Here is a 288,358-nt window from a genome sequence, read left to right on the forward strand (position 1 = left end):
GTTTGCGGACGACACCACCCTCATTGGGCTCATCTCTGACGGGGACGAGTCTGATTACAGGTGGGAAGCTGACAACCTGGTGACCTGGTGTAGCCAGAACAACTTAGAGTTCAATGCTCTTAAGACAGGGGAGATGGTTGTGGACTTCAGGAAGAATACAGCCCCACTCACCCCCATCACCCTGTGCGACTCCCCAGTCAACACTGTGGAGTCCTTCCGCTTCCTGGGCACCATCCTCTCCCAGGACCTCAAGTGGGAACTGAACATCAGCTCCCTCACCAAAAAAGCACAACAGAGGATGTACTTCCTACGGCAGCTGAATAAATTCAACCTGCCAAAGACAATGATGGTGCACTTCTACACAGCCATCATTGAGTCCATCCTCACCTCTTCCATCACCATCTGGTATGCTGCTGCCACTGCCAAGGACAAGAGCAGACTGCAGCATATCATCCGCACTGCTGAGAAGGTGATCGGCTGCAATCTGCCTACCCTCGAGGACCTGCACACCTCGAGGACCCTGAGGCGTGCGAGGAAGATTGTGGCCGACCCCTCCCACCCTGGTCACTCCCTGTTCCAGCTACTCCCCTCTGGCAGAAGGCTGCGGTCCATCAGGACCAAAACCTCATGCCATAAGAACAGTTTCTTTCCATCTGCTACTGGCCTCTTCAACAAGGCCAAGGACTCCCATTGACATTCATTCACTTATTTAACTATTATAAGTCCATCTAATGGCAATTACAGTATGCATAAGCCACCTTATCTCAGTATCCGATTGAGCTGCTAAACTAATGTTCTGCTAGAGGTAGTCTCGCGTGTTTTCGTGACGTTAGTGACGTATAACGTCACGTCAGTGACGGTGGCTAGCAAGTTAGCCACCGTTAGCTTCACTTTTCCCCCAAAAAACGTAATTTAAACTTAAACCATGCAACGGAACTTAAATAAAAATACAAGCAACTCAATCGCTACCAAGACTAAATTTTTGACACCAACGTTTTCTATGTAGTCCAAATATTGACGGATGCTTAGGGGGGCAAAAATAAATAATAATAAGTTTAATATGTGAGAGAACAAAGGTGCCCTTGGCAAAGGCAAAGCACACCCAATAAATATATATGTGAGAGAACCCAACTACATTGACATTGGACTGTGTGTGCCGGTTTATTACTAAGCTTGATGGTGTGGAAACCCCACACCCCTCATTCTCGAACATTTTCTGAAGTTTCTTCTGAAATGTTTCTTAGGGGCTTCGGAAAAACAACGTAACAAAAAGACATCCGCCAAATTCATGAACGCTTGAAAATGTGTTCCTACGCAGCAGAAGTTTTCTGAGCTGTGCTCCCCGGGAAGAGTTTTCTTAAGTTGAAAGCGCGTCCTCATGCTCCTGAATTTGCATACATACATGTCCCGACAGCTCCTTATAAGGGCACCCAACAGCAGTGACGTGTGCAGTCAGAATCGACACAATTAGGAAAGCAACAGGAACGCAAGTTATGTCCAAGCGAAAAGCAGCCGGTGCACAGGTGCATCGGTGCAACATCATACCAGTAAGATGAGCAGTGGAATTGTTCTCCACTGGATCTAACAGTGTGCACACTAAGCAAGGTTAATTATTATAATGATTTAAATCCGAGGATGTCTGTTATGGCAAGCCGTTTTATCTTAACCAATAAATTGTTGATATCCAGAATTCGAATTGTTGATATCCAGAATTGAATTCTTGATATCCAAAATTCGAATTCTTGATATCCAAAATGCAATTTTTGATATCAAGAATTCGAATTTTGGATATCAAGAATTCGAATTTTGGATATCAAGAATTCATTGGTTAAATGATCAAACGGCTTGCCATAGTCTGTAGAGTTGATGTGAACACAATCACCAACGATTTCTCATAACTTCATTAACACTTCAAACACGGAGTTTTCTTAAATGTGATTCCTTTGATCCTTGTGGTTTTTTAAGGAATCGCATTTGAGACAACTCTGGCTGATTTACGACTGCTATTTCGAGTTCGGAAAGTCTTCTGATGTTCAGAACAAATCCCAGATGAGAAAACTTTCATGAATGCCAAATGTTCTGGGCCTCATTCGAGAGTGAGGCCCATTGTGTTTTACTGTGGTGGATCGATATGATCCATGTTCTACCTCTCGGGCTGTTTAAGAATAGGGTGCACCTGCAATTATCGTGACTTCTTGAATATGACTTGAATTAGTCGGATTGCGTGAACTAGAATTGGCCTTTATGGAACCGCTTTATGCCCGACTTGTTGGGGCAATTAAAGTCAGGTTTGGGACTTTAATCCAATGTTTTTTGAGCAGCCTTTATGGAACAGGCCCTAGGTTTTATGTCCGCTTAGATAGGGACTGCCACATGTATGGAAAATGATTTTGCATTCATTTGAGCACATTTTCTCCCCGATTTATGTAATATAAACATTACGTTAATAATAATAATAATAATAGTATTTATAATGCACTTTATATTAGCTAAAATCTCAAAGTGCTACATTTTGAACAAACAAAGAAAATAGGACAGAATAAAAGAGTCAATCAGCCAAAGGCTCTGTTAAAAAGGTGGGTTTTGAGACCACGTTTAAAAGCATCCACAGTCTGTGGTGTCCTCAGGTGATCAGGGAGATCATTCCACAGACTGGGAGCGGCTGAGCAGAAAGCCCGAACTCCCATAATACGAAGCTTAGTCCATGGTGGTTTCAGGAGATGTTTTGCAGCAGATAGAGGGTCCGTGTGGAAGTTTGTGGGGTGAGAAGTTCTTTGAGGTAAGGGGGGGGGGGAGGGGGCACGTTGGACCCATATTGTTATATTTGTATTGTTAAATCACCCTTGAATCACCATTTTTACACAAAAATTTAACAATCCGAGGCCTGTTCCAGAAAGGCCACTCAAAAAAGCTGGACTTAAAGTCCCAAACCTGACTTGAATTAGCTGAACAAGACAAGCGGGGCTAAAGCGTTTCCATAAAGGCAAATTTCAGCTCACGCAATCCTAATAATTCGAGTCAGATTTAAGTAGTCAAGCTAATTGCGCGTGTACCTTATTCTTAAGCAACCCGAGCGGTGGAACATGGATCATATCGATCGTCTACGGCAAAACGCAATGTTCATGGCCAAGTGACTTCTTCCAGAATGAACGTTCCCTTTAAGCAGCTCCCTCATCCACCACTTCATCAAAATAAAATGACACGCCATGATTGAAGTGAATGATAGGCTACGTAGGGCGAGGTTCTTTTTTAATAGACCTTTACTTCATTGATTAATCAAACGGACACCCTCTAAACACATCTAAATCGACTTTTTGACATGTAAATAGCCTTATAAATAGCCTACTATTAATCAAGACATTATCCGTTAGCCAAACTTTTTAACATGTTTTCTGAGTCAGGAAAATGGAAGACAGATGTATGGATTTAGGTTTTGTTTTTCAATTGTAGGCTACTGTTAACAATAATGTAGCTATGAAAATTATACTGGGATAATTTAGATTGAGATATAGGCCAATTCCCGGTAGGGTGACCAGACGTCCTCTTTTACCCGGACATGTCCTCTTTTCGAGACCTAAAAAATGCGTCCGGCAGGGATTCCAAAATCGTCCGGGATTTTGCCTCGTCGGATATTTTGGGTCTTTCACAAACTAGTTATTTACGCCCTTACAAGTTTTGGAAAGGGTATCTCGCTTACGTTCCACCTTGCGTGAGCTCTGACTGTAGACTGTCATTGGTCGACCGCCTTCTCAGTGTTGCATTTAGTCATTTAGCAGACACTCTTATCCAGAGCGACTTACAGTAAGTACAGGTACATTTCCCAGAGGCAAGTAGGGTGAAGTAGCCTGGCTCTGCCCTCCTACGTACTTCCGCTCAATTTTATTTTTGCTTCTGTACATAGGTCTGGTCATGAGGTACGTAAGTCAGATTTTTCAGGTTGATTTTCTACCGGCGAATCAGCGAACAGAGGGAGTGGCTGAGAACGATGACGTTAATGTTGTGTGCTAGTTTGTGTTGTAGTTCCGTAATGGCGGCGGAGAAAGATGCAAGCAAAGCCATTCGGTCCGTTGTGGCAACGCTGCCGAATATCCAACAGCTAAAGCCGGAGCAAGAACAAGTTTTGCTGAGTTTTGTTGGTGGCCATGATGTTGTGGCCCTCCTCCCCACGGGGTTCGGGAACAGTTAGATTTTCCAGCTATGGCAGCTAGCTCTGTTACAGTAGTGGTGAAGGAATTGGCTAAGGCAAACGCTAGCGATTGGTTATGGCAGATCAGAGTGGCTCTGGGCAGATCCAATAGTTTTAAACTTCAATAGAGTACCCGCCTACAAGGAAGTCAACGCTTGGCAATGGAGCGAGGCCAGACTCTCTGTACAAATGCAATGTACGAGAGTCTGGTTAGGACCAGGCTAAGGGTGAAGTGCCTTGCCCAAGGACACATAATTTTTCACTGCCGGGAATTGAACCAGCAACCTTCTGATTACTAGCCCGATTCCCTAACCGCTCGGCCACCTGACTCTCACTGTTGCCAGATGCACGATAATTATCCTCCTGGATGGTCATGGTGCGGCATGCAATACACTCTAAATAAAAAAGCTTGGCCCAGATCAACCTGACATCAAAATTACTCAACAGGCGAGCGAAAAGGCTAAATCATACACGAGAGGTTTCTCCTGCAATTGGTACAACAGAAAGGCCTGGCTAGCTGGATGCAGTCATGTCAATGCCTTATTTTGCTTCCCGTGCTTGCTTTTTAAAACATTCGGAACAGATACAGCATGGACTGTTACAGCCAGGAGTTATGGACATTAAACATTTATCTGAGAAAATAGAAAAACATGTGTACAAGGGGTTTCCGCGGGGTCTTAAAAAGTCTTAAATTCTGAACTTAAAATTTAAGGCCTTAAAAAGTCTTAAAAACGGCTAGATTTTCATCCGAGGTCTTACATTTAATCTAGTCAGGTCTAAAAAAAGTTTTACCCTCGTTCATTTCCCAAAACGCTGGCCGCAGAAAATTATTATAAAGTAGCAAACAATTATTGAGTTGTAGCCTACAGAGCGGAGCTCTAGAGTCGTTGCTACAAAACCAGCAGAACGCTGCCCTCAGAACGTTGGTTCGGTGTGTTGTAGTTCTTTCTGTGGGATCTTGGTACGTATGCGGTGATAAAACTACAAATCCTGTGATAAATGCAAGACCTGCCCGCGAAATACGTCTGCGTCTCCTCACAGTTTGTTAAAGTTTGGCTACGTGTGGAAAATGGGAAAGTGTACTTTCAACGAGACATGGCTAGAGCACAGCGATTTCCGCTGTTGGTTATGAAAGACTGAAATTGTAGTGTCTATTCTAATATGTAACTAGAGAGGGTACAATTTCTGGGGAAATTGTAGGGTGTGCTTGCTTGCGTCGGTTGCACAGGGGTCCGTTTTTGAATGACATTTTTACAACTGATATTTCTGTATATTTTATATAAAAATGCATACTTATTATTTATAAAGATTACATAGATTTAAAATCTTTTTTTTTTTGCTGCTCATTTACAACTGAAAATACGAGTGAAGTGTAGAATTAAATAATGTCCCCTGCAAGAGGCAGCCTCATCGTTGAATCAAAACGAATACATTTGGCAGACCGGTGTAAAAATTGACCTAATCTCTATGACTTAAACGTCATTTTAAGTTTTTCCCTTCTCATGATATTTTCAGGCATTTAGCCTACTCATTGCATTCATTCATTAATAAAGAACCCCCTTTGAAGATTATTCTACGACGTTACTCGGCAGTAGAAGATGGAATCGCGATTCAAACAGTACCATCTGCTAACTGAAAATATGCCCCCCAAAACGTAAATAAGCTTGACATTTATTTAGTGGAAAATCGCTCATTCATAAAAAGCTCACTGGTAGCGATCATTGTCAGTAACAACGCAAAATGCGATAGCCCTGTGTGGAGAAGCTGCCCCGGTAAATTGTACTACTACAGTACAGTACTAGACTACTGCTGTGTTCGTCTTGGCGATTGCGTTGGTTGAATTGGATTTAACGTTCCGTTGTACGGTTTAGGCTGAAATTAATTATTTTCATGAACAGATTGACAAAGTTTAGGCTGTGGCAATGAAGTTCAGGTTAGAAGTCAGATAGTTTCACCTATTGAAAGACTTTTGATTTAAGTAAGGGGAGTGCCGAACATGTTCTGTCGCCGTTTGACTTCCTAAACAGCTGTGTAGATGTTTTTGTAGTGTGTCTCGCGTAGGCTACAGCGTTGCAGTGAGCAACACTGGTTTGAAACCACAGGTAATGATAATTTCACCAACAAATCGTTTACTTGTAATGTAATGTCATAAATCCTACAACGAAAATTTATTTGTGAGGAATTTTCATTTTAACGATTGAAAACAGATGCATCATAGACCACTGTAGTATGTGTTGCCCGGGCAACAGAGGCTAATGTCATGATGTTAATGCTTCAGTGAAATAGTAGACTACCGTTTCCGAAAGTAGATGTGGGCCTACTTCCTTAATAATATCAGCTAATATTGTACATTACATTTCACAATTGTGTTTCACATCACAAAGTAAAATGAGTACATAGTTATCACCCTGGCCTCTTTGCTTGTGGCGTTTCTGCAGCTGCCTTGCAGTAAAGCTATAGTTAGCCTAGCTATCCCCCAAGTTAACAGATGCGAAACGAATGTTCTGCTACAGGTAGTCACGCGTGTTTTCGTGACGTTAGTGACGTAGGGACGTTAGTAACGTCAGTGACTGTGGCTAGCAAATTAGCCACCGTTAGCTTCACTTTTCACCACAAAAACGCAATTTCTACTTAAACCATGCAACGGAACGTAAATAAAAATACAACCAACGCAATCGCTACCAATACGAAACTTTTGACACCTTGGTTGTCTATGTAGCCCAAATATTGACTGATCCTTAGGGGGGCGATAATAAACAATAATAAATAATAAATATATATGTGAGAGAACAAAGGTTGTGCCCTTGCCGAAGGCAAAGCACACCCAATAATATATATGTGAGAGAACAAAGGTTGTGCCCTTGCCGAAGGCAAAGCACACCCAATGATGGTATTCAATGACACAAATCTGTGTTCTAGAAAGAGTGGTCTGGAATCGCAGAGGTCCCATAATATCAGCTTTAATGCAGCAGTTGGAAATCAACAAGTACAGAGCTCTGGGGTTGTCTACGTTTCCCTACCCGCAACAGAGTTTGGGCTGGTTCACGAAGTCCAACTGGCTATCTTTCCCTCCCCAGCATATATTTATACAGTGCAATTAAAACACAAAGATGAAAAGAGTCGTTCTCTCGTGCATCAGGGAGTTGTTCTTGCCTACGCGTCCCACCTGCTCGGGTGCCATCTCCACCCGCTTTCAAGGTTGTTTCTGAAAATGAAGAGATAGAGACACAAAGAACAGCCTCCTGTGTGAGACACCATGTTTAAGCCTGAGCACACTTCTCAGATCATAAGACAGAACTTTAATAAGCACAATATATTCTTTAGTTACAAGCTTGTTGTATAGTAAGGTGAAAGCGAGCAACGGAGCAGACGTAGTATTGAACTCACTCACTTTACATCACTTCTTCATCAATCATACTCACATACATTTCCTCAGGTATCTCATTATCCTAGCGTAGCGCCCCTAGTGGAATGTAAGATATACCACAAAGCGGTACCCAGCTCCAGGTAGGAGGCTCGCTGCAAACTTTGCCAAATATTCAATTGGGTGTGAAGGCGCTGGAGTCACACACTCACTCACACACTTTCTCTCTCTATTTGAGGGCAAGTTTGTTTTACCCTATTTTCATTTTGGGGGCAAGGTTTTGGGGATTTGGCACGTTGTTGGTTGTGGAAGGTTACTAATGTGATTAACCTATGTGTAAAATTAATGCTTTTTCAATGACTGAATTCATTTAAATAAAATTATTTTTTCAGAATTTCTTTGATTTTATTTGAAGTTTGCTAATGCATCGTGTAGGTCTTACATTTCGATCTTTATGGTCTTAAAAAGTCTTAAAAAGGTCTTAAATTTGACTGACACCTGCAGAAACCAAAGGTACACATGGAGAATACAATCAAGCTAGCCATGCTAGGCAGAGTCAATATCGCTACGCAACTGGACGAATGTCACCGGATTGGGGTGAGGAAACACAACGAAGAAGTGGATAAGAACAGGCACATTGAGAAGTTTGTCACTCAGAAGGACAGAAGGGCAAAATTCATGTGCAAATAATAACACACATACACACACGTGCGTGTGCACATAGCTGTGTGCATACCAACAGGCCATAGGCTACTGTCAGAACAGTTTCAGACAGCTCATCAAATTACGCTCATTATCAGTAGGACTAACTGCATATACTAGTTATGATAAGTAGATTAGGTAGGCCTACAATTTACGCATTTTAACGGTCGTAATGGTTTGATAAATGTCTCCCTTGCCGTGTTAATTGCGGCAACATTGCCATTTTTGGGGACAACTCCATAAAAACAAAAAAAATCAATTTATGCTGCTGAAAATAACACCACTCTGCTGGTTTACAAGTTGCTTTTTGCGACATAACTCCTCTTTTTGACGATCGCCTGATCTGTGCTGCACAGTCTAAGCTTATTGAGGTCTAGCTTGAATTAGCTTTGCCTGTTAGTGGAATGGAACATTAGTGGAACGGCTTGAGGCTTAAGTCTACGTTGACGTTTACCCAAGTGAGACTTGCGTTAGCGACGTTGATGGAACAACCCCCTGGAGACCAAGCACCAAAGTTTGGTGTTTAAGCCCTTGAGTTTTTACTACAAAGCTAAAGGAACTAAAGACACAGAAGAAGGTAGTCGAAACATTCAGCACTACAAACTGCAAGGCAACTGAAGCATCATATCTTGTAGTTTTAACCTACATACTAATTAACCATAAGCCATATTATAGATTTTTATTAAAATGAGAGAGATCGTATTAGATCGTATTATTTAGTTCAAAATAAACTTTTTCAAACCCTTTATGGTTGCAACTATTTATTTTTAACAGAGTGTTCTTGTTATTATTATTATTATTAATTAAATTAATATAATGTATTTTATTAAAATGGGGAAGGCCCCGGTGACTTGATGTTCTCTGAAGGTAAGCTCACTGTCTTACACTTTGAAAACCCCTGATCTAAACCACACACAAGAGCAGGAAATTATCTTAATTGACACTTTCGTGCAGTCACATCTGACGTTGACAAAAGGGAAAAAGTGGCATTTTGCAAAATCCTCGATGGTCCTTCAGTCGGTTTGAACGCCTCACTAAAATAAATTTATTTTAAACAGCACTGCAATAAAAGCAAGGCCGTAGGCATGGAGTCAACATTGGGGGGGGCAAAATCTGCTGGCAAGTCTGAGGGTCCCCCCCTGAAAACTTGTTACGTTTAGTTATGAATATGATTACATTTGTAATATTGCAGGGGATTTTGGCAATTTTTTTGGGCCGCTACCCACACGGTTAGCTGTGTTGCTCATTCCACGAATGCACGATCCTTACAAGTTGTACCTCGTTGTAAAAGTGACTAATCAGGCTTTCCGACGATATAAAATACAATACCAATTGGTATTATTGAAGGGGAGGAATAATCGACCGAAATAACGTTTCCAAACTTTTTTTGAGAAATTTAGATCTAGAAATATAAGACATCATGCTAGCTGTGGGCTATCTATGGGCTAACTTTCCAGTCCCATCTGTAAAATCCTCCCAAGATCCTCCCTAATGAACTATTTTCCCCGACGTTGTAAACATATTTCGATTAGATGTCCCACGTTTTGATGGTATATGTGCATATTTAAAAGAGTGCCTTTTTCTCTTAGCCATTTATTTTCCTTCATTTAAAATATATAGCATTGGCTAACAGTAATACCAAATGTACAATGTTTTTAGAAAAATGAAAATATGGTTTGGATATTTGAATTTTCTAAATGTCGACAATGCAGCTGCTTGCACTTGACGTCTCAGGTACTGACGCATCTTCGGGCTGCAGGCTCTTTCCCTCACTTAGCTTGGCTTTTGCCAGACTAAACATTTGTTTTTACATTTTGCAGGATTTTGCAGGAGTGCCTGTTGTTTTTTGTCTCTTGCTTTTTCCGCACCACCCTTTTCTCCTTTTATTTTCATTTTCATTTCTTTGCAAAAGAGACAACAAGCAATACCTTTTATTTTGTTTTTGCAATAGCTAAATATGTCTCGGTTACAAATGACTTTTAAAACTGCACGCAAACTCATTGCTTCCACCCACTCGAACTGTCCGTACCTGGAAAATGATTGATTTTTGACCAATCGCGATCTCTAAACCGGACGGACAAGTGCACCGTTCAAGTTTACATGGGGAAATCCCCACCCTTTGGATTTTGGATCGCTCCAGTTAAACAGTTGCTTGGTATTCAGGCCGTCCTCAGAGTGAGTAAACTATTAGGCTTGTTTTTTTTGCATAGTGCCGTGGCCATAGCGGCCGTTAGTTGGACCGGCCGTTCGGGAAATCTCCCGATTCTCCCGATGGCCAGTCCGACACTGGCGGTAAAGATGGCGTTAATGTAAAGTCCAGGGTTATTACATTTGGTCGACACGAGGAGGCGCGGTAATTAAAATCCACTGTTTGCCCTTCCATATCATTGAAAGCGCAAGCAGAGAATGTATAATATAGGGAGAACTGCCAATCTCGGGAAACTTCTGGGTTCTGAACTGGTTGCAGTTCCACTTTGGTTTCATATGAGGGCGCTCACCAGTGAGTGCAGAATGAATGGAGGTCTATGGAGCTATACCCCTCTAAATCCACTTTTCTCAGGATAAAAATTTTTGTCTAGTAATTTGAATGTTGCATTCGAAAGAGGATGCAAAGAAAATACACTGCTGGGTGTTAGACTTTTTTAAAGTCGCTTTTTTGTTCTAAAAAGCCTTTTAAAATGTCAATGACGTCATACAATCAGCATTCATTAGCAGAATGCTAGCGTGTTATGGGCAACAACGACTCACCCTGTAAGAAATCAAAAGAACATAAATTCTCGTTTATTCAACTTTCGACCTATAATCCATGTTGAACTACAATCAAATCTGAGATCTCTCAACGAAAATCAGGCGAAAGAGACACATTTAGCAGTCTAGCTCCATTAACTCCCATTCATTTTGCGCTCATTACTGTGAGAGCGAGGGGGTCCCAGACGGTGTGGCCCCGCCTCCTCGGACTTTGCCCAAGTACGACCCATACACTCCTGATCCCGCTGAGTCAGTGGAGGTCGCTAGGTTAAAGCTCAAGGTGGCTCGTCTTGAGGTAGACCTGAGAGACAGAGACGAGATACGCAGGTATGACTTTGACCTACAGGTGAAGTACAGACAGATAGAGGCGGAGACGCAGGTCCGCATCAGAAAAATGGAGCTGGAGGCTGGCTTGGGTGTGCCAACTCCACCTAAAGAGCTACATGGTGGTCACTTTGATGTCAGCAGAAACATTGGTCTAGTGCCACCATTCAGAGAAGCGGAGGTAGATAGCTACTTCTCCGCCTTCGAACGCGTAGCAGCTGCGTTGAAGTGGCCTACGGAGGTATGGCCCTTGCTGCTACAGTGCCGGCTGTCTGGCAAGGCTCAGGAGGTGGTTCCGAGATCCCGGCTACAAGCCATTCATGTCTGTTGGGTGGGTATCTCTGACAGACAACAACACACATAGGAGGCCTGTGGACATCTTAAGGGATACAGGGGCTGCGCAATCACTGATTCTCGCCAATGTGCTGCCTTGGTCTGACAGCACAGCCGCAGGTTTACAGGTGCTACTGCGAGGGATAGAAATGGTGACAAAACCCGTACCGTTACATTGGGTGCAGTTGGAGTCCAACCTTGTAGCTGGGTGTTTTCGTGTCGGGGTTGTAGACAAGTTACCTGTGGAGGGTGTATCCCTGCTTCTTGGCAACAACATTGCGGGGGGGTACTGTTACACCTGTGTTAGAGGTAGTGGAAGAACCATTTGCTGGGGCTGACGGGGACGATCTGTCTACGGACTATCCTCAGGCATTCCCAGACTGTGTGGTCACCCGAGCAGAAAGCAAGAGGCTGGGTGAGGTGGTGAATCTGGCTGATTCCATATTCGAGAGCCCAGAGGTATCAAATGGCAAGCCATCACCCAAAAACACAGTAGGCAAGGAGACGTTGCAGTTGAGTGACATTGTCTTGTCCACTACCCCCTCAAAGGTGTTGGAGGCACAAAAAGTGGATGATAGCCTAAGGAAGTGTTTCTTGGCGGTAGTTCCCAAGGAGGAAGCTAAGAAGAGTAAAAGGGCCTACTATATAGAAAACGGCATGTTAATGCGCCAGTGGGTAGCGCATGACACCGACAGTGACTGGGGTGCGGTGTCTCAAGTGGTACTGCCCACCCCGTTTCGTATGCAGGTTCTGTCAGTGGCACACGACCAGCCATGGTCTGGCCATTTAGGTGTAACAAAGACCTACAACCGCGTACTCCAACACTTCTTCTGGCCGGGGTTGAAGAAGGACGTGGTGAGTTATTGTAGCATGTGTCATGTGTGCCAGATAGTAGGGAAACCTAACCAGACTATTCCCCGCGCTCCTCTCAGACCGATACCGGCAGTTTGATAGGGTGATTGTTGACTGTGTGGGTCCATTACCGAAAACCAGAGCAGGTAACCGGTTCTTGTTAACCATCATGTGCTGTGCGTCCCGCTATCCGGAGGCGGTGCCGCTCCGTAACATAACTGCCAGGACTGTGACAAAAGCTCTTGTAAGGTTCTTCACTACGTTTGGGCTGCCTAAAGAGGTACAAACAGACCAAGGAAGCAACTTCATGTCAAAACTGTTTTCACATGTAATGAGAAATCTCTCTATCCGTCACAAAACCTCGAGCCCTTATCATCCGGAAAGTCAGGGTGCGCTGGAACGCTGGCACCAGACCCTAAAGTCAATGCTGCGCAAGTTTTGTTTAGGGGACAAGGCCGATTGGGACGAGGGAGTTCCCTACGTCTTGTTTGCCATCAGAGAGACAGTGCAGGAGTCGCTAGGCTTCAGTCCTGCTGAATTGGTCTTCGGACACACCCCGCGGGGCCCTTTGGCGGTGATAAAGGAGAAAATCCTTTCATCGGAGTTACCTAAAACCCTGTCGAGAAATGCGTGCGACTACGTGCAGCGGATGCGTGATCGGCTGCAGGACGCTTGTGAGCTAGCTCATAGCTCACTCTTGTCAGCTCAGGCAAAAATTAAACACCGGTATGACGTTACTGCTAAAAGCCGTGAGTTTGAGAAAGGTGACCAGGTGTTGGTTTTGTTGCCGGTAGAGGGCTCGTCCCTATTTGCCCGCTATTCGGGTCCCCACCTGGTGGAAAGGAAACTCAGTGGGACAACTTACGGTATATTGTGAAGACACCTGAGCGGAGGCGCTCATCTAGACTGTGCCACGTCAATATGCTAAAGCAGTACAAGGTGCGTAAGTCCTCTCATGGCTCAGACCCCCAAAGCACCCCGGTCGTGTCCAGTGTGGCCGCCGTGGTGCAGCGCTCCGACGCTGCCCTAGAACACAACCAAGAGGATGGGTTGGGGTTAAGGGTTGTGCACGCCCAATGTGAAAGGCTGGGTAACTCGGAGTTGTTGAAGTCGTTGCCGTCCTTGATGCCACATTTGTGTTCTGGTAAACAAAAAGACCTTTCTGCCATGATTCGTGAGTTTCCTAGTATTTTCCATGATGTTCCAAGCCGTACCAACGTTCTGGAGCATGACGTGGATGTTGGGTGTGCTGCCCCGGTTCGACAACATCCATACCGGGTAAATGCTCATAAGCGAGAGCTGATGAGGAAGGAAGCAAGGTACTTGCTAGAGAACGGAATGGCGAGACCCAGTAGTAGCCCCTGGAGTTCCCCGTGCATATTAGTGCCGAAACCTGATGGTTCGGCCAGGTTGTGCACAGACTACCGACGGGTCAACGCGGTCACCGTGCCCGACTCATTCCCTATGCCGCGAATAGATGACTGCGTTGACACGATCGGGTCTGCCAAGTACGTGAGTAAGCTGGACATGCTAAAGGGATATTGGCAAGTCTCTCTGACGGAACGCGCCTCAAACATTTCGGCATTCGTGACACCCGATCAGTTTCTGCAATATACAGTGATGGCCTTTGGAATGCGCAATGCGCCCGCTACCTTCCAGCGGTTGGTGAATAAGGTGCTGGCTGGGGTAGAAAACTGCACGGCTTATCTGGACGACTTAGTTGTGCACTCCTCCAGCTAGACAGAACACGTAGCCACACTAAGGGTGGTGTTTGAGCGATTGCAGGCTGCATCGTTAACTTTAAATCTGGCCAAATGCAAATTTGGGAAGGCTACGGTCACCTATCTGGGAAAGGAGGTAGGACGGGGCCAGGTGCGCCCCATACAGACAAAGATAGAGGCCATCATGACCTACCCGGTGCCCACTACCCGCCGACAGCTTAGGCGTTTCCTCGGCATGGTGGGGTACTACAGGTCGTTTTGCAAGAACTTTTCTACTGTGGCGGCTCCGCTTACTGCGTTGATCAGCCAAAAGGTGCCCTTTGGGTGGACGGCTGAGTGCCAGGGTGCGTTTGAGTCGGCAAAGTTCTTGTTGTGCTCGGCTCCGGTTCTTGCTGCTCCTGATTTTAGCAAACCTTTTAAGTTGGAGGTTGATGCCAGTATGGTGGGTGCTGGTGCGGTCCTTCTACAGGAGGATGGTGGGGGAGTAGACCGTCCCGTATGTTTCTTTTCCAGGAAATTCAACCCTTGTCAGGCCAGATATTCCACTGTTGAGCAGGAGGCGCTGGCATTGCTTCTAGCTCTGCAGTTCTTCGATGTGTATTTGGGCTCTAGTGCTGTGCCTATCACCGTGTTCACTGACCATGACCCTCTGACCTTCTTGCATCGCATGTACAATCAAAACCGTCGCTTTATGCGGTGGGCTTTGATCGTACAGAGCTACAACCTTAATATCCAACACGTAAAGGGTTCGAAGAACGTGGTGGCTGACGCCCTATCACGGGTGTGGGAAATGCCTTAGGTCGCGGGGGCCGTTGGTTTGATGTTACGGGGAAAAACAAATCCCAAGGTTTCGTTTTTGTTTGGTGGGGGGCGTGTTACGTCCCCCCCTATCTGTCTGTTTCAGTGTGCCTTGAGCGTGTTGGTGTTCTCTGTGTTGTGTTCCTGTGTGTGTTCTGTTCTGTGTGTTCCGCAGGTGGTGCTGGTTCGCCCCTGGTTTTCCGCTCATCCATGCCTCCCTCCCTTCCGTGATGCCGTTCACCTGTCAATCAGCAATCATCCCATCATGCCCTCCTGTATAAATTGTGTTTGTTCTGTGTTTTGGGGGATCTCTTGGTACAGAGTAGGCATCCACTCTGCGTTGTGGTCTGTGTGTTTGTGTTTGGTGAGCATTACTGTTTCTGTGTTTCGCCAGGTTTGTTTTCTCTGGGGGAAGGGGACGCACTTGGGGAGTGGGTAGGCTAGAGCCGCCCGCGGGCATACATAGAGGTCTGTGTCTATACACACTAGGCTAGTTCTGGGCGGACCCCCCCTTGTACTTTGGTTAGGGCACCTGATTAGTGTGCCAGGTTAGTTACGTTTTGTGTGTGGTAGATTAGGACAGGTTAGGGGTGGGTACTTTGTTTGTTTCTTTGCTTTGGTACCGTCCAGCCCCTTTCCCCAAACATACCACCGCGTTATAATGTTTGCTTACTGAGGCGAATAAAGCCCTGCTTGACCGTGGTTGCTGTTTGGCATTTTTATTGGTGTTTTGCTCACACACATCTGGGGGTCCTTGGGCTGTGGGGTGTCGGGTCCCCCTCTTACGGGAGGTAGACTATAACAATTACCTCATGCCGGCGATCGCCCCCAGTGGAACTGCAACCAAATTCCTGAAAGCATGTGCAAAGCACTAAAACTTTGTCGCACTGAAATGTTAGACCGTATGAGTTAGACCGAAGAACCGTTTCTCCTACGTTTTCAGATCAGGTTTTAATGGGCGGGGCCAAAAAACGACCTATCTACGTTATTTCGACCTATCTACGTCAAATCACTGAATGGCTCCTCCTGCTGTACTGTTATTGTAGCTTACATCAGCTAGCTAGCTAGCTTCAGGATGTCTCCCACCACCCGCAGCTGCATCTTCCCTGATACAAGAACTCCAGCTGCGCTACAACGCCATTTAAGTTCCCTATTGATAATGAAAGGAAAAATAGGTGGATAGATTTTGTGAAGAGCCACGCTCCTGGAAAGCTTCGGATAAACTCCAACAGCCGCCTCTGCACTGACCATTTCACGGCGGACAGTTTTAACATGGACCCAGGGCCGGGGTGGGTAATCGGGAGAATCGGGAGAGTTCCCGGTGGGCCGCTTCACTTTTGGGCCGGTCGAGGATTTTTGTTGTTGTTGACATTTGTCACGTTAGTCTATCTTCTCTTAAAGTAGGCTACACACGTTCTGCATTCTGACACCTTAGCCTCAGCATGGGTTGTACCATGTGAGGGAGTTCTCCCCTCCCAAATAGAGTTGGTTGGGTCCATAGCCCGTCTTTTCCAAAAAGTTTTCCCAGATCGGCTACCGTTAGCTAGGACGGGCGGCCCTACCGTAACGATACGCGTCAGGGAGGATGGATGGGAGCAGGGCCGGAGTGATGGCATCGCTAGACAAGGTTTTACCAATTGAAAAACGTCTGTTTATTTTACATAAAGCTCAAAAAACTATAAAAATGTTGCCATATTATAGATTTTTATTAAAATGAGAGAGATCGTATTAATTAGTTCAAAATAAACTTTTTCAAACCCTTTATGATTGCAACTATTTATTTTTAACAGAGTATTCTTGTTATCATTATTATTAATAATTAAATTAATATAATGTAGTTTATTAAAATGGGGGAGGCCCCGGTGACTTGATGTTCTCTGAAGGTAAGCTCACTGCGCTCGCATTAACTGTAGAAGTCCCTATCTTGCATCACATCAAACCCATACGCCCTTGGGGCAAAGCTCCTAATGTTTGCAACGTCTGGCTCCGTGCCTGATTAACACTCGGATTGCTAAGCAAAAATGGTATCAATATAAAAAATAATACGATCCCTTTCTGTAATCATGATACCCCCCAGAAATGTTCACTGCACCCCCAGTCAAAGCAGGCTGCATCCGGCACTGTTTGGTATAAAAGAAAAAGGGCCGGTCTTGGGCCTGAAACTCCCGGGCTGAAAAGTGGCCCCACTCCGGCCCTGCATGGACCAGAGACAGACGGGGTTCACCAACACACGGCTTCTCTTGCAGCGCGGAGCTGTACCGAGCATCGCCCCCCCCCGGCCGTTCATCCTCCGGTCGCACCTGGACCATCCACCGCCACCAGCAGTTCATCACTCAGTTCTGTGTGCTTGTTATAATTATACTAAATAACTTTTCCACAGGTATCTCTGCTATGAGTTAGCGCAAACCGCTAACTTGATATTAGGCTACTCGGTGTAGAATGATGGTATTGTGGTGAAATGGTAGCACTAGCTAATGTGCTAGAAGTAGTTGGAGAGTGTGGAAGAAATTGGGATTTCCTGTGTGCTTACATTAATCACTAATCAATAGAACTAGTCATTGGATACTAGTTAGTACGTTTATCATGTAAGCTTGCTATTAATAACAGTATATTGTGTCTATGTGTCAGGTTAATAGATGTTCGGGGTCAGGAGAAAGTACTGGCTAAACGTTCCTTGTCATGACTACAAGGAGAGCTCCAACTATGAACTCTCTAGTGTGAGAGTTGTCATGTGTTGGGAGCAGTGAATCTCTTTCTCTGAGACTGTTGTAACGTCATTCCTGCCTATGTCACAATCTATGTTTACATTCTTGTGCCCTATTAAAGATGGTCCTTCGGCTTTCGGAGCAGAGAGAGACCTGGTTGAGACCTAAGCTTGGTGTTGTGTTGTCATTTATGGTCAGAAGACTAGTTTTCTCTCCCAATCTGCAGATTGATAAATACTTATTAAAATCCAGAACTCAACTGAACTTAGTCACTCCGTTCATGAAGAGACGGACAAAACACTTCATCAAGAGCTCGCTGTCTCTGGTGTCAATTTTACTAATTTTACTCCTGTGTTACAGCTCAGGGGAACATTTCATTTATATGCATCTGTATGTTTCACTCATTGAACAAATACATTTTAAGTAAGTAAGACTTCATTTATATAGCACATTTCATACAAGAATTGTAGCTCAAGGTGCTTTACATAAAATCAATAAAAACAATAATACAAGTGATAAACTTGGGGTCCAGGGGTCAGATGGCTGAGCGGTTAGGGAGTCGGGCTATTAATCAGAAGGTTGTTGGTTCGATTCCCGGCCGCGCAAAATGACGTTGTGTCCTTGGGCAAGGCACTTCACCCTACTTGCCTCTGGGAGAATGTCCCTGTACTTACTGTAACGGTGCGTTTACACTGCAGCGATGCGAGCGACAACATGTTTTCCATTCATTTTCAATGGAGCCAGGCGAATCGCTTGCGTGGTGCATTGTGGGTAGCGACGCGACACGATTGAGTTGAGATTTTCTCAACTTTATGCAAACGAGGAGCGATTTTCGCTAGCGATGGCCAATGGCAGTGTTTTCTTGTTTCTCGTAACGTAGCAACCATGGTAAACATTTCTAGCTTTCAGTTTTTAAGATGGAGGAGAAACTAATCGCCTGTGTGGCTGCATATCCAGTCCTGTACGATACGTCTCTGTATTTGTACAAAGACATTAATAAAAAGAATGAGGCCAGGCGCAGGTTTGCCGACGTTGTCGGTGCTCCTGGTGTTTTTTTTGTACTTTGTACTCTCGAACAAAGTTATGTTCCAGGGAGTTCCAGCCGGGCTACTACTATAAACCCGGCTGGAACTCCCTGGTCGTATCGACAGATTAGCAGACTTTGAGTACTATAATAAAACGTTTTTACACATGTCAACGCGTATGTCTATTAAACAGTTTTGTATTTTGTATACAAGTTGTATTTTGATCGATGTTGCGAGTACGTAAACCCAAGTCTGCACACTTGGCCATGACAACTACAACAGTGACTTTAGAGAACTACAATTCTACATTAATCTGTTTGATACGCCCCCGCGCGTGGTGAACTGTGGGAAGGCGAGCGATGGCAAGCGATTCGCGTCGCTGCAGTGTAAACGCACTGTAAGTCGCTCTGGATAAGAGCGTCTGCTAAATGACTAAATGTAAATGTAATAAACAATTCAAACAAAAATAAAAATCCCAATAAGATCTCTGTTCAAGAGAGAAAACAACTTTAAACATGCATCTTAAAAGTAACATATACATTTGGTTCACTCCTGGTCTATATAAAACCATACACTCTGTTAACAGATCCTTTCCCCAGGTCAAGAGTATGGGCCGTATTCTCTGTTAACAGATCCTTTGCCTCAGATCAAGAATACAGATTGTTTTACATATTTAAATTATTATTATTTTAATTCTACACTGTTTTGTTTGGCTTGACGTAGCGTCCATTATCTGGGTCGTAGGTAGCTTACTTGAGAGAGGTGGCCAGGCGCCTTCCAGCGAGGGGGCCGAGCTTCAGCTCTCAGGCGACACGCTCCCCCAGTCTCGAACAGAGAAGACTGCTGATTTTCTTACGATTTCAAAGCCTAATTTAACATACTTGTCGGTGTTTTTTTTCATTCGAATTTGGATGGGTAGTTAATAACACATTATTCTGTGGTGTGGTGAACTTGAAACTCGTTTTTAATTCCACTTTACAGGATCTTTAACCCTTGTGTTATCTTCGGGTCATTGTGACCCATCAGTCAATAGGTGCGTTCGACATGACCTGACTTCATGCAGCGCTGCAGCCGGCTGCAGGCGGCTGATTTGAAACAGTGAATTCTGGTTAGACTTTTTGTCCGACTTGAGACGGCGTCGAGGCTAGGCCACTGTGGTAGCCATCAAAGTACCGTGAGATCGATTCAAGAACTGCCGGCTGTGTAGCGGAGCGCATTTTCTCAAGAGCAACTGCACGGGTTCAAATGACGACACAGCTATTTCATGATTGGCCAGACTCACACACGACAACTTTGACGCGTGTTTTGTAATTATTCCGACACCTTCAGTTTCGCCAACGCTCAAATCCGGACCAAACAGTTTAATTGAATTAAAAATGTGTTGAAGAAAGGGTTTTAGTCCGCCTCTTCACTAACGGAAAGACTAAGTTTAATTATAAATAAAGTAAAGTAAGCAAACAGCGCTTGATCGGCCATGACTGACGTCAACGCAGCAAACCACGAGAAGCTGGAATGTCCGACTTTACAGAGCCGTTTTCAACTCCTCCCCGACTGCAAGCGGCTACTCTTGCCGGTCGTTTCATGCAGCCGCAGACCATGTCGAATGCACCTATTGTGACCCACCGTCGTATTGCCACAACGTTATCGCATACAAAAACAAAGTGAACCATTTTCTTTTAACCGTCGGGCTGTCTCAGACCCCCCACATCGCAAAGGTTAAAAGAAAATGATTTTTATTTGTTTTTGTATTGGGTAAAGTTGTCGCAACAACGATGGGTCGTTGTGAACCTTCGGGTCATGTGACCCGAAGGCAGCACGAGTGGACAGGCTCTCCGTAGAAGGGCTCCGGCACAAGGCTTGCCAACTATCAACACAAATATGGCGTCTGTTCGCATGAACTCGTATGAACAGTTCGCTGCAAGTTTAGTCTAAGTGTGCTGGGAGCACACTTCCTGGTAAATATTATCGTCTAATCAGCTACTTTATGCTTTAGTCATTACAGGAAAAAAAAAGAATATATTGGAAACTAACGGATTAACTTGGGGAAAGAAATCCAAAAGTTGCCTGTATGTCAGTAGCAGTATCGTCTGTACAAGTGAGCTGGTAAGTCAGTGTTGCTATTATAGTTCGCTACTCTAGCTAGGGTAACTTTGACATTAGCTAGAGAGCAGGACCAAACTAGTATACCATGAGTGTAGATGTTTGATAATTTACCAATAGCATTGATAAGACTCAGCAGGAAAGTGTACCACACTCGATGTACATTACTGTACCTTTTCAGGACTTGTATGCATAAGCTAGTGCTAGCTAGCCACCGAGGATAACAACTTTGTCTCCATAATTAGCTACAGTAGAGCTACTGGTTGCTATCTTGAATGTTTTATCTTTCGGAAATGTTAATGTAAAGAGAGAACATTTAAAAAGGCCCACGTTTTCCCGGGCCTATTTAAAAAGGTTTTAACATAGTGAGTTTAAAGTGTTGAGAAGTCGATGTTGACCTCATTCAGAAGCTGCCTGATGCAACAGTTGATACCCCCACCTCAAGGAGTTTATTAACGTTACGTGCAAAGAAACTGCAGGTGCTTGGGAATAGGTGTGTTAACTAGGTATGTCAGCCATTTAAGATAGCCTACTTAGTGGTGGTTGCGTATTTTGGTCAAAATAACGTAAAATAACTGAATCTCAACACGAGCTTCCACCTTAAAGGGGCGATTGATTGCAAAACCGATTTTACCTTGTCATAGTTGAAAAATGACAGTTTGGTGTGTAAAGTAGACATACAGTGAACCTCAAAGTCCATTGAAACCTCTTTCGTATCAATATTTCACTTTTTGAAACTGCAACTTGCAAACGCTAGCTGTGAAAGTTTGTCACGCCCCAAAATTTACATTTACCCGACCTCTGGTTTTCTGGTCCAGGAACATAAACGGAGGTCGCGTAGATCTCCGACACTTTTTTACCTAGCTGCGCGCTGCTCTGTACTTCCACAGGAATTACAAATAAGAAAGTTAATAAGTTTTCAAGATATTGACAATGGAGCACGTAAATGCAGTGTTCCAGGCTGTACCGGGAACCCTGACACTTTTCACCTTCCCAAAGAATGAGACACTAGACAGGCATGGCTGATGTTTATCTATGGTAATATCCCTATTAAGTACGACGCTGAAGTATTAATTTGCTCGGACCATGTCACCGAGGAGAGTTTTGAAAACCTGGTACAATGTAAAGCAGCATTTGCTATGAAGCTGTTGCTGAAAAGAGGTGCTGTTCCGACCTTAGGTTCATCACAACCGCAAGCTGTATGATGTTGTCGCCATAGAAAAAGAGAGTTGCCACACTTCCATAGACTCCCATTGTTATCGAGGAATGCGGAATTAAAGCGTGTCACATGCAACCTGTAGTTCCAAACATTGCATTTTCCACCGTTCAACCCCATTCATTTTCAGTGTCTCCGAAGCAAGTTAGCTGGTAAATTGATGAAAATCCTTAATTGTTTTCATATTTTTACCACCACATATCAATTGTTATTAGTAGTATTTCATATAGCTAGCTTTAGATAAAGTTTATCGTAAGATTATAGCTTGTTTGATTCGAAATGCAGTTAGAGCTAGACTGTAGGTCTAGCTAGTATCTAACATAAGCAACACTTTTACTGAAGCTAGCTAGAGAGCACGTGTATCATAACCAGAAGTCAGTTGGCTTATAGTCTGTCAAATTAGTTCTAATTATTGGTGTTCGTTGGCATATAAAGTAAGTCTTCTATATATAGCTCTTATTAGCCTAGTTAGTAGAGCTAGCAACAATGAATTGCAAATTAAGTGGTCAGAAGCAAGTTAGCTGGTAAATTCACGAACATCCTGCATTTTTTCATATTTCGACCACCACATATCAATTGTTATTAGTAGTATTTTATATAGCCAGCTTTAGTTAAAGTTTATCGTAAGCTTGTTAGATTCTAAATGCAGTTGGAGCTAGACTGTAGGTCTACGTAAGCAACACTTTTACTCTAGCTAGCTGTACATGTATCATAGCCAGAAGATCACCGGATCACTACAAACAAAAGGAGTGGAAGAACACAGGACATATTGTACAATAAAATGTTTTATTGAATGCAGTTGGTTGCCTTGTTTATTCTGTTCTATTTACCAAACTCCTTTCTTGTCTTAAATTGAGCAGTTGCTGGTGATAATGGTTAGATTCAACTTGCATCAAGTACAACAAATATAAGTGTTGTTAATGTGGTAGGCTAAATTGTAAGTGGGCTGATGAATAAAAAAACGTTTAACAAGACCCATTTACTTCACCCGTCTAAGGTTAAACGTTAAGTGGAACAATATAGTCCTCATTAGGCTACTGTTTGGTATGTACAGTATGGTACAGTACAGTTTGTACAGTAGAGCTAGCATAGCCATTTCTAGCTCTGCTTCACAATATTGCGTTATGTATAAGTTCATGTAATACATACATGTTAATAAAGTATCAGACATACATGATACAACACACCAGTAACTAATTGACATTATGTGTTAATATACCGAAAATGTCCGTGAATCGAGATGGTGCTGCTGTCTGTCCCGCCGAAAACCATTCAAACAGGTTGACAGTAGTGGGGGTTTTGTTTAACTACAGGGAGCTACCGGAACCACGTGACAAAAAAGCTCTAGCTTTTTTCCTGTGTTTCACTGGCAGTGAGTGTTCACAATGTTGTATTTCACTCCATTCTACACCAAACACATCAGGGAGGACTGCCTTTTGTAGATAGCCAGAATATCGGATTTCTTTAACCGAGCCTGTTTCATTCATGATTTGCCTGAGAAAGCGACTTCCGTTGGCCAGCTTCATTGAAAACCATTCAAACCGGTTGACAGCAGTGGGGTTTTTTGGAACTACAGCGAGCTACATGAACCACGTGATCACGTGTCGGCGAGATCAAAGCGTGTCGCAACTCTCTTTTTCTATGGATCTGGTTGTCGCTAACAGTTATTGCTGGAATGCTGCTTCAGCATTCCAAGTATTGTTCTTTGAATCTTTATTCAAGCATCTTCTTCTTCTATTTCTTCCAAAACACCTTTCAGCGCCTTCAAATCTTCAGCTATTAAAACCGTTCAGCTATCAAAAAATTCAGCAGTTTCAGGCCATTGGTGCTATGACTTTTCAGCTTTGTACCTCTTATGCTTGAATTAATATAAATCAATATTCATAATATTTTTAACATGGGTTTCCAATGGAGTTTTCTTTCAAATCCTCTCAAACTTCTTTAAACTTCTTCAACTTCCAAATCCTTCTTCTTCCTCAATCTTTCAGCTAGAGCCACCATTTAAACTTTAAAATGTTGACAAAACCCTAAACTATTTTTAAATAATTCAGCTTTTTGATATCTATTCAACTTTTTTCAATATCACTGATTATGTTTCATGACTTTTTCAAGCCGTTTCTGAGATTTACATGGGTGTTTACGTGAAACCCTAGAGTGCAGACTGAAACGCTTAGAGTGGAGGGCAACTTCGGATGTCGTTGAAAAAATATTTCTAGTTTGCCAGCATTGCCACAATTTTCGCTCTTCATGCTTCGTTTTTGGATCAATAGATAGCTAATTTTGTGCTGGTCGTAGACAGTTGTCTGTTGAATCCAACAGACGTACACATTTGTTCAGAGCCCCACGAAAGCGAGACAAAGTCCAACTCTCGCCCCATAGAGACCAATGCAAATCTGGTGACAAAATCGTCAGAGAAAGCAAGAAGGAACAAGATTTTGAAACTGCCGGTAGAGTAGGGGTGGGCGGTATACCGGTATGAACGCGAATACCGGTATTGCGTTGTGCCATGATATGGATTTTGCCATATCATGGATATCACGATATATTAATAAATGTATTAAGTTAAGTGTTTCTGTTTGGTATAAAATATAAGTCTAGTGATAGTTCTCACCGGTTATCCGACATCGACCAACAAACAGTAGCCTATAGGCTCTGTAATTTGTGTCGTCGAATTGTGCTATCCAAAGGTGGAAACACTATCTTTTTCACTACCTCAAAGCCATGCATGTGCGCGAATATGAACAATCTACCAGAATGCATTTGACAAATCCAATGCCAGGTTGGTTAGAATCGTGAAATGTTTATTGTAGCCATTCAGCTAGGGTGACCAGACGTCCTCTTTTAACCGGACATGTCCTCTTTTCGAGACCTAAAAAATGCGTCGGGCAGGGATTCCAAAACTGTCCGGGATTTTGCCTCGTCAGATATTTGTGTTTCTCTGGGTCTTTCACAAACTATTACGCCCTTATAAGTTTTGGAAAGGGTATCTCCCTTACGTTCCACCTTCTTGCGCGAGCTCTGACTGTAGAGAGAAATGTCATTTTGATCAGATAGTGCGGCATGCATTACATGACCAGCCCCCCCCCCCCCCCCCCCCCGGTGACGCGACGAAGTGTCCTCTTCAGCCATGTAATAATTGTTTATAGCTCGAGCTAACTCACAACAAATATTTTACAGAGTTTTCTTGCGATCCCATAAACGTAGGCTACTGTTGAACGCGTAGGCTACTGAGAAGTCGGTCTGCATGGCAATTAAACATTGCAACATTTGGAAAATTCAACTCATGCGACACACCGGAGTTACCCAATCCAAATCCGTTCGAGTGCGGTAGATTAGCTGCTGCGGTGCGGTGTGGATTGTCATGACATTTTAAGAATAACTAATATATCATGATATATACCGTTTCCGTCAGTGCTTACGAATTATACCGTGATAAACATTTTAGGCCATACCGCCCAGCCCTACGGTAGAGTCGTATTTCTGACCGCACAGAAATATAAAGGACATCTCTGGTTTCGGCAGAGTCTTGGGTCTCGGAAAATATCCTTATTTTTTGGATTGGACGTATAGTTTTGCGTCTAGGTTAACTTGTTTGAGGTGTGGATTCTAGCTACATTAGTTATTCTCTCTGCTCAGCTTGTTAGCGATCACAGCTGCTCCATCGCCCTGGCAACCAAACAAACACGCACCAGGAAAGCAGAAGGAACAAGTTTTTGAAACTGCAGGTAGAGTCGTATTTCTGACTGCACAGACATATAAAGAATATCTCTGGTTTCGGCAGAGTCTTGGGTCTCGGAAAATATCCTTATTTTTGGGATTGGACGTACAGTTTTGCGTCCAGGTTAACTTGTTTGAGGTGTGGATTCTAGCTACATTTCTGTTATTCTCTGCCCTCAGCGCGTTAGCAATCATAGCTACACCATCACTGTGGCAACGACAGACACGCACCATTCAGTCTCTCACACAGGTGATTGGTGCGTTTACTTGACCATGAGAAACCCGATTACTAGCAATTGTCGGTTTATGCCAATAATACGATTACTCCGTTTACATGTGTAATTAGTTATGCGATTACTCAATAAACGCGTCTACATGATTCTTTTTATTAATCGTTGTATGCTCCACGGACAACTTGCACCATCATCCTTCTGCAACAGTGTCGCCGTTACTTCCTGTATCGGCCCTACTGCTGTATGTTTCATTCCATCAACACATTGAATCCTACTAAGAAAGCCGAGTAAACGCACTCAATGATAGGCTACAGCTATTACTACCCCAACTATAATTTCAGCTGTTAAAACTATAATATTCTTGTTATGACTAGCTAGCCTACTTCTTCTGTTTAACAGTTCAGCTTTCAGCTGCTCCCGCATTGTAGGCTATTTAAGCTCTTAGCTTTGTTAGATGATGCAGTTCAGCTTCCACACTCCCTCTTTTGTGTGAATCACACATTTTCTAAATTAATTTCAGCTTGCGGGTATTTTCTCATTTCTGTATTTTCAGCCATTTAAAAAAAATAATTTCAGATTTCAGCATTCCAACGCATTTTCAGCAGGAAATGCCTTTTCTAGTTAGCAATGCTAACGTATCCTGCCTGTATCTAGCATCGGTAGAATGTGTGATGATTTAGTTTATTGGCAATGGGGCTAACGTTATTTCTTGTTCCTGACTGTGTTTCATTCAAATAAATAACCTGTGTTGTCATGTAAATCTACAATTCAAGATGCATGTTTGTCCAGATCTATTTTTCAGCAAGATAGCTAGAGCTAACTGAAGCTTAGCTGAGTTGAATCACGATAGTTTGTGTGCTAAGCTGTAGTGCTAACGTTACCCACCTAAGTCGATCCTGTTTGCTTTGACAACAGAAGTGAAAACAACTAACGTAATCATTGGGTGTGCTTTGCCTTTGGCAAGGGCACAACCTTTGTTCTCTCACATATATATTTATTATTGTGAGAATGCTGTTGGCCTTTAACTAGTCCTGCATACTTTCACTGATTCCTACAATTTTTGTATCATAACGTTCAGCTCCTTCAGGAGATGTTGGCTATGACTTTTGGTATTTCTCACTTTTATACTTTTTAAGACATTAAGGTTTTTGTGCAAATTATTCTCCCATTAAAAGTAATGGCAAATCCTTTCAAATCATTAAAAAGCTTCCTCCTCTTTCAAACGTAACTACTTCAGCATACTTTCAGCTAGAGACACCATTCAACCTTTAAAATGTTCACAAGACATTCAGCTATTCCCAAATGATTCAGCTTTTTCAAATATTCAGCCAATTTTCAATTGACAGTTTGAAATACATTAAAATGTTTGCTCCTTCTTGATTTTTATGAATGAGCAGCAAGCAGAGTGGCACACTCTGCTGCCTGCTCTTTTTCTGATATTCAACTAAATTGTCAAACAAATTCCTTCTTTCACATAGTTTAACTTACAGAAACAAGTTATACCTTAAACTGTAGGAAAAATTGTCCTCTTTCAGCCAATGTGACTACTAAAGAGCTCACATTTACAGATTTTCAGCTATGAGCCTTGAAGCGAGAGCAGCCTTTCAAATTCTCTCACTAACTTCAATGGAGAGGTGGGTAAAATCCGTCAGAGAAAGCAAGAAGGAAGACGATTTCGAAACTGCTGGTAGAGACATATTTCTGACCGCACAGACATATAATGGACATCTCTAGTTTCTTGGGTCTCGGAAAATATCCTAATTTTATTGATTGTACGTGTAGTTTTGCGTCTAGGTCAACTTGTTTGAGGTGTGGATGCTAGGTAAATGTTCGTTTTTCTCTCTGCCTAGCTCGTTAGCCATCACAGCTGCGCCATCACCGTGGCAACCAAACAGACACGCACCATGAACGTTTTTGAAACTGCCAAAGGAGTTGTATTTCTGACCGCACAGACACATAAAGGATATCTATGGTTTCGGCAGAGTCTTGGAATGAAATATACGTAATTATGTGGGCAATGTAGAACAGCGGACAGATTCGATATTTGATCTTTTGTTAGTTATGGCCATTCTAGTGACGCTACTGTCATCATGGTTGCTAATAGAATGGCGAAACCAGGTCACATACGGTCTAATAAATAACATTCATTACCTAGCTACAAACAAATGCTTCGTAACTGAAGAGTATTTACTTTTTATTGGCGATATTGACAACAGAGGTTAAGGAACTTTAATCAAAAGATGGTCTCCGTTTTCAATTTGAAGCAGTAGATCTAGCTTATGTAGGAAATTTTCCATTGCATCCTCTCTCTAGCTTCACGCCTTCGGTTATTATTCAAGCCTACGGTCTGTAAAAATACCACTTTGACACACTTGCAAGAAATGATCCGCTGGTTAGATGTAGCATGATCTTATTATTTAAGTATAAAAAACTCACCTGGGACAACGACAACATTGGCAACCCTGCACTATGAATTATTATTTTGATGTCATCTTAAATTAAGTGTCTGAACAGGACTGGGTGTGCAGGCACACATGATTAGTTTCTCCTCCGTCTTGAACCTGAAACCTAGATTCTAGGTTAGAAATGTTGCCAGTCTGTTGCCAATGACCAACGGTCGCTACGTTTTTCCAGCAAGTTCAAGTCATTCCAGTGTTGTCCTTTTACCTTCAAATTCGTTCAACCCAGACTTCAGCAACTGGTGTTCTGCTAAATCTTCACATTTTCCTGCAGCTCATCTTTCTGAATTTTTGCCCTTATTGTTTTGCATTTTTCTTCTTCTTTTCTTCTCTTTTCTTCTGTTTTCTGCCTTCATCTTGCTCCAGATCCTTTCAAAAATACCTTTCACAGCAGTACCTTCCAACTGCCAGTACTTCTGCATTTTTCTTCTATTTTCTGTACTTTTCTGCCTTCATCTTGCTGCAGGTCCTTTCTAACATACATTTCAGGCCTTTTGAAACTACAGCAAATAATTTTCTGCAAAATTTTCAAATTCTTCAGAATTATTTATCTTTTTGCATTTTTCTTCTCTTTTCTGTAGTTTTATACCTTCGTCCAACTCCAGCCCCTTTCAAAAATACCTTTCGGGCGCTTTGAAGCTTCAGCTTATAACTTTCTACTAAATTTGCACTATTTTCAGCTTTTTTAGCATGGTCAGCTATCCCCATTCAGGTTTTCAGCATTCTCACTGCTGTTTCGCAGGAACAGCTTTTTCTAGTTATTATTTATTTGTGCCCCCCTAAGTCTCAGTCAATATTTGGACTACATAGACAACCTAGGTGTCAAAAGTTTCGTTTTGGTAGCGATTGAGTTGCTTGTATTTGTATTTACCCTCCGTTGCATGGTTTAGGCTCAAGTTAAGTTTTTGTGGCGAAAAGTGAAGCTAACGGTGGCTAATTTGCTAGCCACAGTCACTGACGTTACTAACGTCACTACGTCACGAAAACACGCGTGACTTACTGTAGCAGAACATTCGTTTCGCATCTGTTAACTTGGGGGATAGCTAGGCTAACTATAGCTTTACTGCAAGGCAGCTGCAGAAACGCCACAAGCAAAGAGGCCAGGGTGATAACTATTTACTCATTTTACTTTGTGATGTGAAACACAATTGTGAAATGTAATGTAAAATATTAGCTGATATTATTAAGGAAGTATGCCCACATCTACTATCGGAAACGGTAGTCTACTATTTCACTGAAGCATTAGCATCATGACATTAGCCTCTGTTGCCCAGGCAACACATACCACAGTGGTCTATGATGCATCTGTTTTCAATCCTTAAGATAAACATTCCTCACAAATAAATTTTCGTTGTAGGATTTATTATGACATTACATTACAAGTAAACGATTTGTTGGTGAAATTATCATTACCTGTGGTTTCAAACCAGTGTTTCTCACTGCAACGCTGTAGCCTACGCGAGACACACTACAAAAACATCTACACAGCTGTTTAGGAAGTCAAACGGCGACAACATGTTTGGCACTCCCCTTACTTAAATCAAAAGTCTTTCAATAGGTTAAACTATCTGACTACTAACCTGAACTTCATTGCCACAGCCTAAACTTTGTCAATCTGTTCATGAAAATAATTAATTTCAGCCTAAACCGTACAACGGAACATTAAATCCAATTCAACCAACGCAATAGCTACCTAGACGAACACAGCAGTAGTCTAGTACTGTAGTAGTACAATTTACCGGGGCAGCTTTCAAAAAAATATGCTTTTAAATCTATGTAATCTTTATAAATACTAGAGGGTACAATTTCTGGGGAAATTGTAGGGTGTGCTTGCTTGCGTCGGTTGCACAGGGGTCCTTTTTTGAATGACATTTTTACAACTGATATTTCTGTATATTTTATATAAAAATGCATACTTATTATTTATAAAGATTACATAGATTTAAAAGCATTTTTTTTTACTGCTCATTTACAACTGAAAATACGAGTGAAGTGTAGAATGAAATAGATGTCTTCTCATTTCCCCTGCAAGAGGCAGCCTCATCGCTGAATCAAAACGAATACATTTGGCAGACAGTTGTAAAAATAGACCTAATCTCTGACTTAAACGTCCTTTTAAGTTTTTTCCTTCTCGTGATATTTTAAGGAATTTAGTCTACTCATATTGCATTCATTCATGAATAAAGAACCCCCTTTGAAGATTATTCTACGACGTTACCGGCAGTAGAAGATGGAATCGCGATTCAAACAGTACCATCTGCTAACTGAAAATATGCCCCCAAAAACGTAAATAAGCTTGACATTTATTTAGTGGAAAATCGCTTTCATAAAAAGCTCAGTGGTAGCGATCATTGTCAGTAACAACGCCAAGTGCGATATAGCCCTGTGTGGAGAAGCTGCCCCGGTAAATTGTACTACTACTACGGTACAGTACTAGACTACTCCTGTGTTCGTTCGTCTTGGTAGCGATTGCGTTGGTTGAATTGGATTTAACGTTCCGTTGTACGGTTTAGGCTGAAATTAATTATTTTCATGAACAGATTGACAACGTTTAGGCTGTGGCAATGAAGTTCAGGTTAGTAGTTAGATATACTTTTGGTTTAAGTAAGGGGAGTGCCGAACATGTTCTGTCGCCGTTTGACTTCCTACAGCTGTGTAGATGTTTTTGTAGTGTCTCGCGTAGGCTACAGCGTTGCAGTGAGCAACACTGTTTTGAAACCACAGGTAATGATAATTTCACCCACAAATCGTTTACATGTAATGTAATGTCATAATAAATCCTACAACGAAAATGTATTTGTGAGGAATGTTTATTTTAACGATTGAAAACAGAAGCATCATAGACCACTGTAGTATGTGTTGCCCGGGCAACAGAGGCTAATGTCATGATGCTAATACTTCAGTGACATAGTAGACTACTGTTTCCGAAAGTAGATGTACTTCCTTAATAAAATCAGCTTATATTGTACATTACACGTCACAATTGTGTGTCATATCACAATGTAAAATTAGTAAATAGTTATCACCCTGGCCTCTTTGCTTGTGGCGTTTCTGCAGCTGCCTTGCAGTAAAGCAGTTAGCTTAGCTATCTCCCAGAACTTAACGAGCTGCTAAACTAATGTTCTGCTAGAGGTAGTCACGCGAGTTTTCGTGACGTTAGTGACGTAAGTAGCGTCATTGACTGTGGCTAGCAAGTTAGCCACCGCTAGCTTCACTTTTCGCCACAAAAACTTAATTTCCACTTAAACCATGCAACGGAACGTAAATCCCAATAGAATCAACTCAATCGCTACCAAGACGAAACTTTTGACACCTAGGTTGTCTATGTAGGCCAAATATTGACTGAGTTTTAGGGGGGCAAAAAGAATAATAATAATAATAATATATATGTGAGAGAACAAAGGTTGTGCCCTTGCCGAAGGCAAAGCACACCCAAATATAAAATATACAGAAATATCAGTTGTAAAAATTGCATTAAAAAACGGACCCCTGTGCAAGCGACGCAAGCAAGCACACCCTACAATTTCCCCAAAAATTGTATCCTCTCTAGTTTCAAATGATATCTAGTCAATCTGTTGAAAACAGTGTTGTGTAGACACAATAGATTTATTTGTAAGTTTTTATTTCAAATCTCCACCTTCGATGTTTCAGTGTTGGCCGTGTTACGTCTTTGCTCCGCAGCTTCACTCGTTGTAAACCAACCAATCAGCGTGCAGCTCATCTATATATTAATGAGCATACCATAAAAGGAGAAAACCTCTTGTTTTATTCCAGGGCTATTTCACAGGATGCATCAGGGCTCATAGAACAGCACCCGGGCCATTTTCAGCCCAACCAATGTTACATACCCTATTCAGAGACCTTAAGGAACAGTGTGAAATACCCCAAAAACCCAGTCAATCACCCCTTTAAAACCATTCAGTTACCGTTCCATTCATCTGCACCTCAAGTCAACTAATTGATCGTGATACTACTTTTATCTACCTGTTTATTTGCATACTTTGTGCACTGTTTGGAGTCATTTTACTGAATTCTGTAAATCTTTGTGCATAAATTGTTAAATGGTAAATGTTATGAATTGCTTTTTTATCTTAGCAGAACTCAAAACTCTTTACATTTTTGCTTCACATTCACACACACAATCAAACACTGACGGCGACAGAGCTGCCATGCAAGGCCCATCAGGATCAACTTGGGGTTCAGTGTCTTGCTCAAGGACACATGGCCAGGAGTAGGGGTGGACGGTATGAACGCATTGAAATATACCGGTATGAATTTGCCCTACAATATGAATTTTGACTATACTGTGCTAACCGCGGTAGAGCCTTCTAGAAATACGATTTGTCAAAGCCCCATTATCACCAGGCATGGCATAAAATGACCGTACTGAAGTTTAATGCAAACACCGCAATCAATCTACGCAAACATCGCAAGCAATCTTCCGCAATCTACGCAAACATCAAGCTATTTTACACATCCTCATAACGGATGAGTAGGGATGAGTATTGATAAGATTTTAACAATTCCGATTCCTTATCGATTCTCTTATCGATTCTTATTGGGCAAGGGGGGGGAAAAAGAGCACAAACGGGTTTATTTACATTAATTTTCTTTTATATAATTTCTATAATGCTGCACACCATATACAGTATGTATACACATTTACATGTTTCTGTTGCTCTTCTTCTACAGTTCTATTAGCTACGCTAGCTTAGCTATAGAATCTTCAATTTTCAGCCAAGGTCAAATCATATAATATGACAGTGTCAAACATCGGCCATTCTGTTAAACAATTAAAATGCTAAGTTTAATAATGGGTTAACACGACAACGCGAACGTTTGCTGATAACACACGCCCTCCGATAATTAACGTGAAGTGATCAATAATGGGAGAAAAATGCCGGAGCTAAAATGTATTCTTTAAACGACAGAAGATAACTTGATCGACTACACGCAATAAAGTCAAATTGCTTCACACAGTAACAAGTGGTTGTGATCACTTTTGAGGAGTTTAGCTTTACCTTGGATAGTTAGGCTAGAGATGAAGCGCAAACGTTAGCTGCGCTGCTGCATGCATCGAACACATGACATTCCAGTAACTTCATTCCATGCTGTGTGTTCAAATGCTTCTTCATATTTGTTGTATTTCCTCCCTTCGACAAAATAGACTTTTTTACATGCGTTACAAGTGGCGTTGTTGTCATTTTGTCGTGTGAAATACAACCAAACTTTAGAACTCTTCTGCCTACTTGCCATGTTTGCTGCAGTCAGAATAAACTATAAAAGTTAGCGCATGCGCAACGGCACAGAGAACCGTTAGCAGAATCGTTAAAGAATTTGGCTGACGATTCCAAGGAATCGATTCACTGGGAACCGGTTCTCGATACCCATCCCTACTCATAACCAGTCTATTGCACAGATGGAAGAGAGTCATGCTTCGGGCAAAATGTTGCCTTCCATTCATTTTCAATGGAGGTCACGTGACAGGCCCTGCAAGGTAGTATGAGATAGCTGGCAACGCTAGCCAGGAGAACAGGCTGCCTAGCAAGAGAAGAAAACCCTATTTCATGTGTTTTATTAGGGCATTTGTGGACGATCAATGTTAGTATGTTGCTAGTTGAAACGAAACTAGATAGCACAGCAATTTATGAAAGGAAGTAAATTATATTCCCAGAACCACACAGAGCCGCTCGCAAGGAGTAGGCTAATTCACATGAATTTAGTCGCTGCCAGTGGATCGGCAGCCCTAGTGTACTAAGCGACAGGCAATCAGGTGAAGATAACGAGGGCAACGCTGCACAATCTTCAGTCGCAGATTAATTGTACTGAGGCGACAAGAAGCGAATTGCCTGTGTGTGCGAAAACAGCTATATCTCGCGCATCAGTTTTTCTGAAATTGTGTATTTAGTCATTCTTTTAGGGGGGGCGGGTGGTCGTCCAAAACAGTGGGAGGGAAAACACTGTTCTGAAGACCAATTTACCTTGATTAGAATAAAAAGTAGCTTCATGCAAAAGTTAACTGGTTCAATATTGATAATTTTTCCTTCTGTATTGAAGATAAAAAAAAAAAAAGGTTCATCATACATTAATCATATAGCTACAGATGTTATTGTTGCTGTATATTTAGGCAATTGATATGTTATTGTTGCATTTTTTTTCTTTTCACTCTGCTTGTTAAATTACATGTGGTTACTTAGAGATGTGGCTATACAGATAGTTCCTTGACTCGACCACCAAAGTACCCTGTGCACTTTTGAACCATAATTTTCAATGAATTTATTTGCATGTTGCTTTGGATAAAAGATTTACAGACACTGTTAATGCATTCTCACTTTTTCACAGGCAGTGAAAGCCATGATTGAAGACAAGGGTCACCATGTGACTGACTACTTTGTGGTGGCTGGGCTAACGGACAAATCCACACCCCTGGAACAGGACCTGTCAGACACAAAGTCTGGCGGAACCAAAGCTCCAATTACAGACCTAGCAGTCATTAACAAGTCAGCTGGTGAGACAGTGCCAGAAGGGTTCACCTGCATTGATAGCACCTACAGTGGGCAGCAAGCCAACCTCAACCATGGAAGCCTCAAAAGCCCGGATCTATTCTTATGCTACAAGAGGGGCCGTGGGAAGCCACCACTTATTGATATTGGGTAAGCATGTTGTTTCTGAGTTATTGTTTTGGGGCAGTCCAATTGTTTTCGATTGTCACACTATTGTTTTGATTTGTTTTATTATTATTCTGCCATGGGAGTCTAAGGCCATAGAATTGTATGGTAAAAAGTATTTATATTTGGCACACTCATTGGGGACAGTCTCCTGATCCTTTTCACCAAGTTCCATGTCTTCACTTGAGCCCTCTAGTGCCACTAATGGTTCAAAGTTGGAGGTGCGTTAATGCATGTAATTTTTGAATGAAGTATCATTGGATTCCTTGGATCAAGACGATTTGATTGCACCCTATGACGTTGTTTTTCCGCCATTTTTAATTTTCCGAAAAACTACAAGATTGGCAGTGTTTCCTCTAGGATTATTTTTGCCGTGGGGGCATGTCTGTCCGAAACAATGCCAATGCCAATTAATAATTGACGTAACAACTTATTGTAGCCTATGGTCAGTAGCCGAGCCTATCGATTAAGGTAGGCCACTCGGAAGCATACACACTGTCTGCTTCATTTGATCTTGATAGGCTTAGCATTCTGTAGCAAATAATAACAATATACCCACTATTTATTAATTAAAACTACTTCAGCATTATAATGCACCTAAAATACAAACGTGAGCAAGGGCAGCAATTGCTATCGAATCGACATGTGCAATTTTGCTAGCAGGGGAAGAATACAAACAACGACAATCACCAGTTAACTTAAATTTGCAAGAACTATAGACTAATACAATAACAGGCTTAAATGAACTGACAACATAAGTTACGACTTACAGTTTTCAAGGACGCACACACGCAATCTCAACTGCGCTGTGAAGCGCGTGTCCGTGCTATTCTCCGATATGCACTCTAACAATCACTGCTGATAGATGGCCTAAAATTTTGTACAGCCCTATTTCTGATACCGTGTTGGCAGAAATTTAGACATTCAACATAGCGGAAACACTGATTGGTCTTTTCTGATGTGGCATACCAAGTCGAAAGAGATATAAGATAAAATATTTCAATATGTCCTCCTAGGCCGTTGCTCTGATTTTCACGAAAATCTAATCAGATCATCTTCAGAGCACCCGACAAACATTTATGAAATTCTAGTTGACGTGCAAACGATTTTGAAGAGCACGCCAAAGTGGACGTGAGGCTATACCTCGAGGCTATACAGATACGAAACATGGTGCCATCTCAAGCATGACTTGAGGGTACGTGCACAGTTTTGGCACACCGCCACCTACTGGTAAGGAAATGTGACAAAAGGCTTATAACTTCTGAACAGTTTGACCAAAAATCACAAGAATGGTCTGTTCTGATTCTATGTGGCATACAAAGTCAAAGAATAAAGACAAATCCCGTGTCTGCCATTTTGAATTTGGTCGTTCAATTACATATTTAACTCTAGAAGCGGGGTCATTTTGACCCAGTGAAGAGAATAAAAAATAGTATCTTCGCACTCAATCAAATTCCAGGACCTTGCTTTCTTGACTTTTCCTAAATATGTGTGTTTTATCACCCAGTGTTTTCAAATTTTCAAAATCACAACGGGAAAAGATAATTTAAGGCTATTTTACTCCTGTTTACTGTTAAATAGCTGCCAGGTGCACAGTTGGCCATTGTCTTTCCTGCATTCCAAGGCTGCAATTCTCTTCTATCCGCATATGTCGCAAGGGCTCCCGTATGCAGTCTTCTGTTATTCAGACAAAGTTTACAATTCATAGTTTAAAATATATAGTGTATATGTCTAGTTTATGGGTCAATGACGTATAAGGATTTTCAACAGGCCAATTTTAAAATACAATAAATATGATTTTTTAATTGCATTTGTTCAAACATTAACAATGTTGTGTATATATGGATTTATATAAAACAATTATTTAAACTAATTTGAGTGTTTTTTCATGTTCATGAATTGGCCATGACCTTTAAAAATGTCATGTGGTGCGACCGTGAAATATTTAAAGAATTAACATATTTCCGTAACCTATTTACATTTATTTTACAAGTTCTCAGGAATATGAAGTCTGTAGAAATTATCAGTATTTCTTCTGAAATTCTATAGTTGTTGATATTTGTTTTTGTTCTATAACATCACAGTCACCTACCTACATGTAGGTAACATACACATTTTTCCTGTGAATTGCACAAAACTGAAAAATGTCTAAACAATATAATTCCCTTAAGCATACCCCCTTAGAGAGTAATATTTTAGCCTCAGAAATGACATATTGCATTTTCTTTTTAATACAGTTATTGCCATTTCTGGTCGCACCACATGATGTGTGGTCGCACCAAATGATGGGGCAACCATATATTGTCAAAAATCTATAGATTAGGAAGAAATTAGTTGCATGCAAAAATCTAAAACAGATTTGTAATCAAATCTAACAGTTTTTTCAGTGAAAGCAAACATTTCATTTTCATTTCCACAACATACCATTTTCGTTTAAAAAAAATCACAAACCGCTTAAGAGAATAGACCATTCATGGCATTTTGTAAACATTTCATGAAAGATTCAAAGAACAACAAAGATTGTTGGAATGAACTACCCTGGAAATCCAGAGTTCTCACGAGAGCACAATTCGAATTTGCTCAGCGAGTCACTCTGGCAATGAGTAATGATGCTCATTACCCATGCCCTTGGAGCCGAGCTTCACCAATCACATTGGTGTATCTTATAGGCGGGCGGGCCAGAGGCAAGCTAAACAGATGACAACAGCGCTGCGATGTCGAAGTCTGGAATCAGTCAGTAAACATTGGTTGTAGTGTTATCCAATTGTGTGCAGTGATATTTTCAAATGCATGCTTGGTGCCGCCCCTCGATTTGGGCCATTTTCATTACTCATAGCCAGACCCTTAATCTTTCGGATTTGGGTCTGGATCTCCAGGCAAGGTACTCTGCTCTTTGCCTGGCTCCACCCTCCTACGTACTTCCGCTCAATTTTAATTTTCCTTCAATACTCCGTCTGGGTTTGCAGTATATTAGCCGGTTTTCTCCGCCCAAATTTTTGGCGGTCGAATCAGCGAACAGAGGGAGTGGCTGAGAACGATGACGTTGAGTTTGTGTGCTAGTTTGAGTTGGCAACGCTTCCGAATATCCAGAAGTTAAAGCCGGAGCAAGAACAATTTTGGAGTTTTGTTGGTGGCCATGATGTTGTGGCCCTCCTCCCCACAGGGTTCGGGAACATTTTCGATTTTCCAGCTTGCTCCGTTAGTGGTGAAGGAGTTGGCTAAGGCGAACATTAGCTATTGGTTATGGCAGATCCAGAGTGGCTCTGGGCAGATCCAATAGTTTTAATCTTCAACAGAGTACCCGCCTTCAAGAAAGTTAACACTTGTCAATGGGGAGAGCCCAGACTGTACAAATGAAATGTATGGGAGTCTGGTAGGACCAGGCTACTCTGCTCTTGCTGCAGGGTCGGAATTGACGCGTTTATGGATTATAATAATATGTTATTATAATTATGGTTTATATTATTATTATTAATAAAATGTTATTTTTATGTATTTTTCTCATTATATTGTACAAATACTAATCATAAACCATTCTCTGAAATACATCTGAAAAGCTTTAAAATCTTGTTTATAGAATATTAAAATGAAATATAGCTGCAAGCAGCAATGAGGTGGCCAAGCAGTCAAATGACCCATAAAAAATGTTAGACATCCTCAGAAGAGGGTTCGACTACACGCAACAAGTTTGGTGTGAATCCATGAAAGATTTGCTGAGATACGACCCAACTTCCTGTTTGCTGGCTTAACGGCACATTTTGATTGGCCGTACCGGGCAAACGGTTTTGAAAATCCCAAAAACATATGATGGCTTTTGTGAGGCTTGGTCTAAAAATGATCTCTGCCAAATTTGGTGAAGATTGGAAAACATTTTCAGTAATTCAAAATGGCGGCCGCATCAATTCGGCTGTTATCACAAATCTTGTGTCACACACGGGATGTCCCAAGATATCATGAGACAAAGGAATCACTTAATAAAGGCAAACGAATCAACAATTATTGGCCAAAACACATTTTTGCACCCTGCGGCCACGCCCAGTGATCACATGACACCAAATTGTTTGGACATCCTCAGATGAGGGTTCCGAGTCATCATACCAAGTTTGGTGTTGATTTCTCAAGGATTGGCTGAGATATGACCCAACTTCCTGTTTGGTGTCTTTGCTGCCGATTTTGATTGGCTGTACCAGACAAACGGTTTTGAAAATAAAAAATCCTTTCGAAATTTTAGTGAGGGTTGCTATGACGATGATGTGTGCCAATGCTGGGGAAGATTTGACAAAAAGGAGAAGCAAAAAAACGTTTTTCCTTAAAATTCAAAATGGTGGAAAATCTATAACCGGAAATTGACGTCATAGGGTGTGTTGAACTCGTCTTGATCCAGGGAATCCAACAGTACCTAATTTTTGAAAATCGGTCATACGGTTTAAAAGTTACGTGTGTAAACCCAAGTCCAACTTTGACCCGTTGGTGGTGCTAGAGTGCTCGAATGGGAGACATGAAACTTGGTGAAAATAAAGACGGGACTGTCCTCAGAGTGTGCCAAATTTCACAACTTTTTACTATACGGTTCTAGGGGCTGCCATGGGAGTCTATGGCAGCCCAAAATACACCAAAATACCATCATTCTACACCGAGTAGCCTAATATCAAGTTAGCGGTTTACACTAATTATAGCAGAGATACCTATGGAAAAGTTATCTAGTATAATTATAACAAGCACACAGAACTGAGTGATGAACTGCTGGCGGCGGTGGATGGTCCAGGTGCGACCGGAGGATGAACGGCCGGGGGGGCGATGCTCGGTACGGCTCCGCGCTGCAAGAGAAGCCGTGTGTTGGTGAACCCCGTCTGTCTCTGGTCCATGTTAAAACTGTCTGCCGTGAAATGGTCAGTGGCGCAGAGGCGTTTATCCGAAGCTTTCCATGAGCGTGGCTCTTCACAAAATCTATCCACCTATTTTTCCTTTCATTATAAATAGGGAACTTAAATGGCGTTGCAGCGCAGCTGGAGTTCTTGCATCCAGGGAAGATGCAGTTGCGGGTGGTGGGAGACATCCTGAAGCTAGCTAGCTAGCTGATGTAAGCTACAATAACAGTACAGCAGGAGGAGCCATTCAGTGATCTGACGTAGATGGGGCGAAATGACGTAGATAGGGCATTTTTTGGCTCCGCCCATTAAAACTTGATATGAAAACGGAAGAGAAACTGTTCTTCGGTCTAACTTCACATTTCAGTGCGACAAAGTTTTAGTGCTTTGCACATGCTTTCAGGAACTCATTTCACACGTATATAATGTACTTAGAAGCAAAACATGGAATTTACTTTACAGGATCTTTAAGTGGCTTTGCCGCTTCGCGGCTTGGCCACCAATTACTATTTGTATATAAACCATCAAAAGAAAAGAAGAGCACAAAACCTGTTGATATTGGATATATCAGTCTTGGAAGGCATGATTCAATGGTCGCACCACATGATATTTGGTCGCACCACATGATTTTTTTCCAATTCAGTCAAAATTTACAGACACAGCATTGGCCACCTAAATAAAACTAGCTAGTTTCTCGCAGAAGGACACTATGACATTTTCTATCAAAATGTCCATTTGTAAAAATTAATTAAAATGTATTGTCTTTTTGAGGTCATACCACATAAGACTACAAAACACTTGGGAAATTATGTCAAACAGGGCAGAAAATAAATGTTAATACATTATGAGCAAATTTTCAATAAATTACATTTTGCTGAATGATTGAAGGGCTAGACAACAAACGCTCGAATGAAATAATCACAGACAAAGGCACGTTCAACAAGTTGAACGTGTCTTTGGTCCGTGCAACAAGCGCTCTGTGCAACAAGCGCCATCTAGCGATCATTACATGTCAGTAACAACGCCCCAGTCTGTAGAAGGTCAATTTGACCCCTAACAGCACAATAAGTAAGGAAACATGGCTTGGCGCTTATAGTGTTAAATGAATGCATTGGCTTATCATTATGAAACTCGTTATCCGTCTTTGGCACAATGCCGTGAACGCTATCAAAATGTTTTGTAGCCAAATATCATAATGCAATTTCAAAATAAATGTAATCTCTTTTGTTTTTTCGCTTTGCCATACTTGTTTAGCTCCTCATTTAGCCTTTTTTTGCACTTCGCCCCTTAATTGCTGCTTGCAGATAAATTATTCTTTATTGGAGTGCAGTGGATATCAGCTTTTGCAACAGCTTGTAACAATCATTAGGATTCCTCCATTATGCCAGGCCATCTGTCAAAAACTCTGAAATTTGGTACACACACCTAATTTCTTACGAGGAGCAGATAAGCCATAATGTAATCAAGGATCAAGAAGATTAAGGCAATACTTCACTCAAAACGTAATCAAGTACATTTTAAATTACCGTTTACATTTTGAAAACTACTTGAAAAATACAAAATACACAACAAAACTACTCAACACAGTAACGTGAGTAAATGTATTTTGTTACCTTCCACCTCTGCCTATGTGTACAAGATACAAGATTCATGTTCTATCCTGTAGATTTAGGCCAAATCCCAATACTCTGTCTTACCCCTACCCCTTATGCCTAGCCCTTGCAGACAGAGATTTCAATTATAGCTCGCAACATTTTTGGAGCTGTGAACTTAGTTACAAAAATTTAACTATGAACTGAACTAGTTCATGTAGAAAGTGAACTTTCCCAACACTGTTTGTCATTACCTAGCATATTGATTACTTGGTAAACTGAAGCCATGTTCATTTTAATACCAAGTTTATTTGTATACAGTAGACTAACTTTTTACAGCAGTGAGAGTAGGATGTATGTATGTCCACACAAAAGTTGTATTATAAATGTTTGCATGCATGTCTGCGTATGACAAGGTAAATACAGTTAAATTACCCCAAAATGTCCAGTTTATTCCTGTTAATTCCCGTTAATTCCCGTATATTCCCGTTAATTCCTGTGGAAAGTTTCCAACTTTGAATATTCCTGGAATTTTGCAACCCTACATGTTTACTTATTCATTATGATCTAATTTGTTGTCTGTTATCTAAAATGATATGAATTTAGCTTTTAATTTGTGTTGGCTTTTCATACTGAATATTTACTGTTCACTGTTGCCACTAACTTCTTTCGCCTTCATCTCATTGATTTTTTGAATACATGAAGGGTTCTTTATGAAGGCCAGGAGCGACTCATCCAGGGCTGTGAGATCATCCAGGCCACCCCATATGGTCGATGTGCCAATGTCAACAACAGCTCAGCCACCTCACAGCGCATCTTCATCACCTTCCGCCGTGCACCACCTGTCCAGCCCCAGAATTCCCTGGCAGTCACTGACATCTGTGTCATAATTACCAGCAAGGGGGAGACTCCTCCACACACATTCTGCAAAGTCGACAAGAACCTCAACTGTGGAATGGTGAGTGTGATATAGTTGCACACGTAGTCATGAAATTACAGTAAAAAGGATAATGGCAGTTGTTACCATAACAAACTAATAACTAGCAATAATAGGTATTCTATTTTTCAATGGATAACAGCTTTTGCTGTGTCCTTCTGACATGAAGGTAAATGTATTTTTTTTGTTTTTCTTTCCAGTGGGGCTCCAGTGTTTTTCTGTGTTACAAAAAGTCTGTGTCCGCCTCCAACTCTATCAATTACAAAGCTGGTAAGTCAGATAACTTGTTTTCATCCTCTATCTTGGATAGAGTTGGGTACTGAAACCAGGTATCCACAGGACTAAATTGCAACACAGATTTTGTTCACTTAATAAACTCCCTGAGTTGTCGATTTAAATATTGGTGCTCTGAAATGGACATTACACACAACAGAAGCATCCCCTAGTGCCATCGCTAGTTAACATAACACTTGCACTGATGGTTGTGGGTAAAGTATAAGATAACTGTTAAACTAGCTACCTCTAACACGGTTAATATACCTAAAAATGTGGCTCTATTTCACTCTAACGGTGCGTGTCCACTACAGCAAAGTGGGCGGAGCGGAGTGTCGGCTTCCAATTCATTTTAAATGAAGCCGGGCATTAACGCTTGCGTAGTGCCTTCCTTCGTGGGAAGGCGAGCGGAACGTTGCGAGCTGAAATATTCTCAACTTTATGTAAATTAGGAGGATTAAATGCTAGCGTTGGCCAATCGGATTGGTTTCTTGTTTCTTGTAACCTAGCAACCGTTGGTCATGGTAAACATTTTTAGGTTTCACAGTTTAACAATGGAGGACAAACTAATGCAAGGCACCTATTGTTTTTGTTAGATTTATTAGGGGCCAAGCAGCGAAGCTACTAGGGCACCTATTGTTTTTGTTAGTTTTATTATTATTAGGGTTCCGCCGGTAGGAGGAAACCTATTGTTTTTGTTTGTATTCTTATTCTTATTCTTATATTTCTCCATTAAATGGCTCAATAGCTCAAAGTCCTCAACCCGATTTATTCAAATTTGGCCCAATGATACAACAGGTCACTCACTACTCCCAGACGGCTAGTGGCCCATGTACGCCCATAGGTGGCGCTATAAGCCACGCCCAAAGTCTACATGATTTCCCAGGCTGCCCCATTACTCCAAAATGCCTGTAAATTGGTAGACATGCCTTATTTCTCATGGGGAACAAAAAAGCCTCAATAACCCACATTGTCAGACTTATTACATTTATTGTACTGTCCAAATTTGGTACAACCTTCAAAACCATTCTCCCCAGGAACCATAGAGTAATCAACTTGAAATTTGTTACAGATGTGTAGAATACAGGTCTTTATATTGGGTCAAATGGAATAAGAAATGCAATACAAAATGGCTGAATTTGGGTGTATTTATGCAAATGGACACATTGCCTCAATATATTTGTGTCAATAAATCAAATATAATTTTGACTGATGGTTTTTCAAACCTAATTGGGTTCGAGATGACATACCTCTGAAGTGCCATAAGCAATTTCACCTTGGTCTGTCAAAATATGATTGACTTACAGCTGTTTAAACTTTGGCCGAATCTAACAATGCTTGCCACAGGAGATCAGATTACTTTTTTTATACAGTAACTGACCGAAGGAATTGCCAACACTGAGAATAGCTCAATGGGCTGAGACAGTGACTGCAATTTACATTTATGCATTTAGCAGACACTTTTATCCAAAGCGACTTCCAAGAGAGAGCTTTACAAAAGTGCATAGGTCACTGATCATAACAAATCATTCCTAAGTACCATTGTACTCCCGGAAAAGTGCGTCTTAAGCCTTTTCTTGAAGGTGGGGAGACAGTCAATGTCTCTGATGGAGGTGGGGAGTTGATTCCACCATTGGGGGGCCAGACAGGAGAAGATCTTGTGTTGGGACCGGGCGCTCTTGAGCGGTGGGACTAGGGATGGGGACCGTTAATTCTTATCGATATCGATACCATTTTAGAGACTGCTTAACGATCCGAGTCTTTATTGATACCACTATCGATACTTTTCTGGGGTGAGCTTGAGCTAACCACCATCTAAATGAATGAATTTGGCAAATGTTAAATTTAGCACCCACAGCAGCACCCACACAACCCACGCCACACTTCATGTAAACAATATCACTGAACAACATTTATAACTTAAGTAAAACAGATGTCAAATAGAACAAGGGGAACGTGTTGCTCTCAGGAGGAGGCTGGATAAAAGGAGCGCATATTGGGACAATGTATCCTGGCTCTGGCTAAATCTACAGATGTACTATCCACAACCTGGATGAGTAACTAGTATAAATGACTGTGATTGGTTGGTTGACAAAAAGTGACATTGACAAGCCGTCATTGTTCAAGACGTTATGAAAAGTTTAACACGTTTCAACAAAAGGCACCTGATATAGCTAAATGACCAGCTAACCAAACCCAACCCTTCTTTATCTCATCCCTGTTATTGTTCAACAAGATGCTTAAGCAGCCCACAGAGCCATGCTCCCGGTGACTATGTTTTGAATGATCAGCAGCGGGGCGGGGGAGGCTAGTCTTTACTCACACACTGACTGTGCTCGTAAAAAAAAATTCCACGCATCAAATTTTAGGGGCATATGCGAGTGAAATAGTTGCACTGTAGAGCCCTGGCTCTTATTTTTGAGGCTTATTATTGTCAACGATGGATACTTTCTACGAAGTACTGCGCTCACCATGCATACCTGTCTTCGAGAAGCAACGGTGCCAACTCCAGCTGCCGTTGCTGGACAACCCTCCTCCTCCACCCAAGTTCAAACAGTACCATCTGCTAACTGAAAATATGCCCCCAAAAACGTAAATAAGCATGACATTTATTTAGTGGAAAATCGCTCATTCATAAAAAGCTCACTGGTAGCGATCATTGTCAGTAACAACGCAAAATGCGATATAGCCCTGTGTGGAGAAGCTGCCCTGGTAAATTGTACTACTACAGTACAGTAGACTACTGCTGTGTTCGTCTTGGTAGCGATTGCGTTGGTTGAATTGGATTTAACGTTCCGTTGTACGGTTTAGGCTGAAATTAATTACTTTCATCGGAAGATTGATGAAGTTTAGGCTGTGGCAATGAAGTTAAGGTTAGTAGTTAGATAGACTTTTTATTTAAGTAAGGGGAGTACCGAACATGTTCTGTCGCCGTTTGACTTCCTACAGCTGTGTAGATGTTTTTGTAGTGTCTCGCGTAGGCTACAGCGTTGCAGTGAGCAACACTGGTTTGAAACCACAGGTAATGATCATTTCACCCACAAATCGTTTACTTGTAATGTAATGTCATAATAAATCCTACAACGAAAATGTATTTGTGAGGAATGTTTATTTTAACGATTGAAAACAGATGCATCATAGACCACTGTAGTATGTGTTGTCCGGGCAACAGAGACTAATGTCATGATGCTAATACTTCAGTGAAATAGTAGACTACCGTTTCTGAAAGTAGATGTATTTCCTTAATAATATCAGCTAATATTGTACATTACATTTCACAATTGTGTTTCACATCACAAAGTAAAATGAGTAAATAGTTATCACCCTGGCCTCTTTGCTTGTGGCGTTTCTGCAGCTGCCTTGCAGTAAAGCTATAGTTAGCCTAGCTATCCCCCAAGTTAACAGATGCGAAACGAATGTTCTGCTACAGGTAGTCACGCGTTTTCGTGATGTTAGTGACGTAGTGACGTTAGTAACGTCAGTGACTGTGGCTAGCAAATTAGCCACCTTTAGCTTCACTTTTCACCACAAAAACGCAATTTCTACTTAAACCATGCAACGGAACGTAAATAAAAATACAACCAACACAATCGCTACCAATACGAAACTTTTGACACCTAGGTTGTCTATGTAGTCCAAATATTGACTGATCCTTAGGGGGGCGAAAAAAAATAATATATATGTGAGAGAACAAACGTTGTGCCCTTGCCGAAGGCAAAGCACACCCAACTAGAGAGGGTACAATTTCTGGGGAAATTGTAGGGTGTGCTTGCTTGCGTCGGTTGCACAGGGGTCCGTTTTTGAATGACATTTTTACAACTGATTTCTGTATATTTTATATGAAAATGCATACTTATTATTTATAAATATTAAATAGATGTAAAAGCATTTTTTTTTTTGCTGCTCATTTACAACTGAAAATACGAGTGAAGTGTAGAATGAAATAGATGTCTTCTCATTTCCCCTGCAAGAGGCAGCCTCGTCGTTGAATCAAAACGAATACATTTGGCAGACCGGTGTAAAAATTGACCTAATCTCTATGACTTAAACGTCATTTTAAGTTTTTCCCTTCTCGTGATATTTTCAGGCATGTAGCCTACTCATTGCATTCATTCATTAATAAAGAACCCCCTTTGAAGATTATTCTACAACGTTACCCGGCAGTAGAAGATGGAATCGCGATTCAAACAGTACCATCTGCTAACTGAAAATATGCCCCCCAAAACGTAAATAAGCTTGACATTTATTTAGTGGAAAATCGCTCATTCATAAAAAGCTCACTGGTAGCGATCATTGTCAGTAACAACGCAAAATGCGATATAGCCCTGTGTGGAGAAGCTGCCCCGGTAAATTGTACTACTACGGTACAGTACTAGTAGACTACTGCTGTGTTCGTCTTGGTAGCGATTGCGTTGGTTGGAATTCGATTGAACGTTCCGTTGTACGGTTTAGGCTGAAGGTTAGTAGTTAGATAGATTTTTGATTTAAGTAAGGGGAGTGCCAAACATGTTCTGTCGCCGTTTGACTTCCTACTAAACAGTTGTGTAGATGTTTTTGTAGTGTCTCGCGTTGGCTACAGCGTTTCAGTGAGCAACACTGGTTTGAAACCACAGGTAATGATAATTTCACCAACAAATCGTTTACTTGTAATGTAATGTCATAATAAATCCTACAACGAAAATGTATTTGTGAGGAATGTTTATTTTAACGATTGAAAACAGATGCATCATAGACCACTGTAGTAGCTACGTGTTGCCCGGGCAACAGAGGCTAATATCATGCTAATGCTTCAGTGAAATAGTAGACTACCGTTTCCGAAAGTAGATGTGGGTCTACTTCATTAATAATATCAGCTAATATTGTACATTACATTTCACGATTGTGTTTCACATCACACAGTAAAATGAGTAAATAGCTATCACCCTGGCCTCTTTGGTTGTGGCGTTTCTGCAGCTGCCTTGCAGTAAAGCTATAGTTAGCCTAGCTATCCCCCAAGTTAACAGATGCGAAACGAATGTTCTGCTACAGGTAGTCACGCGTGTTTTCATGACGTTAGTGACGTAGTGACGTTAGTAACGTCAGTGACTGGCTAGCAAATTAGCCACCGTTAGCTTCACTTTTCGCCACAAAAACTTAACTTCAGCCTAAACCATGCAACGGAACGTAAATATAAATACAAGCAACTCAATCGCTACCAAGACGAAACTTTTGACACCTAGGTTGTCTATGTAGGCCAAATATTGACAAAGATTTAGGGGGGCAAAAATAAATAATAATAAATATATATGTGAGAGAACAAAGGTTGTGCTCTCGCCGAAGGCTTGAGCACACCCAATAATATATATGTGAGAGAACAAAGGTTGTGTCCTTGCCGAAGGCAAAGCACACCCAATAAGTATGCAGAATAACAATACTGTTTTTGCTTGCAGCAAACGCACTAATTATGGCGTATCTGTTCTTTGACAAGCCTGTGGTGGATGAAGGTGCTCAGATTATACAAAGAGCGTTTATCCCAAGGGTCTTCAGAGACAGAAGTAATGCTTCCCTGACCAGTATCTGTGGAAGAAGTATAGGTTCAGCAGGCCCAGCATAGTTTATCTAGATAGATTTAATTAGTCAATCTTAAAAAAGTAAATACATACTTTAGCAACTCTTAAGGATGGCAATGAACACATAAGAGCAGCCTACCATCCTTTGTAGAAGGTAATAGAAAGGAGAGTAGTAGACTAGAATAGTAGAAAGGAGGGTAGTAGACTGCAGTCTATGTAGGTAGGCCTATACTATGTAGTCTGCTGGAATCACACACAAGGAAGCAAATTCACTGTAGCCAAGCCTTGACACTGTTCAGTCTGTCTGCATCTCTGTGTGTCTTTGCATGTGGGACATTTTTGAACGGGCAACCTGGCTTCCCCAATATTATAGGTGCAATATACTGTCCCCATGGGTGTATCTAGGCCCACTGGAAGACTCAAGGGGTGACTGCCTGGTGCCCCCAGGGTTGAAAAAGTGTTTCTAAAATGCCCTCTAGAGTGGCAAAAATTAGACCAAGTGCCCTACTGTCTGCCATTCACATTGTGAAATATGCTTGTGCACAGGATGCCCAATGCAATAAATGAGTGTTCCCTCTATAAATTTAAAAACATGTCTTAATGAGTTCCTTTTATAGTAGAGAAAATGTGATGCAGTACCCTTCAAGGTGCCCTTACAATGGTCTAAATTGGACTGTTCCCATGCCCTTACTTCCAATGGAAAGGGGTGCTGTTATGAAGTGCCCTTTATGCTGCCCCTACATGACAGTGTCCCAAATGTTGCCCTTTCCAAAGAAGACGATTAGATGCTGTGCCCAACAGTCTCCCCTAATGTTCCCACTAGGGCATGCTTTCCCAAAGTGAGGCTGTGACAACCCTTGGCACAGCCAAAGTCTGTCACTGTCCAAGCCCCCTCTGGATCTGTGGAGGCAGACTATGTTAATTGGAAATCTGGAAATATGGGGCAGCTGTCCATACACTGTCAGCCAGAATAGTAATAATTGGATTTGGATTAAATATGCACGCGTAATATAATAATGATACATTCTTAGTCATGCTGAGCAATTTTAAATGACTGTTCTGCCAAGCAAAGTGTGCTACAGTTTTGGTCACTGGATCTGAATCTGTGCAATACTAGTTATTTCAGTGAATCCCCATTTTAGTCATGGTTATCTTTCCCTTTTATCTTAAAGCTCAGCATTTATCTTATCAGTTAATAAATGCGTGTGGCAAAGTTATTTTGAAGTAATTAATTAATTTTGTTCAAGATGTGAAGACAAAAACATTATTAGCCCACATCAAGTGCAATTAACCATGGCCTTCTTCAGTGTTTAGAATTTTATCCTACAATTTTCAATTGCTGTCACCTTCTTTTTTGGGCTATTATTCTCAATCTCCTGTTGATAATATCGGCCATAGGCGAGCCTACTGTCAGAACGGTTTCAGACAGCTCATCAAATTATGCTAATTAGTAGTAGGCCTAAATGCATATATATATGTTAAGTAAATTTGGTAGGTCTACAATTTACGCATTTTAACAGTCGTAATGGTTTGACAAGTTGTCTCCCTTGCCATGTTAATAGCGGCAACATTGCCCTTTTTGGGGACAACTAAAAAAAAAACAAAAAAAAAAAAAACTATTTACGCTGCCGAAACATCACCACTCTGCTGTTTTACACTTTGCTTTTTGCGACATAACTCCTCTTCTCGACGATCGCCTGATCTGGGCTGCACAGTCTAAGCTTATTGAGGTCTAGCTTGAATTAGCGTTGCCTGTTAGTGGAACGGAACGTTAGTGGAACGGCTTGAGGCTTAAGTCCAAGTTGACGTTTACCCAAGTGAAACTTATTCGTGTTAGCGCGACTTGCGTTATCTTGTACATGTCTCTTTCTTATTTGTAATTGAAGGGGTCTTGAAGACAAAAGTCGGTCAAGAAATCTTGCCATTTTCTTTTTTGTTTCATGCCTTCTAATTTCCATACAAACTTTGCGCTCGAATTATGCTAGCCTCGTCAACATTAACGAAGATTAACAACACGTTAATCAACATATGCTTAGCTTAGTTAACCACGTCCTCAACAATGTTTCCCACAGAATGTGATTATATTTGTGGCGGTAGGTAGGGGCGGATAGCCTGGTCCTAACCAGACTCTCGTACATTGCATTTGTACAGAGTCTGGCCTCGCTCCATTGACAAGCGTTGACTTCCTTGTAGGCGGGTACTCTGTTGAAGTTTAAAACTATTGGATCTGCCCAGAGCCACTGATCTGCCATAACCAATCGCTAGCGTTCGCCTTAGCCAATTCCTTCACCACTACTGTAACAGAGCTGGCTGCCGTAGCTGGAAAATCTAACTTTTCCCGAACCCCGTGGGGGGGAGGGCCACAACATCATTGCCACCAGCAAAACTTGTTCTTGCTCCGGCTTTAGCTGTTGGATATTCGGCAGCGTTGCCAAACCGGACTGAATGGCTTCGCTCGCATCTTTCTCCGCCGCCATTACGTAACTACAACACAAACTAGCGCACGACATTTAACGTCATCGTTCTCAGCCACTCCATCTGTTCACTGATTGGCTGGTTGAAAATCAACCTGAAAAATCTGACTTACGTACCGAATGGCCAGACCTAGTACAGAAGCAAAATAAAAATTGAGCGGAAGTATGTAGGAGGGCAGAGCCAAGCTAAGGGGCGGAGCCAGACGTTGTAAAAATTGTGGACTCAAACTTATGCCCGAGTATTGGTTAGATATGAGTGTAGATAATATGTTTATCACGGTATAATTCTTAAGCACTGACGGTATCGGTATATATCACGATATATTAGTTATTCTTAAAATGTCATGACAATGCAATCCGCACTGCAGCGGCTAATCTACCCGCTCTCGGACGGATTTGGATTGGGTAACTCCGGAGTGTCACATGAGTTGAATTTTCCAAATTTTGCAGTGTTTAATTGCCACGGAAGAGCGACTTCTCAGTAGCCTATGTGTCCAACCGTAGCCTACTTTATGGGATTGCAAGAAAACTCTGTTAAATATTTGTAGTGATAGCGCGAGCTATAAACAATTATTACATGGCTGAATACTCGATTCTGTAGCCCTACAATAAATATTTCACAATTATAACCAACCTGGCATTGGATTTGTCAAACGCATTCTGGTAGATTCATTTTCGTGCACATGCATGGCTTTCAGGTGGTGAAAAAGATTGCTAGTGTTTCCACCTTTGTCTAGCACAATTCGACGACACAACTTACAGAGTAGTGTTTTTGTTGGTCGATGTCGGATAACTTGAAACCAAACCATTTCCAAACGACAGAAGAGGCCCAATGTTTTTTAACCAATTCTTCTTCGTCCGGCAAATCAACTCCACTGGCATTATATTCAGACATCATTAACACTTGCTTACACTTGCCAACAAAAGCAGTTTACTCATATGAATGTTTGCTTCTTCTGGAGTTGCGCTAGCTGGCACAATGCGTGCAGCGTCCATGCTGCATGTTTGCAGCACAAATTTGAACTAGCCCAATAGGCAGTATTACTTGACTTATATTTTATACCAAGCAGAAAGGCTTTACTTAATACATGTATTAATATATCGTGATATCCATGATATGGCAAAATCCATATCATGGCACAATGCAAAACCGGTATTCGCGTTCATACCGGTATACTGCCCACCCCTAGTGTAACCACAGTCTCTGATTTTTTATTTGTGTCGTGTAAAAGTTGTCATTTGTGAGAATGGGTTGCCCGGTAGACCGCATAGTCTTAGACCGCAGTCATGATTGTTCGCGTCATAGGACTAAATTCATAATTTCGTATTTCGGTCAATTCTAAACCAAAAAGCAGGAGGAGGGCAATGTTTAACAGATATGATGATGGTGAAGACAGCCAGATTGCCAGATTTTAATATAGTTTGCTGTCAAACTAAAAAATTATTTGTTCGCCATGTGAGTGCCACGTTAGCCTGCATTGACTTTTCGTCACCAAGTGCAGGGTCGCGTCACTCAGTCCCTTTTCGGTGGACCGATCGAGGACGCGTTTACTGCCCATTGTAGTGATGATACTTTGCTAGATGATGAAATTCAACCTTCTGAAGTTCGATACAAAAACCTAGAAGCGGAAATCGAACCGGCGACCTTGTGATTGACTTTGACATAAAATGATTCACATATAAGCAACAGAAAAGTGTACCTGCAGTACAAGCGCATATATAGCACATAACATACATCAACACAGGGAGTCAGATGGCTGAGCGGTGAGGGAGTCGGGCTAGTAATCTGAAGGTTGCCAGTTTGATTCCTGGCCGTGTCAATTGACGTTGTGTCCTTGGGCAAGGCACTTCACCCTAGGTGCTTCGGGGGGAATGTCCCTGTACTTACTGTAAGTCGCTCTGGAAAAGAGCGTCTGCTAAATTACTAAATGTAAACACGGCAAACACACATATAAGCAGACAGTACATCAATGCTTTCATACCTGATTGGCAACAAGCCATTCCTTAAGGCTATGTTTGAATGTTTTGTATGTGTCTTTTGTGCGTATGTGTGATGGCAGAGCATTCCAAGTGTGTGCTGAATTTACAGAAAATGCTGATTTGCTAAAAGAGCTAGACCTGTGTGAAATAATACAATAACCTCTTGAAGCAGATCTAGTGTGTCTGCCATTCTGAGTGTGCTGTTTAATAAAATCACTAAGCGGAGGTGGAGCCATACCATTTAAAATTTTTAAAACCAAACACACATCAGCGAATTTAACAAGGTTCTCCCAACTCAAGATATTATGTTTGATGAGGATATTGCAGTGATGGTGACTTTTTATTTTTATTTTATCAAGTGTTTTTAAAGCTTGTTTATGGAGAATATGGATAGATTTTAACGTTGTGCTGCTGGCTTGTGCCCAGCTGGTTAAACAGTAGGTCAGATGGGGGATAATCATTGCATTAAAATACAGTTTCGCAGCCTGCATGGTTAGTTTCTTTTATATCTAAAATTCACGAGGTTAAATTTTAAGACATTTGTCACGTTTCACCAGTTTTTTAAAGGAGAGATTAGAATCAATAAAGATTCCTAAATATTTAAAATCGGATACTACCTGTAGTCTTTTACCAGCAACATGAACATCTGGTTCCGGTGACACCTTGCAAGCCCTTTTTTTGAAGAACATACAAACTTCTTAACATTCAGATGAAGGCAGGAATCTGCAAGCCATTTAGTTACATTTGTCATTGTGGATGTGAGCTAAAGTGCAGTTTGTTCTTTGTTTTTTGCATGCACATAAATCACTGTGTCATCAGCGTACATTTGAATATCACATCCATTGCATACACCAGGCAAATCATTAATGTACAAGCTGAACAATAAAGGTCCTAAAACAGAACCCTGGGGGACTCCCACTTTGGATCTCAGAGTAGATGATGAAACATTACCCACTCTGACACACTGGGTTCTTCCCTCAAGGTACGATTTCACGAATGAAAGAGATTCTTGGCAAAAGTTAAAATTTGACAGATTATTAATCAGGACATTGTGATTAACCGTATCAAAAAAGCCTTCTTGAGGTCAAGGAAAACCGCTGCTACTACACCCCCTTTATCCATTTTAAGCTTCACATTCTCTAAGAGAAAGCAGTTGGCTGTTTCAGTCGAATGATTAGCTCTGTAACTAAACTGCATAGGATGTAGCTGATATGGAGAGCTGTTGAGGTGTTTTATAAGTTGCTCTGCAACACATTTCTCAGCAACTTTGGAAACAGCAGGGAGAATACTGATCGGCCGATAGTTAGAGCCATCGGTTGAATCTCCTGACAAACTAGATCTCCTATCAAAACTAGATACTGATTGGAAAGCACAAGTAAGCTACTATCCATTGCTAGCTTGTTTGCGAGAGCCTTTTGTCATTGGCTTCTTTATTTTTAATTTTTTACTCAATCCAATTAATACAACAAGTTAGTCATCAAGTTCTGATGTAGTAAACCATTATAAAAATCATTGCACTACTGCCAGAGCTCTTCAGTAATTATGAATCTTCATAATGTTTGTTTTTACTTTTTAATTTTCCCATAGAGAGGTGTTAAGTTGCCTTGCACATCAAACAAATTAAATATTAATTCAACTTTGTCAGTTGAATTAATATTTAATATGATAATATGATTAATGATATGATTATGATTAATATGATACTCCCTTTACATCAACCTCTCTCAATCCTAATTTTAGGGCCTACTAGCTTGCATGTTTTTACATGTTTATCTGCTCTAAATGAATGGGTTGTCTAAAAAAAGAGTTGGAAGCAAGATACCACTTATAATCATCGGTAATCATCCTTTATTATTCATCAGTGGACCGATTGCATGCTTTTGCAGAGGAAAAGAAGCCTTCAGTCGACTACTATCTTTCAACACATGGTTGGCATCTGTCTGTCTGACACACAAACTGAGATTAATGGGTAACCCTTCCTTTTACAGTCCCTTAAGTACTAGGTATTTACATAGAAAGTAAAGGGTATGTTATGTGTTTTATTGGGTATTACCGATTGGTACCAAGGTGGGAAATACCTAGATAATTCGAAGTATTTACCCGTTAACTAAATACTAACGTGATGGTCATTACTGTGTAATTTTCACTGGTCCTAGTTAGGTAAAGACAGAAGACAAAACTTAGTATTTACCTGGAAACTTATAAATATTACTACAAATACATAAACGTGTTGCAAAAACGAAGGCACGCAAACCAAAAACACTGCATCCAGTTTTCACAACGAAGTTGTCCAGGCCTCTAGGGGGAGCGCTAAGTGGAACATCTAGATTTTCGGCCCCATGGAGCGAGAGAGAGAGACATATGAGAAATTTGTTTTGGAAATGGGACCAAAATCGAAGTTGCTCTCTTGAAAAACTGTAAAAGAGGAGGGCCGAAAATCAAGATGTTCCACTTAGCGCTCCCCTTAGAGGCCTGGACAACTTCGTTGTGAAAACTGGATGCAGCGTTTTTGGTTTGCGTGCTTTCGTTTTTGCAACGCGTTTATGTATTTGCAGCGTTTTTGGTTTGCGTGCTTTCGTTTTTGCAACGCGTTTATGTATTTGCAGTGTTTTTGGTTTGTGTGCTTTCGTTTTTGCAACGCGTTTATGTATTTGTTTGTGTTGTGTGTATTTGCAGCGCATGTGTTGTCAAATTCATGAAATTGTTTTCTTAATTTGCTTGTGTTTTGTCTATTTGCTTGTGTTTTCTTAATTTGCAGTGCGTTTGCATATGTCGGCCACCGTAGGTATTCGCTTACAAAGGGTATGGTAAGACCTGGTAACACCATGGAAACAAACACGGCTTCCTTTTACAGTCCAGTTTCATATTACTTACTGAGTAAATAGCCATGTTTTACCTGGTATCACCTTGGACTGTATAGTACAAGTTCATACTAACGGTAACGTTGACAAAGTGGTATTCGCTTACAAAGGGTATGGTAAGAGCCTGGTAACACCATGGAAACAAACACGGCTTCCTTTTACAGTCCAGTTTCATATTACTTACTGAGTAAATAGTCCAAACATGCGCAAGAACATACCCAGTATCCAAGAAGATTTACCATGACAGTAGAGGAAAACTCTTCCCGCGGAGGTAGGTAGCTATACCAGCCAAGTAAATGAGGCCATCATCGATAAATGTATCTGAAAAGGTATTTTATTGTAAAGTAGCCTACTATCTTATCTTCTCATTAGACGTTACCGACATAAACCTTAGGTAACTGCAGGGTAATAGTAGAGTATTTTGTTCGTAATTCTGCTGGAGCTTGGCCGTCTTTACCTACTTAGTAGCAGTGGTATTTACCCAATAACACATTATAATTTACCATATATATCTCCCGTAGTTACCAACTTACTACCAGCGGTATTTAAATAGTAATATTTATAAGTTTCCAGGTAAATACTAAGTTTTGTCTACTGTCTTTACCTAATTATCTAGGTATTTACCACCTTGGTAACAATCGGTAATACCCAATAAAACACATAACATACCCTTTACTTTCTATGTAAATACCTAGTACTTAAGGGACTGTAAAAGGAAGGGTTACCGATTAATCTATAATTTCAATGTGTTCTGGAACTGTGCAGACCGTTTTCAAGCTGACAGACTCCACCCAAACCGTAGAGGATCTCGACTACTAACAGCAAACATCAGTCACGTGCTCCTGACCACAAATCAAGTTTCTCTCCCTATCCCTGTTGTGTCTAAGCTGACTGACGCATCCCAAACAACCTCCCATGGAACAGAACAGAACATTCAAACAGCCTCCTGCAAGGACATGGGCCCTGCATAGATCTGCACCCCCCCGGATGAATTCCCTTGTGATGGAACAGCTCAGTGACATAGACTTTCCCAAAGAAAAGCTACGCTAGGACAGCCACCATGCTATTTCATTGGACATACCGGTCATCATCACAAACAGAAAATGGCATGGTAAAAATCATGGTTACAAACCTGAAACTAGTGTTAGAAGTCACAGAACTATCCATATTCTTCCAACAGATTTATCTACCCCTGTTTTATCTGTTAATACCCCACAGATGAAACTGGCCCTTCTAAATGTTAGATCACAAAATAACAAAACATTTCTAGTTAATGATCTGGTCAAAGAAAACAACTTAGACTGCATCTGTCTAACAGAAACCTGGCTAAACAATGACTCGGCAACAGCAACTTTGATAGAAGCGTGTCCGCCCGATTACAGCTTTCACCAAGTTTCTAGGACATCAAAAAAAGGTGGAGGAGTCGCAGCTATTTTCTCCTCTAAACTGTTGTTCTAAATCACTGAGATGGGTGAATTCACATCATATGAATATCTTGCTATAGAGCTCAAAACCGAATCAATACTTTTTGTTATTATATATCGGCCACCCAAGCACTCGCCAATAATTATACAATAATTCTCTGAACTATTATCACTAGATATGACAAAGTACTTAAACGGAGACTTAAATATCCAAGTAAATAAAAAGCAGACCCAAGAACTATTGAGCTCTTAAATCTCCTCGACAGTTTCAATCTAACTCAACACATAACAGACCCAACACACCGGCACGGAAACACACTTGATCTAGTGATAACAACTGGACTAAATATCAATAATATTTCAATAACTAATCTACCCCTCTCAGACCATCATTATATACTTTTTAATGTGAAAATTATCCTAACAAAAAACAAAAGAATTCTTAGTCCATAGAAGATATTTAGAGGATACAGCTATGAGACATTTTCTGAACAATTTTCTCTATATGAGCCGACTAACCATGATTGCTCTCTGAATGAAATGGTAGAGAACCTCAATGATGCACTATTATCTGTGTTAGACTCTGTTGCACCACTGAAAATCAAAAAGAAGTGCGCAAGCAGAACCTCCCCATGGCTGAGAAATAAAAATGTTAGTGAAACGAAAAGAAAATGCCGTGCAGCAGAGCGAAAATGGAGGGAAACAAAGATCACTGTCCACTACAATATCTACAAAGATACACTAACCACCTATAACAAAACCATCCGTCTAGCAAGGAGAGAATATTTCTCCAACTTTATTACAGAAAATGCCAGAAATTCCAGAGTTCTTTTCTCCACCATTGACCAGCTGCTAAACACTGTCCCTGCCTCCACCTCCATCCTCGGCAGTTAAATGTGAAGAGCTTGCTTTGTTCTTCCAGAACAAAATAACTTTGATCAGAGCTAGTATTATTAATAGTGGGGTCGAAACTGACATCAGTAGATTCTGCAACATAACCATGAGCACATTTACCTGTATCACACTTAGTGAACTTTCTAAAATTGTCAGCGAATCTAACTCCACAACCTCAGATACTGATCCTATACCCACAACATTCTTTAAGCGAGTGTTTGATAGTGTCTCAGGTCCGGTACTAGAGATTATTAACACATCCCTTAGAACTGGCGTCTTCCCTTCAAAACAGCTGTTGTAAAGCCCCTATTAAAGAAACCCAAATTGGATAACAGTCTACTTGCAAATTACAGACCAATATCAAACCTTCCATTTATTAGTAAAGTACTGAAAAAGATAGTTTTAGTCCAATTAAATTCTTTTCTTGAAGAAAATAACATCCTGGAAGTCTCGCAGTCAGGTTTCAGGAAATATCACAGTACTGAAACTGCTCTCACCAAAATAATTAGCGACCTCAGACTAAACTCTGATGCAAATAAAGTCTCTATCCTTATCCTGCTAGATCTCAGTGCAGCATTTGATACCATTGATCACGACATCCTAATCATCCATCCATCATCTTCCTCTTAGAAATCAACCTAAGCAGGGAGGCCCAGACTTCCCTCTCCCCGGCCACTTCCACCAGCTCTTCTTGGGGGACCCCGAGGCGTTCCCAGGCCAGCCGAGATACATAGTCCCTCCAGCGTGTCCTGGGTCTTCCCCGGGGCCTCTTCCCAGTGGGACGTGCCCAGAACACCTCACCAAGATCTCCTCCCCGACCCGGAGATTGCACTCCACCCTTTTCCGGTCGATAACCATGGCCTCAGATTTGGAGGTGCTGATTCCTATCCCAGCCGCTTCGCATTCGGTTGCGAACCGCTCCAGTGAGAGCTGAAGGTCACGGCCCGATGAAGCCAACAGGACCACATCATCTGCAAAAAGCAGCGACCCGATCCTGAGGTCACCAAACCGGACCCCCTCAACGGGGGATTAAGGAGATCTTCAAAGTATTCCTTCCACCGATCCAGGACGTCCCCCATCGAGGTCAGCAGCGCACCATCCCCACCATATACAGCGTTGACAGTGCACTGCTCCCCCCTCCTGAGTCGCCGGATGGTGGTCCAGAACCTTTTCGAAGCCATTCGGAAGTCATTCTCCATGGCCTCGCCGAACTCCTCCCAAGCCCGGGTTTTTGCCTCCGCGACCGCCAAAGCCGCATTCTGCTTGGCCTGCCGGTATACATCAGCTGCCTCTGGAGTTCTACCAGCCAACAAAGTCCGATAGGCCTCCTTCTTCAGCTTGACGGCTTCCCTCACCGGGTCCGAGGGTTACCGCCGCGACATGCACCGACCGCCTTGCGTCCGCAGCACCGGTCAGCCGCCTCAACAATGGAGGCCCGGAACATGGCCCATTCGGACTCAATGTCCCTGGCCTCCCCCGAGACATGATCGAAGCTCTCCCGGAGGTGGGAGTTGAAGCTCCTTCTGACAGGGGATTCTGCCAGCCGTTCCCAGCAGACCCTCACATTACGTTTGGGCCTGCCAGGCCTGACCGGTGTCTTCCCCCACCATCGTAGCCAACTCACCACCAGATGGTGATCAGTTGACAGCTCCGCCCCTCTCCTCACCCGAGTGTCCAAGACATTCGGCCTCAGATCCGACGACACGACTACAAAGTCTATCATCGAACTGAGACCTCGGGTGTCCTGGTGCCAAGTGCACACATTTACAATGTAAATGTAAATGTAAAACACCGCTCGGGTTCAGATCGGGGGGGCCGTTCCTCCCAATCACGCCCCTCCAGGTCTCACTGTCATTGCCCACATGAGCATTGAAGTCCCCCAGGAGGACGAGGGCATCTCCGGGAGGAGCACTTTCCAGCACCCCTCCCAGAGACTCCAAAAAGGGTGGGTACTCTGCTCTGCCGTTTGGTGCGTAAGCACAAACAACAGTGAGGACCCGTCCCCCCACCCGAAGGTGGAGGGAGGCTACCCTCTCGTCCATCGGGGTGAACCCCAACGTACAGGCGCCGAACCGAGGGGAAACAAGTATTCCCACCCCAGCTCGACGCCTCTCACCGAGGGCAACTCCAGAGTGGAAGAGAGTCCAGCCCCTCTCAAGGAGACTGGTTCCGGAGCCGATGCTGTGCGTTGAGGCGCGGCCGACTATATCTAGCCGGAACTTCTCTCCCTCGTGCACCAGCTCCGGCTCCTTTCCCGCCAGCGAGGAGACGTTCCACGTCCCTAGAGCTAGCGCCGAGGATCGGACCGCCAAGGCCCCCGCCTTCGGCCGCCGCCCGTCTCACACTGCCCCGACCCCCATGACCCCTCCTGCGGATGGTGAGCCCACTGGAAGGGGGTCCCACGTTGTCTCTTCGGGCTGTGCCCGACCGGGCCCCATGGGAAAAGGCCCGGCCACCAGGCGCTCGCCATCGAGCCCCACCCCCGGGCCTGGCTCCAGGGGGGGGGGGGCCCCGGTGACCCACTTCCGGGCAGGGGCAACTGAGAACCATTGTTTGTTTTCTTCATGGTAGGTTTTTGAGCCACGCTTTGTCTGGTCCTTCGCCTGGAACCTGTTTGCCTTGGGTGACCCTACCAGGGGCATAAAGCCCCCGACAACATAGCTTCCAGGATCACTAGGACACGCAAACCCCTCCACCGCGGTAGGTGGTGACTCAGGGATTGGACATCCTAATCAATACATTTACATTTATTCATTTAGCAGACACTTTTATCCAAAGCGACTTCCAAGAGAGAGCTTTACAAAGTGCATAGGTCACTGATCATAACAACGAGATAGCCACAAAACATTGCGAGTAGCCAAAACATGAAGCACACATTGTGAACAACCAAAATAAGTGCCAAAGGGAAGAACCATAAGAGCATGTAGTTAAACAAGTTACAATTAAACAACATGAACTGCTATAAGTGCAAGTGTACCTGTGGAAAAAAGCAAGCAACAATAATAAAAACAATATATCACAGCGAGTACAAAAATTTAAGTCAGTTAACACTAACCACAAGAGCAACAAGTCTCTAAGCAAGAGTCATTGTGATCCTTGAGGAAACTAACATCGGGTCAAGCGAACCATTCCTAAGTACCGTTGTACTCCCGGAACAAGTGCGTCTTGAGCCTTTTCTTGAAGGTGGACTGGAAAAGCTTATTGGGTTCACGGATAGTGTATTGAACTGGATGAAATCATATATCACAGGAAGGAAGTTTTATGTTAGTTTAGGAGACCATAGGTCCAAGAAACATGAGAACTGCTACGGGGTTGCTCAAGGAAGCTGCTTAGGTCCATTACTTTTTTCTCTTTATATGTTACCACTCGGCGACATAATCAGAGAACATAACATAGATTTCCATAGCTATGCGGATGACACACAACTATATATATCCACTGAACCCAATGATGCAACGGCCATCAATTCCATTACCAACTGCCTGTTGGCAATAAAGAAATGGATGAATGATAACTTTCTCAAATTAAATGAAGACAAAACCGAAGTCCTACTATGTGGCCCCAAATCCAAAAGAGAGATGCTTACTAAGAATCTAGGAGGCTTAACCCCTTGTCTTAAACCAGAGGTGACGAGTCTCGGTGTAATCCTGGACTGAATTTCAACTCTCACATTAATAAAGTGACCAAAACAGCTTTCTTTCACTTGAGGAATATAGCAAAGGTACGACCATTCTTAAACCAAAATGATGCAGAGAAGTTAATTCATGCTTTTATATCCAGCCGGCTGGACTACTGTAACGCACTTTTCACTGGTCTTCCCAAGAAAACCACTGAAAGACTACAGCTCATTCAAAATTCTCCAGCTAGATTATTAACCAAAACTAAAAGGAGAGAACACGTTAGTCCTGTCCTAGCTACTTTACACTGGCTCCCCGTTACCTTCAGAATTGACTTTAAGGTCCTTTTCCTCACATACAAAGCTCTACATGGACAAGGACCTAGCTACATTGCTAACTCCCTTATAAACTACACACCAGCTAGAACACTGCGATCATCAAATGCAGGCCTATTAGAGGTCACCGGAAGCAGTCATAAGAAGATTGGTGATTCGACCTTTGTCAATTACACCCCAAAACTATGGAACAAATTACCCATAAATATTAGGGAAGCAAATACGCTAGACATTTTAAGACACACTAGACAGCTTAAAACCTACCTTTTTACCAAAGCATTTAAGTAATTTTATCTCAGAAGGGTTTTACTACTTTTATTAGTTATATTATTGTTTTTATAATTTGCTATTTTAATTATTACTTTTATCACTTGTATTATTGTTTTTATTGATTTTATGTAAAGCACCTTGAGCTACAATTCTTGTATGAAATGTGCTATATAAATAAAGTCTTACTTACTTACTTTACAGAAAATGTCTTATGGCATTGTACAATGCATTTTCTTCATGAAACACCCCATCAGATTAGTGCTAAGCATAGTTCACCTAATACATTTTACTGCTCACAATACTTGTACAAAGCGTACATTTGTGCATGTTTTTATGTAATGTACACATACTGCATTTGTTACAACAGCATGGGTTCGTCCGGGTCCGGGTGCTGAACTGGCCTGCCTGCAGTTCAGACATTTCACCAGTTAAAACGTTTGGTGGATCATGAAACAAAAATGTAACAAAGACCCAAGCCCGTTGAGCAGCAAGAATCATGTATCAAACACAAAATGGACAACATTCCTCTCCCACAACTCCAGCAATTGGTCTCCTCAGTTCCCAGACATATACAGATTGTTGTTAAAAGAAGATGGGATGCTACACAGTGATGAACATGGCCTTGTACCAACTTTTTTGAGACGTGTTGCTGCCATCAAATTAAAAATTACCTTCGTTTTTCATTCAAATTGTACATTTCATTAGTTTAAACATTTGACATGTTTTCTATGTTCTATTGTGAATAACATGTGGGTTTATGAGATTTGTAAATCATTGTATTCAGTTTTTTATTTGATTTTACACAACATTCCAACTTTTTTGGTTTTAGGGTTGTCAATGGTTTAGCATACCATTAGCAAAGTATCATTCATATAATATGATTTGTTTCACCCATGTGTGAATATATGCAAAGTGCATTTATTAGTTACATTTACATTTAGTCATTTAGCAGAAACTCTTATCCAGAGCGACTTACAGTAAGTACAGGGACATTCCCCCTGAGGCAAGTAGGGTGAAGTGCCTTGCCCAAGGACACAACGTAATTTGACACGGCCGGGAATCGAACCAACAACCTTCTGATTAATAGCCCGATTCCCTAACCGCTCAGCCATCTGACCCAACAGTTATGTTTATCCGCTTTACAAAACATGTTTGCATTTTACTATTACAATTATTGTTCCCGCTATGTCATGACATAAGAATAGGGGGTCAGATGGCAGAGTGGCTATTAGTCAGAAGGTTGCCGGTTTGATTCCCGGCCGTGCAAAATTACATTGTGTCCTTGGGCAAGGCACTTCACCCTACTTGCCTCAGGGAGAATGTCCCTGTACTTACTGTAAGTCGCTTTGGATAAGAGCGTCTGCTAAATGACTAAATGTAAATGTAACTAATAAATGCACTTTGCAAAAAATCTTCGCTGGGGACAAATCACCCCTGCTTGACGCTTCATCCAAAATGATTGATCAACTTTTAAATACAAAAATTGTTCTCTTTCTTTCAGGCCTCATCTTCCGTTACCCACAAGAAGATTATGAATCCTTCCCTCTCTCAGAGTCTGTGCCTTTGTTTTGCTTGCCCATGGGAGCAAATATTGAATGCTGGGCACCAAACACACGATACCCTCTGCCTGTTTTCTCTACCTTTGTCTTAACCATATCCTCTGGAGAAAAGGTAAGAACAATCTTGTATTCACAGAAAAGAAAGGTGCTAACCCTGTAATTTTGGTCTTTTTTTGTATTAACAAACTTTAAATGCAACAGTTAAAACTAGAGGGTACAATTTCTGGAGAAATTGAGGGGTGTCCTTGCGTTGGTTGCAGATGGGTATGTTTCCAGGCTGTGAATATCAACACTGTATTTTTGTATGCCCTTCCAATGTTTAGCTCCTGCAATTCCCACACAGCAGAAGTCTAGTAGTTAGCTAGCTCTACAATTTACCGGGGCTAGGTCTGAATCTACGAGCAAAACTGAGCACAGCTGTAATTGTGCAACAATACAGCGACGCGTCACACAAGCTTGAGTTCAAATACATTATTTATTGTGACATTACGTACTGTACATTCAAGTCTTAAATTGCTGAGCAACAGTGCAAACACAGGCAGGGATACAGTAGCAACACTAGTGCTAAATAACTATTTAGCTAGTCGGTTCCATGACGCCGGGTAAGTAGGGCTTGTGACACTGCTCACCAAAAGAACAAAGGGATAAGTCGCTCTGGATAAGTCGCCCTTATCCAGAGAGACTTGTCTAGCAGATTAAGACATATTCGTAGGTATCTAGCAAAAAGTAGCCTCAACTTTCCTATACTTTTAGCTACGGTACTAATGCTGAGGGCTCGCTGATATCGCTATCTGTCTTACTAGAACGTCGTATCTATTTGTCATTGCTAATGTGTGCTGACGTTTTGACGTTAGGCTAGCACTGAGGTCTCTTGATGCACACATGGCACTTTTTTCCACAAAAAAATTATTCAAGCCTAAACCGTGCAACGGAACGTAAATCCCAATACAAGCAACGCAATCGCTACCAAGACGAACCTTTTGACATCGACGTTGTCTATGTAGTCCACATATTGAGGGATCCTTAGGGGTGGGAAAATAAATAAGATTAATGAATAACTAGAGAGGGTACAATTTCTGGGGAAATTGTAGGGTGTGCTTGCTTGCGTCGGTTGCAGAGGGGTCCGTTTATTAACTGTAATTTTTACAACTGATATTTCTGTATATTTTATATAAAAATGCATAGGCTACTTATATTTATGAAGATTGCATAGATTTAAAAGCATACATTTGTTTAAGGATGCAACTAATGATTATTTTAATCTGTCAATTCTTTTTTCGATTAATCAATGAATCGGATAAAAAAAACAAAAAAGCATTAATTTCCAACCCTTTATTCAAAAACAGAACTGACAGTGCATATTCACAGTGCAAAAAATCTTCAGAATGGGCACAAACAGGCACACAATTTTGAAAAAGTTATTAATATTAGCGTGGATTTAATGCTATTTTCAGAGATGACCAATTTATTTGAGTTTTGTTTAAAACTTTATTGAAAATTGAAAGGTTGTGGGAGTAGGCCAGACTTTATTAAAATAATCTGGTGTATATTTAAGATTTTGACACCATTTTGAAAAAAGTTAAGATTTGCGAGGATTAAGCTATTTTCAAAGATTAATGATTTTATATCATTTTATTTGAAACTTCATTGAAAAAGTAAAGGCTGTGGAAGTATACCAGACATTGTGAAGATACTCTGGTATCTGTTTGAGGTTTTATATTCATAAAAATATTATAAAAGTCTGCATTTTTCAAAATGGTATGGGTAGTTTTCACCCGGTCCCTAACGCGACGCTGCAAAGTAGCGTCTTCCGAATGTGAGACAAATGTCGAATATGAAACTAACCTCACCTCGGTCAATTAACACACTTTTTTCGATGTATTTAGTGTGAAATGCTCCCACACCTTGGATGACTTAGGTCGAACTAATTTCTTTGCCTCCGCCACGTCTCTCCGATGGTCTTTCCTCTACCTTCGCTCTGCTCCGCGGAGTTTTTTGTTTTTAATACTCAAACATCTCCGCAACTTATTGAGTGGCGTAGTATGAGTGGCGTAGTAGTCGCGCGACACAACGAATCGATACTGAAATTCGTTGCCAACGCTTTTAATAATCGATTTTAATCGATTTAATCGAGTCGTTGTTGCAGCCCTACATTTGTTGCTGCTCATTTACAATTCAAAATACAAAAAGTGAAGTGTAAATTAAATGATTTTCTTCTCATTTCCCCTGCAAGAGGGAATAGTAATAGTGAAAAGTTGGATCAAACGAAGATATTGGGCAATCCACTGTAAAAACTGTCTTAACCTCTATGACTTAAACGTCACCTTAAGTTTTTCCCTTCTAGTGATATTTTCAAGCATTTAGCCTACTGATATTGCATTCATTCATTAAGAACCCCATTTGAAACAAGCTATTGTAACAACGTTGTCACCGGCAGGATTTCAGATGGAATCGCGATTCAAACAGTACCATCTGCTAATTGAAAATATGCCCCCAAAAAACGTAAATAAGCTTGAAATGTAATTAGGGGGAAATGGCTATTCAAAAGAAGTTTGCTGGAAGTGATCATTGTCAGTAGCAATGCCAAATGCAACCATTTGATATCAGTCTAGAGAGCCCTCCACGCGAGAGAAGCTGACCCCGGTAAATTGTGCTACGAGCAAGCTAGCTGCTGTTGCTAGCCAAACTTCACTGGGGATTGTTTGAATGCGCCGGAAATGAAAGTGTTTCTTTTGCCATTAAGTTTAGGCTGTGGCATTGAAGACAGCACCACACAAGCTTGAGTTTAAATACATGATTTAATGTAACATTACTTACTGTACATGCAAGTCTTGAATTGCTTAAATGTATGATGCTGCTAGTACACCACGGCAGATACGATACCTGGTGTGCAACAGTCTTACTAGCACATCTATGCACTTGTATCTATGCGTCGTTGCTAACATGTGCTGACGTTGTGATGTAGGCTAGCACTGAGTTCCCTTTGTGCACACAAAGGCACTTTATGCCACAAAAATGTTGTAACCTCCTAAACCGTGCAACGGAACGTAAATAAAAATACAAGCAACACCAGTTGCTTGTATTTTTTTGCAGCTTCCCTGCTTGGCCACCAATTATGCTTGTGTATGGGCTAGCAAAATTAGTAAAATGCCGCTAATTACCCGCCCCGAGCTTTGCACTGCATACCTGCACCCGACCCAACCCTTTTAAACGCCCATTGTTCCAACACTACTGGCCACCCTGAGAGCGTGCATCCTACCTGCAATTCTGTGTACCGAAACACTTCGCTCACAACCAACACCTTTGTCGTTGAGTGTCAGCATAGCTAGATGCAGACGTGTCAGACTCAAGTGTTACACAAACACCGTTGAGTCGGTGCATGCAGCATCTTCAGATGCCAATGTGGCCGACTCAAGAATCATACCAGCACAGTCAAATGGATGTGTGCCGTCATTTCTAGATGCAGATGCTGGCAACTTTGGTGTCAAATCAACACTGTCAAGTTGCTATGTACCGGCATTTTACCGGTACCTGGTATGTACCTTTTCAGCGGCACTGTCTCGGACGGAAAGCGGTCCTGCCACATGCCTTTTAGCTGGGCCAGACTCCCCTAAGTGTGCAGTGCTGGTTCAATACAGAGATCTCACACACTAAAACCAACTTAGAAGGCCACTGAATATTAGGAGAGAAGAACACTAACATCACGGCAATAATAGGCACTAAGGCTCGGCTGACCCCAACCATCGTTGTACAGCGATTGGTCGCACAGTCCAAGGCGGGGTTGGCTCCAAAGGTGCTTGATGGTTTAGCACTGCTCATGGTCAAGCAGATGAGTGTTCTTTGGGACGAGAACATATGTAGCCCACGTCCATAAATATGACTTTATTGAAGTACACACACAGCATTTTTTATTTTCACTGTTGTCGGGAGGAGGAGATTTCTGTACACGTGTTGATATATATCAGTTTTTTCATATAATCGCACATTGTTCTTTTTTCAATTTCCACTTTGTCATGCATGATGTCCCAGTATCAGGAGACCTCTCATTAACGGGCACTTTTTGAATGCGAAAGGGGACAACAAATTGTTTTTTCTATTTATGGTTTGAACTGTTAGAGATGTTTCACATCCACTGAATAAGTCATTTCCTGGTGAATAAAGCTATAACTCTGTCAACAACAATTGTATGAACATGTGTTAATAACCCTAAATACCACATTTAATGAAATTGCTTATGAAAAGAAAAAGTTTGAATGGTGATCATGTTTCTGTTAACACTGAGGCCTTTACTTGTTTGTAGGTGTATGGTGCAGCAATCCAATTCTACGAACCCTACCCAGTAGAATTACTCAATGAGAAACAGAAGGTGCAGTTGGGCCTGCTTACCACTGTGGAGAAGAAGATGATCCCCAACAGACCTGTTAACACCAACAAGTGCATCTGTCTGCTTTCCCGCTGGCCATTTTTTGAGTCCTTTCGCAAGTTTCTCATGTTCCTTTACAAATTGTCAGTTTCAGGCCCACATCCATTGCCGATTGAAAAGTAAGAGCCTTACAAATTTACTTTGGGAAATGGGGAGGTAGTTAACCATAGTTAACTTTATAAGACAAGTTATATAGCAAGAGCTAAACTACTTATTTGCTGTAGATATATTTAGAATTAAGTAGTCTTGTGTTTTTCAAACTAAATTTAGCAATTAAAGTACATTTAAAATGTATTTTTACATTCATCTCTTAGATACATAACTAACACAATTTTACATACACAACTTTTGTTAATAACTGGTGGACTTTTGGACAATGACGGATTTGCTGTTTGTGGCATGTTCACGCAAACGTGCATAAAACAGGAGGTGGTATTTCAGAAAAGCATTGTTTTAAGTAAAATTGAAGGGATCTGTAGTATAGAGTTAGCCTGGTCCTAACCAGACTATATCACATTTCATTTGTACAGAGAGTCTGGGATGGCTCCATTGACAAGCGTTAACTTCCTTGAGGGCGGGTACTCTGTTGAAGTTTAAAACTATTGGGTCTGCCCAGAGCCACTCTGGATCTGCCATAACCAATCGATAGTGTTCGCCTTAGCCAACTCCTTCACCACTAATGGAGCTCGCTGGAAAATAAAACTTTTCCTGAACCCCGTGGGGAAGAGAGCCACAACATCATGGCCACCAACAAAACTCTGTAAAGATTTTTCTTGCTCCGGCTTTAACTTTAGGATATTCGGCAGCGTTGCCACAATGGACCGAATGGCTTCGCTCGCATCTTTCTCCGCCACCATTACTGAACTACAACCCAAACTAGCGCACAACATCAACGTCATCGTTCTCAGCCACTCCCTCTGTTCGCTGATTGGACCGGTAAAAAGTTGATTTGAAAAATCTGACTAATATGCCCAGGGCTCCAGACTAACATTCTCATTGGGGGCTGAGCACCCCTGAAGGTCTGATCCTAGAATCGCCCTTGTCCTACACCACACTTGCTGAGCAACAGCGCAAACACATGCAGGGATACAGTAGCTAGTAGCCGAGCAGCTAAATAAGTATTTAGCTGCTCGGCTCCATGACACCGGGTAAGAAGGGACAGTTCACCAAAAGAACGAAGGGGAACCCACTTGTCTGGCAGATAAAGACATGTTCGTAGGAACCTAGCGAAAAATAGCCTAAACATTCCAAGACTTTTAGCTACGGTACTAATGCTGAGGGCTCGCTGATATCGCTGTCTTACTAGAACGTGGTATCTATGCGTCGTTGCTAACGTGTGCTGACGTTGTGCACACCTAATAAATTCAAAATTTGTTGGTCGAGCATGCGCGAGTACTTGTAAAAAATGCTCGCACTGTCTCAAAAACTGGTCGCAAAATGCGACCATTTGGTCGCAGTCTGGGGCCCTGATGCCGAAATCCCAGACCTAGTACAGAAGCAAAATGAAAATTGAGCAGAAGGTACGTAGGAGGGCAGAACCAGGATGGTATAGAGTACAGATTTCTATGAAATCCTAGCAATGTTGGATCTAAAATGGACCATTTAGGCAGACTTGATATATTGGTAGTTGACAGTTCTTATATTGAAGATCAAAAGCTGTTCGTCAAACAGAGCAATAACCCTGTTGTGCTACATCACATTTCTACCATTGGTATTTTGTCTTTTGTCCACAAATGTGGGGCTATAGTTGCCTATAGTATATAAACTGGCTTATATACTATAGCCACCATATCAGGTGGCTGAGCAGTTAGGGAATCGGGCTAGTAATCTGAAGGTTGCCAGTTCGATTCCCGGCCGTGCAAAATGAGGTTGTGTCCTTGGGCAAGGCACTTCACCCTACTTGCCTCGGGGGAATGTCCCTGTACTTACTGTAAGTCGCTCTGGATAAGAGTGTCTGCTAAATGACTAAATGTAAATATAAAGACATAGATGCGTACTGTACTGACTGCAATGTCCGGGTTGATCAATTCTGTACCATTGCGGCTGTTCACCAATAATGTTTCATACAATAATGAATTCATCAATAATGCCAATTGCGTAGGCTCAGTATAGGAAACATAATTGTTTCTGATATACTATTTTAATTATACCAATATGCTGTTCTTATTGGTCCAGAGGCATTCTCAAAAGTTAACAAATTTGTTTGTATACCTCCTGAAAGTTCGCAGAGGTAAACAAACGTTTTTTACGGACGTAGCAGCAAGCGGTTGCCTTGAAGATGTAGGGATCGACCTTAACAACATGGCATCTGTTCGGCAACAAAGTATATAGCTCTAGCCTAAACAACCAAATATGGTTTTTGCACAGGTCCGCAAGTACAAACAGAGCAACTAAGAACATTCTATCTATCTATTTGAGAAAGACTTGCCAAATGAAGAGGCAATCCCAGACGCTCAGCTTCCTGATATTTTGAGGGACTTCTACATTGCTTTAGAACAGCAAAATAGGGCAAACTACAAGCTGTCTTCCCTCAAATGTATCAGGGCAGGATTGAACCGCCACTTGAAGGAAACCCAAAGCATTGATATAATTGCAGACCCTAGATTCACACTGTCAAATGAGATGTTCCGTGGGGTTACCAAACAGACCAGGAAAATGGGATTGGCTACTACAAAGAGCTTCCCAGTAATCTCTGATGATGATCTATCCAGGCTAGACATTTACCATATCACCCCCCAAAAACTCCAACAGACAGTGATGTTTGCCTTGATGTACTACACTTGCAGAAGGTCAGTTGAAAATTGAGAAACAACAAATCTAGATCTTTATTTTGTGTTTGTAGATCTAGTAGAATAGTAAAAAAAAACTGTTTTGCAGAGGATGTGAAAACATTCATGGAATGACGAAAACTACATTCCAAGTGTTCAACAATTGTGCAGGTCCAAGGTACATTGAGCATGTCATCGATGAAGAGGATAAGAATCACAAAGAAGATGACTCCTCAGCCGCCACTGAAGGGAAAATCTTTGAAACACCAGGTAAACAAAGAGATCCATAATGGAATTTCATGGGTGTTCTGCAGATTCTTCCTACAATTTTCCCTTCCTTTCAGACAAAGATATCTGCCCGGTTGCCAGATTCGAGCAGTACATTGCCAAACTTAACCCTGACATGGATACACTGTGGCAAAGTCCCAAGAAACATCCCAAATGCTTCCTTTGGTATGACAAGCAGAGATTGGGCCACAATGCCATTGGCAGTTTCATGAAGATCCTGTCGGAAGATGCCAACCTGAGCAAGACCTACACCAATCACAGCATCAGGGCCACCTGCATAACAGCCTCGGATAAAGCTGGGTTCCAAGGTCGTCCCATCACTGCAGTGAGTGGGCACAGAAGTGAAACCACAGTACGCAACTACTCCGGAAGGTGTCCTGAAGAAAAACAAGTTGAAATGTCTGCAGCTTTGGCAGCTACTCTGGTTGTTCCCAGAGTGAAAAATCCTGAAAGTGTGCCAGCTGCACCAGACCTGAAAACACCGCAAGAGCTTGAGATGGAAGTCATCAGCGATGAAAATCTGATCAAGATCCTTGAAGAGAGTGAGCGTCAGGTGGCTTTGTCTGAAAATGCCACAGTGCCCAACCCAGTGGACCCCCAGATGGCTGTGCAGAATGTGCAGAATGCCATTCATAATGTCCAAAATGTGCAGAATGTGAAGTATCCACAACCGTTCATGCCACCAATGAACTTCACCAACTTTTCACACATCACCTTACATTTTTACCAGAAGTTAACAAACCGTTTACCTGTGATATAAAAAAAAAAAATAATAATAATAAAAAAGTTAATTTCCGTGATATCTCAGCCAGAGAGTTGTTCTGTTCATGAAATAAAGTATTTATTTGTGTTATTGAAACTCCACACGAGGCGACAAAGCAAACGCTTTGTCGCCTCGATTTGTTAAAACAATTTGTTTGTTAACCGAGACCGTAGACTGAGTAGTAAACATTTGCCGTTTGTTCACCACTCAACTATGTCATTGTTTGAGTCTTTTGACTGCTAGGCATAGCATAGAAGATGCGAATGGTGAAGGATAATCATTTCTAATTTCTATACTGAGTGTAGGCAACAGTCACTTGAAAAATGAACAAACGACTCACACCTGAAGACCCAGTTGTGTGGTGCATGAATAATTTTAAGTTTCCTCTTATGAGCCTACGCAACTGTCACAAAGAATTTAAATTATTTGATTTTGATGTTCTTGCCCCTGATTGCATGGCCATTTCACAAATATGTTTTTTTCTTTTTTATCTCAACAGACACATCTCACACTTCATGCACAGTGTGCCCTTCCCTTCCCCTCAGAGGCCCAGGATCCTGGTCCAAGTGAGAATGCTGCACTTTTTTGTGTTTTTATACATTTGTGGCGACGCTTGTTTTTTTTTTTTAATGACATTTAATTCTTGATGTCTCCTTTAGCTATCTGCACACGATACCTTGAATCTGTCTCAGCCTGTGTGTACACCATTACCTCTCAGGTAAGAATATTAGGTATTGTCCTTATATTTTTTGCTATAGTACCACACTATCATTTAAAGGCAATCCTCATAAACAAAAGTACTGTGACAGCCATCTAAATTGTTGATAAAAAGATCAGCTGTGGCTCAGGAGATAAAGCGGGTCATCCACCAACCGCAGGGTTTGCGGTCTGATACCCGGCTCATCCTGTCAATGTATTGAAGTGTCCTTGAACAAGACACTGATCCCGAAGTTACTCCTGATGGGCAGGCCGGTGCCTTGCATGGCAGCTCTGCTGCTATGTGCGTGAATGAGAGGCAAACATTTTTAAAGCACTTTAAGTACTGTGACGGTAGAAAAGCAATGTATAAATACCAATACAGCCAATCAAAATGGGCAACTAAGCCATTAAACAGGAAATTGGATAATATCTCAGCAACTCTTTGAGAAATCAACACCAAACTTGGTACGTCATCTCTGAACGCTCTTCTGGGGATGTCCCAAAACATGTGGTGTCATGTGACCACTGGGAGGGGTCGCAGGAAGTGTTTTGGCGAATAACTGTTGATTTGTTTGCCTTAAATGAGTGATTCCTTTGTCAAGTGATATCTTGGGAGATGCCATGCCTGACCACATGTCAACGTATAATAAACAAATTGATGCGGCCGCCATATTTGATTTTATTGAATAGTGTAAAAACTTTTCATAGGCCACACATTTCATCCAATGTTCCCCAAAATCGGCACAAATGATCTTCAGACCAAGCCTTACAAAAGCTATGAAAACTGATTTTGGATTTGAAAAAACGCTTGTCCAGCGGAGTCAATCGAAATCATCTGGTTAGCCCTCAAACAGAAAGTTGGGTCATATCTCAGCAAATCTTCTTTGCATTCACACTGAACTTAGTATATCGACTCAGAACTCTGTTTTGAGGATGTCTAAAATGTGTTTTAGTCATTTGTCTGCTTGGCCCCCTCATTGCTGCTTGCACCAAGTTTCATGTCTCCCACCGGAGCACTCTAACGCCACCAACGGGTGTTTGAGGTGCGTTTACACACTATCTGTTCGATCCCTAGCCTGGCACATGTTAAGTGCCACATGTTATGTTCATCTAAAAGCTTAAAACTGTTTTACAGGCCACACAATTTTGATTCACCAAAATGTACATAGATTATCTTCAGACCTGCATCTTTAATGCGTCATTAATTAATTTAATTTGCACAGATTTCGGCACATTCACATACGTTGTTTAATTTCATAATGTTGCCAGTTTACATACAGCACTTGGCAAACTATGGGGTTGTGTTTAAAGCAGGGGAATTAAACATACGACCTGCATTCCAGAACCACTAAAGGGTCCAATCCAGACCACTAGATGACTGCAAAGTGTGGAAATTGCAGAGAAGTTAATTTAAGTTTTTCAGGAAAATGTCTTGCTCCTCTTGATTTGTCGACAGCCTATGTTGGAGAAGTTTAGCTAGTCTGAGCCATGGTTGTAGCCTAAGTTACTTGTGTGCAGTGAGTTTGTTCTAACACTAGAAGCACTGACAAAGTTTTACCTACTAGAAGTGTAGTTAGGAGTCAAATTACCTTCAGATAAGAACTTTGCTACTGTCACGTAATGGTCGCTAGAAGGGCGCTTCTAGCATGCCTTCGTCAATCTGTCATTTATTTCTGTGTTGTTTGTCGGTGTGGTGATTATTTCATTAGAAGATTGGTTGTCTTGCATTCAGCAAACTGTAGCCTAATTTATTGGCTAAACGATGTCAAACACATTGCGGGTTAGACTGCAGTTTGTCTATAGTAGCCCGACTTTATCAAAATATTATAGTCGGCTGACAAGATCGCGTTGTCTGCAGTCAAAAGTATAAACAAACACACGGACATCATAAACATTCAATGGTTTCATTTAATCCAGTTATATTGGCAAAACATGTAATGTTCTTCATTCATTGTCAGGGCACGGTCCACGTATTGCATAAATAAAAGCCATGTGTACAGACATCCCAACCTGCAGAGACTCATTTCCGGGACGTAGTCGTCCCCCGAATAAAAAGGCTAATCTCGGGTATTGTGCACAGGATTTAATAATTTTTTTGAGCTGGTAAATCGTGAATGCATCTTTCAGACTGTCCCATCCCCCTTTTTTGATCGATTGCATAGTGAATCAATGGATTTGTTTCCTTTCAACATTGTCTTGCTTACTCAAATCCAGTTCCCTAACATTCCAAGAATTCCATTCTGAGGCCTATTTACAGCTCAAGAAAACATTTCATTTTGCTTATTGTTACGTTAAATATTGCAGCCAGGGCCGGATTAACCATGAGGGCAACTGGGCACTTGCCCAGGGGCACATGACATCTAAGGGGCCCTGGACAATGTCAACTAAAATGTTACATCACGTTATGAACGCAGTCCTAACTTTCCTTAATGTGAGTACTTTATTACAACTCGTTTCGATCAAAATGTTATGTTAAATCACGTCAAAAACAGTGTTTGTGTAGTCTAGTAGCCAGTGCCGCCGCTCCCATAACGCTCACTACGCGCTGTGCGTAGGGCACCAACTCCTGAGGGGGCACCAAAAAATAGCCAACTGAAAAATCATAGTTATAATACTTATAATACCGATATTATTTTAGTATATAAATATTAGACACGTATATTACAAAACAGGCAGAACAAGAGATGTAGCCTATTTAAATGCTCACTCGGGGGGGCCTTCAGCCTTGTTGCCCAGGGCACAGAAAATTGTTAATCCGGCCCTGATTGCAGCCAAATGTAAGAGGTTGTAAAATGCTCTTTTACTCATTTATACCTCTCGATATTTAAGATTTGAGTCAGGAATTAGAAAAGGGGGACTTTGATTGTGAAGTAGGTTGTCTGAAGGAAAAAGTTGGTGTGTGAGTGTGGATACAATAAAGTGTGGCTGGCCGAATTGAGGAGTCACAGAACCCTGTGGTCTGTCCGTGTCTCTAATTATTATAGATTATAAGCCTTCAAGAATTATCGGTTCCTCTATTGTGAATACAATGACATAACAGCCTCTGCCCATGACGTCATCTCCTTTTATTAGGTCTACCTTATATATTCATAAATGGTTTAGCCTACCATTTGCAAAATAGTTGCAAACTATCAAATGAAATTAATATCATATGATTCGTTTTGCAAATGTGTAATATGCTAAATGTATTTATTTGTTAGGCTATGTTCATCCGCTTTACAAAACGTATAAGCATTTTACAATTACAATTAATTTTCCCGCTATGCCAGGACATAAGAATTGCGCTTACCAGTCAACACACAAACGCACATGTGAAGCAAAATTACGTTGCTAGGAGGTCGCGGTTACGGACTGGCAACGTCGGAAAATGACGTTGCTAGGAGGTCGCGGTTACAGACTGGCAACGTCGGAAAATTACGTTGCTAGGAGATCGCGGTTACGGACTGGCAACGTCGGAAAATGACGTTGCTAGGAGGTCGCGGTTACAGACTGGCAACGTCGGAAAATGACGTTGCTAGGAGGTCGCGGTTACAGATTGGCAACGTCGGAAAATTACGTTGCTAGGAGGTCGCGGTTACGGACTGGCAACGTCGGAAAATGACGTTGCTAGGAGGTCGCGGTTACAGACTGGCAACGTCGGAAAATTACGTTGCTAGGAGATCACGGTTACGGACTGGCAACGTCGGAAAATGACGTTGCTAGGATGTCGCGGTTACAGACTGGCAACGTCGGAAAATGACGTTGCTAGGAGGTCGCGGTTACAGACTGGCAACGTCGGAAAAATTAAATCATTCTAATGAAAAAAAAACACAGACAAGTATGTTAAATTAGGCTTTGAAATCGTAATAAAATCAGCAGTCTTCTCTGTTCGAGACTGGGGGGGCATAAACATTTACAGCAGAGACAGCAGACTGAGCTCTCCAACTACTTCTAGCACATTAGCTACCATTTCACCAAAATACCATCATTCTACACCGAGTAGCCTAATATCAAGTTAGCGGTTTGCACTAATTATAGCAGAGATACCTATGGAAAAGTTATCTAGTATAATTATAACAAGCACACAGAACTGAGTGATGAACTGCTGGCGGCGGTGGATGGTCCAGGTGCGACCGGAGGATGAACGGCCGGGGGGGGGCGATGCTCGGTACGGCTCTGCGCTGCAAGAAAAGCCGTGTGTTGGTGAACCCCGTCTGTCTCTGGTCCATGTTAAAACTGTCCGCCGTGAAATGGTCAGTGGCGCAGAGGCGGCTGTTGGAGTTTATCCGAAGCTTTCCATGAGTGTGGCTCTTCACAAAATCTATCCACCTATTTTTCCTTTCATTATCAATAGGGAACTTAAATGGCGTTGCAGCGCAGCTGGAGTTCTTGCATCCAGGGAAGATGCAGTTGCGGGTGGTGGGAGACATCCTGAAGCTAGCTAGCTAGCTGATGTAAGCTACAATAACAGTACAGCAGGAGGAGCCATTCAGTGATCTGACGTAGATGGGGCGAAATGACGTAGATAGGGCATTTTTTGGCTCCGCCCATTAAAACTTGATCTGAAAACGGAAGAGAAACTGTTCTTCGGTCTAACTCCACATTTCAGTGCAACAAAGTTTTAGCGCTTTGCACATGCTTTCAGGAACTCATTTCACACGTATATAATGTACTTAGAAGCAAAACATAGAATTTACTTTACAGGATCTTTACATTTTGTCATAATTTTGCACATAATTATAGACTAAATATAAACTATTCATATTTTGCTACACATATGTAGCACCCCTCATGCCTCGCTTTTAGGCATAACTTAAATTAACAAAATAATTGTTAGGGCGCCCTTAGTTCTTTTTACTTACTAGCCTACTATTTTGAACTAGAGAGGGTACAATTTCTGGGGAACTTGTGGGGTGTGCTTGCGTCGGTTGCAGATGGGTATGTTTCCAGGTTGTTAATATCAACACCTTGTATTTTTGTACGCCCTTCGACTGGTTAGCTCCTGCGATTCCCACACAGCAGAAGTCTAGTAGTTAGCTAGCTCTACAATTTACCGAGGCTAGGTCTGAATCTAGGAGCATAGCTGCCAGCCGTAGGTATATAAACAGTTTTAGGGTAAGTCATTACTGTGCCTCTATTGGGTAATGCCATATTTATTTAAACAACTGTGTTCTATTCCTAAGTGGCGCAGATTACAGCACTCTGCTGATGAACTTGGGGTCTGAAAACTGTGCCACACTGCTGAACTTTGTATTGCTGGAGAGTAAAATCCTGCTGCACTCATTACGGCCTGCTGTGTTAACTGGAGTGGCTGAGGCTGTAGTGGCGGTGAGTAGTACAGTGAATTTAATACAAAGACATGTTTTCTTTTACTCTAGCAATCCACTTGCACTTTTGTTGTCTATGGCGATGTTCTATGCCCTCTACTTGTTAGTTAATTAACAGTGGTTCTCAAGTAGTTTTGGTTGGGACACACTGCACTCACCCTGCAATGGTGTCTTGTCTAAAGACGGGTTTAATTAACTCTGGGTTCTACCATTACCTTTTGGCATAACTTTCCAAATATACAGTTAGGACAAAGTGCTTGGACCATGACTATGTTGGTTGTTTAGTTCCTCCAATACTTGGGTTTGACAGGATGTTGTGTTGATGGAAACCCTTGATTATTATGCATAACATACATTTCCATACACATTTTGTACTTGGTTGCTTATTCTTTAGTACAATGATGATTCCTGACATTTGTGACTCATAAGCATCTCCCAACTTATTGTCAACTGTCTTTAAAGCTAGAACTACAAACACATTTAACGTTTTAAAGTCCCTATGATAATTCTGCTAGGCTATTTATTATAGAACTACTATAGACAATTGTTTTAATTAAACTTTTACTTTGTCTTTCTGCAGATGATTTTCCCTTTCCAGTGGCAGTGCCCATACATCCCTTTGTGCCCCCTCTCCTTGGTGGGTGTCCTCAATGCCCCCTGTCCATTCATTGTGGGGGTGGATTCCCGCTATTTTGACCTCTATGACCCTCCCCCGGATGTGGTCTGTGTGGACTTAGACACCAACACTATTTACCTGTAAGCTATGACAATATTTAAGTCTTGTAGTCTCCAACATTGCACGCCTGCAAGTCTTACACAAAGTAGAAAAATTGTACTACTACTACATTATTTCTTGTAAGATCAAGCTTTCTTTAAAATGCTCTCAATGTCTCATATACACATTGTTTGGATAAAAATTGCTGTTTGGACACATTTTATTCATATGGAAAGGAACAATGTATTCAATAAACCTTTAACTCACCTGTGTGAAGTTGGCCCCACACCCAACGCAAAACATCGTCAAAATAGTCTCAATCATTTGTGCTCCGTTTGTGCTGGTTTGTGCCGTAAATTTTTTTGTTTGTGCTGCTATCATTTTTTAGATATTAAAGAATGTTTTATAGGTCATCCTGAGGTCACTCAGCCCCCCTACATATTCCGAATGAACCCAAAATAGTCTCAATCGTTTGTGCTTTGTTTGTGCTGTTTTGTGCCGTAAACATTTTCGTTTGTGCTGCAGCGGTATTTTTTATATTAGACATTTAATTATGGCCGATGATGTCACCAGCCCCCCCACTTGCTCCAAACTGATTGTAAATAGTCGCAATCGTTTGTGCTACATTTGTGCTGGTTTGTGCTGTCAAAAGAAATGTTTGTGCTATAATAGTTTTAAAGATATTACCGTTTTTTTCACACATGACGTCACTCAGCACCCCGTCAACGTCCAAATCTCATAACAATAGTCTCAATCGTTTGTGCTACGTTTGTGCTGGTTTGTGCTGTTCAAAGAAATATTTGTGCTACTATAGTTTTTAAGTTATTATTAAAACTTTATTTTGCCCACTTGTTATGTAACCAGCCCCCCGTCAACGTCCAAATCTCATCAAAATGGTCTCTATTGTTTGTGCTACGTTTGTGCTGTTCAAATAATTGATTGTTCTAGGCCTACTTCTTACTGTAAGATAGCCAATGCTACCTGCCTATGCGCCTGTGTGAAGTCAGCATAACTTCTGTATGAAGTCAGCTGCCCCTGCAGTGCTTTTCAGTTAGGGGCCTTAATCATTTCCAACATGACCCTGGGCTGGGCATGAAAACCAAAGGATTATATGTATTGGGAAATGTGATAAGTGAAGTGAAGAGGCAATTTCTCACGTTGACAACACAACTGCGTGTGCCATTTATTAATCAACCAACAAAGTGCAAAAATAACATAAAATCAGATTGTGTGTGGAAATAAATACCGTTCTTACTTTGTCATTGGGACTTTGACATCATCTGTTCTTACCGGACAATCGGTTGCGATTGGCACCTATTCACTCAACCTTCATACAGATCCTTTTGTGATTCATTCATTCATTCACATATCCCCCTATTTTATAACTTCACAATATGTTATGTCAATGAGCTACTTTAAAAAACATTTACTAATTTTTAATAACTTATAAACCATAGTAGCACAAATATTTATTTGAACAGCGCAAACCAGCACAAACGATTGAGACTATTTACAATCAGTTTGGAGCAAGTGGGGGGGCTGGTGATGTCATCGGCCATAATTAAATGTCTAATATAAAAAATACCGCTGCAGCACAAACGAAAATGTTTACGGCACAAAACAGCACAAACAAAGCACAAACGATTGAGACTATTTTGGGTTCATTTCGGAATATGTAGGGGGGCTGAGTGACCTCAGGATGACCTATAAAACATTCTTTAATATCTAAAAAATGATAGCAGCACAAACGAAAATGTTAATGGCACAAACCAGCACAAACGATGTTTGCGATGGGTGGGGTGCCAACTTCACACAGGTCCCGTACCGTTTAGCTCGACTTTTAGCCTGACACGGCTCAGGCTAGTTCCGAAGTATAAATTACCATGGTTACGTAGCTCGAACTAGAATAAGCCACCTTAATGGAACGGAACTCTCGCTGAAGTGAAACTTTGCAAAATAAGTCTTGCTTATCCTTAATCGACGTTGATGGAACACCCCCCTGGGTGCCCAAGACTTCTGCACAGTACTGTATGTTTTGCCATGGTCAAAATAGTTTCCTATAATCATGACCTGCTCCATTCAGACAATACTCTTTGCTTCTCATGAAGGTTTTCAGAACAAGCAGTACTACAGTAGATGTGTGAATACAGTTTCAGTGTTGTGACTGCTACAAAGACTTTTACCAGTCTCTAACAGTCATGTAATTCATCATTCAAGTATGGTCACTTATATTTCTGTGATAAGTATCCAAGTATAAAGTAATTTGTGTACAATGAAAACAGCAGTGATTTTGTGTGTGTTGTGTTAACTTTTAACAAACTGGATTGACTATATCAGTTTGGTTCTAGTGATTATGAACGTTCTCCCTGTTTATTGTTTTGTGCTTTTCAGATCTGATGAGAAGAGACACAGCAATTGGAAGAACCTCCCAAAGAAGCCATGCAGGAGCCTTATAAGCTATCTGACCAACTTGCAGCACCAACTGGGCACTGGTACAAACTACTTCAAGGATCACTGATTCATGCCTGATACTCATCAAAGAGTGATTGTAAACTCTCAAATTGGAAATTTGAGAGTTTACAATACACCGGGTACTGTAATCACCATAATGCAATGTTAATAAATGAGATTGATCCAGAAGTATAGTATCCATAAATTACGAATAAATACTATATGACTGTAGAATGCTGAATTGAGCCTCTGCTGTGGTCTTTAATTGCAGATACATACTGGGTGTCATGGTAGGCCTGCTATATCCCTCTAAGCCATCCAATTTGACCAAATTCCTACAAAAATATACTATTATTACATCAATGACAAAACTATGTTATTGTGCACCAGCAAAGCTAAGAAGGCAATAAAAAATCCCACTGAATTTATTAATTTAGCCTATTGGGTTATTTGGCTTTTTCCACATAAACTCCTCAAAAAAAGTTCGGAAACGTTGTTTTGGTCGATTATTATTCCTCCAACACCAATCGATATTGTATTTTATATCATTGGAAAGCCTGATTAGTCACCTTTACAACGACGTACAACTTGTAAGGATCGTGCATTCGTGGAATGAGCAACACAGCTAACTGTGTGGGTAGCGGCCCAAAACAAAATCTAAAATCCCCTGCAATATTCTTCTGTTGGTATTCACTCTTGTTTTGAATTGCTTGGTAGATTGGATGATTGCACTCTCCCACAGTAATAAGGAAAAAACAACACATACTGGCCATTTTTACACTTTATTCATTTTACACTGTCAGGGACCTCAGTAGCGTGTGGAAGATCCATACACACAACAGCTTGGCACCTCCTCCTCATGCTGGTCACCAGCCTGGTCACACACTGCTGTGGGATGGCATCCCATTTCTCAACCAGGATTTGTCACAAGTCAGCCAACATGTTTGCGTTGGTCACTCTGGCACGTACAGCACACCCAAGCTAATCCCACTTAAAGCTCTAAATGAGAGTGAATACCCGCAGAAGAATATTACAGGGGATTTTGGCTTTTTTGGGGGGGGGCGCTACCCACACGGTTAGCTGTGTTGCTCATTCCACGAATGCATGATCCTTACAAGTTGTACCTCGTTGTAAAGGTGACTAATCAGGCTTTCCAACGATGTCAAATACAATACCAATTGGTATTATTGAAGGGGAAGAATAATCGACCGAAATAATGTTTCCGAACTTTTTTGGAGGAGTTTATTATATCACGTATTGTCTGTTGAGAATGGCACTTTTCTATTATAATGGAGAGAAAAAATATAAGCTGTGACACATTTGTTTAACATGTCACACGTTAACAACACAAGTTTTTTCAATACTTTTATTTATTTTTTATTTAAAAGGGCTATTTAAATTATCTTAATTGAAATTTACTTAAACCCACCTTACAGACTTTTACCCTATTTGTGGTTTCAGTAAGGCATACAGTGCAGGAGGGTTCTGCAGTGGAGATGACGCCTATCGAGGCAGACTTCACCTGGCACAAGAAGATGACTGCATTGGAGATGGAAATCCAGGAAACTTTCCTGCGCTTCATGGCATCCATTCTTAAAGGCTACCGTTCATACTTAAAACCCATCACCCAGGCACCCTCTGAAAAGGCCACTGCAGCAGACTCTCTCTATGATCTACAAGGTGAGGAGAAACCTATGAAAAACATACATTAACTAATTGCCAGCACAGGCTCTTAAGACATAATTGTCATGTGATGAGTGCAAGCAACAACAACAAAATATTTTGAAAGACTTATATTATTAAACCTAGAGGATTGATGGGGCTGATAATAAACGTAACTGAGAAACTGCTGCAGCAGGCTGGTGAGTTGGAGGTTTCACTCTGTAATGATCCCCAACTTGAGGCTCACCCTTCAGGATAAAAAAATAAAGTCTGCTCCAGCTGGCCTCTCATAAGATACACGTGTCTTCTCTGGTCCTGGAACTTGGTGTCTCTGCCTATATTCCCCTGGAACTTCATGCCTGTGGTGTTTAGGGTCAGGGCCAGGGTTCACCTCCGATATTCCTCTCCTCAGGGAACTCTTTTTACAAGGCCACAAGATTACCATGTAAGTCATGGGATCCAACTCTTTTCACAAACGTACTTTTGTTCATCAATAAGAATGACTTTCTGAACGCATATTGTTTCTTAGTCAGTATATGCACATAACACAGAACTTCTTACTGGCATGAAACCTCACATAAATTACATAATATTATAGATAGAAAAGGAAAATAAGAACTTTATTGATTCCAAGGGGAAATTGCACCATTACAGCAGCATTGTAAATGAATAACAGTAAACATATCTGTAACAAAAGATGGTATGGATGGATATCAAGAAGAAAGCAAATTAGGAGCAAATCTACCACAGACAAATTCAAATAAACAAATGCTGATAAAGGATTCTTGAAATATTGTTTCAGAGATAGGGTGGTTTTTGGGGTATTTCACACTGTTCCTTAAGGTCTCCGAATAGGGTATGTAACATTGGTTGGGCTGAAAATCACCCGGGTGCTGTTCTATGCCCCCTGATACATCCTCTGAAATTTTCCCGGGAAAAAACGCTAGCTTTTCTCCTTTTATGGTATGTGCATGAATATATAGATGAGCTGCGCGCTGATTGGTTGGTTTACAACGAGTGAAGCTGTGGAGCAAAGACACAACACGGCCAACAGCACTCACTGAAACAAGAAGGTGGAGACTTGAAATAAAAACGTACAAATAAATCTATTGTGTCTACACAACACTGTTTTCAACAGATTGACTAGATGTCATTTGAAATTATAACGTTAGTCGTTTCCACGTCTGTTGTCGAAGCAAACTGGATCGACTTAGGTGGGTAGAACATTACAGCTTAGCAACCAAACTATATCGTGATTCAACTCAGCTTCAGTTAGCTAGATAAAAAATAACCTGACAAAGATGTGGACAAACATGCATCGTGAATTTTAGATTTACATGTAGCCTGAAACACAGTCAGGAACATGAAATAACGCGTTAGCCCCATTGCCAATAATCTATATCATCACACATTCTACCTATGCTCTTGCGTTAGCAAGCTAAACTAGTTAACATGCCTACAGTCTAGGTGTTTTCGCTAACTTATATAGCTGTTCTTTAGGGATGCTCCGATCTGATCGGCGCCGATCCATGTCGGCCGATATTCCCATTATCGGTTTTGATCGGCGTTCTCAAAATGGCCGATCAAACATGGCCGATCAGATGACATAACATCTGGAGAACTACTATCAGAGACGTTTCAATAAAACGTTAGATAGGCATTTCAGGCCACCAATGGTAAGAAATTATTCTTTAACCTTTAGATGCTTGAGTTCTAAATATTTCCGACGCTTCCACCAGAGTTTGTTTTCCAAAACGGAAGCTAGCTAGCTTTAGTTAGCTTCCATTACCTAGCAACCTAGCATAATACTCGTAGAAATGCTACTACCTGCTAGTGTTACTTGTTAACCTCTAATTGTAAATTTTGAAGCCATACTATAGCGTTTGTCATAGTTTTTGCCTATCGGAAAATAGTCGGTTGGAATTTTCTGAATCACACATGTGCGACGTTACTCTGTGAGACCCGCATTCGAACGAAAACAGTCACGGACAGCCACTGCTTTTTGTAAGGCCAATAAAGACCTCTTTCCTGCTCTCGCACAAGCAGCACAAGTCTTCCTCTCCGCACCTTGTACAAGTGTAGATAGCGAGCGACTTTTCAGCACAGCAGGACATATTTTAGATGAGAAGAGGAACAGGTTGACTCCTAAAAATGCTGATATGCTTATATTTATCAAGGCAAATCTTCCAGTGATGCTGCTTAATCAGAAATAAGGTTTGAATACTCTAGTATGCCCCCTCTCCGACTGAGTGAGTGTGTGCGTGAAGTGAGAGAGTGAGTAAAGGATGTGAGAGTGAGTGAGTGAGACACTATACAGATAAATATACATGTTTTGTTTTTTTGTTTAATTGCTGACTTCCTGTGCACCTTTTATCTTTATTCTGTCTGTTATCTCCTCCTAAATGCAGACAAATTGACTTGAAACTGACTGACTTGAAACATATTGGATATTTGGCTATAGCCTGTTTATGTTGCAGTAAAGTTTGTATTATTTTTCCACAGGAAAGCTACTGTATAAGCTCCAAGTTCTCTTGAGAGCCTCTAGAGAGTGGAATGTTGCACATGTGATTCTATTGTTGTGATTTTTATTTAAAGATTTATATTTTAATTATTATTTAATATTTATTATTATTTACACATTTTATAGTAAGCGAGAGAGCTTCTACACTGGAATGTTGCACGTTCCCTGCAATAGAACGGATGGTTGTCAATTCATGATACTCTCTCGTCTCGTAATTTAAATACTTAAAATACAATACCAATGTTGTTAAGAATAATTAATTTCATAAATAATGCTACACAATAAATAGAATGCTTCAATCAACACTGTGATCGGTGATCGGTATTATCGGATCGGCAGATACTGATTTCAGTGATCGGTGATCGGCACCAAAAAACCTGATCGGAGCATCTCTACTGTTCTTGCATTCCTTGCAAATCAGCGTTAATAAAAAGCAGATGAGCTAGAGTCTAGCTAACATGGACTCGACGGGCATGGCTGATGTTTGTCTATACCGTATCTCTAGCGTAGAAGATCCCCGTGCATGCAAACATGATCGACTTATAGGTGGGTAACGTTAGCACTCGAGCTTAGCAAACAAACTATCGTGATTCAACTCAGCTTCAGTTAGCTCTAGCTAGCTCTACCTATCTTGCTGAAAAATAGATCTGGACAAACATCTTGAATTGTAGATTTACATGACAACACAGGTTATTTATTTGAATGAAACACAGTCAGGAACATGAAATAACGTTAGCCCCATTGCCAATAAACTAAATCATCACACATTCTAACCGAGGTGAAATCAGTTTCTTATATACTAGTGTAATAATTGGACCAATACGCTGTTCCTATTGGTCCAGAAGACATTCTCAAAAGTTAATAAATCCGTTTATATACCTCCTGAAAGTTCGCAGAGGTAAATAAACGTTTTTACGGACCTAGCAACAAGTGGTTGCCTTGGAGATGTAGCCATTGACCTTAACAACGTGGCATCTGCTCGACAACAAAGTAGCCTAAATTGCCCCCCAAAAAAACTAAAACAACCAAATATGTTTTTTGCACAGGTCCGCAAACGCCCCGCAATCGCTTCACGTTTTAAAGAAGTATCTGAAGCAGACAGAAGACTAATTGATGTTGTTGATATGTTGCCTTGGAAATGTAGTGACGTCACCAGTGCAAGTGCAGCTGATTGCTCTCACAACATGGCGTCTGCTCCAGATTCGACCTGTTTGATTTGTGATCTTCCCACGTATTGTTGTAGTATATAAGAAACCAAATGTTTACTCCTCGACAGGTCAGCAAACGCTTTGTCGCCTTGATTTGTTAAAACGATTAACTTACGGTCTCGGTTAACACGTTTTAACAAATCTCGGTTTACAAAGGCGCAGACCTGCAGACCTGTCGAGGAGTAAAATTTGCTGTTTCATATTAGAGATTCAACAGACATTCATATTCGTACCTCTGGCTCCGCGTCATATTTAGGGACCGGGGTAAAAGAGTAGACAGTCCGAATTTTTATTCAATATCTTTGTCAAAATCGATCATACAATTTGTCCAACCTTTGGTTTGGTGATAATGTTGGTTATTGATTAACCCATAGCCAATAAATCAATAAAAACACATTTTCCAGTATTTCATCAATATCTTTGTCAAAAATGACCACATGAACTTCTAATTTGTTTCACATTCTTCTACTACTATCTGAACAAGTTGTCCAAGCTTTGGTTTGGTGATAAAGACGATTATTGATTAACCAGGGCCATAGCCAGTAAATCAATAAAAACACACATTTTCCAGTATTTCATCAATATCTTTGTCAAAAATGACCACAGAAACTTCAAACTTGTTTCACATTCTTCTAATACTATCTGAACAAGTTGTCCAACCTTTGGTTTGGTGATAAAGTTGATTATTGATTAACCCATAGCCAATAAATCAATAAAAACACATTTTCCAGTATTTCATCAATATCTTTGTCAAAAATGACCACAGGAACTTCAAACTTGTTTCACATTCTTATACTACTATCTGAACAAGTTTTCCAACATTTGGTTTGGTGATAAAGATGATTATTGATTAACCCATAGCCAATAAATCAATAAAATACCAATATTTCAGTGTTTCCTCAATATCTTTGTCAAAAATGACCACAGAAACTTGAGACCTGTTTCACATTCTTCTACTACTATCTGAACAAGTTGTCCAACCTTTGGTTTGGTGATAAAGTTGATTATTGATTAACCCAAAGCCAATAAATCAATAAAAACACGTTTTCCAGTATTTCATTAATATCTTTGTCAAAAATGACCACAGAAACTTCAAACTTGTTTCACATTCTTCTACTACTATCTGAACAAGTTGTCCAACCTTTGGTTTGGTGATAAAGTTGATTAGTGATTGACCCTAAATGGTATCTCAGACATGGATTTATTATGTCCCCATAACCCAATATGTCTGATTCAGCACACAGGATGCTATTTTATATTTTGGAGCATGATAGCCAGAATGCTTTTCTGGCTCTTGTGCTGCACATTCCTCATTACATCAGAAGGTCCATCAACCACAGAGACGGCAATACATTGATGGAGTCATGAGGCTCCATGATTATGATATGTGTGCCAAATTGGTCCCAAATCATGTGTACTGTCTTCTGTCGTACATACTCTGTAATCACAGCTCTAGTACCTACTAAAGTGTCATATTTGTGATTCAGGATTTAGCCTATATTCTTTGTGCATTTCCCCACAAATAGTGTTTATTACATAAAACAACTAGAGAGGGTACAATTTCTGGGGAAATTGTAGGGTGTGCTTGCTTGCGTCGGTTGCACAGGGGTCCGTTTTTTAATGACATTTTTACAACTGATATTTCTGTATATTTTATCAAAAAATGCATAGGGCCTACTTATTATTTATAAAGATTACATAGATTTAAAAGCATCTTTTTTTTGCTGCTCATTTACAACTCAAAATACGAGTTAAGTGTAGAATGAAATATGATGTCTTCTCATTTCCCCTGCAAGAGGCAGCCTCATAGCTGAATCAACGAATACATTTGGCAGACCGGTGAAATTGACCTAATCTCTATGACTTAAACGTCCTTTTAAGTTTTCCCTTCTCATGATATTTTCAGGCATTTAGCCTACTCATATTGCATTCATTCATGAATAAAGAACCCCCTTTGAAGATTATTCTACGACGTTACCGGCAGTAGAAGATGGAATCGCGATTCAAACATTACCATCTGCTAACTGAAAAAATGCCCTCAAAAACGTAAATAAGCTTGACATTTATTTAGTGGAAAATCGCTCATTCATAAAAAGCTCACTGGTAGCGATCATTGTCAGTAACAACGCAAAATGCGATATAGCCCTGTGTGGAGAAGCTGCCCTGGTAAATTCTACTACGGTACAGTACTAGACTACTGTGTTCGTCTTGGTAGCGATTGCGTTGGTTGAATTCGATTTAACGTTCCGTTGTAAGGTTTAGGCTGAAATTAATTATTTTCATGAACAGATTGACAAAGTTTAGGCTGTGGCAATGAAGTTCAGGTTAGTGGTCAGAGACTTTTGATTTAAGTAAGGGGAGTGCCGAACATGTTCTGTCGCCGTTTGATTTCCTAAACAGCTGTGTACTGTAGATGTTTTTGTAGTGTGTCTCGCGTAGGCTACAGCGTTGCAGTGAGCAACACTTGTTTGAAACCACAGGTAATGGTAATTTCACCAACAAATCGTTTACTAATGTCAGAATAAATCCTACAACGAAAATATATATGTGAGGAATGTTTATTTTAACGATTGAAAACAGATAACGCTACATCATAGACTACTGTAGTATGTGTTGCCCGGGCAACACAGGCTAATGTCATGATGCTAATACGTCAGTGAAATAGTAGACTACTGTTTCCGAAAGTAGATGTACTTCCTTAATAATATCAGCTTATACTGTACATTACACATCACAATTGTGTGTCATATCACAAAGTAATAAATAGTTATCACCCTGGCCTCTTTGCTTGTGGCATTTCTGCAGCTGCCTTGCAGTAAAGCTATAGTTAGCCTAGCTATCTCCCAAGTTAACAGATGCGAAACGAATGTTCTGCCAAAGGTAGTCACGCGTGTTTTCGTGACGTTAGTAACGTAGTGACGTTAGTGACGTAGTGACGTTAGTAACGTCAGTGACTGTGGCTAGCAAATTAGCCACCGTTAGCTTCACTTTTCGCCACAAAAACTTAATTTCCACTTAAACCATACAACGGAACGTAAATTCCAATAGAAGCAACTCAATCGCTACCAAGACGAAACTTTTGACACCTACGTTGTCTATGTAGGCCAAATATTGACTGAGTTTTAAAGGGGGGAAAAAGAAATAAAAAAAATAATAACTAGAGAGGGTACAATTTCTGGGGAAATTGTAGGGTGTGCTTGCTTGCGTCGGTTGCACAGGGGTCCGTTTTTGAATGACATTTTTACAATTGATATTTCTGTATATTTTATATAAAAATGCATACTTATTATTTATAAAGATGACATAGATTTAAAAGCATTTTTTTTTTGCTGCTCATTTACAACTGAAAATACGAGTGAAGTGTAGAATGAAATAGATGTCTTCTCATTTCCCCTGCAAGAGGCAGCCTCATCGTTGAAACAAAACGAATAAATTGGGCAGACCGGTGTAAAAATTGACCTAATCTCTATGACTTAAACGTCATTTTAAGTTTTTCCCTTCTTATGATATTTTCAGGCATTTAGCCTACTCATTGCATTCATTCATTAATAAAGAACCCCCTTTGAAGATTATTCGACGACGTTACCCGGCAGTAGAAGATGGAATCGCGATTCAAACAGTACCATCTGCTAACTGAAAATATGTTCCCCAAAACGTAAATAAGCTTGACATTTATTTAGTGGAAAATCGTTCATTCATAAAAAGCTCACTGGTAGCGATCATTGTCAGTAACAACGCAAAATGCGATATAGCCCTGTGTGGAGAAGCTGCCCCGGCAAATTGTACTACTACGGTACAGTACTAGACTACTGCTGTGTTCGTCTTGGTAGCGATTGCGTTGGTTGAATTGGATTTAACGTTCCGTTGTACGGTTTAAGCTGAAATTAATTATTTTCATGAACAGATTGACAACGTTTAGGCTGTGGCAATGAAGTTCAGGTTAGTAGTTAGATAGACTTTTGATTTAAGTAAGGGGAGTGCCGAACATGTTCTGTCGCCGTTTGACTTCCTACAGTTGTGTAAGCTAGATGTTTTTGTAGTGTGTCTCACGTAAGCTACAGCGTTGCAGTGAGCTACACTGGTTTGAAACCACAGGTAATGGTAATTTCACCAACAAATCGTTTACTAATGTCAGAATAAACCCTACAACGAAAATGTATATGTGAGGAATGTTTATTTTAACGATTGAAAACAGATAACGCTACATCATAGACCACTGTAGTATGTGTTGCCCGGGCAACACAGGCTAATGTCATGATGCTAATACTTCAGTGAAATAGTAGACTACTGTTTCCGAAAGTAGATGTACTTCCTTAATAATATCAGCTTATATTGTACATTACACATCACAATTGTGTGTCATATCACAAAGTAAAATTAGTAAATAGTTATCACCTGGCCTCTTTGCTTGTGGCGTTTCTGCAGCTGCCTTGCAGTAAAGCTATAGTTAGCCTAGCTATCTCCCAGAAGTTAACGAGCTGCTAAACTAATATTCTGCTAGAGGTAGTCACGCGAGTTTTCGTGACGTTAGTGACGTAAGTAGCGTCATTGACTGTGGTTAGCAAGTTAGCCACCGTTAGCTTCACTTTTCGACACAAAAACGTAATTTCTACTTAAACCGTGCAACGGAACGTAAATCCCAATACAAGCAACTCAAAGGCTACCAAGACGAAACTTTTGACACCTACGTTGTCTATATAGGCCAAATATTGACTGAGTTTTAGGGGGGCAAAAAGAATAATAAGAATAATAATATATATGTGAGAGAACAAAGGTTGTGCTCTCGCCGAAGGCTTGAGCACACCCAATTATTTAAAATGATAAGATGTCTATAATTCTATGGCCCTAAAAATATATATTTAAAAAAATTAATAGCTCCCTGAAGTATCGGAGAACGCTGTCCAAACAAATAAGTATCGTCTAACACCAAATTAGAACTGCATTGTTGACTTAGATTTACATTAACTAGTTTACTGTCTGACAGTAATGTTATGGCCAATGGCCGATATCTTTGATAGCTCATACACATCCTGCAAAATTTCAATGTCAACATATTCTGTAACCCGGTAGCTTTTTTTGCTTTACATTTAGTCATTTAGCAGACGCTCTTATCCAGAGCTTTGTAATCCCAATATACCGCAATGGAGGAATCAATATTATTAGAAAGATCAATCATTGCCATATGAAATGCTTAATGATGACAACTGTCATATTACTGTGAACAGTTCATTTGTAAGCAGTGAGGACTAACAATGAAAACTCACCTTGCGTGTAAAGATTTTGCTGAGAGAGCAGCATCATATCTCAAGTACATCGGGTTTCAAATACAACATGCAGTAAAAGGACAGTTTTTCAGGTATAACGAGAAGTAATATACAGATAAGTGCAGCTTCCTGTGTCCTTAGGTAAATAAGTATTTAGTCCAGGTTGGTGAAGAGGGGCGTCTTCAGACCTTGTCCAAAGGACAGTAGTGACATAGTAATTGAACAGGGAGAACAGAAAAAGAAGCACTGCATGGTGGGTGTGCAAGAGTCTTTCATTCTATGTGCAGTGGTCACAAGATAACCCAATGTTGCAGTGCAAAGAGCATGAGCGGGGTTGTATGGCTGGATAATGTCCTGGAGGTGTGTGGCTCTTTTTGTCCAAAGCGTAAGTGAGGTTTGTGCCTCACAGCACTCTTTAGTACTAGCTACAGCCTCGCCCTACTCTCCAAGCAAACAAAGGCTAATTGATGGCAAGAAGATTATTAGTAATTTTCGCAAATGAATAATCGGACAAGCAGCAGATAGCTGTCTCCATGTTGGTGTGGCATTGAGAGCTTAGTTCATTGTTTTTCAAACTTTTCTGAGCCACGGCAAATTTTTCACATAGGAAAAATCTTGCAGCACACCACCGACCAAAAATGTTACAAACAATGTTACTCTGTAGCTTAATACAGTATATATGATTGGGTGTGCTCAAGCCTTCGGCGAGCACAATCATTCTTCTCTCTCATCTATATTTAGGATTCCTCCGTCAGGAGGAAACCTATTGTTATTGTTAGTTTTATTATTAGGATTCCTCTAAGGAGGAAACCTATTGTTATTGTTAGTTTTATTAGGATTCCTCCGTAAGGAGGAAACCTATTGTTATTGTTAGTTTTATTATTAGGATTCCTCCGTAAGGAATCCTAATAAAATAGCATACTGTTTCATAAAAATAGCATACTGTTTCACCACGACACTTTAGAGGCGGCGCACCTTCCAAAAAATGTGGCGTTACATCGCAGGCGTTAAGAGGTCCGCTGAGAAAACATCTCAGGAGGAGCCAGTGGACAAAGAGGCGAAAGTTAAAAAAAGTTTTTTTAAAGAATGATGGAGAAAAGCAGACAATGGGGAATCCTGCGATTGGTTAGTTTACGACAAGACAAATCTGATAATGTACTGCTCTGTATTAGGCCGCAAGGTGAACCACAAAAAGTCTTTTAGAAAATGATTCCTGCTCCACAGTCTGGCATCTACACAATCTTTAGCTCTTAAAAGAGAACAAGTCGTGCTAATCCACCCAAAAAAAGATTTTCGCTAAAATTCCATTTGATTGTCATGCTTCTATGTTTTATGCAGAACTAGTTTCTTCAGAGCGTAATAGAATTTTGGTGGCACGGTTCGACACGTGATCGTTCTACACCAATAAGGTAGCTGCTTTTTGTCTACATGGATGGATATGTTTGGCAAATAGAGGATGGGACACCTTGCATGTCACCTGGATGACCAGAAATTCGGCCCCTGACAGTGTTTTGCATGTGATACACTGCGGCTGCAAAAGTGCCTGTGAGACAGGCAGATGTTCCTGTTTTTCGCTAGGACTGTTGCACAGACTTAAGTCGTTGTTGTAATTGTGCCAACACAAAAGAAACGGAGGAACTGGAAGATAACTGTCCTGACAGTGAGGATTGTGTGTCCTTAATCTGTTATTCCTTTTTCTGTTTTGTACAGTTTTATATATCATATTTCATACTTTTCATAAAGATTGATTTTATGGTTGATCAGTGTTGTTTTCATTCGTGGAAGAATGAATGAATTACATTTATGCATTTAGCAGACACTTTTATCCAAAGCGACTTCCAACTAACTAACTAACATCAGGTCCAGCCAATCATTCCTAAGTGCCGTTGTACTCCCAAGTGAATTGAATGTTACAACAACGACATAAGTCTGTGCAACACAATCCTAGAGAAAAACAGGAACATCTGCCTGTCTCACAGGCACTTTTGCAGCCGCAGTGTATCACATGCAAAACACTGTCAGGGGCCGAATTTCTGGTCATCCAGGTGACGTGCAAGGTCCCATCCTCTATTTGCCAACCATATCCATCCATGTGGACAAAAAGCAGCTACCTTATTGGTGTAGAACGATCACGTGTCGAACCGTGCCACCAAAATCCTATTACGCTCTGAAGAAACTAGTTCTGCATAAAACATAGACGCATCGACAATCGACTGGAATGTTAGCGACAAACTTTTTTTTGGTAGCTAAGCACGACTCGTTCTTTTTTATGAGCTAAAGATTGTGTAGATGCCAGACTGTGGAGCGGGATGAAACGATAATGGGGTTCACCTTACCATGCCAAAACTAATAGTTTCATTCATCACTCATTTAATGAAATGTATATCAGTTTGTGGTTTGTGTATGTATAAGAGAGAAAGAGAAAGTGTCAGTGTTTCATTGAGACTTGAGATTAAATAAACTGCTTAAGTATTGTAGATCTTGTAGTATTAATTTTTACATGCAGTTACACATTGTCGGTTAAAAACAAGAAAGTGGCTGGTAAAAACAGAGTGGCTGGTAGATTTTGAAATCCACCAGTCACAGTGGTGGGTGGACAAAAAATGTCATTTCCATCCCTGTTCTAACCCCTTCCAGGTTTTATGAAATATTGTGTCTTTTGACCCTAGCCTTGACAACTTGATCATGCTCTCCTTTCCCTAGGGTTTCTAAAGAGCAGGGACCGTGCCCATCAGAAGTTTTACTCTCAACTGACCAAGACTCAAATTTTTATTCGCTTCATCGAAGAGTGCACCTTTGTCAGTGATAAGGATACTGGCCTGGCCTTCTTTGATGACTGCATTGAAAAGGTGAAAATAGGCTGTTAACATAGCTTCCTGTGTACCCTGGTCTTGGCCCATATTGACACACATTTTGTAGAATGAGTGTTTTATTAATCTAGTTCTGTAAAAGAAACACTGCTTCTTGCTAAACAATTCTGTGAATTTGCTCAATGTAACCAAGTGGTATTTTTATACCACAAATTCATTAACAGTAACATTACAAACCCATGTATACTCTTTCTTTCTTTTTTTCTTCTCTGAATTAAGTACATTTCATCCGGTTAGTGTTGTTGCCCTTTGTTTGTTAAGCAGTTTTGCCAAAGCAGTTCACTGCAAAGAGTACAATTATGAAAGTTGATGTGATGAAGACTATAATCACAAATGACAAAATAAGACAACTGATTGTGATTATGTAAGACCAAAGATAACTTTTTTCTATATACTGTGTGTTGCAATTTGCCTCTAGAATAGGTGTGTGTGGAAAGCAGTTTTGGGATAAGATTCACAGTCAGGGTTGATGTAAATTTCAAATATTATTAGGTCTTTCCCTTTTATGGACTAAGATCATCTGTATTTCTTCAAATTAACACTGTTTCCCCCCTCACAGCTTTTCCCCTCTGATAAAGGCACTGACAAGGGCACAAAGGTAATCACAGTTCTAATGACATTTTGAAGCACCCTATATTTCACAAGGAGTTTTGTGGTTCAATGCTTTTGAAGAGATGTCATCATGTAATAATGTTCTTGAAGTAATACATAAAGGAACTTCATCTGTGGTTCCATTTCAAATACATATGGATGAATACAATCCTCATTTGATAAATTAAAGTATATGGTCAAATGATAAATCAGTATTAAAGTAACAAAGTAATTGCATTTTTGCAATTTTTGTGAAGGAACACACATATGATGCCCATCAATTAAAAAAGAAAAAGCAGCGTGCTTAATTTCTAATTTTCATTGCGCTATCTAGTACAACACTGTCATGCTTGAAATGTTTTATGAAATGCTTAAATGACATGTCACATTGTCATGTTTACAATTTAATTTCCCAGTTTGGGTTGTGCGCATCAAACCCTAAATGTCAAGTTTTGCATTGATATTTACCACAAAGACCATGTCTCCTCTTTCCATAGGTTGAAAGTGAGTCTTCAGAGGAGACTAAACTGATGGAGCTGGATGAATCACAAAAGAGTGAACATACAGTCTTTGTCATGCCTCCTGAACCCCCTGCTGAGGACGCACTTAATCCCCCTGCTCGCTTCAGGTGTGCCTCATTGGAGAATTACACATACCTAAAGATCATATCGCCCATGCCTATAGGATACACAAGAGCTGTGAACACACATTAATTAACTCTCTGTCTCAGTTATCAGAGTTTCCCACGTTTGAAATTGGAGTTGTTTCACTGTCCTGGAGAGCTGAGACCACCACAGAGCGGGAAAAGTGCAGATGCAAGCCAGTCTAGTAGCCCCGCACTTGTGGCCAAGAGGACCAAGCAGGTACAAACAAACTTTAATTCTGTGGTCTGTGGATTCAACATATTATCAAAAAAAATAAAATAAGTTTGTACCCAGGGTGTAGGGTATGAAGGCATCAAAAACACTTTTGAATATATTTTTGAATATGGATCAAATGTATCAAACACCATCTACTTAAGATGATGTTAAATGATTTTGACTTTTGTAAGTGCCCCATACTACTATCTCTTAACTATATACATCTCAACGCACCTTTGCGTTCTGTATAGTGGGTCAGATGGCTGAGCGGTTAGGGAGTCGGGCTATTAATCAAAAGGTTGTTGGTTCGATTCCCAGCCGTGGCAAATGACGTTGTGTCCTTGGGCAAGGCACTTCACCCTACTTGCCTCGGGGAGAATGTCCCTGTACTTACTGTAAGTCGCTCTGGATAAAAGCGTCTGCTAAAGGACTAAATGTAAATGTAATGTATATAATGGAGCTCTGCCCTATAGCTCCTTGTGTTTTAACCCTGTTGCAAAGGCAACTATCAACTTATGCTTAATATGTATCCACTGCAGGTTCCCTATGTAAGATGGTGCTAGCCCACTGCTCATTCTCCCAAAAACTTCAGCGCAGGTTGAAATTTGAAGAAAAGAATAACTGAAAAGCTTCTAGATGTTTTTTTGACTGGAAATATTCCTCGCCCCTGCTACTGACAGCTCTTTACAGATCTAAGTACAGGTGCCGTCTTGCAAGTGGAAGGGGAGATGCACAAAATAGTTAATGTGCCTTGTCTCTCTATACACCTGGGACGGCTTGGCGAGCCCTCAGGAATATGCTGCCGGCACTAGTCTCTCTGTTTAGGAGAGGCAAACTCTGTGTTTTTTTTCTAAGAAAAAGAGCCTTTTGATGACGCATTCTCTGCCCAACTGTTAGAAGCAGATTACTCTCTTGGTGTGGCTAGGCTCCCTTGGTCCTTACCCTTCTGAAATCTCTGAGAGAGTGGCGTGGCGGAGCAAGCACTAGGAAGAGATAGGCATTGTGGCGGTGGGGATCGAGAACTCAGTTCTCTCCTTCATTGTATGTTTGTTAATAAATGGACATATCAATGGTGTCTATTCAGTGCCTGGTATTACACTCGAGGCTGCTGTTTCATACCAGAAGGTTGACATTTTGCTTCTTAGTAGTGTTGGTTCAGAGCGGGAGGTCTTAACCACGAGCAGGCACACAGCTTCTTGACTGTTGGTGTTACACATAAGTTGCCCCGTCCGCATCTAGAAATGCTGGCACGCAGCAACTTCACAGTGTTGTTGTGACACTTGAGTTTTCTAGGTCTGCAGCAATGTCGACATGCAGCAACTCGGTAGTTTTGGCTCTGAGCAAAGGGTCTCGGCCGAACCGTCAAGCACCCCCACCAAGGAAACCTAAAGTTAATATGTAATAATCGGTAGCTTATTCTGAAGTAATTAATTTGTTTTTAAGAGTAGAGCAGATCAGAAAATGTAAGTAAATTCACTAATACTAGTTACGCAAGTTAAAATGATACACAATCATTTATTGAGGTAAATCAAAATATAATGAAAAGTACTGGATATGTTATGGGTTTAATACTTGAGTTTGGATTACAAAATGAACAATTGGAAACAAACAATGGATAGGTTAAAAGAGAGCGGAAAGAGGGGGGAGAATCAGGGAGTCGGATAATAACTTGGACAGTCTATGTAGTAGCACTAACAATAGTTACATAGTGGACTTGAGTCACTGGACTCAACAAATGATTGTTCGTTGTTGGTTTTTATAATCAAAATAAGAGGGAGTGTGTTTGTGTAGGTGTGAGAGTTCATTGGTCAGTTCCTCAGGTTGGGTGTTGTCCAAGCTTATTCACAGAGAGGTGTGAATGGAATGAAACTTTAGGGTTGTGGCCTTAAAATGTTCATACCTTGCATATGCTTCATTATGTATCTGCATAACATTGATACATGGTTTTGTTAGATTATGTAACCCTATTCTTCAGGACAAAAACCCCAGCAAAGTCTCTTGGTAAAAAGAAAGTATTTGCTATTCCCTATGAAAAAACAACTACTGGAAGCCATTTCTCAACATGATTTCAGAAAAATGTGGCCTCTAGCCAAGGTTGTTGTGGTCAGTATCCCAGTAGTTGTGAATTTAGGGTTTGTTAACCAGTCCCATTTGTATTTGAATCGCAAGATACGCCTCCATCTCCGCTCGGTCAGTGGGCTTGAAGTCGCAGAAGTGAGAATGCGACACCAACTTGCCAGCTGCTCTCACAGTATGGGCATATTTATATGTATCGATTACTATGCTCATTAACGTTGGGAGTAAACATATGGATGACTGGTACTCCACACTCTGTGGACGTGGTCTTGGATGTCGGTCATCAAAAGGAGTCCTCCCCTCTGAGTTCTTCCAAATCGCCTCAATGGCTGCGAGCTTGCCTGTCACCTCCCGCCACTTCCTCCGGTCCTTTGTCGATTTTGCCAATCCTGTCTTCATCCGCTTAATTTTTTCTGTCAAAATTCAACATTTTCCCCACCCCCTACAAATCAGCCTCTCCAAAAAACTCTAAGGCATTTTCATATCTTGACTCGTTGGTAAATGTTGCTAGCTAGTTAGCGTCGGAAGTTTTGCTTGTTCATACAACCTCATTAGCATATCGTAAATAAATATATGAATATATGTGCCCTTGCCAGTTAGTGAGATAAATAATATACGCTGTCCCATTAAATATATTGAGTACATAACATCTGGATTCTTTCTATTTCTTACTCAGGAGCTCAAGCTTGCATACAAGATGGCAAAGAGGTTCTACTCCAACCCTCTACTCTGGGCAAAATGTCTTTTCAGCCACTGCTACAGCCTGTGGTTCACCTGTCTGCCTGCAGGAGTGCGTCTAGCCACGTCTAAAGAACGTGCCATGCAGCAAGCCTACAGCGTCCTCCTCAAGATGCGGAGCTCTGAGGTGGAAGTACTGGATGAGGTTTGTTTGTGTGTGTGTGTTTGTATGCTCTTATGTGCAACCTTCTATATTTTCTTTTCGAACAGTTCCTCCCCGTCCTCACCCATTGGGACAAAGCTAGATCACTTTCCTTCCTGGCAAATGAGGGCCAGGAAAAATCACTACATTTGTAGATTCAGTGATACATTTATACACATCATTTAATCAATACATTAGACAGATTAAGGTTTTTGATATATTTAAGTAGCATTATTTAAGATGGCCAGATTAAGTGATTTATGCAGTGTTTACCCCTAGGATTTCCTTCAGGGGGGACGGTAGACCTAATTCTGCCTCCCATTCATTTTCAATGGAAGTCACATGACAGGCCCCGCAAGGCAGTGTGAGATACCTTGCAGCGCGAACAGGTAGCTTAGCAAGAGAAGTGAACCCTTTTCTATGTGTTTTTTTTTGAGCATTTGTGACATTGTCCAGTGAAAAGGGGCTCTTGTCGGCATTCCATATTGTCCGCTAGAAGCCGAAAACGTTTTTTGTGTTTTTTTTACAGTTTAAATTTTCTTGCATATTACAAAAGTGTTGAAGAAGAAGCCACTCAATATAATAAACAACATGTTTAGGATTACTAAATACTCATAATTTGTTCTTGTTAACCTAAGCTTCCAGTTGAGTTGTGGCTGCGTCGTGCGTGATGTGATTTATACCATGGTATAAGCGGGATAATGCCCTCCGCATCGTCCATTATCAGGTGATGATGGACACCTCGTCGGGCATCATCCCGCTTATACCATGGTCACTTGCCAACAATTTTTTTTTTTTACAAACATTAATTCATGTTTTCATGCGTTAGAAATGTAACGTTTTTCAACGTTGGCCAACTCTGATATTTCTAGTTGGACTCATTGATACCTCTTGATATTTCAGAAATACATTTATTTGTCCGCTTTACAAATTAAAGGATAATTCCTTTTACCAATTCAATTATTATTGCCGCTAATGTCATAACATTAGAATTGCGCTTACCTGTCTACACACAAATGTCTATTTAGTGAAGCAAATGCATTTCATGTAATTGGGTGTGCTCAAGCCTTCGGCGAGAGCACAACCTTTGTTCTCTCACATATATATTATTATTTATTATTATTGTTTATTTTCGCCCCCCTAAAACTCAGTCAATATTTGGCCTACATACACAACGGCGGTGTCAAAAGGTTCGTCTTGGTAGCGATTGCATTGCTTCTATTGGAATTTACGTTCCGTTGCATGGTTTGGGCTTAAGTTAAGTTTTTGTGGCGAAAAGTGAAGCTAACGGTGGCTAATTTGCTAGCCACAGTCACTGACGTTACTAACGTCACTAACGTCACGAAAACATGCGTGACTACCTGTAGCAGAACATTCGTTTCGCATCTGTTAACTTGGGGGATAGCTAGGCTAACTATAGCTTTACTGCAAGGCAGCTGCAGGAACGCCACAAGCAAAGAGGCCAGGGTGATAACTATTTACTCATTTTACTTTGTGATATGACACACAATTGTGATGTGTAATGTACAATATAAGCTGATATTATTAAGGAAGTACATCTACTTTCGGAAACAGTAGTCTACTATTTCACTGAAATATTAGCATCATGACATTAGCCTGTGTTGCCCGGGCAACACATACTACAGTGGTCTATGATGTATCTGTTTTCAATCGTTAAAATAAACATTCCTCACATATACATTTTCGTTGTAGGATTTATTATGACATTAGATTACAAGTAAACGATTTGTGGGTGAAATTATCATTACCTGTGGTTTCAATCCAGTGTATCACTGCAACGCTGTAGCCTACGCGAGACACTACAAAAACATTTACACAGCTGTAGGAAGTCAAACGGCGACAGAACATGTTCGGCACTCCCCTTACTTAAATCAAAAGTCTATCTAACTACTAACCTGAACTTCATTGCCACAGCCTAAACTTTGTCAATCTGTTCATGAAAATAATTAATTTCAGCCTAAACCGTACAACGGAACGTTAAATCCAATTCAACCAACGCAATCGCTACCAAGACGAACACAGCAGTAGTCTAGTCTGTACTACTACTGTACCGTAGTAGTACAATTTACCGGGGCAGCTTCTCCACACAGGGCTATATCGCATTTTGCGTTGTTACTGACAATGATCGCTACCAGTGAGCTTTTTATGAATGAGCGATTTTCCACTAAATAAATGTCAAGCTTATTTACGTTTTGGGGGGCATATTTTCAGTTAGCAGATGGTACTGTTTGAATCGCGATTCCATCTTCTACTGCCGGGTAACGTCGTAGAATAATCTTCAAAGGGGGTTCTTTATTAATGAATGAATGCAATGAGTAGGCTAAATGCATGAAAATATCACGAGAAGGGAAAAACTTAAAAGGACGTTTAAATCATAGAGATTAGGTCAATTTGTACACCGGTCTGCCAAATGTATTCGTTTTGATTCAACGATGAGGCTGCCTCTTGCCTCTTGGGGAAATGAGAAGACATCCATTTCATTCTACACTTCACTCGTATTTTCAGTTGTAAATGAGCAGCAAAAAGAAATGCTTTTAAATCTATGTCATCTTTATAAATAATAAGTATGCATTTTTATATAAAATACAGAAATATCAGTTGTAAAAATGTCATTAAAAAAACGGACCCCTGTCCAACCGACGCAAGCAAGCACACCCTACAATTTCCCCAGAAATTGTACCCTCTCTAGTTACATTTTGCATTTACATTTACATTTTGTCATTTAGCAGACGCTCTTATCCAGAGCGACTTACAGTAAGTACAGGGACATTCCCCCCGAGGCAAGTAGGGTGAAGTGCCTTGCCCAAGGACACAAAGTCATTTGGCACGGCCGGGAATCGAACCAACAACCTTCTGATTAATAGCCCGACTCCCTAACCGCTCAGCCATCTGACCCCCTAATTCAATTAAATTCTTGTCATCATTTTGCATAGGTTATAGACCTACATATTTTGCTATTCATAAATCTTATTTAGGTTATAACAGTCTGAATAACATATTTGTCCAAGGAATCTTGCAACATCTGCTGATACAAAAATGCAGCCTTTAAAGGCAGGGAAAAAATGGCTGAATGTGCAGATGGCAGCATTTGAACAGAAACAGGAGGAAAATATCTTTTAAACTAGCTTTTCCCTGTGTGATTTTGAAAAAGAAAAAAAATACTGGGTGCATATCTAAGATAAGTCAAGAAAGCAGGATCCTGGAATTTGATTATTCAACAATTTTCAGATTTCGATGAGCGTGTCACATTTGTGGACAAGCAACGTCAGTATGTTGCCAGTAAAGACTAATCAAGTTAGCATAACTAGTACAGTATATGCAAGGAAGTAAATGCTATTCCCAGCCCCACATCACTGGCGAGGAGCAAATAGGCGAATTCACACAAATGTGGTCGCTGCCAGTGGATCTAGTGTAGGCTACTCATCGACAGGCAATCACGTGTAAATAACAAGGGCCACCCCTCCAAAACCATGCTAGGGGAAACACTGTGTATGGTACCACTATGATATGACATCGTAAGAACTTATTTGTTTCACAGTTGTTTCACTAAAACAGACTGGAACACAGACAGACAGAAGTTAATATTTCTTTTTTCAACATTATAGGTGTGTTATCGTGTAGTAATGCAGCTGTGTGGTGTGTGGGGACTTCCTGTCATGGCAGTGCGTGTGCTAGTGGAGATGAAGAGGGCTGGTGTACAGCCTAATGCTATCACCTATGGATACTACAACAAGGTAACAAAATCTTTACATGTTTGCTAATTGAAACTGTGGTGTATGTGGCAGTACACAAGTGTCTAAGTTTGGTCAAGTTGCAAAGTCTAATCGCATTTTCTTTTGTGGACTACTTTTTTCTGCTCTTTTATTTTTATTTCTGTAACCAAAAGCTATTTTAGCATACTGTCAATGTACAGATGTTACTGACTTTGAGCGTTGCGCAGGAGCAGCTTGACTTAACACAGTGTGTAATTTTTATTAGTCTAGCAGTTCTTTGGAGTCACAGTTCTGAGTCAGACCATGAACCGGGAATACTGTGGATCATTGTCGATATTTATACCGTATTCAAAGGACATTAAACCACAACCACCGTGTATTGACATGTATATGTGTTAAGGAATGGGGAGTTAGACGGTTGAGAGGTTAGGGAATCAGCCTATTAATCAGAAGGTTGCCGGTTCGATTCCCAGCCGTGCTAAATTTCGTTGTGTCCTTGGGCAAGGCACTTCACCCTACTTGCCTCGGGGGAATGTCCCTGTACTTACTGTAAATCGCTCTGGATAAGAGTGTCTGCTAAATGTAAATGGAATGACACAGAAGAGATTGCTAATTCAGTGTTTCCCCTAGGTTTACAGCTTTGGGGGGGCGACCATGTAGAGACAGAAATGACATGCCATCATGTAAATAAGATAAATAACATAAGGCCATTTAATTGTTTAATAAAAGAGCAAGCTATACACCTGTTTTATAGGAAAGGTAACCTGAAATTACTTATTTTGTGATCGGGCGCTATATATAAAATATATAAAAAAAGTTTTAAGCATTTTTTTTTTACTTGACCTTCCGGGGGGGTGGGGGGGGTTGCCGTTGGGGGGGCGGGGCGCCCCCCTAATATAATGGTAGGGGAAACACTGTAATTTATTCCTTATCCTGTTCCATGGTCAATGCTGTGTAATTTATATAATGACAGTCATGTCTGAGAAGTTGTTGGTCTTTTTGTTGTTGAAATTCCTAACACATTCATGATAGTGCTGTAGACCAGGGGTCCCCAAACTTTTTTCTGCGAGGGCCAGATAATTTTTCCTTTCTTTAATGTGGGGCCGGGTGGTCTGTAACAGACATGTACATTGGCCGGAGTGACTACCAGTATTATTGTGGAGATGTTATTATGATTTTAAATGTACCGTATTTCTTTGAATAAACGCCGCCCTCGAATAAACGCCGCCCTCAAATAAACGCTGCACCAAAAATGAACGTTGTGTAATAAACGCCGCCCTCGTATAAACGCTGCACCAAAAAAATCTGAAAACGGTTATTTAATTGGTTAAATTCAACCCAAGTATTTATTACCCATGTACATAACTTTCTGTTTGAAAGCTAACGTGTATGAACATTTAGGCATGCTGCTTCAGATTTCTACACAATGTAGAACACCTGTATTTGAGACAGTTGTACTACCAACGCACACCTAATTGATAGCCAATGAGAAAGGGAGTTGCCGCATTTATAAACAGTTACATAAACTAGAGAGGGTACTTGCTCCTAGATGCAGACCTGACCCTCGGACCGGTAAGTATGTTTTACAGCTGAGCTAACTACTAGACTACCGCTGTGTGGGAATTGCAGGAGATAACCAGTCGAAGGGCATACAAAAATATAGGGTGTTGATATCACAGCCTGGAAACATAACTAGCTAACATGCCTTTGCCTGTGGCCATTCTGCAGCTCTCTTGACGTTTTAGGTAGCTAGCTATCTCCCAGAAGTTAATGAGCTACTAAACTGTTCTAATATGGGTAATGGTGTGTGGGTTTGTGACGTGACATTTGTGATTGGCTCGCTAGTTAGCCACCGTTAGCTTAACTTTTCTCCACAAAAACTTTAATTATGCCTAAACCGTCAAACAAAATGTTTGCGCGGTCACAAGCAACACAATCGGAACAAAGATAAACATTTTGACGCCTACATTGTCTATGTAGTGCAATCATTTACTGAGTTTTATGGGTGGGAAAATGTTTTTATTAATTTGAGAGAGAAATGCCTTGCCAAAGGCATGCACTCCCAATAATGTTGCAAAATGTTTGACAATGTTTAGTTTTTAACTTCACTGCCCAAAATATATTAGGTGGCGCAACCAAATATTTGTGTGTATATATGTGTGTATATATATGTGTGTGTGTGTATTTTCCTACTATTCATTCAATAGCTACATTATACAATAGCTATTCACATTATAGCTATAAACCATTTGTTCACATTAACACTAGAAGCGCCTACTTAAACTACTTTTCCTACTTAAAGCACTGTTAGGTTAGACCCCTGAGTCTTCAGACAGGGACGTTATTACTGACACATAATGATCACTAGATGGCACTTCTTGCACGGAGCTAGAGGCAAGGTCGGAAAATGAACTTGTCTTTTGTTAGTCTTTGTTTGGGTCTTTGTTCAGGTCTTTGCACACTGGACGCGACACGAATAAACGGCACGACATTGCGAATAATTCGGATGAATATTTCGCAAAATTTATGAGTGCCTTATCATGCACATCAAGCACAACGCGATTTTGCAAATACATTATTAATGTTCTAAAATAATTTGTGCCACAGGAAAAAACAACAATGGACTCAACATCAAGCGATGATGAGCTGGTGCTTCTTTTAGTTAATAGAATCTGAGGCAGAAAACAAAAAGAATCAGAAAATAATTTTCCAAAGCGCTTTTTGTAATGAAGAAGAAAAGATTGTTATAGTTAGCTAGCTATAACATTGGCTAGCGTAGTTGGAAGTTTAAACAAATATGTTTTATATTTGAAGCTTGATATACACACACCATCGTCACACTGAATCTCCTGTGCTATTCCTCTCCATACGTTGACTTTAAACTTGTTGTCCTTGTAGTTCTTTTCTTTTTTATCATATAAAACAGGGTGCTGAGAAGTGGTTTGATAGTTTGACTATTTGAGTTGATCAAAATATGCGTTTTGATTGGTCAGATGTGTACATGTTGACGCAAAACCTCAGAAAAATCGACCTTGGTTCGAAAAAATAAATTACGCAAAATCGCTCAGAGAAATAACGTCTCTAGTAGGGATGGGAAGATTCACTGGTTCGCATCGGTGCATCGTCATAAAAGCTCACGATGCGATTGCCCGGATCAAAAAAGTGTGCACTGGATACAATGTGAGATGAAATCGCGATGTATCGTTTCTAACATTTTTGCGTCGGTATAATCCAATGTATTTATATAGAATTGTGTGTAGGCTAACACCTTTAGTATTTAGAAATGTGACCAATAATTTTATATTTAGATAGATTCCTCCTCTCTAACTGTTTCTTAAGCGTGCTCTCATCTCCAATCACTGCTGTCAGTGGCCGATTCTCGTCAAGTCTCTCGGCCAAGTTTCGCGTCAGTTGGAGGCGTGTTCGGGCGAGTGTCATGGCGGAGGAAGAGTTACACGTTCCTACGAATTGCAATAAATCCAAGGTTTGGCAACACTTCGGATTTTACAAGAAAGATGGGCAATTTGACAAGACCCATGCAATTGGCAAGATATGTTGTGCTGCTATAAAGTAGGGTAGGCAGCACGGCTAATTTAGGTAGTCACCTGAAGAGGCTACATGGTATTTGTGTGGAGACGTCTGCCTCCCCCTCGGATTCAGCTATGGCTACAGTCAGTGGCTAGCTCCACCGGTACCTCTAGCAAAAATAGGACGCTATTCTCCGAGAAACAAATCCCTGTTGTGTACGACAAAGACGAGAGATAGCTGAGTCATTGAGAAAAACCTTAAAGTAGGTTGTATGAGTTCAATTTCGTGTGTGGTGTTATGACAGTGTTTACAGCAGCTTGTGACTGCCAGTAATAGTTTACCCTTTTTTACATTCAAAGAACACATACAACAGGAAAGAAGGAGTGGTTTAAGGCAAGGTCCAGGCCTGATGTTATTTTATCTTTTGTCAGAGACTTTGTTTAATATGTGAAGTAAAACTTTCACTTGTTTAGTTAATTGATGATTTTCTGTCTGACAAAGAAATCAATCATTATGTACCATATTAAATTGCTTTGCATCATATTCTTTTGCATCGCATCACATCACATTGAATCGCATCGTGTCGAATCGCACTGCATCGCAATAGGGGTGAATCGTATCGTATCGCATTAGTAGTTGCTTTTATGTATCTTTAATGTATCGGATCGTTGGCAGTGCATCGAGATGTGTATCGCATCGTCCTCAGTGATGGAGATGCACATCCCTAGTCTCTAGTGTGAAAGCTTGCATTGACTAGATACAGGTTTGAAAATTATTATTAATTTATAAATTAATCGCATGAAAAAAACGCATCCAGTGTGCAAAGACCTTTAGTCTGTGATTATTTCATTACGTTGGTTGTCTATTCCTTCAATCATTCTGAAAAAAAATATTTATTGGCTAAAGGTTGTCACATACGATGTGGGTTAGACTGCATTTGGTCTATAGTACGCCTATAGTCGGCTGACTGATGGCTTCATTGTCCCCAAACCAAAGTATAAACGCACAGGGACATGATGATAAACTTTCAATGGTCTAATTAGATCCATTTATACTGGCAAAATATGTAGGCTAATCTTCTTCATTTATTGTCAGGACACGGCCCAAGAAGGCTATTGCAAAAATGAGAGCCAAGTGTAATTAGTTAAATTCTATAGGCTTATTTGATGTTACATGCTTAGCCTATTTAAATTAACAACTTTTGGAATTACAATACAGGCATTGTGTAATATACAGTGGAGAATATAATATGGTTGGGAATGTATATTGTGGTTTTATGTAGGCTATTAGCCTACTGTATCATTGTGACTCCAGTTTCAAGTGTGGATGGCGAGTTACACAAGAGCAGTAGTGCATTATGTGTAAAACGGTAAAGCTCAAATCCAGTTACCCAACATTCCAAGCATTCCATTCTGATCTCAAGAAAACATGTAATTTAACTTACTGTTAAGTTCATGCACTCTTTGTAGGAAATATTGGCATTCATTGCAGCCAGATGTAAGAGGTTGTAAAATTCTTATTTACTCATTTATACCTCTCAATATTTCCGAAATGCTATTGTAAGCTATTTTATTAAGTGGGCTATAATGTTAGGCAGAGAGTATTAGAAAAGGGGGGCTTTGATTGTGAATGAGGAAGTCGTTGCTAAGAGAGTGGAGACAAAGTGTGGCTGGCTGAATCGAGGAGTCACAAAGCCCAGTAGTCTGTCCGTATCTCTAATTATTATAAATAATTCACTATTGTGAATCCAATTATCATAACAGCCCCCGCCCATGCCATCATCTCCTTTTATAAGGTCTACTTTATTATATTCATAAATGGTTTAGGCTGTTACGCTTTTCAAAACTTATTGGAATTTTACGATTACAATACATTTTCCTTCTGTCATGACATAAGAATTGCGCTCACCAATCAACACACAAGCGCCCATGTGAAGCCAATACCTTTATAGAATTCACTTACATTTTTCCCATCATTTTGCAAATAATTATTGACTAAATATAAACTATATATATTTGCTAGACATATCTGGGAGTCAGATGGCTGAGCGGTGAGGGAGTCGGGCTAGTAATCAGAAGGTTGCCAGTTCGATTCCCAGCCGTGCCAAATGACGTTGTGTCCTTGGGCAAGGCACTTCACCCTACTTGCCTCAGGGGAATGTCCCTGTACTTACTGTAAGTCACTCTGGATAAGAGCGTCTGCTAAATGACTAAATGTAATGTAAATGTAATATCTTATTTAGGCTATGTAACCTTTGTCTGAATGACAGACTTGTGCAAGGGAACCCTTTACATCTGCTGAAAGGCGAATTGCAGCAGCCTTGAAAGGCAGGGGATAAATGGCCGAATGCGCAATTAAACTAAAACATGAGCAAAGTAGCTTTAAATTAGCTTTCCCTGGTGTGATTTAGCACATTTTAAAATACTGGGTGGTAAAACACATATCTAGGAAAATATGTATTCAAATGTTTTACCTGGTCATACCCCCTGATGAGTTAAATTAATTCACTTCTAGATGTATTAAAATATATAATAATGAAAAAGATTTGACGGTGACATAACATCCTGCTATTATTCATACTATTTATAGTATTTTATTGGTTGTAAATGCCTTTGGCAAGGCACAACCTGTATTCTCATGTATTTTTATTTCTTGTTATCTTCCCACCCTAACTAGTCCCAACATTTTTGCAAAACATAGACATTGTTGTATTGAAATGTGTGTCTTGTTCCTAAAATTGTTGCTTGTATCAGCTGGAAGGTTCCGTTTTACGGTTTAGGCAAGTTTTTGTGCAGAAAAGTGAAGCTAACGGTGGATAACTGTGATTACATACTAGTCTAGTAGTCAGCCCATAGAGTCCCATTGTGAACCCGGAAATGTTGAGTACACCAAGGTTTTATTGCAGAAAAAAAAAAATGGATGCTGGATGCCAACTTTCATATGTTGAGCAATTTGCATAATTCGCTGAATCGTCCAGATTAACAACAGATTTTGCACTGTGTGACCAATTTCTACAATATTTAAGTTTTTTTTTAGGTTTTAGAGGATGCTAAATTCAATTCTGGCACATTCAGACATCAAAATGGTAATTGTATAACAATTTTGGATACATTTAGACATGTTTTTGATAAATGTCGGATTAAATTGAAGGTTATTTTGAAGGTTATTTTCATGAAGAACACAATAAACTCACATTGTGAATGTTGATAACCTAAATTTGTTTACATTTTTGAGGTACGGTCATGTTTTTATGCAAATAAGCTGTTGCAGCTAGCTGTTGTAATAAGCATGTGGTAAAGCAAGGGAGCATAGTCTAGTTTTATGTCAATCATTGATGACAATGGATGCCTCCGAAAGGGCAATAAGTCAGTGCTTGTCCAGCAGCTTGGAATTCCAGTTTGCAAATCCCAGCCCCAGATGTTGTCATTGTGGATGCATCTCAGCTCATTTATCATGTGGTTTGGCCATCGTCTGGGACAGTGGCAGATCTTGCAGCCAGCATGGGACATCGGCTTAGTTGTTACAACACCCAAACATTTGTCATCTTTGACAAATATTTGCAGGTGTCTGCCAAGGACCATGAGACCATTGACTACACCTCTACCTAGTTGAGACAAAGTTTTGAAAAACAAGGACAACAAGCAAAGGCTGAGCGAACTCCTGTGTACTTTCAATGTAGGAAGTAAGAATCAGAATGGGATTTATTCGCCATGAAAGTTTGCACAGACAAGGAATTTGCTTTGGCAGGAAGGTGCATACAATAAACATATAGGGACCTAAAATGTAAATATGTGGACTATCTATACTAAGGATACATAAACTAGCAGTACTAAGTGGAATTAGAATTAAATAAAATATACAATAAAATATAAGTTGCCGTAATTTACAATATAAAAATACAAAAATATGGTGTCCAAACCGGTAAAGCAGGTAAAATGAACAAAAAACATTTTAGACATCATCAGAACAGGGTTCTGAGTAAATGCAGCTTTGAATCCAATCAAAGATTTGCTGAGATACGACCCAACTTCCTGTTTGCCGGCCTTGCCGCAGATTTTGATTGGCTGTACCGATCAAACTGTTTCGAAAATCTAAAATAATTTTGATAGTTTGTGTCTTAGACAGAAAACCAGTGACATGGCAGGCTCGTTGGCTTTGGCTACGTTGCCCTTGCCAGGACACCAATTTATCCTAGTGAATTATTCTCAGTGCTGGAAATTACTGTGTTCAGTTACTGTGTAAAAATATCATCAGTTTTTCAACTGGCAAGCGGTTTGGCCCAAGTTTAAACAGCTGTAATTCAGTCCTATTTTTTTGACCTATGTCAAGGTGATTGTGGTCTGAAGATAATCTCTGCCAAATTTGGTGAATATTGGATACATTTTGTTGGAGGAATAGGGAAAAAACTTTTTATGAAACGTAAAATTGGCGGCCGCATCAATTCAGCTGGTATCACAAGTTAACATGTGTCAGACACGGGATCGCCCCCTAGCGGTTAGATGACACAACCTTTTGTGGACCTCTTTGGAACAGGGTTCCGAGCACCTGTACCGAGTTTGATGTCAATTCAGCAAATATTTACTGAGATATGATCTCACTTCCTGTTTTGGCGGCTTCATCGCCGACTTTGATCATTTACCGGAAAAACTATTTTGAAAATCAAAAACCATGTGAAAACGTTTGTGAAGCTTGATCTGAAGATAATTGGTGCCAATTGTTTTGCTTATTGCAGCGCCACCTAGAGGTGAAATGGCATGATCTATTGGACCTCTTTAGAACAGGGTCCCTAGTCCCTATACCAAATGTGGTGTCAATGCAGTAAAGGGCTGCTGATATGACCTCACTTCTTTTATGGTGGCTTGGTTGACGACTTTGATTGGCTGTTCCAGTCAAAAGGTTTAGAAAATCAAAAAAGATCTGAAGATCTGAAGATGATCTGTGCCAAATTTGGCGAAGATTGGACAAACTTTATAGGAGAGTTAGCGAAAAAACGTTATATTCAAAATGGCGGCCACATCAATTCGTCCACATCAATTTGATTGGCTGTAACTAACAAACGATTTCGAAAATCAAAAATCCATATGATAACTTTTGTGAGGCTAGGTCTGAAGATCATCTGTGGCAATTTTGAAGAAGATTCAACAAAAAATGTAGGAGGAGATACGAAAAAACACTTTTCCTTAACATTCAAAATGGCGGAGAATCTATATAATTGGGTATGACGTCATAGAGTGCGTTGGACTCGTCTTGATCCAGGGAATACAACAATACCTCATTTTCGAAAATGAGACGTGGCTCAAAAGTGTTTAAACACACCTTCAACTTTGACCCATTGGTGGCGCTAGAGGGTTTGAAATGGAGACATGAAACTTGGTGAAATTGATGAGGGGACTGGCCCCAAAGAGTGTGCCAAATTTCACAACTTCTGACAATACGGTTCTAGGGGCTGCCTTAGACTCCCATGGCAGAAGAAGATGTATAATAATAATTACTAGAGAGGGTACAATTTCTGGGGATATTGTAGGGTGTGCTTGCTTGCGTCGGTTGCAGAGTTGTCAGTTTTTTAATGACATTTTTACAACTGATATTTCTGTATATTTGATTTTAAATGCATACTTATTATTTATAAAGATTACATAGATTTAAAATCATAATTTTTTGCTGCTCATTTACTACTCAAAATACTAAGAGTGAAGTGTAGAATGAAATAGTTGTCTTCTCATTTACCCTGCAAGAGGGAATGGTGATCGGCTATATACGGTAGCAGCCTCATAGTTGAATCAAAACAAATAAATTTGGCAGAACCGTGTAAACATTTACCTAATCTCGATGACTTAAACGTCCTTTTAAGTTTTTCCCTTCTTGTGATATTTTCAGGCATCTAGCCTACTCATATTGCATTCATTCATTAATAAATAACCCCCTTTGAAGATTATTCTATGACGTTACCAGCAGTAGAAGATGGAATCGCGATTCAAACAGTACCATCTGCTAACTGAAAATATGCCCCCAAAAACGTAAATAAGCTTGACATTTATTTAGTGGAAAATCTCTCATTCATAAAAAGCTCACTGGTAGCGATCATTGTCAGTAACAACGCAAAATGCGATATAGCCCTGTGTGGAGAAGCTGCCCCGGTAAATTGTACTACTACAGTACAGTACTAGACTACTGATGTGTTTGTCTTGGTAGCGATTGCGTTGGTTGAATTGGATTTAACGTTCCGTTGTACGGTTTAGGCTGAAATTAATTATTTTCATGAACAGATTGACAACGTTTAGGCTGTGGCAATGAAGTTCAGGTTAGTAGTCAGATAGTTTCACCTATTGAAAGACTTTTGATTTAAGCAAGGGGAGTGCCGAACATGTTGTCGCCGTTTGACTTCCTAAACAGCTGTGTAGATGTTTTTGTAGTGTGTCTCGCATAGGCTACAGCGTTGCAGTGAGCAACACTGGTTTGAAACCACAGGTAATGATAATTTCACTAACAAATCGTTTACTTGTAATGTAGTGTCATAAATCCTACAACGAAAATGTATTTGTGAGGAATGTTCATTTTAATGATTGAAAACAGATGCATCATAGACCACTGTAGTATGTGTTGCCCGGGCAACAGAGGCTAATGTAGTGATGCTAATGCTTCAGTGAAATAGTAGACTACTGTTTCCGAAAGTAGATGTGGGCCTGCTTCCTTAATAATATCAGCTAATATTGTAAATTACATTTCACAATTGTGTTTCACATCACAAAGTAAAATGAGTAAATAGTTATCACCCTGGCCTCTTTGCTTGTGGCGTTTCTGCAGCTGCCTTGCAGTAAAGCTATAGTTAGCCTAGCTATCCCCCAAGTTAACAGATGTGAAACGAATGTTCTGCTACAGGTAGTCACGCGTGTTTTCGTGATGTTAGTAACGTCAGTGACTGTGGCTAGCAAATTAGCCACTGTTAGCTTCACTTTTCGCCACAAAAACTTAACTTGAGCCTAAACCGTGCAACGGAGGGTAAATACAAATACAAGCAACTCAATCGCTACCAATACGAAACTTTTGACACCTAGGTTGTCTATGTAGTCCAAATATTGACTGATCCTTAGGGGGGCAAAAATAAATAATAATAATACATATATATGTGAGAGAACAAAGGTTGTGCCCTTGCCGAAGGCAAAGCACACCCAACTAGAGATGGTACAATTTCTGGGGAAATTGTAGGGTGTGCTTGCTTGCGTCGGTTGTAGGTGGGTCCGTCCTTTAAGTTTTTCCCTTCTAGTGATATTCGTCATATCGTCATAACATTGCCCTCCTTCTGTTTTTTGGTGTAGAATTGACCGAGCTATAAAATTACAAAAATACTAGGCTACTATGATGCTTGCATGGCTGCCGTCTAGGCAGTCTCACGGGCGACCCGCACTCGCTCAATTTACAAAGACTTTCACGACCTAAATCAAAAATCCGAGATGGCAGTTCCAGTCGAAATTGCTGTCTCAACAAAGCCCAATGGTTGGTAAATTTGGGGGTTGGCATTTTTCACTGATAATCCAAGCTCCAACTTGCGTGCTAGAATGTCTCTATCACGTTGTATCCATGCATCGTTGCTAACCTGTGCTGACGTAGTGACGTAGGCTAGCACTGAGTACCCTTCGTTGACAGAAGGCACATTTTGGCACAAAAAAACAATTTCTACTTAAACACAAATAAAAATACAAGCAACTCAATCGCTACCAAGACGAAAACTTTTGACACCTAGGTTGTCTATGTAGTCCAAATATTGACTGATCCTTAGGGGGGCGAAAAGAAACAATAAGAAATATATATGATAGAGAACAAAGGTTGAGCCCTTGCCGAAGGCAAAGCACACCCAACTAGAGGGTACAATTTATCGGGAAATTGTAGGGTGTGCTTGCTTGCAGATGGGTCCGTTTATCAACTGCTATTTTTACAACTGATATTTCTGTATATTTTATATAAAAATGCCTACTTATTATTTATGAAGATCGCATAGATTTAAAAGCATAGCCTACATTTGTTGCTGCTCATGTACAATTGAAAATACAAAAAGTGAAGTGTAGCATGTCCCTGTACTTACTGTAAATCGCTCTGGATACGGGCGTCTGATAAAATGACTAAATGTACTATAAATGTAGAATGAACTTAACCTATAAAACGTCACCTTAAGTTTTTCCCTTCTACAGTAATGATATTTTCAAGCATTTAGCCCACTCATATTGCATTAATTCATTAAGAACCACCTTTGAAACAATATTTTTTTAAGTAACAACGTTCTCACCGGCAATATTATTAGCTAGATGGAATCGCGATTGAAACAGTACCATCTGCTTAATGAAAATATGCCCCCAAAAAACGTAAATAAGCTTGACATTTATTTAAGCGGAAATGGCTAATTCAAAAGAAGTTTGTTGGAAGCGATCATTGTCAGTAACAATGCCAAATACGACCATTTGATCTTAGACTAGAGCCCTGCACGGTGGAGAAGCTGACCTCAATAAATTGTGCTACGAGCAAGTTAGCCTAGCTGCTGTTGCTAGCCAAATTTAAGGGGATTTTTTGAATGCTCCGGAAATGAAAAACGTTCATCAAGTTTAGGCTGTGGCATTGAAGACAGCGACGCACCACACAAGCTTGAGTTTAAATACATTATTTAATGTGACATTACTTACTGTACATGCAAGTCTTGATTTGCTTACATGTAACCTACATGTGCTGCGTGTACACCACGGCACGATACGATACTCGCTGTGCAACAGCACATCTATGCACGTTGTATCCATGCGTCGTTGCTAACGTGTGCTGACGTTATGACGTAGGCTAGCACTGAGTACCCTTTGTTGACAAAAGGCACTTTTTGCCACAAAAACGTAATTTCAAGTTAAACCATGCAACGGTATGTAAATAAAAATACAAGCAACTCAATCGCGAGCAAGACGAAACTTTTGACATCAACGTTGTCTCTGTAGTCCAAATTTTGACAGATCCTTAGGGGTGGGAAAATAAATAACTAGAGAAGGTACAATTTCTGGGGAAATAGTAGGGTGTGCTTGCTTGCGTCGGTTGCACAGGGGTCTGTTTTTTAATGACATTTTTACAACTGATATTTCTGTATATTTTATATAAAAATGCATACTTATTATTTATAAAGATTCCATAGATTTAAAAGCATTTTTTTTTTGCTGCTCATTTACAACTCAAAATACGAGTGAAGTGTAGAATGAAATAGATGTCTTCTCATTTCCCCTGCAAGAGGCAGCCTCATCGTTGAATCAAAGCGAATAAATTTGGCAGACCGGTGTAAAAATTGACCTAATCTCTATGATTTAAACGTCCTTTTAAGTCTTTCCCTTCTCGTGATATTTTCAGGCATTTAGCCTACTCATTGCATTCATTCATTAATAAAGAACCCTTTGAAGATTATTCTACGACGTTACCGGCAGTAGAAGATGGAATCGCGATTCAAACAGTACCATCTGCTAACTGAAAATATGCCCCCATAACGTAAATAAGCTTGACATTTATTTAGTGGAAAATCGCTCATTCATAAAAAGCTCACTGGTAGCGATCATTGTCAGTAACAACGCAAAATGCGATATAGCCCTGTGTTGAGAAAAATATATTACATGAAAAACAAAAATCAAAAACACTTTTCACCAGGTAGAGCGGCGCCCAAGCGGCCTCTATTGACCAGCCGCTGCTGTCTCCAACTGAGAGTTTAAAGCGTCAACAAAAACAAAACTAAACTATTTGCTCATTTAACATTGTGATAAAAGACACAATTGTGAAATGTAATGTGCAGTACGATATATGGTGATATTATTAGTAGCCTACATCTACTTTCGGAAACAGTAGTTCATTTTTGCTATTTCACTGAGGCATTAGCATCATTAGCCTCTGTTGGACGACACATACGACAGTGGTCTGTGATACATCGTATTCAATCGTTAAATAATAAATGTGCGTCACAAATAAATGTTAGTTTTAGGATTTATTATGACATTAGATTACAAATAAACGAATCGTTGGTGAAATTATAATTATATACCTGTAGTTTTCAAACCAGTGTAGCTCACTGTAATGCTTTATGCGACAGGGTGAGAAAAACAGAATCCCACCGCTGTTTAGGAAGCCAAACGGCGACAGTACAATTTCGGCACTCTCCTTACAACAAAAATCCCAGATGAGTTTTTCAATTAGTGAAACAATCTGTCACTCAAATCAGGGGCAACCCCTGTGTGAATGACAACGTTGTTAGAATCAGCTTCAAAGGGTGTTCTTTATTAATGAAAGTAGTTTGGTATTTTGAAGTGTAAATGAGTAGGAACAAATGTATGCTTTTTAATCTATGCCATCTTTACAAAAAGGCAAATATTTTAATTTGTGCTGTTAGTTAAACGCGTTAACGGCGTTAACACAAACCCATTTTAACGGCATACATTTTTTTTTCGCGAGATTAACGTTCTTTTTGGCCTAGCAAACTTAGTAGTTTTTTTCACATGCTGTTGCAACGACTACTGACGTTAGAAAAACTACAACACCACACCGGATCTAGCTAGACCGGAAACAAAACAACAGGCAGGCCGCACATACTTGTTTGGGCTTGCGAGCCGGCTAAAGAGTAGTAGGCTAACGTTATGTTTTGAGTTGATAGCGAGCGCGAGACGCCGAAATGGATGGAAGATGGATTAAAAAGTTGCCAAATTGTTCCATTGACAAGATCAACTTGATCTGTGTGTTTTGTCGTTGTGAACTGAGCTATCATCGCAGCACGTCCAGTCTGAAATACCACTTGATGGCCAAGCACACAGCCGTTTCTCCGCCCCCTCGTCAAAGCCATGCAATGTTGCAACGATGTTTTCAATTAAAAAAAAAAAATTTGCACTAACTAAGCAATCCAATCTACTTTTCCATATTGATGAGCATTAAAATTAGAAAAAAATAATGGGACAAAAAGAAATCAAGGGACATTTGGAATAGATAAAAATGTGCGATTAATTGTGATTCATCGCGAGTTAACTATGACATTAATGTGATTAATCGCGATTAAATATTTTAATCGTTTGACAGCACTAATTTTAATTACATTTAATACTTTGCTTTCAGGCCCAAGACCGGCCCACTTTTTTTTGTATACCAAAAGGCTAATATTTTAATTAAATTTAATATTTTGCTTGCGAATAGGTTGACAACGCTACAATGATATTAGTCGAATAATTACGGTGCTAATGCTAATCATTAAGCCTATATCTCTCAATACCAGCTTCAACTTGTGTTTGTCCTCTTGAAAATGAATGAAGTTTGGCACATTTGGCAACATCCTCCTCCAATGCCTTTCTTTTTTTTCAACCCATTTTTCAGCCCCTCCTGGCCTCTTTCTCCCACCCATCCTCCCAGACGCGTAGCGTGATGGTAGGGCCGCCAGGCCCAGCTATCCTTAGCCTATCTGAGAAAACTTTTTGGAAAAGACGGGCTATGGACCCAACCAACTTTATTTGGGAGAGGAGATCTCCCTCACATGTTACAATCCATGCAGAGGCTGCGGTGTCAGAATGCGGAACGTGTGTAGCCTACTTTAAGAGAAGATAGACTAACGTGACAAATGTCAACAAAAAAAATCCTCAACCGGCCCAAAAGTGAAGCGGCCCACCTGGAATTCTCCCGATTCTCCCGATTACCCACTCCGGGCATGGGCCTACGTATTTAAAATATACAGAAATATCAGTTTTAATATTTCAAAACGGACCAATCGGCAACAGACGCAATTCACAATTTATCCAGCAATTGTACCCTCTTCCCGCAATATGAGTAAATGCTTAAAAATATCACTAGAAAGGAAAAACTTAAGGGGAAGTTTAAGTCATATAGGTTAGGACCTTTTTTTACACAAGATTGCTCAATTCCTATCAATCTAAATTGCAATCTATGCAATATAGATTGTAAGATATGCAATCTTCATAAATAATATATAACTCAACAGAAACACAGGCCGCAGTCTTTGCGGGAATTCGAAACACATAAGCCGCAGTCTTTGCGGTATCTCGAGCCACAGTCTTTGCGGTTTAACCATATAAATAATACAAGCCACAGTCTTTGCGGGAATCCAGAACACACAAGCCGCAGTTTTTGCGGTATCTCGAGCCGCAGTCTTTGTGGTGTCTTGAGCCACAGTCTTTGTGTTTTCCCCAAATAAATAATATGTAACACAATCAATAAAAGCAATAGTACAAGTCAAAACACAAGCCGCAATCTTTGCGGGAATCCAAATCAATAAAATAATAAAAGTAGTAGAACCCTTCTGAGATAAAAATTAGTTAAATGCTTTGGTAAAAAGATAGGTTTTAAGCTGTCTTTTGAAAATGTCTAGCGTGTTTGCTTCCCTAATATATATGGGTAATGTGTTCCATAGTTTTGGGGGCGTAATTGACAAAGGCCACATCACCAATCTTTTTATGACTGCTTCTGGTGACCTCTAATAGGCCTGCATTGATGATCACAGTGTTCTTGCTGGTGTGGAGTTAATAAGAGAGTTAGCAATGTAGCTAGGTCCTTGTCCGTGTAGAGCTTTGTATGTGAGGAAAAGGACCTTAAAGTCAATTCTGAAGGTAACAGGGAGCCAGTGTAAAGTAGCTAGGACAGGACTAATGTGTTCTCTCCTTTTAGTTTTGGTTAATAATCTAGCTGCAGAATTTTGAATGAGCTGTAGTCTTTCAGTAGCCTGGGTGCCAGACGAATTTAGCCCCGCCCACAACAAAATTTGGTCGGGAAGTTGGGTCTGGGGTCGCTCGGTTGGGGAAAAATGTCCGGACCAATCAAATTGTCAGGGCGGGCTTTATACGATGATGGACAGATGATCAACAGTAACGTAATCAACAACGTCACCAAAGAGCGCTTGGGTTGAATTAGTTTTCAACAAACATGGCTGCCGCTGGAGAGCTGAGATGTGTAGATTCTGCCATCAAGTCAGTTTTAGAAGACATCGACAGCGCATTAATTTTGAAAGAGGATGGAAAATGTTTTTGCCGTCCTTCCTACGGGATTCGGTAAAAGTTAACATACTACGTTCTGATTGGTTGTAGTTCTATCCAACTGAGCGAAGAGGCATTTTTTTTCCGGGTTCGGTTGAAACACGCCCCATACTCACAGCCCAACGGAGCGGTATCAGACTCATATTCTTACTAGAATTATGAGTATGACGTCAGGCTAGTCTTTCAGTGGTTTTCTTGTGAAGACCAGTGAAAAGTGTGTTACAGTAATCCAGCCGGCTGGATATAAAAGCATGAATTAACTTCTCTGCATCATTTTGGTTTATGAATGGTCTTACCTTCGCTATGTATTCCTGAGGTGAAAGAAAGCTGTTTTGGTCACTTTATTAATGTGATAGTTGAAATTCAAATCTGAGTCCAGGATTACACCGAGACTTGTCACCTCTGGTTTAAGCCAGGGGGTTAAACCTCTTAGATTCTTAGTTAGCATCTTTCTTTTGGATTTAGGGCCACATAGTAGGACTTCAGTTTTGTCTTCATTTAATTTAAGAAAGTTATCATTCATCCATTTGTTTATTGCCGACAAGCAGTTGGTAATGGAATTTATGGCTGTTGCATCGTTGGGTTCAGTTAGGGTGACCAGACGTCCTCTTTTACCCGGATATGTCCTATTTTCGAGACCTAAAAAATGCGTCCGGCAGGGATTCCAAAATTGTCCGGGATTTTGCCTCGTCGGATATTAGTTTTTGAAAGGGTATCTCCCTTACGTTCCACCTTCTTGTGCGAGCTCTGACTGTAGAGAGAACTGTCATTTTGATCAGATAGTGCGGCATGCTAGTGATGTGTCGTTCGTGAACGATTCATTCATTTTGAACGAATCCTTACAAGGACTCGGGAGTAACGAGTCCTCTCAGAGTGATTCGTTCATTTTCTCGTGGCCGCGCATCGGGACTGTTGCATAGGCTCGTCCAAGTAAACAGAAATGATTTGTTCATTTTCCGACTCGGTCTTCGGGTACGAGTCTTTGGATCATTTTTCACGTGACCTGCATAGGCTCTGTAGTGGTAGCTAGAGGAAACGCTAGAGGGAACGATTTGTTCATTTCCCGACTCGGTCTTTCTACGAGTCTTTGAATCATTTTTCACGTGACCTGCATAGGCTCTGTAGTGGTAGCTAGAGGAAAGGAACGATTCGTTCATTTCCCGACTCGGTCTTTCTACGAGTCTTTGGATCATTTTTCACGTGACCTGCATAGGCTCTGTAGTGGTAGCTAGAGGAAACGCTAGAGGGAACGATTCGTTCATTTCCCGATTCGGTCTTTCTACGAGTCTTTGGATCATTTTTCACGTGACCTGCATAGGCTCTGTAGTGGTAGCTAGAGGAAACAAACGATTCGTTCATTTCCTGACTCAGTCTTTCTACGAGTCTTTGGATCATTTTTCACGTGACCTGCATAGGCTCTGTACTGGTAGCTAGAGGAAACGAACGATTCGTTCATTTCCCGACTCGGTCTTTCTACGAGTCTTTGGATCCTTTTTTCACATGACCCGCATTGTATTTTTTAGTAGAGGAAACAGTTTCCTCATTCCCTTTCGCGTGGCCGCTGTTTTAGTGAATGATATTCGCTCAAGTCATCATACTGACTGGTTTTGTTATTTTCACTTTACATTTACACTTACAGTTCAGTGCAGTGTAATTGTTTGCCGTGATAATTAAATGCTAGTGTGATAATAAATGACCAAATCATACAAACTGTCATGATACATTATTTTAATGCAGGAATTTCTTTTAAAATAGTATCTGCTGGTGCACATGGCATGCACTAACCTACATGAGAATATGATACGTGTTTGCAGTGTGATGTTCATCACAACCGCCAGCTCTAGTATGATGTTGTCGCTAACAGTTATTAGCAATGCTAACGTATCCTACCTGTATCTAGCATCGGTAGAATGTGTGATGATTTAGTTTATTGGCAATGGGGTTAACGTTATTTCATGTTCCTGACTGTGTTTCATTCAAATACATAACCCGTGTTGTCATGTAATTCTACAATTCAAGATGCATGTTTGTCCAGATCTATTTTTCAGCAAGATAGCTAGAGCTAACTGAAGCTGAGTTGAATCACGATAGTTTGTTTGCTAAGCTGTAGTGCTAACAATACCCCGATCCTGTTTGCTTCGACAACAGAAGTGGAAACAACTAACGTTATCACTTCAAATGATATCTAGTCAATATTTTGAAAAGTGTTTTACACAATAGATTTATTTGTACGTTTTTATTTCAAGTCTCCACCTTCGATGTTTCAGTGAGTGCTGTTGGCCGTGTTGCGTCTTTGCTCTGCAGCTTCACTCGTTGTAAACCAACCAAACAGCGCGCAGTTCATCTATATATTTCATGAGCATTGCATAAAAGGGAGAAAACCTCTTGTTTTTTCCTAGGGCTATTTAACAGGATGCATCAGGGCTCATAGAACAGCACCCGGGCCATTTTCAGACCAACCAATGTTACATACCCTATTCGGAGACCTTAAGGAACAGTGTGAAATACCCCAAAAACCCAGTCAATGACCCCTTTAAAACATAACTAAGCATTCCACAGCATAGTATGCACAATGCTCCACCCGCTACATTAGAATATTAATAAACTTTACCGAATTGAATAAGGTTAAACAATCAGAGAACTAAGAACAACAACCAAACAACTTACTTTTATCATGAACGCACCATTTCGCTACATTAAAGATTGCTCACTGCGAGCATAAAAGAAAACTTAGTGCGGGTATTACAGTAGAACCCCAACCGTAATTTCTAATAACTAATAAGTCTGTTGACAATCGTAGTCGGTCTCCTATTGGTTGATCCCACCAGCCTTTCTTACAGTGAGGTAGGGAGGCACCAAAATGAAAATTGGCCGAAGGCGATTATTCGCAGTTTGTGAGTTATTTGTGATTTTCTTTTTGCCATCACATATAGCCTAAATTTCCTTTTTACTTTTGACTTTTCAAAATATTTATTCCTATTTTTTTAAACAACTACTTAAAATAAATACATTCGTAAAATTTTATATATTTTTGGACCATCTTTGAACCCCTCTTTGAATAGGCTATATTAGGCCTTAACTGACTGCTGAAATAATGTAATGTGCCAGTGCACAAAAAAGTTCATTAAAATAATTATTTGAAATGAGTGCAAACAAAGTAGATGAACCCACAACAAATGATCATCCTAGACCTATCTTACTTCTTCAATAGTTTGTTGACGGTCCCTAAACATTTTGCATTGGCTTGGTGGCTGGATGTAAAAAAAGAATGACGCGTTCGATGCAAAACTTTAGGTGAATGTGTTGTAGTTGGCAAGACAACCATGTCTGTCCAAATATCTGTTGAATATTGAACTTCAAACTAACTTTGCCATGGTAATTTTTGCTTTGAAAAGAATCCTCAGAAATGTAATAGGTCTTTTCACTTATTTTTCTTTCCTATCTTCCGCCGAATAATTTCAGTTACTGAATATTAGGTGCATCTGTAGTCTGAGGGGTTTCAGACATAATCTTAATGGTACCAACTGGATCAGAGTCTCTCCGATTTTGGATCGTAAGCATCAAACATATTTACATTACATTTATAACTTTAAATCCTATAATGAGAAAGGAAAAGTGATGGAATTCTGTGAAGAAAACCACAATAGCCAATGAAAGTGAACTGACCAGGAAAGCATCACCCATTGTACTATACACAATGTACATGAAACATGGCCGACAACAACAAGCAAACTTTTGTCACACGCACAAGGTGGACAGGAGAAATAGAAGATACAAATGTGTTTAAAAGATTTGACACATTATTTTCAGGATGGTTTCGGGATGGATCTTTTTCAGCCATGTTGAGCTCGCACTGTACACTAATGTGTACTAGAGCAGTGGTTCTCAAGACCACGTTTTTCCTGGTAATTAAGTCACAACCCAAAAATATTTTCATTTCCGATATAATGTATATGAATTGAATGCTGGCGTGAGCCTATGCACTTTTCAAAATAACAGCGCGCCATCGGAAGTTCGGTAACATGTACAAGTTCTCATTAGATGTTTTTGATGGATCCGAAGCACACGTCTGCCACCCTCCAGTTCACAAACACTGCTCTAGTCTGCACCAGGCATTACATTACTGCTTTAATAAACCATTCTCAATGTGATTTAACAATAAGTGTAATCCAGTTTTATCATCTCTCTCCATCAGGCCGCATTTGAGAGTCCCTGGCCTTGCCGTAACCGTAGTGGCATCTTCATGTGGACCAAAATGCGTAATGTGGTGCGTGGTGTGGCCCAGTTTAAACAGGCACTTCACAAGACATCCCAGAGAGAACCCACAATTGTTACAAGAGGTAGGAACACGAGACTCAGTCCATGTGGAGGAGTTCGATTTAATAGGAATTTCAGTCAAATGGAAAGAAATGTTGGCTGACATCTGAGAAATGTATTGTTTGAAAAGAGAGATCAGGAAGACTTTTTATCCTCCAAATTGTCTACTGCACGTCCACACAATTATGTGTGTGAAAATGAATTGTGACTCCAGCTCCCCCATTCCCTCACTGCTTCTGTATGCATGCATTTGCTTGCATTGTGTGTATTTTCTTATGCGCTTTGGATCTATGTGTGTTTATGTCCCATAGCAGGGCAATCTGACCAAGGTTATGGCTCTAAAGACGGGTTACATCAGGACCTTACCACAGGCCACATCAGCAAAGCACAGAATAATGGTATTGATGGTATTTTAAGGATATTGATGGCATATACCACAAATGTCTGCATGTGAGTTAAGATTTGTACATGTGTGTCTCTCCAGGGGGAATGACTAGTTTAGTGGAACAAGCTGAGCCCCCTTACCGCCTTGATGTGCCTCTGCCAGCCCCCAGCATAGTGAAATTGTCTACTGGAAGCTTTGACACTACCAAAGGAAGAGATGACACTGGTGAGTAAGAGTCAAGGGGACACGAAATTAATTCGTTCCAGAATCATGGGGACATGGGACTAGAACTGGATTGTTGATTCAAACTTGAGTATTTCAGCAAATACATATGACATTGTCGTGTGCTGCACAGAACACAATAAATAATAACTTAAACAAAGGTATTCTGTAACTGAGAGGCGAGTCAGTGTTGCATATTTCAGACTGGAAGGATGGAAGCAATAAAAATATGTTGAGAACTGTGTCTTCTGTACATAGGTGTACGCATCCTCCTTCTCAGATCTTTCAATGTTGATTTTTGATTTTAGCCGCCACGGCTAAAATTCCCCTGCTAGCTAAATTGCACGTCTGTTGATTCGATAGCGATTTCTGCCCTTGCTCACGTTTGTATTTTAGGTGCATTATTATGCTGAAGTAGTTTTAATGAATAAATAGTGGGTTTATTGTTATTATTTGCTACAGAATGCTTAGCCTTAGCATCCTTAGCTTATCAAGATCAAACGAAGCAGACAGTGTACATGCTTTTGAGTACCTTAAATCGATAGGCTATAGGCTACTGACCATTTACAATAAATTGTTACGTCAATTATTAATTGGCAGCATTTATGCCATTTAGAACATACTTTGAGTGGAAGGTGTCTTTAAGTAGCCTAACCTTATTGCTTTAGGTGAAATCGGACGAAAATATGTGCAATATTACATTAGCTATTAGACTATTACATTAACCTGCTCCGAAATATAGGGTTAGAACTTTGTTTCGGCGGGGGGGTCGGACAGACCTGCCCCCACTGCAAAAAAAAAGAGGAAGGACGAAACACTGTCTTTTACAAAAATATAGAATGAAACTGGTGCCAAATTAGATCGCAGGGGTACATCCCTCGTCATTTTGAAAAGCTATACTTCGAAATTCGAACGACCACCACAATCGTAACTAAACAAAATGTTCAATAGCAATGTATTTTTGGCATGTGATAATTGATACCGTATTGTGTGACAGTTTGTAACAGTAAACAAGTTCACAGGCTTGATAACAGCCTTTTGTTGTTTTTGTTATGAAATACTCTTTGCTAAATATCAAGCACTGCATTGTTGAAAAATTAATTGTGCAGATACTCCCAATGTTGGAGTACATATGGCGTTGCCATCCTTGTTGAGTGAAATAGTGATAAGACCAGTGGGGTATTCCAGAAAGCGGGTTCAACAAACTGTGAACCTAACCCTGAACTCTAAAATGGGAAAATTGGAAGCTGATTTGAATGAGTTAAATCAACTGTGTTAATACGTGTTCATGGTGAATCTGAGCATATATTCTGGAAAAAGACAACACAGCAGGAGCAGTGTAGGAGAGACAGATGGCATGGGAGGCAATTGCTGGCCAAGTCAATGCATACATTTGAATGCAGTAGACAGTCCATATATTGAACATTTAACCACACTCCATTAATATTACAGGTGAAAAAGTGGTGGAAATGTTGCATGTTCAATAGTATATTAAATATAAAAGCATACTACGAACAGATAAGGCATATTTTGCTTAGGCCTATAAGCTTGTGATTGTAGCCTATACGTCACTTTGATTTTAATCATATTTGACATGATACAAAGTAAATATCAGTTGGTGCCTATTTCAACTTGTAGTAGCAGTAACCCCCAACAGAATGATTTTCATCACAGGATGATGATTAAATTGATGAAGAGACGTTGACTGCTGCCGCAGAGATGGATGCAGAGAGGCCTATGTATGGTAGCTGCTGGTAGTTCTCTCCCCATGTAGTTTTATTTATAGGCTTGTGTGAAATTGTCAGTTACGCACTGAAATGATGAGAATAATAAATAGAAAAATTATTTGCACATTCTGATTGAACAGAGCATGGATGGGCATTGCAAGGGGGGAGGGGGGTCCATCAATTGCTGCACACCGTGAGATGTTCATTTAATGGCAGGTGAATTCTGCATGTGGAACTGTGGAATTTCATGTCATCACATGTATTCCCAGTTACCAGTAAAGGAGTTGTACAAACTGCATCTCATGAAGCAGGTGTCAAAAACGGAGCAAGAGATGGTGTACTTAGGGCAGAAGAATAAAGGCTGATCTTGAAATTGATTTGCTGGAACACCAGTTACAGGAGGGTGCATGGTTACAGGTAAATAATGTTAATTGTAGGAACAAGAGCCTATATACATACTCATTGTATTTCTATTTGTTGGCAATTAAGAAGCTAGACCAAATAAAATTTAAATGATTTGTCTTTATTTCAGTACCAAAAAGCATTTGGTCGGTTCTGAGTGCACGTCTACGGTGTGTAACATTAGCCATGTAAGGGCTGAGAATGTTGCTTTAGTAAATTTTAGAGTGTGACGGAAAACGGTAACATAAACTTAGGTATTCATCAGGGAATTAAAGCACATCTAATCGCGGTCTTATAATTCTCTCCCGAAGTAAAGCTAAGCAAATTATATTTTGTTTGAGATTGGTCGGCTGAACCAGGAAAGGACACCCCATGTCTACCTGTATCAGGCTCAGAAAGTGGGAGGAGATAGATAGAAATGTTCCTTATGGAAACCCTGCTAGCAAGTAGGTTAGGTTCACAGTCAGTTACCATGGGCACTGACTCACAGTTCGCGTTACTTCTCTTTCTGGAACGGAAAACCCAGTTTGCCTCATTTCAGGGTTACTAGTGATGGGAAGTTCGGATCATTTTACTGACTCGGTTCTTTGAATCTCATTCAGTAAAATTAACAAATCTTTTTTCGAGTCATTCGTTCATTTCAACGGGGGGGGGGTTGCTGCTCAACATTTTATAGCCAATTACCTGGCCTAAATACGTCCACTGCAAACATTTATCATATTCTCATGTATATGTTAGTTCATGTAAACCAGCAGATACTATTTTAAAAGAAATTCCCGCATTAAAATAATGCATCATGACAGTTTGTATGATTTGAAATGGTCATTTATTATCACACTAGCATTTAATTATCACGTCAAACAATTACACTGCACTGAACTGTAAGTAAAGTACAAAAAAAGTTCAAATAACAAAACCTGTAATTATTACTTGTGAATGAATATCACGTCTTACTAAACCTAGTCACGCGAAAGTGAATGAGGTAAACAAATCCTTTCTGTTTATTCTTCTGAGCCTATGCAGGTCACGTGAATCCAAAGACCCGTAACTGATGACCCAGTCGAAGAAGTGTCACCATTTTGGTGACACTTCTTGCATATCTCTCTCAAGACAGTCTTATCCACATTTCCTATTATTAAGACATCCTGCATGGCTGCCTCTTTTGCTGCCACATCTGCTTTAGCATTCCCAGAAAAATTAAATCAATGTTATTTGTATGAACTTCTAGTAGCAAACAATCGACATCTTCCCTTGTAGATAGTCATTGAGGTTAAAACATTGCGTCTTTTGACCATAGGGAACAGTAATGAGAGGCTCTTGCATTGTTCTAGAGTAAACATAAAACTATTTTTATAACGTTGAAGCACACATTGTAAACCTGTGGGATCTGTTTAATCACTCAGTCGGAATAGCACTGTGCCTAGTTAAGGTCTAGCTTTGGCACATGCAAGACAGTTGGAATGCCCTTTTCAAACCATAGCATAGTGAAGAGTCTTATGAATATTAGCAACAGTAAGCTAAATATGGTACCACGGATGTCACAATACTACGGAGGAAATGGGTCTCCCATCTTTTCTACCTTTACCTGCTTACTGTCTCCTATCTTTTTAGTCTATTTAGTCTACACCCTATGTCTCTTTCTTGGCTGGTCGGTTTCTTCACTGAGGTTGAGACGGGCCTTTCAATAAAAGAAAGACTCCCCTTTGTAGTCAGACTTGTGCCTCAAGAGACGTTGGTGAGTAACTAATCTGACCCTATATCATTGTCCCTTACTTTCTTACAGTGTGACAAGCGTCTCCAAAATGTCCTCCCTGCTATTTTAACTGCAGTGGGATATGGTCCTTCCCACCTTGGGCTGGACAAGTTCTTTCTTTTGATAACTTTAATCAATACCCAATCTCCTCGTTTGACTTCTCCACTCTTTGGTTTACTGCTTCACCTGGAACAGAATTTAGCAGGAGATATCTCTTTTCTAGTTAGCATTTTTATAAAATTGGTTAATGTTTTTATCCGCCTCTTCATCATGCTATGTGATAGGTTTAAGTTCTGATATTACATATGATCTTCCATACATCATCATTTGATATTCAACTCATATTAGTCATGCCTAGAAATGACAATCTGTTTCTTTGTTCACTTCTTTAGAAAATCAACTGTTAGTCTCATTACTTTCACTCCCCAAAAAAACTTTTCTTTCTTTTAAAACAGTTAAATTTAAGACCTATATTGTTTTAGATTCTCTTTTACCAAATCACACCTCTTTTTGTCAAAGATGAAACAAAAACCATCGTCATTATCCCAAACCAGAATTTAATCTGTATGCTTCTTAAATGAAATATAGACCAAATAATGTACTTAATGTAGCCATTAACCAAACATATCTCCCAACTAAATTTTCTCTATAGGTTAGATAGGTAGAACTTCATAACTCGTTTTGCTGCAGTTCAAAACGAGCCAATTATCCCAAACCATCACAACCACAATTTCAGACTTGATCAGTCTTCCCAAATTATTTAAGAACAAAGGTTATAATAATCCTCTTTATGCACTAATTGTAGCCTAACTGTGTATCCCAAACATTATGCCAGGCTCTGATAGAACTCTCCAATAAAACTTAAAATCAAATTACAATCAAACTCCAAATAAAAGTATATTTTAGTTATTTTCTTTTTCTCATTTCCTAACCAAATTGTATCTAATACCTTTAACCAAACTCTTAAAAACTCTAGATTTTACTATTTTGACTTAAAATGTCAGCCCATATACCTTCAAAGTATATTCATCAGAGCTGCCAACATACACAATTTTGGCGTAGCAGATACGATTTCCAGGCCCCAATTACGCTGCTACGCTTGACTTGAATATCCTACGCATTACCCAACAAATCGATGTCATTCTTTTAGCAGGCAGCCACGTGCATGTGTTGACATCCAAACAGCCGTAAAGCTCACATATAACTTATATATAGCTTACAATAAGCCGTCTTATGATTCGTCCCTTGCGTCGGCAAAGAGCCAATACGATCGGCCATACTTAATTTTTTTTAAGGCCGTCAATACTTTTAACAGGATGCTATGCTATTTTGTAGTTTAAGGATTCCCGCTGTTGATGAGGAATTCAATTGGCAGCTTGCACATTGACTACTGGTTGTTTTTCATATTTCATATCAGCATTCTTTACACGCACATAGGTAAGGTACATACAGTTGGCAGCTGCTTGCTTGTGATGAACTCGTGTTAAAATATCTGTGAATATGAACACTTTTATACGAAGTTGCACAGGCACCCTGAGGGTTTCTACCTTTTCCCATTATAATTGTATAAGTTAAATCTGAGACTATAACATCAGCTAGATAACTATAGTTATCATTTCATGCAGATTGAACTCTTCCATTTAAATCGTTTAAGGTTATTTAAAGTTTCCTTATCTAGCTAGTTAGCTAGCATAGCAACTAGATTACCATAGCAACCAGAAACACCACTTTAGCTGCAAAGTTTAATTTCTCAAAATCAGCTCACCAATAAAAAGCAGTCTTGGGTTCAAAGTGATTACAACCACTTGTATGATGTTAAATGGCTTCACACAGATATTAACCAATCCTCAGAGAAATAATGTGAAATCAACAGAGCAAGGGCTTACTACTCTGATATGAATGTAATGTTAGCGAATGAGGGGTGAGAAGCCCCCCTCCCCCTTGCTAATATTTGTTCTCCGCTGTTCGTCCAAAGCCAAATCTATTCTTGAGGTTCAAAAAAACGATTTAGCTTTGAATGTGAGTAGTCGATCGCGTTATCTTCTGTCCCGTCGTTTGAAATAAACCTTTTAGCTCTGGCATTGGTCTCCCATTATTTATCACGTCACGTTTCGATTGAAAGTCCAGTCTCCAGGCTCTCGCACGCGCCCTTCATTAAGGCAGAGGTACTGTTTGCCTCCCCTCTGCTTTTTCACTGTGGTTTTATGTCGGATCATACTAATAGGTTATACACATATGTAAAATAAATTTCCTATACTATGGATAGAAAGGACATATAATAAAAGTGTCTAGAAATATTACAGTGGTGACAGACAACGAGAAAACAAAAGGCATGTGCTCAACCCAGTTTGTGAGGGATTGCACATTCTGAGATGAGGCGCAGCTCGTTGCTGCCTCACTTCGCGTGTATCTGTTTGAACAGGACATGCGCAAATTCAGCGATTTTGATTATAAAAATCCGTAAAATGATTGGAATCATACAGAAATTACATTTATAGCACAGATCAGTAGAGAAATATTAATATATATTTGTATCATTATTTGTTTTTTGCCTCCCCTGACCGCACGTCCCTGATAGGCTACATTGTACACAAATCAGATTGATTTGTGTGATGTGTTTTTTGCCCGCAAAATTGTGGAGCGAGCTGTCAGTTAAAGTATGTATCAAACATGGATGGTGAATTTACTGGGACTCCGCCGAAAAAGCGGCAGGTATCTGAACAGCGTTACAAGCTGGAGTACAACGTTGAATGGCCGACCATCACACGGTCCAAGCTGGACGACTTAGCACTACTGTATGTTGTGCAAGGCAAATTTCAGCGTGCGGCACGGCGGTCGTCACAACGTCGAAAAGCACACCAGGACCGGCAAACAACAGTCGTACGAAGCGGCGGTGGAGTCGCGAGTTTCCTAATGCTTGATAAGGACACCAGCGTCATAAATGCTGAAGTGTTGGCTGTTGACTTTCGAGTGGAACATAACATCCCGATCGCGGTGGCCGATCACATTGGGCCACTGGTAAAAAAGATGTTTCCAGACTCGAAAATCGCAGGTAAGGCTCAAATGACAACTAGCCTCAATGTATCACAAGCATCCATAGGCATAGATTTATACCTGTATACTGTCACAATACACTCTACAAACTCTACAATCTGTACAGTACAGTTACAGTACTGCCTTTGTTAATAATCTGATTAAAATCATGAGAATGAATGATTGCTGACTTATACTGATTCTGTTTCATTCTGATACACTTTTCATTTCATATGAAAGTGATTTTTTTTTGCCTAGGCTCATACATGAGCCTACTCTACAGAGGATTAATTTCATGATTGATTGATATTAATATTATATTAATATTAATCTATAGTATAATCATGATAATACATCGCAATCTTTTTGTGATTGCAATTGCAGGAAAGTATGGGTCTGGTCGCACAAAGAGCAGCGCCATTGTAGGAGCCCTTGCCAAGGAAGATGCTTCTGGGATCACGGAGGCAATGAAGACGGCTCCATACTCCCTAGCCACAGATGGGAGCACAGATTATGGAGACTGCAAGATGTATCCACTAGTTGTCAAGTACTTTGATTCAGGATTTGGGCGTGTTGTTGTCTATGTTGGAGTGTCATGTGGCATCTACTGGTCAGAACATATTTCAACTCATGGACAGTGAACTTGAGAAACGTGACATTACTTGGGACAACTGCATGAGCTTTGGGGCAGATAATGCCTTGGTGATGCAAGGACTCAAGGAGGGCACGGCAGTGTACATCAACAAGAAGAACAGTGCAGTATATGTGTTGGGATGCCTGTGCCATCTGATTCATCTAGCTGCAGAAACAGCTGCTGCTCAGCTGCCAGTGCCCATTGAAGAGCTGCATGTGTTCTTCTACCTGGACAAATCCAGCAAGAGGAAACAGGGACTGAAAGAGTTTCAGGACCTGTGTGGAGTGGAAATGCGGAAGATTGTGAATCATGTTAGTACTCGTGGCTCTCTTTAGAGAAATGCATTGCCAGGTTGTTGCAGCAGTGGCCTGCATTGCTGCAATACTTTGAGTCAGAACAGTCCAAGTCTGGGCACAGCAGCAAGGACAGGTCAACGCAGAGCAGCAACAAGGACAAGTCCACGCAGAACAGCAGCAAGAACAAGGCAACTCACAGCAAGGAGAAATCAACTCACAGTGGCAGCAGCAAGGACAATTATGGGTTTGATTTGGCAGGCTATCTCTTCCGCCAACAAACCCTAGCCAAGTCCAGTCAGGCAAAGAAAAGACCAGCAGCTGCAACCACACAGCCCAAGACTGCAATTGCAAAGCCCAAGACATCTAGCACTGCAGCCACTTAGCCCAAGACATGGGCACAAAAGAGAGTGACGATGGCATGTCAACATCTGAAGGACCCAACATTCAAACTTTACTGCTACTTTGAGTGCAGTCCTGCCGGTATTTGATGAGGCCAACACTCTGCTGCAGCTAGACAAACCTTGCATACATGTACTGCACAGGACCTTGACCACACAGCTGAAGGATCTCTTGAACCGATTTGTGTAGCCTGAGGTGATCAATGCAGCTGCTGAGGTTCACCAGGTAACATTCAGAGAACCAAGCAACCAGAAGAGCGATGACACCTTGTTCATTGGGCATAACACAAGAACCTTCATAGCAGATCACCCTGAGCCTGAGGAGCTGCAGCTGGCCAAGGTCACAGCGCTGTGCAGGCTTTTTACACGACGGCTGTGGAGTACATGGTCAAGAAGTTTCCCTACGATGACCCAGTTATCCTGAATGCTTATGTGGCTGACATGTCTACACGGGACAGCGCAGACTTCAATTCTATAAGGTACTTCATAGGCAGATTCCCCTGCTTGAGGATGAATGCTGAGGAGATGGACAAGCTTGAGGGTCAATTCATGACATAACAAACGATGTTCTGCCAGAGAGCATCACCAGCTGTGACAGACCAGACACACAGTGGCACCTGATGAACCAGCTGAAGGATGGGAATGGCCATCTCAAGTATCCTTTGCTGTGCAGGGTGATGCTGGCTATCCTCTGCATCTTCCATTCCAATGCAGACTGCGAACGCATCTTCAGTCTCGTCACAAAAAATAAAACCAAGTTCAGACCCAGTATGCAAATGTAAACCCTGATTAACCTCATTACCCACAAACAATTCATGGTGGCAAAGGGGTCAGTCTGCTACAAGCAGGCGTACTCAAAGAAAACTCTTGCCAAGGCAAAGTCAGCAACCTATGACCAGGTAAAGTGAGAGGTTGATCAGATGGTCATGTCACGTCCAAAGGTTCCCTTGAGTTGGTGTCAATCCACCTGTTTGTATTTGGTCAGTACTGTATGTTATTTCATGTGTTTGGTTAATAAAATAAATAATAATAAACAAATAAATAAATACACTTTTTTGTGTATGTCTGTGTATAATTGTGTTCAACAGTACAGGGAAAAGACAAAATACTGCAGTTCTTTGCAGATTAACATGTCCCTATATGACCTAGATTGCCTCTCAGAACACGTAAAATCTCTGTCCAAATATTTTTTCTTGCTACTACTTTCAAAGGCACAATGTTGGCTGCTCTGTATGCATACTTCCTTTTTCAGAACATCAGTGTTTAAACCAATCATCTCTTCTTATCCACAAAACGTTCTCTTGTTTCATTTCATAACCTTCCATGATCCTCTCTAAACCAATCTTTTATGTAACTTTCTAATCGCTTCCTCTTAATTTCACATACATTTCCTCAAACCAAAATAAAACATTTGTGAAAAACACAGCTTCAAAATAACCCAAACTACAAAAATGCCATCAATTGATTCCATGTCAATGGATACTTGACGTGCACGTGGTTATTAGAAATCAGATGTATATAGTAATAAAGTTAAAATTTTAAATGAAATCAAACCCTTAAACAAACACATTCTTTTTCTGTTCTAAACACAAAAACTTCCCATAAGTTCCCAAGGTTGCAATTATCGAATGAATCTTGCCGTTTGACTTCAAAATTAGCCCTTTACTAGTTATCTGACCCACATTTAACTATCGTTATCATAACTTTGTTTCATGAAATCCATGTTTAGATAGGTTAAAACCTATCACTCATAATTCGTAACCACGTCAACCAAACAATGCCCTTAAGACAAAATATTCCCTTTTTCTTTCTAAACCTTTAAATTCACAATTTAACAAGTGTAACATAAGCCTGTAAAACACATTTTACACTCTTTTTTAACTCCCCAAAAGAATCTTTACCATTTACACACTTTTCCATCTATGAGCTCATATTATTCACCAGCCATTAACGCAATGCCCCCAGCACGGTGGGCCTTATGCACGGGCAATTCTTCAAATCTCAAATATGCGGACCAAAACCCCAAAATGTAAATATTTAAGTTGAATATTTTGTAGTTTGTATATGGTTTAATGTAACACTTCTCACTTTCTCAATTACTCTTAGTTTTTACTTGAAGAACTCAAATCTATCAAAACAAATGTCTATCAGCGCGCGTTTCAAACTCGAATCAAACAAACAGCGCGCTGGCACAAACCTTTAAACTTGTTTTCTTTCTTTGAACAACACAGCTGATTGCCGTTTACCTTCTAGTCACTTAATTTCACTCTAGTATAACTTTTCCAATGTAATTAGAACCAATTTATAAACCAGGGGTTCAATTTCTGCATTTTTACTGAATACTGTCAAACATCACAGATTTTCCGCTTATAAATACAAGTTCTGGTCTTTAAAAAACCTCCCTGTTTGACTAAGATTGATAACAAATGTTGATCACGCATTTGTTAACCACCAAACTTAAAATTCATGTAAACGAACACATCTATCAGCATTAATACTCACATAATTATGCAGAATTATACCCTCTGGGATCACCTTTGTAAAACTTAAACGTAACGGGATTATTTTAGCCCCCACCTTTCTCCATCTGCTACGAATTTCTGTAACTCATGTAAAATATACTCATACAAACAAAAATCTTGTTAACAATTGTATCAAAATACTCATCATGTAACATATTTTAAAAGTAACCAAATTAGTATGTCAAATTCTATTCAAATTTGTCAATTTCTCAATTTACGTCTGCGCATGTGCTATGCGGTTTACCCACTATCAATTGTCAAGCTGCAATTCCTTTACGAGCCTGTACCCGCTGCCATCGCTGTTGAGTCTGTCTGTAAGTTTGTTAGCTACAAATGTTGTTGCCATAGTTGCAAATCTAACTTCCTGTACTCTTTTTGTCTCAGGACAGAGCAGAATGCACTTCCTCCACGTTTTCACCGGAGAGTAGTTAGCCCTTAGCTATTAGCTAACAAACCCACAGCCTGGATCCTTTCCTCTCAGATCCCAAAGCTACCCTAGCAATTTGTAAAATACTTCAACAGACAGCGGACTGGCAAATTCGCCAGAATCATGTCAGCCTTCTGATTTCTTTCTAGGAACAATTCTACCCTCCACATATGCACCTAAGATTACTCGTCAGAGATGTTTACACATATCAGAGTTCTGGTTGGACAAGTCTTCAACTAGTCCATTTGATTAGGTAATACTACCACCAAACTAAGACATTTCAGCAAAACAACCTCAGCAGCATCAAACACATATATGCAGCACCTTTGCTCCTAACAACATTCGCGAAACATCTTTTATCTTTATTTTAACGTGCGGCACGGAGGTTTATTACGGTAATCTCCCTCAAATCGACTCTGAACTGTGCTATGTACTTCACTATGTCTTTAAGCTCCTCAAAATTTTTTTTAACACATTTCGCTTCACCAATATTTCACAGGTTTTAGTTGAATCAGAATCAGAATTCGGTTTATTCGCCATGTATGTTATACAAACACAGACTTTACTGTGGCAGGGAGGTGCAAAACACTAAACGTATACGAATCTTAAATTAAGTAAAAGTACAAAAGTTTAACTATTTCTAAGAACTAAACAATCTAAGAATACAACAATTTAAATATAAAATAAAATATATAAAAATAAGAATAAGAATGAGCAGCATGAGTGGTCAGCATAGTGCAATCGGATACTGAGATAAGGTGGCTTATGCATACTGTAATTGCCATTAGATGGACTTATAATAGTTAAATAAGTGAATGAATGTCAATGGGAGTCCTTGGCCTTGTTGAAGAGGCCAGTAGCAGATGGAAAGAAACTGTTCTTATGGCGTGAGGTTTTGGTCCTGATGGACCGCAGCCTTCTGCCAGAGGGGAGTAGCTGGAACAGGGAGTGACCAGGGTGGGAGGGGTCGGCCACAATCTTCCTCGCACGCCTCAGGGTCCTCGAGGTGTGCAGGTCCTCGAGGGTAGGCAGATTGCAGCCGATCACCTTCTCAGCAGTGCGGATGATACGTTGCAGTCTGCTCTTGTCCTTGGCAGTGGCAGCAGCGTACCAGATGGTGATGGAGGAGGTGAGGATGGACTCAATGATGGCTGTGTAGAAGTGCACCATCATTGTCTTTGGCAGGTTGAATTTGCTGTAGGAAGTACATCCTCTGATGTGCTTTTTTGGTGAGGGAGCTGATGTTCAGTTCCCACTTGAGGTCCTGGGAGAGGATGGTGCCCAGGAAGTGGAAGGACTCCACAGTGTTGACTGGGGAGTCACACAGGGTGATGGGGGTGAGTGGGGCTGTATTCTTCTTGAAGTCCACAACCATCTCCACTGTCTTAAGAGCAATGAGCTCTAAGTTGTTCTGGCTACACCAGGTCACCAGGTTGTCAGCTTCCCACCTATAGTCAGACTCATCCCCGTCAGAGATGAGCCCAATGAGGGTGGTGTCGTCCGCAAACTTCAGAAGTTTGACAGACGGATGACTGGAGGTGCAGCTGTTGGTGTACAGGGAGAAGAGCAGAAGGGAAAGGACGCATCCCTGAGGAGATCCGGTGCTGATGGACCGGGAGTCAGAGACTTGTGTTCCCAGCTTAACGCACTGCTTCCTGTCAGACAGGAAGTCTGTGATCCACCTGCAGGTGGAGTCGAAGAATGCACATACTCTTCACTGATATATATATATATAGGATTTTAGCAAAGGTATTTACTTCACTGATACGTCACAAATCACCAGGTCTCTGTACATACGACACTGCCTATTTACTTCACCGGGTATTTCTGCATCAGTTTTTATTTCATTGATACGTCATCGATCACTAAGTCTTAGTAAAATAGGATACATATACTCGCTTCACTGGGTCTTTCACCGGGTCTTTGCTAATATAGGACACCATACTCGCTTCACTGGGTCTTTCACCGGGTCTTAGCTAATATAGGACCTCAGTGCATCTTTAACGACTCCACTGTGGAATTTTTCAATTTGGAACACAAAAGTTGCAGATATATATACAATTGTATTCTTACCTTGTCCATCGAAAGCTGTGCCTCATAGCTAGTCCAGAATTCCGTGGCCTCTTTTTAAACGGCCATATTTGCTGCGAGGTTCTCCATCATCGTGCACGTCTGCACAATGTCAGTTCTTCTCAACTTCACACTAGCTATGAGGCACAGCTGCATCGAAAGCTGTGCCTCATAGCTAGTCCAGAATTCCGTGGCCTCTTTTTAAACAGCCATATTTGCTGCGAGGTTCTCCATCGTCGTGCACGTCTGCACAATGTCAGTTCTTAGTTCTGGATGATGGAAAGGATGTTGAAATCCATCTCGAAGTACCAAAATGTCAGAAATATTTAGCTATCAAGCATTGCACGGTGAACAACAACATCAGTCGGTGAACAAGTTAAGAAAGCTTTATCGCTTGCGGCCAGCCCACAAGGAGACAAAAACTTCACAAGCCATTGTGCTACAAAGTTTGTATGCTAGCATGTTGTGCTAGCTACCTATTTAAACAGACCCGAACTTGACAGTCATTGGTTAAAACAAAGTCATGCAAATGTCCAGTGTGCGAATTATACAATGACAATCGGGGGGGTCAACTCAGTGCCCCCCCCCCCCGCCTCCGGAATGACGTTCACCCCTGCCGCCGCCCCAACCAAGTAAACGGCAATGGCACACACACACGCACTACTAAAACTACAAACACTATTGTAGTCATTTCTTTCTGAAATAAAAAAGTTGATCTTTACAAAACTACCAGAGGAACATATCTGACTGTTCATCACAAAATACGGTAGTTGGAAATCTCTCCAGATTCTGACAACCAATGAGACAGATAAATTAAGCTATCTTGCTTGATACAGAGCTAGCGATAGCTACCTTTTAAGTTGGTGGGTGGTTAACCATGTTTCTATCATTAACATTCTTGTGAATATTATACAGCTAATTGCCATTACAAATACATTTGTGACAGATTTTTGGGGGGTATTAGATAACTTGCCTTTCTTGAACTTTCTCACGATGCGGAACGTACCGCTACGTAGCTACACTGAGGTGATTGAACCAGCAGTGTACACTGCCTGGTCACTCGCGCTGTTTCTTGAGTTGTATTGGGCACTTGTCACTCGCGCTGTGTTTATTGAGTGAATTTTGACTAAATGGCAGTCAGTGTAATACTGTGTGTGATATTCCCTGCCATAAAGTCAACATTTCTGTGTATCGCCAACCTGTTACTGAATGAATATGGTAAATATATTGTAATATTTACGATTACAGGTAAGAACGAAATGTATCGACCCCCCCGACCTGTGGTTTTTACCTCTTTTGGGGGGGTCCGAGCCTTAATCGGGGGGGTCAGACCCCCCCAAACCCCCCCGCAATTCGCACACTGAAAATGTCCCATGGCTCTTCTTTCATTGGCTCCCTTGCAAAGACCTGGCGCTCGTGTGTGCATGCATGTTTACCTGCATGCGTGTTTACGACATCAACCCTGATTGAAACACAACAACAGGATCTCCAGTCCTGATGTTGTAAAAGCTCCTTCACATAAGTGTCAAGCAAATGGTCACTAGCCCTTGTCTCACAGTATCTCCTTAAAACAACCAAAACCCCCCTCTTCTTACATTTATTTACATTTATGAATTTAGCAGACACTTTTATCCAAAGCGACTTAGTCCTCAGCCCCAAGATAAGGGTCTTGTATGTTTACCCAGAGTTCAGATTTGGGGGTAGGCCTCTCTTTGCACCCAAGGAATACTGAGCTCAGAATCATTCTTATACAGGATAACAGTTACATCTTCAATTTTTCCAACAGACATCCCCTCCACATCCAAAGCTTATAGCATTTCTGGTCGGATCTCATCAATCCCCGGGGCTTTGCCACTGTGGAGCTGTTTGACTACCTCAGTGAACACCCCCAGGGAAATCCATCCTAGGGGACATGGTGGGATTTAGGAGTTCTTCAAAGTGATCTTTCCACCGTCCAATAACTTCCTCAGTTGAGGTCAACAGCATCCCATTTTTGCTGTGTACAGCTTGCAGGGTTTTTCCTGGGTCAAAATGGGTCTTCGGTGCGCCAAAAAACAAAAACAAAACATGTATATATATATATTTTTTTTTTCCTCTTCTTTTTTCTAATCAATGTATTTATTCCCAGGTGTTCCCCGAAACTTAACCTATATTTCGGAACAGGTTAATGTAATAGTCTAATAGCTAATGTAATATTGCACATATTTTCGTCCTATTTCCCCTAAAGCAATAAAGTTAGGCTACTTAAAGACACCTTACACTCATAAAGTATGTTCTAAATGGCATAAATGCTGCCAATTAATAATTGACGTAACAATTTATTGTAAATGGTCAGTAGTCTAGCCTATTGATTAAGGTAGGCCACTCTGAAGCATGTACACTGCCTGCTTCATTTGATCTTGATAGGCTAAGCATTCTGTAGCAAATAATAACAATAAACACACTTTTTATTAATTAAAACAACTTCAGCATAATAATGCACCTAAAATACAAACCTGAGCAAGGGCAGCAATCGTTATCGAATCAACAGACAATTTAGCTAGCAGGGGGAAGGGGAAGAATAGAAACAACGAAAATCACCATTTTACTTGATTTAAATTTGCAAGAACTATAGACTTATACAATAACAACATAAGTTATACGACTTACAGTTCTCAAGGACGCACACACCCAATCTCAACTGCGGTGTGAAGCGCGTGTCCGTGCAATTCTCCGACATGCACTCTAACAATCACTGCTGATAGACGGCCCAAAAATGTGTACAGCCTGATTTCTGATACCGTGGCGCCAGAGATTTTTCCATAGAGGAAACACTGCACTATATATTATCATTCCAGGTTAAGAATACCAATGGAGGTCAGGCTGCGTTGGAAATCGTAAATCAAACTTTTGTCAGCATTTTGAGTGGAAATTTCATTTGCATTTGTACAGGTGTATTCGTTCACGTCGCGCTGGCCCTCGCAGCGGAACGACAGTTTACTGGCCGCTCTGTCCATTCGCGCACCTCACAGTTGCGTATTGATCAGACAAGAAGACACGCTTATCAACTCGATTACTATTGATCAAAACAGAACGAGGGTTCGGCTGTAGCCTACTTGAAACATACTATTGAGAACATATTCGCTGACATGCATTGCACGCGTGATGAACACAGCGTTTTTTCTTCATCGCAGACTTTTTTGCCTTTGGCGCTTGGGATTTGTCATTGGCGCTCGGGAAAACGGCTTTGGCGCGCGCCAACATTTTCTCTATGCAGGAAAAACCCTGGCTTGGATGGTTCCACCTTCCTGAGGTGGCAGAATCACCTTGGTGCGGACTGAAAGTCCTTCTCCTTGTCATCTCCGAACTTCTCCCACACCCACTGCTTTGCCTCTCTCACAGAAGAAGCCGCAGCCCTTCGGGCCTGTTGGTACCTTGCAACTGCCTCCGGAGACCTCGGGGACAACATCCTGGAAGGTCTCTTTCTTCAGTCGGACGGCTTCCCTGACCACCAGTGTCCACCACAATGTTTGAGTGTTACCGCCCCTTGAGGCAACTAAGACCTTGAGGCCGCAGCTCTCCACCGCGGCTTCAGCAATGGAGGCTCTGAACATTGCCCACTCTGGTTCAATGCCCCCAACCACCGCAGGGATGGCTGAGAAACTCCGCCGGAGGTGTGAGTTGAAGATCTCCCGGACAGGGCCCTCCTCCAAACATTCCCAGTTCACCCGCACTACTCGCTTGGGCTTACCAGGTCTGTCCAAAGTCTTCCCCCACCCCCTGACCCAAATTGCCACCAGATGGTGATTGGTTGACAGCTGTTCCCTTCTCTTCACCCAGGTGTCCAAAACATATGGCCTCAGATCTGACGACACAATTACAGAATCGATCATTGACCTTCGGCCTGGGGTGCTCTGGTACCACGTATAGTTATGAGCTTCCTTATGTTTGAACATGGTGTTTGTTATAGATAATCCGTGACTAGAAATCCAACAACAAACATCCATTCAGGTTAAGATCGGGTTGGCCGTTCCTCCCAATCACGCCTTTCCAGGTGTCCCTGTCATTTCCCACGTGCGCGTTGAAGTTTCCCAGCAGCACTATATACAGGACTCCATTCAGGGTCTGAAAAAAGCTGAATACTCCAAACTTCTGTTCAGTGCATATGCACAGACAGTCAGAGTCCCCCCCCCCCCCCACACACACACACACACAACCTGTAAGCGTAGGGAGGCGACCCTCTCATCCACCAGGGTAAACTCCAACATAGAGTCCATCCCCTATCCAGGAGTACAGTCCAGAGCCATGACTGTGCGTAGAGGTAATCCACCTCCATCACCAGTTCTGGCTCCTCCCCCCCAGCAAGGTGAAGTTCCACGTTCCCAGAGCTAGCCTTTGCCCCTGGGTATGATCCGTCGAGGGCGCTGGCCTTCACTGCCACCCGTGTAGCAGCGCATCAGACTCCCACGGTTTCTCCCTGGGTGATGGGCCCAAAGGATGTAGAGGGGGGTGCCACGTTGCTTCTTCGGGCTGTGCCCGGCCAGGCTCCGTGGCCAAACCGGCCACCATGCACTTGTGGGCAGGCCCTCTTTCTGGGCCTGGCTCCAGGTAAAGTTTTTTTCCATGTAAGTCTTCTTGAACCATTCTTAGTCTGGCCTCTCACCTTAGAGTGGTCTAAGGTGAGAGGCCAAACTAAGAATGTTTTTTTGCCTTGGGAGATTCTACCAGGAGCACATGGCTCCAGACAACACAGCCCTCAGGTTCATAAGGACACACAAACCTCTCCACCACGATAAGGTGATGGTTCCTGGAGAGGAAAAGCAGGGTCCTGGAATTTGATCAAGTAAAAAAGAAAAAAAAAAAACACTGGGCCAAAATGACCCCTCTCGGCACTTCTGGTGTTAACAACCTTACATTTTGTTGCAGGCACAAATAAACTATAGCCTATTGCACTGTACGATAAGCAGGTTAGTGGGTGTTATTATTTTAGGATAATCATCTTACGCACGTTAGGATTTACTCCTGAGAAGCGCACCTTGAAAAGTTGTTTCATTCATTATTTTACATTTAATCTTTACCACAGTCTCTTACACTGAGAACACAGGGAACAGTGGTTCAGGGATTCAACCACCTGGGGAAACCATTTAATTTATGCTTACATTTCTATACACATTGTAAAAAGTTACAGTTGAAAATAAACAAAACCATTGTCAAAAAAATTATAATGAAATACTCAATTTCAATTAAATCATTAGTATTGTTTCAGTATTGAGTACTGCGATACTACACTTGGTATCAGTATCGACATCCACATTTTTGTATTGTGACAACACTACTCTGTATCATGAAAAATCTTAGCTAATGACAAAACAATTCTTACAATTATATTCTACAAAGCTACACAAACTACGGTTTAGCCCTATATAGATTAAAGGGATTTGATTTCCATTGCTCTGCATCATCTAATGAGGATTTACTTTGGGTAAATGTCACATAGAAGCAAATGTTCATATTGCTATTAGATTACAACACAGATATGGCCAGATGAGCAGTGCTGATTGACAATGCTTGCACAAAATTGAAACAGCTACTTTCAAAGGGTTTTCTTTATGTATGAATTGCTGGCTACCTAACTATGACCAAGACAATATAAAGTAGATACTTTATTTTCAGTATAGATTAATACATTAAGTCATTTTCATGAATTGATGTGTTTACTGATGCAAAAACTGCCTGCGTTATGCGAACACACACAAACTCAATTTAAACTAAGACTGAATTAACTAAACGACATCTTACTACAGAACAAGTGAGTGTGACGCAAGAGTAACGCGGTTTGCAGACGAAGGATCAACTTTGCACGTTACACTTTACCTTGACCTGTACGATGGCCTCAGGCTCGACAGGACCTGACACTACAGACACGTTGCCAATTTTTCCTTTAAAAAATATGCTTCGCAGTGTCAAGTATTGTGCAAAACCTGCCTGGCTAACGTTCCTACCTCACGGGGCAACACTACCAACCTAATTCGGCCCTAAAAAACCCCACCACAAAGCCATGTATGATACATAGCTAAAATGCTGAACACCAGTGTGTCAAATAAGCCAAATAACACCTGACAGGATTACTGATCGAAATGTTTCAAAGCCTAACTTCATATGTATGTACTACTAAGCAGTAACAGCGTTCATCACAAAGATATGATGCCCCTCGGTGATACACATACAGTAGGATCACTATGGCTGACCGTGCCATACTGTTTCTGTTAGGCTACTGACTGGATCAGAAATGTTCAGACAGTGTTTCTTTTCTAAGATTTAACCTTTTAGATGCGTGAGTGCTGGATAAGAGCGTCTGCTAAATGACTAAATGTGAGTTCTAAATATTTCCGACTGTCTCCACAGCGCAAATTATTTTTCCAAAACGGTAGCTAGCTAGCTAGCTTTAGTTAAGAAACTGCAACTAAAGCGTATACGTTTCTAGTTTAGCTTTGATTTACCAAAATATTTTCTATGAGGTAGGCTACAGGCGATGTTCTCCTTAGTTTTTCTGAACTTTGTGTGTTATGTTGCTGACTTGAGAACAGTAGGCTAGTATATATCTATATTAATAATAGGCCTACATCATATAATAATTGCATATTAAATCGCAATTGCAAATTAATCGCGATTGTTATTTTCTGAAATTGTTCCGCCCTAATCGAAACCACTGAAGTGAAGTACCAGAAATCCCAACATAGTTCTCCTTACGTTGCAGGAGAATTGGATGATCCACAGTGTCAAAAGCTGCACTTAGGTCTAGGAGAACCAGGACAGAGATAGAGCCTGTGTCAGAGGCTAAAAGTAGATCATTGACTACCTTGGCTAATGCAGTTTCAGTGCTGTGGTGAAGACAAAATCCAGACTGGAGAGGTTCATAAAGCTGATTTGAGGAAAAGTGCTCAGTGAGCTGTTGTACCACAACTTTTTCTAGAATTTTTGAGATAAATGGCAAATATGAAATTGGCCTGTAGTTGCTAATACAACTGGGATCCAGGTTTGTTTTTTTAAGTAGGGGCTTAATAATTGCTTGTTTAAAAATCGTAAGGGACTTGGCCAGTTACGTTTAGATTCATTAATAATACTAATCATGGGTGGTCCAATAATAGGAAGGAGTTCCTTACGAAGTGTGGCAGGGAGAGGATCGAGAAGGCAACTGGTAGGTTTTGATGAATCTATCAGCTTTATGAACGCTTCCATAGAAATAGGGTTAAAGTCAGTGAGAGCCTCAACATGCAGCATGCTTGGTATAGAGGAAAATTCGGTGTGCATGGCCATTCGTCCAGGGCTGGTCTGTAGTTTGTCCCTAATTGCATAGATTTTGTGGTCAAAGAATTCTATAAAATCATTGGGAGAGAGATCTGTACTAACATCGTGTGTACTTTTCTTAGTGAGTTTTGCAACGGTATCAAACAGGAATTTAGCGCTGTGCTGGTTCTTTCTAATCAATTTAGAGAAGTATTCTGATCTGGAACTGATGAGGGCTTGCTTGTACTCCAGTAGGCTGTCCTTCCAGGCCAGGCGGAAAACCTCCAATTAAGTGGTACGCCACTTGCGTTCTAATTTTCTAGTGGACTTTTTGAGAGTGCGGGTTTCCTCTGAATACCATGGAGCCAATTTCTTATCCTTTCTTTTCCTAGGTTTGAGTAGGGCAACAGAGTCTAGCAATAGCTGAAGAACAAAATTCAGATCCCTAGTTTTAGCATTTAATGATTTATTTGGGACATTAAGGGGCTTCTAGTGCAGCGGGTAGAATACTAGCCAGTTCCATAACTGTGTTTGGGGATATGTAACGGCTAGTATACATTTTCTGAGTGCCTCTAAGGCTCTGGCATAGGTCTATTTTGAAGGTAACCAGGCAATGGTCTGATAATATAGGATTGCGGGCGTGGACAATGAGGTCAGTAATCTCAATTACTCATGTGAGAACTAAATATAATGTGTGCGAGTGAAGATGGGTAGGTTTGAAAACCACCTGTGTGAGAGCAGTGAAGGCCTTACTTAAAGGTTCTTTTGGGTCATCCAAGATGTTATCAGTATACACAAGTCACAAGATCTAAAGGCTATACAAAATGAGGGGGGGGGGACAGGAGTAGTAGCATTAATCCGGTGGGAGTCAGGTGGCTGAGCGGTTAGGGAAGCGGGCTTGTAATCAGAAGGTTGCCAGTTCGATTCCCGGCCGTGCCAAATGATGTTGTGTCCTTGGGCAAGGCACTTCACCCTACTTGCCTCGGGGGGAATGTTCCGGTACTTACTGTAAGTCGCTCTGGATAAGAGTGTCTGCTAAATGACTAAATGTAATTAATCCTCTTTAATGTAGTTGGTGGTTTCATGCTAATTATTTCAAATGTTTTGAAGGTGTTCACAGATTTTAGGCTGAGGTTGAATCTGGCTTCATATATCATAGCAACACCACCACCTTTCTTTGAGACGCAAGGAATGTGTGAGTACGCGAAATCCGGAGGCGATGATTCATTCAGGGGGGAATATTCAACAGGTTTTAACCAGGTTTCGGTGAGTCCAATCAGGTCCAGGCTGCATTCAGACATCAGATCATTAATCAAAACGGCCTTTGTGTATAGGGATCTGATGTTTAGGAGCCCAATATTCCAGTATGGGTTTTTGGCGGCTTTAGTCATAGATATTTCCTCTGAAAAGGTGGCACTGTTTGCAGCAAACTTAGTAGTATGGACAACGGGGGAGCAGGGCTAGTTAAATTGGTATAATTCCTAATAATTGAAGGCCGAGATTTTTTGGAAAAGGGGAGGGGGACCGACACCGTCTCAATGGGAAAAACTACATCAGCAACCACACTGACTACACTACAAACTAAGCTATCGCCCCAAACAACTCGCAACATACCTATCAGACTCTCTAAGAGACTCTGGCCTGGCTTGTTCTATTGAGTGTCAGGTCTGCTCTAAAATAGCTTCAATATTCCTAGACAAAAGAAAAGCACAACTCCAGCTTGGGTGGAGTCCGTCACCTCTCAACAAGCCAAGTTTGGCCCAGAAACGAGACCAATTATTTACAAATCCTAAACCCTGTTCTGTGCAGAAGCGAGCCAACCAGCAGTTAAGAGAGACAAGTCTGATGTAGATCTCATCAGTCCCCCTAACAGACAACTTCCTTTTTCTCACAAGCTTTTGCATTAGAACCCAAAGTGTTTAATGCCATGCAATGATTCTAATTTTATTTTATGTGAAAAAACTTGCTTTCAGGGCAGTTGAATTAACCATTTAGCTAGGCCTGAACTACATCTGTCTGCTTGTATCACTTAGGTGCCGTCCAATTCTTCACACTGCACAAGAAGAGTGAAGAAGTGTACCTATCTGAGAAATACATTCCACCAGCAAGGGCAGGGGAGACTGCAGTGCCGCAGCACCATTGTCAGAATACCTTCTCTGAGCGCAGCTGCAGTTTCAGTGCTGAGAGCCGAGCTGGCATGCTTCTAGAGAAGGGGGTAGACAACATTGCAATCCGCATGAGTGCTGATGCCCGTATTCTAGCCACAGCCCTTTCTGGAGACACCAGTTCACATTTCAGTGCAGCCAAAGCCCTATTTAAAGACTTTGAGGAAGATTCTGAGGAAGGGCCGGGTCTAATACCAGGGAAACTGTTACAGGACAAACTTCCAACAATGGACACTACTACTTTAGATGGTGAAAAAACTGAAAAACAGGAGAGGAATGAAGAAGGCAGGAAGAGACTGCAGGAGGAAGAAGATGAAAACAATGGGGGTGGCATCCTAGAGAGGGAGGATGTAGAGGTGGGTGCTGACCCCCTTTCACGCTTGGTGTCAAAGAGTGATGAGTCTGCCTCTGTGACCAGCCATGAGCGTCCGCATTCTCCTCCTGTAGTTTCCCGCAATCTGGCAGAAGAGATTGAAATGTACATGAGCCTGCAGAGCCCTCTAAGCATAATGTCATCCAGCATGGAGCTTGAGCAGATCCAGGATGACTCCAGCAACACTCCCCCAGCCAAACAGCCCCTTGAGCGGAGATCCAGTCTTCCTGTGGCTCCCATGAAATCCCCTTCAGACTTGTCTTGTAACACAGTACAATGCAGCCCATTGGCCGTCACACGTTCCAAGACTTTTGCCGTCAAGACAAAGAGCTCTGCAACCAGCCCTAGTCAGAGATCATCATCTCTGACGGCTCTGGTGAAGTCATCCCAAAGTGGCTCTTTAGGCTCAGTCATCAACTCTTTCTCTGGAATGAAGATGGATGCCCTGCTTTCTGGGCCCAAGATGGATGTGCTGAAGTTGGGTATGAAACAGGCAGCCAGTGTGGCTAGCAAAGTGTGGGGAGCAGTAGCCTCTGCCTATTCCTACTCTGATGATGAGGTGAGTGCAGTTCTTACAAAATGTTATTAATGTTTAATTGCAGAATATTTAAACTAATATTGAAATTGTATCCATACAAGAATTTAACTATATTACACTGTCATACATAAATTGTTACATTGTCATTTTTATGGTAAATATATGTATGTCTTATGTAAGTACGTAGGACATGCATACAACCCCTATTACCAAAAAGTTGTGACACTGTCAAATGTTTTTTTTTTTTTTACAATGCAATTGGAAAGTCTCATAAACCCATATGTTATTTACAATAGAACATATAAAACATATCAAATGTTTAAAGTGATGAAATGTACCATTTTAAGAAAAAGGTTGATGGCAGCAACACATCTCAAAAAAGTTTGGACAAGGCCATATTTACCGATGTGTAGCTCTTCTTTTAACACTAGAAGCGCCGAGCAGGGCTCATTTGACCCCAGACCCCAAATCAATTTAATCTTTGCAGTCGATCAAATTCCAGTCCATGAATTACAGCTCTATAATATGTTGCCCCTCTTTTTCAAGGGACCAAAAGTAATTGGACAATTGACTCAAAAGCCGTTTCATGGACAGGTGTGGGCTATTCTTTGTGTGTTCATCAATTAAGTAGGTAAAAGGTCTGAGTTGATTCCAAGTGTGTCTTTTGCTATTGGAAGCTGTTGCTGTGAACCCACAACATGCGGTCGAAGGAGCTCTCAATGCAAGGGAAACAGGTCATCATGAGTCTAACCCTAACCCTAACCCTAAGTCTTTGAGAGCATAGGGAAAAAATGGCCAAAAAATTGCTCACCTATAGTTTTACTGTGTTAGCTGGCTTCTGCAGAACATGACTATAAAAAAACATATGAACAATACTGACTTTGCTGACATCCATGCATGTCAACATGTTTGTTATTGCTCTTTTGCGCATGCAGATTAGTTCAGGACCGCGACCAGTTCACACTGGAATCTGATATTAGCCACATTAGTGCACAGTGCCCGGTGATAAAGATGTCAGTTAAACATACAAATACAGATTGTGTGAACTATAGATAATGTACAGTGTCGGTGATAAAATTAGTGGCACACACACTGATTCCTGGAATTATAGATAGGGCACAGTGCCCGCAATGATGTCAGTGACACACAGATTTCTGTAATTATAGATAGATAGTGCAGTGCCCATGATGCAAAATTACAATGTGAACAGCCCACCAAAAAATCGGATCTGATAAATAAATCGGAATTGAACATTAAGGCTTGCAGTTTGAACGTAGCCTAATAGTCTGTATATGTCTGGGAACTGAGGAGACGGTTGCTGGAGTTGTGGGAGAAGAATGTTGTCCCTTTTGTGTTTGATACAGGATTCTTTCTGCTCAACAGTTCTGTTTTTTTTTTCATTTCATGATCCGCCAAATGTTTTCAACTGGTGACAGGTCTGGACTGCAGGCAGGCCAGTTCAGCACCCGGACTCTTCTACTACGAAGCCATGCTGTTGTAACAGATGCAGTATGTGTTTTAGCATTGTCTTGCTGAAATATGCAAGGTCTTCCCTGAAGAAGATGTTTTCTGGATGGAAGCCAATGTTCCTATAAAACCTCAGCATTGATGGTGCCTTTCCAGATGTCCAAGCTACCCATGCACTAATGCATTCCATACCATCAGAGATGAAGGCTTTTGAACTGAACGCCGATAACAAGCATGATGGTCCTCTCTTCTTTAGTCAGGAGGACGCGGTTTCCAAAAATAAGGGTTAGGGTTAGGGATTTTCTTAGGTAAAAGTAGGGGAAGGTAAAAAGGTTGGGAACCACGGCTGTAGATGATGAGATATTCAAAGTCTTCGCAACTTTAAGTTAAGGATCATTATTCTAAAATGGTTCCATAACATGTAGATGCAGTTTTTTGCAGATTGTTGAACCTCTGACCATCTTTACTTCTGAGAGACTCTGCCTCTCTAAGATACTCTTTTTATACAAAATCTGTTACTGACCCGTTTGCAGTTAACCTAGTTAGTTGCATAATGTTCCTCCAGCTGTTTCTTTTTAATAACACATACTTTTTCCTGCCTTTTATTGCCCCCTCCCAACTTCTGAGACGTGTTGCGGACATGATACATTTCCTCAGTTTAAACATTTGATATGTTTTCTATGTTCTATTGTGAATAACATATGGGTTTGAGATGAGCAAATCCTTGCATTCTGTTTTTATTTACATTTTACACAGCATCCCAACTTTTTGGGGAATGTGATTGTATATGTATGTCTTACGCACACATGTATGCACAATGTTTTTGCACTTTCATAGCAATTAATTTATTTACATATCAATTGTCTTTCCAAGGATGAGTTATCCCAGGGTGGTGGAAGCTTCCCAGCCAGACTGGATGAACATCTTCTGTCTGGGGTTGGTGGGGACAACCCCGCCCAAAGTGGCCCCATCCCAAATGTGGTGTCAAATGTTCTGACACAGAGCAACACCAGCCTTGGCAGCAGCAGTGGAAGCAGCGACACAGGAAGAGGGATGCACCAATCATGTAATCAGATGAACCAGTAGACAAGGAAAACAATTACTAACCACAGCTATGTTTGGACGTTTCAGTGAACACACAATTATTACCGTTTGTTTCGATTGCTTACATGCATTGGCCGAAACTGAAGTCACATTGTAAAAACTCTTAACACAGTCAGCAAAACGGAAGTGTGTGCGTACCAAACTGTAACTCTTTTCTCATTCATATTCCACCACCTGCAAAACACTATGTATTTGCAGCAATTCTTTTCAAATACTAACGCACTTTTACCAAAACTGTTAAAAACACATTCAAAACAGAATTATGGCAAATGTTGTGCATTTCTGCAGTAACCATATTTTAATACATATAAAACTTAATATTGTATTGGCAGATTTAGATGTTTTTAGTAGTGCTGTCAAACGATTAAAATATTTAATCGCATTAGTCATAGTTAACTTGCGATTAATCGCACATTTTTATATATTCTAAATGTCCCTTTATTTCTTTTTGTCCCATTATTTTTTCTCATTTTAATGCTCTTATCAACATGGAAAAGTGGATCAGATTGCTTAGTGCAAATGTTTTTTTTATTGAAAACAACATTGCAATCGCCTGGCTTTGACGAGGGGGCGGAGAGTTCGCATTAGCTGTGTGCTTGGCCATAAAGTGGTATTTCAGACTGGACATGCTGCGATCATAGCTCAGTTCACAATGACAAAACACACAGATCACTTTGGTATTGTCAATGGAAACATTTGGCAACTTTTTGGAAGTTAACTTTCCATTCAGAGTATTATTGGTATTTCGGCGTCTTGCGCTCGCCATCCTCTCAAAACGTAACGTTAGCCTACTACTCTTTAGCCGGCTCGCAAGCCCAAACAAGTGTGTGCGGCGTGCCTGTTGTTTCGTTTCCGGTCTAGCTAGATCCGGTGTGGTGTAGTTTTTCTAACGTGAGTAGTTGTTGCAACAGCATGTGAAAAAAAACAACAAAGTTTGCTAGGCCAAAAAGAACGTTAATCTCGCGGGGGAAAAAATTGACGCCATTAAAATTGGTTTGCGTTAACGCCGTTAATAACGCATTTAACTGACAGCACTAGTTTTTAGTCTCGTAACCCAACAGACAAAAGGGGACGGCTTTGGAATGATTTGGACGTTTGGAAACATGGATCAAGGAAGACAGGTTGGTGGGGAAAGAAAAGAGGCAGGGAAAAAGAGATTGCGTGGAGGACCAGGGAGAATAAGACCAAGAACGAGGTCTCTGATGAGATAAGGGCCAAAATGATGACCACATGCAAGAGAGAGGGAAAACTAGAACCATCACAGTAACTATACTTGTTTTTTGCACTTACTTGAAATATCATTGATCATTTGGGTGTGGGTTTCAACTTCGTGTTTTTCAAAAGTAAGTATATTACAGTACTATATACAAAGATATGGAAAACATAAAGGATACTGAAGCAAATTGCTGCATTTCTATGTCATTCTTGTATGGACTCCAGTGGAAAAGTGTCATGTGTCATGAAACATTATTTTTTATCAATAAATACTGATTCTTGTGTAAAATAATTTAAACTGCAAAGATAACAGTTCATCATCGTTGTAATTCTCTCTGTGTTTTTAGGTCAGTGTGTTATAAGTGACAATGTATGCTTCTGAGAGAGAACTGTTGCCAGAGTTATGGTCAATCAAGCTTCTTTTGAGACATGTATAAAGTTTTTAGCAGTTTAAGTGAGTTTTGGAGGATAGATTAACTGTTTAGCCAGCCTGCATGTTGCTAATGCAGACTGTGTTAAGAGTTTTGAAAATGTGACTTAAGTTTCAACCAATGCATGTAAGCAATCGGAAAAAAAACGTAATAAAAGTGTAAATACATGGGACTGGAGCAGGTATTATGAAAGTGCAGATTGTAAGCTTTCAAAGACATGCCATACTTTTTAAACTGTAACAAAAAAAGCTGAAGAAGATTCTTTGAATGTTGGTACATCTTAAATGAACTAGCAGAGAAAAAATCCTGGATTTATTTGTGCCTTTACAAGTCGACTTTTCTGACAGATTATAGCTATTCAGTGATGTTGAACATTTTGTTTATTATATGGTGTGAATTCTTCAACACTTTAACTTTGGACAACATAAGATTGACAACATAGGGACTTACCAGCAACTGTGAAACACTGATTTGTGAACGCACCATTCAACATATTGATTTGTAGACAGAAGATGTCTGTGTATGTTCGTGATTATGATATGATTGTGTATCTATATATTTTGTTTTCCTAGATCAAACACCAGGAAGATCCCACAGAGGTCCAGACTGTCAAAAGTTAGAGCAAGGGTCCTCATTCCATGCCTCCGCCTCCAGCATCTACCAAAATTGTGCATTGGAGGTGAGGGACACATACACACACATACAGATGTTCCTCATTTAATTTGAGCATCGAGTTGCAGCAACATTACTTAATCTGATGTGTTGCGTAATGAGTTCTTTGTTTCCGCTATATTTGGGGGGGGTGAACTTTGGTAAAACAACCACCAGAGGCATCTTGGAGTTGTATTGTGTGTCCACAAGAAGAGATGCATTGTTCTGACAGCATGGAGGAATGTTTGTGACAGTTCAAATTAGGGCTGAACGATTTCTGAAAATAACATAATCGAGATTAATTTGCAATTGCGATTTAATATGCGATTATTATATGATGTAGGCCTATTATTAATATAGATATATACTAGCCTACTGATCTGCAACATAACACAAAGTTCTGAAAAACTAAGGAGAAAATACCGCCTGTAGCCTACCTCATAGAAAATATTTTGGTAAATCAAAGCTAAACTAGAAATGTATACGCTTTAGTTGCAGTTTCTTCACTAAAGCTAGCTAGCTAGCTACCGTTTCGGAAAAATGACTTGCGCTGTGGAGACAGTCAGAAATATTTAGAACTCACGCATCTAAAGGTTAAATCTTAGAAGAAAAAGAAACACTGTCTGAACATTTCTGATCCAGTCAGTAGCCTAACAGAAACAGTATGGCACGGTCAGCCATAGTGATCCTACTGTATGTGTATCACCGAGGGGCATCATATCTTTCGTGATGAACGCTGTTACTGCTTGAGTAATTTAGTAGTACATTAATATGGAGTTAGGCTTTGAAACATTTCAATCAGTGATCCTGTCGGGTGTTATTTGGCTTATTTGACACACTGGTGTTCAGCATTTTAGCTATGCATGGTACATGGCTTTGTGGTGTTTTTTTTAGGGCCGAATTAGGTTGGTAGTGTTGCCCCGTGAGGTAGCAACGTTAGCCAGGCAGGTTTTTCACAATACTTGACACTGCGCAGCATCTTTTTTAAAGGCAAAATTGGCAAAGTTTCGGTAGTGTCAGGTTCTGTCGAGCCTGAGGCCATCGTACAGGTCAAGGTAACGTGCAAAGTTGATCTTTCGTCTGCAAACTGCGTTACTCTCGTGTGTCACGTGACCAAAGTAAAATCGCAGCCTTTGCGATTACAAAATCTCGTTTTGTCACATCGCGATATTATCGCAAATGCAATTCATCGTTCAGCCCTAGTTCAAATTGGTAAATTGATTAAACGACAGTGGATAGGTACCAATTAAGTTAATGCGACTATTCTGCGATAGTCGCTGGATTTGAGTAAGCCAAATGTGCTTGTAAAAGGACATTTTTAATAATACAGTTAAAATACTGTTTTGGGTGAATTTGGAGCAGTGGCGGTCCTTGTTCATTGGTAGCCAGCTTCATTAAGTGTAATTTTGAGTGATAATTGTTCCATAAACACCTTATACAATCCAACTCAAATTTGTTATCAAAATTCAGCGCTGTCTCAACATCAGATTGTCCACTACGGGAATGCAGGAGGGGGAGATGCCCCGACTGCATGGAATACAGGATAACATCACATATCCTACCTTTAGATAACTGCAGAACGCATTGTATAAGTAAATATATTTATTTAATACTGGGCATATATCATCATATGTCAAAAACTGGAAATACAGTTGTAAGCTCCCGCGCAATTGCTACACTCTACGTACCTCCTCATTATCAGTCCAAACTTTAATAGACTACTGTTCATAACAAAACGCTTTTGTTTTCAAATTGTATATTGACTCGGGGTATCACTGGCACAGTTGACGCCACTCGCACTGTTTTTTTATGTATTTGTGAAGTGCGTGTCCGTGCTATCCTCCGATATGCTTTTTAACAATCACTGCTGATAGACGGCCTAACATTTTTTACAGCCCTATTTCTGATACCGTGGCGGCAGAAATTTAGCCGTGGCGGCCGCCATGGAAAAATCAACATAACGGAAACACTGTGACACACAATAACGCTCACCTCACCAGTGGCCAGTTCACACACACTGTCACCAACAAGCAACAACCGTGTCCCATAGCAATGTTTGCGTGAGTTTTGGCGCGTTTACAGTAGCCTATTATTGGCCGGCGATGCTGTGATTGGAATACGGGACTGGAGATGTCCCTGACGGGACAAATCAAAATCACCCATGATTCGGGATATCCAGGACAATTCGGGACGGTTGGCAACCCTAGTTAAATATCTCACTATCTGGTCAGCAGGACCCACTCAGGATCCTTCAATGGAAGATTTGACTTTGTATGCTAAATGTCTCTTTACTCAAATATGTAATGTTCTCGTTATGACCTCTGATGCACGATCATTTCTCTTACATGATCATGCAATCAATAGTGCTATTTAGGTTTTATGCTTAGTGGCCTATAGTTATAGATAAACTCGTCCAGTTGCTAGTTTTCCATCTAGTTCCCTAGATAGGCCTAGAATGGGGTGTTCTATCCAGTTTTTGGCCCACGACAGCCTACTTACAGCTCAATAATACATTTAATTTCGCTTATTTTTTCTTTCACACACTCTCATATGGGCATTCCTTGTAGCCAGATGTAAGAGGTTTTAAAATTCTAATTTATTAATTTATACTCGATATTTCGGAAATGCTATTGTAAGATATTTCATTGAGTTGCCTGTTATAATGTTAGGCAGGAATTTGAAAATAGGGACTTTGATTGTGAAGGAGGATGTTGTGTGCAATCGGTGACAAAGTGTGGCCGGCCGAATCGAGGAGTCACAGACCCCTGTAGTCTGTCCATGTCTCTTCTTCTTATTATTATAAATTATAAGCTTTCTAGAAGGATCAGTTAATCTAATGACCATAACAGCCCCTGCACATGCCGTCATTTCCTTTTATTATGCTTACCTTATTATATTAACCCGTTAAGGAGTAGCATCGCACATATGCGATCGTTCGAATGCGGGTCTCACAGAGTAACGTCGCACATGCGATTTCGACATTCCAACTGAATATTTCCGATAGACAAAAACTATGCCACAAATGCTTAAGTTTACGTTTACATTTATGCATTTACTAGACACTTTTATCCAAAGCGACTTCCAAGAGAGAGTTTTACAAAAGTGCATAGGTCACTGATCATAACAACGAGATAGCCCCAAACATTGCGGGTAGCCAAACATGATGCATACATTGTGAAAACCAAATAAGTCCCAAGTTTGGCTTCAAAATGTACTAATGAGAAGGCTAACAAGTAACACTATCATGGTAGTGGCATTACTACGAGTATTATGCTAGGTAACTAGGTAACGGAAGCTAACTAAAGCTAGCTAGCTTCCGTTTCGGAAAAAGAACGTACTCTGTGGGGACCGTCGGAAATATTTAGAACTCGCGTCTAAATGTTAATAAATGGTTTAGCCTACCATTTACAAAATAGTTACGAACTATCAAAGTATAAAACACACCTGTCTATGAAAAATCAAGAAAGCAGGGTCCTGGAATTTAATCGAGTGCGAAGACACACATTTTGTTCCCTTCACTTTTTCTCTTATTTTCTCCATATGAACCCTGCTCAGCACTTCTAGTGTTAAATAAAAAATGTTGGTTCTACACTAATACGTGTTTGCAAATTGGTCGGGCAATGCCAGGCTACTATTATTGGAGGCCAAGCAGTAAAGCTATGTAGGCACCCATTGTGTTTCTACCTTTTCATATTATTATTGGGGACCAAGCAGCTGCAGTAACACAAAATGTTTTGGTTAATGGTTGACGTATTTTCCTTCAAAAAGTGATTCCTCTATCTCGTGATATCTTTTGATATGAACTTATCATGTCAACTGAATTGATGTGGCTACCATATTAGATTTTATTTAAAAGGAGAAAAAAGGCCAGTGTTTTCCAAAATTGGCACAGATCTTCATAATGAATCCCTGGTGTATTTGTCTGCTGTAGGTACTTATATCAACCTGCTCTCAGTGTCGCTCCTGTGACGCTTTGGTGTATGATGAAGAGATCATGGCCGGCTGGACAGCTGATGATTCAAACCTCAACACCACATGCCCCTTCTGTTCCTCCCCTTTCTTGCCACTGCTCCATGCTGAGTTCCAAGACCTGCGCCCCTCGACTGGGTAACACATCCTTTCTTTCTTTTGTTCTCATAAAATCTGCATTTAGTTAAATTCAGACATGAAATTTTCATTGTAATGGGTTTTGTCATTGGAAGTGCTTTTCTTAAATATAATTTATGTATATGAAATATTAAATAAGCAACCCAGTCTCATTCCAACTCGTCAAATATTGACGCTTAGGCAGACCCCTTTGGCGTCACTATACTGACGCCGGGGGGCGTCATTTTTTGTTGTTTTTTTGACGCTGAGGTTGCACATTGACTTTCACGTTAATTTGTTCGGCTTTTCCCGTAGAACATTCTGAAATATGGCGTCGTATTTTTAAGCATTAGGTCTACAATAGATTTTGATGAGCTGCTTTCGGATTTTTACAAAACTTCACCAAAATAAATCAGGTGATTTCGTAAAAATCCGGCCAATGTGCTTTATACATGCTTCTTTTGTTATATCCAAGAAAATTGACATAAACGTTATTCATGGACATAAAAATTATTTTTAAAATAGACTTATAAAATAAACCAAAACGTATGCATTTAATTATTTTTATCTGGCGCAGGACAAATATAATTTTATTTTAATCATTATTTTAAGCGCATGGACGCAAACATTATTTATCAAATGCACTGACAGCAAAACCTATAAGTTAGCCTTCATTATTGTAATTTATTATTAAACACAAGTCGCTGAAAAGTTTCACTCTCAATTCTCTCTCAAAAAGTTTAGGCTGGACCTACTTCTTGTCAACCAAACCTAAAATACATCAACAGAAGCTGTTGCATCCTGAACTTGTGTCAAAGATGTTTAATTATTAGGTAACACCGTGTTCAAAAGAAGCCCACAATGACAACCGTAATTTCAAGTTGGAATTTAGCAAAGTTTCATTTTATGAATTTGACCTTCTCATGTCTCTTTGAAATGTATGCACTACACAAGGTCCAGTCCAGCAGGGTGAACATTTAAATGTTGTCATCAGAATCAGAATTTGGTTTTATTGCCATGTAAGTTTTCACGAACGCGGAATTTACTGTGGCAGGAAGGTGCATACAATAAACATATACGGATCTTAATTTTAAAAAGTTGAATGTATAAATACAGGACTAACACAGTACTGGGAGTACAACGGTACTTAAGAAAGATTTGTTGGATCCAATGTTAGTGTATTTCCTCCAGGAACACAATGACACTAATTGAGGGACATGTTGCACTTGTTGGTTGGTTGTAACTGAGTTAACTACTTGTACTCACTGTAAAGTATATTATTGTTGCTTGCTTTCCTACAGGTACACTCTTGCACTTCTGAGGTTCATGTTTCATTTAGTCAGGTCTAAAAAAGGTTTTACCCTCGTTCATTTCCAGAACCGCTGGCCGCAGAAAGTTATGACAAAGTAGCAAAAAAAGTATTGAGTCGCAGCCTACAAAGCGGAGCTCTACAAACGAAACCAGCAGAACGCTGCCCTCAGAACGTTGGTTCGGTGTGTTGTAGTTCTTTCTGGGGGATATTGGTGTTGGTATGTACACGGTGATAAAACTACAAATCTTGTTATAAATGCAATACCATCCATCCATCCATCATCTTCCGCTTGTCCGGGGGTCGGGTCGCGGGGGCAGCAACCTAAGCAGGGAGGCCAGACTTTCCTCTCCCCGGCCACTTCCACCAGCTCTTCCTGGGGGACCCCGAGGCGTTCCCAGGCCAGCCGAGAGACATAGTTCCTCCAGCGTGTCCTGGGTCTTCCCCGGGGCCTCTTCCCAGTGGGACGTGCCCAGAACACCTCACCAGGGAGGCGTCCAGGAGGCATCCTTATCAGATGCCCGAGCCACCTCAACTGGCCCCTCTCGACGCGGAGGAGCAGCGGTTCTACTCTGAGCCCCTCCCGGATGACCGAGCTTCTCACCCTATCTCTAAGGGAGAGCCCGGCCCCCCTGCGGAGAAAACTCATTTTGGCCGCTTGTATTCGCGATCTCGTTATTTCGGTCACTACCCACAGTTCGTGACCATAGGTGAGGGTAGGAACGTAGATCGACTGGTAAATAGAGAGCTTCGCCTTTCGACTCAGCTCCTTCTTCACCACAACGGACCGATGCAGAGCCCGCATCACTGTGGACGCCGCACCGATCCGCCCGTCGATCTCGCGCTCCATCCTTCCCTCACTCGTGAACAAGACCCCGAGATACTTGAACTCCTCCGCTTGGGACAAGATCTCCTCCCCGACCCGGAGATTGCACTCCACCTTTTTCCGGTCGATAACCATGGCCTCAGATTTGGAGGTGCTGATTCCCATCCCAGCCGCTTCGCATTCGGTTGCGAACCGCTCCAGTGAGAGCTGGAGGTCACGGCCCGATGAAGCCAACAGGACCACATCATCCGCAAAAAGCAGCGACCCGATCCTGAGGTCCCCAAACGGGACCCCCTCAACGCCCTGGCTGCGCCTAGAAATTCTGTCCATATAAGTTATGAACAGAATCGGTGACAAAGGGCAGCCCTGGCGGAGTCCAACCCTCACCGGGAACAAGTTCGACTTACTACCGGCAATGCGGACCAAACTCTGGCACCGGTCGTACAGGGACCGAACAGCCCCGATCAGGGAGTCCGGTACCCCGTACTCCCGGAGCACCCCCCACATGAGCCCCCGAGGGACACGGTCGAACGCCTTTTTTCCAAATCCACAAAACATGTGTAGACTGGATGGGCGAACTCCCATGCACCCTCCAGAACCCTGCCGAGGGTATAGAGCTGGTCCACAGTTCCACGGCCAGGACGAAAACCACATTGCTCCTCCTGAATCCAAGGTTCGACAATCCGACGGACCCTCCTCTCCAGCACCCCTGAATAGACTTTCCCAGGGAGGCTGAGGAGTGTGATCCCCCTAAAGTTGGAGCACACCCTCCGGTCCCCCTTTTTAAAGAGGGGAACCACCACCCCGGTCTGCCAGTCCAGAGGCACTGTCCCTGATGTCCACGCGATGTTGCAGAGTCGTGCCAACCAAGACTAGCCCTACAACATCCAGAGCCATAAGGAACTCCGGGCGGACCTCATCCACCCCAGGGGCCTTGCCACCGCGGAGCTTTTCAACCACCTCGGCGACCTCAGCCCCAGAGATAGAAGGGCCCCCCCCAATGTCCCCAGACTCTGCCTCCACGTCGGAACGCGTGTTGGTGGGATTAAGGAGGTCTTCAAAGTATTCCTTCCACCGATCCAGGACATCCCCCATCGAGGTCAGCAGCGCACCATCCCCACCATATACAGCGTTGACAGTGCACTGCTTCCCCCTCCTGAGTCGCCGGATGGTGGTCCAGAACCTTTTCGAAGCCGTTCGGAAGTCATTCTCCATGGCCTCGCCGAACTCTTCCCACGCCCGGGTTTTTGCCTCCGCGACCGCCAAAGCCGCATTCCGCTTGGCCTGCCGGTACACATCAGCTGCCTCTGGAGTCCTACCAGCCAACAAAGTCCGATAGGCCTCCTTCTTCAGCTTGACGGCTTCCCTCACCTCCGGCGTCCACCACCGAGTCCGAGGGTTACCGCCGCGACATGCACCGACCGCCTTGCGTCCGCAGCTCCGGTCAGCCGCCTCAACAATGGAGGCCCGGAACATGGCCCATTCGGACTCAATGTCCCCGGCCTCCCCCGAGACATGGTCGAAGCTCTCCCGGAGGTGGGAGTTGAAGCTCCTTCTGACAGGGGATTCTGCCAGCCGTTCCCAGCAGACCCTCACATTACGTTTGGGCCTGCCAGGCCTGACCGGCGTCTTCCCCCACCATCGTAGCCAACTCACCACCAGGTGGTGATCAGTTGACAGCTCCGCCCCTCTCCTCACCCGAGTGTCCAAGACATTCGGCCTCAGATCCGACGACACGACTACAAAGTCTATCATCGAACTGAGACCTCGGGTGTCCTGGTGCCAAGTGCACATATGAACACCCTTATGCTTGAACATGGTGTTCGTTATGGACAAGCCGTGTCTAGCACAGAAGTCCAACAACAAAACACCGCTCGGGTTCAGATTGGGGGGGCCGTTCCTCCCAATCACGCCCCTCCAGGTCTCACTGTCATTGCCCACATGAGCATTGAAGTCCCCCAGGAGGATGAGGGAATCTCCCTCGTCCTCGTAAATGCAATACCTACCCGCGAAATACGTCTGCGCTTCCACAGAGTTTGTTAAAGTTCGGCTACGTGTGGAAAATGGGAAAGTGTACTTTCAACGAGACATGGCTAGATCACAGCGATTTCCGCTGTTGGTTACAAGCGGTACCCAGCTCCAGGTACAAGGCTCGCTGCAAACTTTGCCCAAAAAATATTCAACAATTACTAATGTGATTGTTTTATCCGTAAATTAAATGTATGCTTTTTCAATGACTGAATTCATTGAAATAAAATGTTTTTTTCTTCAGAATTTCTTTGATTGGAATATTTTTTGGGGTGATGCGTCGGCTAGGTCTTAAATTTCAATATTTATGGTCTTAAAATGTCTTAAAAAGGTCTTAAATTTGACTTACTGAAACCTGCAAGAACCCTGTGAATAAATGTAAATAAAAATTAAAAGTGTAATACACCTAGGAGCTAAATAACTAAAGAGCTAAACAGTACTGTAAGATATCAAATAGAAAAGATAAAGATATATAAGAGAAAAGAGAAAAAATAAAAAGTTACAAAAGAAATAAAATAGGGCAGCAAATTTCGGCAGCATACTTTATTTTACGGTTAATAAAGCTAAGCTATTAACTAAGCTAATGCCCTTAACTTACTAGCTTTTCAGCTTGCCACAGGGCATTCTGGGTACCAAGAGCAATGCAATAGTATAGGCGATCTTACAGCATTGTGTAACACACCGTTTGTGGATAGTATGTTCAGAAATAAAACCAAGTCACTCATTTAGTGGCAGAATCCATTGTTATGTCTACAAAATTATTTAGATATATTATAAATTTAGCTAGCTTGCAAATCCTGAGGATAGCCTACTGCAGCAGACCTTTCTATGTGACAACGGACAAGGGTGTTTTGTCCCTCGGGAGTTGCCGTAGGCTTGATGCTGAAAGCATTACGTGAAATCGAATGGCGATGTCAAGAAGAGCAGTGGTAAAATACAAGTTATGAAAAGAGACCGCGTCCGTGTCTTATTGTCCACACTATCATATACAATTATATCTAAAAGAAACTTATAAAGAGCTCGGTTAGACTACCAAAGTTGAATTAGTAATGTTGTTAGCGATGCTAGCGTTATTTTGCTAGCTAGCCTAGCCTATAACATTATACTGGGTTTTGAAGGATTCAAAGTCTATGTGTCTATTCCAATATGTAATGATGGTATCCAATGACACAAATCTGTGTTCTAGAAAGGGTGGTCTGGAGTCGCAGAGGTCCGATAATATCAGCTTTAATGCAGCAGTTGGAAATCAACAAGTACAGAGCTCTGGGGTTGTCTAAGTTTCCCTACCCGCAACAGAGTTTGGGCAGGTTCACGAAGTCCAACTGGCTATCTGTCCCTCCCCTGCATATATTTATACAGTGCAATTGAAACACACAAGTATTAAAAAAGGGTTGAGCTTGTTCTCTCGTGCATCAGGGAGTTGTTCTTGCCTACGCGTCCCACCTGCTCGGGTGCCGTCTCCACCCGTTTTCAAGGTTGTTTCTGAAAATGAAGAGATAGAAACACAAAGAACAGCCTGCTTCCCACACCCAGTGTGAGACCCAATGTTTAAGCCTGAGCACACTTCAAAGTTCATAACTTTAATAAGCACAATGCATAACTTTAATAAGCACTATATATTCTTTAGTTTGCAGCTGTTTGATTAACTGAAATTATTATGAAATGTTATGTTCTACTAGCCATTTGCCTACTTTAGCAAGTTACTGTATTTCCAAGCCCTGATAGTGTAACTGAGAAAACAGTAAATAATTCCTCTTTCAAGTAATAAGCCCCCGTTCAAGTGTTGAGCATAAAATTAGCTGCACGGTCAGTAGAGATCTTGAGAGAAGCCACTTTTTTGTTCCATAACCGGACTATAAGCCGCCTCGAAATATAAGCCGCACAAGCACAAGAAAACTGTAAAATCGGAGTACAAGCCGCGGCTTATTTTTCCTAAAATACGGTAGTGCAAAATGTGCAAAGTAGGTGGTTAGGGATGCGTATTGATAAGATTTTAACGATTCCGACTCCTTATCAATTCATGCTTATCGATTCGATTCCTTATCGATTCTCTTATCGATGTTCCCCTCTACAGCCATAGATCTGTGCGTCCTGCACCCCCCCACACACACACTCGTTCTAAACAAATTTCTCAAACTGGCTTTGACTGGCTCTGAAATGAGCTAATACCTACCAACTCTAGGCCTCTTCAGGCCTCTGTTTTCAAAACAAAACTTTCAGTTTCCTTGTGTTCAAGCTTCTATTATTCAACACCAGTAGGACTTACAGGGGTCCTAACAACAGGGGAAATAACTTCAGTGTCACCTTTCAAAAGAGACCATTTACATGCATGTACTCCAAATGGTTCAACAACAGCTTTCAATGTACTTTGGGTATGTTATTTAGGCGTTTTCAGGCACATTTAACAGGACTATTAAAAGGTTAAACAATTAAAATGCTAAGTTTATTAATGGATTAAAAATCGATATGCTCAGTTTAATAATGCGACACGCGAACGTTTGCTGATAACACACGCCGCCCCGATAACGTGAAATGATCAATAAGATCAATACTAATGGGAGACGAATGCAGGAGCTAAAATGTATGCTTCAAACAACGGGACAGAAGATAACTAGATCGACTACACACAATAAAGGCAAATTGCTTCACACAGTAACAAGTGGTTGTGATCACTTTTGAGAAGTTTTGCTCTACCTTAGATAGTTAGAGATGAAGCGCGAACGTTAGCTGCGCTGCTGCATGCATCGAACACATGACGTTCCAGTAGTTCATTCCATGCTCTGTGTTCAAATGCTTCTTCATAATGTAGTATTTCCTCCCTTCGACGAAATATACTTTTTACACGAGTTACAAGTGGCGTTGTCATTTTGTCGTGTGAAATACAACCAAACTTTAGAACGCTTCTTCCTAGTTGCCATGTTTGCTGCAGTCTGTCTATGCGCGAACTTTTTTAGTTTATTCAGACAGACATTCGCGTGTCCCATTATTAAACTGAGCATATCGATTTTTAATCCATTATTAAACTTAGCATTTTAATTGTTTAACGGCACAGAGAATCGTTAACAGAATCGTTAAGGAATTTTGCTAACGATTCCAAGGAATCAATTCACTGGGAACCGGTTCTAAACAAGAACCAGTTCTCGATACCCATCCCTATAGGTGGTGGATGGACTTATAAATAGTAGATAAAGTGTTATGTCAGTGTGAGTCTTTGGCCTTGTTGAAGAGGCCAGCAGTGGATGTGAAACTGTTGTTATGGCGTGAGGTTTTGGTCCTGATGGACCGCAGCCTTCTGCCAGAGGGGAGTAGCTGGAACAGGGAGTGACCAGGGTGGGAGGAGTCGGCCACAATCTTCCTCGCTTGCCTCAGGGTCTTCGAGGTGTGCAGGTCCTCGAGGGTAGGCACATTGCAGCCGTGCACCTTCTCAGCAGCGCGGATGATACGCTGCAGTCTGCTCTTGTCCTTAGCAATGGCAGCAGTGTACCAGATGGGGATGGAGGAGGTGAGGAGGGACTCAATGATGGATGTGTAGAATGCACCATCATTGTCCTTGGCAGGTTGAATTTCTTAAGCTGCCGTAGGAAGCACATCCTCTGTTGTGCTTTCTTGGTGAGGGAGCTGATGCTCAGTTCCCACTTGAGGCCCTGGGAGAGGATAGTGCCCAGGAAGTGGGACTCCACAATGCTGACTGGGGAGTCGCACAGGGTGATGGGGTTGAGTGGGGCTGTATTCTTCCTGAAGTCCACAATCATCTCCACTGTCTTAAGAGCATTGAGCTCTAAGTTGTTCTGGCTACACCAGGTCACCAGCTTCCCACCTATAGTCAAACATCCCCACCAGAGATGAGCTCAATGAGGGTGGTGTCGTCTGCAAACTTCAGAAGTTTGACGGACTGATGACTGGAGGTGCATTTGTTGGTGTACAGGGAGTAGAGCAGAGGGGAAAAGACAGCCCTGAGGGGATCCGGTGCTGATGGACCACAAGTCAGAGACGTGTGTTCCCAGCTTAACGCATTGCTTCCTGTCAGACAGGAAATCTGTGATCCACCTGCAGGTGGAGTCAGATACGTTCAGCTGGGAGAGCTTGTCCTGAAGCAGGGCGGGGATGATGGTGTTGAAGTCAGAGCTGAAGTCCACAAACAGGATCCTGGCGTAGGATGCTGGGGAGTCCAGGTGCTAGAGGGTGAAGTGGAGGGGGCCATGTTGCCTGTGTCGTCTACAGACCTGTTGGCAAACTGCAGGGGGTCCAAGAGAGGGTCCGTGATAGCTTTGAGGTGTGCCAGCACCAGGCGCTCAAAATACTTCATTACCACAGAGGTCAGGGCGACGGGTCTGTAGTCATTAAGTCCTGTTGGCCTTGGCTTTTTGGGAACAGGGATGACATAGGACTGAGCGGTTAGGGAAGCGGTTAGGGAATCGGGCTAGTAATCAGAAGGTTGCCAGTTGGATTCCCGGCCATGCAAAATGACGTTGTGTCCTTGGGCAAGGCACTTCACCCTACTTGCCTCAGGGGGAATGTCCCTGTACTTACTGTAAGTCGTTCTGGATAAGAGCGTCTGCTAAATGACTAAATGTAAATGTAAACCAAATACATAAATGTAAAGGTATTGATCGGGGGAGTAACATCACAACAGTCTCTACATGACTCCTGTTGTGAAATAATGACCTCTGAACTTGGACTTTTGGCCCAGAATTAGGGTTAGGGTTCAGAGTTCCTGTAATAGGGCAAAGATAAACAGTTTCTTTCAATTTCATAACCCTAGCCCCTACAGAGGATCAACAGCGCCACCTAGAATAGGTAATTTCCTAAATTCAATTCAATTAGTTTTTTCAGCTGACGCTAGGATCATCTTGGGATTTTGTATTTAGACCAATATTGACAATATTCACCTCATATTGGAACCATGTTCGAAGATTATGATGTAAAATAATGTTAAGTAAAGGTTACATATAAAGACATTTAAATGTTGACTTTTCGAGTACTGATAAATTATGACTTTCATAAAAGACTAATGTATGTATATTTGTCATATTAAGTGATTTAAATGGTTCTTCCCCCAAAAATTGTTTTTAAATAGAAAAGAAACATTTCCCAGACCCCGGAAATATGTTTTAATGCTAATATGCGCCATATTTGTAGTCCAGGTGGTTCACTATGGTTACATTTTTAGTTAAGTGTAGCGCACATTATATGAAGCCCTATTCAATTCCTTTAGAAATTTGTAATAAGTCATACCACGTGTTCAACACCCTAAAAATTTGAATATATAACTTATAATTCATATAGCCTCACATATAGCCATCACCTTTATAAAGGCATGGATTATTCTTAATGCAATGTCATCGCGCCGCACTCCCAGTACAGATTATTCATATTCAGCCACAAGGAATCCATCATTTAACATTTTAATAAGATAAAAAAAAAGGACATCTGCTGTAATGGCCTAACTTTTAATGTAAATAGGTAGTCTACTCTACGTCCACCAAGCAAAGGATCAGACAGTGGCTTGTAGACTTACATAAGTGAGTCCAACCATGCAAATCAATGTTTATAAAAATAATACCAAAGTTTATTGGACAATAAAACAAGACTGAGTTACTGAAAATAAAAACACAATATTTTCTTGGAAATAACAAAGGAAACATATATAAGGCACATCGGCCAGATTTTTACGAAATCACCTGTTTTATTTTGGTGACGTTTCGTAAAAATCCGAAAGCAGCTCATCAGAATCTATTGGAGACCTAATGCGTCAAAATACTATACATATTTAATACATATTTCAGAATGTTCTATGGGAAAAGCCGAACATATTAACGTGTAAGTCAATGTGCAACCCTAGGCGTAAAAAAACTACAAAAAAGGCGCCCCCCCCTGGAGTCAGTATAGTGACGCCAAAGGGGTCTGCCCAAGCGCCAATATTTGACAAGTTGGGATGAATAACGTATGTATCTAGCAATGTTCATAGTGGAAGAATATGTTAACTATCTATAGGTGTCTATATCTATCTAAACCAAAGTGTGATCTAGATCCATAATAAGTACAGTTAGGTCCATAAATATTTGGACATTGACACAATTTTCATCATTTTGGCTCTGTATACCACCACAATGGATTTGAAATGAAACAATCAAGGTGTGCTGTAAGTGCAGACTTTCAGCTTTAATTTCAGGGTATTTACATCCAAATCAGGTGAACGGTGTAGGAATTACAACACATTTTATACGTGACAAACTAACAATCATAAATCTAATTGTCACTTTTAATACTTGGTTGCAAATCCTTTGCAGTCAATGACAGCCTGAAGTCTGGAACCCATAGACATCACCAGACGCTGGGTTTCGTCCCTGGTGATGCTCTGCCAGGCCTCTACTGCAACTGTCTTCAGTTCCTGCTTGTTCTTGGGGCATTTTCCCTTCAGTTTTGTCTTTAGCAAGTGAAAGGCATGCTCAATTGGATTTAGGTCAGGTGATTGACTTGGCCATTGCAGAACATTCCACTTCTTTACCTTAAAAAACTCTTTGGTTGCTTTCGCAGTATGCTTCGGGTCATTGTCCATCTGCACTGTGAAGCGCCGTCCTATGAGTTCTGAAGCATTTGGCTGAATCTGAGCAGATAATATTGCCAGAAACACTTCAGAATTCATCCTACTGCTTTTGTCAGCAGTCACATCATCGATAAATACAAGGGAACCAGTTCCATTGGCAGCCATACATGCCCACGCCATAACACTACCTCCACCATGCTTCACTGATGAGGTGGTATGCTTTGGATCATGAGCAGTTCCTTCCCTTCTCCATACTCTTCTCTTCCCATCATTCTGGTACAAGTTGATCTTGGTCTCATCTGTCCATAGGATGTTGTTCCAGAACTGTACAGGGTCTTTTAGATGTTTTTTGGCAAACTCTAATCTGGTCTTCCTGTTTTTGAGACTCACCAATGGTTTACATCTTTTGGTGAACCCTCTGTATTTACTCTGGTGAAGTCTTCTCTTAATTTTTGACTTTGACACAGATACGCCTACCTCCTGGAGAGTGTTCTTGATCTGGCCAACTGTTGTGAAGGGGTTTTTCTTCACCAGGGAAAGAATTCTTCTGTCATCCACCACAGTTGTTTTCCGTGGTCTTCCGGGTCTTTTGGTGTTGCTGAGCTCACCAGTGCGTTCTTTCTTTTTAAGAATGTACCAAACAGTTGATTTGGCCACACCTAATGTTTTTGCTATCTCTCTGATAGGTTTGTTTTGATTTTTCAGCCTAACGATGGCTTGCTTTACTGATGGTGACAGCTCTTTGGACTTCATATTGAGAGTTGATAGCAACAGATTCCAAACACAAATACCATACTTGAAATGAACTCTAGACCTTTTATCTGCTCCTTGTCAATGAAATAACGAACTCCCATGAGGGAATAACATAAACCTGGCCGTGGAACAGCTGAGCAGCCAATTGTCCAATTACTTTTGGTCCCTTAAAAAGGGGGGGGGCCACATATAAAATGTATTGTAATTCCTACACCGTTCACCTGATTTGGATGTAAATACCCTGAAATTAAAGCTGAAAGTCTGCACTTAAAGCACATCTTGATTGTTTCATTTCAAATCCATTGTGGTGGTAGACAGAGCCAAAATGATGAAAATTGTGTCAATGTCCAAATATTTATGGACCTAACTGTACATGGTCTACCCTTTTTCTTTCAATTGAATCTCCTCTACCAGGTATTTGAATCCCAGTGCATCAGGGAATAGTATACACAGCAACAACTACAACCACCCAACAATCACAGGTTCAACAGAGGTCAAGGTGGTAGCTCCATCAGGCCTCCATAGCTTTACATTTTTGTCTGGGAAGAAGCCAGATGCCTCAGAGGGCCAATCCCTAACTCATAAGAGGTATTCAGATATTATCCTGATGAAAGATGTTCCTTAACATTTGCTATAATTAGTGTGCATACTAAAAAACTATCTGTGTCCTTTAAAACTAAATTATTTAATGTTTTCAGCAGTTATCTTGGCCATTTCACACTGACACAGGTAAAACACAGTTGAGTAATTTCTGTGAATGGATTTTCTATTAACATTTACCTCTGTAGGCAAGAGGTTGCAGTGTTTAGGATTTTTGGGGGATTTTTTTTAGCAGTGGGGGCAGGTCTGTCCGAAAAACAACCCCCCTACCCCCCCGCTGCCAAATGTTTAACATATGAAACGGAACTGACACTTCGCTGAAACACAAATATATTTATTCACCTCTATTCACACACAATGCCGCCATCTCCTCCACTCTCCTCTCTTTCTGCCCCCTCTCCTGTTACATTGTGCTCTTTTGCTTCACTCTGCCCTTGCACGTGCACTTCACTCTGGTTGTACTGTCCTCCTTAAGGTGTACGTAACCAGAATTAGACAGCCAGCCAAACTCCCATCACTGACGACACAGGAGTCAGGAATTAGCCTTCTAGCTCCAGATTTATTCAGTTCGGTGTGCAAAATGATAAAGGAGTAAAACTGTAAAAGATACAGAATACAATCAAAATGTGGGTTGTATATAAGCAAACAAAATACAATGACATTGTATATGAGAACATGCTACTAAATTAACATTTTAAGTAGGAAACGTACACCATACAAAAATGCTTCGTTAGACGTTAAAGATCCTGTAAAGTGGAATTAAAAAGTTCACCACACCACAGAATAAAGTGTTATAGTATAGAATTAGAATGTATTTGTTCAATGAGTGAAACATACAGATGCATATAAATGAAATATTCCCCTGAGCTGTAACACAGGATTAAACATTTACAGCAGAGACAGCAGACAGTGAGCTCTCCAACTACTTCTAGCACATTAGCTACCATTTCACCAAAATACCATCATTCTACACCGAGTAGCCTAATATCAAGTTAGCGGTTTACACTAATTAAAGCAGAGATACCTATGGAAAAGTTATCTAGTATAATTATAACAAGCACACAGAACTGAGTGATGAACTGCTGGCGGCGGTGGATGGTCCAGGTGCGACCGGAGGATGAACGGCCGGGGGGGCGATGCTCGGTACGGCTCTGCGCTGCAAGAGAAGCCGTGTGTTGGTGAACCCCGTCTGTCTCTGGTCCATGTTAAAACTGTCCGCCGTGAAATGGTCAGTGGCGCAGAGGCGGCTGTTGGAGTTTATCCGAAGCTTTCCATGAGCGTGGCTCTTCACAAAATCTATCCACCTATATTTCCTTTCATTATCAATAGGGAACTTAAATGGCGTTGCAGCGCAGCTGGAGTTCTTGCCTCCAGGGAAGGTGCAGTTGCGGGTGGTGGGAGACATCCTGAAGCTAGCTAGCTAGCTACAATAACAGTACAGCAGGAGGAGCCATTCAGTGATCTGACGTAGATGGGGCGAAATGACGTAGATAGGGCATTTGTTGGCTCCGCCCATTAAAACTTGATCTGAAAACGTAAGAGAAACTGTTCTTCGGTCTAACTCCACATTTCAGTGCGACAAAGTTTTAGCGCTTTGCACATGCTTTCAGGAACTCATTTCACACGTATATAATGTACTTAGAAGCAAAACATGGAATTTACTTTACAGGATCTTTAAACAGGCAATATGGGCTGGGTTGCTTATCGATAACAGCACAGAAAAGTGACTTAGAAAAAACACAATTGACGTATGATATACGTTTACATTTTAGGATGAACTTAAAATGAATCACAATACTCACAAGCAACGCTTACGCACGGCAAAACAACATAGCATCGGAACTCGATCTGTACTTCCAACTGAAACCAAATATCTGCCTGGTAAATAAACCACTGGCCAGCAGGGGCCACTAGAAACAAGCGTGGCTTACATTTAAACGTAAGGCAGAACACTGGTCTTGTGCTTCACTCTGGACTCCTCCTCTATCCATCACCTGCACTACTCCTGCCTGTCTGCTTCTGTCACCTGTCTAATATTTCATAAGGCAACCAGTAATAACATTGTAAAATGTTGTAGAAGCCACCACTAGGGTTTCCTCCAGAACCCCACATATTTCCGTCCTATTTCCCCTAAAGCAATAAGGTTAGGCTACTTAAAGACACCCCTTCCACTCATAAAGTATGTTCTAAATGGCATAAGTGCTGCCAATTAATAATTGATGTAACAACTTGGTCAGTAGTCTAGCCTATCGATTAAGGTAGGCCACTCTAAAGCACGTGTACAATGTACACTACACTGTACAATTTGATCTTGAGTGAGACACTGCTACGGTTCAGATATAATATTTAAGTGGGGCACTCGTTCAGTGAGTACTGCGGCAATAATATTAATATTAAGACACTGGGGTAATGTGACTCAAAGGAAAAAAACATTTTGATTGAAAAAAGTATTTGAATAAAACACCAACAAAAGAAGGGTATTTGGCTGCCTTGGCAGGTAAGTGTGAATAAGTTCAACACAAAATACTTTATAAAACCCTGACTTTAGGTGTGGAATTATCCAATAGTTTTTCACATTTTATGCAAGTTATTGAAAGTAATAAAAGTTCAATTTGATGTCATCATAGTATGTTAATAAGTAAATTGTATTAAAAAAAGAAAGTATACTACTGTTATGTTTTTCAACTCTTGACCATCCTTAATAGCTGTATCTCTAAGTTAAGAGTGAACTTCCCTTGTTCATGTGATTTATGGACCTCTCTTATGTGTTACAGCTGTAGTTAAACCCATTCCTCATCGTAAATTTGATGTACATTCTTTGCACTTCTTACAATGGCTACATATGTTTATAGGGCTCTTTATTAGTTTCTTAATTTCCTCCACAATGACTTATCATTTATTATTTGATAAGACAACGTAAATTTTTTTTGGTAGTTGTAATGTTTCCGGTATTTGAATGAGTAGCTCACACAAATACCCACATTTCACAGTTTTTGGGCTCTGGAACAAAATGACCAGCCACCATTTCTATCATCAGCACATGGGAACGAGTATAAGTCAGGTGAAATCACTCTATCCTTCTGATTCGATTATAAAAGCAAACTGATTGCTATAAAAGAAGGGACTTTGCATGTATTTAATTTGTGTTGCCAATAAAAACCTTTAAAATGCTGATGACATGAACATTTAAAAACAAAATCCAGTGTACCTGCATATAAATGTGTACATTTATCTTCAGATACAGAAGTGGGAGATTTTGCAAAACACATTTGTCACTGCCAATATTTTTGGCCATGACTGTACTGCCGAGGTATACCCAGTGACAATAGTGTATCAGCATGACACTCCAAAAGTTACTGTACTTTTTTTTTGTTGCAATCTTTGATTGCTAACACCATTAACGACGCTGGAAAAACTTTCCTGAGGTGATCAAATTCTTCCCATACTCCTCCCTAGAAACAAATGATGGACATTTGATTGCCCACTGCAGATGGTTACCAATGCTACAGTGTACTGAATTATATTAATATAAAAATATCCCCTTTCCCACACATACTCAGCGGCAGTTTAAATTTGACATCTTAACAGTCTTGGTTGTCATTAATGAATTGAAGTAGGGGTGGGTGGTATGAATGGTATAGAAATATACCGGTATGAATTTGACCTATGGTATGGAATTTCACAGCATAAAATTACCTACGGAGCTTTAACGCAAATATCACAATCAATCTAAGCAAACATAGCAAGAAATCTTACGCAATTGTTTTCAGGCTTACCCTTCGGTTTTATATGACACAACGTTCAACGTGTACAAAGACTTGATTGTAAAAAATGTAGCATGGATAATGTAGCATGGATAGTGTAGCCATGCAAGCAAAGATGCCAGGTTAGTTTATTGCATTATTGACATAGTAAAATAATTATTGTAGGCCAACAGAATTGAGTATTCAGCCATGTAATCGTTTGTTATCTACCCCAATTCAAATATTGAGCTAAGTTTTCTTGTGATCCCATAAACGTACTGTTGAAAGCTATGCTACATATTAGCTATTTTTCCATGGCAAAGCACTGCAAAAGTTGGAAAATTCAACTCATGTGACTGACACACCTGGCGTACTCTATCCAAATCGAGTTCGGTCGACTAGCCGACTAGAAATGTTAAAAAAAAGAATATTGTTATATATATACTGTTACCATCCAAGCTTCAAAATTAACGTGTAATAAATTTTAGATTTTCACAGTAATACACAAGTACTGTATGTGGTAGAATTTGGAAGTATCGGGAATGCGCTGTATTTTAATACTAAAACTGAACTAAAATCTATTAAACCTACTCACAAATGCCTCATGGCAGTTGCAGTAGCAATAACCAAGTCGCTTGGAAAAGAGGAAAAAAATAAAAACGGTACGGTAGAGTATGCTATGTTACATTACAGTATGCAGCGACTACCTGTCAGGCATTCAAAAACGGTAGTCCACAAACAACAATTTATTGCCCACAATTATTAATTGTGGGCTGTCCAGCCAGCTATGCTATTGTTTGGGAGTAGAGTAAGAATGTTCCATGCCTAACCAGTTTAGTTTGTTTCTAGGTGGTGGAATTTAACTCAAATGATCAAAATGAATTTGATATTGATTTGTATTTCCTATGTTTTACTTTTGTCTTTATTTTTGCATCTCTTTTGTTACACTAGTGTTCTACAGGAGTCAGTGCAGCTGGACCCCCTGGGCCTGCTGGAAGTTCAGAAAGGAAAGCGTGAAAGTTCACTGACTCGCAGTAATAGTGTGGGTGGTTTCCTGCAGAGCCTAGACTCAGCTCAGAGACCTGGACACAGTGTTTCCACCACAAGTCTACCCAGTAGACTGCATGAGGTCTGTGTAAGTGTCTTACATTAATTCATAATATTCCTGTCACATGTAATGCCTCCCCTACCCATTCCATCCTCAGTTGCCTTGTGATTAGTCCGTAATTGTTATTACTTTAATAATACAGGAAAATATAGCTGCAAGCAGCAATGAAGGAGCCAAGTAGTCCAGAGTGGCCGGAGATACATTTCTAAGCTTTTTAGTTTTATGGTCTGGGATGTATTCAAACAATCCATCAGTTAATGAAATGGACTGCATTTATATAGCACGTTTTGTACCTTAGCGGCGTTCAAAAGCGCTTCACATTTTTTGCCTCTCAGTCATCCATTCATACTCACACTCACACATACCGGTTCAAGGCGCCGGCCTGCACATCGGAAGAAACTTGGGGTTCAGAGTCTTGCTCAAGGATACTTCGGCACATGGCTTGGGAGGAGTCGGGGATCGCACCGCCAACTTTGCGATTAACAGACGACCCTCTCTACCGCCGCCCCGATGAAATGAAAGCCAAGGATATTGTTCCATCAGACTCCATAGGCTCGCATCGCACTTCTCAAGTACAAAAAGTACGAATGTCCAGGAATATTATACCAATGACTTTAGGCCTTGATTATGGAATAAATCCCCCATGACATGTACAACTCGATCGGACCACTGCTGAAAAACAGATGGCTTGTTTCCAGATTATTTGGTTATTCCAAATGGGAGACTCAGTTGTACATTTGTTTGGACTTCCCATAAATGTACAGACATCATGCCAGATTCTGAGAGAATTACCCACTATTGTACTAGTACTTCTAGTATCTTTCTGGGCTTTTTTGACAAACATGTAAACAACAGGTCCTGTTCAGGGCTCTACGCTAACTTTTTTTTGCAGGAGCACATGTGCCGCCAAGTGAAAACGTTTAGGGGCTCTAAAAAAGGAACAACAGTAAAAAAAAATACAAAAAATACAAAATCTCAAATTTTACTTCACTTTTGTAGCCAAGTGCATTGTATGGTTCTATGACACCACCTTCTTTGCACACCCTTGTATATCTGCATTGGATACAGATGCTGCTAGGTGTTCCATGTGTTGGAGGGTGACTGCATATTGACTACTGTCACTTGCCAAATTCCCAGGAACACACTAAGTGCTCTGTGAACATGAGGAATACACCTCGTTCCCTTCACACTAGAAGGAGTGCATATCCCCACTCCTAGCTGCTCACCAATAGCATTCAGCTCACGCCTGGATTTAGGGCTGAAATGATAGGTCTTCCACACAAGATGCAGAATATCATAGACTGCATGGCTGATGCAATGGCTACCATTGCATCTTGGCAATGCAAGTTGATAATTGCCAGCTCCAACCTAACCATTGAAACCAAACGAGCAGAAAGAACAGAAATGTGCAATTACAAGAACAACTTTCACCATTCATTTCACTCACATTGAAGATGTTTTTATTACAAACAATCTGAATTAACACCCAAACCCCCAAGAAAACAATCACAATATATTTGAAAATAATACGTATTAGCCTATTTAAATTTATTCAAAAAGTGTGTGTGTGTGTCTAAACAATAAAACAAACTATATGTACACAAACCTGTGTGGCATGCAATAGATGGGGATAACATGGTTTCCCACATCCCTCTTCAGTAGAGCAATTACCCCTCCATGGACAGCCATGTTTACAGATGCACCATCCGCCCCAAATACAACACATTTAGACTTAGACACTTGTGCCAAGGACGTCAAAAGCAGCATTTGTTCCATCCAGGATACCTAATGATAATACCAACAATAATAATACGCATTGGTGTCAATAGCATTAGAGGCAGTATACATGATTATTTACGTTAATCGTTGATCCACAGACTAAACGGGAGTCAGATGGCTGAGTGGTTAGGGAATCGGGCTAGTAATCAGAAGGTTGCTAGTTCGATTCCCGGCTATGCAAACCAAATGATGTTGTGTCCTGGGAAAGGCACTTCACCCTACTTGCCTCGGGGGAATGTCCCTGTACTTACTGTAAGTCGCTCTGGATAAGAGCGTCTGCTAAATAACTAAATGTAAGTGTCTAAATGTAAACTTGCACCGCTTCTGCTGTAGGCGTACGTAAAATGTTTAATTTATTCAACAAACATCTGCTCATCCTGTAGCTACTATAGTAACAGATTAACTCACTCAATGATCGGGTTTCTCGTGGTCATGTAAACGCACTCATTGATAGCTAGTATTAGCCTCTAGAAACGAGTCCTGACAGCTGAAGTGGTAACGTTACTCTTCTCACCTGTGCATGGGCGTGTGAAATACCCTGCTAGCCAACAAGTCAGGTCACTGGTCTGCCATCCTCCAAGAACTGAGCATAGGTGATTTTGCACTCAGTGTTGGAGATGTCCGTGTCGCCATCCACAAGGACAGACAAGTAACGAGTAGCCTGCATCTTCTTAGCAAGTGTGCCCCTTGATCTCTTCAACCTTCTGCCCAATCATCTCCGCACACCTCACGTCATTATTATAGGTAGGGTTGATATTGCCGTTTTTGTCGTGGAGCCTAATCAAAGGTCCACATTTAGTGAAAGGCAACTCTTCTTTTGCGATTAAGTAGGCAATGTAAAATTTGATATTTAACTGGCGAACCGCATCCTGATTTTGCTGGGTCATCTGCCTGGCAACAGGCGCTTGCACCGTACGTGGGTTGTCAGGCTGTGACCGGTTTATGATCCCTACAACGTGAATGCCGAGTTGACACGTTGTGTTTCACTACAGCATCTCGCTGTAGTGAAACAGCGAGATGCTGCGGCTTTCCATTCACGAAAAAAGAGCCAGCAAGGGTCGTGGGGGCACACTTACAAGACTTGCAGAACAGGGGTTTTGTTGAGCTGTCATCCTCCAGCCAATCAAAATCCTTCAACCAGTCAGGATTACATTTATAAACTAGTGGTGGGCATAGATTAATTTTTTAAATCTAGATTAATCTCACTGTAATCTTGGCGTTAGATTAAAATGGCTCATTTGAATTCCGCAGAAGGCATTCAATATGTGTGCTACCCAAATAATGACTAAAAGTAAGTCTTTGAGAACGGGTTTCTCAAGCCAGGTGGCGCATTAGACCAGGAGCTCATCTCCTGTTTCCAAAATGCATCACAAAATGCTTGAGAAAGCTGTTCTACTATGATAATTGGTGATGAAAATAAATGATGTTCAATAATATGTACTTGTGTTAATTAACTGTTTATTAGAATAGTTAGCTTGGCTGATAGAGCTGTGCTGACGGGCTTGCCTCAGTTGAACTCAAACATCGTAGTTTGACGACGACTCTTCCCCTGCGCTACATCAGTGCTTGGCCCGGCATCTTCCGCATTAGCTAAGGGATGCTTTGCGTTTAGGTGGTATTTGAGACTGGAAGAACTCCTACAGTAAACTAATTCCGCATAGCACAAGGTGCAAACAACCTTAGTCTTGTCGAGGTTTCCATTGGGAAGCTTCTTAAAAATACATTTTCCCTGAAGCAAACCAGGCGGCTTCATAGCTGCATCCATGTTAGCACGTCACATTTGATGTGATAATTTCATACACAAGGCATACACACAGGTTCGAAGACTCGTTCTCGCCCCCTACAGTGCAATTCGGCTAGGTATACATCCGCGCTAAAATATCAAGGTGAAAGTCATCATAGCTTGCGTAGTATAGACCCAGCTCCCAACCCAACTTTGATCATAGATTAACGGCGATATTTTTTTTATCGCTGATAAGAGTCGCAGCGCGTTAACGCCGATAACGGCCCACCACTATTATTTACATTTTACATTTACATTTAGTCATTTAGCAGACGCTCTTATCCAGAGCGACTTACAGTAAGTACAGGGACATTCCCCCGAGGCAAGTAGGGTGAAGTGCCTTGCCCAAGGACACAACGTCAGTTGGCATGACCGGGAATCGAACTGGCAACCTTCGGATTACTAGCCCGATTCCCTCACCGCTCAGCCACCTGACTCCCCATTATAAACAATAGCAATGTGACTCAATGTGACTCAATGTGAACAGCTGTGCAAGGCGGGATATTTCGTTTTTATGTTGTATTCGCACCGGTGTTCGTGTAGGGTCGGACCGGCGCTCTTGGTTTTCAGCAGGCCTTGTGGCAGGACAGAATGGGACTCAGTTGGGGGGTTAATTTTGTTCACAGAAGCATTGTTTAAGTTTCTATTGTTGAACTTGTGTTTATTTTGATATGTTTAGTTTTGGATGTTAGTTTGCTTTGTTCGATTGTTCACACTGAGGGTGAAGTTTAGCTAGCTAGATCGCTAGCCAGAATGTTACAGCGCAGGACAGATTATTGCTAGTTGAAATCTCTGAAAAAAAATTATAAATGTAAGACTGTGTGTCTATGGTTAAAACTTGCTCGCACCTTGCGCCCAAAAACGTTTCCACGCTCGCACAAATATATTTTTACTCGCATATGCGATTAAAATGGGCCGACTGTAGAGCCCTGCTGTTGCTGATGATGCAGCCACAGAATCTTTTATTCTCCTCCAAGGGATTTTCTAATCAACATCCATCCAAGTCTTTAGAGAATGTAGCCGGGAAGCCCAAAAAAATATCTGGAAATTCCAAGATGCAAGACCCCCTTTATATCGATCCTTCTCTGTTAATGGGTGCTTGGAGCTACAGTGCATCCGGAAAGTATTCACAGTGCTTCAGTTTTTCCTCATTTTGTTATGTTAGTTTTATTCCAAAATGAATTCACTTCATTTTTATTCTACACACAATTGCCCATAATGACAAAGTGAAAAATATGTCTGGAGGAAACCAGACACCGCTCATCACTTGGCCAATACCATCCCTACAGTGATGCATGGTGGTGGCAGCATCATGCTGTGGGGAGGTTTTTCAGCGGTAGGAACTGGGAGACTAGTCAGGATCATGGGAAAGATGAATGCAGCAATATACAGAGACATCCTTGATGAAAACCTGCTCTAGACCGCTCTGGACCTCAGACTGTGGCAAAGGTTCAACTTCCAACAGGATAACAACCCTAAGCACACAGCAAAGATAACAAAGGAGTGGCTTTGAGACAACTCTGTGAATGTCCTTGAGTGGCCCAGCCAGGGCCCAGAATTAAATCCGATATCTCCATATCTGGAGATATCTGAAAATGGCCTTGCACCGAGCTCCCCATCCAACCTGATGGAGCTTGAGAGGCCCTGCAAAGAAGAATGGGAGAAACTTCCCAAAAATATGTGCCAAGATTGCAGCATTCGATTCCAGTTTGCTGTTTAGTGTTACTTGTTTCTATTTGACTGTGATAGGCAGTTGTGTTGAAAAAAAAAATAGAAAATTGTGAATTGCTAGAAGATTGAATCGCGATTCATATGTTAATCGATTTTTTCCCCACCCCTAGTATTTATGTAAATATCCACATTGTCTCAATATGTTTGTGTCAATAAATCAATGTTGATTTTTGAGTTTCTTCAGGTAATGATTTGTTTGGATCAGTCATATAATCACTGCCTGCAGCTGGAAGTTGAAATCTGCTTAAAACGTCTAAATATAAAAGTCTGCGAAATTAATCCGAAAAATTCTGTCCCCCTTTATTTGTAGGTTTATGGCATAAATGTGGTTCCAGCCAGCTAATTTAATAATTTAAAAACAACATTTTGTGATAATGTTCGCCATATGTAACGGTAAACACTATGTTAAACACTATTGAGTTATGCTAAAACCGAAGTTCAACGTAAGTTAATAACCTATTAATATAAATAGCCTACAGTGTCCTCCGACCAGCGGTGGTGGTAATACCTTTTAGGGCGATCCAATCCCTGTACACCCAAAGTGAGAGCTGTGTCCCGGTCCTCGGCACAAAGTCGAGTTTGTTCCGTGTGGGGGTTGGTCTGCGCCAGGGCTGCGCTTTGTCAACAATCCTGTTTCTGATATTCATGGACAGGATATTGAGGCATAGTCGGGATGGGGAATGGTTGTGGTTTGGTGGCTGGCGATTTCATCGCTGCTTTTTGCGGATGATGTGGTCTTTTTGTCATCATCGGCCGTGACCTTCAGCACTCACTGGATCATTTCGCTGTCGAGTGTGAAGCGGCTGGGATGAGCATCAGAACCTCTAAATCTGAGGCCATTGTTCTCAATAGGAAACCAATGTAGTGCTTCCTCTGGGTAGGGAATGAGTTCTTACCCCAAGTGAAGGAGACCCAGTACCTCGGGGTCTTGTTTGCGGGTGAAGGGAAAATGGAGTGGGAGGTTGGCCAGAGAATCGGGGCAGCGGGGGCGGTATTGCATTTGTTCTATCGCACCTGAGCCAGAAGGCAAAGCTCTCGTTCTACCAGTCAATTTTTGTTCCTACCCTCACCTAAGGTCATGAAAGTTGGGTCATGACCGAAAGAACAAGGTTGCGAGTACAAGCAGCCTAAATGGGTTTCCTTAGGAGGGTGGCTGGCGTCTCCCTGAGAGATAGGGTGAGGAGCTCAGTCATCTGTGAGGAGCTCGGAGTAGAGCCGCTGCTCCTTTGCGTCGAAAGAAGCCAGTTGAGGTGGTTTGGGCATCTGGTAAGGATCCCCACTGGGCGCCTCCCTAGAGAGGTGTTCCAGGCACATCCAGCTGCGAGGAGGCCTCGGGGAAGACCCAGGACTAGGTGAAGAGATTATATCTTCACACTGGCCTGGGAACATCTCGGGATCCCCCAGTCAGAGCTGGTTAATGTGGCTCGGGATAGGGAAGTTTGGGGCCCCCTGCTGGAGCTGCTGCCCCCGCGACCCGAAATAGGATAAGCGGTTGACGATGGATGGATGGCTGTGTAAAGCATTATTTTAGTGTTTGCATTCCAAAAAAAGCTTCGCTGCTTTGCCTCAAATAATAACTAGAAAGGGAAGACATTGTAAGGTGTGCTTGCGTCAGTTGCAGGATTTTTTCTTTTTTTTTCTTTATCACCTCCAAATTGATTAATCTATATCAAACATCCAAACAGTTTGAGATTTTCACGGGTATACTTACATTTTACAACTGATATTTCTGTATATTTTAAATAAGTATGCATACTTATTATTTATGAAGATTGTATTGATTAAAAAGAAAACAACATCCAATTGTTTCTGCTCATTTACACTTCTAAATAGTGAAGTAAAGTGTACATTTAGTCATTTAGCAGACGCTCTTATCCATAGCGACTTACAGTAAGTGCAGGGACATTCCCCCGAGGCAAGGGCTTGCCCAAGGACACAACGTCATTTTGCACGGCCAGAGTCGAACCGGCAACCTTATGATTAAGGGAATGGTGATATGTGGCAGACTCACATAGTTGAAACAGTTGCATTCAAACAATGAACTTGGGAAATCCTGTGTAAAAATGGTTCTAACCTATATTATGACTTAACACTAGAAGCACCGTTTCCCTACTTATAGCGTAGGTTAAATTGACCCCTGAGTCTACAGACAGGGACGTTGTTACTACAATGTAATGATCGCTAGATGGCGCTTGTTGCATGGAGCAAAGGCATGGTCTTAAAATGAACGTGTCTTCGTCAATCTGTAATTTATGTCCGTGTTGTTAGTCTGTGATTATTTCATTGGAGCATTTGTTGTTTAGCGTTTCAATCATTCAGCAAAATGTAAATTATTGGCTAAAAATGTCAAAAACATTTTGGGGATAGGCTAGACTGCAATTGGTCTAATAGCCCGATATATCAACATTATATAGTCAGCTGACAAGATTGTGTTGTTGTCCCCAGTCAAAAGTATAAACAAACACAGGGACATCATAAACATTCAATGGTCTAATTAGATCCAGTTTTACTGGTAAAACATGTAATGTTCTTCATTTATTGGAAATTCTAAGCTATAGGCTTACTTGATGTTACCCTGTTGATGCTCAGCCTATTCAATTTAGACTAACAACATTCGGAATGACAAGACAAAATAATATACTGATTGAGAATGTGTATTTTGGTTTTAGATAGACTATTACTGTAACATTGAGACTCCAGTTTCAAGTGTAGATGGTGGGTTACGCAAGGGCAGTAGCGCATGTAAAACGAGTTTCATATGATAAATCAATAGGCAGCCTATCTACTACAACTAGCCTGACAGATAATTTAGAATGGCCTACATTTTGTTCCCTCTACATCTACGGACTAAATAGAATAAATAGGCTAATCTTGGGTATCCTACTGCATTGTGCACATGACTTCTTTTTTTGTTGAGCTGGTAACCTGTGGATGCATCTTTTAAAGATGCGATCCCATTCCCCGTAATGATCGATCGCGTAGTGAATCAATGCATTTGATCTCAACAGTTCCTTTCAACGGTCTAGCTCTAGCTTACTCAAATCCAGTTACCCAACATTCCATTCTGTTATGCCTACATACAGCTCAACAAAAATAAATAATTAGTTTACCGTATGCGGGAATAGCTAACAGAGGTTTTAGTAGCCAAGGTGGGGGCGAATTAGAGCAGTGGTAAATAAAATAGTCTGCATCAAAGGGTGTGTTCACACTTGGCAGGTTTGGATAGATGAAAACAGGGCTCTCAAGTTTTGAAGACAGGCAAGAGTGACATTCTCCCCCGCCCCCCCCCCCCCGTCGTCGTCGTCAGGGGGTCAAAATAAATGTATTAATTGCTTTTTACCTGACATCTTTGAAAGGCAGCAATGATTAATGCATCCATGGCCAAGATATAATGATAAAATATGACATTATTTTAAAAGTGACCTATAACATCGACTATGCAAAACACTTAAATGTATTTAGTGCTAATAAAATGATTACGCCTATTTGGAAAGAGATGTTTATAATGTGACAATATGTCAGTCATCGTGTGATAACGAAAATAAGACTAGGCTAATTATATATAACAGACGAAGTATTGCATGTCAGAGGTATCGGGCCTATGTTCGTCCCGCACTGGGTTCGAACCTGCCACCTCTGACATCCTCAGCGCCACCACTACCAACTACGCCAACGAAAAGCTGGAAATCCGTTGATGCAGGTGGCCTGTTACATACCTGAGGAGTGAGTTTCACCGATACACACTGGCTACATCTATGAACTACTTGTTCTGAGCAGGTGTTGTCAGTGAACAGGCTGTAAAACTGTTGGTTAAGACACTGAAAAACTGATGCTAATTATCTGGTAAACATTTTCTAACAGCAGTCAAGTTGTCATTGTTTGTGTCAAACAAGTTGTGAATATGTTGTAACAGTAAAACAGGAGATTGTGACTGTGCTCAAAGTGATGCTCGAGCTCCAGTGGTTTGCTTTGTAGGTGAACAAAACTTTCAGAAGACGTTGTAGCAGAATCACTAAAAATTACAGGATATGCTTTTTTTTCCATTGGTTGTTGCATTAAATCTTACCCAGATACAATGGTGCTATTTTCCGATTGGCTATTGTATAGACCCTTTCTTTTTTTTGATTGGCTGATAAGTGGCAGGCTCGACTAAGAACTCCAGGGGAGACGCGCTTGATTCCTGCCGGTTCCATAGTGAGAGGCCAGAGGAATTTTGGTTGGGTGCTGCGGCATATTAAATATATTATAAATATATTTTTTCTGCGTGAGAAATACAATGTGTGGCGGGAGGGCGTGACAAAAGACCGAAATGAGTGACTGTCACGCTCAATGCGTGACACTTGAGAGCCCTGTGAAAATGAACTTTGATGCGTTTGCCCTGTTAGCGAACCGGCGATCAGCAATAATTATTTTTTGGGGTCCGGACCAAGAGATCCAAGAGAACCGAACAACCGAAGTGTGAACACAATAGTCATAAACTCCACCAGCGATGAGCAGTAGCCTGATTTAAAATTAGCATAAAGTTTTTTTTACCATTTCGTGTTGCTGTAAACACACAAGCCACAGTCCAATTTATTGTTCAGGGAGCAAACATTTGAGAGCAGGATAAACGGGACGGCAAGCAGAGATCGTAGCTTCTAGCTTAGAAGTTCCAAACTAATACTATACTATGACTTGTTTGACCCATGTTTGAATACATGCAAAAATGCTTTTATTAGTTACGTTTATCTGCTTTACAAAACATAGCTTATTTGCAATCGTAAGTTATTGTTGCCGCTCTAAAATAATGGGACATAAGAATTGGGCTTATACCATTGTCTACACATAAATGTGGGAGGGAGATGGCTGAGCGGTGAGGGAGTCGGGCTAGTAATCTGAAGGTTGCCAGTTCGATTCCCGGCCGTGTCAATTGACGTTGTGTCCTTGGGCAAGGCACTTCACCCTACTTGCCTCAGGGGGGAATGTCCCTGTACTTACTGTAAGTCGCTCTGGATAAGAGCGTCTGCTAAATGACTAAATGTAAATGTATGTGAAACAAATGCACTTTGTATAATAAATTATTGTTATCATTTTGCACATCATTATTTATAATGATGTGCAACTTTATGCCACTTTATTAGGTACACCTCGCTAGTACCGGGTTGGACCCTCTTTTGCCTTCAGAACTGCCTTAACCCTTGTGCTGCCTTCGGGTCACATGACCCAAAGGTTCATAATGAACCATCATTGTGTTTACCCAATTTTACCCAATACAAAAACAAATAAAAATAATTTTCTTTTAACCTTTGCAATGTGGGGGGTCTGAGACAGCCCAACGGTTAAAAGAAAATGCTTCACTTTGTCTTTGTATGCAGTAAATCTGTCGCAATACGACGGTGGGTCACAATGACTGATGGGTCAGAATGACCCGAAGATAACACAAGGGTTAATTCTTCGTGGCATACTTTCAACACATTCTTCAGAGATTTTGGTCCATATTGACATGATAGCATCATGCATATTCAGATGAATGTCGCAGCTGAAATCGAGACTCATCAGACCAGGCAATGTTTTCCCAATCTTCTATTGTCCAATTATTTTGAGCCTGTGCGAATTGTAGCCTCAGTTTCATGTTCTTAGCTGATAGCAGTGGCACCCGGTGTGGTCTTCTTCTGCTGTAGCCCATCCGCTTCAAGGTTTGACGTGTTGTGCGTTCAGAGATGGTATTCTGCATACCTTGGTTGTAACGAGTGGTTATTTGAGTTACTGTTGCCTCTCTATCATCTTGAACCAGTCTGCCCATTCTCTTCTGACATCAACAAGGTATTTTCGTCAACACAACTGCCGCTCACTGGATATTTTCTATTTTTCGGACCATTCTCTGTAAACCCTAGAGATGGTTGTGGGTGAAAATCCCAGTAGATCAGCAGTTTCTGAAATACTCAGACCAGCCCGTTTGGCACCAACAACCATGCCACGTTCAAAGTCTCTTAAATACCCTTTATTCCCCTTCCCCATTTTGATGCTCGGTTTGAACTTCAGAAAGTTGTCTTGACCACGTCTACATGCCTAATTGCATTGAGTTGCTGCCATTAGCTATTCGTGTTAACAAGCAGTTGAAGAGGTATACCTAATAAAGTAGCCGGTGAGTGTGTATATATATATATATATATATGTATAAACTATACATATTAAGTATATTTATACACTACATATTAAACTTTGTCTGAATAACAGAAGACTCGCATACGGGAGCCCTTGCGACATCTGCTGATAGAAAATAGTCGCAGCCTTGGAATGCAGGAAAAAAATTGCAGAACGCGCAACTGGCAGCTATTTAACCGTAAGCAGGAGTGAAATAGCCCTAAATTTGCTTTTCCGGTGGTATTTTGAAAATGTAAAAATACTGGGTAATAAAATACACATATCTAGGAAAAGTCAAGGAAGCAGGGTCATGGAATTTGATTGAGTGCGTAGATACCATTTTATTTTCTCTTCACTGGGTCAAAATGACCTAGGCACTTATATTGTTAAACTCTTGTTCACTGAGTCAGTCTCCAGTGAACGCAGTGAACAGTACCAGCTTGTATTTATTATACTGGCCTTGTCAGGCTTTCCTTTAAATACCCTTGCCGAAGTCAAGGAAAAATCGTAGTGTTCCCCCCCTCGTGAATCAGGGATGAGGAACCTCTAGGTCCCTTCCAGATTGCTTGCCTTTCACTATAAAGGAGAAGCTTGAAGATCAAGGCACATGGCCTATTCTTGGAGTATTTGTCCTTTGCGTACAGACAATGTCCGCATTCAATTTCAATCGTCTTCTCTTGCAAGGCCGGTATCCACTTTGGAATTTGAACTGGATTGCATCCCCTCCTTCAGACTCTTCGTGTAAGCCCACCAGTCTTAGGTCGTTCTGTCTTCTCATAAAGAAGTTGCTTATCCTGAAGCTCATTCAGGTGAGACTTGCTAGCAACCTACCTTTTTTATTTCACTCACCAAGACTCGCATATCATGAAGCCTGCCATGAGATGGTTTGACGTATTTTCCAGTGAATCAAGTCGATTAGTGATTACTGACTGTTCCTCATGCCTAATCGTGGCCATGCTCAACTTTATGGCACAGTTGTTTATCAAGCATCTTGGCTTTGTGCAGATGATTGTTGTCTTTAGGCCTTTTCTTGAAGGGAGAGAATGCCAATGTTCGTTTGGATGCCATCTGTGGTGTCATTTGAAGTTAACGACTGAAAACTCAACACAAAACATTTAAATAACAAAATGTGGACACCAGAAGCAGAGCACCAAAATGTTAAGCTGCCATCATAGTAGCCATCCGCCGCATGCACATCACAATATCTTATCTTTGAAAAATGGTCATACGGTTCAAAAGTTACCTATGTGAAAACACATCAACCTTGCCCGGGCAAGGGCAAGCCAATAGATCAAAGATTTGAGATACGGCCCAACTTCCTGTTTTACGGCTAACCGTCAATTTCGATTACCTGTACAGGAAAAACTATTTTTATAATCAAAACTCCGTCTCGTACCTTTCATGAGGCTTGGTCTGAAGATCATCTGTGTCAAATTTGGGGAACATTGGACAAAATGTGATTTTACACCTTTCAGTAAAATCCATGGTGGAATTATTGAACTATTGACCAGTGGTCACATAACACAAATGTTTAGGGACAACCTAACCATATGTTTCTACGGGCTGCCAAAGACTTGAGAAGATGATGATGCGTAATAATAATGGTAATAAGAAAAGGTAGTGACACAACAGGTTGTGTATGCAGCTTCGCTGCTTGGCCCACTCCCCTCCGGCAGGAGGCTGCGGTCCATCGGTACCAAAACCTCACGCCATAAGAACAGTTTATTTCCATCCGCAGCTGGCCTCATCAACAAGGCTAAAGACTCCCAAAATGTATAATGCTATAATTCTGATAAATAAAGCTGCAAGCAGCAATGAAGGGCCCAAGCAGGTTAAATGACTCAAACAAATACTGATAGATCATAGACTACCATAGAATAATGATAATAATAGTAGTAATAGTATTTTAATAATACGAACAAAAGGTGCCTTAGCTGCTTGACCCCAAATAATTATAATAATAACAAAAACAATATGTGCCTTCACAGTTTTGCTGCTTGGCCCCTAAATACAAACATCAACCTATATCCATCAGTATTGGGACAAGAACTTCACCAAGCACCAATATGTCAGCAATTTCTAGGGCAAAAGTTAGGGGTGGTTTCGAACCTGCAACCTCTTAATCTGCAGTCAAATGCTCTGCTACTAAGCCATAGCCAAATCCCTAGCCTTGGTCACCCCATACCTGCTGGAACATAATTTAGCAGACTTGTCATTTGTTACCTTTTCCATCGTAAAATGGTACATTGGGAGAAATTGAGATTTATTTATTTATTTACGTTTTTCAGGAAGAATCCATTTACTGCTTGAAGCTATATATTTTATGTTGCTTTTACTGTTGCGAGCCATATCAAATTATTTACAGCAAACTTGCAGCAATAGTGTGATCGTTCGAAAGCGGGCCCCACAGCGTAGCGTCGCACATGTGTGATTTCGAACATTCCAACTGACTATTTTCCGATAGACAAAAACTATATGACAAACGCTATAGTATGGCTTCAAAATTTACAATGAGGAAGCTAACAAGTAACCCTAGCATGTAGTAGCATTGCTACGAGTATTATGCTAAGTTGCTAGGTAACGGAAGCTAACTAAAGCTGGCTAGCTTCCGTTTCGGAAAAATAACTCACTCTGGTGGGAGCGTCGGAAATATTTAGAACTCACGCATCTAAGGGTTAACCAACTTCCATCCATCATCTGCAGCTTTTCCGGGGGTCGGGTCGCGGGGGCAGCAACCTAAGCAGGGTAGCCCAGACTTCCCTCTCCCCGGCCACTTCCACCAGCTTTTCCTGGGGGTCCCGAGGCGTTCCCAGGCCAGCCGAGAGACAAAGTCCCTCCAGCGTGTCCTGGGTCTTCCCCGGGGCCTCTTCCCAGTGGGACGTGCCCAGAACACCTCACCAGGGAGGCGTCCAGGAGGCATCCTTATCAGATGCCCGAGCCACCTCAACTGGCCCCTCTCGACGCGGAGGAGCAGCGGTTCTACTCTGAGCCCCTCCCGGATGACCGAGCTTCTCACCCTATCTCTAAGGGAGAGGCCGGACACCCTGCGGAGAAAAATCATTTCGGCCGCTTGTATTCGCGATCTTGTTCTTTCGGTCACTACCCACAGTTCGTGACCATAGGTGAGGGTAGGAACGTAGATCTACTGGTAAATAGAGAGCTTCGCCTTTCGACTCAGCTCCTTCTTCACCACGACGGACCGATGCAGAGCCCGCATCACTGCGGATGCTGCACCGATCCGCCTGTCGATCTCGTGCTCCATTCTTCCCTCACTCGTGAACAAGACCCCGAGATACTTGAACTCCTCCGCTTGGGTCAAGATCTCCTCCCCAACCCGGAGATTGCACTCCACCCTTTTCCGGTCGATAACCATGGCCTCAGATTTGGAGGTGCTGATTCCCATCCCAGCTGCTTCGCATTCGGTTGCGAACCGCTCCAGTGAGAGCTGAAGGTCACGGCCCGATGAAGCCATCAGGACCACATCATCCGCAAAAATTCTGCGCCTAGAAATTCTGTCCATATAAGTTATGAACAGAATCGGTGACAAAGGGCAGCCCTGGCGGAGTCCAACCCTCACCGGGAACAAGTTTGACTTACTGGTGGCAATGCGGACCAAACTCTGGCACCGGTCGTACAGGGACCGGACAGCCCTGATCAGGGAATCCGGTACCCCGTACTCTCGGAGCACCCCCCACATGAGCCCCCGAGGGACACGGTCGAACGCCTTTTCCAAATCCACAAAACATGTGTAGACTGGTTGGGCGGAACTCCCATGCACCCTTCAGGACCCTGCCGAGGGTGTAGAGCTGGTCCACAGTTCCACGGCCAGGACGAAAACCACATTGCTCCTCCTGAATCCGAGGTTCGACAATCCGACAGACCCTCCTCTCCAGAACCCCTGAATAGACTTTCCCAGGGAGGCTGAGGAGTGTGATCCCCCTAAAGTTGGAGCACACCCTCCGGTCCCCCTTTTTAAAGAGTGGAACCGCCACCCCGGTCTGCCAGTCCAGAGGCACTGTCCCCGATGTCCACGTGATGTTGCAGAGTCGTGTCAACCAAGACAGCCCTACAACATCCAGAGCCTTAAGGAACTCCGGGCGGACCTCATCAACCCCAGGGGCCCTGCCACCGCGGAGCTTTTCACCCACCTCGGCGACCTCAGACCCAGAGATAGAAGGGCCCCCCCCGATGTCCCCAGACTCTGCCTCCACGTCGGAAAGCGTGTTGGTGGAATTAAGGAGGTCTTCAAAGTATTCCTTCCACCGATCCAGGACGTCCCCCATCGAGGTCAGCAGTGCACCATCCCCACCATATACAGCGTTGACAGCGTTAACCAACTTGGCAAAAGTCAAATTCAAGGAACCTATGTAATTCAGCCGCAGACACCTTTCAAGCAAGCTAGAAGAGCTGGAAGAGTCCACAGCTGTGGGCTGATTTGAGTGGGTTCTAATACTGATCGAATCAGTAATAATTACCATCTTGGTTTGATCTTTTCTCTCTTCTCGCTATGAAGCCCACTCTTCACTTGCATGTTGGTCCCTGTACCCTTGCAGTTTGGTTAACTAACAAAACAGTTTGATTGACACAATTGAAATGTATATGCATGTCTAAAATGTATTTGTTTCTTTTTTATCTTTACAACATCCTGTGTAGGTTCCATTTGTCTTTATATTTAAATACTATTATTTTATTTTTTTACTACAATTAAATCTTCTCCATGTGTGTTTCAGGATGTCCTAGGAGGGAAGAGGTCCAATCCCAAACCTGTGTCTGTGCCTTATCTCAGTCCCCTGGTTCTACGTAAGGAGCTTGAAACCCTACTTGAGAATGAGGGAGACCAGGTATCTTACACATTCACAAACATTTAATCAAATGTTAGATTTGGTTCACAATGTAAGCATTTCATTTAGAAAGGAAAACTAAAAATAATGATATACAGCCCAGATCTCCACATGAGTGCATATGTTACCCACAGCCTGCATTTTCAATCTTACATAGAAAGTAATTAGCAAAGTCATTTAGCACTATTACCAAAGTGACTTTCAAATATTTCCAACGATCCCCACAGTGCAAGGTATTTTTCTGAAATGGTAGTTAGCTAACTTAGTTATCTGCTGGGCTAAATTACCTAGCATCATACTAGCAATGCTACAACCATGCTAATGTTACTTGCTAGCCTTCTAATTAGTAGAAGGCTTTAGTATGAAGCCATACTAAAGAGTTTGTCGAGGTTCATATCAGAAAATATTCAATTGGAATGTTCAAATCACACATTTGTGAAGGCAGACATCCCAACCTGCAGGGATTCATTTCAGGGAGGTGGCTTCCCCCCCCCCCCCCCCCCGGATGCAATCCAGACGCATGATGTACCCCCTCAACCAGCACGTACCCCCCCCCCCATTTTATTAATCAAGTTGGCGGCCTATCTACAATTATAAGGATAGTTAATAGACAGTGAACATTATGTAATAAGGGAAGCAAACTCTACTCAGACACTGGGGCAGTTTGCAGCTGAGTGTGAAGTGGCTGGGATGAGGGTCAGCACCACAAAGTCTGAGGCCATGGTTCTCTGCATGAAAGTGGTGGACTGCTCCCTCTGGGTTGGGAGTGGGTTGCTGCCCCAAGAAAATAAGTTAAGCTGAGCTGGAAAGCAGGGCTTTTGATTTACTAGTCGATCTACGTTCAAACCCTTGCCTATGGTCATGAGCTTTGGGTAGTGGTCAAAAGAACAAGATCGCAGATACAAGTGGCCAAAATTAATTTCCTCCATTGGCTCAGCCTTAGAGAGGGTGAGGATTTCGGACATCCGGAGGAAGTTTGGAGTAGAGCCGCTGCTACTTCACATCTGACTAGGATGCTTCCTGGGCGCCTTCCTTTGGAGGTATTCTGGGCACGTCCAACTGGGTGGTGACCCCAGGGAAGACCTATAACTCGCTAGAGGCATAATATATCTCATCTGGCCTGGGGAGGAGCTGGAAAGCGTTGCTGGGGAGAGGGACGCCTGGAACATCCTGCTTAGCCTGCTGCCACCATGACCTGATCGAATAAGCGGATGGTAATGGATGGATATCTAAACGCAGAGGTGTCAACCTTACTTAAGTAGAAATTTGGGGTATCTATACTTCACTGAAGTAATTATTTTTCTGCCGATTTTCGACTTCTACTCCTTACACTTTCATGCAATTATCTGTACTTTCTACTCTTTACGTTTAAAAAAATAGCCTTGTTACTCCAATTTCAGTTCGTCTTATTTTCATTCCGGCTTGTCATCGTTCAAAAAAAAACTATACAGATAAATCGCGCCATCCGGATAGAGGGAATTTGATTGTGGTTGGATGAGAAGTATAAACATATACCATTCCGACACCCTATTGGTTTGTACGCGACCCATCACACATGCACATGACACAAATTACATCACACTCCAGCAAGGAAATAGAAGACGTATGTAGCCTACGAAGATTTCTGAGGCAGAGACTCAAGAGAACTCAAGCTAAATGTCCCAACCAAGCACCAGCGAGGAGGTAAGTAGCCAGGAAGACCAGCCAACCCTTCTACATCCCTGGCCGTACCTGGAAGAATTTTTCAAAATGGTTGGATGCAAAAACAACTCCTTTCGAATACGCTGCAAGCTCTGCGCACCCAAGTACCACTAGCTAATGGATTTCAAAAACTCGCCGTCTAATTTGAATAAAGGCTATTGCTAACATGCCTCTGAAGTTTGACTTTTTGCACCATTACAATCATGGTTCTAAATTAACACCCACCAACCCGCCAAATGCGGGTTAAAATTCATTTTGGCGGGTGTTAATAAAAACTCACTAGCCAGTTTGGCCGGTGTTACATGAGGCATTACTTGAATGATACACAAGTCTCTGTTCTCGGCATGGTTCTCATTCATTTGTCCCCCTTGCAGTACTTCCCAAGTTTCCCATGAACACTGTGCCGTAATGCTACGTGATAACGTTTTATACGCCCATTGGCTGCGCGCAGTTTGAAGTGAAACCAGTGCGAGAAACCGTGAAAACGAACGGAGCGTCCACCAGAAAACACAAGGAAGAAGTAAAACGAAGCATAGAGGATCATTGGAGGTAATAAGGGCTAGCTAGAGTAGTAAAGTAAAGTAAAAAGTTAACTTAAGGCGGCGGTGGTTAGGACAAACTTCTGGGAGCGAGAAGAGGAACGAGGCAGGGGATGAGGATATTGATAGCACTAGAGAAACTAAGAAAAGAAAATGTAATGCCAAATGGCTGACGGGTCGGGAATGGCTTGTTTGACAATGAAAACGTTGTCATGTTTTGTAAGGATTGTCGCATGTAGTCTACGCAAAAGAAAAATTATGTTGCTTACTGACACAGTCTTCTGTAATGTAAATACACTGTTCTTATTAAAGAGTATAGTAGGTCGGTTTAATTAATGCCTGCTTAGGACAAAAACGTTACTGTAAATGCATGGGCAGTAGTCAAACTCAATCGCAAATGGACGTTTTAGCCATTTACAGTAGGTGCGTTCGACATGGACTGTGGCTGCATGAAACGACCGGCGAGAGTAGCCGCTTGCAGTCGGGAGGAGTTGAAAACAGCTTTGTGAAGTCGGACATTCCAGCTTCTCGTGGTTTACTGCGTTGACGTCAGTCATGGCCGATCAAGCGCTGTTTGCTTACTTTACTTTATTTATAATTAAACTTAGTCTTTCCGTTAGAGAAGAGGCGGACTAAAACCCTTTCTTTAACACATAAATATATATTCAATTAAACAGTTTGGTCTGGATTTGAGCGTTGGCGAAACTGAAGGTGTCAGAATAATTACAAAACACGCGTCAAAGTTGTCGTGTGTGAGTCTGGCCAATCATGAAATAGCTGTGTCGTCATTATAACCCATGCAGTTGCTCTTGAGAAAATGCACTCGGCTACACAGCCGGCAGTTCTAGAATCGATCTCACGGTACTTTGATGGCTACGTCACAGTGACCTAGCCTCGGCGCCATAGATATATATCTATGCTCGGCGCCGTCTCAAGTCGGACAAAAAGTCTAACCAGAATTCACTGTTTCAAGTCAGCCGCCTGCAGCCGGCTGCAGCGCTGCATGAAGTCAGTCCATGTCGAACGCACCTAATAAATCGTGTCCTTACTTAGTCACGTGTTGGTGATTTCACATACCCTTGCATCATACCATTTATTTTATGATCAAATGTAATGCAAATGTAATGATCATAATTGTTCTTATTTTCAACTGAAAGAATTTGGCTAGTGGAAATTCTGATTGGCTGGTGATCAAAAAAGTTGATTTAGAACCCTGATTACAATACTTATGGGCAACTAGTCATTCAGATCATATCTTCCACTCAATGAAACACATGTTAATGCTAAGTAGTACACATATATATAGTTCTTTTTTTTTCGATTTCAGTCCTTCAGGGCATAGTGTGTTACCAATAGTTTTCTTGGCCATGGTCCCAGCTACCTTGAGGTCATTGACAAGATCCTCCCGTGTAGTTCTGGGCTGATTCCTCACTGTTCCCCTGATCATTGCAACTCCATGAGGTGAGATCTTGCATGGAGCCCCAGACTGTGGGAGACTGACAGTTATTTTGTGTTTTCATTGGTCGTGTTTATTATTGTATTGCGACGCCCACAGATGTCGGAATGATTTCATATTACCGTCAAACCTTTACATATATTGGTTGCTATCAAGACGTGAAGTTACTTTTGGCAAATATGACAAAAAGTGCTTTTCAACAACATTGCCTACCCTTCAGCCTTTAAAATGCAAATCAATTTATAAAAAAATTTACATGCGTTTTTCTGGATTTTGTTATTCTGTCTCTCATTGTTGAAATAAACCTACCATTAAAATTATAGACTGATCATTTCTTTGTCAGTGGGCAAATGTACAAAATCAGCAGGGGATTAAATACATTTTTAAGACATGTATTTCATATATCTCAAGGCAATTGGAGTAGTTGCAGATTTTAAGTTATTTTTAAAGTTTTTCACAAAGTGTCACTGTAGAGAAAAAATCATCATGCTGAAATTATTGGTTCTTATTACGTTTTTGTTCCCCATGAGCAAAAAGGGCTGCACACTGACTTACAGATATTTTGACCAATTGGGTTTGAAATTTGAAGGATTTAAAGTCTTTGTGTCTATTCCAATATGTAATGATGGTATTCAATGACACAAGTCTGTGTTCTAGAAAGAGTGGTCTGGAGTCGCAGAGGTCCGATAATATCAGCTTTAATGCAGCAGTTGGAAATCAACAAGTACAGAGCTCTGGGGTTGTCTACGTTTTCCTACCCGCAACAGAGTTTGAGTTGGTTCACCAAGTACAACTGGCTATTTTTCCCTCCCCAGAATATATTATACAGTGCAATTAAAACAGAAAGATGAAAAGAGGGTTGAGCTTGTTCTCTCGTGCATCAGGGAGTTATTCTTGCCTACGCGTCCCACCTGCTCGGGTGCCATCTCCACCCGGTTTCAAGGTTGTTTCTGAAATGGAGAGATTAAGACACAAAGAACAGCCTGCTTCCCACACCCTGTGTGGGACACCATGTTTAAGCCTGAGCACACTTCTAAGTTTCATAAGACATAACTTTAAGACATGCATCCTTCATAAAGTCATACGAACATTGTTCCTGTTGTTATATTCACTAGTGCACAGTGCCCGTGATGCATTCGGTGATTAAGATGCCACAAATATTAATAACTGGAATTATAGATAGTGCCGTGCCTGTGATGCAGCTGGTGATTACAGTTCTAGAGTTGTACTGTAATGTATTATACATTCTTTAAATTCCATACATTTTAAAGTGACACGTCTCAACGTTGTCATTGCACACATTCTATGATCAGGCCCATGCTTTCTTAACAGTGTAAGTCTTTAGTTTCATTGTGCCAAAGAAGATGGAAAAATTACCAAACTGTGTTTGGTTGATTAAACTCCATAGTTCTGGAGAAGAAGACCTTCTCCAATGTCCCTTCAGACAGGGACATTGTTACTGACATGTAATGGTCTCTACATGGGGCTTCTTGCACGGAGAAAAGGCACTGTCAGAAAATTAACATGCCTTCGTCAATCTGTAATTTATTTCTGTGTTAGTCAGTGATTATTTCATTAGAGCGGTTATTGTCTAGCGCTTCAATATTCATTGCAGCCAGATGTAAGAGGTTGTAAAATGCTCATTTACTCATTTATAACTCTTGATATTTCAGAAATGCTATTGTAAGCTATGTTATTGAGTGGGCTGTTATAATGTCAGGCAGGAGTTAGAAAAGGGGGACTTTGATTGTGAAGGAGGAAGTCATGTGCGAAGATAGTGGAAACAATAAAGGTTGGCCGGCCGAATCGAGGAGTCACAAGCTCTGTAGTCTGTCCGTATCTCTAATCTCTCTAATAATGCCAGGAATCTCTGTGTGTGTTTGTTTGTGTGTCCCACGTTAGTGTCCCATGATTATCTGGAGAACCTATTGTTTTTGTTAGTTTTATTATTATTATACTTAGGACTAGGAGTCTATGGCAGCCCATAGAACCGATTGGTGCAAAGTTTTTACATTTGATTGGGAACGGTCTCCTGATTGTCACCAAGTTTAGGTTGTGAGGTATCATTGGATTCCTTAGATGCAGACGATTCGACTGAACCCTATGGCGTCATTGTCATCCTGAAGGTTTTTCCGTCATTTGTATTTTATGAAAAGCCAACTTTTTCGAACTCATCTTCAGACCATGCACACGAAAAATATTTAGAATTTTATCGATAAGTAAAACCATTTACAAATAACGCGCAAACAATTTTGACAAAGAGCTCGCCAAAGCGGACGTGAGGCCTTGACTCTGCGACGGTTTACCGTATGGAGACGAAACTTTGGAAATGTCATAACGAGCATTTAATCTAATCACCTTCCTACCACAATCACCTTGATATTTCAAAATATTACTGAATTACAGCTGTTTGCTGTAGAGGAGAAAAGTCTGACTTTTTTTTTATAAAGTAACCGAACACAGCAATTCCCAGCAGCGAGAATAGCTCACTGGGATAAGATGGGCTCCTTTGAAACGCAAGGTCGTAGGATCTAATCCAGCCACAGTCATCAAGCATTTCGAGATACCGGATTATCTATTTAGCGTAGCCAGGTACGCCACAGTAGCAGTATAATCATAATGGTAACGATAACATTTAATTCTCAGAGGATTTATACTCAAAAAGAGTCGGGTTTATTGTGCTTTTTAGATACAACGCTGCTACATGTAGCCAGCGCATCGGATTTCTTGCATCATAAATTCTGAACAGTTTGACCCAAAATCACAAGATCGGACTCTTTTAATTCTTTGCAGCACACCAAGTCGTGAAATATTACGCTGTCCCACGTCGGCCATTTAGAATGTTGTCTTAAAATGACATATTTACCGAACGCATCGGATTATCGTTACAAAACTCGATAAGTCTTCTGCGCAACGCAATGAAGGTAATCGAAAGTTTCGGGGTAGGGCCACCACGTTGCCGAAAAGTATAATGCGATTTTTAAAAAGCAAATATTTGATTAAAAGTTTTGCTTTGCTTCTTTAGCTACTGAATTTCCATATCGAAGGCTGCTTCTTGGCCCCTTCATTGCTGCTTGCAGCTATATTTATTATTATACTTAGGACTAGGAGTCTATGGCAGCCCATAGAACCGTATGGTGCAATGTTTTGAAATTTGGCACACTGATTGGGAACGGTCTCCTTTTTATTGTCACCAAGATTCATGTCGACCACTGAAGCACTATAGCGCCACCAAGGGGTCAAAGTTGGAGGTGGGTTTACGCCCATAACTTTTGAACCGTAAGACCATTTTTCTTAAGTGGTGTATCATTGGATTCCTTAGATGTAGACAATTCGACTGGACCCTATGACGTCATTGTCGTCCTGAAGGTTTTTCCGTCATTTTTATTTTATGAAAAGCCTACTTTTTCTAACTCCTCCTAGACTTTGTCCCGATCCGCCATTTTGGGCGTTGGCCATTTGAAATTTTCATTAAAAAACTAAATTTTTGAACTCCTTGTTTGCCGTTTCTCCTAATTTCATGAAAATGTAATTTAATCATCTTCTGACCACAATCACCTTCAGACCACAATCACAGATATGTCAAAATATGACTGAATTACAGCTGTTTATACTTGGGTCAACTCTGACGCTTGCCACAGGAGAAAGTCTACGTGATTTCCCCTGCACCCCAGTACTCCAAAATAGGGAACAAATAAATGTCAAAGACCCATAACGTCAGACTTACGATTTTTTTTGTACTGTCCAAATTTGGGACAACCTTCAAAACTCTTCTTTTCTTGACCCGTAAGTCCAATTGTCTTGGTATACATGTGTAGAATACATGTCTTTCTATAGTTTGAAAAGGAATAAGGAATGCAATGCAAAATGGCTGAAGGGGTGTATTTATGTAAATGTCCACATTGCCTCAATATATTTGTGTCAATAAATCAAATATCATTTTGACTGATGGTTTTTCAAACCTAATAGGCTTCAAGTTGACATCCCTCTGAAGTACCGTGCGAAAATTCACCTTGGTATGTCAAAAAATGACAGAGAATATAGCTGTTGAACTTTTTTCTAATCTAACAATGCTTGCCACAGGAGAAACGGCTTACTTTTTTTAAACAGTAACTGAACACAGCAATATCTAGCTCTATGAATGGCTCAATTGGATGAGACGCTGTACATTTACATTACATTTAGTCATTTAGCAGACACTTATCCAGAGCGACTTACAGTAAGTACAGGGGCATTCTCCCCAAGGCAAGTAGGGTGAAGTGCCTTGCCCAAGGACACAATGTCATTTTGCACGGACCACGAATCGAACCAACAACCTTCTGGTTAATAGCCCGACTCCTTAACCGCTCAGCCATCTGACCCCCGCTGTGCTGGTAAAGTGAATGGTCATTGATTCGTTTTTTTATGTTTTGGGATTCTGACAGAGAACGGTTTCTAATCTTCTGGTCAATCCTCCAGTTGTAAAACATAGCAATGAGTGTTTATTTGAGCCCATCATAACACTACGATCATCTGTTTAGCGAGACTGTGTAAGCCGATGCAAAACAAGCCAGATCATTAAGTATGATTAAAAATTTTGTATTTTTATATATATGTCATTTTATTTATTCTGTTCATTATTTCTGATCCTTGAACCTTGTTCAATAGATTTAACTATAAGAAATATGTTTTGTTTTAGGAAATGTGTTTTAGGCCAAGAGGTGGTTAACATAGTATAATTTATTCACACAAATATGTTATTATTTTTGAATTTATAAGCCTTTTTGATGTTTTTTTAAATAAACGTTCTTCTTTAAAGAAACAATATTTTGCGTCTGTACTGTATCTAAAATGTACTATTTGTTCCTGCTCATTTACTAATCAAAATACTAAGAGTGACATGTAGAATGAAACGGTTGTCTGGTCATTTCCCCTGCAAGAGGGAATGGTGTTCGGCTATATAGCAGCCTCAGTTGAAAAGTTGCATCAAAACGGAAGAAAATGGGCAATCCGGTGTAAAAATTGTCCTAACCTCTATGACTTCTAGTGATATTTTTAAGCATTTAGCCTACTACTATTGCATCAATTCATTAAAAAAGAACCCCTTTTGAAACAAGCTGATTCTAACAACGTTGTCACCGGCAGTATTTCAGATGGAATCGCGATTCAAACATTACCATCTGCTAACTGAAAATATGCCCCCCAAAAATACCTAAATAAGCTTGAAAATGTTTTAGGGGGAAATGTCTCATTCAAAAAAAGCTTAATGGAAGTGATCATTGTCAGTAACAATGCCAAATGCAACCATTTGGTCTCAGTCTAGAGCCCTGCGTGGAGAAGCTGACCCCGGTCAATTGTACTACGGGCTAGCAGACATCCCAACCTGCAGAGACTCATTTCAGGGAGGTGGACACCGACAAATATTCAAGTTTTTTTAGGGGTGGGAAAGTAATAATAAATAAAAATAATAAATATATATGAGAGAGAACAAAGGTTGTGCCCTTGCCGAAGGCATAGCACACCCAATAATATTACTTTGTACAGAAAGTAATAATGCAACTTAATCACACTACTCTAACTGAACAATAATAAGTTATAACTAATATATTACTTTTTTGAGTAACTTCCGCCAACACTGTTGACAACACAAGTACTTTATTTCGAGGTGATCATAGTGTAAATGCAAGAGTGCCTAACACAAATGTACGTTAAGTTACATTGTAAGCTTGCATTAAGTTAGCTGGGTAGCTACAGTCTATGAAACCCACCTAGCGTTATCATTTGTTTTCATTCTATATTTGTTGACAACACGGTACTAAACACTGCATCAGGAATAGTGCTTTTCACTGCCTTGGTGCAGAATTACAGCCACTACGAGCAGTCCCACAATGAGCTTTCCTCAGGACGTGCCATTTCTGTGTCTGTAGCTTTAAATGCTAATGAGGAGGAGAGAGGCGGATATCGCGACGCCATAACACCAACAGCAGAACGGTTATCCAAATAACAAAAGGGTACAACACTCGCGTTACAGTGTGTGTATTCACACACATACTTGATGCTATCTACCTTTACATAGCAACAGTAACTGGGCTGTTAGTTGCAGAGCTAATGTTACAGCCACATTCTAAGGGTAACTAGGCTAGGTAACCATAGGCCAAGGCCATAGCCATGGAGTCAACATTGGGGGGGACGAATATTTTTTTTAAATGATAATTTCGGACCGCGTGTGTGGTTGCCTGTCGTAGCGTAGCACATTTATATTTTTATTTCTATTTTTATATCAATATTTTGGGGGGGACATTTTGACCAATATATATTATGATTACGGCCTTTCCATAGGCTACACAGTAAAGCAACAAAATGATATAGCGTTAGTTGACTTACTTGTCCGAGGTTTGTAATTGGACCAAGGAGAGTTGGTACTGATCCAGACTTTAATTTCAGACGATCAGCAACGCCAGCTTTGTATTGGCCCAAGTTGAGGAAACAGTCGTCGCTGAAATGTTGGGCGCAGACATACAAAACTTTGGGAAGTTGTGTTGGCGCATTTCCAGAGAAAATAAAATTAAGACACTGGTTCTTCAGAGGCTCGGATGAAGGAACTAAAAAAATACTTTGGTTTTCATTTGTACATCCAAACACTGAGCAACTGTTATGCTTCGTTCGTTTGCAAGCCATGATGTCTCTCGAGGAAAAAACAATATTGCACTCGCACGGCCGTAGCTCAGTTTCTCATGGGCGTGCCATATTCTCTGGGCGGGCAAAGCAGAGAAAGGGGAGGTAACCTTCCCTCTTATGACGACATAAGAGGAACATTTGCAAAACCGAGCGTTTGAGCTTTCATTTTCACAAAGGCGGAGAAGAATACCCAGGGCTTGGTTTACACCTATCAACATTTCTAGCCACTGGGGGACCAAAGGCAGGCTGGGGGAACTCATTAATGTTAAATAACCTCCTAGAGTGAAATTTTCATGTCATGGGACCTTTAACACAAACTACTCTTGTTAGTCTTAGTCTTTACCTGAACTGTTATTTTGGTGAAATTATAATAATTTATGTATTCTTTCTGTTTGTATATCAGGTTATCTACACTCAAAAATTCCTGAGTCAGCATCCTATAATTTTCTGGAATCTGGTGTGGTATTTCCATCGTTTGGATCTGCCCAGTAACCTGGCAGGCCTCATTCTCACCTCTGAACACTGCAACAATGGAGTACAGGTTGGTTCTTTCTCTTGCTCTCATTATGTTCTTTATATCTTCAATACAGATGCTTTCAATTTAATCTGGAGACAATATGCTTCATGTTATGCTATGGTATGTTTTTTTAAGTTTAAAGTTTAATCTAAGCAGCCATAAATAAAAAGGTTTTTAATCTATATTTGAAGGTTGAAATGGTGTCAGTCTCCTTTGAAACAGGGAGTTTCAAAGTTCCCTGCCCCAAGCAGTTTTTTTGTTGATTATGGGAACTACCAGATAACCAGCATCTTGGGATCATAGTTTCCTTATTGGGTGATAGGTTGCAAGGATACCAGAGAGGTAAGGCAGTGCTAATCCGTATATTGATTTGTAGGTTAGGAGTAGGACTTCAGGACTTTGAAATCAGCTCTGGTTTGGGAGCCATTGTAGAGAGGCGAGAGTAAATGTTATATGGTTGGCATTTTGCAACAGTTGCAAATTTTTGATATAGGTACTTTGGGAGGCCAGAGAATAATATGTTGCAGTAGTCCAATTGGGATGTAACAAAAGCATGTATACATTTTTCAGCATCATCCTTTGGGGGAAATGTTTTATTTTAGAGTTGTTGGGTACATGGAAAAATGCTGTTTCAGTAATGTTCTTAATATGGTATTCAAATGAGAGGTATGGGTCCATTGTGATTTTTGACAAGCTGGCTTTGGGAGAGTTTGATGCCGTCAAGGTTCAGGGTGAGATTGGACAGATTCTTCCTGTGTTTTTTCGGTCCAAACTTTATGTTTTATCCGAGCTGAGAAGTACGAAATTGGCCGTTGTTCTTATCCATGTTCTTAGACATGTTCTTATCGCACAGACGCATGTTTCAAGAGGCTGGTGGTAGTTCTCCAGGCTCTAGGGACATGTATATAGATGGGTGTCATCTGCATAGCACTGAAGATTTTCTCCAGAACTTCAAATTAAGTTTCCTAGAGACAGCATTTAGAGAGAATATAGCAGAGGGCCTAGGACAGAACCCTGCGGTACTCCACATTTTACAATAGAGCTCCTTCATGAACGGCCGTCATAGTGGACAAATTGTGATCTGTTTGATGGATACAATCTATTCGTATTTTGTGTGTGTGTGATTTTTGTATGTGCATGTTTATGTATTTGTCCATGCTTCTTTGTAGCTCCCTCAGACATCTCTGTCTCAGGACAGTAAACAGGTATTTGTGCAGCTGTTGTGGGACAATATCAACCTCCACCAGGAACCTGGAGAACCACTCTACCAGCTCTGGAGAGCACTGTGTGAGTACACACAAACACGTAATAAATACATCAGGATTCACAGATATGGGAAACCAGTAGAAGTTAAAGAAGAACCTTGGGAAGGCAATACAAGAATATATATTTCCAGACTTAAATTTTAGATTTTTTTAATGGGAATTAAGTAAATTAATGGAAATAAATGGATCAAATTGTATACTAATCCTGATACATATTTTGTTACATTCTTACATAATATTACATTTTGGTAAGATAAAAATCTAATAATTTCAATCTCTAAAAACATAAATTGATGAGAAAACCGTTGTCGTTTCAATGAAGTTTACAATTTCCAGCTGTTGTTTTATAGGGGAGAAGAAGGGGACATTGGCCCCAACAGACCACCAGGAGACAAGGACCCTGCTAAATAGTATTGTCAGAAGCATTCAGACCAACGATGTCTTTGGCCCCATTAACTTGCTAATTCGAGAGGTGAAACGCCATCCGGAAGTTAAACGCCAGAGGTGAGTTGGTTCAGACAATCCCCTGACAAATGTTATTGTTTTCACTTTCATTGTCGAGTCCCGTACTTTATTATATATATATATATATATATATATATATATATATATATATATATATATATATATATATATATATATATATATATATATATCAAGGCCGTAGCCATCAACATTGGGGGGAATTACATTTCTTATGTTAATTTCGGACAGCGTGCGTGGTTGCCTGTCGTAGCGTAGCACATTTATATTTTTATATCAATATATTGGGGGAGACATTTTGACCAGATTTGAATATTGGGGGGGATGTGTCCCCCCCCCAATATACATTATGATTACGGCCTTGAATATATATATATATAGTTACCACCTCATTGTTTTCAGGTATAATAATTAATAAATGATAAAAACGCTTCTTTTTTTTTGGGGGGGGGGGGTATTCTCTGTGCCTCTCAGAAGCATCTACAGAGAAATACTGTTTCTTGCACTGGTGGCATTGGGACGGGAGAACATTGATGTGGGTAAGTTAATTGGACGGTGTAACAGTTATACCTAACAGTAACTGTACAGCTAACTGTATGACTGTTGGATGTTTGATCATCAAGCACATAGATCATTGGCCATGTGCTCCACAAGTAATGCCAATTTGAAATCTATAGTTTTTGTAAAAAAATGTAGTTTGAGATAAATTAGCTGTAAATTAGCTTAATTACGGAAAGACAGACCAGCAAAATTTTAAAAAGGATCATTGTCCTACTTTATTAAGGGGTCCTTTTTAGACCAGTGTATATTATTCAAATGGTGCATCATCCTCTTGACATGGCCCTAAAGGCTATTGTCACGTGACAAATGGTGCTGGCAAAATTGACATTTATTGGCATAATTTATTCAGAAGTTGGTGGGGAATTCCACTCATTCATTAAATGAGTGGAATAACTTATTTGGGGAAGGTGCATCATTCCCCTGCCAAATCACAATTGTATTTAATAACTCATTGTTTGTGTGTGTGCATTACCTAAGCCAGAGTAAAATACATCAATTTAATGACAACTCTATCTCAATAATTAGCTTAATAATTTGGTGACAGGTGACCCTTTTTGGCTTTACACATCTTATGGTTGTAAATTAATATGTATTATGTACAACCATAATTTTCACATAATGCATGCCAAATTGCATCTCTGGGACATTTTAATTTTAAATCAACTCTGAAATGTAGATGGACGATTATGATGTACAGAATAATTGTACTTTTAAAGATGTCCTTGATACTACATTTAACAAATTACAGTTTTTCACGATTGCTAAAACACATTTCTTGAAACAGTCAACCATTTTCTCAAAACTGTAAACACAAAACCAAATATTCAAACTCAATTTCCAAAACCTCTGACTTCTGGCAAAATCAAACAAACGCTCCTAAACCATGTAACCTGTGCTCAAAATCAAACTATGCTTTTAGATCATAAACACAACCAATCATTATATAAACACTATGGAGCAATCATTAGACACAACACCAAAAAATTGAGAACACAGCATCCAGGCCATGTACATTTACATTTAGTCATTTAACAAGTCATTTAGACGCTCTTATCCAGAGCGACTTACAGTAAGTACAGGGACATTCCCCGAGGCAAGTAGGGTGAAGTTCCTTGCCCACACACCACGTCATTTTGCACTGCCGGGGAATCGAACCAGCAACCTTCTGACTAGCCCGATTCCCTAACCGCTCAGCCACCTGACTCCCCCCATGTAGTTACATGTAAAGAAGAATTTGTTTGTTTACACAGTAAATTAATTTACTGTAGCAATAAAGAAAATTGATTTTGGATTTTTAAACACTGGATTTTGGTGTTTCAACACCCATTGACACTTTCCTGATGTATGACTATGTTTAGCCTGTGTTCTGCACCTCTCTTTCACCAACCGTTTCTGGAGGAGGGGATCCCTCCCTGAATTGCTTATCCCAAGGTTTCTTACATTTTTTCTCCTCAAGTGAGTTTTTCTGGGAGTTTTTCCTTGTCTTCCTTGAAGGTTGAGCTTGAGGTTGGTTGAGGAGCAGTTCTATGGGCGGATGTGAATCCCTCTGTGACATTGCTTGTAAAAAGGGCTATACAAATACTGTAAATTTGATTTAATTTGAACATACTATAGTAACCATCACAACTTAGTACTGTCAACAAAGAACAAAGAAAAAACCCTCTGGTGTGCTGTATCCAGCCTTGAAAACACTCCACATCTCTGTTATCACAGGCCAATTCCATTCCCGCAGGAAATGTACCCTGGTATAAGGGTTTCAGTCATAGACCTTCCACCGCCATGCAGAGAAAAAATCTTCAATTGGGTTGAGAAAAGGGCTGTATGGTGGAAGGCAAAAATTTACAGTAAAAAATGCTGGTTGATGTTGAACTATTCTCGTACACGGACACCACGGTGAAAGCTGACATTGTCCCAAACCAGCATTAGAAACAAGTGTGAACAATTTTGAGTCATTGTTTTTTACAGATGAGAACTGTGTTGTAGTTGTGTTTACTGTTTGCCGCGTCTGTTTACCATTTTGCAGCACAAGTGCATCACAGTGCAAAATGTGTTTAGAGTTTTGCCAAAAGAGTGTCTGATTTGACAAATTGGTTTAGTTCACTGAACACTGATTCAGAGAATGGGGTTTAGTGTTTTAGCAATTGTGAAAAACTGTAAATTGATGTCATGGATGAATGACTGCACATTCTAAATACATTGTTTTGTTATAAAAAGCTTTACATATTGTCTTTCATGTGTCTTTACAGAGGCCTTCGACAGGGAGTACCGTCTAGCCTATGATGAACTTAGCCCAGATCAGCTCAAGGTCCTGCTTCGCATTGACCAACCTCCTAGCAACAATGTACACTTGTGCCTTAAGTTCTTTGGAGCTCCTGTCATCTGACACTTCTCAGCTCATGAATTTCACATGTTGTTCTCACTTAAAGTACATTGGGAGATCTACAAGAGGGAGAGCAAGGGAGGAGGGAAAATAGGTTGTTGTGATTGGTGGTAGGTCTTGGTGTAAGGGAGAACTTTTGTGCAGTGAACATATTATTTCCACACGTTTATATAGTCCAAATATGATACTAAAAAGGTACTTTTCAACCCTTTTTTTTAAGGTTTTCATCCATCTGCATAGGTTTTCCAGTGTGTCAGTAACTCTGCTTATTTATCTTCCCCCTTAGGGAGCTTTTAAGTTGAATTAAATCTGCTGTTAGTCCTTTAAAGTGCAGATGTCCGTATGACTGGGCTTGTCCCAGCTTCTATCCATTCTCATTATTTGTTTCACTACTTTTTCTACAATGGGAACATTTCAACAGTTTGCGTGTAGTTTGATGTCAGAATGCCGTCATCACTAAAATAATAACTTGTTGGTCTTATCAATGGATGTCGTGATTTTGTTGTAATGCATTTCTGTACAAGCAGTTTTTGTTGTGTCTTGTATTTGTTGGTTTATCACATAGATGGGAAAGATTTGAGGTCATGGACAATCAATCAGTCAGATCAACATTCCATGATATAAGCACACATGTCTTAAATACAAAATATATGTGTATATAATCAGCTTTCGTTTAGAAAGCCTAACAGAAGAAATATCTAAGTAATTATATCAAGGTTAGACTAAAAAATGTATCTGTAATTTAGGTTACAGTGCCTACAAATCAATCCCACAATTTTCACTTAACAGCACCAGGACTTATACTATATACTTTTTGTAGTATAGTACATTGCTGTACATGGCTGTTATTGTACAATACATTTACATTTACATTTATTCATTTAGTAGCAATACATTTGATTTGAAATATATCACACAATATCATACATTTTAAACAACATTTACATTTTTACATTTACATGTAAAAACTAATTACACAATTTAAACTTAATTTGGGGGTTATACATAGACTGTGATATGATACTTTTTTTTTTCCTTAACCTTTTTGTGATTGTTTATTTTTCATTTTTAGCTAATCTTTCATCTGCTAATAGGGATTCTAATATAAATCAAATACATCTGTCTTCGAAAGCAAATCAGGTCACATTGCATTTTAATTTCAAATATTTTAATCAGTGAACATATATTCAGTAACACAATCTTATATTGACATTAATTATTTTGACCACAACAACATAGACATTTTGCAGATTGTATTTCCATTTAAACTATTCAAAGTTAATTGTTTCGTGTTTTCATGTATTGTACACATTGTCTGCCTGTATTTACTTACTATTTTTTAATACAGGGGACAATAAGCCTCCATTACATTCCTTACAATTTCAAGTGACTTAGTCTCGAAACTGACAAGTGCGGCATCAAGCACGGTTGAAGGGTAAATAGATCTTGATTTTGGGCTTACTGTTCACTGAATATGTATTGCACTAATACGACTTGAAGGGTTATTCTACAAATTACTGTATGTTAATGCAATACATTTAGTACAAACCTACCAATTTAGAAGGTCTTGAATAACCTAAATGATTTAGAATCCAACACATATTGGCAGAAATGTTACAACACAATATAATTTTATTTAATATTGATTGTTGATATGATTCCCCATGTATGAATGTAAGTACATTTGAATACTTTCCAGAGAAGTAAATGCGACATGTTAACGATATAATAACATGCCCATCTTTGCAAATGGTTTCAGTGATCATGTTATGTTCTGTAGAATAGATATTAATATCTACATAACTTCTGGAGTGACCGATTTGTAACATGGTGAATGATTAATACAAATTATAAATACAAATGTGTTTTGTTTAAATTGAATTAAATAAAAAATATACACCCCAAAAAATGATTCTTAAATAACACACCAAAATGTCTGTTTGAAGTTATAGCTATTCTGTAGGTTCAACATATATTCTGAAAGGTTTTAAAAATAATACCAGACCATTATTTTACTTTACTGTTAAAAAGTACACCAAAAAATAATGTTTAATTGAAGAACAAGCCTATTCATAATCCATTTTTATTTAATACCACTTCACAAATGGCTTCCTGATTGTGTGCTGTTTTTTTTATGATATATTACCCTTTTATCTATTTGTCGTTGTGGTAGTCATTCAACTTTAAGACATCCTTGACTGAAACTAAGTTACTTCACCAATCATGAAGCGACTACATGGGACAAACTAAAAGTCGACTGACGCGCTATTAAAAAGAAAAGATTTGCAGAGATCCAAGAATGCGTTGACGTGGCTTTTATTGCTGAAAAGTAGGCCTATTGAAGTATTTGAATGTTCAGAAAATCATAGTCAAAAGTAATTACAGCGATCTGGAAAAATGTTGTGATCAAAAAGTTTGCGGTCAACAAAAAGTAAGGCGACCCATTCACCCCCTCTTCCTCCATACAGGTGTACAGGAGCTTTAAAGGGGCAATTGATTGCAAAACTGATTTTACCTTGTCATAGTTGAAAATGACAGTTTGGTGTGTAAAATAGACATACAGTGAACCTCAAAGTCCATTGAAACCTCTTTCCTATCAACATTTCACTTCTCACTACTATTTTGAAACTGCACCTTGCAAAAGCTAGCTTTTGAAACAGTGCAACTTGTGACGTCACAAGTTGCAGCATCAACTTTGTCCCGCCCTCTGGTTTTCTGGTCCAGGAACATATACGGAGGTCGCGTAGATCTCCGACACTTTTTTAGCTAGCTGCGCGCTGCTTTGTACTTCCACAGGAATTACAAATAAGAAAGTTAATAAGTTTTAAAGATATTGAAAAATGGACCACCGTAAATGCAGTGTTCCAGGCTGTACCGGGAATCCTGACACTTTTCACCATCTTCCTTAATAGGGATATTCCCATCAATCACCCATGCCTGTCTAGTGTCTTGTTCTTTGGGAAGATGGTGACGCTAAAGTATTAATTTGCTCGGACCATTTCACCGAGGACACTTTCGAAAACTGGGGACAATTTAAATCAGGATTTGCTATGAAGCTGTTGCTGAAAATAGGTGCTGTTCCGACCTTATGTTCATCACAACCGCAAGCAAAGAACTTATATTGACGTGCTTCTATACTCTGGCTGTAGTATGATGTTGTCGCTAACAGTTATTAGCAATGCTAACGTATCCTGCCTGTATCTAGCATCGGTAGAATGTGTGATTTAGTTTTTGGCAATGGGACTAACGTTATTTCATGTTCCTGACTGTGTTTCATTCAAATACATAACCCGTGTTGTCATGTAAATCTACAATTCAAGATGCATGTTTGTTCAGATCTATTTTTCAGCAAGATAGCTAGAGCTAACTGAAGCTGAGTTGATTCACGATTGTTAAGCTGTAGCTAGTGCTAACGTTACCCACCTAAGTCGATCCTGTTTGCTTCGACAACAGAAGTGGAAACAACTAATGTAATCATTTCAAATGGTATCTAGTCAATCTGTTGAAAACAGTGTTGTGTAGACACAATAGATTTATTTGTACGTTTTTATTTCAAGTCTCCACCTTCGTTGTTTCATTGAGTGCTGTGGCCGTGTCGCGTCTTTTCTCCGCAGCTTCGCTTGTTGTAAACCAATCAGCGCGCAGCTCATCTATATATTCATGAGCATACCATAAAAGGAGAAAACCGGGCGCTTCTTCCCGGGAAAATTTCACTGGATGTATCAGGGGGCATAGAACAGCACCCGGGCCATTTTCAGCCCAACCAATGTTACATACCCTATTCAGAGATCTTAAGGAACAGTATGAAATACCCCAAAAACCCAGTCAATCACCCCTTTAACACTAATTCAGTGCCACCGCCCATACCCACGTGACTCCATCACACCGCAACAGTAAACAATAATACAACTAAATAATTCCTGGCCCCTACACACCAGCCCCTAATTATTTAGGTTATTACACAAAATAATTACCAACAATTAAACTGAATGGAGACATACCAATAACAAAGAAAAACATAATATGCATCTCACAACTTTACATGTCATACATGTGTTGTCTTCCTTCTTCTTACTTGAGTCTTAAGTCATTAAGGCCAGAGGTCAACAAAACTCAGGCCGGTTCAGAATGATCTTTACCGTCATTCTGTGTCAAGTCTGTCAGTCAAACTCAGAGTTAAGGTCAAGGTGTCAATGTCCAGCATGTTCTTAAAGTCTCTTAGGTCTCCCGTCAGAGTTCCATTTTCCACAGTCAGGTCATGAAGCTGCTCGGGCTACCATTTTCTGCGGCACATTGACCCTCCTCTCCCTAACATCCAGTTTCAGCCTCCTGTAGTAGACAGATCTTAGTTATTGGCCGATCCAGACAACTGCTATTTGTCTTAATGCGCACCTGTCGCAAACCTCTTTTGTCTGGAATTGTAGGACTCTTCCCATAACCCAGGAATTCCGAGGTGCTGTGTTGTCCACTATGAGCACTACTTTTCCAGGCATAAGATTGCGCTTCACTCCTAACCATTTTTGACGCTCCTGCAGTTGAGGTAAGTATTCTTTAACCCACCGTTACCAGAACAAGTTTGACATGTACTGCACTTGCTTCCATCGCCTGCGAGCATATATGTTTGCCTCTTGGTACTCTCCTGGTGGTAACGATGGTAAGGTCTTCAACAGCAACAGGTGACTTGGTGTCAGTGCTTCCAGGTCATTAAGATCCGTAGATGCCTTGGTGATAGGGCGGCTATTGATGATGGCCTTCTTCATCCAGGTTTTGCACATTTAACGTGGAGTTGAGGACTTTCCGCACTGATCTAATCAACCTCTCCCAAGCCCCTCCGTGATGAGAGCCAGCAGGGGGGTTAAAACTCCATTTGATTCCTTTCTGAAGAAGTACATCATTGATCTGTGACTGATTCCACTGCCCAATGGCCGTTCTCAACTCACGCTCTGCTCCTATGAAATTAGTCCCATTATCAGAGTGCAGTTCCAGAACTTGACCATGTCTCGCTATAAAGCGTTTGGTGCATTTATGAAACAGTCTGTATTAGGCCGTAAGGTGAACCCTGTTATCGTTTCAACCCGCTCCACAGTCTGGCATCTACACAATCTTTAGCTCATAAAAAAGAACGAGTCGTGCTAAGCTACCAAAAAAAAGTTTGTCGCTGAAATTCCAGTCGATTGTCGATGCGTCTATGTTTTATGCAGAACTAGTTTCTTCAGAGTGTAATAGGATTTTGGTGGCACGGTTCGACACGTGATCGTTCTACACCAATAAGGTAGCTGCTTTTTGTCAACATGGATGGATATGGTTGTCGAATAGAGGATGGGACCTTGCACGTTACAGTGTTTCCTCTATGTTTATTTTGCCGTGGCGGCCCGCCACGACAAAATTTCTGCCGCCATGGTATCAGAAATAGGGCTATACAAAATTTGAGGACGTCTGTGATTGTTAGAGTGGATGTCGGACAATAGCACGGATACACGCTTCACACCGCAGTTGAGATTGTGCGTCTTTGAGAAGTCGTATAGCTAACTTGTCAGTTCATTTAAGCCTGTTATTGTATTAGTCTATAGTTCTTGCTAATTTAAATTAAGTTAACTGGTGATCTTCGTTGTTTGTATTATTCCCCTGCTAGCTAAATTGCACGTCTGTTGATTCGATAGCGATTGCTGCCTTTGCTTACGTTTGTATTTTCGCTGCATTACTATGCAGAAGTAGTTTTAATTAATAAATAGTGGGTTTATTGTTATTATTTGCTACATAATGCTTAGCCTATCAAGCTCAAATGAAGCAGACAGTTTACATGCTTTCGAGTACCTTAATCGATAGGCTATGGGCTACTCACTAGGGATATGTATTGATCAGATTTTAACGATTCCGACTCCTTATCAATTCCTGCTTATTGATTCGATTCCTTATCGATTCTATTATCGATGTTCCCCTCTACAGCCATAGGTCTGTGCGTCCTGCACCCCCCCACACTCAAACTGGCTTTGACTGGCTCTGAAATGAGCTAATACCTACCACCTCTAGGCCTCTTCAGGCCTCTGTTTTCAAAACAAAATCTAGTCGGAGATTGAAACTTTCAGTTTCCTTTTGTTCAAGCTTCTGTTACTCAACACCAGTAGGACTTACAGGGGTCCTAACAACAGGGAAAATAACTTCAGTGTCACCTTTCAAAGGAGTCCATTTACATGCATGTACTCCAAATGGTTCAACAACAGCTTTCAATGTACTTTGGGTATGTTTTTTAGGCGTTTTCAGGCACATTTAACAGGACTATTAAAAGGTTAAACAATTAAAATGCTAAGTTTAATAATGGATTAAAAATCGATATGCTCAGTTTAATAATGCAACACGCGAACGTTTGCTGACGTGAACGTCATAACGTGAAATGATCAATAAGATCAATACTAATGGGAGACGAATGCCGGAGCTAAAATGTATGCTTCAAACGACGGGAAAGAAGATAACTAGATCGACTACACACAATAAAGGCAAATTGCTTCACACAGTAACAAGTGGTTGTGATCACTTTTGAGCAGTTTAGCTCTACCTTAGATAGTTAGAGATGAAGCGCGAACGTTAGCTGCGCTGCTGCAAGCATCGAACACATGACGTTCCAGTAACTTCATTCCATGCTGTGTGTTCAAATGCTTCTTCATATTTGTAGTATTTCCTCCCTTCGACGAAATATAATTTTTACATGTGTTACAAGTGGCGTTGTTGTCATTTTGTTGTGTGAAATACAACCAAACTTTAGAACGCTTCTTCCTAGTTGCCATGTTTGCTGCAGTCTGTCTATGCGCAAACTTTTATAGTTTATTCAGACAGACGTTCGCGTGTCCCATTATTAAACTGAGCATATCGATTTTTAATCCATTATTAAACTTAGCATTTTAATTGTTTAACGGCACAGAGAATCGTTAACAGAATCGTTAAGGAATTTTGCTAACAATTCCAAGGAATCGATTCACTGGGACAAGAACCGGTTCTCGATACCCATCCCTACTACTGACCAACGTCAATTATTAATACGTCAATTAATAATTGGCAGCATTTATGCCATTTAGAACATACTGTATGAGTGGAAGGTCTCTAAGTAGCCTAACCTGATTGCTTTAGGGGAAATAGTACGAAAACATGTGCAATATTACATTAGTTATTAAACTATTACATTAACCTGGGGGGGGGGGGGGGGGCAGACTTATGTCGTTGTTGTAACATTCAATTCATTCATTCTTCCACAAATGAAAACACTGATCAACCATAAAAACAATCGTTATGAAAAATATGAAATATAATATATAAAACTGTACAAAACAGAATAAGGAATAACAGATTAAGGACACTCAGTCCTCACTGTCAGTGTCGGGACAGTTATCTTCCAGTTCCTCAGTTTCTTTTGTGTAGGCACAATTACAACAACGACATAAGTCTGTGCAACAGTCTTGCAGAAAAACATGAACATCTGCCTGTCTCACAGGCACTTTTGCAGCCGCAGTGTATCACATGCAAAACACTGTCAGGGGCAGAATTTCTGTTACGTGCAAGGTCCCATCCTCTATTTGCCAAACATATCCATCCATGTTGACAAAAAGCAGCTACCTTATTGGTGTAGAATGATCACATGTCGTACCGTGCCACCAAAATCCTATTACGCTCTGAAGAAACTAGTTCTGCATAAAACATAGACGCAACGATAATCGACTGGAATTTCAGCGACAAACTTTTTTTTGGTAGCTTAGCACGACTCGTTCTTTTTTATGAGCTAAAGATTGTGTAGATGCCAGACTGTGGAGCGGGAATCATTTTCTAAAAGACTTTTCGTGGTTCACCTTGCGGCCTATATCTAGTGAAGGTGCAACTTCGATGTGGATTGCTCGTATGGCAAGGCAGGTGAAAATCACACCGTACCTCTTTACTATGCTTCTCCTGCTCTTTACCTCAAACGGTCCAAAATAGTCTACTCCAACACGGGTAAACGGCGGTTCATCTGGAGTAACTCTTTTGCTGGGACACGACAGATGACGCATTTGGACAGAACTTTCCTTATGGCTGTACTAGCACCAGTGATCCTGTACCTCTCCCGTAGTTTGGATAGCATATGGTTACGGCCACCATGTCCCACCACTTGATGGATATGCTGAGAAGAATGTCTGAGATAGGGAAATACTTGCCAATATTATGTTTAGCCTCTGCAGGCATAGATGATCTGCTCAGCCGACCACCGACTCTCAAGACACCATCTTCTACCAGAGGGCAGAGTCTATGAATGTGGCTCCAACCTTTCACACTCTTGCCATTTTGCAAGAGTGTGAAACCTCTTCCTTTGACAGAACCCGATGTTTTCCATTTCAGCCTTCTCAAGCTCCTCCACTGACAGATAACCTGGAACTGTCTCCCTCTTTGCAGTGTCCATTTCCTTCTTCAATGTACATCTTTGTTGTTCCACGTCTAAGTCGGACTGTGCAGGAGCCATGCTCAATTGTCTTCTCTTCTTGCAACAAGACAAGAGCCAGCTCTTAAACCTCAAGATCCAAGCAACAGACTTTCTTAGATCAGTCCACGAAGAGAAGTAACAGATCATGTGAGTCACAGCATCCACTTTTTCTCTGGCCTGTACAGCATGTACTGCAACAACTTTCTTGACCTCAGGGTCATCTGATGTAAGTCGATGGACATCCTCAGGGTTGATAGGCCACTCACTTTCATGTTGAAGGAGAAAACGCGGACCTGACACCCATGTTGCATTCATGAGAAACACATCTACTTTCAAACCTCTGGAAGCCACATCAGCTGGGTTGCTTGCAGTGTCTACATACCTCCATTGGGAGGATTGTGAAGCCTTGAGAATTTCTGAGACTCGATTGGCGACAAAGACTTTGAACCTGGAAGTCTCATTCCTGATATATTTGAGTACAGATGCACTGTCTGTCCAAAACACAGAATCCTGAAGATTCATGTGTAACTCTTTCCTCCATAAGACGTCTAGGCGACTTGCCATGGTGGCAGCGATGAGCTCCATTCGGGGAATGGTAACGGACTTCAATGGAGCTACTCTAGCCTTTCCCATGACAAAAGCACTGTGTAATCGTGAGGTTGCATTCTGTGACAGCAGGTAAGTCACTACTCCGTAGCCGTCTTGGCTCGCATCACAGAAATGATGCAACCGTGCCGTGGTTGTTTCACCAAAGTCCAGTGGTTTCACACGTCATGACGTTAAAGTCCTCTAAAAAGCGAAGTTCCTGCAGCCAACTCATCCACTTCTTAGCAACTGACTCAGGTATGGTTTCATCCCAGCTGAGTGCTCTCCTGCACAGATCCCTTAAGATTTTCTTGGCAGACAACACAACAGGACTCAGGATTCCAAGAGGATCATAGATGGAACTAACTGTTGAGAGAATTCCTCTTCTGGTAAGTGGTCTGTCCTTGATCACGATTTTGAACCTCAAGGTATTGGACTGAATCCATCATTGCACACCAAGCACCCTCTCCACAGGCAGCACGTCCTGGTCCAAGTCCAACCTTTTCATGTCTTTAGCTCTCTGTTGTTCAGGTATGGCAGCCAGAACGCCCCCTCTGTTGCTTACCCATTTTGTAAGCTGAAATCCACCTTTAGCACAGATGGAGACATGGTCATGATAAAGAGATACTGCTTCATCTTCTGAAGCCACTGACACCAGGCAATCATCGACGTAAAAGCAATGTAGAACCTTATCCACTGCTTCCCGGCTGAACTGTTCTTTATTGTCCTCTGCGCATTTCCTGAGGGGAAAATTGGCACAGCTGGGAGACGACGTAGCCCCAAAGAGATGCACCATCATCCTGAAGTCAAAGAGGTCTTGATTTAAATCCCCATCGGGCCACCAGAGAAACCTCAACAGATCAGCATCTTCAGCTGCCATGACCACCACTGGTTCTTTCCTGAATCTGGTCACCACTCCAATCAATGTACTTGTAAGGTCCGGTCCCTGTAGGAGCTGTGCGTTAAGAGATGTTCCCTGGAAACTCGCCCCAGAGTCAAAGACGACTCTGAGGGTTCCTTTTGTAGGATGGTAAACCCCGTGGTGTAGGATGTACCAGACCTTTCCATCCCTGCGTTCCACTTCACCTTAAGGCACCCTTTCTGCATAACCTTTAGCAACAAAATCATTCATGAAGGCAGTATATTCTGCATGAAATGCTGAATCCTTCTGAAGCCTCCTTTTCAGTTGCGAAGCACGCTGCTCGATAATTCTCTTGTTATTTGGCATGCTAAGCTCTTTTTTCCTCAATGGCAAACCGATCTGGTAATGACCATTCACGTGTCTTGCTGAGTTTGTGACTACCTCCATGAACTTGTGATCTTCTCTTGACATTCCAGGTTGCTCATCCACACAGCATTCAGGGAAATCTGTCTTAAACTGCTGCTGCCAGAGTTCCTCCAAGTTCACAATTGACACTGTTTACTGAAAACTCTGGCTGCTCGTAATTTCTTTCGTTCCCACTGTCTCCTTTTAGTGGTCCATTCACAGTCCAGCCCAACATTGTCCTGATTGCGTAGGGTCCACCATTAACACTGCTAATCACTTGCAATGGTTCCAAAGCATTATGCAGCTCAATCCCTGCATCAATCTCAGGCCAATGGACTTGTTTCAAATGAGGCCATCCCTGAAGAACACTTTGTTTTGGAATGTTTCCTTTGTGGACAGGCATGCTTTCCTGTGTGTAAGTTTTGGGTAATTCGCAGAAGTTGTCCTGTTCCAAGCCAGCCACCTCCAGTCCTGACACGATATGGCTTCTAACCACTTTCTCTTGACCCATAGTCTGCAAGAGAATGTGTGACTTTCCTGTGAGGCCAAGCTTGTGCATCAAACCCTTTGTACAGAACACCGCTGTACTTCCTTGGTCCAAGAAAGCATAGGTGATGATTCTCTTGCTGCCCTTCTTCGATTTAATTTGCACAGGGACTATGGGAAGTTTACAAGCATGATCGCCAGCCCCGGTAAGACCACCTGACACCAGAGCGCTGTCCACTGCTACCTCTGATATACTCCTTTCTTGATCAGAGTCTGTTTTCCATTCTTTTGGATGAATGTCCTCTTTGGCTCTCGACGAAGGCGGTCGCATTTTTTCTCCTCCCCTCCCTGACCTTCCCTGCTTGGCTCCGTCTTGTCTTGTCTGTCTCAAGATACTCTCTCATCATCACTCTCGAAACTAGAAGCATGGAATCAATTAGCTGGTCTCTCAATGCAATTGACACCATCTTCTCGAAGAGAAGCTCGGTTTCGGGGGAACCTAACTGTCCTGACGGGACGTTCGCAGCTGGCTACACGATGGACGCGTGGGCGAATTGGCGTGTCGTGTGTCTAGCGGCGCTTTCCGTGGAGGACGTTGAAGACATCTTCATATTCGGAACCGTGATTACAGGCTTTCTGCTGTTTGGAATAGGCGCTGGCTTTGTATATCGGAAAATCAAGGAAACGGCTGCGGCCATCAAAAGCCCCGTTAGGCTGCCCGACATGATTGATGCGCTGGGCAGAGCTGTTGGAGCTCAGACTGTGAATTTACAACGCAGTATGGATTACAACAGGGATAAGTTTGCGGCTCTGCAAAGGAAGATGGAGGAGATGGAGACCTTCCTGAAGGGTAGACGTGAAAATTGAGTCGCGGCTACTTGTCAAAACAACTACCCCAGTCTTATCCACTTTCGGCCCCGTAACCAGCACAGGCCTTGGCCAAGGCCGTTGCTGGAAAACAACTCCCCTGGAGAGCGCTGAAGCGAGACTATCTTGCTTTCCACAACAAATACACGTCCTCCTTGCTGTTGGAATATGTTCCTTTACTTAGGCTCCAAGTTGAGTTTTGCTTTCCACAGGGGCTACCGTGGTAGCAAAGCTAGTTCCTTTTATTCCAGAGTGAGTCTGTGATCTTAATTTGTCGGCACATCTATTTATTGTCACTGAGGGAGCATCCTGTATGTTTCCAAACACTGGATCAGTTAAGATTTTCACTTGTCTCTCAATGAAGTTGTAAATGTCAATGAATGTAGCCCTCTGACTGCTCCTGTCCTGCAGCTCACAGGCTATGGTTCTCCATTTGTCCCTTAGTTTGTAAGGCAACTTCTCTATGATTGTCTGCAGATTGGCTGGCATGTTTAGCTCATGCAAATATTGCACCTCTTCCATGGCATTAGAACAGCCTTTGAGGAAAAAACTGTAGTCTTGAAGGGCTTTAACATCTTCCATTTTGATGGGAGGCCATGAAAGAGCCTTTTCCACATATGCAGCTGCCACTTTCTGCTAATTTGCAAACTGCTCTCGTAATGAAGCTTTAGCCTTAACATAGCCCCTCTCCGGATGAATGTGCTGGCAGCTTCTAAATAGTTCTCTTGGATGACCCTTAGTATACTGCTCCAGGAAATAGTCGGTCACTATAGCTCTCAGTGTTTCTTTCAACACCGTTCTCAAAAGCTTTCATGAATGCATGGTATTTTAATGGATCCCCATCAAAAATTGAGATGCTCTCTCTTTGGCAAAGAAGACAGGCATTGCTGTTGGATCATTAGTGTAGTTATTTCATTTTGCTTTCTCATAACCCCCAGCATATTGTCTTGATACAAATTTTCTGGTCCAGGATTTGCATTCAAGGCAGCTCCGTGTTGACTTGGTGTGTGGTCTTTAATGTTGCGAAATGACGAATGCTGCTTGTGTCTATGAAGTGACAACGGCTCAGAGCCAATGGACGGAGGGGTTTTCTCCTTAAACTTGTCCATGGTTCCAAGTGGTCTTGTCTACTTCCCTTCGCTTGTAGGTTTGATTTTCCCTTGTCCAGATAAGAGTTAATTCCATCTGAACACCCTGTCAGGGAATTTTGTCTACTTAGGATACTCCGAGACCGTAACACGTCCAATTTAGCTGTTTGTGCTGCAATTTCCTCTTCCAATTGAAGCTGCTCCTTCCTTTTTCTTAGCTGTTCCTCCTCTTCTTCTAAGTTATGTTTGTCCTTTAATAATTTCTGTCTTTCCATCAATGCTGCCAAGTCCGCCTCCATTCTAAGACGCACAGAAGAAGCGGTAGAACGTCCTCCAATAACAGAGTTTTGTGCCCTGGTTGCTCTGCTTCCCTTGTTTGACACGCTGTCGCTTGGTTTTACATCATCTTGCATAACATCTTCCATGGTCATGGACACAGCCTGCATTGGTAGTTGAGGATCATCCACTAATGGAATGTAAAGCCCCCCTTCAGTGTTTGCAAACTGATCCTTGTGGAGCAATTCCTCTGGTACACTCAGCCACTGTTCAACACCTTCCTTAAATGTGTTCCTGTATTCCACAATGCTGGCAAACCATTCGTTTTGTTTACGTAGCTCATCTTCAGGGAGTAAAGGAATCAACATGTTATGTGTCATGGAGGCATTGTCACAAAGCTGAAATAAAGTCTCCAAAAGGGTTTGCACTTGTGAGATGTTTTTCTTTCTGTTCATGAGGGATGTCATTTCTGGTATGAGCCCTTTGATTTTATTCACAATGATTTTGCGTTCCTGCTGAATCTTCTCAATCTTATTCACCAAGGCCTTGGCGGTGAGTTTAGTTTATCTTTTCCCTTGCTCCTCCATAATTCCTCCTTTGTTTCCTTTTCGAACTTAGTTTATCCAGTCAAACTCATCCGACACAACTCACATTCCTACATCCGCAGAGTGGCATCCACTACCCTGAGGCGCAGCGGAGAATTTCAAGCTGACAGCACAGAGGTAGATCAGCGTCGGGAAGGAGCGTTTCAACTCTCCATCAATCAGGCAATCATTCCCAATGTATGAACAGCAGTGCACATGCAAGCCACATTCCTTCCGGTAACAAACAGCTCCTACCTTCGCGATTCACCTCCGATCATCGCTTATTCTTCATCTGTGATTCTGTGCGCTTTCTGGTGATGTTTCTTCCGAATGCCGTTTTTTTGTTGACAAAATGAAGCGACTACATTGGACAAACTAAAAGTCGCTGAGAGGCTGAGGTTGGGTTGCTTTGTAGGCTGACGCGCTATTAAAAAGAAAAGATTTGCAGAGATCCAAGAATGCGTTGACGTGGCTTTTATTGCTGAAAAGTAGGCTTATTTAAGTATTTTAATGTTCAGAAATCATAGTAAAAAGTAATTACAGCGATCTGGAAAAATGTTGTGATCAAAAAGTTTGCGGTCAACAAAAAGTAAGGCGACCCATTCACCCCCTCTTCCTCCATATAAGCCCACAAGTGCACAGGTGTACAGGAGCTTTAACACTAATTGAGTGCCACCGCCCATACCCACGTGACTCCATCACACCACAACCACACAACAGTAAACAATAATACAACGAAATAATTCCTGGCCCCTACAAATCAGGTAGCACAAGCATATCTGTCTATTAAAACAGACATTACGCCGAAGCACACAGAGATCATCAGATTTGCTGTTTTATTTGAGAAAATTAACATTGTGTTGTGAAAATTAACATTGTTTAACGTCTAACATCATGACCAAACACATTAACTAGTTTAAAAGTAACAAAGGGACGCTATTTGTTTATTAGATTGCATTGATGTAGCCTAAACAAGCTTTGCACAGAAACTGTAGATGTTGTTGCATCAGCACTGTTTGTGTATCATAATATCCTATAAAATTTTATGGATGTGACCTCAGAATAAAGAGGTCATATAGGACTAACCCTAACCCATTTTAACTGAATCTTCTGTTCGAATTTATCGAATACCGAATTCATATTTACTTTCTTGTGTCCTATAAATGATGGTCCTCTGGAGAGACATGACTGAGGTGTTGTCATTTATTGTCAGAAGTCAGAAGTCTGGTTTTCTCTCCCAATCTGCAGATTGATAATATTGTAATGTTCCACACTTTAGCCGATTTCAAAACAGCAGAAAAAAACATCAGTAAAAGCAGTCTCAACTAATTCAGATACAAAGACCAAAAAACCCACCACAAAGTTCCTCACCACCAAGGGAACAAACAAAGTCTCGGAAGCGACCCGGGATCCTCCTCGGCCTCCGCGAGCACAGCACCTGTGGTGCTAGGGACAAAGGGACCATGGCAGGGGCCTCAGTCATTGGATAGGGGACTACATCCCTGGTTGGGGGTTGTGGTCCCGGAGGTCAGGAGACCAGGCTGGGGATAAAGGATTAAGGGAGCCAGGGACAGTCACTGGGGCCCTCAGCGTTGTCAAGGGAAAATGGCAGGGGGGTGTGCAGGGCCGGGGGGGAAACAACGTGATCTCTGGCACCTGTGGGGAAGAGCCCCCTCTATCTGTCTCTATGGAGTGCCACCTGCCTTCCCTTGGGAAGCCTCCCCCACACTCTCCAGTACTCTAAAAGGACCCACCCAATGGCTGTCAAGCTTAGGGCACCGACACTTCTTCCGCTGGGGGATGTAAAACCAGACTAACTCTCCCCACACAAAGTGCCTCCTCTGTGCCCTAACACTTCTGCTGCACCCCAGCACTCCCTTGTTGTTCTTGGGCAAAACTGTGGGCTGACTCAAGGTAGTCCTGTAGCCCCAGCATGAGAAGAGCATGTGTGCAAGACGTGGACTCCTGGACCGCTGAGCGACACGCCATGAGCACGATGGGTAGATGGATGTCCGAGGTCTCTGGTGCTGAGAGGTGAGGATGGCCAGCTGCTTACCCAGGGTGAATCTTTCTACCCAGCCGTCACTCTGGGGCCGCAAGAGGGTGGGTCCCAGCCAGTCGCTCAAGGTGGCAAACACCTGTGACTCAAAGTTCCTCCCCTGATCGCTATGTAGGGTCTCTGGCACATCCAAGCAACTGAACATGCCCTCCACCAAGGTATCGACAATTGTCTCTGCCTCTTGATTGGGAAGGGCATACGCGTCTGGCAATTTGGTAAAATATTCTATGTCCAAGAGGAAATAGCGGTTACTTCTGTTGGAGCGCGACAACGGGCCTACTACGTCCACCTGTAACTCCCACTAAAAACTGCTGGAGTGGCGCATGTGAACGACCAGTGCGAATTTTCTGTGCCATACAGGGGTCACAGTGGCAGCAAAAGTCCTCCATGTTCCTCCTGAACTGCCCCCAGTAGAAGTTCTGGGAGACGCCCAATTATCTTTGTGACTCCAAAATGCCCCGACCCTAGTGCTCCATATATGGCCTTAAGCACTATCCCCCGCAGACCCTTGGGGACCACCACCTGCCACCTCTCTTCCCCCATTGCTGGCTCCTTCCATGCCCACTGTAGCACACCATCACACAGATGCAGAGCCCCAAACTTAGACCACAGCCCTTTGGTCGTCGTGGAAAACACTGCCACCTCTTCCCACGGTGGTTGCTGCTGTGCCTCCACCCACTGCACTATGGGCTGCAGGCCTACAGTGAGGGAAAAAAATATTTGATCCCTTGCTGATTTTGTACATTAGCCCACTGACAAATACATTATCAGTCTATAATTTTAATGGTAGGTTTATCAGTTTTAGTAAGGAACAGAATAACAACAACAAAATCCAGAAAAACGCATGTCAAAATTGTCATAAATTGATTTGCATTTTAATTAGTGAAATAAGTATTTTATCCCCTCTCAATCAAAAAGATTTCTGGCTCCCAGGTGTCTTTTATACAGGTACCGAGCTGAGATTAGGAGCACACTTAGGAGGGATTAGTACAAGTGGAATTGGAAAGTGGAATGAGTTGGGTTCCCACCAAAAAAAAAAAACTTGTTGACAGCTGGTCAATTTGAAATCATTCCAACCAAGAACACAACTTAAATTCACCAATGTAAACTGGTTTTATTATGTTTGAATTATAATCTTATGTTTTACAAAATGCATGCCCTCTCTTAGTTTCAGCGATGTTTTACTGCGTTATGTTCGATAGCAAACCTCCAAGACAGGTACAGTAGAGTACAGATGCCCCTTGTGGTCTGGAGCACCTCCGTTGTGAGAAACTTGAAATGCAGCGTTTCTGCAAATGTTATGTTTTGGGCTAATCAGAATCAGAATCGTGTTTAATCGCCAAGTAAGTGGTCACAAACAAGGAATTTACTTTGGTGGGCAGGTGCATACAGTGAACATTTAAACATAATGAAGAAAATAAAAATTTAGAAAGTGTACAATAAAATAAAATACTAGGGCTATACAATATAATATAAAAAACTATAAATAAAATAATATAGAAAAACAAATTATACTGAATATGTTAAAGTGTATGGGGTAAAGTGACAGAGTGTCAGTGTCAGTTTGGGGCCTTGTTAATAAGGCTAGTAGCGGATGGAAAGAAACTGTTCTTGTGGCGTGAGGTTTTGGTCCTGATGGACCGCACCCTCCTGCCGGAGGGAAGTGGTTGAAACAGAGAGTGTCCAGGATGGGAGGAATCAGCCACAATCTTCCTCACTCGCCTCAGGTTCCTCGAGGTGTGCAGGTCTTCGAGGGTAGGCAGATTGCAGACAATCACCTTCTCAGCAGTGCGGATGATTCGCTGCAGTCTGCTCTTGTCCTTGGCAGTGGCAGCAGCGTACCAGATGGTGATGGAGGAGGTGAGGATGGACTCAATAATGGCTGTGTAAAAGTGCACCATCATTGTCCTTGGCAGGTTGAATGGAAGTACATTCTCTGTTTTTCTTTTTGGTCAGTGAGCTGATGTTCAGTTCCCACTTGAGGTCCTCGGAGAGGGTAGTACTGATGAAGAAAGTGTTTTGTCCGTCTCTTCATGAACGGAGTGACTAAGTTCAGTTGAGTTCTGGATTTTAATAAGTATTATCAATCTGCAGATTGGGAGAGAAAACCAGACCCCTGACAATAAAATGACAACACAACTCCAGGCTTAGGTCTCAATCATGTCTCTCCGCTCTGAAAGCCGGAGGACCACCTTTTATAGGGTACAAGAATGTAAACATAGATTGTGACAGTCAGGCAGTAATGACGTTACAACAGTCTCAGAGAAAGAGATTCACTGCTCCCAACACATGACAACTCTCAGACTAGAGAGTTCATAGTTGGAGATCTCCTTGTAGTCATGACAAGGAACGTTTAGCCAGTACTTTCTCCTGACCCCGAACATCTATTAACCCTGACACAGACACAATCTACTCTTATTAATAGCAAGTTTACATGAGAACGTACTAACTAGTATCCAATGACTAGTTATATTTATTAGTGAATAATGTAAGCACACAGGAAATTCCAATTTCAGAATCAGAATCAGAATGGGATTTATTCGCCATGAAAGTTTGCACAGACAAGGAATTTGCTTTGGCAGGAAGGTGCATACAATAAACATATAGGGACCTAAAATTTAAATATGTGGACTATCTATACTAAGGGTACATAAACTAGCAGTACTAAGTGGAATTATAATTAAATAAAATATAAAATAAAATATAGTTGCCGTAATTTACAATATAAAAATACAAAAATACAAATATTACAAAAAATACAAATGTACAAGATACAATTTTGTAATGCAGTGCAAAAAGCAGTGTGCTGATATTGTGACCTCTGATTCATCCTCGTAACACAGGCACCCCCTAGGACCTTACAAAAGAACTAGCTTATAGCTATTCACTTCATAAGCAAACAGCATAATGACAGTTTATCAATGATACTAGAAACATAGGCATATTTCTCTCCTGGACATAACCAAGGGTCATGCTCTCATGAGCTCAACACAGCATGGTATAGATCAAACACTGTTCATAAATTCAGATAAAACAGTATAAAAGTAATAAAGTAACCACTATCTTTAATTATTGTTTACTGATCTGTGGTTAAGGACAGATGTATTCAGATTGCATACAGCATTGTATATCAGTTGGAAAATAGAAGGAGGTAAATGGCTATATTTATTACATTGGCAAAATAGTCACTTGGTACTTGAGATTACATGTCTGTGGCTTGATTTGGGCTACCATAATCTTACTGGCAGCCTTCCGAGAGCCTACTGCACAGCACTGTACACAGCAGGCAGTACACATCTTCCAAGCACAAACCACAATCAGCACAACAACGATTAACATGCCCAATCCAGTGATTACCATTTTAATGATAGTCAACAAAAGAAACCCCCCACAGAGGAGGTCAGTCAGCACAATTCCAAGCTTCAGGTTCCCCCAAAGCTGAAATTATCTCTTTAATGTGAGCAGCCATATTTGTGATATTAGCAGATTCATCTGGGATAAAAGTACAACAGTCATGATAGGTCAGCACAGGTACCTCCCTGAGCTGAAAACAGATAATCCAGTGCCATACGGTTCTGTAGCACTACCTGCCTAATGGCCTTCATCTCAGAAGCAACCGCAGTTAACCCTTGTGTTATCTTCGGGTCATTCTGACCCATCAGTCATTGTGACCCACCGTCATATTGCGACAAATTTACCTCATACAAAAACAAAGTGAAGCATTTTCTTTGAACTGTCGGGCTGTCTCAGACCCCCCACATTGGAATGGTTAAAAGAAAATTATTTTTATTTGTTTTTGTATTGGGTAAAATTGGGTAAACACAACAATGGTTCGTTATGAACCTTTGGGTCATGTGACCCGAAGGCAGCACGAGGGTTAAGGAGTCGGCTGTCTCATTACCATAGTACATAGTAGTAGGACTAATGTGTTCTCTCCTTTTAGTTTTGGTTAATAATCTAGCTGCAGAATTTTGAATGAGCTGTAGTCTTTCAGTGGTTTTCTTGGGAAGACCAGTGAAAAGTGCGTTACAGTAGTCCAGCCGGCTGTATATAAAAGCATGAATTAACTTCTCTGCATCATTTTGGTTTATGAATGGTCGTAACTTTGCTATATTCCTCAGGTGAAAGACAGCTGTTTTGGTCACTTTATTAATGTGAGAGTTGAAATTCAAATCTGAGTCCAGGATTACACCGAGACTCGTCACCTCTGGTTTAAGACAGGGGGTTAAGCCTCCAAGATTCTTAATAAGCATCTCTTTTGGATTTGGGGCCACATAGTAGGACTTCGGTTTTGTCTTCATTTAATTTAAGAAAGTTATCATTCATCCATTTGTTTATTGCCAACAGGCAGTTGGTAATGGAATTGATGGCCGTTGCATCGTTGGGTTCAGTGGATATATATAGTTGTGTGTCATCCGCATAGCTATGGAAATCTATGTTATGTTCTCTGATTATGTCGCCGAGTGGTAACATATAAAGAGAAAAAAGTAATGGACCTAAGCAGCTTCCTTGAGCAACCCCGTAGCAGTTCTCATGTTTCTTGGACCTATGGTCACCTAAACTAACATAAAACTTCCTTCCTGTGATATATGATTTCAGCCAGTTCAATACACTATCCGTGAACCCAATAAGCTTTTCCAGTCTATTGATGGAATGGATGTCGTGATCAATTGTATCAAATGCTGCACTGAGATCTAACAGGATAAGGATAGAGACTTTATTTGCATCAGAGTTTAGTCTGAGGTCGCTAATTATTTTGGTGAGAGCAGTTTCAGTACTGTGATATTTCCTGAAACCTGACTGCGAGACTTCCAGGATGTTATTTTCTTCAAGAAAAGAATTTAATTGGACTAAAACTATCTTTTCCAGTACTTTACTAATAAATGGAAGGTTTGATATTGGTCTGTAATTTGCAAGTAGACTGTTATCCAATTTGGGTTTCTTTAATAGGGGCTTTACAACAGCTGTTTTGAAGGCATCTGGGAAGACGCCAGTTCTAAGGGATGTGTTTATAATCTCTAGCACCGGACCTGAGACACTATCAAACACTCGCTTAAAGAATGTTGTGGGTATAGGATCAATATCTGAGGTTGTGGAGTTAGATTCGCTGACAATTTTGGAAAGTTCACTAAGTGTGATACAGGTAAATGTGCTCATGGTTATGTTGCAGAATCTATTGATGTCAGTTTTGACCCCACTATTAATAATACTCGCTCTGATCAAAGTTATTTTGTTCTTGAAGAACAAAGCAAGCTCTTCACATTTAACTGCTGAGGATGGAGTTGGGGCAGGGACAGTGTTTAGCAGCTGGTCAATGGTGGAGAAAAGAACTCTGGAATTTCTGGCATTTTCTGTAATAATGTTGGAGAAATATTCTCTCCTTGCTAGACGGATGGTTTTGTTATAGGTGGTTAGTGTATCTTTGTAGATATTGTAGTGGATAGTGATCTTTGTTTTCCTCCATTTTCTCTCTGCTGCACGGCATTTTCTTTTCGTTTCACTAACATTTTTATTTCTTAGCCATGGGGAGGTTCTGCTTGTGCACTTCTTTTTGGTTTTCAGTGGTGCAACAGAGTAACACAGATAATAGTGCATCATTGAGGTTCTCTACCATTTCATTCAGAGAGCAATCATGATTAGCTCATATAGAGCAAATTGTTCAGAAAATGTCATCATAGCTGTATCGTCTAAATATCTTCTATGGACTAAGAATTATTTTTTGTTTTTGTTAGGATAATTTCCACATTAAAAAGTATATAATGATGGTCTGAGAGGGGTAGATCAGTTATTGAAATATTGATATTTAGTCCAGTTGTTATCACTAGATCTAGTGTGTTTCCGTGCCGGTGTGTTGGGTCTGTTATGTGTTGAGTTAGATTGAAACTGTCAAGGATATTTAAGAGCTCAATAGTTCTTGGGTCTGCTTTTTTATTTACTTGGATATTTAAGTCTCCGTTTAAAACTACTTTGTCATATCTAGTGACACATAGTGATAATAGTTCAGAGAATTCTTGTATGAATATTGGCGAGTGCTTGGGTGGCCGATATATAATAACAAAAAGTATTGATTCGTTTTTGAGCTCTATAGCAAGATATTCATATGATGTGAATTCACCTAGCTCAGTGATTTTAAACAACAGTTTAGAGGAGAAAATAGCTGCGACTCCTCCACCTTTTTTTGATGTCCTTGAAACTTGGTGAAAGCTGTAATCAGGCGGACACGCTTCTATCAAAGTTGCTGTTGCCGTGTCATTGTTTAGCCAGGTTTCTGTTAGACAGATGCAGTCTAAGTTGTTTTCTTTGACCAGATCATTAACTAGAAATGTTTTGTTATTTAGTGATCTAACATTTAGAAGGGCCAGTTTCATCTGTGGGGTATTAACAGATAAAACGGGTAGATAAATCTGTTGGAAGAATATGGATAGTTCTGTGACTTCTAACACTAGTTTCAGGAAGTTGGGTCGTATCTCAGCAAATCTTTGATGGATTCGCACCAAACTTGTTGCGTGTACTCTTAACCCTCTTCTGAGGATGTAAAACATGTTTTATGGGTCATTCGATTGCTTGGCCACCTCATTGCTGCTTGCAGCTATATTTTTATTTACGTTCCGTTGCATGGTTTAAGTAGAAATTGCGTTTTTGTGTTGAAAGGTGAAGCTAACGGTGGCTAATTTGCTAGCCACAGTCACTGACGTTACTAACGTCACTAACGTCACGAAAACACGCGTGACTACCTGTAGCAGAACATTCGTTTCACATCTGTTAACTTGGCGGATAGCTAGGCTAACTATAGCTTTACTGCAAGGCAGCTGCAGGAACGCCACAAGCAAAGAGGCCAGGGTGATAACTATTTACTCATTTTACTTTGTGATGTGAAACACAATTATGAAATGTACAATATTATACAATATACAATATTAGCTGATATTATTAAGGAAGTAGGCCCACATCTACTTTTGGAAACGGTAGTCTACTATTTCACTGAAGCATTAGCATCATGACATTAGCATCTGTTGCCCGGGCAACACATACTACAGTGGTCTATGATGCATCTGTTTTCAATCTTTAAAATAAACATTCCTCACATACATTTTCGTTGTAGGATTTATTATGACATTACATTACAAGTAAACGATTTGTGGGTGAAATTATCATTACCTGTGGTTTCAAACCAGTGTTGCTCACTGCAACGCTGTAGCCTACGCGAGACACTACAAAACATCTACACAGCTGTAGGAAGTCAAACGGCGACAGAACATCTTCGACACTCCCCTTACTTAAATCAAAAGTCTATCTAACTGCCAACCTTAACTTCATTGCCACAGCCTAAACTTTGTCAATCTGTTCATGAAAATAATTAATTTCAGCCTAAACCGTACAACGGAACGTTAAATCCAATTCAACCAACGCAATCGCTACCAAGACGAACACAGCAGTAGTCTACTGTACTGTAGTAGTACAATTTACCGGGGCAGCTTCTCCACACAGGGATAGCGCACTTTGCGTTGTTACTGTTGTTACTTAATGATCGCTACCAGTGAGCTTTTCATGAAAGCGATTTTCCACTAAATAAATGTCAAGCTTATTTACGTTTTTGGGGGCATATTTTCAGTTAGAAGATGGTACTGTTTGAATCGCGATTCAATCTTCTACTGCCGGTAACGTCGTAGAATAATCTTCAAAGGGGGTTCTTTATTCATGAATGAATGCAATGAGTAGGCTAAATGCATGAAAATATCACGAGAAGGGAAAAACTTAAAAGGACGTTTACGTCATAGAGATTAGGTCAATTTTTACACCGGTCTGCCAAATTTATTCGTTTTGATTCAGCTATGAGGCTGCCTCTTGCAGGGGAAATGAGAAGACATCTATTTCATTCTACGCTTCACTCGTATTTTGAGTTGTAAATGAGCAGCAAAAAAAGATGCTTTTAAATCTATGTAATCTTTATAAATAATAAGTATGCATTTTTATATAAAATACACAGGAATATCAGTTGTAAAAATGTAATTAAAAAACGGACCCCTGTGCAACCGACGCAAGCAAGCACACCCTACAATTTCCCCAGAAATTGTACCCTCTCTAGTTTGTGTTTGTTGTCACACCCTTTAAAGGGTGTGAAAGGAGGGATTTATTTTAACTTTGCCGGAGCACAGCTAGATAATCAGCGTCAGCACCCTTGGGTACCCAGCATGCAGTGCGGCATGTCAAAAAATGCAAAGACTTGTGGAAAATAGTTTGGTTACAACAGCCGTGCGAGGGATTTCAGTTGTTGTGTTCGATCAGTTAGATGTTTGTAATGTTATTGGCCGGGTTTCCCAGATTCGATCGTTCTTAAGGACTTAAGAAGGCTCTTAAGAAGGGTTTGGCTAAGAAGGAGCGCTAAGATAGGGGTGTTTCCCAGACACGTTCTTAACTGCCTTCTTAAGATCTCGCCAAAGAAGCTTCTTAAGAAGCTCTTAGAGGGAGCTGCCCACCGCCGTGGTGCTGAAACTAAGTCAATCGATGCCAGGCAAATCGATCACCCACCACTTTATCAGCGCATAAATCACACACAACACCTTGTTTCTCTTCTTTTTTTTTAATAAACTACTTTTCCTTTTCAACCATGTGTTCTGTGGATCATTTTGCGTCATTTCCTAGCTTTCAAGCCCTATAGCCTACATGATAGTTGGTATGGGTTGTGTGATGGTAGTGGGTTTAATGTTGGGAGTAGGGGGGTGGCACCCTATGTTGAAGGCAGCATAATGTTTCCTCCCAATCCAGCACGGATCCACCAGGGAGGGATTGTGGATTGGGATCAGTGTGCCATCCACGACACCAATCACCCGGGGGATCCCAACCATGGCATGAAATCTACGGTGGACCTGGCGGACCTCGTCCCGTATGGTGGGCATTCTGATGTGTGTCCGGGCATGGCGCAGGAGGATCGGTGTCACGGCTGCCACACTCCGTGAAACCGATGCCTTGCTGAGGCCGGTGCCGTCCCCAACCACCTCCAGGAAGCTCCCCGCTGCGTAAAAACGCAGCGCGGCCAGGAGCTGCACCTCCGGGCTCAGGGCAAAACTGCATCGGGTTGCCCTCTGACGAGGCGTTGGATCTCCACACGGGGAAGCCGGTACTTGGACTGGACAGCCCGGTCCGACAGCACATCAAGTGGGGAGAAGTGCTGACGCACATAGGCATTTATGTAAACCATCTGGCTTCGCGCACGGCGACGCTGTTGGTTAGCAGCGAGAATATGCTGTATTGCAGCCATGGTGTCTCACATGCGTGGAATTTATATAGACTAGCAGGTGAAAGATCTTCTTAAGCTAAGAACAACTCTGGGAAACACGTCCTTCTTTCACAGCGCTCTTAGAACGCTCCTAAGAAGCTCTTAACGCTTAAGAGCTTCTTAACGAATCTGGGAAACCCGGCCATTGTTGGTTAGTTAATATAATCTTGTTGGTCACCCTGATTGTGCATGTTGTGTAGTTTAATGGGAATAAAGTGCTTTTCAGCTCCTGAATAGCCGTTTTCAATGCATTTACAATGTTTGGCATTGTACTAGTTCACATTACATCGCTTCTCGGCCTTTTGGTTGAGATCAAGTGCAGTATCGAGTGACATCGATACTAATCGAAATCTCTCCTCTAGGCCGTGGGCGATCGACCGGCCGGTGGGCGTTACCCTTTTCAGTTGGTTTTTGTCCTTATTATTTTTGCATTTGATTTGTCTTGATACTGTGTTTAATTTCTGTCTCTGTCTTTGTTCCCAGGTCCACAGATGGTTACCGGAGCCAGTGCTGGAGGAGGAGTCACTCACCGGAATTTTCCATTCTCCCACTGGCCTAGCCCAGTGCTAGGCCAGGTGAGTGCCTCCAAGGACAGTACTTTTCCAGTCCCCCTGTGGGCCTTGTCTGGTGTTTGTGTAGTTTAGCCAGTTTTTTTGTTTAGCCTCTTGTTTGTTTTGTGTGTCCTATTTGTTTAGGTTTTGTTACTGGTTTCTCGTCTGTCTTGTTTAGTACTGTGTTCATAGCTTGTTTGTCCATAGTCTTTTTGTGAGTTTTAGTGTTTGTTTGGTGTAGCCTAGCCACCAATCCTTGATTGGTTGACAGTTGCCAGGCCTAGCAAACCAGGTAATTAGTGGCAGGTGTGTCTTGTTAGTGTGAGTGTTTGTCTCTGTAGTTTTCCGTTTTTTGTTCAAGGTGGTGGGTGGAGTTACGGTCGAGATGTCCAGGTTGGACTTCTCAAGAAAGGTGCTGCAGAAGCTGCTCAGGTTCTCGCCGGCCGAGCTGAACTGCATCGTGGCCTTGCCTGCTGGGCAGGGCTTCGATGTCAGCTTCAGCACGGCCATGGTACTGAAAGAATTCTGGACACGTTTCGAGGTGAGCAAAGATCAAGTTACCCAAACGCGTGGAAAAACTGACTGACAACACATTGAAAGTGGTGATTGTCAGGATGTTTAATGAGACTGTGAACCCCGAGGATATCTGTGTCTGGTTGAAAAGGTACTGCACAGTTAAAGGGGTTCCAGTCAGAGTGAAGGATCTGGATGGCATATGGAATGGAGCTCGGAGAGTGCCCATCCAGCAGGTTCCAGATCCGACAGGTTTTGAAGGACTGAGACAGTTACCCTCAATCACAGTGTTGGGGGAGAACAGGGGCTTCGTGCACTACATGGGACAGCCAAAGTTATGCAGAAAGTGCATGAAGCATGGGCACCTCGTGGAGGCGTGCCAGGAGGTGGTTTGCGGAAAATGTCGGGAGATCGGGCACGTCTTCGCGGAGTGCCCAAATGGGAGAGCTTGCAACCTATGTGGCGAGCTCTCCCACCTGTTCAAGCTCCGGGCGGTCAGGGCGCCCGTGGAGCTTGTGGTGGCCGAAAGGGGGCCCGTGGAAAAGAGGGCGGAGGTGGCAACGGAGGTGGCGGAGGGAGTGGTAGAAATGGAGAAGGTGGCGGAGGAAGTGGAAGAGGTGGAGGAAGTGGTGGCGGACCCTGTTGTAATTCCTTTTAAGCAGGTGGCCGCCGAGCACGAACAGTCAATGGAGAAGGAGCAGAGCGCGGGAGAGGAGGCTGGGGGATCAGAGGAGACAGGAACTTCCAGCTCCTCTCCCAGCACCAGTGACTCGGCGGCCAGCGAAGATTTTATCCAGTGTGGGCAGCTTTTACTCGGCAAGCGGGATAGGATCTGTCCGCCGACATTGATCCGGCCAGTAAAAAGGGGAGGCCTGAAGTGAGCTCTGGAGAGTCAGATTCCTCTCCTAGGGTCTTTCCTTCCAGCTCTCCTAATCAAGTGTCGTTTTTAAATATGAATCTCACGGCTTCCACCCCCAAGGAGAGCTTAGGCCTCCCCAGACGCGATAAGAAGAAGAAAGGAGTAAAAAGCGAAGAGGTAAGCCTGATTTTATGATTTTTGTACCTGTTTATGGTTTTACCCTCTTTTAAGATCCCCCCCCTCCACGTTTTTAGTTTTATGCACGTCCTTTTAACCCCGTTTACCCTTTTAATGGCGCTCACTTTTAGCACCATAAATGTAATATGCATCACGACCACTTTTAGAGCGCAGTCCATTTAAACATTTTTAAGTACTGTAAAAAGCAATGTGATTTTATTACAGGAATGTGGACTGCCTTTTAAAAACTCTTATTTTAAGTGGGAACGGATGTGGAGCCACGGGCCCTCCTGCTGGAGCGGCTCCAATGCGAACAAAAATGACGGAGTGGCGGTTTTAATAAAGAACCCACATGTGTTGGTGAAGGGGTGCACTGTTTTTAGAAATGGACGGGTGCTTTTACTGAACTTGACTTTTTTAGGGAAGGATTTTAAAGTAATCAATGTGTATGGTTTTAGTGATAAAAATGAACGTTTTACCCTTTTAGAAGATCTGCAGTCCCACCTGCTAGGTAGGGCTCCCCTTATTTTAGCAGGGGATTTTAACAGTGTTTTAACCAGGGCTGACAGAAGAGGTGCAGGGGTTGATTTTAAGGTAGACAAGGCATCGACTTTTTTAAACAGTACGGTTAGGGACTTTAGATTTACCGACTGTTTTAAGACCTTGCATCCCAGAGAGGAGGGCCTCACCTGGTTCAGTGATGATGGCACCAAAGCCTCTCGCATAGACTACGTTTTTACCCGGGACGCCCCCCCAACCGATGCTAGATTATCCCCGGTTTTCTTCTCGGACCACTCTATGCTGTCCTGCACCCTTTCACTATCCTCGGGTGTGACTGTAGGGAAGGGTCTGTGGAAACTGAACTGCTCCCTGTTGGAGGATGAGGAGGCCGCAAGGCAGTACAGGGAGCAGTTCAGGGACTGGCAGACCCTCCAGGACTGTTTTGACACTAGAGCACAGTGGTGGGAGATGGTGAAGGGTAGGACCAAAGCCTTTTTTAGTCAGTTAGGGAGAGATAGAAAAAAGAAAAGATAGGTGCATGGTGGGACTGCAGAAACTTTTAGAAAGATATTTTACGTTGAGAAACCAGGGCATTGATTTTAACGAGGAGATAAAAGCAGTAAAACATGAAATGGCTATTTTATCGTGGGAAAAAAGCAAGGGGGTTATTTTAAGAAGTAAAGAAAGAGATCTAGAAGAGGGAGAAAAATGCACCAGGTACTTTTTATAGAACATTTTAAGTAGGAGTGGGACTATGTCCAAATTAAAAAACAAGGAAGGAAAAATGATGGAGGAAACTGATGACATTTTAAAAGTAACTTTTTATGGGGAACTGTTTGGGGAAAAATACATTTTAAAAGAACGAACAAAAGAGGTTTTAGGGTTTTTAGAGAAAACAGTCGAAAACAAGGGACAACTAGAGGAGGATTTTAACATAGAAGAACTAAACAAGTGTGTTAAGGGTTTTAAGGGAGGGAAGTCTCCAGGGGCAGATGGGCTGCCTCTGGAGTTTTATCTGACCTTTTGGGACATTTTAGCACACGACCTCCTGACTGTTTTTAAAGACTTAGACAACCTCAACAGACTTCCAGACAGTTTTAGAGTAGGGATAGTGTCATTACTCCATAAAAAAGACGACAGGACTGACCTGAAAAACTGGAGACCCATCACGCTTTTAAATTTTGATTTGAAACTTTTTAGCAAACTTTTAGCAAACAGAATGTCCATGGTTTTAGGTTCAGTGATCCACCCGGATCAAACCTGCGCCATCCCGGGAAGGAAGATCACCGACAGCCTCATACTGATCAGAGACGCCATCTGTCTTGCGAGAGACAGAAACATTCATTTAGCAGTACTAAATTTAGACTTTGAAAAAGCTTTTGATCGGGTCTCGCACCAGTACCTGTTTCAGGTACTGCAAAAAATGGGCTATCTGGACAGGTTTATAGCATGGGTGGGGCTGTTGTATAGGGGTATACACAGCAGAGTTCTAGTTAATGGGAAACTCACAAACGCAGTTAATGTCCACTGCGGCATCCGTCAGGGTTGTCCGTTATCTCCCCTTCTCTTTGTCTCCTGTATCGAACCCTTGGCGCAGGTTTTGAGAAGGGACCAATGGATCACTGGGCTGGGAGTCCCGGGGAGCTCTCAGCCACATGTGTTTTATATATGGACGACGTCAATGTTTTATGCACCGACCTTCCATCGACAGGATTCTGGACAGGACTGACTGGTTTGGACTGGCGTCAGGGGCCAAACTGAACAGAAACAAGACAGAGGCCCAGTTTCACGGCCCCTGGCGCACACAGGACTTGACAGGACTGCCACTCACCACACAAACAGACTTGAGGGTTCTAGGGGTTAAATTTGACCGGTTAGGGCTAGGCAGCGGGAACTGGGGTGGTCTACTTGGGAAGACTAGGCAACGACTGGCTTTCTGGGGACTACGTGACTTGACCATCGAAGGACGTATTTTTATCATAAAAACTGTGATTTTACCCCCGTTTTTATTGGTTTCAGCTGTTTTTATCCCCCCAAGAAGGGTGCTTTTAGCCTTGGACCGCTTGGTCTTTTACTTCGTATGGAAGTCCAAGTGGGAAAGGCTGAAAAGAGAGGTCATGAAGCACAGCCTTTTTAATGGGGGGAGGGGCCTCCCAAATTTTGCTTTATTTTTGACGAGCAGGTACACCGCCCTCCATGTGGGCCTGGCAAGCAAGGAGACAAAGACGGGCCAGCTGGTGAAATTCTGGATGGGCGGGTACCTGCGAGCACTGAAGCTCCTCCCCATCGACCTGAGAGTGCCGGTGGCCTTCGACCTCCCACCGGCCTACTCAGTTTTAAAAAGGTTTTTGAAGGATTTTAATCTTGAACAGCAGACAGAGTGAGTTTTAACTAACCATTGTTTTATTCTCTCTGTTGTGCAGGAGGGGGAGCCGGTGAGTCCAGTGCGCAACCTCAACTGGATGGTGGCCCATGGTCCCGGGGCATGGGAACAACATCGAGGTGCCCACGGCCGACTTGTGGCAGAGAGGAGACCGTGCGGCACCTGCTCTGGGAGTGCAGGGCCGCCCGGGACCTGTGGATCCAAGCGGGGCCCCTGAAAACCCCGAGCCTGCCAGCAGGGGAGGTCCTAACAGCACAGCTGGTGCTCTACGGGGTGAGCCAGAGACCCATACCATCGGGACAATTCCGCCAGCTCTGGCTCACCCTGACATGCTACAAAGAGGCACTCTGGACCTCCAGAAACCTGCTGGTGGGGAAGCGCATGGAGACGGCCACCCAGGCAGTGGCGATGCTGGCTACAGGGACCCTAGGGACGTCCCACACGCCATTTTTTATCCAAATTTATGCCTTTTTAAAGTGTTTTAAGACATGCAAATTGAAAATGTAAAATTATACTTGAAATGTGTTTTTAATGCTCTGTCTGGCTGCAAATGATAAATAAATTCTTTCAAAAGAAAAACTAGTTCACATTACATGACTTTGACTTAGATTTCAGCCTAAAACAGGCCACACTGACTCAAATCAACTGTAAATCACCTAATTCACGCTACTTGACAAGAATTAGCCATTAGATTCCGAGTTTTGAGACTTTCATTATTGTATTGCTTTAAAGTGCTTTTCACCTCCTGAATAGCCGTTTTCAATGCATTTACACTGTTTGGCATTGTACTAGTTCACATTAGATGACTTTGACTTAGATTTCAGCCTGAAACAGGCCACACTGACTCAAATCAACTGGAAATCACCGAATCCATGCTATTTGACAAGATTTAGCCATTAGATTCCGAGTTTTGAGACTTTCATTCTTGTATTGCTTTAAAGTGCTTTTCAGCTCCTGAATAGCCGTTTTCAATGCATTTACTCTGTTTGGCATTGTACTAGTTCACATTACATGACTTTGACTTAGATGTCAGCCTAAAACAGGCCACAGTGACTCAAATCAACTGTAAATCACATAACCTATGCTACTGACAAGATTTAGCCATTCAATTCCGAGTTTTGTGACATTCTTTTATTGCTTTAAAGTGCTTTTCAGCTCCTGAACAGCCGTTTTCAATGCATTAACACTGTTTGGCATTGTACTAGTTCACATTACATGACTTTGACTTAGATTTCAGCCTAAACAGGCCACACTGACTCAAATAGAAATCACCTAATCCATGCTACTTGACAAGATTTATTCATCCGATTCCGAGTTTTGAGACTTTCATTCCTGTATTGCTTTAAAGTGCTTTTCAGCTCTTGAATAGCCGTTTTCAATGCATTTACACTGTTTGGCATTGTACTAATTCACATTACATGACTTTGACTTAGATTTCAGCCTGAAACAGGCCACAGTGACTCAAATCAACTGTAAATCACCTAATCCATGCTACTGACATGATTTAGCCATTCAATTCTGAGTTTTGTGACTCAATCTTTTATTGCTTTAAAGTGCTTTTCAGCTCCTGAATAGCCGTTTTCAATGCATTAACACTGTTTGGCATTGTACTATTTCACATTACATGACTTAGATTTCAGCCTAAAACAGGCCACACTGACTCAAATCAACTGGAAATCACCGAATCCATGCTATTTGACAAGATTTAGCCATTAGATTCCGAGTTTTGAGACTTTCATTCTTGTATTGCTTTAAAGTGCTTTTCAGCTCCTGAATAGCCGTTTTCAATGCATTTACTCTGTTTGGCATTGTACTAGTTCACATTACATGACTTTGACTTAGATGTCAGCCTAAAACAGGCCACAGTGACTCAAATCAACTGTAAATCACATAACCTATGCTACTGACAAGATTTAGCCATTCAATTCCGAGTTTTGTGACATTCTTTTATTGCTTTAAAGTGCTTTTCAGCTCCTGAACAGCCGTTTTCAATGCATTAACACTGTTTGGCATTGTACTAGTTCACATTACATGACTTTGACTTAGATTTCAGCCTAAACAGGCCACACTGACTCAAATAGAAATCACCTAATCCATGCTACTTGACAAGATTTATTCATCCGATTCCGAGTTTTGAGACTTTCATTCCTGTATTGCTTTAAAGTGCTTTTCAGCTCTTGAATAGCCGTTTTCAATGCATTTACACTGTTTGGCATTGTACTAATTCACATTACATGACTTTGACTTAGATTTCAGCCTGAAACAGGCCACAGTGACTCAAATCAACTGTAAATCACCTAATCCATGCTACTGACATGATTTAGCCATTCAATTCTGAGTTTTGTGACTCAATCTTTTATTGCTTTAAAGTGCTTTTCAGCTCCTGAATAGCCGTTTTCAATGCATTAACACTGTTTGGCATTGTACTATTTCACATTACATGACTTAGATTTCAGCCTAAAACAGGCCACACTGACTCAAATCAACTGTAAATCACCTAATCCACGCTACTTGAAAAGATTTAGCCATTAGATTCCGAGTTTTGAGACTTTCATTCTTGTATTGCTTTAAAGTGCTTTTCAGCTCCTGAATAGCCGTTTTCAATGCATTTACACTGTTTGGCATTGTACTAGTTCACATTACATGACTTTGACTTAGAAGTCAGCCTAAAACGGGCCACAGTGACTCAAATCAACTGTAAATCACCTAATCCATGCTTCTGACATGATTTAGCCATTAGATTCCGAGTTTTGTGACTCATTCTTTTATTGCTTTAAAGTGCTTTTCAGCTCCTGAATAGCCGTTTTCAATGCATTTACACTTTTTGGCATTGTACTAGTTCACATTACATGACTTTGACTTAGATTTCAGCCTAAACAGGCCACAGTGACTCAAATCAATTGGAAATCACCGAATCCATGCTACTTGACAAGATTTAGCCATCCGATTCCGAGTTTTTTGACTCATTCTTTTATTGCTTTAAAGTGCTTTTCAGCTCCTGAATAGCCGTTTTCAATGCATTTACACTTTTTGGCGTACTAGTTCACATTACATGACTTTGACTTAGATTTCAGCCTAAACAGGCCACAGTGACTCAAATCAACTGGAAATCACCGAATCCATGCTACTTGACAAGATTTAGCCATCCGATTCCGAGTTTTTTGACTCATTCTTTTATTGCTTTAAAGTGCTTTTCAGCTCCTGAATAGCCGTTTTCAATGCATTAACACTGTTTGGCATTGTACTAGTTCACATTACATGACTTTGACTTAGATTTCAGCCTAAACCGGCCACAGTGACTCAAATCAACTGTAAATCACCTAATCCATGCTACTGACATGATTTAGCCATTAGATTCCGAGTTTTTAGACTTTCATTCCTGTATTTCTTTAAAGTGCTTTTCAGCTCTTAAATAGCCGTTTTCAATGCATTTACACTGTCTGGCATTGTACTAGTTCACATTACATGACTTTGACTTAGATGTCAGCCTAAAACAGGCCACAGTGACTCAAATCAACTGTAAATCACCTAATCCATGCTTCTGACATGATTTAGCCATTAGATTCCGAGTTTTGTGACTCATTCTTTTATTGCTTTAAAGTGCTTTTCAGCTCCTGAATAGCCGTTTTCAATGCATTTACACTTTTTGGCATTGTACTAGTTCACATTACATGACTTTGACTTAGATTTCAGCCTAAACAGGCCACAGTGACTCAAATCAATTGGAAATCACCGAATCCATGCTACTTGACAATATTTAGCCATCCGATTCCGAGTTTTTTGACTCATTCTTTTATTGCTTTAAAGTGCTTTTCAGCTCCTGAATAGCCGTTTTCAATGCATTTACACTTTTTGGCATTGTACTAGTTCACATTACATGACTTTGACTTAGATTTCAGCCTAAACAGGCCACAGTGACTCAAATCAATTGGAAATCACCGAATCCATGCTACTTGACAAGATTTAGCCATCCGATTCCGAGTTTTTTGACTCATTCTTTTATTGCTTTAAAGTGCTTTTCAGCTCCTGAATAGCCGTTTTCAATGCATTAACACTGTTTGGCATTGTACTAGTTCACATTACATGACTTTGACTTAGATTTCAGCCTAAACCGGCCACAGTGACTCAAATCAACTGTAAATCACCTAATCCATGCTACTGACATGATTTAGCCATTAGATTCCGAGTTTTGAGACTTTCATTCCTGTATTGCTTTAAAGTGCTTTTCAGCTCTTGAATAGCCATTTTCAATGCATTTACACTGTTTGGCATTGTACTAGTTCACATTACATGACTTTGACTTAGATTTCAGCCTAAACAGGCCACAGTGACTCAAATCAACTGTAAATCACCTAATCCATGCTTCTGACATGATTTAGCCATTAGATTCCGAGTTTTGTGACTCATTCTTTTATTGCTTTAAAGTGCTTTTCAGCTCCTGAATAGCCGTTTTCAATGCATTTACACTTTTTGGCATTGTACTAGTTCACATTACATGACTTTGACTTAGATTTCAGCCTAAACAGGCCACAGTGACTCAAATCAACTGTAAATCACCTAATCCATGCTACTGACATGATTTATCCATTAGATTCCGAGTTTTGAGACTTTCATTCCTGTATTGCTTTAAAGTGCTTTTCAGCTCCTGAATAGCCGTTTTCAATGCATTTACACTGTTTGGCATTGTACTAGTTCACATTACATGACTTTGACTTAGATTTCAGCCTAAACAGGCCACAGTGACTCAAATCAACTGGAAATCACCGAATCCATGCTACTTGACAAGATTTAGCCATCCGATTCCGAGTTTTGAGACTTTCCTTCCTATATTGCTTTAAAGTGCTTTTCAGCTCCTGAATAGCCGTTTTCAATGCATTTACACTTTTTGGCATTGTACTAGTTCACATTACATGACTTTGACTTAGATGTCAGCCTAAACAGGCCACAGTGACTAGTTCACATTACATGACTTTGACTTATATTTCAGCCTGAAACAGGCCACAGTGACTCAAATCAACTGTAAATCACCTAATCCATGCTACTGACATGATTTAGCCATTCAATTCCGAGTTTTTTGACTCATTCTTTTTATTGCTTTAAAGTGCTTTTCAGCTCCTGAATAGCCGTTTTCAATGCATTTACACTTTTTGGCATTGTACTAGTTCACATTACATGACTTTGACTTAGATTTCAGCCTAAACAGGCCACAGTGACTCAAATCAACTGTAAATCACATAATCTATGCTACTGACATGATTTAGCCATTAGATTCCGAGTTTTGAGACTTTCATTCCTGTATTTCTTTAAAGTGCTTTTCAGCTCTTAAATAGCCGTTTTCAATGCATTTACACTGTCTGGCATTGTACTAGTTCACATTACATGACTTTGACTTAGATTTCAGCCTAAACAGGCCACAGTGACTCAAATCAACTGTAAATCACCGAATCCATGCTACTGACAAGATTTAGCCATTCAATTCCGAGTTTTTTGACTCATTCTTTTATTGCTTTAAAATGCTTTTCAGCTCCTGAATAGCCGTTTTCAATGCCTTTACACTGTTCGGCATTGTACTAGTTCACATTACATGACTTTGACTTAGATGTCAGCCTAAAACAGGCCACAGTGACTCAAATCAACTGTAAATCACCTAATCCATGCTTCTGACATGATTTAGCCATTAGATTCCGAGTTTTGTGACTCATTCTTTTATTGCTTTAAAGTGCTTTTCAGCTCCTGAATAGCCGTTTTCAATGCATTTACACTTTTTGGCATTGTACTAGTTCACATTACATGACTTTGACTTAGATTTCAGCCTAAACAGGCCACAGTGACTCAAATCAATTGGAAATCACCGAATCCATGCTACTTGACAATATTTAGCCATCCGATTCCGAGTTTTTTGACTCATTCTTTTATTGCTTTAAAGTGCTTTTCAGCTCCTGAATAGCCGTTTTCAATGCATTTACACTTTTTGGCGTACTAGTTCACATTACATGACTTTGACTTAGATTTCAGCCTAAACAGGCCACAGTGACTCAAATCAACTGGAAATCACCGAATCCATGCTACTTGACAAGATTTAGCCATCCGATTCTGAGTTTTTTGACTCATTCTTTTATTGCTTTAAAGTGCTTTTCAGCTCCTGAATAGCCGTTTTCAATGCATTAACACTGTTTGGCATTGTACTAGTTCACATTACATGACTTTGACTTAGATTTCAGCCTAAACCGGCCACAGTGACTCAAATCAACTGTAAATCACCTAATCCATGCTACTGACATGATTTAGCCATTAGATTCCGAGTTTTGAGACTTTCATTCCTGTATTTCTTTAAAGTGCTTTTCAGCTCTTAAATAGCCGTTTTCAATGCATTTACACTGTCTGGCATTGTACTAGTTCACATTACATGACTTTGACTTAGATGTCAGCCTAAAACAGGCCACAGTGACTCAAATCAACTGTAAATCACCTAATCCATGCTTCTGACATGATTTAGCCATTAGATTCCGAGTTTTGTGACTCATTCTTTTATTGCTTTAAAGTGCTTTTCAGCTCCTGAATAGCCGTTTTCAATGCATTTACACTTTTTGGCATTGTACTAGTTCACATTACATGACTTTGACTTAGATTTCAGCCTAAACAGGCCACAGTGACTCAAATCAATTGGAAATCACCGAATCCATGCTACTTGACAATATTTAGCCATCCGATTCCGAGTTTTTTGACTCATTCTTTTATTGCTTTAAAGTGCTTTTCAGCTCCTGAATAGCCGTTTTCAATGCATTTACACTTTTTGGCATTGTACTAGTTCACATTACATGACTTTGACTTAGATTTCAGCCTAAACAGGCCACAGTGACTCAAATCAATTGGAAATCACCGAATCCATGCTACTTGACAAGATTTAGCCATCCGATTCCGAGTTTTTTGACTCATTCTTTTATTGCTTTAAAGTGCTTTTCAGCTCCTGAATAGCCGTTTTCAATGCATTAACACTGTTTGGCATTGTACTAGTTCACATTACATGACTTTGACTTAGATTTCAGCCTAAACCGGCCACAGTGACTCAAATCAACTGTAAATCACCTAATCCATGCTACTGACATGATTTAGCCATTAGATTCCGAGTTTTGAGACTTTCATTCCTGTATTGCTTTAAAGTGCTTTTCAGCTCTTGAATAGCCATTTTCAATGCATTTACACTGTTTGGCATTGTACTAGTTCACATTACATGACTTTGACTTAGATTTCAGCCTAAACAGGCCACAGTGACTCAAATCAACTGGAAATCACCGAATCCATGCTACTTGACAAGATTTAGCCATCCGATTCCGAGTTTTGAGACTTTCCTTCCTATATTGCTTTAAAGTGCTTTTCAGCTCCTGAATAGCCGTTTTCAATGCATTTACACTTTTTGGCATTGTACTAGTTCACATTACATGACTTTGACTTAGATGTCAGCCTAAACAGGCCACAGTGACTAGTTCACATTACATGACTTTGACTTATATTTCAGCCTGAAACAGGCCACAGTGACTCAAATCAACTGTAAATCACCTAATCCATGCTACTGACATGATTTAGCCATTCAATTCCGAGTTTTTTGACTCATTCTTTTTATTGCTTTAAAGTGCTTTTCAGGTCCTGAATAGCCGTTTTCAAAGCATTTACACTGTTTGGCATTGTACTAGTTCACATTACATGACTTTGACTTAGATTTCAGCATAAACAGGCCACAGTGACTCAAATCAACTGTAAATCACCGAATCCATGCTACTGACAAGATTTAGCCATTCAATTCCGAGTTTTTTGACTCATTCTTTTTATTGCTTTAAAGTGCTTTTCAGCTCCTGAATAGCCGTTTTCAATGCATTTACACTGTTTGGCATTGTACTAGTTCACATTACATGACTTTGACTTAGATGTCAGCCTAAAACAGGCCACAGTGACTCAAATCAACTGTAAATCACATAATCTATGCTACTGACAAGATTTAGCCATCTGATTCCGAGTTTTGAGACTTTCATTCCTGTATTGCTTTAAAGTGCTTTTCAGCTCTTGAATAGCCGTTTTCAATGCATTTACACTTTTTGGCATTGTACTAGTTCACATTACATGACTTTGACTTAGATGTCAGCCTAAAACAGGCCACAGTGACTCAAATCAACTGTAAATCACATAATCTATGCTACTGACAAGATTTAGCCATTCAATTCCGAGTTTTTTTACTCATTCTTTTATTGCTTTAAAGTGCTTTTCAGCTCCTGAATAGCCGTTTTCAATGCATTTACTCTGTTTGGCATTGTACTAGTTCACATTACATGACTTTGACTTAGATGTCAGCCTAAAACAGGCCACAGTGACTCAAATCAACTGTAAATCACATAACCTATGCTACTGACAAGATTTAGCCATTCAATTCCGAGTTTTGTGACATTCTTTTATTGCTTTAAAGTGCTTTTCAGCTCCTGAACAGCCGTTTTCAATGCATTAACACTGTTTGGCATTGTACTAGTTCACATTACATGACTTTGACTTAGATTTCAGCCTAAACAGGCCACACTGACTCAAATAGAAATCACCTAATCCATGCTACTTGACAAGATTTATTCATCCGATTCCGAGTTTTGAGACTTTCATTCCTGTATTGCTTTAAAGTGCTTTTCAGCTCTTGAATAGCCGTTTTCAATGCATTTACACTGTTTGGCATTGTACTAATTCACATTACATGACTTTGACTTAGATTTCAGCCTGAAACAGGCCACAGTGACTCAAATCAACTGTAAATCACCTAATCCATGCTACTGACATGATTTAGCCATTCAATTCTGAGTTTTGTGACTCAATCTTTTATTGCTTTAAAGTGCTTTTCAGCTCCTGAATAGCCGTTTTCAATGCATTAACACTGTTTGGCATTGTACTATTTCACATTACATGACTTAGATTTCAGCCTAAAACAGGCCACACTGACTCAAATCAACTGGAAATCACCGAATCCATGCTATTTGACAAGATTTAGCCATTAGATTCCGAGTTTTGAGACTTTCATTCTTGTATTGCTTTAAAGTGCTTTTCAGCTCCTGAATAGCCGTTTTCAATGCATTTACTCTGTTTGGCATTGTACTAGTTCACATTACATGACTTTGACTTAGATGTCAGCCTAAAACAGGCCACAGTGACTCAAATCAACTGTAAATCACATAACCTATGCTACTGACAAGATTTAGCCATTCAATTCCGAGTTTTGTGACATTCTTTTATTGCTTTAAAGTGCTTTTCAGCTCCTGAACAGCCGTTTTCAATGCATTAACACTGTTTGGCATTGTACTAGTTCACATTACATGACTTTGACTTAGATTTCAGCCTAAACAGGCCACACTGACTCAAATAGAAATCACCTAATCCATGCTACTTGACAAGATTTATTCATCCGATTCCGAGTTTTGAGACTTTCATTCCTGTATTGCTTTAAAGTGCTTTTCAGCTCTTGAATAGCCGTTTTCAATGCATTTACACTGTTTGGCATTGTACTAATTCACATTACATGACTTTGACTTAGATTTCAGCCTGAAACAGGCCACAGTGACTCAAATCAACTGTAAATCACCTAATCCATGCTACTGACATGATTTAGCCATTCAATTCTGAGTTTTGTGACTCAATCTTTTATTGCTTTAAAGTGCTTTTCAGCTCCTGAATAGCCGTTTTCAATGCATTAACACTGTTTGGCATTGTACTATTTCACATTACATGACTTAGATTTCAGCCTAAAACAGGCCACACTGACTCAAATCAACTGTAAATCACCTAATCCACGCTACTTGAAAAGATTTAGCCATTAGATTCCGAGTTTTGAGACTTTCATTCTTGTATTGCTTTAAAGTGCTTTTCAGCTCCTGAATAGCCGTTTTCAATGCATTTACACTGTTTGGCATTGTACTAGTTCACATTACATGACTTTGACTTAGAAGTCAGCCTAAAACGGGCCACAGTGACTCAAATCAACTGTAAATCACCTAATCCATGCTTCTGACATGATTTAGCCATTAGATTCCGAGTTTTGTGACTCATTCTTTTATTGCTTTAAAGTGCTTTTCAGCTCCTGAATAGCCGTTTTCAATGCATTTACACTTTTTGGCATTGTACTAGTTCACATTACATGACTTTGACTTAGATTTCAGCCTAAACAGGCCACAGTGACTCAAATCAATTGGAAATCACCGAATCCATGCTACTTGACAAGATTTAGCCATCCGATTCCGAGTTTTTTGACTCATTCTTTTATTGCTTTAAAGTGCTTTTCAGCTCCTGAATAGCCGTTTTCAATGCATTTACACTTTTTGGCGTACTAGTTCACATTACATGACTTTGACTTAGATTTCAGCCTAAACAGGCCACAGTGACTCAAATCAACTGGAAATCACCGAATCCATGCTACTTGACAAGATTTAGCCATCCGATTCCGAGTTTTTTGACTCATTCTTTTATTGCTTTAAAGTGCTTTTCAGCTCCTGAATAGCCGTTTTCAATGCATTAACACTGTTTGGCATTGTACTAGTTCACATTACATGACTTTGACTTAGATTTCAGCCTAAACCGGCCACAGTGACTCAAATCAACTGTAAATCACCTAATCCATGCTACTGACATGATTTAGCCATTAGATTCCGAGTTTTTAGACTTTCATTCCTGTATTTCTTTAAAGTGCTTTTCAGCTCTTAAATAGCCGTTTTCAATGCATTTACACTGTCTGGCATTGTACTAGTTCACATTACATGACTTTGACTTAGATGTCAGCCTAAAACAGGCCACAGTGACTCAAATCAACTGTAAATCACCTAATCCATGCTTCTGACATGATTTAGCCATTAGATTCCGAGTTTTGTGACTCATTCTTTTATTGCTTTAAAGTGCTTTTCAGCTCCTGAATAGCCGTTTTCAATGCATTTACACTTTTTGGCATTGTACTAGTTCACATTACATGACTTTGACTTAGATTTCAGCCTAAACAGGCCACAGTGACTCAAATCAATTGGAAATCACCGAATCCATGCTACTTGACAATATTTAGCCATCCGATTCCGAGTTTTTTGACTCATTCTTTTATTGCTTTAAAGTGCTTTTCAGCTCCTGAATAGCCGTTTTCAATGCATTTACACTTTTTGGCATTGTACTAGTTCACATTACATGACTTTGACTTAGATTTCAGCCTAAACAGGCCACAGTGACTCAAATCAATTGGAAATCACCGAATCCATGCTACTTGACAAGATTTAGCCATCCGATTCCGAGTTTTTTGACTCATTCTTTTATTGCTTTAAAGTGCTTTTCAGCTCCTGAATAGCCGTTTTCAATGCATTAACACTGTTTGGCATTGTACTAGTTCACATTACATGACTTTGACTTAGATTTCAGCCTAAACCGGCCACAGTGACTCAAATCAACTGTAAATCACCTAATCCATGCTACTGACATGATTTAGCCATTAGATTCCGAGTTTTGAGACTTTCATTCCTGTATTGCTTTAAAGTGCTTTTCAGCTCTTGAATAGCCATTTTCAATGCATTTACACTGTTTGGCATTGTACTAGTTCACATTACATGACTTTGACTTAGATTTCAGCCTAAACAGGCCACAGTGACTCAAATCAACTGTAAATCACCTAATCCATGCTTCTGACATGATTTAGCCATTAGATTCCGAGTTTTGTGACTCATTCTTTTATTGCTTTAAAGTGCTTTTCAGCTCCTGAATAGCCGTTTTCAATGCATTTACACTTTTTGGCATTGTACTAGTTCACATTACATGACTTTGACTTAGATTTCAGCCTAAACAGGCCACAGTGACTCAAATCAACTGTAAATCACCTAATCCATGCTACTGACATGATTTATCCATTAGATTCCGAGTTTTGAGACTTTCATTCCTGTATTGCTTTAAAGTGCTTTTCAGCTCCTGAATAGCCGTTTTCAATGCATTTACACTGTTTGGCATTGTACTAGTTCACATTACATGACTTTGACTTAGATTTCAGCCTAAACAGGCCACAGTGACTCAAATCAACTGGAAATCACCGAATCCATGCTACTTGACAAGATTTAGCCATCCGATTCCGAGTTTTGAGACTTTCCTTCCTATATTGCTTTAAAGTGCTTTTCAGCTCCTGAATAGCCGTTTTCAATGCATTTACACTTTTTGGCATTGTACTAGTTCACATTACATGACTTTGACTTAGATGTCAGCCTAAACAGGCCACAGTGACTAGTTCACATTACATGACTTTGACTTATATTTCAGCCTGAAACAGGCCACAGTGACTCAAATCAACTGTAAATCACCTAATCCATGCTACTGACATGATTTAGCCATTCAATTCCGAGTTTTTTGACTCATTCTTTTTATTGCTTTAAAGTGCTTTTCAGCTCCTGAATAGCCGTTTTCAATGCATTTACACTTTTTGGCATTGTACTAGTTCACATTACATGACTTTGACTTAGATTTCAGCCTAAACAGGCCACAGTGACTCAAATCAACTGTAAATCACATAATCTATGCTACTGACATGATTTAGCCATTAGATTCCGAGTTTTGAGACTTTCATTCCTGTATTTCTTTAAAGTGCTTTTCAGCTCTTAAATAGCCGTTTTCAATGCATTTACACTGTCTGGCATTGTACTAGTTCACATTACATGACTTTGACTTAGATTTCAGCCTAAACAGGCCACAGTGACTCAAATCAACTGTAAATCACCGAATCCATGCTACTGACAAGATTTAGCCATTCAATTCCGAGTTTTTTGACTCATTCTTTTATTGCTTTAAAATGCTTTTCAGCTCCTGAATAGCCGTTTTCAATGCCTTTACACTGTTCGGCATTGTACTAGTTCACATTACATGACTTTGACTTAGATGTCAGCCTAAAACAGGCCACAGTGACTCAAATCAACTGTAAATCACCTAATCCATGCTTCTGACATGATTTAGCCATTAGATTCCGAGTTTTGTGACTCATTCTTTTATTGCTTTAAAGTGCTTTTCAGCTCCTGAATAGCCGTTTTCAATGCATTTACACTTTTTGGCATTGTACTAGTTCACATTACATGACTTTGACTTAGATTTCAGCCTAAACAGGCCACAGTGACTCAAATCAATTGGAAATCACCGAATCCATGCTACTTGACAATATTTAGCCATCCGATTCCGAGTTTTTTGACTCATTCTTTTATTGCTTTAAAGTGCTTTTCAGCTCCTGAATAGCCGTTTTCAATGCATTTACACTTTTTGGCGTACTAGTTCACATTACATGACTTTGACTTAGATTTCAGCCTAAACAGGCCACAGTGACTCAAATCAACTGGAAATCACCGAATCCATGCTACTTGACAAGATTTAGCCATCCGATTCTGAGTTTTTTGACTCATTCTTTTATTGCTTTAAAGTGCTTTTCAGCTCCTGAATAGCCGTTTTCAATGCATTAACACTGTTTGGCATTGTACTAGTTCACATTACATGACTTTGACTTAGATTTCAGCCTAAACCGGCCACAGTGACTCAAATCAACTGTAAATCACCTAATCCATGCTACTGACATGATTTAGCCATTAGATTCCGAGTTTTGAGACTTTCATTCCTGTATTTCTTTAAAGTGCTTTTCAGCTCTTAAATAGCCGTTTTCAATGCATTTACACTGTCTGGCATTGTACTAGTTCACATTACATGACTTTGACTTAGATGTCAGCCTAAAACAGGCCACAGTGACTCAAATCAACTGTAAATCACCTAATCCATGCTTCTGACATGATTTAGCCATTAGATTCCGAGTTTTGTGACTCATTCTTTTATTGCTTTAAAGTGCTTTTCAGCTCCTGAATAGCCGTTTTCAATGCATTTACACTTTTTGGCATTGTACTAGTTCACATTACATGACTTTGACTTAGATTTCAGCCTAAACAGGCCACAGTGACTCAAATCAATTGGAAATCACCGAATCCATGCTACTTGACAATATTTAGCCATCCGATTCCGAGTTTTTTGACTCATTCTTTTATTGCTTTAAAGTGCTTTTCAGCTCCTGAATAGCCGTTTTCAATGCATTTACACTTTTTGGCATTGTACTAGTTCACATTACATGACTTTGACTTAGATTTCAGCCTAAACAGGCCACAGTGACTCAAATCAATTGGAAATCACCGAATCCATGCTACTTGACAAGATTTAGCCATCCGATTCCGAGTTTTTTGACTCATTCTTTTATTGCTTTAAAGTGCTTTTCAGCTCCTGAATAGCCGTTTTCAATGCATTAACACTGTTTGGCATTGTACTAGTTCACATTACATGACTTTGACTTAGATTTCAGCCTAAACCGGCCACAGTGACTCAAATCAACTGTAAATCACCTAATCCATGCTACTGACATGATTTAGCCATTAGATTCCGAGTTTTGAGACTTTCATTCCTGTATTGCTTTAAAGTGCTTTTCAGCTCTTGAATAGCCATTTTCAATGCATTTACACTGTTTGGCATTGTACTAGTTCACATTACATGACTTTGACTTAGATTTCAGCCTAAACAGGCCACAGTGACTCAAATCAACTGGAAATCACCGAATCCATGCTACTTGACAAGATTTAGCCATCCGATTCCGAGTTTTGAGACTTTCCTTCCTATATTGCTTTAAAGTGCTTTTCAGCTCCTGAATAGCCGTTTTCAATGCATTTACACTTTTTGGCATTGTACTAGTTCACATTACATGACTTTGACTTAGATGTCAGCCTAAACAGGCCACAGTGACTAGTTCACATTACATGACTTTGACTTATATTTCAGCCTGAAACAGGCCACAGTGACTCAAATCAACTGTAAATCACCTAATCCATGCTACTGACATGATTTAGCCATTCAATTCCGAGTTTTTTGACTCATTCTTTTTATTGCTTTAAAGTGCTTTTCAGGTCCTGAATAGCCGTTTTCAAAGCATTTACACTGTTTGGCATTGTACTAGTTCACATTACATGACTTTGACTTAGATTTCAGCATAAACAGGCCACAGTGACTCAAATCAACTGTAAATCACCGAATCCATGCTACTGACAAGATTTAGCCATTCAATTCCGAGTTTTTTGACTCATTCTTTTTATTGCTTTAAAGTGCTTTTCAGCTCCTGAATAGCCGTTTTCAATGCATTTACACTGTTTGGCATTGTACTAGTTCACATTACATGACTTTGACTTAGATGTCAGCCTAAAACAGGCCACAGTGACTCAAATCAACTGTAAATCACATAATCTATGCTACTGACAAGATTTAGCCATCTGATTCCGAGTTTTGAGACTTTCATTCCTGTATTGCTTTAAAGTGCTTTTCAGCTCTTGAATAGCCGTTTTCAATGCATTTACACTTTTTGGCATTGTACTAGTTCACATTACATGACTTTGACTTAGATGTCAGCCTAAAACAGGCCACAGTGACTCAAATCAACTGTAAATCACATAATCTATGCTACTGACAAGATTTAGCCATTCAATTCCGAGTTTTTTTACTCATTCTTTTATTGCTTTAAAGTGCTTTTCAGCTCCTGAATAGCCGTTTTCAAAGCATTTACACTGTTTGGCATTGTACTAGTTCACATTACATGACTTTGACTTAGATTTCAGCCTAAACAGGCCACAGTGACTCGAATCAACTGGAAATCACCTAATCCATGCTACTGACAAGATTTAGCCATTAGATTCCGAGTTTTGAGACTTTCATTCTTGTATTGCTTTAAAGTGCTTTTCAGCTCTTGAATAGCCGTTTTCAATGCATTTACACTGTTTGGCATTGTACTAGTTCACATTACATGACTTTGACTTAGATTTCAGCCTGAAACAGGCCACAGTGACTCAAATCAACTGTAAATCACCTAATCCATGCTACTGACATGATTTAGCCATTAGATTCCGAGTTTTGAGACTTTCATTCCTGTATTGCCTTAAAGTCCTTTTCAGCTCCTGAATAGCCGTTTTAAATGCATTAACACTGTTTGGCATTGTACTAGTTCACGTTACATGACTTTGACTTAGATTTCAGCCTAAAACAGGCCACAGTGACTCAAATCAACTGTAAATCACATAATCTATGCTACTGACAAGATTTAGCCATCTGATTCCGAGTTTTGAGACTTTCATTCCTGTATTGCTTTAAAGTGCTTTTCAGCTCTTGAATAGCCGTTTTCAATGCATTTACACTGTTTGGCATTGTACTAGTTCACATTACATGACTTTGACTTAGATGTCAGCCTAAAACAGGCCACAGTGACTCAAATCAACTGTAAATCACCTAATCCATGCTTCTGACATGATTTAGCCATTAGATTCCGAGTTTTGTGACTCATTCTTTTATTGCTTTAAAGTGCTTTTCAGCTCCTGAATAGCCGTTTTCAATGCATTTACACTTTTTGGCATTGTACTAGTTCACATTACATGACTTTGACTTAGATTTCAGCCTAAACAGGCCACAGTGACTCAAATCAACTGTAAATCACCTAATCCATGCTTCTGACATGATTTAGCCATTAGATTCCGAGTTTTGTGACTCATTCTTTTATTGCTTTAAAGTGCTTTTCAGCTCCTGAATAGCCGTTTTCAATGCATTTACACTTTTTGGCATTGTACTAGTTCACATTACATGACTTTGACTTAGATTTCAGCCTGAAACAGGCCACAGTGACTCAAATCAACTGGAAATAACCGGATCCATCCTATTTGACAAGATTTAGCCATCCGATTACGAGTTTTGAGACTTTCATTCCTGCATTGCTTTAAAGTGCTTTTCAGCTCCTGAATAGCCGTTTTCAATGCATTAACACTGTTTGGCATTGTACTAGTTCACATTACATGACTTTGACTTAGATTTCAGCCTAAACAGGCCACAGTGACTCAAATCAACTGTAAATCACTTAATCTATGCTACTGACAAGATTTAGCCATTCAATTCCGAGTTTTGTGACTCATTCTTTTATTGCTTTAAAGTGCTTTTCAGCTCCTGAATAGCCGATTTCAATGCATTTACACTGTTTGGCATTGTACTAGTTCACATTACATGACTTTGACTTAGATTTCAGCCTGAAACAGGCCACAGTGACTCAAATCAACTGTAAATCACCTAATCCATGCTACTGACATGATTTAGCCATTCAATTCCGAGTTTTGTGACTCATTCTTTTATTGCTTTAAAGTGCTTTTCAGCTCCTGAATAGCCGATTTCAATGCATTTACACTGTTTGGCATTGTACTAGTTCACATTACATGACTTTGACTTAGATTTCAGCCTGAAACAGGCCACAGTGACTCAAATCAACTGTAAATCACCTAATCCATGCTACTGACATGATTTAGCCATTAGAGTCGGAGTTTTGAGACTTTCATTCCTGTATTGCTTTAAAGTGCTTTTCAGCTCTTGAATAGCCGTTTTCAATGCATTTACACTGTTTGGCATTGTACTAGTTCACATTACATGACTTTGACTTAGATGTCAGCCTAAAACGGGCCACACTGACTCAAATCAACTGGAAATAACCGGATCCATCCTACTTGACAAGATTTAGCCATCCGATTACGAGTTTTGAGACTTTCATTCCTGCATTGCTTTAAAGTGCTTTTCAGCTCTTGAATAGCCGTTTTCAATGCATTTACACTGTTTGGCATTGTACTAGTTCACATTACATGACTTTGACTTAGATTTCAGCCTGAAACAGGCCACAGTGACTCAAATCAACTGTCAATCACCTAATCCATGCTACTGACATGATTTAGCCATTAGATTCCGAGTTTTGAGACTTTCATTCTTGTATTGCTTTAAAGTGCTTTTCAGCTCTTGAATAGCCGTTTTCAATGCATTTACACTGTTTGGCATTGTACTAGTTCACATTACATGACTTTGACTTAGATTTCAGCCTAAACAGGCCACAGTGACTCAAATCAACTGTAAATCACCTAATCCATGCTTCTGACATGATTTAGCCATTAGATTCCGAGTTTTGTGACTCATTCTTTTATTGCTTTAAAGTGCTTTTCAGCTCCTGAATAGCCGTTTTCAATGCATTTACACTTTTTGGCATTGTACTAGTTCACATTACATGACTTTGACTTAGATTTCAGCCTGAAACAGGCCACAGTGACTCAAATCAACTGTAAATCACCTAATCCATGCTACTGACATGATTTAGCCATTAGAGTCTGAGTTTTGAGACTTTCATTCCTGTATTGCTTTAAAGTGCTTTTCAGCTCTTGAATAGCCGTTTTCAATGCATTTACACTGTTTGGCATTGTACTAGTTCACATTACATGACTTTGACTTAGATGTCAGCCTAAAACGGGCCACACTGACTCAAATCAACTGGAAATAACCGGATCCATCCTACTTGACAAGATTTAGCCATCCGATTACGAGTTTTGAGACTTTCATTCCTGCATTGCTTTAAAGTGCTTTTCAGCTCTTGAATAGCCGTTTTCAATGCATTTACACTGTTTGGCATTGTACTAGTTCACATTACATGACTTTGACTTAGATTTCAGCCTGAAACAGGCCACAGTGACTCAAATCAACTGTCAATCACCTAATCCATGCTACTGACATGATTTAGCCATTAGATTCCGAGTTTTGAGACTTTCATTCTTGTATTGCTTTAAAGTGCTTTTCAGCTCTTGAATAGCCGTTTTCAATGCATTTACACTGTTTGGCATTGTACTAGTTCACATTACATGACTTTGACTTAGATTTCAGCCTAAACAGGCCACAGTGACTCAAATCAACTGTAAATCACCTAATCCATGCTTCTGACATGATTTAGCCATTAGATTCCGAGTTTTGTGACTCATTCTTTTATTGCTTTAAAGTGCTTTTCAGCTCCTGAATAGCCGTTTTCAATGCATTTACACTTTTTGGCATTGTACTAGTTCACATTACATGACTTTGACTTAGATTTCAGCCTGAAACAGGCCACAGTGACTCAAATCAACTGGAAATAACCGGATCCATCCTATTTGACAAGATTTAGCCATCCGATTACGAGTTTTGAGACTTTCATTCCTGCATTGCTTTAAAGTGCTTTTCAGCTCCTGAATAGCCGTTTTCAATGCATTAAAACTGTTTGGCATTGTACTAGTTCACATTACATGACTTTGACTTAGATTTCAGGCTAAACAGGCCACAGTGACTCAAATCAACTGTAAATCACTTAATCTATGCTACTGACAAGATTTAGCCATTCAATTCCGAGTTTTGTGACTCATTCTTTTATTGCTTTAAAGTGCTTTTCAGCTCCTGAATAGCCGATTTCAATGCATTTACACTGTTTGGCATTGTACTAGTTCACATTACATGACTTTGACTTAGATTTCAGCCTGAAACAGGCCACAGTGACTCAAATCAACTGTAAATCACCTAATCCATGCTACTGACATGATTTAGCCATTAGAGTCCGAGTTTTGAGACTTTCATTCCTGTATTGCTTTAAAGTGCTTTTCAGCTCTTGAATAGCCGTTTTCAATGCATTTACACTGTTTGGCATTGTACTAGTTCACATTACATGACTTTGACTTAGATGTCAGCCTAAAACAGGCCACAGTGACTCAAATCAACTGTAAATCACTTAATCTATGCTACTGACAAGATTTAGCCATTCAATTCCGAGTTTTGTGACTGATTCTTTTATTGCTTTAAAGTGCTTTTCAGCTCCTGAATAGCCGATTTCAATGCATTTACACTGTTTGGCATTGTACTAATTCACATTACATGACTTTGACTTAGATTTCAGCCTGAAACAGGCCACAGTGACTCAAATCAACTGTAAATCACCTAATCCATGCTACTGACATGATTTAGCCATTAGAGTCGGAGTTTTGAGACTTTCATTCCTGTATTGCTTTAAAGTGCTTTTCAGCTCTTGAATAGCCGTTTTCAATGCATTTACACTGTTTGGCATTGTACTAGTTCACATTACATGACTTTGACTTAGATGTCAGCCTAAAACGGGCCACACTGACTCAAATCAACTGGAAATAACCGGATCCATCCTACTTGACAAGATTTAGCCAACCGATTACGAGTTTTGAGACTTTCATTCCTGCATTGCTTTAAAGTGCTTTTCAGCTCCTGAATAGCCGTTTTCAATGCATTTACACTTTTTGGCATTGAACTAGTTCACATTACATGACTTTGACTTAGATTTCAGCCTAAACAGGCCACAGTGACCCAAATCAACTGTAAATCACCGAATCCATGCTACTGACAAGATTTAGCCATTCAATTCCGAGTTTTTTGACTCATTCTTTTTATTGCTTTAAAGTGCTTTTCAGCTCCTGAATAGCCGTTTTCAATGCATTTACACTGTTTGGCATTGTACTAGTTCACATTACATGACTTTGACTTAGATGTCAGCCTAAAACAGGCCACAGTGACTCAAATCAACTGTAAATCACATAATCTATGCTACTGACAAGATTTAGCCATCTGATTCCGAGTTTTGAGACTTTCATTCCTGTATTGCTTTAAAGTGCTTTTCAGCTCTTGAATAGCCGTTTTCAATGCATTTACACTTTTTGGCATTGTACTAGTTCACATTACATGACTTTGACTTAGATGTCAGCCTAAAACAGGCCACAGTGACTCAAATCAACTGTAAATCACATAATCTATGCTACTGACATGATTTAGCCATTCAATTCCGAGTTTTTTTACTCATTCTTTTATTGCTTTAAAGTGCTTTTCAGCTCCTGAATAGCCGTTTTCAAAGCATTTACACTGTTTGGCATTGTACTAGTTCACATTACATGACTTTGACTTAGATTTCAGCCTAAACAGGCCACAGTGACTCGAATCAACTGGAAATCACCTAATCCATGCTACTGACAAGATTTAGCCATTAGATTCCGAGTTTTGAGACTTTCATTCTTGTATTGCTTTAAAGTGCTTTTCAGCTCTTGAATAGCCGTTTTCAATGCATTTACACTGTTTGGCATTGTACTAGTTCACATTACATGACTTTGACTTAGATTTCAGCCTGAAACAGGCCACAGTGACTCAAATCAACTGTAAATCACCTAATCCATGCTACTGACATGATTTAGCCATTAGATTCCGAGTTTTGAGACTTTCATTCCTGTATTGCCTTAAAGTCCTTTTCAGCTCCTGAATAGCCGTTTTAAATGCATTAACACTGTTTGGCATTGTACTAGTTCACATTACATGACTTTGACTTAGATTTCAGCCTGAAACAGGCCACAGTGACTCAAATCAACTGTCAATCACCTAATCCATGCTACTGACATGATTTAGCCATTAGATTCCGAGTTTTGAGACTTTCATTCTTGTATTGCTTTAAAGTGCTTTTCAGCTCTTGAATAGCCGTTTTCAATGCATTTACACTGTTTGGCATTGTACTAGTTCACATTACATGACTTTGACTTAGATTTCAGCCTAAACAGGCCACAGTGACTCAAATCAACTGTAAATCACCTAATCCATGCTTCTGACATGATTTAGCCATTAGATTCCGAGTTTTGTGACTCATTCTTTTATTGCTTTAAAGTGCTTTTCAGCTCCTGAATAGCCGTTTTCAATGCATTTACACTTTTTGGCATTGTACTAGTTCACATTACATGACTTTGACTTAGATTTCAGCCTGAAACAGGCCACAGTGACTCAAATCAACTGTAAATCACTTAATCTATGCTACTGACAAGATTTAGCCATTCAATTCCGAGTTTTGTGACTCATTCTTTTATTGCTTTAAAGTGCTTTTCAGCTCCTGAATAGCCGATTTCAATGCATTTACACTGTTTGGCATTGTACTAGTTCACATTACATGACTTTGACTTAGATTTCAGCCTGAAACAGGCCACAGTGACTCAAATCAACTGTAAATCACCTAATCCATGCTACTGACATGATTTAGCCATTAGAGTCCGAGTTTTGAGACTTTCATTCCTGTATTGCTTTAAAGTGCTTTTCAGCTCTTGAATAGCCGTTTTCAATGCATTTACACTGTTTGGCATTGTACTAGTTCACATTACATGACTTTGACTTAGATGTCAGCCTAAAACAGGCCACAGTGACTCAAATCAACTGTAAATCACTTAATCTATGCTACTGACAAGATTTAGCCATTCAATTCCGAGTTTTGTGACTGATTCTTTTATTGCTTTAAAGTGCTTTTCAGCTCCTGAATAGCCGATTTCAATGCATTTACACTGTTTGGCATTGTACTAATTCACATTACATGACTTTGACTTAGATTTCAGCCTGAAACAGGCCACAGTGACTCAAATCAACTGTAAATCACCTAAACCATGCTACTGACATGATTTAGCCATTAGAGTCGGAGTTTTGAGACTTTCATTCCTGTATTGCTTTAAAGTGCTTTTCAGCTCTTGAATAGCCGTTTTCAATGCATTTACACTGTTTGGCATTGTACTAGTTCACATTACATGACTTTGACTTAGATGTCAGCCTAAAACGGGCCACACTGACTCAAATCAACTGGAAATAACCGGATCCATCCTACTTGACAAGATTTAGCCAACCGATTACGAGTTTTGAGACTTTCATTCCTGCATTGCTTTAAAGTGCTTTTCAGCTCCTGAATAGCCGTTTTCAATGCATTTACACTTTTTGGCATTGAACTAGTTCACATTACATGACTTTGACTTAGATTTCAGCCTAAACAGGCCACAGTGACTCAAATCAACTGTAAATCACCGAATCCATGCTACTGACAAGATTTAGCCATTCAATTCCGAGTTTTTTGACTCATTCTTTTTATTGCTTTAAAGTGCTTTTCAGCTCCTGAATAGCCGTTTTCAATGCATTTACACTGTTTGGCATTGTACTAGTTCACATTACATGACTTTGACTTAGATGTCAGCCTAAAACAGGCCACAGTGACTCAAATCAACTGTAAATCACATAATCTATGCTACTGACAAGATTTAGCCATCTGATTCCGAGTTTTGAGACTTTCATTCCTGTATTGCTTTAAAGTGCTTTTCAGCTCTTGAATAGCCGTTTTCAATGCATTTACACTTTTTGGCATTGTACTAGTTCACATTACATGACTTTGACTTAGATGTCAGCCTAAAACAGGCCACAGTGACTCAAATCAACTGTAAATCACATAATCTATGCTACTGACAAGATTTAGCCATTCAATTCCGAGTTTTTTTACTCATTCTTTTATTGCTTTAAAGTGCTTTTCAGCTCCTGAATAGCCGTTTTCAAAGCATTTACACTGTTTGGCATTGTACTAGTTCACATTACATGACTTTGACTTAGATTTCAGCCTAAACAGGCCACAGTGACTCGAATCAACTGGAAATCACCTAATCCATGCTACTGACAAGATTTAGCCATTAGATTCCGAGTTTTGAGACTTTCATTCTTGTATTGCTTTAAAGTGCTTTTCAGCTCTTGAATAGCCGTTTTCAATGCATTTACACTGTTTGGCATTGTACTAGTTCACATTACATGACTTTGACTTAGATTTCAGCCTGAAACAGGCCACAGTGACTCAAATCAACTGTAAATCACCTAATCCATGCTACTGACATGATTTAGCCATTAGATTCCGAGTTTTGAGACTTTCATTCCTGTATTGCCTTAAAGTCCTTTTCAGCTCCTGAATAGCCGTTTTAAATGCATTAACACTGTTTGGCATTGTACTAGTTCACGTTACATGACTTTGACTTAGATTTCAGCCTAAAACAGGCCACAGTGACTCAAATCAACTGTAAATCACATAATCTATGCTACTGACAAGATTTAGCCATCTGATTCCGAGTTTTGAGACTTTCATTCCTGTATTGCTTTAAAGTGCTTTTCAGCTCTTGAATAGCCGTTTTCAATGCATTTACACTGTTTGGCATTGTACTAGTTCACATTACATGACTTTGACTTAGATGTCAGCCTAAAACAGGCCACAGTGACTCAAATCAACTGTAAATCACCTAATCCATGCTTCTGACATGATTTAGCCATTAGATTCCGAGTTTTGTGACTCATTCTTTTATTGCTTTAAAGTGCTTTTCAGCTCCTGAATAGCCGTTTTCAATGCATTTACACTTTTTGGCATTGTACTAGTTCACATTACATGACTTTGACTTAGATTTCAGCCTTAACAGGCCACAGTGACTCAAATCAACTGTAAATCACCTAATCCATGCTTCTGACATGATTTAGCCATTAGATTCCGAGTTTTGTGACTCATTCTTTTATTGCTTTAAAGTGCTTTTCAGCTCCTGAATAGCCGTTTTCAATGCATTTACACTTTTTGGCATTGTACTAGTTCACATTACATGACTTTGACTTAGATTTCAGCCTGAAACAGGCCACAGTGACTCAAATCAACTGGAAATAACCGGATCCATCCTATTTGACAAGATTTAGCCATCCGATTACGAGTTTTGAGACTTTCATTCCTGCATTGCTTTAAAGTGCTTTTCAGCTCCTGAATAGCCGTTTTCAATGCATTAACACTGTTTGGCATTGTACTAGTTCACATTACATGACTTTGACTTAGATTTCAGCCTAAACAGGCCACAGTGACTCAAATCAACTGTAAATCACTTAATCTATGCTACTGACAAGATTTAGCCATTCAATTCCGAGTTTTGTGACTCATTCTTTTATTGCTTTAAAGTGCTTTTCAGCTCCTGAATAGCCGATTTCAATGCATTTACACTGTTTGGCATTGTACTAGTTCACATTACATGACTTTGACTTAGATTTCAGCCTGAAACAGGCCACAGTGACTCAAATCAATTGTAAATCACCTAATCCATGCTACTGACATGATTTAGCCATTCAATTCCGAGTTTTGTGACTCATTCTTTTATTGCTTTAAAGTGCTTTTCAGCTCCTGAATAGCCGATTTCAATGCATTTACACTGTTTGGCATTGTACTAGTTCACATTACATGACTTTGACTTAGATTTCAGCCTGAAACAGGCCACAGTGACTCAAATCAACTGTCAATCACCTAATCCATGCTACTGACATGATTTAGCCATTAGATTCCGAGTTTTGAGACTTTCATTCTTGTATTGCTTTAAAGTGCTTTTCAGCTCTTGAATAGCCGTTTTCAATGCATTTACACTGTTTGGCATTGTACTAGTTCACATTACATGACTTTGACTTAGATTTCAGCCTAAACAGGCCACAGTGACTCAAATCAACTGTAAATCACCTAATCCATGCTTCTGACATGATTTAGCCATTAGATTCCGAGTTTTGTGACTCATTCTTTTATTGCTTTAAAGTGCTTTTCAGCTCCTGAATAGCCGTTTTCAATGCATTTACACTTTTTGGCATTGTACTAGTTCACATTACATGACTTTGACTTAGATTTCAGCCTGAAACAGGCCACAGTGACTCAAATCAACTGTAAATCACCTAATCCATGCTACTGACATGATTTAGCCATTAGAGTCGGAGTTTTGAGACTTTCATTCCTGTATTGCTTTAAAGTGCTTTTCAGCTCTTGAATAGCCGTTTTCAATGCATTTACACTGTTTGGCATTGTACTAGTTCACATTACATGACTTTGACTTAGATGTCAGCCTAAAACGGGCCACACTGACTCAAATCAACTGGAAATAACCGGATCCATCCTACTTGACAAGATTTAGCCATCCGATTACGAGTTTTGAGACTTTCATTCCTGCATTGCTTTAAAGTGCTTTTCAGCTCTTGAATAGCCGTTTTCAATGCATTTACACTGTTTGGCATTGTACTAGTTCACATTACATGACTTTGACTTAGATTTCAGCCTGAAACAGGCCACAGTGACTCAAATCAACTGTCAATCACCTAATCCATGCTTCTGACATGATTTAGCCATTAGATTCCGAGTTTTGTGACTCATTCTTTTATTGCTTTAAAGTGCTTTTCAGCTCCTGAATAGCCGTTTTCAATGCATTTACACTTTTTGGCATTGTACTAGTTCACATTACATGACTTTGACTTAGATTTCAGCCTGAAACAGGCCACAGTGACTCAAATCAACTGGAAATAACCGGATCCATCCTATTTGACAAGATTTAGCCATCCGATTACGAGTTTTGAGACTTTCATTCCTGCATTGCTTTAAAGTGCTTTTCAGCTCCTGAATAGCCGTTTTCAATGCATTAACACTGTTTGGCATTGTACTAGTTCACATTACATGACTTTGACTTAGATTTCAGCCTAAACAGGCCACAGTGACTCAAATCAACTGTAAATCACTTAATCTATGCTACTGACAAGATTTAGCCATTCAATTCCGAGTTTTGTGACTCATTCTTTTATTGCTTTAAAGTGCTTTTCAGCTCCTGAATAGCCGATTTCAATGCATTTACACTGTTTGGCATTGTACTAGTTCACATTACATGACTTTGACTTAGATTTCAGCCTGAAACAGGCCACAGTGACTCAAATCAACTGTAAATCACCTAATCCATGCTACTGACATGATTTAGCCATTCAATTCCGAGTTGTGTGACTCATTCTTTTATTGCTTTAAAGTGCTTTTCAGCTCCTGAATAGCCGATTTCAATGCATTTACACTGTTTGGCATTGTACTAGTTCACATTACATGACTTTGACTTAGATTTCAGCCTGAAACAGGCCACAGTGACTCAAATCAACTGTAAATCACCTAATCCATGCTACTGACATGATTTAGCCATTAGAGTCGGAGTTTTGAGACTTTCATTCCTGTATTGCTTTAAAGTGCTTTTCAGCTCTTGAATAGCCGTTTTCAATGCATTTACACTGTTTGGCATTGTACTAGTTCACATTACATGACTTTGACTTAGATGTCAGCCTAAAACGGGCCACACTGACTCAAATCAACTGGAAATAACCGGATCCATCCTACTTGACAAGATTTAGCCATCCGATTACGAGTTTTGAGACTTTCATTCCTGCATTGCTTTAAAGTGCTTTTCAGCTCTTGAATAGCCGATTTCAATGCATTTACACTGTTTGGCATTGTACTAGTTCACATTACATGACTTTGACTTAGATTTCAGCCTGAAACAGGCCACAGTGACTCAAATCAACTGTCAATCACCTAATCCATGCTACTGACATGATTTAGCCATTAGATTCCGAGTTTTGAGACTTTCATTCTTGTATTGCTTTAAAGTGCTTTTCAGCTCTTGAATAGCCGTTTTCAATGCATTTACACTGTTTGGCATTGTACTAGTTCACATTACATGACTTTGACTTAGATTTCAGCCTAAACAGGCCACAGTGACTCAAATCAACTGTAAATCACCTAATCCATGCTTCTGACATGATTTAGCCATTAGATTCCGAGTTTTGTGACTCATTCTTTTATTGCTTTAAAGTGCTTTTCAGCTCCTGAATAGCCGTTTTCAATGCATTTACACTTTTTGGCATTGTACTAGTTCACATTACATGACTTTGACTTAGATTTCAGCCTGAAACAGGCCACAGTGACTCAAATCAACTGTAAATCACCTAATCCATGCTACTGACATGATTTAGCCATTAGAGTCGGAGTTTTGAGACTTTCATTCCTGTATTGCTTTAAAGTGCTTTTCAGCTCTTGAATAGCCGTTTTCAATGCATTTACACTGTTTGGCATTGTACTAGTTCACATTACATGACTTTGACTTAGATGTCAGCCTAAAACGGGCCACACTGACTCAAATCAACTGGAAATAACCGGATCCATCCTACTTGACAAGATTTAGCCATCCGATTACGAGTTTTGAGACTTTCATTCCTGCATTGCTTTAAAGTGCTTTTCAGCTCTTGAATAGCCGTTTTCAATGCATTTACACTGTTTGGCATTGTACTAGTTCACATTACATGACTTTGACTTAGATTTCAGCCTGAAACAGGCCACAGTGACTCAAATCAACTGTCAATCACCTAATCCATGCTACTGACATGATTTAGCCATTAGATTCCGAGTTTTGAGACTTTCATTCTTGTATTGCTTTAAAGTGCTTTTCAGCTCTTGAATAGCCGTTTTCAATGCATTTACACTGTTTGGCATTGTACTAGTTCACATTACATGACTTTGACTTAGATTTCAGCCTAAACAGGCCACAGTGACTCAAATCAACTGTAAATCACCTAATCCATGCTTCTGACATGATTTAGCCATTAGATTCCGAGTTTTGTGACTCATTCTTTTATTGCTTTAAAGTGCTTTTCAGCTCCTGAATAGCCGTTTTCAATGCATTTACACTTTTTGGCATTGTACTAGTTCACATTACATGACTTTGACTTAGATTTCAGCCTGAAACAGGCCACAGTGACTCAAATCAACTGGAAATAACCGGATCCATCCTATTTGACAAGATTTAGCCATCCGATTACGAGTTTTGAGACTTTCATTCCTGCATTGCTTTAAAGTGCTTTTCAGCTCCTGAATAGCCGTTTTCAATGCATTAACACTGTTTGGCATTGTACTAGTTCACATTACATGACTTTGACTTAGATTTCAGGCTAAACAGGCCACAGTGACTCAAATCAACTGTAAATCACTTAATCTATGCTACTGACAAGATTTAGCCATTCAATTCCGAGTTTTGTGACTCATTCTTTTATTGCTTTAAAGTGCTTTTCAGCTCCTGAATAGCCGATTTCAATGCATTTACACTGTTTGGCATTGTACTAGTTCACATTACATGACTTTGACTTAGATTTCAGCCTGAAACAGGCCACAGTGACTCAAATCAACTGTAAATCACCTAATCCATGCTACTGACATGATTTAGCCATTAGAGTCCGAGTTTTGAGACTTTCATTCCTGTATTGCTTTAAAGTGCTTTTCAGCTCTTGAATAGCCGTTTTCAATGCATTTACACTGTTTGGCATTGTACTAGTTCACATTACATGACTTTGACTTAGATGTCAGCCTAAAACAGGCCACAGTGACTCAAATCAACTGTAAATCACTTAATCTATGCTACTGACAAGATTTAGCCATTCAATTCCGAGTTTTGTGACTGATTCCTTTATTGCTTTAAAGTGCTTTTCAGCTCCTGAATAGCCGATTTCAATGCATTTACACTGTTTGGCATTGTACTAATTCACATTACATGACTTTGACTTAGATTTCAGCCTGAAACAGGCCACAGTGACTCAAATCAACTGTAAATCACCTAATCCATGCTACTGACATGATTTAGCCATTAGAGTCGGAGTTTTGAGACTTTCATTCCTGTATTGCTTTAAAGTGCTTTTCAGCTCTTGAATAGCCGTTTTCAATGCATTTACACTGTTTGGCATTGTACTAGTTCACATTACATGACTTTGACTTAGATGTCAGCCTAAAACGGGCCACACTGACTCAAATCAACTGGAAATAACCGGATCCATCCTACTTGACAAGATTTAGCCAACCGATTACGAGTTTTGAGACTTTCATTCCTTTTCAGCTCCTGAATAGCCGTTTTCAATGCATTTACACTGTTTGGCATTGTACTAGTTCACATTACATGACTTTGACTTAGATGTCAGCCTAAAACGGGCCACACTGACTCAAATCAACTGGAAATAACCGGATCCATCCTACTTGACAAGATTTAGCCAACCGATTACGAGTTTTGAGACTTTCATTCCTTTTCAGCTCCTGAATAGCCGTTTTCAATGCATTTACACTTTTTGGCATTGTACTAGTTCACATTACATGACTTTGACTTAGATTTCAGCCTAAACAGGCCACAGTGACTCAAATCAACTGTAAATCACCTAATCCATGCTACTGACATGATTTAGCCATTAGATTCCGAGTTTTTAGACTTTCATTCCTGTATTTCTTTAAAGTGCTTTTCAGCTCTTAAATAGCCGTTTTCAATGCATTTACACTGTCTGGCATTGTACTAGTTCACATTACATGACTTTGACTTAGATGTCAGCCTAAAACAGGCCACAGTGACTCAAATCAACTGTAAATCACCTAATCCATGCTTCTGACATGATTTAGCCATTAGATTCCGAGTTTTGTGACTCATTCTTTTATTGCTTTAAAGTGCTTTTCAGCTCCTGAATAGCCGTTTTCAATGCATTTACACTTTTTGGCATTGTACTAGTTCACATTACATGACTTTGACTTAGATTTCAGCCTAAACAGGCCACAGTGACTCAAATCAATTGGAAATCACCGAATCCATGCTACTTGACAATATTTAGCCATCCGATTCCGAGTTTTTTGACTCATTCTTTTATTGCTTTAAAGTGCTTTTCAGCTCCTGAATAGCCGTTTTCAATGCATTTACACTTTTTGGCATTGTACTAGTTCACATTACATGACTTTGACTTAGATTTCAGCCTAAACAGGCCACAGTGACTCAAATCAATTGGAAATCACCGAATCCATGCTACTTGACAAGATTTAGCCATCCGATTCCGAGTTTTTTGACTCATTCTTTTATTGCTTTAAAGTGCTTTTCAGCTCCTGAATAGCCGTTTTCAATGCATTAACACTGTTTGGCATTGTACTAGTTCACATTACATGACTTTGACTTAGATTTCAGCCTAAACCGGCCACAGTGACTCAAATCAACTGTAAATCACCTAATCCATGCTACTGACATGATTTAGCCATTAGATTCCGAGTTTTGAGACTTTCATTCCTGTATTGCTTTAAAGTGCTTTTCAGCTCTTGAATAGCCATTTTCAATGCATTTACACTGTTTGGCATTGTACTAGTTCACATTACATGACTTTGACTTAGATTTCAGCCTAAACAGGCCACAGTGACTCAAATCAACTGTAAATCACCTAATCCATGCTTCTGACATGATTTAGCCATTAGATTCCGAGTTTTGTGACTCATTCTTTTATTGCTTTAAAGTGCTTTTCAGCTCCTGAATAGCCGTTTTCAATGCATTTACACTTTTTGGCATTGTACTAGTTCACATTACATGACTTTGACTTAGATTTCAGCCTAAACAGGCCACAGTGACTCAAATCAACTGTAAATCACCTAATCCATGCTACTGACATGATTTATCCATTAGATTCCGAGTTTTGAGACTTTCATTCCTGTATTGCTTTAAAGTGCTTTTCAGCTCCTGAATAGCCGTTTTCAATGCATTTACACTGTTTGGCATTGTACTAGTTCACATTACATGACTTTGACTTAGATTTCAGCCTAAACAGGCCACAGTGACTCAAATCAACTGGAAATCACCGAATCCATGCTACTTGACAAGATTTAGCCATCCGATTCCGAGTTTTGAGACTTTCCTTCCTATATTGCTTTAAAGTGCTTTTCAGCTCCTGAATAGCCGTTTTCAATGCATTTACACTTTTTGGCATTGTACTAGTTCACATTACATGACTTTGACTTAGATGTCAGCCTAAACAGGCCACAGTGACTAGTTCACATTACATGACTTTGACTTATATTTCAGCCTGAAACAGGCCACAGTGACTCAAATCAACTGTAAATCACCTAATCCATGCTACTGACATGATTTAGCCATTCAATTCCGAGTTTTTTGACTCATTCTTTTTATTGCTTTAAAGTGCTTTTCAGCTCTTAAATAGCCGTTTTCAATGCATTTACACTGTCTGGCATTGTACTAGTTCACATTACATGACTTTGACTTAGATGTCAGCCTAAAACAGGCCACAGTGACTCAAATCAACTGTAAATCACCTAATCCATGCTTCTGACATGATTTAGCCATTAGATTCCGAGTTTTGTGACTCATTCTTTTATTGCTTTAAAGTGCTTTTCAGCTCCTGAATAGCCGTTTTCAATGCATTTACACTTTTTGGCATTGTACTAGTTCACATTACATGACTTTGACTTAGATTTCAGCCTAAACAGGCCACAGTGACTCAAATCAATTGGAAATCACCGAATCCATGCTACTTGACAATATTTAGCCATCCGATTCCGAGTTTTTTGACTCATTCTTTTATTGCTTTAAAGTGCTTTTCAGCTCCTGAATAGCCGTTTTCAATGCATTTACACTTTTTGGCATTGTACTAGTTCACATTACATGACTTTGACTTAGATTTCAGCCTAAACAGGCCACAGTGACTCAAATCAATTGGAAATCACCGAATCCATGCTACTTGACAAGATTTAGCCATCCGATTCCGAGTTTTTTGACTCATTCTTTTATTGCTTTAAAGTGCTTTTCAGCTCCTGAATAGCCGTTTTCAATGCATTAACACTGTTTGGCATTGTACTAGTTCACATTACATGACTTTGACTTAGATTTCAGCCTAAACCGGCCACAGTGACTCAAATCAACTGTAAATCACCTAATCCATGCTACTGACATGATTTAGCCATTAGATTCCGAGTTTTGAGACTTTCATTCCTGTATTGCTTTAAAGTGCTTTTCAGCTCTTGAATAGCCATTTTCAATGCATTTACACTGTTTGGCATTGTACTAGTTCACATTACATGACTTTGACTTAGATTTCAGCCTAAACAGGCCACAGTGACTCAAATCAACTGTAAATCACCTAATCCATGCTTCTGACATGATTTAGCCATTAGATTCCGAGTTTTGTGACTCATTCTTTTATTGCTTTAAAGTGCTTTTCAGCTCCTGAATAGCCGTTTTCAATGCATTTACACTTTTTGGCATTGTACTAGTTCACATTACATGACTTTGACTTAGATTTCAGCCTAAACAGGCCACAGTGACTCAAATCAACTGTAAATCACCTAATCCATGCTACTGACATGATTTATCCATTAGATTCCGAGTTTTGAGACTTTCATTCCTGTATTGCTTTAAAGTGCTTTTCAGCTCCTGAATAGCCGTTTTCAATGCATTTACACTGTTTGGCATTGTACTAGTTCACATTACATGACTTTGACTTAGATTTCAGCCTAAACAGGCCACAGTGACTCAAATCAACTGGAAATCACCGAATCCATGCTACTTGACAAGATTTAGCCATCCGATTCCGAGTTTTGAGACTTTCCTTCCTATATTGCTTTAAAGTGCTTTTCAGCTCCTGAATAGCCGTTTTCAATGCATTTACACTTTTTGGCATTGTACTAGTTCACATTACATGACTTTGACTTAGATGTCAGCCTAAACAGGCCACAGTGACTAGTTCACATTACATGACTTTGACTTATATTTCAGCCTGAAACAGGCCACAGTGACTCAAATCAACTGTAAATCACCTAATCCATGCTACTGACATGATTTAGCCATTCAATTCCGATTTTTTTGACTCATTCTTTTTATTGCTTTAAAGTGCTTTTCAGGTCCTGAATAGCCGTTTTCAAAGCATTTACACTGTTTGGCATTGTACTAGTTCACATTACATGACTTTGACTTAGATTTCAGCATAAACAGGCCACAGTGACTCAAATCAACTGTAAATCACCGAATCCATGCTACTGACAAGATTTAGCCATTCAATTCCGAGTTTTTTGACTCATTCTTTTTATTGCTTTAAAGTGCTTTTCAGCTCCTGAATAGCCGTTTTCAATGCATTTACACTGTTTGGCATTGTACTAGTTCACATTACATGACTTTGACTTAGATGTCAGCCTAAAACAGGCCACAGTGACTCAAATCAACTGTAAATCACATAATCTATGCTACTGACAAGATTTAGCCATCTGATTCCGAGTTTTGAGACTTTCATTCCTGTATTGCTTTAAAGTGCTTTTCAGCTCTTGAATAGCCGTTTTCAATGCATTTACACTTTTTGGCATTGTACTAGTTCACATTACATGACTTTGACTTAGATTTCAGCCTAAACAGGCCACAGTGACTCAAATCAATTGGAAATCACCGAATCCATGCTACTTGACAATATTTAGCCATCCGATTCCGAGTTTTTTGACTCATTCTTTTATTGCTTTAAAGTGCTTTTCAGCTCCTGAATAGCCGTTTTCAATGCATTTACACTTTTTGGCATTGTACTAGTTCACATTACATGACTTTGACTTAGATTTCAGCCTAAACAGGCCACAGTGACTCAAATCAATTGGAAATCACCGAATCCATGCTACTTGACAAGATTTAGCCATCCGATTCCGAGTTTTTTGACTCATTCTTTTATTGCTTTAAAGTGCTTTTCAGCTCCTGAATAGCCGTTTTCAATGCATTAACACTGTTTGGCATTGTACTAGTTCACATTACATGACTTTGACTTAGATTTCAGCCTAAACCGGCCACAGTGACTCAAATCAACTGTAAATCACCTAATCCATGCTACTGACATGATTTAGCCATTAGATTCCGAGTTTTGAGACTTTCATTCCTGTATTGCTTTAAAGTGCTTTTCAGCTCTTGAATAGCCATTTTCAATGCATTTACACTGTTTGGCATTGTACTAGTTCACATTACATGACTTTGACTTAGATTTCAGCCTAAACAGGCCACAGTGACTCAAATCAACTGTAAATCACCTAATCCATGCTTCTGACATGATTTAGCCATTAGATTCCGAGTTTTGTGACTCATTCTTTTATTGCTTTAAAGTGCTTTTCAGCTCCTGAATAGCCGTTTTCAATGCATTTACACTTTTTGGCATTGTACTAGTTCACATTACATGACTTTGACTTAGATTTCAGCCTAAACAGGCCACAGTGACTCAAATCAACTGTAAATCACCTAATCCATGCTACTGACATGATTTATCCATTAGATTCCGAGTTTTGAGACTTTCATTCCTGTATTGCTTTAAAGTGCTTTTCAGCTCCTGAATAGCCGTTTTCAATGCATTTACACTGTTTGGCATTGTACTAGTTCACATTACATGACTTTGACTTAGATTTCAGCCTAAACAGGCCACAGTGACTCAAATCAACTGGAAATCACCGAATCCATGCTACTTGACAAGATTTAGCCATCCGATTCCGAGTTTTGAGACTTTCCTTCCTATATTGCTTTAAAGTGCTTTTCAGCTCCTGAATAGCCGTTTTCAATGCATTTACACTTTTTGGCATTGTACTAGTTCACATTACATGACTTTGACTTAGATGTCAGCCTAAACAGGCCACAGTGACTAGTTCACATTACATGACTTTGACTTATATTTCAGCCTGAAACAGGCCACAGTGACTCAAATCAACTGTAAATCACCTAATCCATGCTACTGACATGATTTAGCCATTCAATTCCGATTTTTTTGACTCATTCTTTTTATTGCTTTAAAGTGCTTTTCAGGTCCTGAATAGCCGTTTTCAAAGCATTTACACTGTTTGGCATTGTACTAGTTCACATTACATGACTTTGACTTAGATTTCAGCATAAACAGGCCACAGTGACTCAAATCAACTGTAAATCACCGAATCCATGCTACTGACAAGATTTAGCCATTCAATTCCGAGTTTTTTGACTCATTCTTTTTATTGCTTTAAAGTGCTTTTCAGCTCCTGAATAGCCGTTTTCAATGCATTTACACTGTTTGGCATTGTACTAGTTCACATTACATGACTTTGACTTAGATGTCAGCCTAAAACAGGCCACAGTGACTCAAATCAACTGTAAATCACATAATCTATGCTACTGACAAGATTTAGCCATCTGATTCCGAGTTTTGAGACTTTCATTCCTGTATTGCTTTAAAGTGCTTTTCAGCTCTTGAATAGCCGTTTTCAATGCATTTACACTTTTTGGCATTGTACTAGTTCACATTACATGACTTTGACTTAGATGTCAGCCTAAAACAGGCCACAGTGACTCAAATCAACTGTAAATCACATAATCTATGCTACTGACAAGATTTAGCCATTCAATTCCGAGTTTTTTTACTCATTCTTTTATTGCTTTAAAGTGCTTTTCAGCTCCTGAATAGCCGTTTTCAAAGCATTTACACTGTTTGGCATTGTACTAGTTCACATTACATGACTTTGACTTAGATTTCAGCCTAAACAGGCCACAGTGACTCGAATCAACTGGAAATCACCTAATCCATGCTACTGACAAGATTTAGCCATTAGATTCCGAGTTTTGAGACTTTCATTCTTGTATTGCTTTAAAGTGCTTTTCAGCTCTTGAATAGCCGTTTTCAATGCATTTACACTGTTTGGCATTGTACTAGTTCACATTACATGACTTTGACTTAGATTTCAGCCTGAAACAGGCCACAGTGACTCAAATCAACTGTAAATCACCTAATCCATGCTACTGACATGATTTAGCCATTAGATTCCGAGTTTTGAGACTTTCATTCCTGTATTGCCTTAAAGTCCTTTTCAGCTCCTGAATAGCCGTTTTAAATGCATTAACACTGTTTGGCATTGTACTAGTTCACGTTACATGACTTTGACTTAGATTTCAGCCTAAAACAGGCCACAGTGACTCAAATCAACTGTAAATCACATAATCTATGCTACTGACAAGATTTAGCCATCTGATTCCGAGTTTTGAGACTTTCATTCCTGTATTGCTTTAAAGTGCTTTTCAGCTCTTGAATAGCCGTTTTCAATGCATTTACACTGTTTGGCATTGTACTAGTTCACATTACATGACTTTGACTTAGATGTCAGCCTAAAACAGGCCACAGTGACTCAAATCAACTGTAAATCACCTAATCCATGCTTCTGACATGATTTAGCCATTAGATTCCGAGTTTTGTGACTCATTCTTTTATTGCTTTAAAGTGCTTTTCAGCTCCTGAATAGCCGTTTTCAATGCATTTACACTTTTTGGCATTGTACTAGTTCACATTACATGACTTTGACTTAGATTTCAGCCTAAACAGGCCACAGTGACTCAAATCAACTGTAAATCACCTAATCCATGCTTCTGACATGATTTAGCCATTAGATTCCGAGTTTTGTGACTCATTCTTTTATTGCTTTAAAGTGCTTTTCAGCTCCTGAATAGCCGTTTTCAATGCATTTACACTTTTTGGCATTGTACTAGTTCACATTACATGACTTTGACTTAGATTTCAGCCTGAAACAGGCCACAGTGACTCAAATCAACTGGAAATAACCGGATCCATCCTATTTGACAAGATTTAGCCATCCGATTACGAGTTTTGAGACTTTCATTCCTGCATTGCTTTAAAGTGCTTTTCAGCTCCTGAATAGCCGTTTTCAATGCATTAACACTGTTTGGCATTGTACTAGTTCACATTACATGACTTTGACTTAGATTTCAGCCTAAACAGGCCACAGTGACTCAAATCAACTGTAAATCACTTAATCTATGCTACTGACAAGATTTAGCCATTCAATTCCGAGTTTTGTGACTCATTCTTTTATTGCTTTAAAGTGCTTTTCAGCTCCTGAATAGCCGATTTCAATGCATTTACACTGTTTGGCATTGTACTAGTTCACATTACATGACTTTGACTTAGATTTCAGCCTGAAACAGGCCACAGTGACTCAAATCAACTGTAAATCACCTAATCCATGCTACTGACATGATTTAGCCATTCAATTCCGAGTTTTGTGACTCATTCTTTTATTGCTTTAAAGTGCTTTTCAGCTCCTGAATAGCCGATTTCAATGCATTTACACTGTTTGGCATTGTACTAGTTCACATTACATGACTTTGACTTAGATGTCAGCCTAAAACAGGCCACAGTGACTCAAATCAACTGTAAATCACATAATCTATGCTACTGACAAGATTTAGCCATCTGATTCCGAGTTTTGAGACTTTCATTCTTGTATTGCTTTAAAGTGCTTTTCAGCTCTTGAATAGCCGTTTTCAATGCATTTACACTGTTTGGCATTGTACTAGTTCACATTACATGACTTTGACTTAGATTTCAGCCTAAACAGGCCACAGTGACTCAAATCAACTGTAAATCACCTAATCCATGCTTCTGACATGATTTAGCCATTAGATTCCGAGTTTTGTGACTCATTCTTTTATTGCTTTAAAGTGCTTTTCAGCTCCTGAATAGCCGTTTTCAATGCATTTACACTTTTTGGCATTGTACTAGTTCACATTACATGACTTTGACTTAGATGTCAGCCTAAAACAGGCCACAGTGACTCAAATCAACTGTAAATCACATAATCTATGCTACTGACAAGATTTAGCCATTCAATTCCGAGTTTTTTTACTCATTCTTTTATTGCTTTAAAGTGCTTTTCAGCTCCTGAATAGCCGTTTTCAAAGCATTTACACTGTTTGGCATTGTACTAGTTCACATTACATGACTTTGACTTAGATTTCAGCCTAAACAGGCCACAGTGACTCGAATCAACTGGAAATCACCTAATCCATGCTACTGACAAGATTTAGCCATTAGATTCCGAGTTTTGAGACTTTCATTCTTGTATTGCTTTAAAGTGCTTTTCAGCTCTTGAATAGCCGTTTTCAATGCATTTACACTGTTTGGCATTGTACTAGTTCACATTACATGACTTTGACTTAGATTTCAGCCTGAAACAGGCCACAGTGACTCAAATCAACTGTAAATCACCTAATCCATGCTACTGACATGATTTAGCCATTAGATTCCGAGTTTTGAGACTTTCATTCCTGTATTGCCTTAAAGTCCTTTTCAGCTCCTGAATAGCCGTTTTAAATGCATTAACACTGTTTGGCATTGTACTAGTTCACGTTACATGACTTTGACTTAGATTTCAGCCTAAAACAGGCCACAGTGACTCAAATCAACTGTAAATCACATAATCTATGCTACTGACAAGATTTAGCCATCTGATTCCGAGTTTTGAGACTTTCATTCCTGTATTGCTTTAAAGTGCTTTTCAGCTCTTGAATAGCCGTTTTCAATGCATTTACACTGTTTGGCATTGTACTAGTTCACATTACATGACTTTGACTTAGATGTCAGCCTAAAACAGGCCACAGTGACTCAAATCAACTGTAAATCACCTAATCCATGCTTCTGACATGATTTAGCCATTAGATTCCGAGTTTTGTGACTCATTCTTTTATTGCTTTAAAGTGCTTTTCAGCTCCTGAATAGCCGTTTTCAATGCATTTACACTTTTTGGCATTGTACTAGTTCACATTACATGACTTTGACTTAGATTTCAGCCTAAACAGGCCACAGTGACTCAAATCAACTGTAAATCACCTAATCCATGCTTCTGACATGATTTAGCCATTAGATTCCGAGTTTTGTGACTCATTCTTTTATTGCTTTAAAGTGCTTTTCAGCTCCTGAATAGCCGTTTTCAATGCATTTACACTTTTTGGCATTGTACTAGTTCACATTACATGACTTTGACTTAGATTTCAGCCTGAAACAGGCCACAGTGACTCAAATCAACTGGAAATAACCGGATCCATCCTATTTGACAAGATTTAGCCATCCGATTACGAGTTTTGAGACTTTCATTCCTGCATTGCTTTAAAGTGCTTTTCAGCTCCTGAATAGCCGTTTTCAATGCATTAACACTGTTTGGCATTGTACTAGTTCACATTACATGACTTTGACTTAGATTTCAGCCTAAACAGGCCACAGTGACTCAAATCAACTGTAAATCACTTAATCTATGCTACTGACAAGATTTAGCCATTCAATTCCGAGTTTTGTGACTCATTCTTTTATTGCTTTAAAGTGCTTTTCAGCTCCTGAATAGCCGATTTCAATGCATTTACACTGTTTGGCATTGTACTAGTTCACATTACATGACTTTGACTTAGATTTCAGCCTGAAACAGGCCACAGTGACTCAAATCAACTGTAAATCACCTAATCCATGCTACTGACATGATTTAGCCATTAGAGTCGGAGTTTTGAGACTTTCATTCCTGTATTGCTTTAAAGTGCTTTTCAGCTCTTGAATAGCCGTTTTCAATGCATTTACACTGTTTGGCATTGTACTAGTTCACATTACATGACTTTGACTTAGATGTCAGCCTAAAACGGGCCACACTGACTCAAATCAACTGGAAATAACCGGATCCATCCTACTTGACAAGATTTAGCCATCCGATTACGAGTTTTGAGACTTTCATTCCTGCATTGCTTTAAAGTGCTTTTCAGCTCTTGAATAGCCGTTTTCAATGCATTTACACTGTTTGGCATTGTACTAGTTCACATTACATGACTTTGACTTAGATTTCAGCCTGAAACAGGCCACAGTGACTCAAATCAACTGTCAATCACCTAATCCATGCTACTGACATGATTTAGCCATTAGATTCCGAGTTTTGAGACTTTCATTCTTGTATTGCTTTAAAGTGCTTTTCAGCTCTTGAATAGCCGTTTTCAATGCATTTACACTGTTTGGCATTGTACTAGTTCACATTACATGACTTTGACTTAGATTTCAGCCTAAACAGGCCACAGTGACTCAAATCAACTGTAAATCACCTAATCCATGCTTCTGACATGATTTAGCCATTAGATTCCGAGTTTTGTGACTCATTCTTTTATTGCTTTAAAGTGCTTTTCAGCTCCTGAATAGCCGTTTTCAATGCATTTACACTTTTTGGCATTGTACTAGTTCACATTACATGACTTTGACTTAGATTTCAGCCTGAAACAGGCCACAGTGACTCAAATCAACTGGAAATAACCGGATCCATCCTATTTGACAAGATTTAGCCATCCGATTACGAGTTTTGAGACTTTCATTCCTGCATTGCTTTAAAGTGCTTTTCAGCTCTTGAATAGCCGTTTTCAATGCATTTACACTGTTTGGCATTGTACTAGTTCACATTACATGACTTTGACTTAGATTTCAGCCTGAAACAGGCCACAGTGACTCAAATCAACTGTAAATCACCTAATCCATGCTACTGACATGATTTAGCCATTAGATTCCGAGTTTTGAGACTTTCATTCCTGTATTGCCTTAAAGTCCTTTTCAGCTCCTGAATAGCCGTTTTAAATGCATTAACACTGTTTGGCATTGTACTAGTTCACGTTACATGACTTTGACTTAGATTTCAGCCTAAAACAGGCCACAGTGACTCAAATCAACTGTAAATCACATAATCTATGCTACTGACAAGATTTAGCCATCTGATTCCGAGTTTTGAGACTTTCATTCCTGTATTGCTTTAAAGTGCTTTTCAGCTCTTGAATAGCCGTTTTCAATGCATTTACACTGTTTGGCATTGTACTAGTTCACATTACATGACTTTGACTTAGATGTCAGCCTAAAACAGGCCACAGTGACTCAAATCAACTGTAAATCACCTAATCCATGCTTCTGACATGATTTAGCCATTAGATTCCGAGTTTTGTGACTCATTCTTTTATTGCTTTAAAGTGCTTTTCAGCTCCTGAATAGCCGTTTTCAATGCATTTACACTTTTTGGCATTGTACTAGTTCACATTACATGACTTTGACTTAGATTTCAGCCTTAACAGGCCACAGTGACTCAAATCAACTGTAAATCACCTAATCCATGCTTCTGACATGATTTAGCCATTAGATTCCGAGTTTTGTGACTCATTCTTTTATTGCTTTAAAGTGCTTTTCAGCTCCTGAATAGCCGTTTTCAATGCATTTACACTTTTTGGCATTGTACTAGTTCACATTACATGACTTTGACTTAGATTTCAGCCTGAAACAGGCCACAGTGACTCAAATCAACTGGAAATAACCGGATCCATCCTATTTGACAAGATTTAGCCATCCGATTACGAGTTTTGAGACTTTCATTCCTGCATTGCTTTAAAGTGCTTTTCAGCTCCTGAATAGCCGTTTTCAATGCATTAACACTGTTTGGCATTGTACTAGTTCACATTACATGACTTTGACTTAGATTTCAGCCTAAACAGGCCACAGTGACTCAAATCAACTGTAAATCACTTAATCTATGCTACTGACAAGATTTAGCCATTCAATTCCGAGTTTTGTGACTCATTCTTTTATTGCTTTAAAGTGCTTTTCAGCTCCTGAATAGCCGATTTCAATGCATTTACACTGTTTGGCATTGTACTAGTTCACATTACATGACTTTGACTTAGATTTCAGCCTGAAACAGGCCACAGTGACTCAAATCAACTGTAAATCACCTAATCCATGCTACTGACATGATTTAGCCATTCAATTCCGAGTTTTGTGACTCATTCTTTTATTGCTTTAAAGTGCTTTTCAGCTCCTGAATAGCCGATTTCAATGCATTTACACTGTTTGGCATTGTACTAGTTCACATTACATGACTTTGACTTAGATTTCAGCCTGAAACAGGCCACAGTGACTCAAATCAACTGTAAATCACCTAATCCATGCTACTGACATGATTTAGCCATTAGAGTCGGAGTTTTGAGACTTTCATTCCTGTATTGCTTTAAAGTGCTTTTCAGCTCTTGAATAGCCGTTTTCAATGCATTTACACTGTTTGGCATTGTACTAGTTCACATTACATGACTTTGTCTTAGATGTCAGCCTAAAACGGGCCACACTGACTCAAATCAACTGGAAATAACCGGATCCATCCTACTTGACAAGATTTAGCCATCCGATTACGAGTTTTGAGACTTTCATTCCTGCATTGCTTTAAAGTGCTTTTCAGCTCTTGAATAGCCGATTTCAATGCATTTACACTGTTTGGCATTGTACTAGTTCACATTACATGACTTTGACTTAGATTTCAGCCTGAAACAGGCCACAGTGACTCAAATCAACTGTCAATCACCTAATCCATGCTACTGACATGATTTAGCCATTAGATTCCGAGTTTTGAGACTTTCATTCTTGTATTGCTTTAAAGTGCTTTTCAGCTCTTGAATAGCCGTTTTCAATGCATTTACACTGTTTGGCATTGTACTAGTTCACATTACATGACTTTGACTTAGATTTCAGCCTAAACAGGCCACAGTGACTCAAATCAACTGTAAATCACCTAATCCATGCTTCTGACATGATTTAGCCATTAGATTCCGAGTTTTGTGACTCATTCTTTTATTGCTTTAAAGTGCTTTTCAGCTCCTGAATAGCCGTTTTCAATGCATTTACACTTTTTGGCATTGTACTAGTTCACATTACATGACTTTGACTTAGATTTCAGCCTGAAACAGGCCACAGTGACTCAAATCAACTGTAAATCACCTAATCCATGCTACTGACATGATTTAGCCATTAGAGTCGGAGTTTTGAGACTTTCATTCCTGTATTGCTTTAAAGTGCTTTTCAGCTCTTGAATAGCCGTTTTCAATGCATTTACACTGTTTGGCATTGTACTAGTTCACATTACATGACTTTGACTTAGATGTCAGCCTAAAACGGGCCACACTGACTCAAATCAACTGGAAATAACCGGATCCATCCTACTTGACAAGATTTAGCCATCCGATTACGAGTTTTGAGACTTTCATTCCTGCATTGCTTTAAAGTGCTTTTCAGCTCTTGAATAGCCGTTTTCAATGCATTTACACTGTTTGGCATTGTACTAGTTCACATTACATGACTTTGACTTAGATTTCAGCCTGAAACAGGCCACAGTGACTCAAATCAACTGTCAATCACCTAATCCATGCTACTGACATGATTTAGCCATTAGATTCCGAGTTTTGAGACTTTCATTCTTGTATTGCTTTAAAGTGCTTTTCAGCTCTTGAATAGCCGTTTTCAATGCATTTACACTGTTTGGCATTGTACTAGTTCACATTACATGACTTTGACTTAGATTTCAGCCTAAACAGGCCACAGTGACTCAAATCAACTGTAAATCACCTAATCCATGCTTCTGACATGATTTAGCCATTAGATTCCGAGTTTTGTGACTCATTCTTTTATTGCTTTAAAGTGCTTTTCAGCTCCTGAATAGCCGTTTTCAATGCATTTACACTTTTTGGCATTGTACTAGTTCACATTACATGACTTTGACTTAGATTTCAGCCTGAAACAGGCCACAGTGACTCAAATCAACTGGAAATAACCGGATCCATCCTATTTGACAAGATTTAGCCATCCGATTACGAGTTTTGAGACTTTCATTCCTGCATTGCTTTAAAGTGCTTTTCAGCTCCTGAATAGCCGTTTTCAATGCATTAACACTGTTTGGCATTGTACTAGTTCACGTTACATGACTTTGACTTAGATTTCAGCCTAAAACAGGCCACAGTGACTCAAATCAACTGTAAATCACATAATCTATGCTACTGACAAGATTTAGCCATCTGATTCCGAGTTTTGAGACTTTCATTCCTGTATTGCTTTAAAGTGCTTTTCAGCTCTTGAATAGCCGTTTTCAATGCATTTACACTGTTTGGCATTGTACTAGTTCACATTACATGACTTTGACTTAGATGTCAGCCTAAAACAGGCCACAGTGACTCAAATCAACTGTAAATCACCTAATCCATGCTTCTGACATGATTTAGCCATTAGATTCCGAGTTTTGTGACTCATTCTTTTATTGCTTTAAAGTGCTTTTCAGCTCCTGAATAGCCGTTTTCAATGCATTTACACTTTTTGGCATTGTACTAGTTCACATTACATGACTTTGACTTAGATTTCAGCCTAAACAGGCCACAGTGACTCAAATCAACTGTAAATCACCTAATCCATGCTTCTGACATGATTTAGCCATTAGATTCCGAGTTTTGTGACTCATTCTTTTATTGCTTTAAAGTGCTTTTCAGCTCCTGAATAGACGTTTTCAATGCATTTACACTTTTTGGCATTGTACTAGTTCACATTACATGACTTTGACTTAGATTTCAGCCTGAAACAGGCCACAGTGACTCAAATCAACTGGAAATAACCGGATCCATCCTATTTGACAAGATTTAGCCATCCGATTACGAGTTTTGAGACTTTCATTCCTGCATTGCTTTAAAGTGCTTTTCAGCTCCTGAATAGCCGTTTTCAATGCATTAACACTGTTTGGCATTGTACTAGTTCACATTACATGACTTTGACTTAGATTTCAGCCTAAACAGGCCACAGTGACTCAAATCAACTGTAAATCACTTAATCTATGCTACTGACAAGATTTAGCCATTCAATTCCGAGTTTTGTGACTCATTCTTTTATTGCTTTAAAGTGCTTTTCAGCTCCTGAATAGCCGATTTCAATGCATTTACACTGTTTGGCATTGTACTAGTTCACATTACATGACTTTGACTTAGATTTCAGCCTGAAACAGGCCACAGTGACTCAAATCAACTGTAAATCACCTAATCCATGCTACTGACATGATTTAGCCATTCAATTCCGAGTTTTGTGACTCATTCTTTTATTGCTTTAAAGTGCTTTTCAGCTCCTGAATAGCCGATTTCAATGCATTTACACTGTTTGGCATTGTACTAGTTCACATTACATGACTTTGACTTAGATTTCAGCCTGAAACAGGCCACAGTGACTCAAATCAACTGTAAATCACCTAATCCATGCTACTGACATGATTTAGCCATTAGAGTCGGAGTTTTGAGACTTTCATTCCTGTATTGCTTTAAAGTGCTTTTCAGCTCTTGAATAGCCGTTTTCAATGCATTTACACTGTTTGGCATTGTACTAGTTCACATTACATGACTTTGACTTAGATGTCAGCCTAAAACGGGCCACACTGACTCAAATCAACTGGAAATAACCGGATCCATCCTACTTGACAAGATTTAGCCATCCGATTACGAGTTTTGAGACTTTCATTCCTGCATTGCTTTAAAGTGCTTTTCAGCTCTTGAATAGCCGTTTTCAATGCATTTACACTGTTTGGCATTGTACTAGTTCACATTACATGACTTTGACTTAGATTTCAGCCTGAAACAGGCCACAGTGACTCAAATCAACTGTCAATCACCTAATCCATGCTACTGACATGATTTAGCCATTAGATTCCGAGTTTTGAGACTTTCATTCTTGTATTGCTTTAAAGTGCTTTTCAGCTCTTGAATAGCCGTTTTCAATGCATTTACACTGTTTGGCATTGTACTAGTTCACATTACATGACTTTGACTTAGATTTCAGCCTGAAACAGGCCACAGTGACTCAAATCAACTGTAAATCACCTAATCCATGCTACTGACATGATTTAGCCATTAGAGTCGGAGTTTTGAGACTTTCATTCCTGTATTGCTTTAAAGTGCTTTTCAGCTCTTGAATAGCCGTTTTCAATGCATTTACACTGTTTGGCATTGTACTAGTTCACATTACATGACTTTGACTTAGATGTCAGCCTAAAACGGGCCACACTGACTCAAATCAACTGGAAATAACCGGATCCATCCTACTTGACAAGATTTAGCCATCCGATTACGAGTTTTGAGACTTTCATTCCTGTATTGCTTTAAAGTGCTTTTCAGCTCTTGAATAGCCGTTTTCAATGCATTTACACTGTTTGGCATTGTACTAGTTCACATTACATGACTTTGACTTAGATGTCAGCCTAAAACGGGCCACACTGACTCAAATCAACTGGAAATAACCGGATCCATCCTACTTGACAAGATTTAGCCATCCGATTACGAGTTTTGAGACTTTCATTCCTGCATTGCTTTAAAGTGCTTTTCAGCTCTTGAATAGCCGATTTCAATGCATTTACACTGTTTGGCATTGTACTAGTTCACATTACATGACTTTGACTTAGATTTCAGCCTGAAACAGGCCACAGTGACTCAAATCAACTGTCAATCACCTAATCCATGCTACTGACATGATTTAGCCATTAGAGTCGGAGTTTTGAGACTTTCATTCCTGTATTGCTTTAAAGTGCTTTTCAGCTCTTGAATAGCCGTTTTCAATGCATTTACACTGTTTGGCATTGTACTAGTTCACATTACATGACTTTGACTTAGATTTCAGCCTGAAACAGGCCACAGTGACTCAAATCAACTGTCAATCACCTAATCCATGCTACTGACATGATTTAGCCATTAGATTCCGAGTTTTGAGACTTTCATTCTTGTATTGCTTTAAAGTGCTTTTCAGCTCTTGAATAGCCGTTTTCAATGCATTTACACTGTTTGGCATTGTACTAGTTCACATTACATGACTTTGACTTAGATTTCAGCCTAAACAGGCCACAGTGACTCAAATCAACTGTAAATCACCTAATCCATGCTTCTGACATGATTTAGCCATTAGATTCCGAGTTTTGTGACTCATTCTTTTATTGCTTTAAAGTGCTTTTCAGCTCCTGAATAGCCGTTTTCAATGCATTTACACTTTTTGGCATTGTACTAGTTCACATTACATGACTTTGACTTAGATTTCAGCCTGAAACAGGCCGCAGTGACTCAAATCAACTGGAAATAACCGGATCCATCCTATTTGACAAGATTTAGCCATCCGATTACGAGTTTTAAGACTTTCATTCCTGCATTGCTTTAAAGTGCTTTTCAGCTCCTGAATAGCCGTTTTCAATGCATTAACACTGTTTGGCATTGTACTAGTTCACATTACATGACTTTGACTTAGATTTCAGGCTAAACAGGCCACAGTGACTCAAATCAACTGTAAATCACCTAATCCATGCTACTGACATGATTTAGCCATTAGAGTCGGAGTTTTGAGACTTTCATTCCTGTATTGCTTTAAAGTGCTTTTCAGCTCTTGAATAGCCGTTTTCAATGCATTTACACTGTTTGGCATTGTACTAGTTCACATTACATGACTTTGACTTAGATGTCAGCCTAAAACGGGCCACACTGACTCAAATCAACTGGAAATAACCGGATCCATCCTACTTGACAAGATTTAGCCATCCGATTACGAGTTTTGAGACTTTCATTCCTGTATTGCTTTAAAGTGCTTTTCAGCTCTTGAATAGCCGTTTTCAATGCATTTACACTGTTTGGCATTGTACTAGTTCACATTACATGACTTTGACTTAGATGTCAGCCTAAAACGGGCCACACTGACTCAAATCAACTGGAAATAACCGGATCCATCCTACTTGACAAGATTTAGCCATCCGATTACGAGTTTTGAGACTTTCATTCCTGCATTGCTTTAAAGTGCTTTTCAGCTCTTGAATAGCCGATTTCAATGCATTTACACTGTTTGGCATTGTACTAGTTCACATTACATGACTTTGACTTAGATTTCAGCCTGAAACAGGCCACAGTGACTCAAATCAACTGTCAATCACCTAATCCATGCTACTGACATGATTTAGCCATTAGAGTCGGAGTTTTGAGACTTTCATTCCTGTATTGCTTTAAAGTGCTTTTCAGCTCTTGAATAGCCGTTTTCAATGCATTTACACTGTTTGGCATTGTACTAGTTCACATTACATGACTTTGACTTAGATTTCAGCCTGAAACAGGCCACAGTGACTCAAATCAACTGTCAATCACCTAATCCATGCTACTGACATGATTTAGCCATTAGATTCCGAGTTTTGAGACTTTCATTCTTGTATTGCTTTAAAGTGCTTTTCAGCTCTTGAATAGCCGTTTTCAATGCATTTACACTGTTTGGCATTGTACTAGTTCACATTACATGACTTTGACTTAGATTTCAGCCTAAACAGGCCACAGTGACTCAAATCAACTGTAAATCACTTAATCCATGCTTCTGACATGATTTAGCCATTAGATTCCGAGTTTTGTGACTCATTCTTTTATTGCTTTAAAGTGCTTTTCAGCTCCTGAATAGCCGTTTTCAATGCATTTACACTTTTTGGCATTGTACTAGTTCACATTACATGACTTTGACTTAGATTTCAGCCTGAAACAGGCCGCAGTGACTCAAATCAACTGGAAATAACCGGATCCATCCTATTTGACAAGATTTAGCCATCCGATTACGAGTTTTAAGACTTTCATTCCTGCATTGCTTTAAAGTGCTTTTCAGCTCCTGAATAGCCGTTTTCAATGCATTAACACTGTTTGGCATTGTACTAGTTCACATTACATGACTTTGACTTAGATTTCAGGCTAAACAGGCCACAGTGACTCAAATCAACTGTAAATCACCTAATCCATGCTACTGACATGATTTAGCCATTAGATTCCGAGTTTTGAGACTTTCATTCCTGTATTGCCTTAAAGTCCTTTTCAGCTCCTGAATAGCCGTTTTAAATGCATTAACACTGTTTGGCATTGTACTAGTTCACGTTACATGACTTTGACTTAGATTTCAGCCTAAAACAGGCCACAGTGACTCAAATCAACTGTAAATCACATAATCTATGCTACTGACAAGATTTAGCCATCTGATTCCGAGTTTTGAGACTTTCATTCCTGTATTGCTTTAAAGTGCTTTTCAGCTCTTGAATAGCCGTTTTCAATGCATTTACACTGTTTGGCATTGTACTAGTTCACATTACATGACTTTGACTTAGATGTCAGCCTAAAACAGGCCACAGTGACTCAAATCAACTGTAAATCACCTAATCCATGCTTCTGACATGATTTAGCCATTAGATTCCGAGTTTTGTGACTCATTCTTTTATTGCTTTAAAGTGCTTTTCAGCTCCTGAATAGCCGTTTTCAATGCATTTACACTTTTTGGCATTGTACTAGTTCACATTACATGACTTTGACTTAGATTTCAGCCTAAACAGGCCACAGTGACTCAAATCAACTGTAAATCACCTAATCCATGCTTCTGACATGATTTAGCCATTAGATTCCGAGTTTTGTGACTCATTCTTTTATTGCTTTAAAGTGCTTTTCAGCTCCTGAATAGACGTTTTCAATGCATTTACACTTTTTGGCATTGTACTAGTTCACATTACATGACTTTGACTTAGATTTCAGCCTGAAACAGGCCACAGTGACTCAAATCAACTGGAAATAACCGGATCCATCCTATTTGACAAGATTTAGCCATCCGATTACGAGTTTTGAGACTTTCATTCCTGCATTGCTTTAAAGTGCTTTTCAGCTCCTGAATAGCCGTTTTCAATGCATTAACACTGTTTGGCATTGTACTAGTTCACATTACATGACTTTGACTTAGATTTCAGCCTAAACAGGCCACAGTGACTCAAATCAACTGTAAATCACTTAATCTATGCTACTGACAAGATTTAGCCATTCAATTCCGAGTTTTGTGACTCATTCTTTTATTGCTTTAAAGTGCTTTTCAGCTCCTGAATAGCCGATTTCAATGCATTTACACTGTTTGGCATTGTACTAGTTCACATTACATGACTTTGACTTAGATTTCAGCCTGAAACAGGCCACAGTGACTCAAATCAACTGTAAATCACCTAATCCATGCTACTGACATGATTTAGCCATTCAATTCCGAGTTTTGTGACTCATTCTTTTATTGCTTTAAAGTGCTTTTCAGCTCCTGAATAGCCGATTTCAATGCATTTACACTGTTTGGCATTGTACTAGTTCACATTACATGACTTTGACTTAGATTTCAGCCTGAAACAGGCCACAGTGACTCAAATCAACTGTAAATCACCTAATCCATGCTACTGACATGATTTAGCCATTAGAGTCGGAGTTTTGAGACTTTCATTCCTGTATTGCTTTAAAGTGCTTTTCAGCTCTTGAATAGCCGTTTTCAATGCATTTACACTGTTTGGCATTGTACTAGTTCACATTACATGACTTTGACTTAGATTTCAGCCTAAAACGGGCCACACTGACTCAAATCAACTGGAAATAACCGGATCCATCCTACTTGACAAGATTTAGCCATCCGATTACGAGTTTTGAGACTTTCATTCCTGCATTGCTTTAAAGTGCTTTTCAGCTCTTGAATAGCCGTTTTCAATGCATTTACACTGTTTGGCATTGTACTAGTTCACATTACATGACTTTGACTTAGATTTCAGCCTGAAACAGGCCACAGTGACTCAAATCAACTGTCAATCACCTAATCCATGCTACTGACATGATTTAGCCATTAGATTCCGAGTTTTGAGACTTTCATTCTTGTATTGCTTTAAAGTGCTTTTCAGCTCTTGAATAGCCGTTTTCAATGCATTTACACTGTTTGGCATTGTACTAGTTCACATTACATGACTTTGACTTAGATTTCAGCCTAAACAGGCCACAGTGACTCAAATCAACTGTAAATCACCTAATCCATGCTTCTGACATGATTTAGCCATTAGATTCCGAGTTTTGTGACTCATTCTTTTATTGCTTTAAAGTGCTTTTCAGCTCCTGAATAGCCGTTTTCAATGCATTTACACTTTTTGGCATTGTACTAGTTCACATTACATGACTTTGACTTAGATTTCAGCCTGAAACAGGCCACAGTGACTCAAATCAACTGTAAATCACCTAATCCATGCTACTGACATGATTTAGCCATTAGAGTCGGAGTTTTGAGACTTTCATTCCTGTATTGCTTTAAAGTGCTTTTCAGCTCTTGAATAGCCGTTTTCAATGCATTTACACTGTTTGGCATTGTACTAGTTCACATTACATGACTTTGACTTAGATGTCAGCCTAAAACGGGCCACACTGACTCAAATCAACTGGAAATAACCGGATCCATCCTACTTGACAAGATTTAGCCATCCGATTACGAGTTTTGAGACTTTCATTCCTGCATTGCTTTAAAGTGCTTTTCAGCTCTTGAATAGCCGTTTTCAATGCATTTACACTGTTTGGCATTGTACTAGTTCACATTACATGACTTTGACTTAGATGTCAGCCTAAAACGGGCCACACTGACTCAAATCAACTGGAAATAACCGGATCCATCCTACTTGACAAGATTTAGCCATCCGATTACGAGTTTTGAGACTTTCATTCCTGCATTGCTTTAAAGTGCTTTTCAGCTCTTGAATAGCCGTTTTCAATGCATTTACACTGTTTGGCATTGTACTAGTTCACATTACATGACTTTGACTTAGATTTCAGCCTGAAACAGGCCACAGTGACTCAAATCAACTGTCAATCACCTAATCCATGCTACTGACATGATTTAGCCATTAGATTCCGAGTTTTGAGACTTTCATTCTTGTATTGCTTTAAAGTGCTTTTCAGCTCTTGAATAGCCGTTTTCAATGCATTTACACTGTTTGGCATTGTACTAGTTCACATTACATGACTTTGACTTAGATTTCAGCCTAAACAGGCCACAGTGACTCAAATCAACTGTAAATCACCTAATCCATGCTTCTGACATGATTTAGCCATTAGATTCCGAGTTTTGTGACTCATTCTTTTATTGCTTTAAAGTGCTTTTCAGCTCCTGAATAGCCGTTTTCAATGCATTTACACTTTTTGGCATTGTACTAGTTCACATTACATGACTTTGACTTAGATTTCAGCCTGAAACAGGCCACAGTGACTCAAATCAACTGGAAATAACCGGATCCATCCTATTTGACAAGATTTAGCCATCCGATTACGAGTTTTGAGACTTTCATTCCTGCATTGCTTTAAAGTGCTTTTCAGCTCCTGAATAGCCGTTTTCAATGCATTAACACTGTTTGGCATTGTACTAGTTCACATTACATGACTTTGACTTAGATTTCAGGCTAAACAGGCCACAGTGACTCAAATCAACTGTAAATCACCTAATCCATGCTACTGACATGATTTAGCCATTAGATTCCGAGTTTTGAGACTTTCATTCCTGTATTGCCTTAAAGTCCTTTTCAGCTCCTGAATAGCCGTTTTAAATGCATTAACACTGTTTGGCATTGTACTAGTTCACGTTACATGACTTTGACTTAGATTTCAGCCTAAAACAGGCCACAGTGACTCAAATCAACTGTAAATCACATAATCTATGCTACTGACAAGATTTAGCCATCTGATTCCGAGTTTTGAGACTTTCATTCCTGTATTGCTTTAAAGTGCTTTTCAGCTCTTGAATAGCCGTTTTCAATGCATTTACACTGTTTGGCATTGTACTAGTTCACATTACATGACTTTGACTTAGATGTCAGCCTAAAACAGGCCACAGTGACTCAAATCAACTGTAAATCACCTAATCCATGCTTCTGACATGATTTAGCCATTAGATTCCGAGTTTTGTGACTCATTCTTTTATTGCTTTAAAGTGCTTTTCAGCTCCTGAATAGCCGTTTTCAATGCATTTACACTTTTTGG

At 40.6% G+C, this 288,358-nt stretch overlaps 1 protein-coding gene across 9 annotated transcripts; it reads left to right on the forward strand.

The window, feature by feature from the left end:
* Positions 1-20,605: 20,605 nt before the first annotated feature.
* Positions 20,606-207,566, forward strand: dennd4c (DENN/MADD domain containing 4C). Of its 9 annotated transcripts, XR_009928275.1 has the most exons (33): positions 20,607-20,861; positions 34,826-35,136; positions 42,317-42,569; positions 42,749-42,818; positions 63,727-63,896; positions 68,085-68,326; positions 72,526-72,592; positions 72,686-72,744; positions 77,888-78,032; positions 78,612-78,787; positions 81,138-81,238; positions 82,659-82,877; positions 94,556-94,701; positions 95,282-95,320; positions 95,811-95,941; positions 96,044-96,176; positions 98,926-99,132; positions 102,756-102,884; positions 123,615-123,759; positions 124,048-124,134; positions 124,221-124,346; positions 146,905-147,968; positions 150,288-150,480; positions 152,737-152,843; positions 156,747-156,922; positions 173,659-173,842; positions 189,962-190,072; positions 200,829-200,966; positions 202,112-202,229; positions 202,558-202,711; positions 203,165-203,229; positions 205,498-206,481; positions 206,517-207,563. XR_009928275.1 is itself a non-coding variant. In XM_062449582.1 (32 exons), exons 2-32 carry the CDS (start codon positions 34,838-34,840, stop codon positions 205,522-205,524), a joined length of 5,274 nt encoding a protein of 1,757 aa, XP_062305566.1. In that variant the 5' UTR covers positions 20,607-20,861; positions 34,826-34,837; the 3' UTR covers positions 205,525-207,566. The 9 variants fall into 9 exon arrangements, 8 of the variants coding, with proteins under 8 accessions (XP_062305568.1, XP_062305567.1, XP_062305566.1 ...); XM_062449582.1 differs by having other exon boundaries at positions 203,168-203,225; positions 205,498-207,566; XM_062449581.1 differs by having other exon boundaries at positions 203,165-203,225; positions 205,498-207,565.
* The last annotated feature ends 80,792 nt before the right edge of the window (positions 207,567-288,358 follow it).

Source organism: Osmerus eperlanus, chromosome 23 (assembly GCF_963692335.1).
Source record: "Osmerus eperlanus chromosome 23, fOsmEpe2.1, whole genome shotgun sequence".
NCBI lineage: Eukaryota > Metazoa > Chordata > Actinopteri > Osmeriformes > Osmeridae > Osmerus > Osmerus eperlanus.

Excerpts from the sequence above, each read along its gene's own strand:
- dennd4c (XM_062449577.1), top strand. The coding sequence starts at position 34,838 with ATGATTGAAGACAAGGGTCACCATGTGACTGACTACTTTGTGGTGGCT. Across the intron at positions 72,593-72,685 it reads GGCCCAGGATCCTGGTCCAA|CTATCTGCACACGATACCTT; the intron begins GTGAGAATGCTG and ends TGTCTCCTTTAG. Across the intron at positions 78,788-81,137 it reads GACACCAACACTATTTACCT|ATCTGATGAGAAGAGACACA; the intron begins GTAAGCTATGAC and ends TGTGCTTTTCAG.